Source organism: Cydia pomonella, chromosome 1 (genome assembly GCF_033807575.1).
Source record: "Cydia pomonella isolate Wapato2018A chromosome 1, ilCydPomo1, whole genome shotgun sequence".
NCBI lineage: Eukaryota > Metazoa > Arthropoda > Insecta > Lepidoptera > Tortricidae > Cydia > Cydia pomonella.
In genome coordinates this window covers 33755841-33981288 of record NC_084703.1, presented here as the reverse complement: position 1 = coordinate 33981288, position 225448 = coordinate 33755841, and the positions used below count along the sequence as shown (strand labels likewise).

Sequence of the window (225448 nt, the reverse complement as noted above, 5' to 3'; positions counted from 1 at the left end):
GTATCGTCGGCTTGGATAACGACGGGGGGGCAGCTTTCTCCCCAGAGGCAGACTTGCTCTGCTTGGGGGTGCCCTCGGCCTGTTGGCTAGGGACCTGTGCACCCGTTACCCTTAGGGTGGAGCCCTGCAGGGTGGGAGGCTGGTCCACGTATTTGCCTCCTGGACCCCTGAACTTCAGGTAGACGTTGCCCACCCCACAGTTCAGGGATCTTCCCCTTTCCATAAAGGCAGGGACGAGGTCTTCTGAGATTGTGAAGGCGACAAACCACCCCTGGTCTTGCCGCAGTATCTCAATGATGGACCAGGTACCGACCTTGGCCCATTCATTCTGGTACTTTAGTCCGTCAGCTGCCTGCCGGACGTCTTCCCAGGACGAGTTGTCGACGTTTGGTATAAGGAGCCCGCACCTAACTCTTCTTGCCATTTCCGACTGGCGAACAGCCGTTAGGGAGATGTTTGGCAAGGTTAGGGCCTGCGCGCACCGCTGAGACCAGGCGGCCGAGTATTCGTCTTCTGCGAAGACCCTCAGCTGCCCCTCAGCGAAGATAGGCTTGCCCTTGAATTTAGGTGGCGTGGCTCCCACGATGTGCTTCCTTGCCTCCTCCACGATTGGTGAAACCCACGGAGGATGGCATTTGATTGGTCAGCGGTGATCTTACCCGACTTCGCGTCAGTGATAACGATCGTCAGGTCTGACGCCGCTGCTTGTGCATACGACACGCCCGGTTGACCAGGGCTCACCAGCCTCTGCTTTTTGTGTTCTCCTTGCGGGGAGAAGGACTCGTCCCGCGTCCTTTTAGCAGCGGCTCGTGCGGCCTTGCCGGGCCGTTTAGGTGGACCTGCAGCCGAACTCACAGGGGTACTGGCCGACGTTCCGGCCATTAGGGGGTAGGATGGAACCTTTCCCCTTAGGCGGAGGTTTGCCAGCAGCCACCTGCTTGTTCGGCGCCGGTTTGGGTGTTGGCTTCTGGGAAGCCTGTGCCCCCTCCCCGATTGCAGGGTTTTGTGTGGTGACCAGCTGCTGCTCTCGTGCAAGACGGCCTGCTCGCCGCTGGTTCTTATTCTTTTTCTTCTTCTTCTTAGCCTCTCCTCCTTGACGTTTAACAGGGGGGGGAGGATTAGAAGTCGAAGACTTCACGGGTGCGGCGGGGCGAGGCATCCCACTGTTAGTGGGGCGCTTCTTGGACCTTCGGTCCACTTCCTGCCAGTCCCGGAAGGTGTCTAGGCCAGTCTGCTCGCCAGATGAACTGGGTTGCGGACAAGCCAAGTTGTTGGTTTGACGCACTGTCACTGGAACAGCTTGTCTCACCTGTGTAGCTTCACCATTAGCGATGGACGCCGCTGGATCAGCTTGGGGGTTTTCGTTCGACCTGTTATCCATAGTTCGTTCGTTTTTTCTTCATCCTCATCGGCTCCCACCCTACAAGGGCCCACACATCTGGGAACGCCTACTCACACATATAAAAGGTGCTTTCAGTCGTTAGGACACCGACTCAGGTATAGAAGTGGGAAGTTGGCTAGTTGCGCGACATCAGGAGCTTGTAAAGGTGTGACGTAGGGTCGTCCAGGTCAGACGCCCTCCACCAGAATCACCTAAACGCACTCCCTCAGCATGGCCTTTCCCCACCACATCAGCAGCCGAAACTGCCTCAGCGGCCCTCCCACTTCTCGCCGTGAGCCCACCTACGGTTCCTCACATGACCATTTCCCGGACTGTGGCTAGTAGTCCGGGCTACCGTTTTGCCCGAAATTAGGGCCGAAGCAGACGTGTTACCACGCGGGTTGGCTATGGCTCAATCCCCAGGATCCCGTCATCCTTGCTTACGGCGCTCAACTGTGCAGGTCCTAGCACAGGTGGGTTGTGTATAGGTCATCAGTAGTTACCCACATCTACTGACGACGCCCGTGTGGATGTTTGCCGTCACTAGAAAGAGGCACGAATGCCAGTCGCTAGTGACGTTGCCCAGGGTGGACCAGGGGAGACAGACGGATCTTTGGGCAGGCCGAAGCCCACCCAAACTTCCCCCTGTCGCCCGCTCGGGGAGGTCATCGCACCACTCCACCCCAGGCCAGGTACTACCAGGGTTCAGCATTAGCTCTATCTTGGATACTGCTCTCCCAAGTGCTCATCAAGACGATTTGGATAACCAAAACGGCGTAAGCCTATGTTACACTAAACCTCAGTTCCACTAGGTATTGTTAAGATTCAGCATCAGCTCTATCTTGGGTACTGCTCATCAAGACGAGTTGGATGACCAAAATAGCGTGTTCTTATGCTGCACCAAACCTAATTCTACAAGGTACTGCCAAGATTCAGCATCAGCTCTATCTTGGATACTGCTGTCCCAAGTGCTCATCAAGACGATTCAGATCATCAAAACAGCGTGTGCCTATGCTGCATCAAACCTGATTTCCATTAGGTACTGCCATGGTTCAGCATCAGCTCTATTTTGGGTACTGCTCTCCCAAGTGCTCATCAAGACGAGTTAGATGACCAAAACAGTGTGCGCCTATGCTGCACCAAACCTAGGTTCCATTAGGTACTGTCAGGGTTCAGTATCACCTCTATCTTGGGTACTGCTCGCCCAAGTGCACATCAAGACGAGTCGAATAACCAAAACAGCGTGTACCTATGTTGCACCAAACCTGAGTTCCACTAGGTGCTGCGAGGGTTCACAAGGAGGAGGAGTTATATAATTATACCATTACCATAATAATACCTTGTACCATTTTTTTTTGTAGTGTGCAATAAAGCATTTTATTATTATTATACCTATTCAAAACTTATTGATCCCTTGGACGCCTATTTATAATTACGATATTTATTCTTGTTAATTGATGATTATCAATCACATTTTTTTTTTCATTAACAATTTATTTAATTTTTTAATGGTTTATGAAGCAATTAACCATTAATTATCTTTAATTATTAATTGTTCTAAATAAATTTATGTTAATTCAAATTAATTTTGCTTCAATTTTTAATGGTTAATTTTAATTAACCCTTTCAATGTGTGTTTTTTAATGGTCGATTGCATTAACGTTCGGCCAACACTGTCTACAGGGCTCCCACGAGACCCAACGTAGACCTGGCCGCGTCGGTGAACTGGGTACGATTCGGGGACCTCTCGGAGAAACCGAGGGTATTGCCTGTGCTATTGCGGACAAAGTTAGGGTAACGTCCTGAAGGACGATACGGTCGACCTTTGTCGGGCATGCTGCCGTCCCGGAGAGTCACTCAGGCCAGGCAGCATATAACTTCCGGTTGTTCTCATCTTGCTCACGGCGAGTACTTGCACGGACATAATCTCGTAGCCAGGATTATTCACCAGCAAGTTGCTTTTCTATACGACCCTGTGGACCACGAAGTATCGTATACTAGAAATAAGTACTTACCTGATGCGCTAGCAGCGGTGGCGCGGTCGCATTCTCATCGCTTGTCACGTTCTAACAAGTGTGTAGGTGCAAAGGTAGCAAGCATAGTGACAGGCGATAAAAATGGAACCATGCTGCCACCACAGTTCACGAAAATGGTCATGCCACGCTCTATTAGGTTCGATCTATCATCACTGACAGGACTATTGTAGCCAATAAGTCTGACATCGTGGTAATAGATCGATCGCAATGTCGGGCCGTGCTCGTCGACATCACCATCCCCCATGATAGGAATCTCGTGAAAACCGAGAACGACAAGTCCAGTAAGCAGCGGCGTAGCTAGCATGGGTGGCACCCGGTGTGGAGATTCTGGGAGTCACCCCAAAATTCAATCAAAATTGTAAAATATAAAAGCAAAGTAATACTAATTAGTGTTCAATATTCCATAGCTCAGAATTTACTCCATCGCTTTCATTTTAGATTCCATGAACTCTCAATAGTCCTTACAGTCTGGCGGGTGTTGCCTCTGCGTGCGATCTATGTAGGGCTTGCAATTCGATTATTCGAATTTGTTGAATATTCGACCTGTTTTGATATTCGAATATTCGGCCGCTCAGTTATCGAATTTCCGAATAATTTTTTTTTAATTAAAAAAAATTCACCGCTAAAATGCAGTAACAATTTCTGTGTGCTTTGCCGGTTATTTACAGTGAACGAAGAACGGTAGAGGTAATGGACGAGAAGAAATTTATTCGAGTTAATTAAACTTAACATGAATGACATCGATTTTCTGACAAACGAATTATGAAGACAGACGAATGGTCTTTTTCCTAACTTTTCCCTTCAATTACATTGGCACTTCTTTTTAAACAGCTATAATTTACATACATATGTAAGTCGAGTGACAATGCAATATTATGGTACCATCGAGCTGATCTAATGATTTAGACAGGAGATGGCCATAAGAACTTTGTGATAAAACAACGCAACCTAATTTTATTTAGGGTTTTTAAGAGTTGTCTCGATGAGTATTAGTTGCCCGTGGAATGAAAAGTACAGTCAACGATAAAAGTTTGTACCAAAAATGTAATTTTAGCCAAAAACTTATTTCACAAACTGTCTCAGTATGAGCTGTCCAATTTAAATTATTGTCAATGGGACTCATTACTTTTCTTTGATAAAAATGCATTATTTTCGTTTTATTTAGGTTTATCAAAAAGAATCAAACTTTTTTTTGTAAAACCTAGTTTTTGCAAAGTGTTACTTGTCACTTTTTGACATCTATCAATAAGAATATTTGGGGTCTCATAGTGGCAACATCGCCATCAAAAAGGCGATTTGCACTTAGTAACAATTAACTGGCTTAAATTCAGAAAATAGGCGTAATCTAAAAAAAATGGGCAATTCAGGAATGCACTGTCAAAATCTTTCGGGTTCCTCGTGGGCAACGTTGTAGGTATATTATTTCCTTGATAGCGGTTGTGCAATCTGTCACAGTTTTACGAACTTTTATAGGTGGCGCTACTGATTTTCACGGCCGGGTGTCACCTACTTAGCGCCCCCGCGCCCCCATAGCTACGCCACTGCCAGTAAGTACCTAAACTTGCCTCTCGAGATAACCGCCATGTGGGATGTTGATTTGACGATCAGTCCGAATTTTCGTCTCTCTGCGGCCGTGACTAAGGGCAGTGTGTTTAATTTTTTTTTGTGTTTTTATATTTAACTTTATATCCATATTGTAAAAACTGTAATCTATGATCTTTGATGAATAAAGGAGATAATAATAATATGTACATTATTTACAGACTGTAAGCGGATTGTTGGCGACCTCAAAAGAACAGAATCATAAATATGCTAACGAACAGTCGAGAAGGGTAACTTTAGTTGTAAATCTGACTTGAGGTGAGGTCTATGCCTAAAATTTAAAGGGTCATATGTACTGTAAACGTTGTACGATACACGTGCGAATAGGTATACTTGGTCAAGCAAATCTTGTCAGAAGCAAAAGGCGGCAAATTTGAAAAATCGCGGGTTTGCAACACTGTTTTCGAATAATTCCAAAATCGCGTGTCATCTGTGTTTTATCTGTCGAATGTGGCTAGCGAATGACAGCCATCATGTTTGTTTACATTCTGAATCGTTGCTATTTCAAGATAAATTTCTGCTGTCAACATTAAATACCAATTACCAATCAGTGAACGGAAATAAAACATGGAAGCATTCTCACCGCTCAAATTTAGCCCAACGTAAACTATCCTGAGGTGACGTTGACTGCTTTACCATCAGGCAGGCCGTATGCTTGCTTGCCACCGTCGTGGTATAAAAAAAAATTAAACATCTCTTAATGTGTCGTGAATGCAGAAGTTGTTCTGGTCATTCCGAGGACAGTGCAATCACTTTTCACGAGTAACTAAACATATAACTTCAGTAAAATTTGGAATAAATATGAAGATATTTGTTCAGTACTACCGTGCGAAGCTAAAACGTAACTGCATACGACTTTCTGCATAGCATTTTTTAGATTACGAGAATAATAGCGATGATGTTATGCCAAATGAAGTAGACTATTTTATTAACTTATGTTTGATTTCTATATTGAAATGGGTTATTGCAGTGGTTTTGCTTGTTGCAAATTCTAAACCAATGGATAATATTGTGATTAATATTGTCAATAATAAACAGTTACGGATAGACGTGCGAGTAAGTTGGCGAACTTATGGATCGACGACTTTTTTCGCTTGTTAAGTACGCGTACTTAGGCTGACACACGAGCGAAATAGGTCGTCGAGCCGTAAGTTCGCGAACCTACTCGCACGTCTATCCGGGACTGCAAACTAGTAACTAATCAACTTTCATTTTTGAAAGTGGCCATGTACCTAGTCTATCCCTGGCTTTAAACTTTTATTTATTTCCTGTATTTAATACTCAACATGTCATTTTTAAATGCTTGCATATTAATACTGGATGTCACACCTAAATAATTAAGTTTTTTTCTACTCGTTGTCATGCTTGAATTAAGATTTCGTATGGCAAAGTATAATTACGTACTTTTCATGTATGGGCTCCCACCTCAACTATAAGATTCATTTCGATACGCTGTAGTCAACCGTAAAAAAAAATCCAATTACGTGCCGCCGCGTTCCCATAGAAAATACTAAAGGGGCGCTGGGCGCGGGGTGGAAGTCGCGTGTTTGTCTTTTGTGCTACATTTTTGTCATACTTACCAATTTTCTTTAATTATTTAGGTTTTATAATAAAAATATATTATTTTAGATGACTCGTAAAAAAGTATTGCGTACAATAGTGATATAATCAAGCTTATCAATCTCGTACCTAAGACAACTCAGCAAGCTTCGTTGCTTAAATACGGTACTCGACTGAAAAGCTCTCTATTATATCACGATTGTATAATAGTACATTGTGCAACGAGGGGGGTAAGTGAAATTTGGTATACGAGGGTGATTATTCCCGACAGCCGCAAGCTGGACGTAATTAAAGACCCGAGTTTGCAATATTCTTACCCCCGGAGATACACACAATGTATTTCATCACACTTGCGAAGAAAAAACTAAAATTTAAACGAAATAATTTTTAAATACGGTGACATATCAAACATTCGTCCGCCATTTTGTAATTTTTTGACAGGTTAGCATCGAGTGCACAGACCTATCCGGCATTCAGCCACGATTAATAATTATGTAAAAATATTTTAAACGGCTGTTAAATTAATCGAATTATTTAATTTTAAACATAAACAAAAATATTAAATTATAAACGTTAGAATTTTAATAGTAAACCTCATTTATGCTACTTGGTTTGTATAAAAAAGTGACATAATAAAAAAAAAAAGCTATAACTCCTAAGGGAGTCATAGCTTTTTTTTTCACAATCCCGCGGGAACAAAATAGGCTTTTGTCCTTCAGTACACCTGCATGAAATAAGAACTTTTTCGAGCCAGTGTGATAAAAAATACTATTACTTAAAAATAGGACCTCAAGATGCAAAATTTGGAGTTACTCGAGCGTAGTAGAACCCTATTGGATTCGTAAGATTAGATGATGGGAAGAATAAAAGGATATAAATGTTTTCTTTACCAGTGGTCAGAGAGGGGTCTACAGATTTTTAAAATATAAAAAAAATCATCAATCTGTAACTCCAAAAGTTTCCAGCAGCGGACGCGGCACGCGCACTACAAATGAGCTGAAGTGCACGTCATGGCGCGATCGCAGCTGGGATACTTTCAGCTCGTAACGGATCTTCTTGCGGACATATTCCACCACATATTCTGCCGTGGCGGAAACATGCAGGCGCGAAACATACGAGTATAGCGCCGTATTCGGTGTGGCAGCCCTCAGGCCAGACGCAATATCAATATCCAGCGCTCTGCAGTGCCACACTGGCTTTGTCTATGATACATTATATAAAGAATATCTACCCTCATCTGTTATTTACTTATTTGTGATAAGAAGTAAATGATAGATAGTATTCACATTGCAAATAGATTGCCTAGTTAAACTGCGCTCGCAAAGGTTTTTTTTTTATATATTTAATCGTATATTATATTAAATGAAAGAAATATATATATAATCTAACTCTAATAGGTTCCCTTATTCAAAAGTTGGTCGAGTCCATGGTTGCGTAGATCAACCGATTTTTATCTAAAATCGCTATTAACCTTAATACGATTAAATAACAAAAAAGTTAAAAAAACTGTCCGTACGGAATTTTATCTATTCTTATCATAAATTAATAACAAATGAGGGTAGATATTCCTTATAACATATCTCCTACTAGCTCTTCAGATTAGGTTACGCAGACGCTAACGTTAATGTCAAACGCCAACTCGTGGCTCTGCTAAGTGCGACCCTGTTCTAAGTAGGTACTCATACATACGTGGTGGAGGTACTCAACCGAATGCAAGGATAGATAAAGGATACCCCTTATGTTAATCTGCCGCGCTCGTGTAACTCCCAAAATTTCTTCTTTGGAACCCCTACCATAATCACATACTTGCCTCAAAACAGACTCGTCGCGAGACTAATAATAATAATGGTCTAAATATTATGGATGGATGGCGTTCAGAGTCGGTTATCGCCGAGCCTAGGCACGTGTTCCCAGCGATGGTGAGCTATGCGGTTCGGCTTGCGGGAGCGGCGGCGGCGTTCTCCGCCGGATCCATCCTTGCGACTTCTCAGGCCCGTGGCGATAATGGTAAATAAGCTCTCAAAGATACGAAAATGTACGAAAATACATAATACATAGTCATCACTAGTCATCTTTATTTGTAAATACAGAACAAAGGCAGGGCAATAAGATCGCGGAAGATATAGTGTCCGCGTCCTTTTTATCAGCGAGCCCAAGATTCACGCTGAACATGTCACGACGCCCCTCGCTTGTCACGACTCGCGCTTGGAATGCAAACCGAAGGGCAAATAGCGCGCCAAAAACTAACCCAGGTATACCTTTTTTCCTAATTGCTTCAGTAATCATCGGTGATTACTTCACACTTAATCTTATTTTCTCTCGGGACATCTTCGCAGCTTTGGTCGGGCGATCCTGCCTGACGAGACGATAGCTGTTCCTCCGCGTCTATTATTACTGCAAATATATTTTTCTTAACTTGGGTTTGCATCCAAGGTGGCATTTCTCTTGTACTTTTGAGAATACAGTTAAAGAAGGATTCTAAAGCATCGGAGTCCTTTCGAGTACTGGGTGCTGGGTCTGAGTCGATGGCGCGGTCGGGGCACCGCCGCTTAACAGGCGGCGCTGCCATGCTGGGCTCTGTACTAGGAGAGGGCGCGCTCACATCTCGCTGTCGCTTCGATCCACTGTCATTTATAGGTTCCATGTCAATATGCTCCGTAATACGATACTTCATGTGCGGTTCGAGAAATTGCATGTGTTTAGCGTACTTCCAAGTGGTTATCTGAGCCGGGAGTAATTTATTCTTTCCTAGCTTGGCACGCTTTAAAGCGTCTCGGTGGTTATCACGCAGTTTCTTCCATTCTGATTTTGCAATTTGTACTGAAACAAATCATAAGGAATAATTGATTCAGCCTTATTCATCTCGACCACAAGTCAAAATCCGGAATAAGCTATGCTGAGTTAAATTCAAAATGTTTTTTTTTTTTCTGAAATGTTGATTTTGGGCTAATGGGAATGCAAAACAAATAACCTGACTATAGAAATAAAATAAACTAAATATAATACATATATTTTTGAAATGCTACTACTTTGGTAAGAGAAGAAAATAACCGCTCCCTCCTTCTTTTCATGTGTGTCCCTACCACAATTCAGACGTATTCAACGATCCCTCATATGTCAAAACCGTCCAGCCGTTTGGGCTGTAGCACAAAGTAAATAGCGGCGGCGCGCGCCGGAGCAGTCTGCTCAGTACAAAGTGCCATTTTCGCCGCACGCACACAGACGTGACATTTACGCACACAGACGTTACATTTACAGGCATTCTCGGGCAGAGCTTAGTCGGGCTGTGCGCGCGTTGCTCACTTGACGTCCCCGTCGCTACGTAGGTACCTACTGTCATGTACGTCAAAATGCAGTCTCTAACGAATGTAAACATGATAAGATGTATGTATAAACGAATCGATGTATCTATGTCTGTAAACTTATATTACCTACTCCTTTTTAACATTCGAAATTAATACAGAAGCAACCCTAGTGAACCGGACAAGTTTAGGTATGTATTTTCAAGAACGGACCTTCTGTTTATTTTGTGACTGTAGAAGTGGACATACATACATACGCTCGAAAAACAGTACCCTCTCCTGACGCAGTCGGGGAAAAACCAGCAAAGTGTAACTGGCCATGAGCCCTATCAATAAATATAAAACATTTAAGTAATGAGAAGCCTTAATTCAAAATTGAAGCTGTCCTCTTTTCATTATCTGTACTGGTTTATGTCGGTTTTGCATTTCATAGTCATTTCAGTATAAATACAATAGGCCAGATGTTTTTTTTTTTATTAATGGTATCAATCGTTCAGGTTCGTGTTTAGAATCAAATGTCTATATGGGACCCATTGCATTAAAGCAATACAAAAGTCAGAAATGATAGTCAAAGTCCGACAGTCGTACTTCACTCGCGAAACGCTCCCAACAAAACGATAAGCAAACGTGACGTCACGGTCACCGAGAGCCCATCTTGTGCCATCTTGAAGTAGGTATGAAAAACATTAAAATTGCGATTTTGTCGGTGAAATATTGCATTTATGTATAATTATATTTGGTATTACAATACTTTTTTTGGATAAAATGTAAGGAATCGAATGGTACCCTTACTTTATTCGTTTTTGGAATTTAAAAAAAAACCTTTAATTTTGAAACTTGCAGGTCCTATATTTTTTTATCATTTCCATATATTATTTTAATAACCACATTATTGCGATAAATTGCTCATTTGCTATCTATTTTACTAGATTTTGTTATAAAATTCAACATGTGTTATCATCCCTATTAATTGTAATGAATATCAGACAGTTAACCCTGGCTTTCATAGTGGTAACTGGCGAGTGGTGAGTGAAGAAAAGAAACTGTTCGTTTTCTAAGTTTTTTGCTTTATTGAGGACAAGACCATATCTCCGACCGACCTCATGGATGTTTGGAAATTGTATCTTTGTTTGACGTTGCGGAAGCAATGTTTTGTTTCCGTAATGTTTAACTTTGATGCAATAGATGGAGTATTTTCACTTTTGCTGTAGGTACATTTTTGATAGGAGTTTTTGTAACGAAAGTTTGTTGTCTGGTGAATACATGGGCGTAGGCAGGTAACAGGCAGGGATGGGTCAGCTGCCCCCGCCTAGACCTTGCCATTTTACATACAATGTATGCCCCTCTGCGGAGTTTCACGTGACGTCACCTTTGAGAAAAATCATGCTCGTTTGACATCTACTGTATTTTTGGTACTTTAAATCTATATACCCTTGCTACATTCTATTATTATTATTGAGGTATTGCGAGCGTCTGGGTGCCACGTCGACCAAGCAGTGATCTACTGTGACGGTCCTTTAAAGTTCATTACTAATGCCCGTAGAATCCAGGAACTTCCATATTCTTTGGGTCATAATCATAATGTTCTGTACCTCATAGGGTTGCAATACACGCCGCCCTAAGTAGGTACTTCTTTTTGACATTAGTGGTCCACAGGAACAGAGAATGTGCATTGCAGTTTCCTCTGACTCTTGGCAGAACCTGCATGTCGCATCTGGTCTCTTTCCAATTTGAAACATGTGTTTGTTCAACTTACAGTGTCCAGTCACCGCTGGGATTGCCAACCTTAGTGCACAGATTTGCGGTACATTTGTGATCAAATTGCTGGATTTGGGTATAAAACGCGGGTATAAATATAAATCGAAAGGCATGAAATAGTTATCAGTTTTACAAGGGGGCAAAGTCGTTGTTTAACGGCTTGTGCTAATATTGATCCCTGAGAAAGCGAAAGATTACAAAATTGAACGACGAGCGTAGCGAGTGGTTTTAGATGTGGAATCTTGAGCGTTTTGAGGGTTTTAAGGCACGAGGGTTAAACAAACTTTGTCTCCGAGTTAGACACAAAATTTTTAACCACACAAACGCGAGGAAAATGCTATCAATGAAATATCAAAAAAGAAAAACACAAATCAAATCAAATCCAAATGAACGTCGAATTAAATTTGTCATTTTAAATCATTATTTAAAAGTCAATTACACCAGCTAACATAAGGAAATAACTTAAAATTTGCATCCGATTACCTTGCCCCTCATGTGGATAAAATGCAACTTTCTTATTCGTTTTTGGACAATCAAGAGGGCCTTTACCAGTTAGTGTGGTGAAAAATTATTTAAACGTAACATTCGAAACAGGAGGCAGCTCGCGTCGGGTCGCGGTATATTAAAATTAAAATCACGCGCTCTTAAATTACTCTAATTTACAACTGAACGGTCGTTTCAGTGCTTTTAATCTAGTCTAGCTTGAAAACGGGACAATCGGCGTCCCGCACGGGCCCAAAGCGGGACGCATACCCTAGTACTCAAGAAACGGGACGTCCCGCGTTCAGCGGGACGGTTCGCAACCCTAACATGCGATCATGACTTATGGTCGATAATCAGCAGGTATACAGAGTAGGGTTAATTTTTCTCTGTAATTCTAGAACGTCTTAGTGGGAGTAAATATACGAATTTAGGTTTACGAAACGCTATTACTTTATCTTATTTAAAATGTTCAACTAATTAGATTTTACGAGAAAGTTTGTACGAATTATTTGCAATACATGCAGTATAAAAAGTAATTATTTACCTCTACTTAACTCACTGATAATTGACAACATTTCATTTTTATAAAACCTGAAATTTTACATCCGGTTTGAAAGTATTTTGCTTCCTGAACACTGCAATATATTAATATAAATATTATATGGCTTATTACAAAAATATAAAATAATAAAAAACATGTGATTTTACCAATTCTACGGCACGATAGTACATTATGATACAAGTGTGCTAAGTTGGTCATTACACACGAGGCGATATTGCACACGCGTTTCATACGACGTTTTTCAACACACTTGCGAGGAAAAAACAAAACTTTTTTGTCAAAACAGTAAAAGTACAATTTTTAAAATGGTGGATTACAGTTTTAAGATCGAATAATTGCACCAAAGCGTGCTGGGCTTGTAGGCACTTATTCGCCAGTTCAGTGAAGTAAGCTACAAACACGTTTTCCAAGAAAGACGGCGTTTTTGCTGATTTTCCACTAAGTAAAAGTTTCATATGCCGCCAATTATTTTTCACCCGATTTTGATGGACAAAGGCTATCTTTCTCGGCTCTTGCCTCTATTAGTATTACTGGCAGCGTCAATTTTATGTGTTCTTCATTTTCAATGCTCGAAAATGGCATTTTCGTCAATATATAAACTAAAAACATGCAAAACTATTCCAATATTATGACAAATACGGAAAATGGCTGGCGCGATATTTTTTTACGCACGATTCCAATGCGCGCGCAACTCGCGCAAGGCAAAGGCGCGAACGAAATCGACAAACACCCAATTTAAAAAAGCTAATATTTTCGTATTTCTATTCGACGGATCAAATCGATGAAATGTCATGTTTAGTTATTAATGTAATTTACAAGATAATTTAATCTATGAATTATGTTTGGTGGTATAAAACCTCTTTGGACTAACATTTGAAACCTAATAGTTGGTTAAAAAAAATGTATTACTCGCCCAAATTAAGAAGTCTCTGTTTCCATGCATATTATTGTATCTCCTTGGATTTCACGGGCCTATAAATCCCGGTCTTTTAATAGGCTTGCGTGGGAATATAGATCCAACACGTAGAGGCCTCTTGGAGAGCTTTAATGTCATGTAGAACGCCTGCTGGAACCCGTTCACGGGCGCAACAATAGACACCCATGAACCGGTCGCAACAGGCATTGGGACTATTGTAGTAAAGTGAACAGTATAACGGTCTATGGATTGAAGTTTGGGAGGACAATTAGACTGGGTTATTGCAAAGATGTCCGGACACCTGCCATAACAATGTTTTCACTAGTTATCGAGGCAGGCGGTGCATATTATTATTATTAGCAATCAGTTACCTTCTTAACTCAGTCGGATAGTATAATGAAAAAGCCCGGGTGTTATAATATACTGCAAAAGCACACGTGTTTAATATCTGAGATTATAAGCCAAAAATTGGTGAAATAAAAACGTCGTTTTGAGCAAGTGTGTTGAAATAGGTGTTATGCCATTGTCATTCATTACGAAAAAAAATTCCTGTCATAATATTGGGTTTACATTGTCAATTATATACGACGTATTGATTGAATTTCAAAACAAAGAGAAATCTATTTACATAATTAAGTTACTATCTACTAATCGTTTTTAAAATGGACAAAGCCGTATAGATCGATGAGCTATATACTCCTCCAAAGTATACCAAATACTGTTTCGTTCCTTACGTACTGCAAAAATACCAAAAATGATTTGTCGAAGATATTGGTACAAACATTTAATTACATTATATTCGTTAAAGTTTATCCGTCGATCCGTCGTACCCGTGTGAAAGCCTGGTACCGTATTCATGTATCAATATCCGTTATAATATCCAAATCGTCGTAGAAATCTGATATTTTATCAAAATTGTTTTAAAACAACAACGAACCAGTTTAAACGTCAGATTAATTAAGTCATGTTTTTTTTCTATAGATATAAGACCTACCTTCTGGCGTAGAACTGGAGTTACGCCATTTTAGAATAAGTACACATTAAAAAAAATGTATAATAACATAAATACAACTCCTAGTGAAAAAATAAACTATTAGCGTATTCCTCGTTTGAATTAAAATGTAGAGAACCAATAAAATAATAGGGTCTGAAAATTTAAATTTTGTCAATTGCATGCGATTTTAGAATTTTTAACGCAACTGTCACTGTTGCACTGATATGGAAGAGTGATAGAGAGACACAAAGCGTTTCGTTGTCGAAGCGATAGCGATTGCCACCTTGGCCAGGCCGGCAGGACCGGCGCGACAGTATCTCGCTCGCGAGATAGACTTCCCGTCTTATTCTTATTTTATTATTAATTATTATAGGGAGGGACACGAGATCCTATCGCGCAACTCCTATACGTATGCTAGGCCTACAAATGCCGCAATGTAACGCAAATCGCATACAATTATCGGTGAGGTGAGTAGAGTCAAATCAAGTCAGTACAGTTAGTGCACGCGTTATTTTAAACATCAACTTCTATGAAATTATGACGTTTACTTGACACTTGCACCTTCTGGGGTATCAAAATGGCTGCCAACTTATCTTGGTTTAGCTCTAGTTAGAGGCCCTAAACATGCACACAAATCGACAACCAAGTGAGATGTAAGTATATGTAGATATGACCACAAGAGTTGAAGCACGCATACAACAAAATCATATACTTAATACACCGTGTTTTTATTGAATTCCGTTAACTCCGGGATATGGGTAAGTACGTTTAAGGAAACTAATTGGCATAGTTACTTAATTTGTTAAAAAAAAATTAATATTTTTTTTTATAAAAAGTAACTAAATGTTGCATATAGCGTTGTTGTAACACGGGCATTATATTTAATTTAACCAAACAATTGAAAACTGTGACATATCAATGTCATATTGATCGTCCGCGATAGTACTTGCGTTTAGTAGCAAATGTATACACTCGTACTAAACACTAATCAATATGCAAACAGGCCCTAAGGTAAGTGTATACGCTTGTAAGGGCCGTATAAGATAAAAATAAATTATTGATTATCTCCGAAATGGAGTTAATTGGAATACCGGTGTCTTTGAGAAAGTTGCTTAATTTAAGCTCAGCAATGCACCCTTGAAATTAACGGAAATAAAAAAAAAACACGGTGTATAATGTGTACATATAATATGATAACGAGATTTTCGATTTCTTTTCTTTTTTCGTACCGCCAACGGCGCCAACTGCAAGATAGGCCAAACAATTTCTTCGTTGATTTTTTTATAGCTTAAACAAAGAAAATTGATTGTAGTGAAGTCTAAGAACGTGCCCCTTAGTTTGACATCCAAAACAGATGGCGCTGTACTGCGCCATATATTTTGCGGTCACTGAATTGTGAAATGTAAATCAGAGTTACCGCAAATTGTATGGAGCTGTACAGCGCCATCTCGTCGTATACCTGTCAAATTCGAAGTACGACATTGTCTTAATCAATTGGCTTTAACATCGTTCAAACACTAAGTCACATTCATTCAATACTGTTATTGTGCGATTAGACTGAGACCAAGATAAGCTGGCAGCGATTTTGGTAGCCCAGACAGAGCAAGTGTTATTTTAAACGTCAAACTTCTATGAAATTATGACGTTTACTTAACACTTGCACAGGCTGGGCTATCAAAATCGCTGCCAACTTATCTTGGTCTGACTCTAGTAATCTGTGTAGCTGTGAGTATATTGAATAATGAATACCTCAACCCTCCTGGCAATACCTATACCTATCTAATGTTTTCCGGTAATTTAAAAAGAATTTTGCCTGCGGCATAATTCCCTTCCCGCTTCTCTATAAATGTACCTGAGAACTGTACGAAAAAAATGTACGAAAGAAAAGTGGCAATAAGATGCAACCGTGGACATTTATAGAGAATAATAATTTCACACTCGCAAGGACTCATTTGATTAACTCACTGTTAGGGATAGAAGGATCGTTGTTTTGGTCTACGACGCATTGCCAGGCTTCGTCCTTCATATGCATTTCTCTGTAGTCAGGGTGCAGTGGGTTCCAAAGACAGGGTTGAGCGCGTACGCTTTCTATGAAGGCTTCCATGTCTCTTCACCTATTGTCTGAAATGTGTACGTCGGTGACGAGACGCTAGCGGGCTCCGACTGGCTCGGCCGGACGCGCGCCGCCAGCGCGGCCTCGCGCCGCCTCGAGCGGGACCGTTCCCCGCCCCGCCGACCAGTTCTCACCACCTAAAGTTTTCTGAAGTGTACTTGTTTGAGCGTAAACCGGTTTCCACACAATAAACTACAAACAGGTTATGGCTCCTTAGTAGTCCGTGTTGGAATCTTATTTTAAAATGTCACTACAAATGTCACACGGTGTAACATGAGGAAACCGAAAGATTTTAACAGTGTATTCCTGATCACATTTTGAGACTAAAATGTCGTATAAACTTTTCTGGATTTCGGCTAATTTCAGAGTTAATCCCAATTAAAAAAAAAAAACATCAATTTAGTGCAAAACGCCTTTTTGATGGTGATTTGATATTTAAGTCTACGCCCCATTATGGGGCGTAGACTTAAATATCCTTATTGATAGATGTTAAAAAGTGACTTGTAACCTATGCAATACCTAGGATTTACAAAAAAATCTTCCTCTCTTCATTTAAAAAAAATTCGATCTTCTCTTCATTTTTTCACCGAAAGGTTCTACCTGTAAAATTAACCTTACTTTATCTCTACTAGATAGGTACAGTCGAGTTCATAAATATGTATACATTGCTTCACCTTAATCCATTGTAATAAGATGAAAAAATGTATAGGTACATATTTATGAACTCCACTGTACAACGTATTTGTCTCATTTATATGTATATATTTGCTTAAAACCACATATACCAAATAACTAAATTACTAACGTAATCTAGATAAATATTTTTTATTTTAAATACCATGTACAGTCAGCGTCAAATACTGTGTACCAACCAAAGTAGCCAAATAGTTCGGTACACCATATATTTAGTATGGTTTACCGAACTATTTGACCACTTTGACTACTACAAAGTATTTGACGCTGACTGTACAGTCAGCGTCAAATACTATGTAGCATCCAAAGTAGCCAAATAGTTCGGCACACCATATATTAAGTATGGTGTACCGACCTATTTGGCCACTTTGACTGCTACTAAGTATTTGACGCTGACTGTACCTACTCAGTTGGTTCAATTTTGGCAGAAAACAAGAAGATAAGCGTGCATCCTGCTGGACGAGTTAAGCGGCACGAGAAGAATGTAATCATTGAGGAAGAGAATGGCTTGGATAGGAACAAAGAAATGACGGAACTTTTTCATGATTCCCTGTTGTCAAAGGTACGCACGTTAACGCCGTCACAATAAGGGAGTGTTCAGATATTTGTGAGCACCTTGGCCGCTTCGATTTATCTGATGGCGGGATTTTTTCAATACTTATACCCCACTTACTCTAGTTAGTATATTAAATAATATTTTGTTTTTACCATTGACATATATCTAAGGACGGGCCTTTAAGGACGCAATTAGTTGCGACCAATTGCGCGCGTGATGCGGACTCATCAACCTATCGCGATGTGACGTTAGACTGCACGATTGGCACGAATTTGTGTGCGTGACACCGCTGTACTAACCCCATTCTTATTGCCCGTAAGGCCCGTTCTTAGATATATGTCAATGGATTTTACCCCCAATTTAACTTACTGGACTTTAAAGGCTCCGTCACATCGCCGCGGAAGCGTTCCGGAGCGGTGGTAATGTCAAATTACTCACATTGATCGCGGACGCGAGTTGTATATCACCTACGGCTACTAACCTCAATTTTTAAACCGTATATCTGTCACTAGACAGGCTTACGAGAACAAATTGTGTCAGCCATTTTCGGAATTTGACGTCTGTCACTAAGCTAAAGGATAAGCGTAACTGCGTAGCTAGCCAGAGGCGAAACTGTTATGACAACTGTTCATTTTTAGGGTTCCGTAGCCAAATGGCAAAAAACGGAACCCTTATAGATTCGTCATGTCCGTCTGTCTGTCCGATTCTGTCACAGCCACTTTTTTCCGAAACTATAAGAGCTGTACTGTTCAAACTTAGTAAGTGGATGTATTCTATGAACCGCATTAAGATTTTCACACAAAAATAGAAAAAAAACAATAAATTTTGGGGGTTCCCCATACTTAGAACTGAAACTCAAAAAATCTTTTTTCATCAAACCCATACGTGTGGGGTATCTATAGATAGGTCTTCAAAAATGATATTGAGGTTTCTAATATCATTTTTTTCTAAAATGAATAGTTTGCGCGAGAGACACTTCCAAAGTGGTAAAATGTGTGTCCCCCGCCCCGTAACTTCTAAAATAACAGAATGAAAAATCTAAAAAAAATATATGATATACATTGCCATGTAAACTTCCACCGAAAATTGGTTTGAACGAGATCTAGTAAGTAGTTTTTTTTTAATACGTCATGAAATTAAAAAAAAAATTTTTTTTTCAATATACCCATACATGTGGGGTATCTATGGATAGGTCTTCAAAAATGATATTAAGGTTTCTAATATCATTTTTTTCTAAACTGAATAGTTTGCGCGAGAGAACCTCCCAAAGTGAAAAAAAGTGTGTCCCCCCCCCCCCCCTGTAACTTCTAAAATAACAGAATGAAAAATCTAAAAAAAATATATGATATACATTACGATGCAAACTTCTAACGAAAATTGGTTTGAACGAGATCTAGTGAGTAGTTTTTTTTAATACGTCATAAAATTAAAAAAAAATTTTTTTTCGTCAAACCCATACGTGTGGGGTATCTATGGATAGGTCTTCAAAAATGATATTTAGGTTCCTAATATAATTTTTTTCTAAAGTGAATAGTTTGCGCGAGAGACACTACCAAAGTGGTAAAATGTGTGTCCAAAGTGGTAAAATGTTGAACGAGATCTAGTAGTTTAAGTAGTTTTTTTTTAATACGTTATAAAGGAACCCTTCATGAGCGAGTCCGACTCGCACTTGGCCGCTTTTTTTTTTACCTACATACGTACTGTAAAGAATTTAGATAAAATGTACCATTATCTGTCCATTTACCTATCGCACATTCAAAAAATAAATATCATTCGATAGCTTATAAATTAGGGCATTAATTTCAAGCATAATTGTTACAGAAAATTTTCCACAATTACTCGAGAATTGATAACAAATATTAAAATTGTCTTCAAAAATTTACTTTTTTTTACATCTTATCTTTTTTTTTTTTAATGAGATCGTTGACCTATAAGTACTTTTTTTATTGTTAAATGATAGTACAAGGCATCAGCTAAAAGTTGACATCAAAATTATAGCCCTATTTAAAACATTTCACAAGTTACACGAGTCCAAACACGACCTTCTGTAGTAATGTGCGTCCAACTAAGTTGCTTGTTCCAAATGATAATTCGGGCGGCGGGCAATGTTTCTTTGGAACTAAGTTGACGCTCATTACAGAAGGTCTTGTTTGGACTCGTGTAACTTGTGAAGTGTTTTGACTAGGGCTATCATAATAAAATAATTCTAATGAGCTTAAGAGTTTCTTCGCAGTGGATCGTTATATTTGGGGCGGGTGAAGTGGTGTTTTACGAGTATGTATGTGTCGTCTACATTCCTCCAAGTGCCCCAGACGAAACTTATTTGCGATAGTTTGAAAAAGTTGAGTCGGTGATTGACACTCTCGCAGGTGCAGTGCTTGTGTTTCAAGCAACAAGCTAGTAACCTTTTTGCCAACTATCTGTGCGATCGGCAGCAATTCGTCCGACGTGGCTGTTTTGTCTCGACTCCTTACCACACCCTGGGGCCCTTGTTTATCGGCATCATGATTAACGATCAGAAATCGGTTCTCCGGGCGGCTCAATGTTTCTTGTATGCTGATGATCTGAATCTCAATGTCTCTTGTATGGTATATAGGAGAGCAAATAACTGATTGCGAGACGTTACAGGAGGACATCAACTTGGTGTTTCGATGGAGTATGCACAATAAACTTCTTTTCAACCCAGTCAATCGTTGTATGTGTACATTTAGCCGCTCTCGTTCCGCTATATATGGGCATTATATACTGGGGTCGGAGCCGATAAATCGTGTCTTTTCATCAAGGATCTGTGCGTATTGTTCGATGCATGGCTAACTTTTGACGAACATATTTTTTCTTTTGCTATGAGCTCCTTTTCTTTTGTAATCCAAAACTTACGCAATTTTCATGACCCGGTGGCTATAAAAATGGTTTACAATGGTTTAGTAAGGAGTAAATTGGAGACTTCGTCGATCATATGGAACCCCTACGAATCGACTGCTTTGACTTTACTGCTTGAGAAGGTCCAGAAAGAGTTTTTACGGTTCCTTTATAAAAAAATATTTGGATTCTATCCGTACCTGTACCCGACAAAGTATCTTCTCGGCTCCCTCGGGTACAATTTCTTGGAGGTCAGGTGGAATTACGAACTCCTTGTCAAGGCATGCCGAGCCTTGCGTGGGGAGTCGGACTGTCCCGAAATTGTCTCTGGTCTCGTGCGTCTGTTTGTTCCGGACGTCCCGAGAATTGCGCTCAGACCACGACGACGCGACCTAATGGCCGTGCCGCTGCCCCACGCTCTTTCACTCCTCAATGCGGTCCTGGCATCGACACCTGAATGCGACCTATTTGCGTGGCGATGGGCGGCAGTGTATAGTTAATGATTGAGATTTTGTAAGGCGATGGATGCTAGGTGCTCAACTGTCCCAATTTAATTTGTCAATGTGCTATTATTTTTTTAATAATTTTTAATACTTATATTTATTATTGCTGTTAGTCAAAGTTTCGTGACGCATTAGTTCAATTGTAATGTCATATAAATATTAATATCAATAAAATTATATACCGTGTTTTTATAGCATTCCGTTAACTCCGAGGTATGGGTAAGTAAGTTTAAGGAAACTAACTGGGATTGTAAATTATATACAAGGTGCCCGTGAGCATTGCGAGAGATTTTAACGGTGCATTCCTGATGGCAACTGAAGCAAAAAATGTTATGACTTTTTGTGAAATTCGACAAAAAAAATATTTTGTTTTTTTTTTCCCCTTTTTTGAACACTCCTGTACATTAAACGTAATTTTTATTGATAAACACATAACCTAAAATTAACTAAAAAGTTTTTTTTTTATTTGGGGGTAGCCTCGCGAATACATTTTTTTAATTTTTCGATAGCTATCAATAGGTATGTCCAGACTAGACCTCAAAGTGGCAATACCGCAGTCAAAAATGTGTTTTGTACCGACTTATGGCGAAAGAATGATTTCGAAAAACATTTAATTATCTCTGAAACTAGGCCTAATCCAGAAAATTTTATATGACATTTTAGTTTCTAAATATTACCAGGAATGCTTAGTTAAAATGTCTCGCAATGCTTACGGGCACCTTGTATATATATATATATATATATATTTATAGATTGTAATTAAATGTTGCATATAGCGTTGTTTTAAAACGGGCATTACATTTAATTTAACCAAACAATTGAAAACTGTGGAATATCAATGTAATTTCGAACATCAATCGTCCGAGATACGTTTAGTAGAAAATGTATACACTCGTACTAAATATTAATCAATATGTAAACAGGCCCTAAGGCAAGTGTATATGCTCGTAAAGGCCTTAGAAGTTAATAAATTATTATTAATTATCTATGTAATTATGTATGTGGGACATAGTCAATTTGTGTAATAATGTCCTATAATATTATAGGACATTATTACCCAAATTGACTAAGTCCCACAGTAAGCTCAATAAGGCTTGTGTTGTAGGTACCTAGACAACGATATATAACGAAATGGAGTTAATTAGAATACCGGTGTCTTTGAAAAAGTTACTTACTTAATTTAAGCTCAGGAATGCACCCTTCATGTTAACGGAAATAAAAAAAACACGGTGTATGCTTTTATTATGTTTATTGATATTATTAGAATAACGCACAAAGATATTTTGAGCTGTTTTATTTTTCGTTACATGTGTGGCATCTCGCCAGTAGTCGGAGACGTATTAAACGTAATTAAGTGCCGGCACCTAATTGAAGCGCGGACACATTTTGTTACAGATGCCGACTCTAGTACTATTATACCTCAATGATTTCTGTAATATTTGTGTCTTAAATCATATATATAAATATTGTCTAACACACTCAATCAGTTTCTCTGTATCATCCGTTATTGCAAACAATATTGTTATTTACTTCGTTCCGCACAACCGCTCCGCCTCCGATGCGCGCTCAATGTGACGTTCTGTGCATTTCGAGTTGCGCAGCTTCGCACCGCACGCAATCCGCGTCGGTTCCACTACTGCGTCAGTGTGGCGGTGCCTTAAAAATCCGCCTAGGTACGATGGATTGAAACGAATGCAGTAGGAGACGATGAGTACTTAGGAAAGAGGAAAGGAGGGAAGGAGGGTAGGTAGGTAGCTATTATTGTATCGCTGCAATCAATGTTGGCCGAACGTTAATTAGATTTGAAAATATTTATTATTATTTTTTAGAATATGTCTCACGAAAGTTTAATTTCGATTATTTTAACTTTTATTTTTATATTTCATGATATTTGTGAGGCAACCGATGATATTGGAAAACGTGACAAAAACGAAATCATCAACATAAGAAAGGAAACGGACAGTGCTGTTTTAAATGACATTAGGACGAACTCGAACTGTAAACCTCAACCGCAATGCAGATATAAAGATAATGATTATGTTGGTAATTTAGAGAAAGAATTTGCTTTGTATAAAGTAGAAGAACCTACCTTATGGTTTTACGTTCATGTTCATCTGTTCGAGAAATTAAGTACCCTTAAAGGAAACACTCTCTGGAACGACATTTCAAAAGGCGTGCCACTCAGGTAATTATATTTCATCACTTCATTTTTCAGATATAAATTTATATTGACTATGTAGATTCCCTATTTTACGGGTACCTTTATATAACCTTTATAATATATAATACAATATCCAGTTAATTTCGCCGAAGTCTGAAAAAATAAGACAAAGTCCAGGGTTGGCTTTTATACTGGATATATACTACTCTCGCAAAATAAGCTTAAAATGTATACATAAAGGAATATACTATTAACATTAAAACCGTATTTTGTCATTAATATTAGGTTAGTAAACGAAAACTGTGTTAATGGCGAGGCATTAAGGTGGTTCGACTAGGTTACCCAAAGCTTAAACCTCACTAGATGGCGCCACAATTGCAAATTTTGAGTTTTAATTTTTTTGTGGAGTAGTCTTGGTATTTCTATACTGTAAATTATGTTTAGCGCACTCTTTAAATAAATATTGAACTATTACAACAAACATTGAACACTTAATTGTACAAAAACTACCCCTTAATGTTGACAGAATGTTTCTTGACTCTATTTCTAAGTATCACTCACACATTCAAACAGTCTTACTGGGATCCTTGTAGTAGACAATTTGGCACAGCGTGAGTATATAGGCTTCAATAGCGCTGCGGTATGTACGTGGAAATTCATGCAAGAGGATGTGGGTTCGAGACTCATTAAAAATTTTTTTGTTATCAGTATTATCAAGTACCTATTGAGGATATCTTTTTTTAATGCTAGGGTGGAGAAGATTCTAAGTAGAATGAACCTAAGAAAGTCCAAATTTGTAAGCCAGATTTTCCGGTATTTTAAAAAAAAAAAAAAACGCTGTTTTGTTCTAAAATTAAAGCAATCCCTTACTGCCCAGCCTTTAAAAAAGTAGGTACTATTTTACAGTAGAATTAAAACATTTTTTTACGATACATTTAATTAAATTACAGTGAGTTACAAAATTGGATGGCTTTCTATTTATAACCATTATAAAAAAAAAAGAGATATTTACCATGTTTGTTTATATTATTGATTTCCCGATATTTTGACACAACTAGAAGTTTCACACAATGCCTAGAGATAGAAAATTATTTATTTATTTTATTTATTGTCAATTTCATTCAACGGATCACATCATATCCAATTTATGTGTTTATGTATTGCATTGTTTTCTACCTAGTTGGTTATTAAATTCTGTTACTGCAATAATCTTTATCTACATAAAATATACCAACGAAAGTTTAAAAAAGTATATATTAAAATGAAGTTCACAAAATCAGGAATTACATATGACAATATCATTCAAAATCGCCTCCTCTGGCTTTGACACAGGCCCTCAAACGACGAGGCCAGTCATCAACCAGGCTTGAGTTGTTTTTACCTTATGTGCAGGAGCTGAGTCCTGTTCAAAGATCCATGGCTGGTTTTGAAATAGGGTGTGGCTTAAGGGATTCACTATTGGTTCGAGAACGGTTTCCAGTTTCCGGTTTTCACACCTTTTTCACAGAAATGAATCTGTGTTAGCCCTGAGTATGACACACCCAAAATCATGTTTGGCGGGTGCCCACATTTGTGCAACGCAATAGGGTTGTTTCCATCTACAAATCTTAGGGCATAATTGTATGCCAATAAATTCTTTTGGATTATAAGAACATGTTAAACTACTTTTAGGGGACCTGTAATGGCCATATTTTTGTAAATATTGAATTTAAAATATCTTTTGGCACACGTCACGTGACCAAACTCGAAACGTCATTGAAGATTCTGATGACGTCACAACTCTCGGATTGACACTGTTGACAGTTAGGCGATTAACAACAAATGACAAATATCAGTTGACAGTTCGTATCTTCTACGTGTGTATGTAGTTATGTGTCAAACCATAAACCGTGACGTCACACAATTTTCAAAGAGCGTTTTGGGCGTGAAAGCATCTGTCAAAATATATTTTGTTAATTTAACATATTTAAAGCCGTTTTTAGTATAAAAGCTGAATTTTAAGGCAACTTTTAGTTAATATAGAAAGTAATACAAGCGTTTCAAAAAATTGGAATTCGATTCTCTTTTAGGCCCCAATTCATTATAGATACGACGAGATAAGCGTTATGTGTGGTATATAATTATAGCTCACAAATCCACCACATTATGTCATTTTTTATTTTTTCGGTAGCATTTGTTTTAACGGAAATAAAGAGGTTGCAAATCGAGTAACAGAACTTCAGAACAGATATCATTTGATATTTACCAGTCGCTTTTCGGTAAAGGAAAACATCGTGAGGAAACTGGACTAATCCCAACAAGGCTTAGTTTTACCCTCTGGGTTGGAAGGTCAGATGGCAGTGGCTTTCGTAAAAACTAGTACCTACGCCAAATCTTGGGATTAGTTGTCAAAGCGGATCCCAAGCTCCATTGAGCCGTGGCAATATTCTGGGACAACGCTAGGAAGAAAGAAAGAAATCGAGTAACAGAACTTAGTAACCAACTAGGTATAATAGTTATGATGTAAATGTCCATATCATGTTGGAGTCATATATGTATTAGCCAACTAATTATTCAAGATCAATACACTTAGCTCCCTTAGGTATTCGCCTAAGTACAATCTCGGGCAAAATTGAGTTTTATAAAAGTGAACTAGTTTCTAGGTCATATTTTCTATGAATTGGTCATTTTTGTAGACTCCAATTACAGTTACACTTTTCTTGGTTTTTCATTAGAAAAATAATTTAATTTCTCATAATATCATGCATTACTTAGTAAGTGTAAATATTACTTATTTAAATGTTAGATAGCCATTATGTATTTGTCACACGTAAAGTCTAAATACGTCTTTTCTCAAACACCAGTTCATATTTAATTAGCCAAAGAAACTAAAGCCACTTTTGAAGCATTATGACTTAGATTAGTTGTGTTATTTGTATTTAGTCCGAAAAATAAGTGGAAGTAGATTTATTACCATACCCCGGGGTTTTCGGTGCGGGAATGTTTTCTTGTATTTATAACTTTGTCTATTGTAAAATAATTACCAAACTATGAATTAAAAAAAGAAATATTAAAATAGTATTGGTTTTTATAGTTTTAAACTGTTTTTTGGCTAGTGTAAAACATTCCCGCACCGAAAACCCCGGGGTATGTTTATTACTAAGTTTTAAGTTGCTTATTAGGTGTGCGGTGTGCCATTCATGCGATATGTTTTCGCCCTCGTAAAACCTTATTTCCTGGATTGCTTTTTAAGCACCTAGAACGACTAGGAACTTAGGAACTAATGTACGAAATATCATTTGATAGGTATTTACCAGTCGCTTTTCGGTGAAGGAAAACATGGTGAGGAAACCGGACTAATCCCAGTAAGGCCTAGTTTACCCTCTGGGTTGGAAGGCCAATGGCATTCGCTTTCGTAAAAACTAGTGCCTACGCCAATTTTGCGGATTAGTTGTCAAGCGGAAGCGAAGCTGGGGTCCGAACCCCAGGCTCCCATGAGCCGTGGCAAAAATGCCGGGACAACGCGAGGAAGAAGATTATAAAAACAAAATAAAATAAAATTCTTTTGTTGCAAGCTACAAGGCTCATAATCGGTTTTAAAATGTCTTATTTTAAATAATAAATATAAAAATTAAAACTGATATTGGTGTAAATAAAACAATAAAAAAAAATACAATTCAATAAATTTCTAAGTCCCTATCCTATCCTAGTCTTAATTACATTTCTGTCACAGCAGTGCATTATGTAAGGACAGACCAGTCTGCCAGCGATCACCGATAGGACTGTGTTGGGTTGGGGCTGGCTCGCACTGCTGGACCAAGGACGCAGCGCGCAGTCGCATAGTGGTATGGAAACACGCCGTGTGGGCCGCCGCGAACATGTACGAGGCGCTGCAGTAGCGAGGCAGCCTCATCACTGCTCGGAACGCGTTGTTGTATTGGACGCAAAGAGTATTATTGTATGATTTCTGCGTATAGTTGGCCCACAGGCTGCTCGTGTACAGCGACGTGCAGAAGGCTTTGAACAGCGTCAACTTCACGTCGCTAGAACACCGAGCAAATTTGCGAGTCAACATGTTCGCCCTTCCTTACATACAACTCCCGTTACTCCCGTTCAATATCAAAATAGCTCCTCCTAATTATTCTTATTTTTAACCGACTTCAATTTCATAGAAGGAGGAGGTTCTGTATTCGGTTGTGGCTATTTGTTTTTTTTTATGTATGTTCACCGATTACTCTGCCACCCGTGGTCCGATTTCAGTAATTCTTTTTTGTTTGAAAGAAGTTACTTCCAAGTTGGTCCTACTTTAATTTGGTTTTGATCTGATGATGGAATCCATGAGGAATTGAGGGAACTCCTCTTTTTTTTAAGGCACGTGTATGGTGATTTTGGTATTTTCTTAAGCAAATCGAGCATTTCCTCTCAGAAACCATCATTTTGATGAATTGGATCTGATGATGATGATTTTTTTATGCCAATGATGAAGATTTTTTTGTATAAGTATGCGTTCACCGATTACTCCGACATCCGTGGTCCGATTTGAGTAATTATTTTTTTGTTTGAAGTGAGCAGTGGCGGATCGTTCAAAGAACTCGATTCCCACCGGCTTGTCTAATTTCAGCCCGTTGAGTACTTTCAGGATCGGTTTATAGAGAAAAGGAAACCAAAATTAGCTCCGGGTTCCCTACGAATATTTGTGACGCGCCGCCACTGGAAGTGAGTAACCTCCAAGGTGGTCCCATAATATTTTTGGTTCTGATCTGATGATGGAATCCACGAGGAATTGAGGGAACTCCTCAATTTTTAAAGGCACAGGTATGGTGTTTCGACTGTATTCTTGAGCAACTCAAGCATTTCCCCTCCAAAACTACCAATTTGATGTAGTGCCACTGTAGCCTTACCACAAGTTTGACTCTATATATTAGCTGACGTGTTCGTAACTTACTTTCCAATACATCTCGCTCGCACTAATAGGATGCTAGTATGAACGAGATGCATATAAAGATTGACTACGGAACCCTAAAAAATGGTAAAAAACTCTTTACAAAAAAAGTAAACCGACTTCAAAAAGTATAAAATAAAATGTTATCCTTTTTTAAGTATATGCGTTACCAACTGATATGTTTGAAGTCAGTGCCAAGCCAAATAGTAAAAATACCGGTGAAAAATAATCAGCTTTATGTCTGTAAATCACATTACAACTGTCGTAAATGGAAATTGGAAACTGGAATTACGAGTAATTTCTTTGTCTATTTGTTACTTTTTCACGGCTAAACATCTCTGCACAATAGAGTAGGTATGTTGCATATTACATGATGGTCGAATTATTTTGTAGGTTTTTTCAAACAAAAATAATTTTAAGCTAAACTGACTTAAATATACTTATTATATCCTATGCTAAGAGTTTTTATATGATATTTCTAACTTTACTGAATTATTCATCATACTATGATTTATAGAATTATAATACCTTTTTATAAAATTATGTATAGAATAAAACACATCAGCGCGCTTCTCAAAAAAGGCGCTGGATTTCATTTTCACGGAATTTTTAACAGATTCTTAGTTTTTAACCGACTTCAAGATTTCAAATGGAGGAAGTTATCAATTCGGGTGTTTTTTTTTAATGTTTGTTAACTCCGTCATTTCTGGACCAATTTCGAAAATTATTTTTTTGATTGAATCTATGTACATACAGATTGATCCCGTTTTTGTCAAAACTCAGTTCTGATGATGGGATCCAATCCAATTGCAAACAGTGTTCGGAAATGTTTTTTATTATAATTAATTTAAAAAAAGTTACTCAGAGGTCTGATTATATTTTTACTGTAAAATGGTATTATTTTCACATTTTCCTCCACAAATCAATTTTTTTTCACTACGAAAAAAAATATGTTTTGGCATGTACAATTTAATCTCTTTCAAATAATACCCCACCCCACTTGATCTAGTTACTAGACTTTGAAATTTTGCCTCCTCTTCATATTGGGCATTTTTCATAGTTATTAAAAATTAAAATAAAATATAATACTTTCAATGTGTCTAAGTTAGCGTTGTTCATAACATAACTATTCCAAATTTCAAATAGATAGCTTAAGAGTGGTTCTCGAGATATTTAGCGTTGTGACAGACGGACGGACGGACGGACAGAGTCGCACCATAAGGGTTCCTATTGTACCTTTTTGGTATGGAACCCTAAAAATAAAGCGAATTTATTTTTTTCATACAAAACTTATTTTTGCTCTATTTCGTTTGATTTATAAGCTGGAGCTATAAAAAACAAATTTCAGGCATAGATATATCTTGTGTCATTTTATGTGCAAAGTTTGATTACAATCCAACCCGTAGTTTTAAAATGAGAACGAAACTATTGTATGGGAAGGTGAAATTCGGCCGAGCTTGCTGCGGACTCTTAAGGATGTCTGACTTGTTGACTGAATGACTAATATGGAAAAGGTTAACGTATTCATCATAAACTTGAGCTTACATATGTATTTATGTGTACATACTTAATACTTACACAATGATGATTTTTAATTAACTTCAGTGTTAGTTCGATGTCACCGGAGTGGAGCAGCGCAGACATGAACGTGCAGTACAAGCCAGTCGACCGTGTAGCGAGAGAAGATTATTTTTTATCGAAGAGTAGTTTAAGTTTATTAGTGCCTCTATTAGAAGAGAGTGTGAATGTGACATCAAACAACATGGATTCACTTGGTACGATTAAGAACTTTTTCACCACACCAGCTGATAAAGGTTATTACTTCAAAAACTGATGAGAAAGTTGCATTTTATCCACTTATACACATATGTGTGGCAAAGTAATAAAATGCAAATTTTGAGTTCTTTCCTTAGTTGGCTAGTAGAATTGACTTTTAAATGATAATTTTGAATAAAATAGTTTAATAATATTAATATTGAATTGATTTGGTTTCATTTTTTTTATATTTTACAGTTAGAATTTTCCTTGCGTTGGTGTGGTGAAAAAATTGTGTTTCACTCGGTGGCAAACAAACTTACGTTGGTAAGGAAAATACTAACTGTAAAATTTCAAACAAAATAAAAACTATTTACATTTAGTACGTTTCATTTCAGATGACGCCAATTATTTACTGGTGCCAACAGAAGATGTTTTAGATGTGGATGAGACTGATAAATCATCAGCGTCTCTTGAGAATGTTTCTTCTAATGGTAAAAAAGAGGTGTGATTCATTATAGTTCCTTACTATTGCCACCTCCAAAGAATATCCTAAAAGGGCACAGAACCTAGGGTTGAAAATCAACTGGAATGTAGAAGACGTAAACACCTACGCGTCAGATTATCCATAATCCAAAATATTAGCCAACGCAGAAACTCCGTACACATACCTAATGGTCATTCACCTACGTACAAGTATGCAAGCTTTTATGTCGTCCTACACATTGGTGTAACCATACAACGAAAACATTAGGCACCTCACAAACCCATACCCACATGCGCGCCTCATACATACTCGTATCTTTGAAAAATGCAAACTGTTAAAGTGTCGTAAGTTCAGATAGCGGAAAATCGTACCGCGTTTTTACCGAGTCCGCTCACGTTCAGGCAGTGTCTTACCTGAACGAATAACTCGCGAACGGACCGCCGCGGCCACGTAAGCCGCGCTGTTACACTCAGTGAGAGTAAATCACTAACCTACGCGCCTTAATGCCTGTCCGGATCAGTCAACCTTTTAACCGCTTAGAATTTTTCATAGAGCGTGCTCGTGTCGCCGCCAGTATAAGGAAGTTACACGAAGGTTTGTCTTATTTATCAGACTGCGGCGAAATTAGCTGAATATTGTGGCTGTTGTATATCAGACTACGGCGGTTAAAATACCTGGGCGACCGAGCTTTGCTCGGTTATAAGTGTTATATTTATTTATTGTAATATGGTGGTGTATAGGTGATAATCTTATCTACATTTTTTTACTAAATTAAACTTGTCTAAAATAATAAAAATTAAAAAAATATATATAACCTTGAACATATAAAAAAAAAGTTAGCTACCGGGCGAGATTCGAACCCGTAACACTCGTTTCCAGCCGTCCGCGTCTTAACCCGCTGGACCAGACGGACAGTGGTCGGCGACACGAAATTAGCGACCATATTCTGCGTCGAAAGAAAAACGCATGAAAACTCGAAAACACGCGCTTTCCCAAACATAAGACTATCTATCTAGATCGATTGTATACCTCCAAAAACCCCCATATACCAAATTTCAGCGAAATCGTTAGAGCCGTTTCCGAGATCACAGAAATATAATATATACAAGAATTGCTCGTTTAAAGGTATAAGATAAGGTCTCGATTGGCAAAATTCGTGCGCTCCACCCAACGTAGGTACTGGTAAACTGCGTAGATACAAGTTATTCATGTTTGGTCCAATATCGACTTGTCCTACAAGCTCTAGAATATCTCATATTTTTTTTAGATCCTACGAAAAGTAATTGTGCGTGTTGCAAGAGCATTAAACAATGACATGGCAGATAAATTAAGTGTTGTAAATCAAGCATCGGAGAAGTTCCTAACAATGCGGCATCGGGGCACACGCTATGCTCAAGTTGATTTAGAAGCACGAGCAGATGATAATCAGCTAGTTCACGAAAGGTACCGTCAGTCAGCATCAGCAACCGAAGTTGCTAAGGTAAGGTGGTCAAAACGATCAAAGCACAAGCTATTGTTGAAATAATGGTGTTACAGCATGTGCGCCTATATAATTTTGACCGCCTCACTCGCTAAGCTACTTCTGCTGCTGAGTACCTACATAAAAGTTTGGAAATTTGACGTAGGTGAAACGATCAGGCCGCGTAGCCAACGTGCAATTCGCTTACGCTCCGTAGCAATCGAAAAGCAACTGTCACTGTCAGACTAATATGGAAGACGGATACAGAGACACAAAGCGATTCGATGTCGAAGCGATAGCGATTGTCACCTTGGCTAGGCCGGCAGTTACTTTTCCCAGTTAAAGAAAGTACACCTTGTTTTACATAACAAAACAAATAGGCTATTAGGTAGTTCGACTTCCATTATATTTTCGTAATTAGGAGCCGTAGTACGAGTATATAATAAAATACGTAGTGGGTTAGTTATTTAATAAATAAAAAAAAATTATGTAGTAAATACAATTTTAAAATGTACGTTTACTAGAAAATGGGGATGGGGATGGGAATTGATGAGATCCTAATAATTAAATGCTCTCTTTGGATCCGGAATGGAAACATTATTTACAGTCACTACTATCCACTATTCGACTAATTTAGATGTTTGTAGTTAGCATAACCTACTCGTATTAAGTAACACACTGACGGTGTTACAGTGCTGGACTAAAAGAATCATACACTTACACGAAAGTATTCTTTCTGATAAGTAAATACAACTTCTTTTGTGAACTTCGCCTCCTATTGGTATTTATAGAAAACTTATACTCGTAGTACCTACATTTAAATGAGCTATACTTATAATTAAAACATATTACAGTGCTTAGGTATCATAATCTTAACTTCTAGAGCGTGATTACTTTTACTGTGTCGTTTTACTCTGGGCGAAATAAATAATACGAACGCTTTAACGAGAGATACTTAAATATACAATGTAATAACCTGGGTGGAAGTAATAAAAATGAGTCATTGTATTATTCTTGATAATTCTCGATAATATTGTATAAAAAACGTTCTAGATGCCAAAAAAAAAACAGACTTCCATTGATGTTCGCAATCTGGTACGGATGGACGTATAGGTATGTGAGGGCAAATGCAAATTTCATTTCGAAAAATATTCTATTCCGGTTGGAACTGCACTGTTGAAACATGAAAAACAGGGAACTGTGGCAAACTTGCCTGGAGCCGGCTGCATGCTCTCAATAACTCAATGGGGCGATGTAGTTGTTAGGGAAATGATGGATTTTAAGGTCAGTTTTCGAATTATACGTTATAGACTCAGAGAATATTATTTTCATAATAATTAACGAATATAACGAATAAGTTATTGTCTAACCAACCATCTGCAACCATCCGACAAAAAAGCATTTTGCATTTGCGAAGAAACATATTGGAATTGGGGTTTCTGATTTCTCGACCTTTTTTATTTCAGGATAAACAGGATTTCTCGAGTTTATCGAGTATCTCGAGAAATTTTGAAAGTTTCAAAAAACACCATGTTATTTTCATTTTTTTTTTTCGTTATTACATATCAGACTCATAGGGAACGTAGGTGAGATGAATAATCAAACAAATGGAACTTTTTTAGTTACCATAAATTGCACTTAATAATCAAAAAGCTAATAAAAAAACTATAGGTGCAGGCGTGCGCGCCGGCGATGTGATGTGCTATAGTGTATTTCTGTAGGTATTTAACAAAATGTGAACAAACCACCATATAGTATTTTATTGGGCAAAATTATTCCAGTCAATTTTTATTTTTACTCGAAGTGAGAAACTTACAGAGATTTTACCAACTACGTAAGTAATATACTTTCTCAACGTAACAATGAAGCTGCTAAAATTGTGTTATTATGCTAATGATACTGATGATTTGATTTATAAATATTAATTTATTTTTGTAATACAAGGTCCTATAATTCGTTTTTTTAACCATTAGAAAGAAGATAAGTGATCTTCACGTGTCTTTTTAATGAAAAACACTTGAAAAATAAGTCGAGGAAAATATGTAATGATTATAAATCATATACGATTATTTACATTATTTTGTTTTCATAAGTATTGGTTACTATTTTTTTTAAAGCGTTTTTCAATAAAAAGATATTGAAGATTGTTTAATAATGTATTATAATGAACCTAAAAACGAAACAAATTCTTTAGACATTAGTTTAAAAATTTCTAAATATGAAAATCAATTGAAGCCAGAACGATAAGGGACGGACCAAGGCAATTTTTTATTTGGTTGGTTAACTAATAAATATTTAAGTACTTGGAAATATAAAAAAAAAAAACATTGTTTACATTTATTTAAGGCGCGGTGTATAGTAAAATGCGCTATTTTTAAATCGATATTTACAGGCTTGTACAAGGATTTCATCGATTATTTTCTAGTATGTATAACTTCAGTCTTTGAACTAGCCGTATGCTTGTCAGAAACACGATGGCTCATCTTTTTCTCGATAGATTTTTGCTTTGAAAATATGCTTAAAACTGTATTTATTTCGATATTTTAGAAGTACTATGATGAATATCAATATGAAATTTACTTCATTCAATAGCTTTTAAGTAACTCTAACATTTTGCTTGTCAGTTTATCGATGCGTTAATTTTTTCATTCATAATTATGAATTCAACATTTTGTCTACTAAACGTTACCCTGCGCGGCAATACCGTCAGTACGCCAGTACGCCCGTGACCACTGTCAGCGTCGGACCTGTGCTAGTTTAGCGGACGTTACATAAAATGGATAATCACACTATAAATACACAAATATGTTATACACACAATGTTTTCATCACTCTTACGAAGAAAAAACATATTTTTAAGCTAATTGATTCTTAAATACGGTGACATTTCAGACATCCATCCGTCATATTATCTTTTTTGACAAGTTTTACACACGCACCTGTCCGGCATACAGCCACGATTAACCAAATGATGAAATGGTGCCTTGCACCCGAGTTAAACACTCTACTTTTGATTTTTAATACGAGGAAGGTAAAATACATGTACATTTTAAAAAACACTGCTAAGTATAAAATTCAGTAGTACTTATTTCGTGAGGGGTACCTACTTTAAATTATCAATTTAGGTAAAATAATATTTTAAATGGCTATTACAGTAATAATCAAATTGAATACCTATTTTTAAACGTAAACAAATAAAATTAATCCGCTTGTTTAATTTATATAAGTCATTATATTGGAACAGCTTCACTTTTAACACATACAGGATGCAGGAGATATACTGGATTTAAATAGTGCTTAGTGAAAGGTACCATTTCACGTTTTTGTGGAAGTGCTCAAATGGCTGTAATAGTTTATGTTATAAGTGTTGAATTTGTTTGGTATTTCTGGTTTATTAACTTTCATATGGTATACACTTAAGACTTTATTTACAACATTTATCAACTATTTTATTTTGTAAGGTGAGCAGGAGTGATATTTACCCTTCAAATTCTATTCAAAATTTTGCAAGTACTCGGTTCGGAAGTTCGTATATATTTGTCTATATTAAATACCTCTCGCCAATATTAAATAATAAGCACTAAATACGCTATTCGATTAGAACAATTAAATTATTGTCTTCTTCTTCTTGGTCCCTCAATGCTGAGGATCGTGACATCATGTCCTTCTGTTGAAGTTGTCCTTGTTGTTGTTAAATTATTGTAATGTTTATGCATTTCGCCACATGCACCTAACTAATCAAACCTAGCAACAGTGACAGTTTTCCAGTTTCCTTATTAAAAATGACTACCACCACAAAACAAAGTTATGATTGGAGGTAATTGTTAATTAATTTTCTACGTAGGGCTTAAAATTCAAAGGTTAAGTCATAAAAAGTGCCCGTGAGGAAACAGATTTTTTTTAACCATGTATTCCTGAGGTCATAAGAAGAATTTCATGTACAAGTTTAAGTCAATTCCGCAAAAAAAAATTGTTTTTTTTTTTACTTTTTGTATGTTTTTAAACATATTAAGATCATGTTCTTGGAAAATTTATGGATTAATATAAATTGGTACATTTTTTTTCGTAAAAATTAGTCTATTCAAATGGTACCTTGTGACTTTGATATCTGTCAAGAAGGTAGTCTAGACTAGGTCCCAAAGTGGCGACTGGCGACATAGCCATCAAAAAGGCGTTATGCACTAAAACACAACGAAAAATATTTTTTTAAATTGGTATTAACTCTGAAACTAGGCGAATTAAAAAAGTTTATATGACACTTTTGCCTCTAAATACGATCCGGAATATACTGTTAAAATCTTTCCGTTTCCTCGAGGGTACCGTGTATTTACAAAATAACCTCTTTAAAAATCAAGACAGAACTCGACCTAGGCGTTCGATCCCGGATGAACGGTCCTTAGCAACCAAGCGTTAACAAGCGTGTGTATGTATGTTTTCCTTGTCTAACTTGCTAGCTACTTTTGGGCGCTAGAAGAGCGTAAATATACTTCAAAGCCTTTAATTTTGCCACTAAATATGGCAACACCTCACTAACCACCCTCTGTTGGCCGACAGCTTTCTGGCTATCGCATCGACCCGTGAGTGGTGGGCCACCACTTGAAGGGATAAATAACATAGTTGACGATAAAATAATTTTGTTCATCGGAAAGTTTTGTATGTTAATTAACTTTACGGAACAGGTCTTAACTGTACTTCTTTCCAAAGGAAAATAATACTCATTGAGACAATTCTAACAACCTCAAACGCAATTTGGTTGCGATATTTTGACACAGAGTTCCTATGGCCACCTCCTCTCTAATGCATCAGATCAGCTCGATGGTACCATAATATTTCATTGTCACCCTACTTACATATGTATGCAGATTTTCAACTTCATCTGAAACCTCAGTGGGTCAAATATACTTGTAATATTTGATTACAGACAGAGTAGACAGACAACAGACTGATTCTTTATTAGACATTAATTAAAGTCAGTCAATTATACTCATTACTATATAACTTCGAAGTAGTAGTAGTAGTATAAGTGCATTTTTGCCATTATAAACTTTAAATAATAAATAATAATAGCAGTTTTCTCGACTTTTGCATTTAAAATCTATAATCGTCTTCATTGTCGTCAATTCAAAAAATAATATAGAAATAGTCGTTACAGTTAGAGTCATGGTTCTTTTTTGAGAAGATAGCATAATTTATCTACTTTTTGGAGCTATATATGCTTGTGCATACCTTATGCTTATGTTTTCAGTTATCTCAATACCAGCAAAAACATGCTACCTTTTTACGTTCACTTCCACAAATTACTTAGCTTTGCTAGTATTCTTCCTTTTTTCACTACTTGCCCGAAATTGACTTCTATTGCATTTTTAAGGTCAACTAAGTTTTGAATAGGTATCTATATATGATTTAAAGCAGACAGTTGTAACTTTTGTCTGAATTAGTAAGTAATATTATTTCGACAAAACGATTTGGTATCATTTTACTAGGTTCTCAATTTGCCGCGGTATACTCTAGTATTATATATAATTATCAAATTTTTAATTTCATTAAGTTTAAATCATAATCAAAATAATTTCCGGAAAAGATCCCAGAACTAACAAACCAGAATACGGATGGCGTCAGAATAAGGACGTAGGCTTGCTGCGAGCGCGGCGCGCGGGGCGCCCGCCTGCCTGCTTTACCACTTCGTCTGCTTCACCCCCTCAAAAACCTAAAATCTGTCTATAAGAGCGCCTTAACTACGAAAAGAACTACAATATAGACCCATCACATGTTATACGCGTGTTTTCTTCTTACTTATCCCAAAGGATTTATTTCTCGAGTTTTCGAGGCATTGAGTGTTTTTTTCCCGTCTCGACGAAAGACAAATTTCTCGAGATTTCTCGCCTCGAGAATTCTTGAGCAGAAACCCTAATTGGAATTAGACCTTTAAGTACTGTGGAATTCAGTATTAAGGACTGAAGAAAGTAAATTTTAGCAGATACACTAAAAAGTCGGTTTAGGGTATGGCGTAAGCCTTGCGGAGCATTGGCAGAACGTAATATAATACAAAAAAACTATTAAGCATGGGTGGGTTGGTGGGAGTGATGTTTTGGTGTGGGGGTGGGGCTCATTTGCTGGGTCTAGTAGAGTTGGCAGCTTAACTCATATTTATGGAATAATGACTGCTTAACGTTACCTATATAAACATTTCGACGACCGGTCTGGCCTAGTGGGTAGAGTGACCCTGCCTATGAAGCTGATGGTCCCGGGTTCAAATCCTGGTAAGAGCATATATTTGTGTGATGAACACGGATATTTGTTTCTGAGTCATGGGTGTATTCTATTTATTTAAGTATTTATAATTATATATTATATATATCATTGTCTAGGTACCTACAACACAAGACTTATTGAGCTTACTGTGGGACTTAGTCAATTTGTGTAATAATGTTCTATAATAATATTTATTTAGCAAGACAATTAGAGATTTATCTGCTTATATTTGGCTTGTAGGGCCGGTATCTATTTCAGCAAGACGGCACGGAGCACACAGCTAAAATATCTGTTGCATTCTTCAAAGGAAATAGGATCAAACAGCTTGAATGTCCCCCACAATCACCCGATATCAACCCTATTAAGATTATCATATTTGGATGGCAAAATTAACAAAACAAAAGTCACTAACAAGGACTCCTACTTCAGAGCTCTGGAGGAAGCTTGGGACAATATCGACCCGGAATTCCTAAAATAATCGGTCGAAAGGTGCCTCGCAGACCACTCAAAATATAATACTAAGCATAATTTGCGATTGTTTTTACCGTATGATTTAATTTGTCCAGAGCAAAATGAAATGCTATCGTTATTTCGAAATTTTTAAATTTTATCATGTATGTATTAATAATAAGCCATGAAATGTGCTAAAAGTTTCCACAGATAGAAACATTAATTTTCGTGATAGTTTATTATTTATTTTTTATTTTTTTACTCAATAAGAAATACACAGCAATATTCATTTTACATATTTTTCACCAAACTGCTTGACAGTTTGTTGGCGAACGGTAGCACTCAACATTCTTCCTTAATCTACTGTGATGTGTGTATGATTCTTTTTGTCCAGCGCTATACGAGAATTTTAGATAGCTTTGTTTCTAAACCATCTTAATGGCCGGCAGCGCATTTACAACCCGTCTGGTGGGGTTATTCCCACTAGTTACTACCAAGTTGTTACCAGTGGTAACTACTGGGAAAAACAATTCCCACTAGTTTCCACCAACTTGGTTTGGTGGTAACTACTGGGATTTTTTTTCCCAGTAGTTACCACTGGTAAAAGGTGGGAATTTTTATCCCAGTAGTTACCACCAAAATTTGGTTAGCATTCAATGAAAATGAAAATGAAAAATGAAAAATATTTATTTTCCTTATAAAGTAAAGGTTTACAATTTGACATAAGTGGTTGGTAGCTTCCTTTTAGGTGAATGAACCTGTATCAGGATGCCCCGCTCCTCCATAACATACAGTCGTTTTACTTAGTAGTAGGGAAATATTCCATAAGTACATGAAAGATTTATAGCTATATTTATTATATATATATGCTATTTGATTTGTGTTCTAGCCTAATTAACATATGAATATATGAGTGAATATACGAATGTATATATATATATATATATATATATATATATATATATATATACATTCGTATATTTTGTGTGTGTGTGTGTGTGTGTGTGTGTGTGTGTGTGTGTGTGTGTGTGTGTGGATTAATGTATGTGTTCAGCCTATATATTACGTATAGTTAATAATTCACGCGGTACAATAATGACTCCGTATCATCATAACTTAGTTGTTTCAGCCATTTTGTGAGTTCTATCTTACACTTATACAACAGTAATGGATGGATATGAATTTGCTTATTTATATTATTGTAGATGTATGCCGATTGCGCTTTATATTGCCTTTTGGCAAACATAGATTTATAGCTTGATAAAGGGGCAACACTGTTTTGACGTCGACGAGTTTCAATAGTACAGTTAAAATCTAGGGTTTTATGTAGCCTGAGCGTTGTATTCAAAACATACAGTTTCCTGATTGTTAATTGGTCACTAATTTCGTATAATTATTTTGTAGGAAACCTGTATGGTTTTGAGTACATCACCTTAAGCAGGCAGCGTTGCCCTCTCTCAACCTCCAAAAATTTTGTTTTGGCAGCGCCACCCCAGACAGTAATACAGTAGCTCATGACAGGTTGTGCTAATATTATATAAAGTTGATTCAGTAGTTCCTTAGTATATCTAAAAATCTTGAAAATCCAATTAAGTTTTCTTATTCTATTGTTTACATTTTCGAGTTGCATGTGCCATGAAAGGCGTTGATCAAGTAGTACACCTAGATATTTAGTGAATTTAACTTTTTCCAGTTCAATGCATACACAGGGGGAAGGATCATCTTGGTTACACATGTGTATTTTTAGTTTTAAGTTAACATTAGGTTGCGAACTGTCATATTTACTAAAACATATATAATTAGTTTTGCTGGCATTAAGCGTAAGAAGGTTATTTCTAAGCCATACTGCCACTCTGCGGAGGCCTGATTCTGCACTTCTAAACACTGACTCCCAGGATTCTCCATCGAACACTATAGCTGTGTCATCAGCATAAGAGCCGATGTGCCCACGTTGTAGTTTGAGATTCGTCAAATCATTGATATAAATAAGAAACAACGTGGGCCCCAGAACGCTTCCCTGGGGGACACCATAAGTTATATCCGTTTCGTTGCTAATGAAGTCTCCTATTTTCACCCTTTGCGTACGCCCCTGCAAGTAGTCATTCAGCAATTTAAGAGGTAAACCCCTTATGCCAATTCGTTCCATTTTTTGCTACTAATAAAAACAGTATAAATATCGAGTTCCTTTATCAATAATTAATTAAACGTCGAATTAATTATAAGTTAATTAGTTATTCGTTTCATTATAAGTCAACGATGCTCCTATACAAATACAACGCTGCGCTACGCAGTGTAGCGCAAGCGCCCTTGACAAAAGATCCAGGTTTCATAGATAACGTCACAATCAGCTCAATTTACAATTAATAAGATAAATGCTCTCATAAAAATATATATTTTTTTAATAAACAACATTGATATTGGCGCGTATCGATAAAAAGTTCGGTGTACAGTGAAATTATCATCACGCCAGCGCGTGCGGACCGAGCTGTCGCAAAGACCAGTGTAACGTGACCGAGACATTCATGGAGAGAGCGCGCCAGAGATACGCGTTTATACTGGTTGGTCTGAGCGGTCAACACGTCCGCCGAGCTTGCCCAGCAGTTGGCGATAACAGTCCTACAACATGTATGGTATGGTATTAACTATTAGATTATATGTTTTTTTCCTTTTTGCCATTATCCTCGAGAGTATGAGAGCATTTATCTTATACGGGCTACAGAAACTGCTTACCATCAGGCGGGCCGTATGCTTGTTTGCCACCGACGTAGTACAAAAAAAATGTAATTGTGATGTTATCCATGAAACCTGGATCTTTTGTCAAGGACGCTTACGCCACACTGCGTAGCGCGGCGTTGTATTTGTATAGGAGCATCGTTGATAATGGCGTCCTACGTTAATGGCGACAATAAAGTCCTTTTCAATAAATAACGTCACAATTACACGAAAGAACAAACAAATGAATCAAAATCCGATTTTTTAAATCACTTTTAAGGCTTTACCACAGGTTTACTGAAATAGTTAACGACTTACTCGTATAATGAAACGAATAACTAATTAACTTATAATTAATTCGACGTTTAATTAATTATTGATTAGGGAACTCTATATTAATACTGTTTTTATTAGTATTGAATGCTAACCAAATTTTGGTGGTAACTAGTGGGAATAACCCGTCTGGTGTTGGCCATCCGTCTGCTCGTTTTGTCTTCTATATCATAAAAAAACATTGTAGTGCACCCGGCCGAATTGCAATTATTGTTGCTGATAATACTAGAGGCAGTCGATCGACGTTGACGGTGCAAGTAACAAACACGGGTCTCTTCGTGGCGCGATTTAGGTAAGTAAGCACCAGGGGGCTTAGCTAAGGTGACAACCATAGGTACTTTAACCGATAAACGCCAAACGAACATTAAAAATGTATCGGAATAACAGAGACTACGAAAAGTCACGTGTGACGTGACCAATTCCATACATTATTTAAGTTTCGATTGGCGATTTCTATCAACGACAATCATCTTGGCTACAGTACAGTGCGTCTATAGAATATGCACGCTAAACAGGCCGAAATGGCGCTCTCAAGCATTAACCAAACTAAAGGCCTGGGTTTTTGCAAATAGAACCCTTAGCATGCCCACGGATGACACGCACACAGAATGTCATTTTACCAAACTGTACACAGTAGAAATTCCTCCTAGAGACAAATGGATTAACGACCAAATGTACGTCGAAGAGGGAAGCCATATTTGGTACACTGATGGTTCCAAGAAAGGCAGTGATGTAGGATGTGGGATCTATGGTGAGAGACCTAAGTTCAGTGCTAGCGTCAGCATGGGCACACAGGCCTCAATCTTCCAGGCAGAAGTCTACGCCATCAACAAATGTGCGGAGATTAATCTGGATAGAAACCTAAGACACCAACATATCTACATCAACTCAGACAGCCAAGCTGCTCTTCTGGCACTAGAATCCCTGGAGTCAAACTCGAAACTAGTCCAGAACTGTAAAACAAACCTAAATGCACTGGCTAACTCCAACAAAGTCATACTTAGATGGGTACCAGGGCACTCCGACATTAACGGAAACGAAGAAGCGGACGAACTTGCTAGAAAGGGCGCAGACACACCCCTGGTCGGCCCAGAACCGTTCTGTGGAATCACAAAACGGGATGCATATTCTCTGCTCAGCAACTTAGAAAAAACAAGAGCAATCGATTGGTGGAAATTCGTCAAAGGACAAGAACACTCGAAAGCTCTAATCAAAGGGTTCAACAACAAATTTGCTAAGGAGCTCTTAGAGCTCAAAAGACATAAAACCTGCGCGGTGACCATTATATTGACTGGACACTGTAAGTTGAACAAACACATGTTTCAAATTGGGAAGAAACAAGACGCGACATGCAGGTTCTGCCATGAGTCAGAGGAGACTGCAATGCACATTCTCTGCTCCTGTGGACCACTAATGTCAAAAAGAAGTACCCACTTAGGGCGGCACGTATTGCAACCCTATGAGGTACAGAACATAACGGCCCAAAGAATCTGGAATTTCCTGGATTCAACGGGCATCAGTAATGAACTTTAAAGGGCTGTCACAATAGATCACTACCTGGTCGACGTGGCACTCAAAGGCCCGAAACCCCAATAATAATAATAATCTTGGCTAGGCCCTTCTGGGGTAGGTATTTTATTCATTGCTGCATTCCTTGCAATTGACTTCTTCCTATGTACAATTCTAGAGCACAAATACGAGATTGTGATTCGGACCTGATAATACTCTCAGAAAAGCAGGAAGAGGGCATGACCTCTGAGGCAGTGACTTTGGCGCCGCGGCACACGCGGCGCCTGCAGTTGCGTCTGCAACCGTTCCCTCCCGGCGAGAATGCTGAACTCCAGCACTGCACTGGTAGGTTGATAATGAGAGTGAGAATAGACATTTTAGTAAGTACCTACATATAGTGAAGTCCAACAGAAAAACGTAGGGCAATATAAAATTTAAGGAAAAAATCTTTACTTGTACACAGTAGGCCAATCAAATTAATCAAATTACATACAAAAAGCAAATTTTGATGCATATGGTCAAGTTTAATACACTCAGGAAAGGTAAATAAAATGACTACATAAACACGGTTGCGTCAAAGTGTCCCTCAGTCGTGACATTTCGGTATTTTGGCGGCCACCTGTACTAATTTGATTTAAATAATAATTTTACCATAGCTTAAGTCACTTCCATGATGGTAAACCTAATGAAAGCTCGTACTTACGTTGAAATCCGTCAAACTTTAAGACGACAATGCGCGGTAGAGCTTGACAAAGAATTGATACACATCATTACACGCGATAAACATTTTTCAGCTTTGGCAGTCGGGCAATAATAGCGAATGATCTAAAATAATAAAAATCAATTTCTAAAGAGTGATTATTTATTTATTTATTTAAAATTTGATTCAGGCAATAAGGCCCATATTACAAATACCTTACAAACTAACATACATACATAACATACATTTTACAAAATTACAACTAAACACTATTTAGGCGATAAAACGGCGTCGCTTTTGCCTCTAAATTAATCAAATGAATTAAGAATGTCACGACCACGGTCACGAACGTAGATTCAAAAGTCCATGGCGGTGACAGATAATTTGGATCATGATCGGTATTATCTAAATATTACCTTTGACTTTGCGAATCGTACAAAATTAACCTTATCTACAAGCACGTCGGGTGATGACGCGTTAAGGTTGACCACAAAGAAATAATAACTCTTCAAGTGACGTAGTTTTAAGTTGTTCGAATTTTTATTTTATTTCAATTAATCATATTTCAAATTTAAATGACGTAATCGGTCGGGGGCCGAGGCCCGAAGGCCTAAGGATACTTCAAAGGATATTCCACAAATTTCTACTCGCGGCGGTGAAACGAAAACTCATCACAAAATGTATGTAGTTTAAAATTATATAAAGTCGTTAATAACGACTCGTTATATATCCATACAATTTTAAACAGTAAAATTTGTAGAACAGGGATTCATATTAGATATCATTATTGAAAAATACTTCATATTAAAAAAATATCACAAAAACCGAGGAAATCACACTAGACGTTCCGTGACATTTCGAAGTTGTTTAATTTTTTTAATATGTTTTAGTACTCTTATGACAATAAATCAAACCAAGATAAGATGGCAGCGATTTTGACTGCCCAGACAGTGCATGTGTTATTTCAAATATTTGCACAGGTTGAGCTATCAAAATCGTTGCCAACTTAGCTTGGTCTGAATATTTTTCGCGTGAGTACAATACGTAACGGATACTTACATATTTCGGTACAAATTTAAAGCACGTGTGCAATTTTTATCACATTTAAAATAGGCTTCCAATTAAACGCATTTTATAAACGGTAGTACCTATACAGCACATAACATAATAATAATGTGGAAGTTATCTAAAATTAACATAAAGCGGATTTGAAACGGCTCGTTTGGTTTAAAACACAACATTCATCCCAAGAAAACAAAAAGTTATTAAGTGTTCCATTTTCAAATTTTAATTAAATTGCACGCCCGCTGAACGAATGCGTTCTAAATGCGCTAATTTAAAATAAACGCAATTTGTAATGCATACTATGGATGCAGATAAGATATGCATAAGTGGTCTATTCAGATAAATGATTCATAATGATGACCGATTCATATTAATGACGATATTTTGCAAATTACTTAAATTGTGGATATTTCAGTCTAATCTTTACACAAGACTCCATAACATAATTTGGTCCTTATATTTTCAGGATCAATTATGCAAACAAATACTACTCGTATTTACGCGCGATTTCATAAAGATTGACCAGATTCGATTCCCGGTTATGTATGAGAAATTTAAAAAATGATTGAATGTAATTATAATTAAATTTAAAATCGAAGCCATGTTTCCTAAGAACAGATGTGGCTTTCTCTCATAGTTTCTGACTTCTCTATATTGACCGTTTTGTATTGATCACCCTGTATAGTTTACTAGTTTCTTTAAAAATATATGCTATTCGTACAGGCAACACAAAAGTCACCCATTTGCGCAATTGCAGGAGGTGTGCATAGTGCAATAAATTCATATTAACGTACTTTTCGGATCCGCAGATATCAATTTTCATCATGATTGGAACATAGATATCTGCGGATCCGAAAAGTACGTTAATATGAATTTGTAGTCAAATAAAAAAAATGGTTACTACCTATTTAGAATTTCTTCATGTTGTCTGTTTCACCAGTGTCTAAATACACAAAACCTTGTTAGTACCTATTGCCATTGTAATTGGCGAGTTCTTTCTACTGCGAGTGATTTGGCAATCCAAGGAAAAAAATATCTTCTACGGCTCTCGAAATGACTGTATGCACTCCTCACACCACCACCCACACAGGATTGCGAATGACCAAATGAAGGTATTGTTTAATAAAAACAATTTTCAGCTTGCTGGGAATTAAGCAAAGTTTTTGAAAAGTCGTAGCGCTTTTTTGATCAGTGATCACAATACGGCTGCCAAAAAAATAATTATCATTTTTGAGGACTTTCTTGAGGGACCATATCTCAAAGTCATAAATTCAGGATTCGAATAGATATTCGAATCCTGAATTTATGACTTTCGATCGATAGAAAAAAAGCGGCCAAGTGCGTTTCGGACTCGCGCATGAAGGGTTCCGTACCATTTAAGGCGTATTAAAAAAAATCTACTTGCTAGATCTTGTTCAACATTTTACCACTTTGGACACACATTTTACCACTTTGGAAGTGTGTCTCGCGCAAACTATTAGTTTAGAAATAAATGATATTAGGAACCTAAATATCATTTTTGAAGACCTATCCATAGATACCCCACACGTATGGGTTTGATGAAATTTTTTTATTTTATTTTATGACGTATTAAAAAATAACTACTCACTAGATCTCGTTCAAACCAATTTTCGGTGGAAGTTTGCATGGTAATGTATATATCATATATTTTTTTTAGATTTTTCATTCCGTTATTTTAGAAGTTACAGGGGGGGACACACATTTTTTCACTTTAGCAGTGTCTCTCGCGCAAACTATTCAGTTTAGAAAAAAATGATATTAGGAACCTAAATATCATTTTTGAAGACCTATCCATAGATATCCCACACGTATGGGTTCGATGAAAAAAAATTTTTTTTTTAATTTTATGACGTATTAAAAAAAAACTACTCACTAGATCTCGTTCAAACCAATTTTCGGTGGAAGTTTGCATGATAATGTATATCATATATTTTTTTTAGATTTTTCATTCTGTTATTTTAGAAGTTACGGGGGGGGGGGGGGGGGAACACACATTTTTTCACTTTGGAAGTGTCTCTCGCGCAAACTATTCAGTTTATAAAAAAATGACATTAAAAACCTAAATATCATTTTTGAAAACCTATCTATAGATACCCCACACGTATGGGTTTGATGAAAAATTAATTTTTAAATTTTATGACGTATTAAAAAAAAGCTACTTAGGTACTAGATCTCGTTCAAACCAATTTTCGGTGGAAGTTTGCATGACAATGTATATCATATATTTTTTTTTGTTTTTTCATTCTGTTATTTTAGAAGTTACGGGGGGGGGGGGGCACACATTTTACCACTTTGGAAGTGTCTCTCGCGCAAATTATTCATTTTAGAAACCTCAATATCATTTTTGAAGACCTATCCATAGATACCCCACACGTATGGGTTTGATGAAAAAAGATTTTTTGAGTTTCAGTTCTAAGTATGGGGAACCCCCAAAATTTATTGTTTTTTTTTTTCTATTTTTGTGTGAACATCTTAATGCGGTTCATAGAATACATCCACTTACTAAGTTTGAACAGTATAGCTCTTATAGTTTCGGAAAAAAGTGGCTGTGACATAATCGGACAGACAGACGGATATGACGAATCTATAAGGGTTCCGTCTTTTGCCATTTGGCTACGGAACCCCAAAAACACGTCTATATTGCACGAAAGCTAAAAATATGAAAATTGCTTCTAAAAATCGGCAATGTCATGTTTGAGGTAACTTATCTATTACTTTGCTATTTATCTAAACGTACAAAAAAAAAAATTCATAAACATGATTCCGTACTCCCGGGCACGCACAGTCGCGCAGGACACAGCCATCTCGCTCACGTACTTACTGGGACTTAATTTCTCAAAACACATTTGATTGACCTAACCTAAAGGGCTTGTTGACCTGTGTTTACACATTGATTAGTGTTAAGTGTGAGTTGATACATTTGATACTAATGTCATGTAACAAATGTATGAAGTCCCAACTAATCACCAACCAAAGCGTACACAGGGCCTGAGTTTCATTGGGTTTTTTGTTGCCATAGTTTACCTCCTAAATGAGGACGGCGAGTCGGTCGCAGTTCGGGACGCGGTTATTAAGAAAGGCGATCACTGCTACTGCGTGTGGCATTGCGACTGCATCTGTTACGGTATGTTATCAATTCGACCGTCTTTTTTTGATAAGTATTTTTGTATAGTTCAAAATTGATCCCATTTTTGTCAAATCCAGTGGGGACTTACTGGGAACTCTTCAAATCTTATAGGTATACATATAGCGATTTTTGTATTCTACATCAACTAAGTAATCAAGCATTTTCATTCAAAAAGAGCCATTTGGTGAAGTGGGGCTGATGAAGACCAGAACGGAATTCTTTAACGACGCGTACTATTCAACGTTAGTTGATTTGTCTTCTTCGTTAATTTGCTTAGCAAGCAATATGCGCTAGCAACTGGGGGCCAGCCAAGGTGACAATCATAGATCGACAAACACCAAACGAAAAGTATCAATCAACGATTGTCATCTTGGCTAGGCCCCCTAATATGTTTGAAGTCAGTGCCAAGACAAAATGGAACTCCATCTGACGGTGGACGTGGTCACCCGAGATGGTGATAGTAACTCGTGATAAAACAACGCAACCTCATTGTGTTTGTGTCCATTAGAATTGTCTTGATGAATTGTGTTGTTGAGTTGATGAGTTGACTGTTGTGAGATAAGTACAGTCAGTGATAAAAGCTTGTATCAAAAGTGAAAGTTTCTACTTATACAAAAACTTATTAAACAATAAGTAGAGTCAGGCAGCGGCAATGTATGGAAGAGCCATATTTGGATTTGGCGTAGCACTTGACGTGATAACTAGGCATGGTCGGACACCAGTTAAGTATTTGTTTGTTGTACAAGTGTGCCAAGTTTTTATTTAAATACCGCAAGAGGCAAAATTTTGTACGATGTACTAAATTCTACGAACATGTCATTGATTAGCTGGCGCAGAATAGTCTTGCCGAGCAGATGAGAAAAAAACATGTTTTTGGCAGGCGACAACCCCCGGCTGGCGTGTCGGGAGATGTCTGCGGCAAGGCAAGACGCCGCGGGCTTGCCGGCGCGGCGTGGCGCCCGCTTCGCTCGCGCCTGCCACTATGCTGATGTGACCACGATTAATATTGCGGTCGTTATTATTGGTGTTATTGGGATGTTACTCTTTCTTGGTATGTCTTAACGTAAATTAGGTATGCTTACAATTTCTCGAATATGGATTAATACTTATATGATTTTCACAACACGCCACTGAAAGGTGGGGTCCGTAAGCACTCCGTATTTATCTGCATGAGTGATATCTACTGCATATAATATATCTAGTACTTTTACTAGAATAATAATAAAATATAAGTGATACATTTATTCATTTTTCACTCACAGAGCCACAAGTTGTTAATAATGTTAGTATTTTCTTCAGTTGAGTTATCTAGGTATCGATTACTTATGTCGATATTTCATTTTGTCAATCCCTTTGCTAGATTTTTTTTTTAAATAAACCAATATTTGGGGACAATCTTACAGACTATGTACTACTATGTGTATTGAGTACTAGGCCACGATATACATTACCTATATAGATAAATACATACTTACATATGTACACAGAAAACACCATGATTTAGGAACAAATATCTGTGTTCATCACACAAATAAATTACCTTACCGGGATTCGAACCCGGGCCCATCGGCTTCATAGGCAGGGTCACTACCCACTTGGCCAGACCGGTCATCAAAGGTCGTCTGGGTACTCTGGGTATACCTAGACGTACTTACTAATTATTTTAATAAATCAGATTTGAAAACTGTTCTCTGTCAGGCGTGTTGAAAGGTCTGTTGGGGCTGGTATGGCCGCGAGCCGGCGTGTGGGGACTGGACTGGATCCTCGAGGAGCCGAAACCTATCGACCGCTATCGCGAGCACTGTTTACGCACCCGCCAGGTGGTATACGATACCAAGGGCTGGCCGGTGCATCCGGACACTCGCAAGAGGACAGTCAGAGTGGTCAGCTTGTACGTTTTATGCTAAAATTAAGTAGGTACATAGATTCCAGTTTAGGTTGTTTTCGGTACCTATAGTTGCAATAAAAAAATCCCTGAAAAGACGTAACGATACATCTTAATTATTTTGAACAAAAGTACTTACAATATAAAAGATACGTTGGATTCAGCTAATAATGACTAACTTTGAAAATATTTTTCAGACCGGTGGAGTTTATGTTGAATGTTGTATTTTTTATGGTAACTCCTGGGTTGGTAGCAGTAGACACATTGAAGCATTTAACGAAAGGCAAGTCATGCCACGCATCTGTAGCCGTTGGCAAAAACAATGCAAAACTGCCCAAACGTTCGAAGGAAACATTAAGCCGTCGTCACGAATCACAGGTATTTTGATTAGCCTCATTAAACCCTGAGGACCTACCGCCAACATCGAAAAATCGAAGATCGTTATCTGCCTCTCGAATATACAAGAGCGATAGAGAGGCAGATAACGATTCTAGATTTTTCGATGTTGTCGGTTTACTCGCACGTTAGCAAGGCAAGGCCACTTTGATGTGTGGTTTAGATTGTATTTAGAACAAAGCAAAATATATCAGCTTGATTTATTAATTAAATCTTCACAGAATTGTTTCCATTTATTAATAGATACAGGACTTTACTAAAAATAATTACCTACGTAGAATGTCTATGTAAATTATTCGTGCCTATTCAATATTTTGACCTAGCCGTTAGGAATTATCACACTACCTATACACCGTACATTTCAATCGCGTTGAAATTTCAACTACAATAAATACATAAACAGCAAGGAAATGCACTTACACGTTTTAATTGTCTATTTCATTTTAAATAGTCGTCAGTGAAGTGCACTTCCTTGTTCTTAGGGTCACAAGCGGCTCACGCGCTACCAGCGGCTGCCGCGACGCAGTTGGATGACTCCCGGGGCCGAGGACCTCGTGACGACTGTATGGAAAAATAATTCTTCAATTATTGCACGGAATAACGTCAAAAGTGTAAGCTATCGCTTTACACATTCAAGGCATAATAATTACAAGGGTTTCTTACCTAGAGCGAAGAAGCGCAACGCAATTAAGGGCGGGTTGCACCAAGCCTTACTTAATTTTCATTACAAAAACACTTTGAGGATTCAAACCGTTTACCTACTTTGTGGGTAACTTGGATAATCATGTTTAACCTTTTCGCCGCCATTGACTTGATATAAAGTCAGAACAGGCACGTTTATATCAAGTCGTGGTTTTGGTCAGGTTTGTTTACGTGCAATTATTGACGTGGCGTTGATGACACTTTAATACTTCATTGTCGTGGCGGCGAAAAGGTTAAAGGATGACTCTCGCTAGATCTGTTCGAGTCGAGGCCGAGGCGTCCGAAACTTTGTTTTCTATATAGAAAGCATGACGAGATCACCGAGGCTTGCTATAGAAAACGAAGTGTCGATCGTTGCGCCCGGACCCGGACCGATCCTTGATGCAGGTCTTGGATTAAGAGGTAGTACGCGGCCTAAGTGCCTGCTCCTGAAGCGCGCATAACAAAAATGTGTCGCACAAACAGCAAGGAAGTTACTTATTTCCTTTCCTTCCAGTTATTTCCTCTAGTGCAACACGAACACCAGCGGCCTAAGTTAGGCCCTGGCCTTGCATCGGAGAGTAATTCTGACCAAGAAGACACGGCCTTCGTTCTCATGCGCATGAAAGAGAGCTCGGAGTCACTTGCTGTAAGCTTACAAGGATTATTCGTATAAGTACATAAAAGTCCGAGCCACACCGCTTGCTTGTGCAGGACGTGTGCGTCGACGTAAGCGTGGTGCAACAGCAGTAGCAGCAGTACTCCTGTCACACCAGCCGGCCTAGCCAAGGTCACAATCGCTATCGCTTCGACAACGAAGCACTTCGTCTCTTCATCACTCTTCCATATTAGTGCAACAGTGACAGTTGCATTTCGATCGATTCGACCTTGTCATTCAGGCAATGTCACTTGGAGTAGCTGTTACCTTTATTAATGCTGATATAGTACAATTATAAGTCAATTGTCAATTTAGCCATGTAATTTGTGCTCAAATTAAAGTTATATCAGCATATTAGCAGGATATAGTGCTGATATACAGCAATTTGAAGCTGACATGATAATAGGACCACTGTAAAAATCTAGTTACACGGAACCTTGGTGCTACTTGGGGTTAAACTGTAGATCCTACTGCTAATTTTTATTTATTTATTCTATATTATCTTCCTACCTTCTGTCTTTTAAGTTGAACTGCTTACGCATACAATACATAAAGGGGATGTCCTATGGGTTGGTCAAATGTAGGTACGAGGTTAATAGGGTCCCCAGCAAGCTCGGTTCTCCATACAAACGTAGCTTTATTACGCTCTCATTTTAAAAGGACTAGCTAGATTGCTCTGAACCTTTATACTTAGGTACAATACGATAAGGTATATCTAGTACTGTAATTAGTTTATGTAGCTTCAGATACCATAGTTAAAAAATACAGCGAATTTAAGTTTTGTATGACCGAGTGTTAGTCAAGGTCTCCGTTACAGCTTGGGTTAAAATGCTTTCGTAATGTCCAGATATTTTTCTACAGGTCGCAATTCTCAACCGATTCTCGTGAAATCTTATGAGCAGTGTGCATTTTCTATGATATAGGGTAACGGCGGCTATTAACGCGGGTATCAAAATCGACGTCTAACACCGCGGTGTTTACAAATACGCATTTTGCAAGCAAATAGATTTATTCCCTAAGAAATAAAGAATACACAAAACAAGCTCATTCATTGGTCTATTGTGTCCATTAGTGTGCATTTGTGTGAGTGTAACAAAAAACTCGCGATTCGTCAGTTTGTGCGACGGCGGCGCAAGAACCGGTTGTTCCATACAGACGCGTGACACCACAGGTAAGTGCACTCCAATCTTACTTAGTGTTTTACGTAATAGTTATGGCAAATAAACTAGTGCAATGCCTTTTAAGAGGTTGTGTATTGTTTTCTACACGATTTTGAATTACTTTTAACTTAGTTTTTGACCGGGAAATACGTTTAAAATTGAAAATAAAATACAGCGGTGATAGGCGCCAATTACTTCTATGGTAAGTAATTCCGTGGTATGCCACGGTAATAGAAAAAGTGGTAGTTTTGTTATTTACTCTTTAGTTTTGGTACAAATTATCAATTTTATAATTTCTTTTATTTATTCCAATCTTGATCTATTCACGCTACTAAAGAGCTATTTCCGTGGTATGGAAAGTATTCAACTAACCCTTAATTTTTAACAAAAACTTCAGCACCAATTTCCTTGTTTCTATGGGAACCCTTAATCTGACAACTTTTTTTTATTTTGAGTTAAAACCTAAAATTTACTTGCCAGTTATGTGATTTTGTCTTTACAAGAAGCTTGTAATATACGTGTTTGATTTGATTTGAATAACCATCTGTGTTTTATTCTTTTTATGGGTCGGAATTAGGTTTGATTAAACTCCAAATTAAGCCTATTACCGATGGTATGATCAGATTACCCTCGGTAATAGAATGTATAGAAATCTATTACCGACCCAGAGAAATATCGAATGGGTCGGTAATAGGCTCTTAAAGAGTTATCTATTACCGAGTGACTATTTGGTATTGTATTGAAATATCGCATTTAGGGTACCGCAAGTACAGATTTCGTTGATAAAATTTAGACTTCAGTTATCATTATCAGATTTAAATTCTTCTGTTTTCTGATTCAGTTATTACTCTGACAAGGAAGGGTACCCAACTGCCGGACAATTCCGATTAGATTTTTTTTTTATATATAATTTTATTTATACAGTAGTCCAAAATCTCACACATGATTTTTTTAGCTATAAGAATCAGCAATAAGAAAAGTACTGTGATTTGTTAGTTATGAACGGGTAAATTATAACACATAATATGTGAGAGACTTTATTTAACTTAATTACGTTATCAAAAATATTAGAAATAAAAAAAATCATGTTTTTGTATATAGTCGAAATTTTATAAGGTGCACGTTTATCATTTCACTGTGGTAAACTGTCACTCAGGTGGTAAACGTCCAGCTTATAAAATTTCGACTATAATTTACGCTGTGCCTTATGAGAAAATGTTACTTACTTGTTTTTTTTTGTGCAGCTAATTATGTCAGTAAGACAAATTCTTATCAATCTTTATAGCATTTAAAAATTACTTTATTTAATAACAGGCAGGCCTATTTGTCATATACGTCCTTAGTAAAACTTTACTATAATAACAATAATTTTTGTTGTTTTACATGTAAAACATTCAACTTATAACTTGTTATACAGGTACTCGTGGGTACTTGGTAAGTTATTGGTAAGGTATTTGATTGTGCCAAAGTGTAATTATAATCTCTTCGAATATATCTCTTATTTTTAAACATACTCCTATAGTTTTATTTTTTATTTTTGTGTCATTATTAAACTTAATGACACAAAAATAATATACAGAACCCACGTCGTTATTATTGTTTTAACCCTCGGTATTAGGTTTCGAATTTTGAGTTTGGTTTCTATTAACGAGTGCAGAAAAATCATGCCAATTGTACCCTCGGTAATGAAAGCTCAATTCGCGATAATAGAATCACAGCCTGTCCCTTGCCACGGTAATAGAAGATTTGGTCATTTTGGCTTCAAAAAATATTTTAATACATATAATAACCCAAAATGAATCCAAAAACGTGTGAAACGGAAAGTTCATTAAATGCTCTGATGAAAAAAAAATATTCCTGGCTGTTAGACAGCATTGATACCCTTAATTTTTGGATCTCTTTTGAAAAGTTCCTTAACTACCACGGTAATAGGTGCCTTTACCCTAATATATTTTTTGTCGATTCTTTTTTTGGATTTTTTAAATAGCGGAGCCATTTATTCAGTTTTAAGTTATGTTTTCAGTGTTACGGGTAATTATTCCTGTTAAGCACTAAGCATCCTCCGCCCCACCGCTGACCCAAAACTGACTGACTCCCTTATACCGCGATCCCTCACCTCACAACCCGTCTACCCCTGATCATTGAACCCCTCGACCCTGAACCCTCAACTCCTCAACCGCAAATCCCCGAACCCTCAACCTCAGACCCCTTCTCCTAACCTTCGACTCCTCAATTTCTAACCTCCATCCCCTCAATTCCCAACCTCCAACCCCTCAACTCCCTCCCTCCCGACCCATTAACTCACACTCCCCTCAAACCTTGACTCGTCGAAACAGCCCCCCGAGCGCATGTCGGACTAAGTTCAGTGTAGTGTTCCGTAGTTACCCGTCCGTTACAATAAGCATTATTGAAAGGGGGCTATTGTTAGTGTTGGTAGGAACTTAAGTGTTTTGAGTCTAAATTGAAGAACTCGACTTGTTTTTATGAGCCTCAGAGCTTAAAAAACTTCTGAGTCTTTTAAGTTCCGAGTCGAGTCCTTTATTGAGTCTTTTTTAACCTCAACTTAAAAGGTTATAGGTTTTACCTAAACAACCGTAAAGGAAATAGGCGTTATTGTATGATTTATGCTATGCATATCCATGAATTTTACATAAAGACAACGCATTTCGAAGTTATTTGTAATAAAATTACAAGTTCTCCGAAAAGGACTCAAGTCTCTACAAAATACTCGGGTCTCTAATAAGTTTTGTCGAGTCTTAAAGCAGAGGCCTCAAAGGACTCGAGTCTTAACCAACACTAATAACTATTGTGTAGATACGTTGATATTATTTAGGTAAGTATAAAACAAGCAAAAGGAAGTATCTTCGCATCACTTTTAGCAGGTTTAAAAACGGCTTAGCAGATCATGTTCGCCACAGTTTTCGTGTAGTTTTCATTGAGTCTTTATTAGACTATACTTTCATGTACTGTGTCGTACTCCTACGGTAGAAAAACAAATCTGGTTAAAATTCGCTCCAAGCACAATTTGAAAATTTGCAGTCCCAGTAACATACTACAATGACAACTTGGTACATATTGTAGTGTATTTAATAAGTAAAGTGAATAATTATGTTGATCATTGGCAGACTTGTTTTAACTTCAATTGTTTTTTCTAAAAATTGTGAAAAACTGAAAGTTTGGGGGAAAATGGCAATAACCAGTTATTTCACCTTCTATTTTTCTACCTACTTCACCCAATAAATTGTCGTTGCTTTATTTTTAACTTTCTATGCCATCTTACGTTTACTTCGTCAAATCAAATTAAACTACCTATAGGAGTAGATAGGATTTCATTACATTATAGGTACAGTCAGCATCAAAAGTAGCGGATCAAATAACGTTTCATAAGTAAGTAACTACCATTCTGTAACAGCTTAACAAAATGTCGGAGTGTGTTGATGTCTTTAATATAGAACAAATAATACTGTAAAAGATATACTTTTGAACGCGAATTTTAGAAATTCTTCTATATCTGGAAAAGTTATCCGGAATATCAGATACTTTTGGCGCGTTGTTTCATCCGCTACTTTTGATGCTGACTGTACATATGTAGGTATAGTCTCTATACCAACTTATGTATACTTCAACTCAATCGAAAACTAGGAAAATGTAATGTATAGATAGTAAAAACAGGTGCAAGTATTGTAAAGTTTGTAAATAAAATTTGTAAACCAATGTTTGTTAAATGATCATTTAATTCCAGAGAAACCAAGTCAACCTCGACACTAATAACTCGCCTATTGACGCTACAAGCCACGTGACAACCACGCAGCCATCTCCAGCTGCCAAGAAAAATTTTAATCAGTCTTAGTTCTTTTTCAAATATGTACACTCATATATTAGCTCACTTACGTATACGTACTAGACTAGGGTAACTTACGTATTTTATTTTAAGTTCCTGACGACAGACACTCCTCGGCACGGAGTGAAACATGTCGAGCGTTTTTAGACTTACTTAAAAATAAGTGAGTGACCCGTTTTTATTAATATATTTTATATTATGTCTGTCTCACGAAACCTTCAGTATTGGTATTTTTTCTTTGTATGGACTTGAGGGCATTCAGTAATAGTTACGAGTAGGGATGTCATGTTTTTATTTTTAAATATATAGTTTTAAATAAAACTACTGTAACGGATTATAGTTTTTTTTAAGCCTGTCCAGGCGGGACAAGTGAGTAGCCAATTTGATCAGATATTGGCAATTTGTATGTCAATCTCATCTAGCGTCCATACCACACACATTAAATTGTCAATTTATTTATGATGAGATTGAACGAAAAAGCTGTTGAACCACGGGTCGGGAGAGCGTCTGAACACCTACCCACCCTAAAGAGAAATAAGCGCGAAGTTTGATCATTTAATCTTATTTAGATTTTCCTAATATACCGACTTTTTCTACTGACATAGCTTGCATAAAGAGCGATTTAATAAAAGCCGTACAGCCGTACTATTATATGCCATCAAATTGGTTTGAGGGTTAACCGCCTCTGCATCTGTCGCTCGAATATGCAAAGAGTAAAATAAGTCTAAGTAACTATTGTTGAAAGCGTTGTAAGTCGTAAGCCTCGTTTCCAGCCGTGTAGTAGGCGCTTAATGCTGCAAGTTTTAACAAAGAAGGAAGAAGTTTTACAGTACATATGGTGCTACTATACCGTCTATACCGCCCTAGTGCGGTAACTAGCACTATACGTACGTATGTCAAAGAAGTCGATTTTAATCATGTTATATACACAGACCTGTCAAACGCTTCGCTTAAAGACCAAAGAGTAAAGTAAGTATTTAGAAAAAGAGAGCCTTCTTGAAGCATTTTAAGGAAATTAATTTCGAACCGCTATCTCTGATTTGCATCCGAAACTAGCTATGTATGTGTGCGTGCACATCTACATATGCATCCTTGTGTAGGTACTTTCGTACTACTTTTTTTCAAAATTTATTTACTTTTATTAAATAAAATTATAAAATAATAATTAAAATACTTAAAATTATAATTAATCTAAACTAAACTAAATCTAAAAAAGCTGCAGCAAGGTCTGCACTAGGAGGTAACTGCCAGCTCTCCGGTCCCCAGTTGCGTCCCTGAGTTTCTTTGAAAGGTCTCTAAAGAGATTCAGAGCGCCCGACCTCACGGACCCAGGGTCTGGACGCCGAACGGAACAAAACTGTATTCGGCACCGAGACCGCGGTATTTCTCCACCTTTGCATTTTCAGCCGCCTCCGCAGCAGCTGCCGCCCTTAACGAGGTTCCGTGGAGATGTGACGGGGCTAGGGTGTCCACCCAGGTTGCATCCCACACCAGCACCCGCTCCATACTCCACGGAATCAAGGACATCCCGTCAGGTCTCTTGCCGTCACTTCTCGATATGCCGGTCTCGGACACTCGCACATGTTGCCATTGTTGAAAAGATACCATTGTGGTAGTAATAATATCAATATACGAATGAAATTAATAACCTTCTTATACTATTTTAGCGCTATATTCAAATTACGATTCTGATATCTTTAAGTAATTTGCAATTAATTATGATGCTAATATTATTAACTAATTAAAACAAGCATGTAAGCAACAAAAAAAACTTTAAATTTAATAACTTAATAAGGTAGAAAATGTAGTAACTTTGAATCTTTGAATATTAATTGGTATCCTCAAAATGTCGTTAATGCCCCAAATTAATGTCGTAAATTCCTAGCATTGATACGTATAATATTGCTAAAAAATGGTTGAAATGAAAAAATGAAATGGTTGACGGGTTGTAGGAGTGAAAGCTATACTGATTGGGGAATGTCTTTTCACAGGTAAGTGACAATTATTCAATTTTACGATAAAAATACAAGACTATTTTGTCAAACTTATTAGGGTGACAATGATGTCGGCACGATATTAAGTGATATTAATCACTTCCGAATTTGTCCACTCCAACATCGTCATTTTGCTAAGTTGTCACTTTATGGATTCCGAAGTTGACTACTCCCTAAACAGTCATTTCTCTATTCGTATTTAAATCTGTAGTAAAATATTTCCTTCACAACTTAACTAGATGGAGACCCGGGGCGGTTTGCCCTTCGGGCATCTGGAGCTACCTAACGAACCTAACTACGCTTTTTTAGTGTAATGTTTTCATGGACTTCACACTAAACCAATAGGTAGGTAGGTTAGGTGCGTTAGGTATGTAGCTTCAAATGCCCGAAGGGCAAACCGCCCATAAATTATCAAGCGGACAAGTTAGGAAATAGACTAGTTCGGAAGTGGTCAAGTTAGGAAATAGTCAAGTTTGGAAGTGGACATGATAAGAAAGAGACAGGTTAGGAAGTAGACAAGTTTGGAAAGATACAAATTAGGAAGTGGCCAAAGTCGACCGGAGGGAAACCGCCCACCTAAATATTAGATTCCGTTTTAGTCAGAAAAAACGGGATATAATTTATCCGGACGAAAGCGGAATTTGACCAAAAGTCCGTTTTCGTCCGACAAAAAATAGGCTATAATTTATTCTGACGAAAAAGGAATCTGATGAATATGTCTTATATCGTAATAATACTCATACCTATAACATTTTTCTAAAACAAATACATTTGAAAAAGTAGTCGATAAAGCAGTCAAACACCGATAGATAATTAATATTACGGAAAGTGGAGATAAGGAACGACATCTCCATGTACCAAAAAGTGTCATCAAAAAACTTTATATAGGTGGCGCTACAATACCTAGAGTACTTGAATAAAAAATTCAAATCATAGACAGCGCAATTCACTCCGTCAATAACGCCTAGGTTCTAAGCTACTCTAGCACTACTCTGGAGAGATTTGGAACTATTATTTATAGCTGACAGCTGGACACTTTTGCAACAGTTCTACCATAACAGATGCCACTCCTCTTATTAATATGTTGTAACAGACATCGCTATTTTTGATCCCACATAGACAATTTACACACACACTTGCATTTCATTTTTGGTTGCACTTTTGAAGTTTGACAGTCGTTCTTGTTCATCCTATTTCTATGATTATATATCGATAATCTCTACACTGCGGAACGGAATAGCGATTAAATGAAGCTTCGATATCTTCACTAAAATTAACATCATAGTAATGCTATATAATGGATTAACTTTATGAAATCATAAAATAACTCAATTATTGCGGAAAACATATTAAAGTTGGTTTTGGCCGGTGTGCCATGGATTTTTTGGCGTTGATTATTGTAATATTGAATTCACAAAATCATACTGGTTCCTTTAGTAAAATTAAAATTGTAAAAAATGCTGATAGTTTATCGATATAATTTTATCGACAGGGCCCACAGCATTTGGTTACTCATTGTTAATCGACTTAATCGTACATTAAATGGTTGGTGTGTGAGGCTACGATGACAGCTGGCTTAGACTCCATCTTTAGGATTATTACATCTATTCTTAAAAATAAAGGGTTGACTTTGGCAACACTGTGTCTACCAGCTGTCAGTGTCAATAGAATTATAAGCTTACCACGCGATCACGATCATTAAAATAGTTGTTGAACTTGGAGTAGGGTGTGGAGATCGGAGTGCGGGACGGGTTGTGACGTTTAGAATCTTCTCGGCTCAAATTTTATTTTATTCAATCTAGGGGGGAATTTTATGTAAATATTATTTTATTTATTTATTTGTTCAATTATTGTATATATGTTAATATTTCATTTTGTTGGGTTCAGTTCGTTTACATATGGCCGGCAGAGTGATGGGTTCTTCTAGCCCATCACCCAGGCCGGCCGATAATCTTACGATGGAGTCAAACTCCCCTTTAAGTCCTCCGGCGGTAGACCGCCAAGCATCAATCTCTCCTGATATGGAAGACGAGTACGTTTTGGCTAAATCGTCATCCCTTAAAAGACCCGCGATTAATTTAAAGGAGACCTCGACTGACATTCCAAAAAAAACAAAAATAAGTCAATCGATGAAAACTCAAGCGTCAGCATCGCCCCCCATTGGTAGGCAGTGCTATACTCAATCGGACGTTGGTCCATATGTGATTCACGTGCAGATGAAGTCAGATTCATCTCCTGATAATGCACATGACGTTACACTACACCCCGTGAAATTTGGGCAATATTTGTGCTCTAATAATGTTAAAGGTCTGCTCGAGGGGGGAGTCCGTAAGATAGGCAGGAATCGGTTAAGCCTTGAATTTGCTAACGGTCTTTCTGCTAACAGGTTCCTAGAAACAGTCAATAAAGAGAACTCTCGTTACCTTGCGTTTATCCCGACTTTCAACGTGGCAAGAATGTTTATTATTCGAAATGTTCCCAAGGATCTCTGTACCTTATCTAAAGAAAATCTTGCAAACCTAAACTCATATACTGACCCCAACCTGTTGACAGATATTTTGATAAGTAAATTAAGAAATTGCCTGCTAGAAAATACTATCACTACATTAATTCCTGCAAAAAAACGTATAATTAAGCCTTGGATTACTATGGGAGTTTTACGTTGTATCAGAAACAGAAATAATATGCAGCTGAAATTACGGTCTGATCCAGAGAATATCACACTTAAAATTACATATAGAAGATATCGCAATTATTGCAATAACCTCATTAAAAAACTTAAACGAGCATATGACCAAGAACAACTAAATAAAGCTGGTAAAAACCCTAAGTGTCTGTGGCGAGCCATAAATAACATAACAAACCGTAAACCGAAAAACACAGAGAGCATTGAACTACTCGATATCAGAAACTCTCCAACTGATGCTGTGAACACGGTAAATGAGTACTTCGCCTCAATCGGAAAATCTTTAGCTGAAAGTATTTTAACAAACAATTCTAATATTTCTTACAATTCTAATCCAGCGGTAAATCCCTTACTATCTTCTTTTGTATTATTAGACACAGATTCCAGGGAAGTTTACACGACTTTAATGAGTTTGAAATCGAATAGTGCCCCGGGTTGGGACAACATTTCTGCAACTTTTTTAAAAATGGCTAGTGCTGTAGTTGTTCCTATAATAACTCACCTTATCAATATCTGCTTTAAGACCGGCATTTTTCCAAAAGCACTTAAAAAGGCAATTATAACTCCAGTGTACAAAAGTGGCAACAGAGATGATACATCCAACTACAGACCAATTTCCGTTTTACCCGCTATCTCTAAAATATTAGAAAAAATACTTAACAACCGCATTCTAAACTACCTTACAAACTTCAAAATACTATCAGACAATCAATATGGCTTCAGAAAAGGACTATCTACAGAAGATACAGTAACAGCTCTCACGTCTCTGATCGTAGACAAAATAGATAAAAATAAAAAATGCTTAACAGTATTTTTAGATTTAAAAAAAGCGTTTGATACTGTTTCCATTCCCACCTTAGTTTCAGTTTTAGAAAACGTAGGTATTAGAGGCGCCCCACTACAACTTTTTAAAGACTATCTGCAAAACCGTACGCAAAAAGTAAAAATAGGAACCTACGTAAGCGAAGAATCAAATATATCTTTTGGTGTGCCACAGGGGAGCGTCCTTGGGCCTACCTTATTCTTAATATATATAAACCAGCTTTGTAATATGCACGTAAACAGAGGACACATTTTTACCTATGCCGATGATACTGCCATTGTCTTCACTGGAGACACTTGGGAAGACGTGAAACACTTTGCAGAGATAGGTTTATCAGAAGTTGCCTGCTGGCTCCGCTCTCGTCTCCTTACATTAAACACAACAAAAACAAACTACATTTGCTTCACAAACTACAATAGTTCACAACCTGGCCCTAATTATAATATAAAAATCCACACATGTAATAACAATATACAAAACTGTGCCTGCTCTATCATCAATAAAGTTGGAAGCGTTAAGTATTTAGGGATATTAGTCGACCAACGATTAACATGGCACTTGCAAATAGAGCTGCTCATGAGCCGTGTCAGGAAGCTTATATGGGTCTTTAAAAATTTAAGACATATCGCTACTTCACAACTTCTTAAACAAATATACTTAACCCTAGTTCAATCAATAATTAGTTACTGCATACCGGTCTGGGGAGGCGCCACTAAAACCAAATTTTTAGAGCTCGAAAGAACCCAGAGATCACTATTAAAAGTTATGCATTTTAAACCATTTAGATTTCCAACCATAGACCTATATAAGCTTTCTGATGTATTAACAGTAAGACAACTCTACATATTATTTGCAACTTTAAAAATACACAAATCTAAACCATATACACCTACCACACGAAATACTAGGAGAAACGGTAACATACTTCCAACCACTTCAATAAATACCACATACGCTAGTAGACAGTTTGTTTTTAAATCCAGTAAATTATACAATTTCTTAAATAAGCACTTAAATATACATCATTTACCATTTTATGAATGTAAAATAATTATAACAGACTGGCTTAAATGTAAGAGTTATTATGATACAGAAAACTTAATTCAAAATATTTTAGGACTTTAAACACACACACACACACACAGGCACACACGCACACACACACACACATATATGGACTTGCAAGTCCATCTTCTCATTAGGTTAAATTAATCTATAAGCAATTACTTTTGTTAGTCTCTGATATGTTAATTTTATCTTTTTATTTCTATTTAAATTTTAAAAAAATTGTTCTATTACTAATTAAGGAAGAGCGGTGCCTCTTAACACAGGTATTTGTTACTTAAAAAGAGGCGCCAACACTTACAACTGTATAAGTAATTCTTAAACAGAATAAACATTTTTTCATTTTCATTTTCATTTCATCTGTCCAATGAAGAAGTAGCAGCGGGTACGGTAACACCTGCAGGATTTGGTAAGATTATTATGGCGAGACGCCTCAATGCAAAAAAGAAGGTAGGTGAAGGTCATGAATGGATTCCCACGGAGACAGTGGCTTTAACTATCGATGGGCAAAAAATACCCCAGATAGTGTTCCTATTTCACAACTCTTTTCTCATTGATAAGTACAATTTGCCGGTAATTCAATGCCGGCAATGCTGCAGGTACGGCCATGTTATGGCACACTGCTGATCACAGCTTCGTTGCTCAAAATGCAGCCAGTCACACCTTAGCTCGCAGTGTACTTCATTTAATGATGTAGTGTGCCTTTTCTGCTCTGGTGCTCATCCAGCCGATGACAAGAAATGCCCGGAATACAATCGGCAACTTAAAATTAAAGCTGCTATGTCGGAGGAGGCTATATAATTTAGTGAAGCCTCCCATCTCTTCCCCTCATCAAAACGATCCTACGCCGAAGTTGCTGAATCGACTGCTACATCATCTTACAAAAAAACCATTGCTATCACCAGGAAACCTAGGGCCCCTCTCCAATCGGGATATGATAAGATAGCCCATCAAGCAATAATTAATAGTTACAGAATCCCTGATCCTCAAAATGGTTGTGCTCTTCGCGAAATGCCGAATGCAGACTTAGGGAATCACCCTGACAGTGTCAACTCTTTCTTGCCTTCGTCTTCCCATCAACCCCAGGATTCTTTCTGTGGAAAAGCTCAACTAAATGACAGGGTCCTTGATTCTCTTCTAACCTCCTTGTTGATGCTTCTTAGTTTAGACAATTTACCGTACCACGCTGCTTCCAAAATTGAATCCCTGTGCGTTATGCTTAATAAAAGACTTCAAGATGTATACGGCAGTACAATGGAATTCGCGTAGTATTTTAAACAAAAAATCGGAATTATCATACCTTTACAATATATATAACCCAATTCTTTTTGCTATAAGCGAAACTTGGCTTAAACCCCAGCAATTGTTCAAATTGCCGGGGTTTCTAGCATTAAGAGATGACAGGATGGATGGGTGGGATGGTTCGGCCCTTTTAATTAATAACAAAATCCCCTTCTACCAGTTACAACTTCCCGTTCACTCAGATAACATTTATATTGTTGCAGCCAGCATTAATAATATTTCTTACGTTTCAGTATACATTCCGCATCCTTCTATAGCAAATTTGAACGAATTCTTCTCAATTGTAAAGAATATTCCCAATCCGATTGTTATTATGGGCGATCTGAACTGTCACCATGCGTGCTGGGGTTCAGGCACTTCTGATAGCAATGGCAGGTATTTACTTGGTTTATTAGATAAATTGAACCTTTGTTGTTTAAATGACGGCAGACCAACGAGACGTACGGCCCCTAATCAGATTTCCTCAGCAGTAGACTTAACTCTTTGTTCCTCCAATTTAGCCCCTCAACTATCATGGAATATCTCTTCCCTATCTCATAATAGTGATCATTTCCCTATATTTATTTCCTTACCTGGAAACCTTAATTCCTCGGCCTCTCTTCCCCCGTTACTAAAGTATAGACTAGGTAAAGCAGACTGGGATAAATATTCTTCCACTTTAGATGACAAAATTCAGTCCCTCTTATCTGTCACTCACCCAAACTTAAATTCCGCTCACGAGTCATTCGTCTTTGCTATCCATAAATCAGCAGAGGAATCCATCCCTCTTAAAAAACCCTTCGTCCGTCGTAATAATAAGCCCTCACAACCATGGTGGGACTCAGAGTGTTCTGCCGCGGTAAAAGAACGAAATGAGGCTGAATTGGAATACACTAAAAATATAACTATTGAAAATTACATCAAGTTCAAAAAAATAAGAGCGAAATGTCGTAAAATTCTCTCAATGAAAAAATCTGACGGTTGGAACTCTTTTTGTGAATCTATTTCCCCCTCGACTCCCTCTACGCTAGTATGGAGGAATATACGGAGATTTCGTAGAGGCATTGCTCCTGTCACCTGTGTCAGCCTCTGGATCGTCTTTCAACTGGACTAATGATTTTTTAAATAAACTAGCCCCTCCTATTGCTCCTAATGAGTTTGATATTCCAGTTACTTACTCTTTTAACAGATCGGACAATTTATTGGATAAGGATTTTAGTTTAGATGAACTCAAAACGGCTCTTGCTGCAGTAACTGACTCATCCCCAGGGTCTGATGGTATTGTGTACTCCTTTTTGAAAAAAGCTGGCCCAACATGCCATGATTTCTTTTTAGATCTAATTAATAAAACTTTTGAGTCGGGTGATATCCCTGAATCGTGGAAGCACCAAATCATTCTTCCTATTCTGAAACCGGGAAAAGATCCCGAGCATTTCAACTCTTATCGCCCCATTGCTCTCTCTTCGGTACTATGCAAGATAGTTGAGCATATGCTTAAAAACAGATTGGAATGGTATGTTGAGAATTCGGGATTTCTCTCAGAGTCCCAATTTGGCTTCAGAAAAGGAAGAAGTGTTTCTGATAGCCATGCTCTATTATCGACAGATATCAGAATAGCCTTTTCTCAAAAACAATCTGTTGTTGCAGCTTTCCTAGACATATCAGCTGCCTATGACAATGTTCTCCTCCCGGTTCTGTGCAGGAAATTGCGCTCCATAAGAATTCCGGAGAAGGTTGTGCTTTTCATTAATAATCTGTTATCAGGCAGAAAAATTACATTAAGAGTGCTTAATATGCATGATAATCCAAAAATTGTTTGGAGAGGTCTACCACAGGGCTCGGTTTTAAGTCCATTACTGTACAGTATATATACTTCTGACTTAGATCAATCCATCAACCAGCATTGCAATGTCCTCCAGTATGCGGATGACATTGCAATATATTCGGCCCATAGGAACGTCGTTGTTGCGTCCCATCACATAAACAATTCTCTTGCTTCTCTGGGTCTTTGGCTAGATGCCCATGGTTTAGACTTGTCACCTTCTAAGAGCTCTGCTCTAGTCTTTTTCAGAGGCAGAAATTGCCCTCCTATTAATGTGTCATTTCGTTCTCAAGTCATCCCGGTCCATAGGAATGTAAAATTTCTAGGTGTGACCTTTGATTCCAAACTATTATGGATTGAACATATTAATAGTACAATTGGAAAGTGTGAAAAAAATTTGAATATCATTCGAGCCCTATCAGGCTCATGGTGGGGGCTCATTCTCAGAAATTATTATATAACGCTTTAGTTAGGTCTATTCTTGATTTTGGTTCCATTATAATTGAGTCATGCCGTAAAAAAGATCTTAAAAAACTAGATAGGATTCAATCTAAAGCCCTCAGAATAGTTACTGGCGCCATGAGATCTTCTCCCATTAGAGCGCTTCAAGTAGAATGCGCTGATCCCCCCTTAAAGATTCGTCGCCAGTATTTAGCTGATAGATATTTATTCCGTGTTGCTCAATTAGAAAATCACCCGATCTTCCCAAAGCTTCCACTATTACAATCTCATGTTGATGTGAATCGGTTATTGCTTAGAAGACCAAAACCAAATCTTGTTACTAGTCTAGTTAGATTAAATAATATTGAGGCTCCGTTAACCCAATTCCCTAAGATTCCCATTTATACAGTGCCTTTCGAAGCCCTTATGTTCCAGCAAAAATCAGTGAACATTGGAGTCAACCGTAGTTCGACTGACGTCAATGACAGATTCCTGTCTACAGTAAGAACTAAATGGCAGGGATGGGATTTACTCTTCTCTGATGCTTCAAAATTTAATAATAGTCTAGTTGGATGTGCTTTCATTCATGACAATTTGAAGTCAACCCACAAATTCCAACTTCCCTCGGTCTGCTCTATTTTCACCGGAGAATGCGTAGCCATTTTGAAAGCTGTATAATATATAATAGAACACAAATTGCCTAAATCGGTAATTTTCTCTGATAGTCTCAGCTCGATCCAGGCCATTACCTGTAGCTCTATTAAAAATTGCTCAAAATCCCCCATAATTTGCCTAATTAAAGAAGCTCTTTTCGCTTGCCATTTGCTAAATTTAGTAGTTCAATTATCATGGATTCCAAGCCACAAAGGCATTCATGGCAATGAAAAAGCGGATGAAGCTGCAAAAGAGGCGGCTACAAACGGTAATAGGTCCTTCTTTCGATGTTTCAGTAAGGACTTGGATGTAGTTTCCTCGGAAAAGCTACATTCTGATTGGTCAGATCTTTGGGTTACCAATAATAAATAACAGTTCTTTCAAATTCAACAAAAAATTTATTCTAAGCCTTGGTTTTTCAAATTTAAGTTTTAAAAAAAAGTAACGAGTAGTCTGATTCGCCTAAGGCTGGGTCATGTGTGTTCTCCGGAATTTCTATTCAGGATAAAGGTAAAAGGTAGCCCGGAATGCCAATGTGGTTATGGCGTAGGCACAATTGACCATATATTTTTCGAATGTCCGTTGAACCGTCTTTGCTTCTACGATCTCTTGCTCAAATTCAAAGTATCTCTCCCCTGTAATGTAAAGTCTCTTCTAGCTAGTTCTGAACCCAATGTATTAAAACTGTTGGCGTATTTCCTTGATAAAAATAATATAAGTCTTTAAATATTTATTATATTTTTAATGTTATATTGTTTAATCTTTCATGTTATGTATATAATTCTCTAAATTCAAAATTCTGGGCTAAATCATAGGTGCACTCCTAAGTTTGTCCCTAATAAACTTGACGTTGGCAAAGTGCCCTGGCAGCAAAAGCCATTCTAACAAAAAAAAAAAAAAATAGTTGTCATCTTTTTAGTATCTACGTAGTCTTTTTCCGGTGCTGGATGACTATATTATAAAGGCGACATTATCTTATCGTTGTTTAAAAGCATTTGATTGCATAACAATATTCGTGAATTAGGCGATGTGAGTTATGCGCATTCTACTCAGGCCATTTATTGCGTCCAGACAAGTAGCGGGGCAGCAACTAAACAATAAGGTGATACCATTAAAGCTTAGACATCCATTTACAACAGGTATGTATAGCTACCCAGGCTCTCTTCCGCCCGCGGTATGCCTTGACAGTAGTACGTAATAACCTCGTCGTGTTTAGTTTGGCAGCACGCCAGATCAGACGCAGTAGCTCTTCTACAGTTTGGTTCCGTATTTACAGCTTTAGTGTGGAGAGCAATGGAGGATAAAGAAGCCTTGAAAAAGCGTTTAACGCCACTGCAATACCATGTCACTCAAGAAGCTGGAACTGAACGACCATTTACAGGTACAATAAGACACTAAATATGTGTTATGTAGAGTTGGTAAGAACTCTAGTCTTTTGAGTCTAAATTTAGAGAAACCAGTCGTTTTTGAGTGACTGCACTTAAAAGACTTCAGAGTCTATGCCTCAAGTAAATCCCTTTATAGAGTATTTTTTTGTTGCAACTTTAAAAGACTCTAGTCATAGTATACTTTGTTAAAAAAATTATAGGTACCTACGAGTAGCACAAAAGAAAATTGACAATTATAAATAGTTTATGCATAACCCATGAATTTAATGTGGAGACAATGACATTTAGAAAACTTTTGTACATAATTTGAGAGATCTCTTTAAAAGGCTCAAGTCTTGACATAAGACTCCGGTCGTAATAATGACTCAAGTTTCGACTTAATGAGTAGTCTGAAGAATTGAGTTGAGTCTTATAGCAGAGGACTCAAAGGATGTGGGTCCTAGCCAACCCAAGTATTATGTATAAAACATATGATTCAATGTTTAATGACACTGTTTTATTTTAGGGTGCTATAATAAATTTTATGAAGAAGGACTGTATGTATGTGTAGTCTGCAGACAGGACTTGTTTAGTTCTAAAACTAAGTTTGACTCTGGTTGTGGCTGGCCTGCTTTCAATGATTGCCTAGCTAAAGATAAAGTCACTTTGCACCAGGATACAAGTGCAGGTATGTATTTTGATTACTAATAATGGCAAATAATAAAATTGCTTGGGAATTGAATGTACTAATACTCATTATCTGTATCACAAATTTCATTCTACCATACCCTAATACCTATTAGCTTTGTACTGTGTCTATTCAAGCAGAACATTATGTTCAATGTCACAGCCAATGCCAGGAGAACTCATTGTATTACAGGCTTCCAATCTGAATCATATCACCTTGATGCCTTTAACATTTGTTTATTAATAATGACTAACTGGAGGAAATAAACTATTTCTATTAATTTAAAACCCAGCTTTATATTTAACTGACAAAAGTTAACTGACCAATTGTACACCTTATTCTATTGACTTAGGGGCTGGAGTTGGCCATGTAACTGTGCTGTGCTGTCTGCTCGCTAAGTTAATAAACTTGTAGTTGTAAACAAAAATGTAAGCAAATATGTGTCCTTTATTACTGAATAAAGGTATTTTGCCCACTTTGAATCCCAGTGTAATGTTAGACCCATATCAATCTTATTGTTACATTATTGAGTGAGTTGTATTGTGTAGCATGACAATCTGTTGTTAAAATCAGTTATCTATATTTTAATTTACTGACTAAATCAATCAATTTTGCCCAAAGGGTAAAAACCCACTAGCAATATTACAATTAAGGCTAGTCGAAAATTTTCAATCTAAAATATAATGTGTAGAAACATTGAGAAATACAACACATGCATTATAAATAATTATAATTAAATCATACCTACTTTGTAGACTTAAGGCAAACACATAATAGGTGTTTCTGTTCTTCTTCCTCACATTGTCGGCATATTGCCATGGCTCATGGGAGCCTGGGGTTCGCTTGACAACTAATCCCAAGATTTGGCATAGGCACTAGTTTTTACGAAAGCGACTGCATCTGACCTTCCAACCCAGAAGGTTAAACTAGTCCTTGTGGGGATTAGTCTGGTTTCCTCACGATGTTTTCCTTCACTGAAAAGCGACTGGTAAATATCAAATGATATTTTGTACATAAGTTCCAAAAAACTCATTGGTACCAGCCGGGTTTGAACCCACCTCCGGATTTCAAGTTGCACATTCTTACCTCTTGGCCAACAGTGCTTGGTTCCGGATATTTTGTCACATTTTCAACCTTTCAGTGAGCTCACACTTATCAACTGTTGATATACATATTGATAAAATATATCAATCAAATAAAGAATAAAACATGAAGAAACCTTATATTAACAGACACTTATAAAAATAATGTAATTTTGCTCCTACATTGGTTGTTATATAACGGTATAAAACATTGTGTGACAGGGACAACATAATTAAACATTATTGCTAACTACAGCTCATTTGTCAATACCCACTATCATGTTGTCACTGTCACACATATTATATCTTATACCTTTAAACGAGCAATTCTTGTATATATATATATATATATAGCCTCATTTAAAAACAAATTATTATCTGTTGACAACCTCAGCTAGCTCGGCTAACTTAGTTACTTTTGTGTGGAAAATTTATTGTTCGTATTAAGTAGGTGTTTTGTTAATTAATATCATATTTATATTTATATTAAGGTCTTATTCTGAATCTTAACTTAAATAATGCATGCTGTGATTGCCTTTAAGTGGGGGATCAATTATAAATGTGCTCTTTTAGTATGTAAATTATAGTATGTGAATTGTATCTTCTGTTGGTGATCCTAATAAACAAACAAATAAATAAATAAATATATATATATATTTCTGTGATATCGGAAACGGCTCTAACGTTTTCGCTGAAATTTGGTATATGGGGGGTTTTTGGGGGTATACAATCGATCTAGATTAGTCTTATGTTTGGGAAAACGCGTGTTTTCGAGTTTTCATGCGTTTTTCTTTCGACGCAGAATATGGTCACTAATTTGGTGTTGCCGGCCCCTGTCCGTCTGGTCCAGCGGGTTAAGACGCGGACGGCTAGAAACGAGTGTTAAGGGTTCAAATCTCGCCCGGTGGCTAACTTTTGTTTTTTTTTTTATATGTTCAACTTATATACCGTAAAACCACCCAACTATAGTCCAAAGCTCCCAACTATGGGCCACAAATAAACTCGAATTTTTCTCGTTCAGGTGTGTATTTTACTATATTTTTGTAGTTCTAAGGCAAAGTATGTTTATAAATGGAAGGTAAAACTAGGAGTAAACCAAAATAAACATTGGTATAGATACTTAATTTCCGTTTGAACTTGTGGACCATAGTTGCAGTATTGGACTAGAGTTGGGTAGTTTTACGGTATAGTTTTTTAATTTTTATTGTTTTAGACAAGTTTAATTTAGTAAAAAAATGTAGTTAAGATTATCACCTATACACCACCATATTACAATAAATAGTTATAACCGAGCAAAGCTCGGTCGCCCAGGTACTAACATTTTATAACAGCCAATGTGGGAGCACCATTTCATTATTTTTATAAGCATTTGCTAATATAAGGTGCATTGGGGTAAGACAAAAACGAAAAGGGATGTTGATATGAATCGCGAATGTATAAAATGTTTTTTACCAATAGCAATATTTAAATGCTGAAAATCATATTTTGTAAGTGTAGATATAATAAATTAATTTATAATCAAAAGTTTTTAAAATTATGCCTCAGTATCACGTGACTGCAATCTCCAATCGAAGCGCGTTACGTCACAGTGTGAGAAGTACCCACATGCTGGCACTTCACATGACTGTATTTGAAAAATATTCGTATTGCAACTCTTTCCTTTGACATAAAAAACAAAAGAGATGCAACACTTATATTTACCAAGTCAACTACCAGCAATAGACAAGTTGTCAAACCTGGATAAATACACAACTATGCAAAGACACAAACCAAAGTTGACAAACTGTCATGTTCATTGACAATCTTTTTGGGGCTTATATGCGTATACTTGCAAGACTTGTTTGAATTATTACGATGGAGCCTGGACTTATCAAAGGAAATACCTAGTTCAAATTTACCAAAAGTAGATTCTATGATGGCGAGAAGTTTTTTTAGTAAGGTCAAGGATTCTGTGCAGCAAAGTTTAGGTAATTAAAACAACTTTGTAACTTTTTATATTATAATATTTAATCAAAAAGCGTAATATTTAACATGTAAACCTTTTAAAGTATATCATATTATTCCATACAGTTGATTCATTAAACTTGTTATTTATTATTTAATACTACAGCTTTCGATCTATGCTTATGACTGACAGTTTGACAGCAGTCTGTTTATTTAGCACATGTGACATCTTGGAGCGTTTGGGCGTGAAATTGATTTTTTATTAAAATTTATTGAATAACTTTTTTTTTAATAGCATCGTTCGCAGACGTTTCTGCTTGTTAAAAATTAATTTAATGAATAACATTTTTAAATATATATATATATATATATGTATAAATAATTAAGTATCTATCTATAAAATAAAAAGAGTTCTAACAAATTTTCAACATCAGCATCTTTTCGAGCGATGGCGCAATACCCTTTGTATTAGTAGTAGATGGCGCCACTTTTTGATATTTAACACATATCAGTGAGAGAATAAAAATCTTAGTCAAATGGCGTCCTAAAAGTTTCATGTGTCGAAAGATGGCAGTAAATTTGTCATATCTCTATTTCAAGTTCTCTTATTGGGAGCGTGCACGATGGCAGCGCCGCCTAGCGTTCGCAACTATTGGGGAGCTGTCAAATAATGAGCTCAGCAAAATAAAGATTATTCCTTAAAAATGTTACTATAATACAGTTACCAATGTGCGGAATCTTTTCGTTTTTAATGTTAAACACAGTTGACTTTTGCTTTACTGAAAATTATCTGTGTATTTTATATTATTCGGTTAATTTTCTCCGTCGTTGTTTCGTTACAAATTAAATGAAAAAATGTATATTTCATTATGTTTTGAAGGCTCACTTCGTGATCCTGTTCCTGGGGATACGTATGATGCTTTCAAGTATAAAAGTTCTACCCTTCTTCACAGGTTTTAATCAACTCATTTTTTGTTAAAACATATGTTCTTTCGCTTATCACAACGTTTGTTGTGACAGACAACTCCGCGTGCCAAAAGTATGTTTCTGACGAGCTTTAAGTAACTGTCATTATAACGAATATTACAATTACCTAATGGTGGTACACTGTATTAGCCATACTATTTTATTACCATCCAAGCAAAACTCTGCGTTGACATAGACAAGATAAAATGTTTAGCCGTTACGTTGGTAAGCCTGGAATAATACTATATGATATAAAAGCCTAATCTCTAGCTTGATGTTGGAAATATATAAAGTTTACTATTACTGTTTCATCCAGTATTATTGCAGTTTACCATTTATCAGCTATCGTGACCTATTTTTATCGTAAATATGATTTTAAATCAAAAATCGTGAACAAAATAACGGAATAGTATGAGATTTCACGGAAACACACGTAGCATTTTTGCCACATTTGGCCACATCAAGCGCTGTGATCGTTCCGTCTTCTCCCACCACCCGCTTTGCACGCTCCCAATAGGTTTCCTTCATCGTCACAGGAGTTTTGAAATTTTCATTATGCCCAACATAGTTTTTGCGAATACAATCATTTAAGAGCTTGTTTAAAAAAATATTCTAATGATGTGTAATGCAGACAACAATTCTGCATAAAATGAGTTGCGAGCAAAATCTGTTCATGCTTAATAAAAGATTTAGTTGTTCGTTTTAAATCCACTTTTTTATATCTTCTGGCATTGGCTATGCAAATAAGATTCTTTATATGTAAGTATACGAGTATGTAACTACAGGTACAATATTCACACGTATTTTAAGTTTGCTTTTTAATATCCACTTACATTACACACATTCAAATAATATATTTATTCTACATGTTATAACATCAATATGCGTGAAACACAGAGTGTTTATTAATCTTAATCAGTCTAGGTAACAGTGGCGAGTTTCCAATAGAACTTGATTCCCACCCTTGAGGCTCATTCATGGGCGTCAGCAGGTACAGGCAGGGGGGCAGCTCTGTCCCGTCCCCCCCCTCTCCCTCCCCCAGACCTCCGGCGATATCAACTTGCCCCCCTCCCTAGTTCACTCGCTGGCTACGCCCTTGAGCTCATTTTTCATTAAGATAGCTCCCGCCCCCGCGGTTTGACTATGAATATTCTTGACGCGACGCCACTGCTCGGTAATTAGGTATGTTTCAAGAAAATTTCATATTAGTGTAAAATCATATCAGCTACAAACAAGTTTGTAGCGCTTTCTGTTTTCGATAATATTTAATTTGTACTTCTCACAAAACCAGATGACAGAACTAAATACATCTTAATCAATGTAGTGCAGCTTTTCCCATACCAGGGAGAAATAAAAGTGTCTAAATAAAGGGATTAATGGGGATAACAAAACACTATGACAGAATAGACAGACAGACAAATGCCAGCATCGCCTATTGACCCTAATCTAAGTAACTAATATTTTGTACCAACCTGGTTTTATGTTCATAAGTTTTGAGACGAAGACAAAGTCATGAAAATAACTAAAATCAAATAAGTAATTATCGAACTGCTTCATATTTAATTATTACTATTGATCAATTATGCCCATATTTTCGTTCGGCCTCTGAAGAAGTGCCAAAAATTCAAAAATCAAAAAATTATTCTGCAAGTGGGCCTCAAGGGCTCTTTTACAAGTCAGTACAACATTATAGTGACATGAAAAATAAAATATATAACAACATTTATAAATACAACAGCCAATACCTGGGTAAACATTACATTATTATAATAATCTTAAAATAAATAATTACTACAATACAATAGAGATGTATAGTCTCTATGATTAAAAATACATTAAAAATGTTTGAAGCTTATAGTGTGAATTCTTTTTTTTTACGACTACCTGATCAAGGCGAAAAAAAAAAGTATTTTCAGGCTGGTTTAATGTTAGATTGATTTTAAAACTACGTACAAAAAGTGTGTCTGACAGTTTTACACTTCGAATTTGGCACTTTTTTGTTATGAAAAGTTCCTCCCCACCGCAATACAGGCATGATAATGATATTGGTTATTCAGCATAGAATTCGAAATATTACTCAATATTTTGGTGCATAATTTAATATTCTAATTATTAGTTTTCTTCTACTTCCGTTACTTTCCCGCCAGTAAACATAACATTTTTGGATTCGTGCTGACACCCCCGAAATGCCAACGTGTGTTACACGGCTGCTTATAATGAAAAACACAGCAGGCCATTTTAAATAAAGTCAATTTATTTAAAGTAATTATAGTGTGCTTGTTAAATAAAATATTAATATAATCGTATAATATTTCAGTAATTGCATTATTTGAGTTTACATTCGTCTCAAAACTTATGATCATACTCGTACTAAGTAATGCTAAATGTGTATACCTACCTACTGATATACAGAATTACGAAGAGCAAACGGATAGCAGTTTGATTTTTAAGAGTAAAAATATAAAATAAATATAATTATTTTAATCAATTATTTAAAAAAAAATGGATTGGAATGGAGCCACGTAAATAAAACACATGCCCGCAACTGTCTGTTTACTCTTTCTAATTAATGGTGGATTTAAGTGTATGCAAATTGATAGGACTACTTGTATTACTCGTTGTGAGCCTGCCTTTGTACAGTATGTAAGTAACTACAGCACGGGTTCAACATGTGGTGGGGCCAATTATTCGCGTGATAAGCAATTGTTTTAAAATAATGTAATAATCTTGTATTAGTGTAGGTGTTACAAATTAGTCGCGACATTTTCAGGGGCTATCTCAGCTCTTTTGGTCAACCGACCGGCAGTAGGCATTAGTGTTGACCGAACGTTAATTAGAAGTGACCATTAACCATTACAATTTGTAATGGCTAATGGGCAATTCTAATTAACGTTCGGCCAACACTGGTAGGCATCTAGCACCTACTACACCAGGAGTTCCCTAACTGCGCCGCGGCGCCCTGGTGCACCGTAGCCAGTAGAGAGGGGCGCCGTGAGGAAATTCGAGCAGGATGTGCAATACCTTGTATATTTTGAATAGCCCATGTAGGTACCTATCTATTTTGAATAGCCTGACTAGGTTAGGGCGTCGAGATCTAATCCGAAATAATCTAACTAATTGTACCTAATTAATAAGTGGTGAACGGTGTTGGTCACACATACTGTAAACAGTGTTTAAAATACTTTATATTTTTAAGCCGTTCTTGTAGTGACTGTTTGTTTACCTAAATCAATTAAAAAAAAAATCGCTAGACTGGCTATGCAAAAATTATTAATTTTTAGTCTTCCGTCCGTCCGTCTGTCTGTCAAGACATCACTACTACTAGCATATCTGGGGAACGCGTGGAGGTATCGAGTTAAATTAAAACCGTATACTCAGGTCTACAGTCCCTTGAAGCCGTGAAAAAATCAAACTTCTGAGTCAACGGAAAAAAAATACGGCCGTTTATGCCGCAAAAAATGTATATTTCAACACTCAAGTAGAGATGGGTAATAGCGAGTAAATACTCACGTGTAGATACCGAGTAAATACTCAGTATTTTTACTCAATATACCCGTATTTACTCATTTATACCCAAATCGGTGGGGATAAACTATTTAGAGTGCTGAAAGGGCCATATAAATAAAATTGTAGGTGAATTTTATAATCCGCTACTGGATTAAGTATTCAAAATTTATTGTATGTACTTAATGCAAACAGACTTTCATGCATTTAACTTAAATAGAAACTGCTAAATTGTCGTAACACAATGGAATCAATTAACTTAAGACTAATTCCAGCTTCTTAACTAATATGTACATTTTTTTACCTTATTATATACATATATAGGTACGAATAAGAAAACAACCAAATATTGACGTACGATTTAAATAATGATCACCTACTATTTTGCAATCATAAGGTTCGTCAATTATGAGCTAAGTGCCCAGCTGGACATAAGAAAACACATGAGAAACTGAAATAACGTGACACAAAAATATCGACAGTTACAAAACCTTCATATAATCTGTTACACAGGAACTCAAGTGTCGATAAAACTTCAACTCACGCTACTTTTATGCGGCGATAACTTTTTCACACAAAGATTTGGGAACACCTGCCTTAGTTAAAGTTTTACAACTAAGAATTACCTGTCCGCTGACATATGTATGTATGTATGTATATACTTTATTGTACATAGAAATAAAAACACGAAAAACACAGTTACAGAGTAAATTAAATACAACAAAGGCGAACTTATCCCTGTATGGGATATCGCTTGTCCTTATTAGTCATCAGCCCACCCTCTTGTGGACGGCTAAACTAGCTGCCTAACACAATTTCTGAACACGTGCTGTACTGTTACGTTAGCAATTTGTTGAACATCTGTGCCTAAGTCAGATAGGTGTAGGGCTAGTTATAGCCACGAATCGCTTCGTCTATTTGCCCCTATCGCTTGAATACGAAAGAGTGATAAAGAGGCAAACAGCCGATTTTCTTTTAGCCCCTCCTCTAGGACAATCCTTTATTCTTTTTTCGTACTAAACGATACTTATGTATATATTTATCATATACATATTTCAACAAGTATATTTTGGTGATGGGAATGTGGAGTTTTGGTGCTAATATATTTTTATCTTTTTTTCTGTCTGTCTTCCCGTACCCCCTGAACACCTTCCGACACAATCCTGAACCCAACGCAAACGTAAGTCGTCCCAAATTGGTAATTATAATTTGTCTTCTTATGCTTTTTCGTCGTTACGTATAATCTTTATTCCATTGTGCGTCGCCCTTACTAACCCGAGCGTTGCTCACTTGTCTTACTTTATATCTTCTCTTTCCTCGACTTCCTAATTTGTATTACTACTTTACACGATCATTTTCTATTTAAATTGCGAATTAAACAAACATTAATTTACTACATGATTATTATGTTTACGTTCACTCGCTATTAAACGCATCTCATCTCATGAATGTTGTAATATGCATGAAATCGGCACTGCATTATACCGGTCCCTCGCCCGCTCCCGCTACCCCGCCCGCCCCGCCCCGCCCGCTGCCCGGATGGCCGTCGGTTGGATGACTCCTGCGACGCTGCGACAACGCGCCTGAAAATTCACGACATCAACTCTGGAAATCATTTCGGATTATGTACTCATGGCATCACACAATGGTTTCAATCTGTATCTGTGTAAATAAATGGTGATGTGGGTGAACGGATTGTGCTTACGGAATTAAGTTGGAGCGAATATATTACTAGTTTTAACACGGCCAGGTTTGGTGCGAACTGAGGTGCGATGCTCCAAGTGCTCCGCTCACCTGGGCCACGTGTTCGATGATGGGCGGGCGCCCACCAAGAAACGTTTTTGTATTAATTCTGCCTCGATGGACTTCATACCAGCCGAAGAAAGGAAGGATTAGCTTGTCTCTAATGTTTTTGAAAGTAATAATGTAGAAATGTTACCGATACTTTAAAATATAAATGTGTAAACGGATAAGACATGTAAAATAAAAATACAAAATCCAGTCCCAAGCCCACGCAACGTGTAACTCAAACCTGATAGATTCCAAATTATTTTATTAAAACGAACAACAAACGAACGAACATGTATTGATATATTTTATAAAATAATTTGTCTTGTTGTATAGGTACCTAACTTGTCATATGTATACCTAACTTCTCGATTTGATGATTAATGATATTCCTAAGTCGCCATGTTGCATTTTTTACTTTTAAATTGTAATACTTAAAGTAATAAAAAGTTCAAGCTGTTTATTGAGTGTCGACTTTCGACTCAATTGCCTAAAGCTAGTCCTTTTGAATTGTTACACGTTGACACTAGACAAAAGATGATAAAGACAGTGACAGTCCACATGTCTGTTGTGACACTGATAAAGAGGGGGCTAATAGCAAAATTGTAGTTTTTATATTAATTATTAGAGCCTCCGCTAGCTGGCGCGGGTGCACGGAGCTGACGAGCGGGTTAACGAAAAATAGTATGGGAGACGCTAACTGAAGCGGACGTGTGCGGCGGATTTAACCTACAAATAGCACCCGCGTACGTGCGCACGCGGCGGGCGTCATCAGCTAGCGTAGGCCCTTACACGTTTTAATCAAGGGCTAATGCCGCGAAAATCTCTGAAGCTAGACTATATTTGGGAGCGCAGACTCTAAACAAAACCTTAAAATGTTAAAGTTGACGAGATTGAAAAAAATCACGAAAACATACCTAATTTTTATTTCAAATATCAAATATCAAACATTTATTCAGCAAATAGGCCACAGGGGCACTTTTACATGTCCATTTTTACAAACAATAAATTTAAAAAAAAACAATTACAAATATCGAATCTATGAAATAATAAATACTTTATTAGAGATGTATACTGTCTCTAAATGTCAAATTACACAAAAAAAACTATGATAAAAAAATAAAACCATAAAATACTAAAATTCTTTAGAGATGTATAAGTCTCTAAGTGTCAGAGATAAAATATAAAAAATATATTAAATTATCCTTGGAGATGTAGAGGGTCGCCAAGGCTTGAATTCTTATATAAATAATTATAAATAAATAAATAAATAAATAAATAAATATAATAGGACATTATTACACAAATTGACTAAGTCCCACAGTAAGCTCAATAAGGCTTGTGTTGAGGGTACTTAGACAACGATATATATAATATATAAATATTTATAAATACTTAAATACATAGAAAACACCCATGACTCAGGAACAAATATCCATGCTCATCACACGAATACATGCCCTTACCAGGATTTGAACCCGGGACCATCAGCTTCGTAGGCAGGGTTACTACCCACTAGGCCAAACCGGTCGTCAAATAATTAAAAGACAAAAAAATTAAAACAGACAAGAACCGAATGAAGTGTCTCACGTTAATGTCACTCAAAAGTAAAGTTACATACTTTAACATAACCTGTACCCCGTGTAAGCTTAAACAGACCGGTCTCCACAAACAATTTGTTTTCAATTGTATATCGTTATTCTGCATACCATAGCAGTGTAATTTTACATTATACATATAAACAAAAGTATACTTTTAGGGTAATTAAGGTAAATTTAATTTCTAATTTCCTGGCTTTACGCCCTCTCTTAATTGCAAACCTAACATTGTCAATTTTATATTTACATACAGTGTACCTTAGAGTAATAACGAGTCAATATTATTTAGTTATTATGCAAGAGTGCAAAGTTGTAGATGTTTACTGATAAGTGATAACCTAGTGAAAGAAACTGAAACCAACCCACATGATTCGCAAGTGGTGCTAAAATATAAACCTTTGCCGCTGCGAGGCCCTTGAGGCTCGATATAATAAACAACTTTGCTCTCGAGCGAAATACAACAATTTTCAACTCACCAGTTAAATAAATAAGTTTCTTTTTATCAACACCTCAATTCAGTCAGATAGTGTTGTAATAAGTGTAGTAGTCATCATAAAGTTACCACAATTGTTTTGTCATTGTTTTTTATTTACATGTGTTAGATTAATTTTAAGAGCGATTTTAACAAGAATACCTATTTATTAACTATATATTTACTTCGACCGAGATGAATATTTTTTGTCTAATTGATAATGTCAAAATAACTGAAATATAATATTTTTTATGTATCATTGTCTTTTTAATATACCTACTCAGAGAAAAGCCAGTCAGCTATGAACAATCATATTCGATTCTAGGACCTATAGCTCGAAATTATATTTGAATTACCTATTAACTTGGCAAAGTTCGAGAATCGTGACACTCCCATCGTCCGCGCGGGAGGATGAGGGTTATTCCTACTAGTTACCACCAAGTCGTTACCAGTGGTAACTACTGGGAAAAAATCCCACTAGTTACCACCAAACCGAGTTGGTGGTAACTAGTATGTATACACTAAAGAGGTTGGTGTCCTGTGCGCCGGTGTGCAATAACCAAAGAATATAATACTCACTAGGAGAAGAACGATAACTCCATACAAAAAAATGTCCCTTTCAAAAGTTCGTTTATACTAGTGGCGCTCTCTTTGTATCTCAGTACTAAAATTGACAACCGGTTTAGCCTGGCGGGTTTTGGTAAGTAGTGATCCAGTTCTAGCTAGTGGTTTTGGGTTCGAACACCGGCGACGGAATTTCTTTTTGTATTTTTTTTTTTTGTTGGGGTGAGGTTTTTAAATTAGTATTTGCCAAATAAAAAAATAGTATGTTACATATTAATCAAAATCACAGGCATCTTTTGTCCTAAGAGATAATGATATCTATATTTTGAAGTTTTTTCAATATAAAAGGTAACAATACAGTTTATTATAAATATTTTTATTCCTATATATTAGGATCAAAAGAGCTTAATTCGTTCGAAAAACATACAATAGGCAGGAAAAAGTCATTTTCTTTTTTACATACCTATATGAATTTTATTCAATGAGATCACAGGTCGGTAATTTCGGTTCATTATTGATGTGGGTACCAAATAGAACACTTTCACTGCCAAGAACTCCACTAGGGAGTTCTCGAAAACTTTGTTCACATGCCACGCGACTCCCGAGGGGAGTTCGTACTATACAATTATAGATGACTAAAGGCCATGCCATCCGACTCCTCTAGCGAGTTCTTACGAAACTTACGATTTTTCAGGGTTGTCACTATACCTCGGTTTTCGTTTCGTACGCAGCTTTATACTAATAGCTAGCCTAGTAAATGAAGTTTAGAGTAGGGAGGTATCCGACATACCTCCCTAATATACACCGTGGCCCAAAATTACGTTGACAAAATTAAAAAGTAAAATTTTTGAATTTGGAACGCCAAACGAATTCGGTTCATTTTCTGTTACATTCTTACACATATTGGCAACGTTTTATGAATAATAGCTTGTTTGAATTATATGAATATTTTTGGTTTTTATGATGTCTACGCAGCGTAAAGCAATAATTTCCTTGCACGAAACGGGAAAACGACAGTGTGAGATAGTTAGATCGCTCGGTGTCAGTCGTCAACTGGTGTCCAAAACTATTGGGCGGTATAATGAACTCGGGCATCTTGCTGACCGCCCAGGAAGAGGAAGAAAGAGGACTGTTAGGACTCCGAGGCTTCGAAATGTTATAAAAAAACGGCTTAGTCGTAATCCACGGACCAAAGTGCGAAAAATGGCTCGGGAACTGGGTGTAAGTCGATCAACGGTCCAACGTATTGTCGCTAATGATCTAAAATTAAAGGCATATAAGCTACGTAAAGCTCAGCTTCTAGAAGATAAAGATAAAAAAGTTCGTCTACAGAGATGTCGTTTGATTACGCGACGTGCCGCTACTGAAAAATGGAAAAATATCCTTTTTACTGATGAAAAACTTTTTTGTATAGAACAGGCCCACAATCACCAAAATGACAGAATTTACTCTTCTAGTCGCCCCGGAGAGGTCGCAGTCATTCCCCATCGTCAAAAGCCGGATTCAGTTATGGTTTGGGGTGGTATTTGCTCTACAGGCAAAACTCCTCTCATTTTTATTGAAAAGGGTGTAAAAATAAACCAAGAAATATACAGGAGAGATATTCTGGAAGCTGTAGTTCTTCCTTGGAGTCAACAACATTTCGGCAACCAGCCGTGGATATTCCAGCAGGACTCTGCTCCATCTCACAGGGCCCGAAGTGTGCAGCAGTGGTGTAAAGACAATTTTCCAGGGTTCATAAGCTCGAAAGAGTGGCCGCCCTACTCACCTGATTTAAATCCAATGGATTATAGTTTGTGGTCTATCTTAGAAACAAGGGCCTGTGCTACAAAACACAAGAGTGTAGACGCTTTAAAAGCGAAACTTACCCAGGAGTGGGCAAAAATAACCATGGAGGAGCTGCGGCATATCGTTGAAAATTTTACCAAACGTTTGCGTTTGTGCATTAAAGCCAAAGGGGGCTATTTTGAAGACAATTGATTTTTCTTAAATAAAAAAGGCTGTATTTTTAATTTTAAGTTGTATTGAATAAGTTATGTAAGTATTTAATATTAAAACTTAAAAAAATCTTTGTCAACGTTTTTTTGGGCCACCCTGTAATATGTATTTATGCTCACTATGCAACTAAAAATGCATGGCGTTGGCAATTTTGTCCTTTGTGACAGCCCTGGACTCCCTAGAGGAGTCGTCGGCATACGGCATAGAAATAAACGAACTCCCCAGCGGAGTTCTTGGCGTGCAGCGTTGTTTATTCGCCGAGTGCGCGTTTGGACTCCACGGGGGAGTCTTATATAGATGTTTGTATTTACGCCGGCATTCAGCGGTGGACTTGAGTTTTGGCCTGGCAATGACAGTGTTCCTATCCTGTGCGTGTGATTATTATCTTTTGATTTTGTTAAGGCGTTATTTATGTTTAGGTCGCCTATTTTTAACCATTGATGTACGTAATAGGGGTAGATGAGGTACCAGGCTCTCGATCGTGAGCCACAAAATATAGGTTCCGGGACCTATATTGAATTAGTCGTACGGGTGACGCTGAAGTGTCAACATTGTCATCAAATTCGATAAAATATTGCCAAAGAATGCCGTGTTGCGCCTTTTTCCAGTGCTTCAATAGCTCCAAGCACAAAAACAAAGCTCACGGTATCACTTTTCATTCGTAAGTACTGTTATAACATTTGAAAACATAATTTTTTTCTAAATAATATTTAAAATTTCCTTGTTATTGAGTGAGCGCGACAGCTAAATAATGCATTACCCATGTGAGAAACAAGTTTATCCGAGTGTCAAGTAGGCATGCCCGCTTCATGCATTGTAGAGTCAGCAATTTTTTTATAAATATGCAACATGTTAAATCATGTGCTCCTATTCCTTGAAACTATAGAATGTAACCGGTTTTTATTTTAATATACGAATAACCGGTTGTTAACCAAAAATCCAGTTTTTCTGATAGTATTTTTAAAACAATATCTTGCATTAACTTGAAACCCAAATATCGGGAATAGTCCATCAAAAGTTACTAAATAGTACTTGTACAACAATAGGAAAACTATGGACAACATTTTTAACCAGAGCTTGGATTTACAATTTTAATATGCGAGTTATAGTGTAGTTTTAAGATGTATTTATGTATGTTGAAAACTGTGTAAAAAATATTTAGAACAGATATTAAATCAACCAAATTTAACCTATTTATTTACTTCCTTTTATCATAAACAAAAGAAATAAATAATAATCATCTCTATTTGTCAAGTAAAATGTATGATGACTGGTCTAGCCTAGTGGGCAGTGACCCTGCCTATGAAGCCGATGGTCCCGTCCCGGGTTCAAAGTTCTGATGATGGAATCCATGAAGAATTGAGGGAACACCTAAAATCTTATAGGTACACATATAGTGATTTTTGTAGTTTTTGTCTACAAATTAAGCATTTTCATCCAAAAACTGGCAATTAGTGTAGTGGAACTGCTGATGATGAACAGAACGAAACTCCCTAACTACGTATTTACCGTTTGACTATTTGTTTTAATTTGTCCTCTTTGTAGAGCAACTAAGGTGATGAAAATGAAAACGATGAAAATCAGAACGAATACTTTAAATTGAACATTCTAATGTAAGGGCACGCTGCCGTCTCAAATCGAGAAAAGTGGGACATTGCTAATTTCGCCTTCGATAGGGAATGATTTAAAAAAATATAACTTTTTGCAATTTTTTTAACTAAAAATGAGTATGAACGTTAATAAAAAAGATGGTATGATATGGTGGACTGTTTGAATAAAAGGGAGGAAATATACCTTTGATATTGTTTTAATAAATATTTACAATAAATAGAAAATCACATCAACGACACAACCTAATCAGTATAAATAAGTAACCCGAAGTTATCAGAATGACAAATACTTTTTTAAGTCAATTTTGAATTTATAATAGACAAATAAGAAAAATAAGCCTGATGCTGCAAAGAGTGTGCAACAGTTAAAAAAATGAAAACTATTATTTTTAGAGAAAAAACTATAACTTATTTCTATTTTAAAACGAGCTGCAGCAGTGGAAATGCCTAGCGATTGAATTGTGAAAATTGAAAATGATGTTCGGTTTCGTTTTTGATACAATTTTTTTCTCTCCATAGATTATAATTTTCTTTTTTATACCGCCCTCTACGCATTTTTTTTAATTGTATAGATAAACTATCGGTTTTACATATAAAATACATACGGTTTAACATATTTTATTTAGTGTGTTAGCGAAAAAATAATTGTTTTCCATAAAATAAATAAAGTGCCTATTTATTTTAATTTCGTATATATTTTATAAATATTTGTTTCCTGACGCTACCTAATAAAGACCGATGTTGAAGGCGCTTATTCCCATGACTTACAACTTGTCCAATATAAGTGAATCCGTATACGTATCGTAACTATGAATAAACAAGGTTCACACTTTTATATTGGTTATCTAGAGTCGTGCGCTCGGCGAACGATTGGAATATATAAATACCAGGAGTAACTACGAATTACCAGTGATTACAATATTGGCTCTTTCAAGCGTACCTGTCTTTTCCGAAAAACCATCAGAAGTGAACCCCTGAAACCTCGAGATCCCTATCAACTGAGATCATATCGTTATACTGGTTTTCTCGAGGCGACACGTTAGTTGAACATGGTGAATAGTCGACCAGGGTTTCAGAAGTAAAAAACGAGGGTCAATTTCATGCTTTAAAAATATGATAGTCAATAATTTGATATTAATCTCAGTGTAACTCGCTCGCTCAGATATTTGCTTGAGAGAGACGGTCTAAGATTAGGTAATATCAAATCATTGATATTTTTTAAAAATCGAAATGACTTAATATCACTTTAAGACGGCAATGTAAGAAGTATGTACGTCTCGCCTACACATTTGTATAATGTTATTAGTTTTTCTCTGTTGCACCTCGAGGAATACGCAAAATATAGGGATCTCGCTTGCGCAGCACTATTAACTACATATATTTAGTTATCCTTGTTGCTCGTTGTGCACATGTACATTATAATGGTGAGTAGTATTTGCAAATGAATGGGTGCTGGACCAGATTTTAGTTTTGTCAACTATTAACGTCACATATCTACCCCTTTTACTTACATCAATGTTTTTAGCGCATGTTTTAATTCCCAGATTACCTTCATAACAATAAATAGAAGTCATTAAAATCTTCATGATAAAAACAATTTTATATATATACATATACTATTTATTGCATTTAATATAGCTTTTTATATATCTAAAATGTGATCTTTGGCACATCTGATTTTACTCCACAATTGCAATTAGTGTAAATTGTAATCAATCATATCACATATATCAGCCCAAAAAAACTAAAAATACATGAATATATGACAGACAAAAGTTGTTATTACATCTATCCGATTGTCGGACACTTTCTGCTCCACAGCTCAGTGCAGCGGTCTTGTTGATGGTCACCGGGATACTACAACTAGTCGGAATTATGTGGCGGATCCGTGCCTTTTGATTTTGAGCCTTTCCAAGGAAATGATATAACGGCCAAGGATTATTTTCTCACGTTCACCCTCTAAAACAAAACAGTCACATTTTAAACAATACTATAACCTATGTTCCTAATTACTAACCTTGCTAATAGCTACCAGAATTCTAAATTGCCCGCTAAAACAATGTTAAATTTTACATCTATGATGAATTTTGATTGTAATTTTGGATGTGATAGGGCGTCCGTGGGACTTAAGAGGGTGGTAAGATTAAATTTATGTATTTGAATTTGGCAATAGTACACTTATTTTATTTATAGATTAAAATATTTCTTACATTGAAATAATTGTTGTTTCTTAATTTAGTACAATGGATTAAACTTTAACCGTGTCTGAGCGGAGACACTGTGCGGTGGATTTTTAATTTTAAAAATTAATCAATAAATCTATTTCAAGAACATAAATCGTTATTTAATAATTTTATATGAAAACTGATAGTTTTCTTTTTTTGTTAGAATGGCTTTTGCTGCCAGGGCACTTTGCCAACGTCAAGTTTATTAGGGACAAACTTAGGAGTGCACCTATAATTTAGCCCAGAATTTTGAATTTAGAGAATTATATACATAACATGAAAGATTAAACAATATAACATTAAAAATTAACTGATAGTTTTGAAAATGAAAATAGTTTTGCGTCAATGACTTTGACAGCATTGACATTGCAGACTTTTGTCTATGTTCTAACCGGCCAGACCCAAGTGCAAAGCTTTATGGAGGGTATATGTGCCTCTGACCTCCATAGATTTTATGAACATAGACAAAGACAAACTGAAATAGGTAATAATTTATATAAAATAATAATAATTTACATATAGTAGTGTGACAAATCAAAATATTTGATAAAAATGATTTTATTTGTTCCCAAAGTTGAATAGACAAAGTCAGATAGGAGCAATGTTGCTGTATCAAAATATTTTTATACTAATAACTGGTATCTATTTCCAGGGCGTCAGACCACACATGTGCAATTATGAAGCGTTATGTCTTTCTAAGGAAGTCGACAGGCCTTGGCAATAACCGTCTAGAAACCGAGTTACCATAGATATTCCTGCGAGTTAAATTATTACTGGCGATAAACTTGAACATAAACTTATTCTTACCAAGTTTTTTTAAATAAATATCTGTCGTATAATGTCATGTAGGTACACTGTTTGTTAATTTGTTATATCTCAGTGGCATTTTGATGGGTATTTTATTTTTCTTATAAAATGTATTTTATGATAAGTTCAAACAAAACATTGCTATTGCAATGATGTCACGAGGTAACGAGTTTGTGTTTAAGACAGAGTATATTAAAAACATATTGTATTTTGCCACTTTGAGACAAGATAAACAAATCAGAAGTACGCCAGATATACATTATTTTAGTATCGATAACGAATTAGTGTATGAAAATTACTTCTCAGACTTTGGGCCCCTTAACCTCGGTTGTGTTTATAAATACTGTAAATTGTTGAGTGAAAAATTAAAACTATTTTTGAACAAGCAAGCTATTGTGCACTACACGTCGTCAGATCCGAGGAAAGCGGCCAATGCAGCCTTCCTCATGGGCTGTTACGGAATACTGCTCTTGGGATTATCGCCGAAAGATGCCTTGAAGCCTCTTACGATGAATGGATCAATTACTTACCGGTTTGTACCTGTACAGTTTAGCTATTGAATTGTATTGTTTGTACTTTTTACCGGTCGCTGTAGCCTAATTGGAAGTGAACCTGCTTGCCAAGCTGCATGATCACCACCTGGGCACAAAGTAAATGGCGGCGCGCGCCGGAGCAGAGAGTCCGCTCGGTATAAAGTGCCATTTTCGCCGCACGCACACATACGTACACTAGACTCTACTCATAGTGTTGTATTCGTGCCGGTGAGTAAGGTTGCCAGAGCTCAACGAGGGGTGGGAGGGGGTTAGGGTCGGCAACGCGCATGTAACTCCTCTGGAGTTGCAGGCATACATAGGCTACGGATACTGCTTACCATCAGACGGGCCGTATGCTTGTTTGCCACCGACGTAGTATAAAAAAAAAATACGTTACATTTACAGGCGTTCTCGGGTGAGAGTCAGAATGGCAGGTGTACCTAAATAAAATTAAATGAAAACCATACCATATTTTTGTACCTAATTTGTACTATTTAGTACCTCCTTTAAAAAAATTGTACCTCAAGGTACTTAAAGTTATCACCAAAAAACAGTACGCCCGTCATCCTGACAGTCAGAATGGCGGGTGTACTTGATTACGCTATGTTCCCGTGGTTATTGATAAATTCTATAAAAGCCAAATAACTCAGTAAATCATGTCTTAAAAAAGGCTAGGCGCCAATTCAAAGAAATCTTCCTAAGAAAAATCATTTTTAAGACATGATTTTCTGAGTTATTTGAACTTAATAGATTAAACATTAAAGATACTAAATCCTGGCGTAATAAAAATAACTGTACCTTAGCGTTAAAAAAGGCTAGGAAAAAGCAAAGAAATCTTCCTAAGAAAAATCATTTTTATGACATGATTTTCTGAGTTATTTGAACTTAACAGATTAAACATTAAAGGTACTAAATCCTGGCGTAATAAAAATAATTGTACCTTAGCGTTTTTTCTTTAAAATGAAATCGATAACTTGAAAAATTATAACGCCTGCAAAATTGTAATAGCAAGCAAAATATAAAATGAGTAAAACTTGGAAACCTCAAATAAAACGGTTCATATTATAATTGAATATGAAGGTACAAAAAATATACAAAAATTTGGCTTTTATAGAATTTATCAATAACCAAGGGAACACAGCGTAATAAAGTACACCCGCCATTCTGACTGTCAGGATGGCGGGTGTACTGTTTTTTGATGATAACTTTATGTACCGTGAGGTAATTTTTTTTTTAATGGAGGTACTAAATAGTACAAATTAGGTACAAAAATATGGTATTCTTTTCAATTATTTTTATTTAGGTACACCCGCCATTCTGACTCTCACGTTCTCGGGCACTCTCAGGCAGAGCTTAGTCGGGCTGTGCGCGCGTTGCTCACTTGACATCCCCGCCGCTACGTACTGTCATTTACGTCAAAATGCAGTCTCTAAGGAATGTAAACATGATAAGATGTATGTATAAACGAATCGATGTATGTATGTATGTAAACTTATATGACCTACTCCTTTTTAAAATGAATACAGAAGCAACTCTAGTGAGTCAGGCAAGTTTAGGTATGTATTTTCAAGAACGGCGGGAACGGACCTTCTGTTTATTTTTTATTTTGCGACCTGGGTTTGAACATTGGAAATGTAAGGAAAGTGTACTGTAATGGTTCAAATCTGTACCAGTTAAACAAAGATTTGCCAACTCCTGCTCATCTGGCGGCTTTCGCGCGATTGAGGAACAAACATACATTTCGCTTATCTTCCAAAACTCGTAACGTTTAACAAGAAAATAACTGACAGCCCGAAATATTATGAAATTATTTTATAGTTTTTATTAGCAGTTTCTCTTCACCAAATGTCATTTTCCAAGGGTAAATGCACGAATTATTATAAAAATAACCAAATGACTATGTGTGCTTGTGCCTTTAATAGGTATTTGAAGAATTCCCTCTATTTCTACAGAATCCCGTCATCAGCAACTGATGACAATGGGACCATCGGGACACGTCGTAATCGTTCCGATAATATCCGATAATTTGTTTTTTTTTTCTGTTCAAGACCTTTTCAAGATGCAACTGACGGGGATTCTATTTTTACAATAACTCTACTAGATTGCTTAAAAGCCATCAAGAAAGCTCGGGACTTGGGTTTCTTCAACTTGAAAGATTTCAATTACGACGATTATAATCGATTAGACAAGATAGCAGGGGGTGATCTGAATTGGATAGTTCCAGGTAAACGAAAAATTTAAACAAGAGAATGATATCAAAGTTATACCATTAACTTTTAATACCTGTTCATTGTAATTTTCAGGAAAATTTTTAGCTTTCATTGGACCCGTTGATGTCGACTACAGCGTAAACCTATACCATCCACCTGAAATTTATATGAGTTATTTTTTAGAGAATGATGTCAAAATGGTTATAAGATTGAACAAGAAACTTTATGATGGAGATGTGTGAGTTGGTATTTCTGAATAAAAGGCGATTCAGATGATTGCTCCTATGCAATTCTTTGAAAACACTACTTACAACAGTATTTAGCGATCGTATACGAGTAAATAGTGCAGGGGTAGGCATTTGATCGAAGTCTATTTCTTGTAATATCATAAGGCGTGTTAGCCTTGATTTGCGAGCGAGATAGAGATTCATTGTCAATAATTAATAAAGCTGCGATATTTATAGTCGCATTAATTTGACGATCGGTTTGGCCTAGTGGGTAGTGACCCTGCCTACGAAGCTGATGGTCCCGGGTTCAAATCCTGGTAAGGGCATTTATTCGTGTGATGAGCATGGATATTTGTTCCTGAGTCATGGGTGTTTTCTATGTATTTAAGTATTTATATATTATATATATCGTTGTCTAAGTACCCTCAACACAAGCCTTATTGAGCTGACTTAGTCAATTTGTGTAATAATGTCCTATAATATTTATTTATTTATTTATCGAAGCATATTTACGCCAAATGAATGCAAGCAGCACGTATAATGCCTTTAAGGGCTGTACAAATGGAAGTAATATAAAGTCCTTAAGTTGGCGCTTCCACAATTTTATTGTAGTTCATGGGTCGGACTTTCCGCTATGAAAAGTTTTGTACCGAGATGAATGACTTAGGTTTACGCTAAATAATTTAAAGCTAAGTTACCAATATCGTTTCGAGAAAAGGTTTTAACATACCAGGTTGCAATATGTTATTTTGTGGAAAGGTTGATTCCAAACCCTGCTATTTTACACTTGTATTTTGCTAACGAGGCTTTTTGTGGACCTTAAGCTAATGAACGTGAGATATGTTTATTGTACCTAGTCAACTAGTGTTAACGGCCCTGTTGCACCATTAACAGTTCCGAAACTTCTGTTATTTGTTCTATTTGCAACTGATTACAATTTTAACACACTGCGATGTGTAGGTTCAATCAAGTCGGGATCTCCCACCACGACCTGTTCTTTCCGGACGGTTCATGCCCGCCGCGACACATCCTCTTCAAGTTCCTCCAGATCAGCGAGAACACGGCTGGAGCTATCGCAGTGCATTGCAAGGTTACGAGTTTATTATCTAAAGTCATCGTAGGAATATTCGTTGTGTCACTGGTTTCATCAATGGCATCACAACCTGATTAAGACCAACCTCGAAATCTCTAGAACAGTCATGAAATTTGGTATGTATATAAATTAAAGGCCCCTTTTTCATTCCCACACCATTTGACATTTGGGGACCTCGAGAAATAGTGAAAGTCAGAATGGCGGGTGTACCTAAATAAAAATAATTGAAAAGCATACCATATTATTGTACCAAATTTGTACTATTTAGTACCTCCATTAAAAAAAATTTACCTCACGGTACGTAAAGTTATCATCAAAAAACAGTACACCCGCCATCCTGACAGTCAGAATGGCGGGTGTACTTTATTACGCTATGTTCCCCTGGTTATTGATAATTTCTATAAAAGCCAAACCTTTATATTCAATTATAATATGAGTCATTTTATTTGTGCTTTCCAAGTTTTACTCATTTTATATTTTGCTTGCTATTACAATTTTGCAGGCGTTATAATTTTTCAAGTTATCGATTTAATTTTTAAGACTAGAGTTTTGCTTGGTGCGCGGGGCCCGGGGGCCCCGCGGTGTGCATGGTGCTGTTGTTAGTATTGTTGTTTTTGTAGTTGGTGCTGTTATTGATGTTGTTATTGATGAGTTATTGTTGTAGGTGCCGTTGTTTGAGTGAAAAAGTTTGTTTTCCAAAGGGAAGAAGTGTTGCAGTTGTACTTTTGTTGCGCGTGCGAGCATGCACTCGGCCTTGCGTATGTTGTTATTAATATTGTTGTTTATGTGTTGTTGTTGTAGTGTTTGTTGTTGTTGCTGTTGTTTAGGTGTAAAAGTTTGTGTTTTCCAAAGGGAAAAGGTAAAGCAGTTGTACTTTTGCTTGCAAGGAATGGTCCGCGTGCGAGCACGCACTCCCGCAGCTCGGCCTTCGGCCTCGCGTGCTTGGGCGATCCAATGGGACGCTCCGGGCCTTCGGCCCTACGCGGAGCTCGGCCTTCGGCCTTCGCAATATAGTTACTTTGGGGGTTGAAGGGAAGTTGGAGCGTAAACACGACCCAATAGTAAAAGTGTCTTGACAAGCTCACGTCGGGCCTACGGCCTTCGGCCTCCGGCCCGCCGTTTCGCTTGTCTAAGACACTTTTACTATTGGGTCGTGTTTAAGCTCCAACTTCCCCGCTGGCGAGCTTCGAAGGGGACGCTTCGGGCCTTCGGCCCTACGCGGAGCTCGGCCTTCGGCCTTCGCTAGCCTCGACGCTTCGCCGTCGGGCCTTCGGCCCGCCGGCTCCGCTTATTAAGACAGTTGACTTGTTGCCGGTTCGCTTTGTTCGGTTCGGTTGCTTATTAATATAAAGAAGATTTGTTTTCCAAAGGGGAAAGTTAATGCGGTTGTACTTCCGCTTTGGGCCGCACTCTCGCAGCTCGGCCTTCGGCCTCGCGTGCTTGGGCGATCCAATGGGACGCTCCGTGCCTTCGGCCCTACGCGGAGCTCGGCCTTCGGCCTTCGCTGGGTTTCGAAGCTCAGCGTCGGGCCTTCGGCCCGCCGCTTCGCTTATTAAAACAGTTAACTTGTAACCGGTTCGCTCTATAAGTGCATTTTTCCCGTTATTTTTAGTATAAAGAATATTTGTTTTCCAAAGGTGAAATGTAATGCGGTTGTACTTCCGCTTTGGGCCGCACTCTCGCAGCTCGGCCTTCGGCCTCGCGTGCTTGGCCGAACCAGTGGGACGCTCCGGGCCTTCGGCCCTACGCGGAGCTCGGCCTTCGGCCTTCGCTGGGTTTCGAAGCTCAGCGTCGGGCCTTTGGCCCGCCGCTTCGCTTATTAAGACACTCGGGGAGGGTTGGTTTCGCTTCGGGATTAGTGCGGGAAGTTGGAGCTTAAACACGACCCAATAGTAAAAGTGTCTTGACAAGCTCACGTCGGGCCTACGGCCTTTGGCCTTCGGCCCGCCGTTTCGCTTGTCTAAGACACTTTTCCTATTGGGTCGTGTTTAAGCTCCAACTTCCCCCTCTCAGGTGACGCTTCGGGCCTTCGGCCCTACGCGGAGCTCGGCCTTCGGCCTTCGCTGGCCTCGACGCGTCGCCGTCGGGCCGTCGGCCCGCCGGCGCCGCTTATCAAGACAGTCGACTTGGTAGAACGCTTGGGAGCACCGTACGCACGCAGCTCGGCCTTCGGCCTCGCTTTTAGTTACTGGGGGTTGCACGCTTGGGGGTCGGGGTGAAGGCTCCGGGCCTTCGGCCCTCCGCCGGGGTCGGCCTTCGGCCTCCCAGCCTGAAGCTCGCCCTTCGGGCTCGCTTAACCTACTTGGAAATTTTACTTTGCCCCTGTCCACCGCCATTTTGGATTTTTCCAAAAAACTTTTTTTCATATGGTAATCTTGGCCCCCCAGGCTCGCCGCATGCAAAATCTCAGCGCGCTCGGACCAACATTAAAAAAAGAAAAAAAAAAAGTCGGCCATTTTGAATTTTTTTTTGATGCAGTTTTATTTGTCTCGGGGCCCTCTATGACATTTGGTCGAGCACCCCCCACCTATCACGCACCGTTTGAGAGTTGCCATACAAAAGTAAACTGGCCATTTTTCCGCCATCTTGGATTTTTTCCAAAATTTTTTTTTTCCGTACGAGTCATTGGGGCTCCGAGATACCGCGACCAAAATTTCAGAGCGCTCAGACCTTTTTGAAGTTTTAGAAAAAAAAAAAGTCGGCCATTTTGAATTTTTTTTTTCTTATTCAGATTCCACTCGGAGCCCTCTATGACATTTGGTCGAGCTCCCCCGACCTATCTCTCACCGTTTAGCATGTGGGGGATTCGAAAAAAAATCCCATACAAATTTTTTTTCGAGCTAAAAAAAAAAAAAAATTTTTTTTCGAACGCGGGGGCCCATATGTACCCACATACCGGTTCTCGGCGCTCTCGGACTGTTTTGAAATTTCGGCGCCATTTTGAGTCGGCCATTTTGATTTTTTTTTAATGCCATTCCATTTGTCTCGGGGCCCTCTATGACATTTGGTCGAGCACCCCCCACCTATCTGTCACCGTTTAAAAGTTGCCATACAAAATAAAAGTGGCCATGGTGTCCGCCATCTTGGATTTTTTCCAAAAATTTTTTTTCCATACCGATCTAGAGGGCCCCGAGATTCCGTGACCGAAATTTGAGCGCGCCGGGACCGACTTGAAAATCGGCCGCCATTTTGAATCCGCCATTTTGAAAAAAAAATGGCGGCCTCCGAAACCGCCCAGGGTCCTCTGTGACATTTGGTCGAGCACCCCCCCACTATCTCCCACCGTTTAGCCGGGCCGTCAAACATTTTTCTGTCCCGATCCGGTAGACCGAAAGTCGGATTTTTCCGGAGGTCACCGGACCGCCCCCTGTACGACCGTACCAAACTCGAATCCCCCCCGCGCCTCCTTCCGGGAGAACAATTCGTGTCGATTAATGTTCGGGCTGCAGCTTTATATAATATAGAAACAACGCTAAGGTACAATTATTTTTATTACGCCAGGATTTAGTACCTTTAATGTTTAATCTATTAAGTTCAATTAACTCAGAAAATCATGTCTTAAAAATGATTTTTCTTAGGAAGATTTCTTTGAATTGGCGCCTAGCCTTTTTTAAGACATGATTTACTGAGTTATTTGGCTTTTATAGAATTCATCGATAACCACGGGAACATAGCGTAATAAAGTACACCCGCCATTCTGACTGTCAGGATGACGGGTGTACTGTTTTTTGGTGATAACTTTAAGTACCGTGAGGTACAATTTTTTTTAAAGGAGATACTAAATAGTAAAAATTAGGTACAAAAATATGGTATGGTTTTCATTTAATTTTATTTAGGTACACCCGCTATTCTGACTCTCACGAGGAATAGCAGCCATCGACGAAAATGTGTACCATCCAGGAGAAATTCGCGTTTTACTCAAAATCTACGTTCTTCACGAAAATATCGTGTAAGGCAACATTCAAGCTTATTAAATTCTACACAAAATAGACCCAGACATCTCTGCGGAAAAATACATCTTGCTATAAAAATCACTTGTTGAACCCAGATTAAGCGCTTATACACTTCCAGGGGACATTCTCTTAATAGAAAACTCGGAGGAATAGGAATTCCACTTTTTAGTATACATTTGTACGTGATTTACCCCAATATTAATATTTTACTCGACTACGACTTAACCAGAAAGTAGGGTTATGGGTTTAAGTACTGATGATTCAGTACACCCTGTAGGATACTGAAATTATTTAGCCCTAAAAAGTTTTCCTCCGTCAATTTCAGTAACTTTGTATTGCGTAGCACTCGTGTACTAATTATGGATCTACTGATGTATATTTTATTGAAATCCGCTAAATAGTTTAGGCGCTAGAAGAAAAAATATGATTTAATATTCGGAGTCCTCTCAAGGCGGTTGGTTTAATTTTTCTGTAATAAAACAAGTGTAAATAAGTTGTGAAGGGTAAGAGGAATTTACCGATACGTAATTTCAAAAAATCCGTCCAGTATCCTAAGCTACAGGTTGTACTGAATCATCAGTACCCATAACCCTACTTTCTAGTTAAATCGTAGTCGAGTAATATGTTAATATTGGGGTAGATCACGTACAAATGTAAAGTTAAAAGTGGAATTAATATTCCTCCGAGTCTTCTATTAATAGAATGGGGACATTCTGGAAGTGTATAAACGCGTAATCTGGGTTCAACAAGTGATTTTTATAGCAAGATGTATTTTTTCCACAAAGATGTCTGGGACTATTTTGTGTAGAATTTAATAAGCTTGAATGTTGCCTTACACGATCGATATTTTCGTGAAGAACGTAGATTTTGTGTAAAACGCGAATTTCTCCTGGATGGTACACATTTTCTAAGATGGCTGCGATTCCTCGAGGTCCCCAAATGTCAAATGGTGTGGGCATGAAAAAGGGGCCTTTAATTTATATACATACCAAATTTCATGACTGTTCTAGAGATTTCGAGGTTGGTCTTAATCCGATTGTGCTATTATTGGCTGGCTATTTTTCGTCTTACACTTCTTACAGCTTTTGAAGTTCTCAATTTATGTAATCTATTTTAAAGCTAACATGGTAATTTACATCATAACTATGAGAGTGTATTTTTTTATGAGTTCCCAATATTGTGGCCCTGATGCAAATTGATCTTCACGGAGTAACTGCAGATACACTACAATTCCTCTTTATTGTACTGTCTTTATTGTAAGAATAAATGTACATGTAAACACGTATAATACATGAAGATAGAGGTAACTATCAGGCGGCCTTATCGCTATAGAGCGATCTCTTCCAGACAAACTTTGTGCTGTGATGTGCTGTGAGTTTTGTCTTACCCTTACCACAGCGCAGTGAGTTGTAGTACCTACTTATCATGCATAAAAGGGAGTTACAGGTTTCATATCCTAGTCGTTGTACCTTTCTTCTCAACCATTCTGATATCTGACTAAGGATTTGTTTAGGCAGGTCTAGGGCGCACGGGGTCACTAATCGGCAGTTATCTGATCAAACATTACCGGATGACCGCGCGCGAAGCGATCGGATGGATGAGAATATGCAGGCCGGGCTCGGTCATCGGCCATCAACAGGTGACTCATTATATATGTATAATGTAAAGTATGTACTGTTAGCAGTACTATTCGATTAGAACCTTAGTATTCAAACATCTATGCAGGGGAGGTACCTTTTCTCTGCAGCTGACAGTACACTAAATTATCTAGATTAAAACGCAGCATCGTTGCCGTAAATTCAGTTGCGGATATCGGCCGGGTTACACTTATCACCCTCCTACTTCTTTAGCTCTATTTTAATATTTAAAACAAAAAAAGAAACAGGAAAAAACAGTAGAAAGAGACAGGAATTTCAAATTTTCTATAGGAATCAACGGTTCGGGACTACATTTTTTACAGTCTCTGTAGCCGAAACCGACGCCTATAAATCGTAATGTGGTGTGTTACAGGGATGGTTAGAGCAAATAGAATCTTGGCTGACTAAACAAGGCAACATATACAGGTAAATATATAAATTGTTTACGTCTACCGTTGAGGACTGAACTATATAGTTAAAAATTGTCCCCTAGTTCCTAGTGTATCCCTTGCTTTAATTAGACTACTCACCTATGTTAATCTTGCATCAAATTGATTTTGCTTGCAGGATTCCCCTAAATAAACGGGTATGTAGCATAATTTCTAAAATTAAATATCCTAAGTAGGTACAGTCAAGGTATTAAATATCGGTACGGACAAAGGGACAAAAATATATACACACTACCTTAATATGTAGGCAAAATAATATCGTGTATATATATTTTTGGCACTTTGTTCGTATCGATATTTAATACCTTGACTATACGAAATTCCTAAAGACAGAACATCGAAAATCGAAATGTCTAATGTACGAAAATCCTAAAGATAGGTAAGTACATGTCCTAATACACTTTTAATCGAACTATCTCATTTTCTAAAATCAATATTCCTTTATACAATACTTTGAAAGTTAATATGTCTAGTGCTCAAAATAGCTACATATAAAAAGCCTAATGACAGTACTTTGAAACTCAATAGTTCTAGTGCTCATCTTTCTTTCCGAGAACATTAGGGCCAATTAGATCCACACGTTGCAATGGGCCCGAGTTAGAGTTACGTATTCCTTATATTTATAATATAAGAACATACATAAAAGGTTTCAAGAAAAGTCTATATTGTCTATTCATCATAACAGCACTTGTGCTTTAAAATCATGGCTACCAACCTAACAAAATCAAAACTTATACAGTTTCAAACTAAATGCATTTCTGTCAACTTACAAAATATTCATTTGGTTGCATACTAGAAACAATTGCTTCATAAGTCAGAAACACGCATAGGACACCCGTAATATAACAACACCCATAGACTACGAAGACAGCCTAGCGTTGCTTGTTGGTCTCCATAGGCTACTGTAGCCAAAATCGAGAAAAGACTCCAAAAATTTAATTTAGTATAGAGCAAGTACCAGGGCCCCAGTTACGAGAAGGTGTCGCTGACCGGCCGGGCCGGGCGTGTAACAAGGTATGCTCGCGTATCTTAGCTAAGTATACATATAATTATGTACTTTTCAACTTCAAAAATCGTTAGTATTTTCTTCGCATTGGTGTAGTGAATAATTTCGTGTTTCACTCCGAGGCAGTTTGTTTAACCCTCGTGCCTTGAAACCCTCGCAACGCTCAAGATTCCACTTCTCGAATTTTGGAATCTTTCGCTTGTTCGGTAATCTGCCGTGCCCCCGTCAAGTCGAGCAAAACAGCAGCACGACCGTACAATCCTTTTCTCGAAGCAGTTCAGGTAATTTTCGACCCCCCTATAAATTCGCTGTGGACAAAACTAAAAGCCTGAATTTTCAATAACCAAGCAGGCATTGTATATTTCAAATTTCATTCATTTTGAACTAGTAGTTTAAGAATTGTAACCAGATTGTAACTAGTCAATGTTTCTTAATTTTGTCACTCACTCACTGGCTGACTGATCAACCAAACTCTAAGGAACTTCTAGCAGACGTAGAAGCTTCAAATTTAGAATACAATTAGTGTTTAGTGTATAGATCAAAGAAAAATTAAAATATTTTGCAATTGCGGTCCAGTTTTCTAGATACACCAACTACATAAATAACCTTGTAGTCCCGTATAAATCACAGGGATTACAAAGATACATTTGCAGTGAATGAATTAGTGTACCTATGTATTATATAATGGAATTCAATAAGTAGAAGGTACTGGAAAAGAAAAAAAGTAAGACTATACACAAAAATAAATGACATGCCATCAAACTTAGTTGACTTAGCCCCGCTACACGGTACGAGTATTCCTGGGTGGTTTGCCCTTCGGGCAGCTGAAGCTACCCATCGAGTTAGTGTAGGGTTGCCAGATGGTCGGGATTTGGCGGGATTCTCCCGATTTTTAGCATGTGTTCCCGATTCCCGACGAAGTGAAGACTGTCCCGAAAAACAGCTTCACGTTATAATAAAACAATAATTTCAAGTTCCGAACTGTCGCCGAGCGAACGAGCGAGCGACCCGCGTCAAGGGCGTCTGACTGCGCGCGCGCGGGGCGCGCGTGGCGAGCTGGCGTGAGATTGTGCGGTGAGGGGTGCGGTGCGGGGCGGGAGCGCGTTTGCCTTACCTCTACACAAAAGAAAGAAATAGAATGGGAATGGATCTAATTAAAGCCGAATTAATGATTCGACTCAACTTTGACGAAAACTGCATGACTTTCAAGTCTAGCTTAAATAGCGAAAAAGGCCAAGACATGGTAAAATCGGTCAAAAGTAATATAAAATACATGTGGCAAGCTAAGAAATAAATTATTTCCATAAATTTGGTTGATTATTGATACCTAATAAGTATAAGTATGATAGTATAGGTAGATAATGAGAAGACATTTTTTTATTTGTTCAAGATCTCAAAGAATTTATACTATTTTTATATAAAAACGTCTATGGGCAGAGCAGCTGACGTAGTGCCAATAATGTAAAATATCGTTGTTATTAATACAATTACTATAATTTGAACGTTTTTTTTTTCCGACTTCAGTCCCAAAATCCCGAAAAATTGATATCTTTTCCCGATAATAGCGCCTTTCGATCTGGCAACCCTAAGTTAGTGTCACTGTCGTGATAGGGTTATTCCCACTAGTTATCACCAAGTTGTTACTAGTGGTAACTAATGGGAATTTTTTTCCCACCAAACCGAGTTGGTGGTAACTAGTGAGATTTTTTTCCCAGTAACCACCAAAATGTTGTTATTAGTTTAATACTAACTAGACGTGCCCGCGGTTCCGCTCGCGTAAGTGAGATGAAGAGTTTGTCTTATGTTTAAATACCAGCCTTGTTATTTAAAGGGATGTTTACAAACATTACTATATTGGGCATGATTTTCCAGGAGATCGATATAACTAAATTTCTCGTTAGATAATATTGATTAAAGCTTTAATTTCTTGAAGAAGCGTGAGTCCCTGTCTGCAATATTTTGTGTTTGTGAGAAAGTGGGAAAATTTAACAGAGGTTTTCTACATTTTATGAATTGTTTACAAAGGGTCTAGCAGGCTAAGCGAACTAGAGGTGTCATTCTTTCAGGTGGTGTACTGGCAAGTCCTAAGAACACTATGCTTAATATCAGTCCTCGATCTTCTTTTGTTTTCGAGTTATTCAGGATAATGTAAAATAATCAGCGTATCATTGAAAGTGGCATATTTTGTAAACTGTTCAAGTTAGATTAACGAAACAAAATTATATTTGACAATAATAAAATAGGCTACAAAATACACATTTTTAACGCACGTCATGTACTTATACTTCATTGTGTAAAAAAACATTATATTTTTCTTCAGATTTATTTTTCTACTTTTCGCGGGGTACACCTCCAGAAAAAATATGCATGGATAGCCACTAGTACCCGCTACATACACATATAAAAATATTTTCGTAAACCTTCGTGCGTCATGTCAAAAAAAAATAACATCGAATAAGTAGTTAGGAGCATATGTAAACAAAGTACTAGTGCAGGGTGTAGTTAAGTTAGTATGTAGGTGTGTAACCTTTTCTTATAAACCTATTTATAATGCATCAACGATGACATGTCAACGTTGATAACATTTGACACATATTCTAGCTGCATATGTTTTATTTGCATTTTGTGTTAGAAAGTGGATAACACTAAGTGTAACTCTTGTGAAAAAACATTGAAAAATATTGATGGGATTCTAATTTCGTATACTTGAGTATCTGGTGGACTTGGTGACTGTGCAATATTATGGTGCCATGAAGCTGGTCTGATGATGGAGCCAGAAGGTGGCTAAAGGAACTCCTAAAGTAAACAAAATAAAGACACCGTGTTTCGGCTCATTCGATTGGCAAACACTTTGATGTTTTATGGTTTTACTGAACACCTGCGGCTAGCGGCTCTTCAAAAGATCTTTGAGCATGTTAGTTTGCCGTTTAATAATATGAAGATTTAAATAACAGGTATTTAAAAAGACCATATAATAACTCAGTAATAAAAGTTCCGTATCAACAAGGACACTAAAAGCACCGAAGTTCACTTAGAAATATGAAAATATATCCAGTCATCATAACATTAATAACTTAAATGTATTTTGCAGTAGCGGCGGATCCGTCCATACAACCCGATTTCCATGGGCTTTACTAAAAATTTGCGTCCGTCCTTAGTCCATCCTAACTATACCTACCTCTTTCATACATGACATACTTACATACCAGCTTCATCGGTTTTATTAAGAATAATTCTCACGTTACAATCCCTATTAATGGAATATTATTTCAAATAAAAATCATGATTTTATGAATTTATATCCATTCAATTCCCTCACCGAAGAATTATTTCAGCCGGAATTATTTGAAATAATTTTGTCTGGAATAAAATCAACGTGATTGTATTCTTGCAAATTCTTATTTCAATCATGATTTTATTCCTGAATGCCCAACACTGTGCATTGGGTTATGTTCGGTGTTAACTTTTAATCGGTACGGCGTCGTATCCCACGCGCCGATAGCAATCAATGTTCATTATTAAAAAAAAATATTTTATTTTGACGTATAATAAATATTTTATTTTGTTTTATTTGGATTTATTACATTATTATCTTATATTAATTATTAGATTATACGTTTTTTTTTCCTTGTTGCCATAATTGTAAATTCAATTAATTGTGACATTATCAATGAAACTGGATCTTTTGTCTTGGGTGCTTACGCCACACTGCGTAGCGCAGCGTTGTATTTATATAGGAGCATCGTTGAAAAAAATAAAAGTATTTTTTTTTATTTAATAAAAGCTTTTATTTAAATGCTCTAAAAAGAAGAAAATAAAATTTTCCTTTAAAATTTTAATCATCAACTTATAACCTCATTATACACAATTTATATGTTCATAAAAGTTTGTCGCGCGATTTAATTGTATAACAAACTAGTACCTCTTTAATTAAGTAACTTGATCTGCTAAGTTTAAATTTTCAAACATTTTAATTTAGTTTAATACTTATAGGTACTTAAATCTCGCGACAAGCTTTTATGAACATATAAATTGTGTATAATGAGGTTATAAGTTGATGATTAAAATTTTTAATGAAAATTGTATTTTCTTATTTTTCTAGAGCATTTAAATAAAAGCTTTTATTAAAAAAGAATTTACTTTTATTTTACTTTTTAGTTATTTTGTGTTACTCTTAACAATCCCTTTCATTTCATACCCATATTGTAGAAATGCATTAAAAATAACTATTCCGCCATCTTGGATGTTCCGCCATATTGGATTTAGAATAACGTCACATATTTTTTCAAGTTACTGTCAACAATCCCTTTCATTTGATACCCATATTGTAGAAGTGCATTAAAAATAACTATTCCGCCATCTTGAATAGTCAGCCATGTTGGATTTAGAATGACGTCACATAATTTATCATGCATTGTCATCCAAACTAAACGTGTATACAAAATATCAGCTCAATCGGCTGAAGATATCTGCTTCAAAATTGAGTTGCAAGATTCCACCCGAACAAACATACATACATACATACATACATACATTGCAAGTTAAATAAAAGCTTTTAAATAGTCCCTTTCAATAAATAACGTCACAATTATACGAACGAACAAACAAATCAGTCAATGACCGATTATTATTTTTTTCATTTTAAGGCAATTTACTGAAACAGTAATCGACTTAAAATTAAAGAAATAACTAACTTACTTATAATTAATTCGACTTTTAATTTATTATTGATTAAAGTACTCTATATTTATACTTTTTTTGTTAGTATTGAACGCTAACCAAATTTTGGTGGTAAATAGTGGGATTTTTTCCCAGTAGTTACCCCCAAACCAAGTTGATGGTAACTAGTGGGTTTTTTTTCCGGTAGTTACCAGTGGTAAAAGGTGTGGGAAAAATCCCAATAGTTACTACTGGTGACAACGCGGTGGTAACTAGTGGGAATAACCCCGCTGAAACTGGGGGAAGAAACCGACTGGGACATACTCGTACACCTGTAATAAAATTAAGAGGATACGGGAGCTGAGATTTAAATATTTTAGGTGAATATATCCATCTCGCTAACGGAAGCAGCTCCTAAAAGTAGTGACATAAGGGCAATACTAGGTTAGGCGAAAAATCCTACGTAAAAATCTCAAACTCGACTCGACTGTTTCCTCTTCCAAAACTTAACCAAATGTAATGAAATTTTGAGATTTAAATGGTAATGAAATTATCTGTGTCGGACTGTTTTGCTTTTTAGGCTAAATAATTGATGTCAGTTTTGAATACCATGCTTCTCTTTGCGGCCTAGTAAATTAGGCCGTTTTTGCGAATATTTGAAGTGCACTAGCGCCTTAAGAAACAAAAATATCAAAAAAGCAAAACAGTCGGACACATATTAATAATAATAATCTGTGTTGAAATATCATTTCTCTAGCTTCAATAAATTATTAGTTATAAAACCCTAGAAAAACACGCTTTTTTATGGTGTAGGTTGCATGGTGGTTTCAAAGTCCATTACGTGACGTGACCTTTCTCAGAAGTGCAAACACGACTATGATACGATATTCCATCATGGAATGCCAGTGCCTATCTTCCGGCTCCATCATCAGACCTTGAAACCTAATCGTGGTCAAAGTTCATTACAAGACTTGTATCAAATCCAAACACAGCTATATATGATACGATGTTCCAACATGAAGTTCCAGTTCATATCTTCCGGCTCCATTATCAGATCAGTTCGACAGTACCATATTATTGTATTGTCATCAGAACTACATACAGCTGCCAATTTTCATGATGTTACGATCCTTGGAAGATGGTTAAATCAGTTACCTTAGATTCTATTACATATTTAGTTACATACATGTCGACCTAATAAAAGCGTGTTAAAAACCACGGAGGAAACACAGAGAAATGACCACTCCTGTTGCCTCTTAACTACCATACAATAAACGACTGGTTAAAAAACAGAATGGGGAAAAACGAGAATGGAACAAAAAATATGGGCGAGCACTAAATCTAAACACTCATTTTTTTAAACTAAAGCCAGCCAAACGTAGGACAAATGTTGTTAGAAATTTCGCAATTTATACATTTTAAACTTAGGTCCTCTGGACGTAGGAAAAATATTAGTAGTGTCTCGTGCACTAGCAGTATCGTACAGTTAGCGTCCAATACTTCGTAGCAGTCAAAGTAGCCAAATAGTTCGGTACACCATTGTACCGAACTATTTGGCCACTTTGACTACTACGAAGTATTTGACGCTGACTGTACTTAGGACATTTTAATACTCGTAATATAAGTTTTTGGAAAAAAAACCTTTTTGGTACAAGCTTTTATGGCTGACTGTACTTTTTTTCCACAGGCAACTAATACTCATCACAATTCTAAAAACCCCAAAAACAATTAGTTTGCGTTATTTTATCACAGAGTACCTATGGCTACCTCCTGTCTCCATCATCAGATCAGCTTGATGGTACCATAATATTGCATTGTCACCCGACTTACATAATGTACGCAAATTTTCAGCTTCATCGGAAATCGGGAAGTGGGTAAAATTTGACTTGCAAAATTTGTCCCATACATACTAACAGTAAAAAAAAGTAAGTTAAATAAAAGCTTGTAAAATAGGTTGATTAACCGGAGGACATGCATCTTTAGGAATTATGAATATTAGGCATTGTGATTTTCGATGTTCTGTCTTTAGGAATAACGTACTTATGATTTTAGAAATTATGCTACGGACCCCAAATAAACTCTGTTTGTGCCTCCAGTGTAAAAGGGTCAAGTAAAACAAAAAAATTACATTTAAGTCACTGATGAAATAATAACTTGGCATTTAAATTGACTTTTGTGAACGTAAGAGAAATATTGGCTTTCAAAAAAATTACTTATATCGTTTTTCACTTAAATAATGAATGTGTGAATATGTTAAACTGCACTTTCTCTAGTATTTCTAAAATCTTTTTTAACTTTTAAACCGTGCGTGTAAAGAAACCATTTTGGGAACTAAAGAAAAAAACAAATGCATAAAGAATAATATCAATGTAAGTAATTTAACAGTGACTAAAGTGATTAAATATATTTAATTTCTCTGCTGAAATTGCAAATGGTTCAGTACAATAGGGCAGTTGTATTATTGTACTTGTTGCTTTTCTTTCCCCAATCGTTTCTTAATCAGTCTCTTCCAGTTGTATATTCTTCTACAGGACTTTACACATCGATGAACAAGAACTTTTCTTTTTTTTTTCGTTTAATTTTTTCGCAGTAAATCCAGTTTTCCATACTACAGTGAAGTTCAGTTATCTGTCAGTTTGTTTTTGCAAAATTTTCTTTTATGAATGTAAACTTAGTTACTTTACTTATTTACTTCTTTTCTATGGGGTAATTTTCCTACTATATTGTTTGGACAGACTGCTTGTCCTGCTTAGCATTCTCTCCGCCGAACGGTGGCAAATGAAGCGGGGTGTTTAGGAGACCTTTGCTCCAAGTTTGAGAGGACTTGGCGTCTCTTTTATACCAATATAAGTGGCGAACATATCTCCCTGGTCTAGGTCCTGCTGTTACATGGAAGTGAGGGCATCCCGTGCGTGCCATCTGGAGCTATGCTCACTGAAGTCTGCAGTAATTGCATTCATCTACCCATCCTTAAAGACTTCAATGCAAATAAATTGATATTTAACGATCATATTTCTGGTTTTCTGGTGTAAAGACGAAGTACTGAGTATTGCAATCAGTTTCTAAGGTATTTACAAAATCAATTCTTAAATATCAAGCTGGGTTTAGGAACACAGAATACTCTGGGATAGATGAATGGATTGTCTTAAAGACCCTTCGGCAGGCAAGCGCAGTCCGTTGGTATCTTTGAGTGGAATAATGCTCATCTTGATATTTCATTTGCATAAAGCATAATAGTTAGCAAATAAACTTGTACTTCGTTTGTACATTTAGAAAGCCTAAAAATACAGTCTAGACTTTCAGTTATGGGGAATGGGATAAAAGGCTATTAAGTCTTAGTTTTTGGATATATAAAAAAAAAGTAAATAGTGACTGATGATTTGAATACTTGGCGCTTCTTTTCATCAAATCACTTAGGATTGCCTAGGTAGCGAAGCGTTGGTCATAGCCCTTCTGCCAAGAGAGCTAGGATAGCTGGCCAGATCGATATTGCTGATCGGAATAAGAGCTTTCAAACCTGCATCTAGCATTAGAACTGGTAGTAATAATATTTAATCTTAAAATGTTATCCCGAAAGCTTAATAGGATTTTACTAAGATATTCTATATGTATGTTATCATATATGCGGCAATACCGAAATACCATTCTAAAGTTTTAGCAATAATAGATTTTATATTACATCTAAAATCTCATTGTCGTTTCTGTAACTTAATATTATTCTTTTACAAAATAAAATATATATTTAGTACCTAGATCCGGTAATTAATATAGATCTAAATGAATTTTGGTTTCTTTACACCGAATGTTATTCAAATGTAGTTCATTCACTAAGATTAAAATTTTACCATCGTGCTACGAACACGATTCTTAAGTACCAATATTTTAAACGGGATAAATTAAAAATAAATCCTTTTGAACATAATACATCGTTATGATTCTTGGCAATTAGGGCTGTAAGTGTAAATATATAGTTTCATGAAATAAACATTATACTGGCAAAATTTGTAATTTGGACAAACTCGACTAAACGCTTTTACACCGGAGGAACATAGTTCGCAGTATCGCAGTGTTACATAGGTCAAGAAATAACCAATATCCCAAGATTACAATGGACGTTAGTTTTGTTACAAAATCTTAACCTTAATGAAGTTTGTGATAGGAAGAAATACTTCAATGATGAGGATCGTATTCCGGTGCATAAGTATGGAGTGTATTCGATTGCCGAAAAGGCCTCGAAAAAGACAACCGGCTCGAAGATTTTAGCGAAAGGCAATCAAAGTCCGCCGCCGCCCATCCAGTGGAACACCCGGTCCGAAATACTGCCGCCACCAAGACCTCGGGCCTCCAAAGTTCGAGAAGGTAAAATTCTTTAGGAAATCAGGATCGGGTTTTTGGTTAGTTTCTGAGAGGTTTTCCGACAAGTTGTCCATTTTATTTAGCGCCACGTAAGCAATTTTCAAAGGTAAAATTGAGTCAACATTATTTTCGATGTCTTGTTGACAACAAAAAGATTGTTAACCCAATTCCGTTATGTTCGTTCTAACGATAAGTAGAACACATACGTTAGGATCTATCCTAATAGACGTTCGGTAGACTTCGGTACCTATGTAATTAATATACATAATACATTTTCATCATATAACCCCAAAGACCAATGTATCCCTCCCTTGTCTAGCCTGTAGTTCGTTTTTTTAGCATTCGAAAGATCTTACCGTGTCTTTTTATTAAAAGAAAAATAAGTCGCAGCAAATGTGTAACAATTATACATCATATACGATTATTTAAACTCTTTTGCTTTCATAAGTAATATAAAGTATTATTAAAAAGCGTTTTTAATCATTGTTTACCTCATTGGGATGTATGCTAAAAAAACGCACCACTTATAGGGTATTATTTTATGAGAATTGTTTTTGTAACAGCCGTAAATAAGCCGCAGATGCAGAGGGATAGTAGCACGGAATCATCTAAGCACAGCTTTCAGAAGCCTTTCAACAAAGGGTAAGATTTCTCAGAAAAACACTAAGTATTATGCGGCTCCTAGCCTTGACTAATCTTGAAACTATTGTTCCATCGGGCAGAAAGCATGAAACCTGGCATGAATGTAGAATATTCAGGGTTCTTCACACTAGTTACCACCAAGTTATTACCAGTGGTAACTACTGGTTTTTTCCTACTTTTTACCACTGTTACATTTTGTTAGAGTTTAATACTAATGAAAATAGTGTTAATATATAGTATAAAGAGTCTAGCAGGCTAAGGTAGGAGAAGTGGCCCCTGTGACGAATATCGGATTTTTATAATGTCATTTGTTGGCTATCTTGTAATATAGAAACACCTTAACTTTCATCCCCCTATCTTGAACCGTCACCAAGATAATGTCAATAACGTCATTTTATGGACATATTTTTCAAAGTTTTTTTCTCCTGAACTATATAAGGTAAAGCAATCAAACCAAATCATAGCTACAAAGAAACGAGTAGGAGTATACCTCAGATTTTTTAAATATTTAATTCCCTAAAAAAATTATAATTAAAATCTCAGAGATTTTCTATGACAGCTCTTTTCAACAAATATTTGTAAAGGTGGAAAAATCACATAAACTGCGAATAGTGTTAGCTACTACCATGCGAAAAATCAATTCAATATAATTGGTGCAACATACTTAAAAAAAAAGTCAACGAATGCGTTTAACTATCAAATGAGTCTTTGCAACCTTTTTTGACAGCCATGCGTCAAGTTTTATCACTCTCTGTTGCTAGGCAACGAAATTAAACTTCATTTAAACAAAATCTTCATAATGAAAGACACCTTTGATTTCTAAACAGGGGGCGACACTTAGAAATAACTTAGAAATGTAGTTAACTTTAGTAAAGATGGCGGCGGTTTCTATTAATGGGATCCGATAACTTACTTTTGCGTGAAGTTGACTACCGATTGTGCAAACTACATCACCAGATGTCACTATAAAATTGGTACAATTTAAAGGCATGAATACAACATTAAGAAGGTTGCATTTACCTCGTATGTCAAGACCTAGCTTTATTCATGTTGTTGCTAGCAACTGTTGTTTACTGTCAAATAAATGTAAACAAAGATATGATTGATATGAACTTTTAATTTCTCTATTAATTTTAAACTGCAGAGCAAAGCAAAGTAAAATCGGAGCAAGCATTAAACACGAGTCAAATTCAAAGAGGGAAATTAGAATCCCAATAGTTCCAATGTTACAAAACCTGGAGGCTTAAAATTTTAAGTGTTCAAGGCAATGCCGGGAAGTTCATATTTTCGAAGGTAAGAAGAAAATACCTTCCTTAGCGCTCAAGCAGCGATGAAAGAAACCGATTATTTTAATTTTGTTTACGACAAAAAAATCCGCGGACACTGCCTAGATTTGTGCAATTTGATTCCGCTATGTTAGACGAGATAGATTGCATGTATGGAGGTACGTGCGTAGACATTATACAAGACATACGTCCTATGCCTGAAGTTCATTAGTACAAGAAGGACCCGAACCATGACATTATTACTCATGTGTCTATTTTAAAGAATATCTGGAGCGCATTGTTTACGGAGCTAGAGAGCGAGACCTTACTTTATCTTGAATTCAAGTCCAGTTGGATGTAAAGGTGAAAGAAGAAACGCTCAGTTGAGAACTAGGCAAGTCAGTTATGCGCCCATGAAAGAGTTCTAAGTCAGACTGAGAAACAAGGACCAGAAGACGAAGCTAATTATTCAGCTTTGTACACAAAGATGAATAATTCAAGTACTTACAACACCTAGTCTATTACTATCTTGTATACCAAATTGAAAACAATAAACATATACTTGCTTTACTATAAAGTATGTCTTTATTTTGGTTTCCATTCTTTTTAAACTTTTCTACATAATATTAGGTCTACTTGGATGGCTCACAAGTTAATATTTTGTTTGATATCTTGTAAATAAAAAAAACTACTTGTATACCGCCCAAGTAGACCTAATATTATGTAGTACGAAAGTACCTACACATACGGATGCATATGTAGATGTGCACGCACACATACATAGCTAGTTTCGGATGCAAATTAGAGATAGCGCTTCGAAATTAGTTTCCTTAAAATGCTTCAATATACTTACTACTCTTTGTTGCTAAACGCTTTTGTTGACATTGAAATTTTTTCGTAATTTCGTAATCGTAAAACTTATTTAATATTTTTGACCACTTTTATGGCAGTTTACCTACTGAAACATCAATCGACTATTAAGAAGTATTTTTTTATTATTATTTATATTTAAAATGTATGAAAAAAAATCAAATGTTGCCTTTGGAAACATAAAACATTCTAGCAGTAAGAAAAAACGCCTCTGCATTGACAGGCATTTCGGCAGCTACTCCGTTCCAATCAGACAACTTAATAAGAACAGTTTTTCAATATTAAAAAATAAACGTGTTATGATGATCACTTCATCATCATAACACGTAAGTAATTAATATGAAATATGCATATATTTATTATTCTTACATTAACAGTAGGCTTTTATGTTAATTACGACTTTTATAGGAAACTAACATTAAGACTCATCAATAAGTAGTCATGAATTGGAACAGGTGGAAAAGTAAAAAGCACTAGTTCGCGAAATCCAACTTTCCGCACGCTAAACAGCTAATACGTAAAGTAGCACTTTTTGAGCAACTGTATTAAAAATTAATATTTCTGACGTCAGGATGGCGTCCTTTTTTGTTAAATATCTCGTTTCATGGAGAGGTACACTCATTTCTATTCATAGTTTCCAGAGGTACACTGAAGGTACAATATAAATACATCTATTTTGCCTGAAACAATGCACGATTTCATAGGTCCACCCGCCAACCTGTCGTCAGGTTGGCGGGTGGACCTATAAAATCGTCCTTTGTACCACACTAAAAGTATGCAGTAATATTGTACCTTCAGTGTACCTCTGTAAACCTTTTATAGAAATCAGTATATCTATACCTAAAACGAGCTAGGCTCAAAACAAGGTCAGAATGGCGGGTTGGCCCTTTTTTAGGGTTCCGTAGTCAACTAGGAACCCTTATAGTTTCGCCATGTCCGTCTGTCTGTCTGTCTGTCTGTCCGAGGCTTTGCTCCGTGGTCGTTAGTGCTAGAAAGGTGAAATTTGGCATGAATATATAAATCAATAAAGCCGACAAAGTCGTACAATAAAATATAAAAATTTAATTTTTTTTAGGGTACCTCCCCTACACGTAAAGTGGGGGTGAATTTTTTTTTTCGCTTCAACCCTAGAGTTTGGGGTATCGTTGGAAAGGTCTTTCAAAACTAATAAGGGTTTTCAAGGAACATTTTTTGATAAAGTGAATATATTCGGAGATAATCGCTTCGAAAGAAAAAATAAATGTGTCCCCCCCCCTCTAACTTTTGAACCATAGGTCCAAAAAATATGAAAAAAAATCGTGGAAGTAGAGCTTAAGAAAGACATTAAATGAAAACTATAGCGGGCATGATCAGTTTAGCTGTTTTTGAGTTATCGCAAAAAGTTTTCCCTTCATAGTAAAAATACTTACTACTGATTATGCAAATTTGCCTATTTGTTTAACTCGGGTTAAAGGTACCGTTTCATCCCTTGGTTAACAATTTAATATAGTTTAAGCTCCAGTTTAGCTTATTGTGACGGAAGAGTAACTACGGAACCCTACACTGAGCGTGGCCCGACATGCTCTTGGCCGGTTTTTTGTTAAATAAATAACTCGTTTTAGGGAGAGGTAGACCGAAGGTACAATATACTTATAAATATTTCGTTGAAATTCGCTGAGGTCCACCCGCCATCCTGACACTCACCTTGAATAATATGACGGATGATCGCTAGTCAAATGGCGTGTTTAAAGGTTGCCTAGTAATTTGATTATCCTCCGATAAATATAATGTTTTGTAGGAAAAATTTTGGGGTTAAATGCTGACTATGGTAAACAAAATATATGGGAAATATTTCCCTCGGCGTGGTTATGAGTTAACAAATTAACACGTTAACAGTCCCCATACAAAATGTTTTAATTTCCTCGTAAGTCAGAGCAAATTACTTCAATCAAACGTCCATGCTCAACATATGGGCCACCAGGTACGCACTCGGGTTAATAAGTACAATATCTTATTGAATGCTGCTGTCTAACTGTTAAAATACTAGAATTCAAATTAAGGCAGATTAAAAAATATCTCCCTATTAGGTTTGTCAAAGGCGTGTTTGCTGTATCTTAGTGACCCATAGGTATGTGGGGTACGGACTTGCGGAGTAGTTCGTCGTGACCCATATATTGGTCACTGGACTGTGAAAGTTTTAATAAGTTAAGAACCCGAACTATGATAGTTATCTCCTTTTTCAAATGAGTCGGTAGTACATTTTATAGGCAAATTTATTCATAATTATGGCAAGGCATATGAATTACACAATACTATGTTAAATTTATAATACATACTAAATTTTTCGATAAAGTTAATTCATAAATAGTCGATTTACTTTAATCAGAGACCAGAACGAACGGAGCCGGAGCACCACGCGGCGCGGCGGAGACTCCGGCGAGCGTGCCACGAATCCGTCTTCCTACGCTAACACCAGATCTGTGGCCACGACGAAAACCAACACTAGTTTTAAAGGCAGACCTAGTTTCACCAATGTTAGTTTACTCCATTGATCACACCTTATCGTTATACCTGACGATATTACTACGTGACCCGTATAAAATTCATCTTCAGCCGAATGAAGTAGATACATATAATACCATAAAATGCGCTTACTTTGCTCCCCACTGGATGATTGTGCTCCAACAATTTTGATATATAACTACATTAAAATTATATTTAAGTGTTACAATACGATAGTGGTCTAGTTTAAATTGGCGTATATGTCAACATACCTACTAGCACTTTATAATATTAAAACTTACATTAAATTTTGAATTATGGAGCAAAATAGGTACATTTTATGGCAACTAAATAAAAAATAAATATAATAATGATGATTTCTACAAATATTCAATCGGTGCTTGACTTGTTTCTTCCAGTATACGAGTATTTGCGTAAGAAATGTGAAAGCTTCTCGTCCTATTAACCCGTCTCCATCGCCAACCAGATTGAAAGCAGCTGATAAAAAGGTAAATTATTCAATGACAATGTCTCTTCGTTTAAGTATAAGTATTAAAACGTAATGCTTATGTAAATATCATTACCTCCTAGTTGTATTAACTTCAAATAAATTATACTATTGTCGTACTTGTTCTAAAAATAATGTTTGGGTAAAAAGCAATATCTGTCTTTCTAAAGTTATTCGTCATAATTTTCGTTTTGTCTACTTACTTATGTTTTCAGAATACCTCTGTAAAAGGCAAAGAAGCATGTAACACCGCCAGTAGATACGAAAGATTGAATAAATTATGCCATGCCCTCACTGTGACTCCGCATAATGCCAACAGAGTGACTTCCACCGCCAACGAAAAGACCACTGCGATGTATAGCACAGGTAAGTATTAATGAGCAGATTTTTTTTATTTTGTTGTCGTTTTATAATTTTTGACAGATTATGATAAAAATGTTGTGGATATAAGTATGAGTTCCCTATTTTGTACGAGATGTTTTTTTTATGTCAATTGTATAATTCGCTAAATAATACCGATACCTCTCCAATTAGCTGACCAAGGGCGGGTTTAAATCCAGCAAGCTGTACCCGCACCTTTTTCATTAAGTACTTACACAATCAAATTGTTGGACATTGTTGAGATAAATACTTACCTACGCTTTGTACCTAAGATGGGCTACTTAGTACTTACCTACCTAACATTTATACCTATGAACTGCTGTCTGTAAAAAGTAATGAAATAAACGTATTAGTATGTTTATGCGCAAATTCACGTGAAAACGGTACCGTATGTCCTACAAAATCTTCCACTAAGCCACGGGTTTTTACATACATGTTTTTTGTCCCAAATTCAGAGTTCGTGTTTATTCCGATCAGAATGAGAACCTACCAAATATTATCAAAATGTGACAAAGGAATAAAATTTTCAAAAAATAAAAATCGGCCCTAATAAAATAACATAATTAGTTACCCGATATTAATGAATATTTTAAAAATCACACTAGTAAAACCGGCCAAGTGCGAGTCGGACTCGCGCACGAAGGGTTCCGTACCATTATCTCAAGCAGAATTGTGAACAGCGCCTTCTATTGGTATCCATCTATGTGGTATTGGTGTGTATGTTGGTTTTTTGGGATAATTCGTTATTATGTGAACCGATTTCAACAATTTTATCGAAAGAAAGTGTTTCTAATGTAATTTCACAGAAATTTCAAGTATAATAAACACCCGCAAAGGAGGTTAAATAGTAAATAAAATTAGAATATGTTTTTTGATAATTAAAAAAAAAGTTATTAAAATGGAGGTGTGATTATATTTTCCTGTAATATATAGGATAATGTTAATGTTATATAAAAAAATATATAATTTTCCATTGGTAAACTTCGAAGATAAGGGGGTGGGAATGGTACTTTTTTTCACATTTTCCTACAAAAATCTTTATTCCACTATGAAAAAAAAATTGTTTTGGAATATTCAATTTGAGCTCTTTTCTTTCAGATGATATCCCACTTGACCAAATAACTAGACTTTTAAATTTTGCCGCCTCTTTATATCGGTCATGGGTTAGCGTTGTTCTTGACTATTCGAAATTTCAAATCGATAGCTCTAGTAGTTCTCGAAGTATTTGGTAATGTGACAGACAGACCGACGAACAGAATTGCACCATAAGGGTTCCTTTTTGGTACGGAACCCTAAAACACGTACCTTCTTCTGTTCATAAAAGAAAAATGTGATAGCTATGTATAGGATGCATACAGAGTTCTAAGTTTCAACTTGAGTCCCCATTTTCCTCTCTGGTTAACATTACAGAATAGTACATTTCGATGCTAGTGCGGAAAGTATGTTATCACTTCACGAGTACCGAGTCATAAAACTCAAAACTTATAAAATTTTAGTCTTGCAGACCTTTGACGCCTTTTTTTAAATAACGATATTCATTCTTATTAATTGTTAATTATCAATCACATTTTCAATTTACATTACCTATTAATTATTAAATTTGATTCAAGTTTTTAATGGTTTGAAACTATAATCAATTATTCTTTTCATTTGTTAATTGTTCGAAATAATAGTACATTTCGATACTAGTGCGGAAAGAGTGTCATTACCCCACGAGTATCGAGATATGAGAGATGGCAAGACTCGGAACGAGTGAAGAATGACATTTCCTCGCACGTGTATCTAACGACGTTTTTTAATACAGTTGCGAAAAAATAAGAAAAACAGCTAGTACCTTTTTTATGCATGTTCTATAAGACAGAAACAATTGTAAATATATAATATTGTACTATTATTACCTAAGTATCGTTATTTACGATTATTTGTGTATCGTATATTTAAATTGTATGAAAACAATATCGAATGTTGGCTTTGAAAACATAAAACGCCTCTGCTTTGACAGGCGTTTCGGCAGCTATTCCGTTCCATTCAAACAACTTATTAAGAACGGTTTTTCAATATTCAATATTAAAAATTAAACGTATTATAATGATGAAGAGGTAAGTAATAAACTATGAAATATGCTTATATTTATTATTTTTACATTTACAGTAGGTTTTTAGGTTGATTACGACTTTTAAAGGAAACTAACATCATCACTCATCAATTGTAGTCATGAATTGGAACAAGTGGAAAAGTAAAAATCACTAGTTCGCGTAATCCAACTTTCCGCACGCTAACAGCTACGTAAAGTAGCACTTTTCGAGCAACTGTATTAAAAATACTTTTTCATATCTTTTTCTTTCCTGCTAGGAGGGATTAAAGTGATAATGTTCTGTTCTAGAACACGTTTTTATTTCTATTTTGAATATGTTTTACCTAAGTAATATTTTGGAATATAATAATTTCCTCATAGGTGATGTGATAAGCAGCAGTATGTGTCACATGGTAACAAAGTAATTTCCACATTAGGCGTTAACCCTTGAATCTCTCACGACGCTCAGGATTCTATTTTAGATACTTACAATTATAGAAACCTTCGCTTTGCTTAGGATTCAATGTTCGCCCTCACCGTAAAAATATCATTTTGCTCCCTTGTGACACAATCTACTAATGTATTAAGCAATTTGATGTATATTAACCAGATATATGTCCCTTCGTTTGATTTTTATATTTATTGTACAAGTTAGGAGCTTTTAAAATTTGGAATTATTACAATTTGTTTTTCGCTCATAACTCTAATAATAATCAAACAGTCGAACGAGGGGGCCATAATGATTATACCAAAGTCCAATAATAATAGTCCATTAGTAATATCCAGGGAGGAAAATGGTGACTACGTTTTTATGGAGAACTGAACGTCCACTATACGTACGTACATCTTAATATTGGTATTTATCGCAAATTAAACTTATTTGGATGCCATGGACCAAAAACGTGTCAGGAAAATTCTGAGATACAGCCAACAGACTTTAGGTCATCTAACCTAAGTAAACTCAATTTGACAATGCAGCTGCATCCCGCGGCTCGGTCCAGTCGAACCCACGGCGCAGGCTCGGCCGCAGCCCGAGCCCCAGCCCGGCACGTGTGCTGGAGCACTCGCGCGCCACCAACACGCCGAGCACCAGCAACAATGGCAGCAGAGGATTTCTCTCCAGAGATACCTCCAAGACTTCGTTGAAGAAAGCTCTGTCTAAGCTCAAATGTTAGTTTGACAAGCCTATCGAATAGATTACGAACAACTGGACTTCATTGTTGTTATTTGAGTTCGATGTCTGATTATTCCTTACTTAATCAAGGCTAGCTCACGTCTTGTGGGTATTGGCCGGGTGCACGATGCAGTGCCACAACATTTTTTTAGCACAATGACTACAATGAGCGCAACAAAACAAAGATTATTCTTTAAAATATTTTTTCTACTCGTCGACTGTAACTTATAATATTCTTTTCGATACGCTGTGTAATCATTTAATTGATGTTAAAGGCCAATGATGAGTCAACTATAAACAATTTAAGCAATCACGTGCCACCGCGCTCCCATAGAAAAGACATAATAGGGCAACTATTTCATGTGCTTATTCATTCAAGGCACGTTTGTCTTTTGTACTACATTTTTGTGTACTGAGATACTTGTGGGTAAACTTATGTATGATATGTGGGTAGGGGAGATTAACAATAAACAGTCTTAGCAATGCACTCGTTGTTTTAATACATCATCCTGCCCAAATAAGTAATTTACATGGTGCTGTCGATGGGATCATTGCTAAGACTTTGGGTTTTATAGGTAAAGAAGTAATATTTTTCGCCATTAGCCTCGAGAGTATGAGAGCATTTATCTTATACGGGCTACGGAGACTGCTTACCATCAGGCGGGCCGTACGCTTGATTGCCATCGACGTAGTATAAAAAAAATCTTATTAATTGTAAATTGAGCTAATTGTGACGTTATCTATGAAACCTGGATCTTTTGTCAAGGGCGCTTACGCAACACTGCGTAGCGCAGCGTTGTATTTGTATAGGAGCATCGTTGATAATGGCGTAAGCGCCATCGACAATAAAGTCCCCTTCAATAAATAACGTCCCAATTATACAAACGAACAAACAAATCAGTTGAAGACCGATTTTTTTATCACTTTTAAGGCAATTTACTGAAACAGCAATCGACTTATAATGAAACGAATACTTAACTAATTAACTTATAATTAATTCGACGTTTAATTAATTATTGATAAAGGAACTCCATATTTATAGTGTTTTTATTAGTATTGAATGCTAACCAAATTTTGGTGGTAACTACTGGGAAAAAAAATCCCACCTTTTACCAGTGGTAACTACTGGGAAAAAAAAATCCAGTAGTTACTACTGGTAACAACTTGGTGGTAACTAGTGGGAATAACCCGACGACACGTATGAAAACGTAAAGCGTAAAGCTTTTAAGAATAAAAACTTCTCAGATTTTAATGAATAACTTTTATGTTATCACGTTTATCTTACCGTAACAGTAATGGACCTAATAGATAGTCCCTATCAGCGGCTTTCAATAACTGTAAATTATAAAGGGTCTAGCCGCAATCCTATAGTGAAACTGCCCCTGGCTGAAATGTATACCTTTCTTAGAAGCGTTAATTGGTCTTATTATAAGATATCATTTTACAATATTTCAAGCCTGGAATCCCCTTGGTTTGGATAAAAAAAAAAATATATAAAATCTTTTTTAATTTTTCTAAGCTAAACTAATGGTTAGATTTCTTTGAAATTCGGATTATACATGGCACTAATAGCAATACATTAAAAAAAAATCAAGGTTCTAACTTATTTACAAAGGCCTAAAAAAATATTTTTTTTTGTATAAAATTTTATTTTATTATTTACAAGAGGGCGACAACCTCAATTTTTAGGTATTTAATGCACAATACAATATTGTATGAAATATATTTTTTTCATAAAAATCCATCTGTGGCAACAAGATAAAAATGTCTTACTAATGCAGGCCATTCGTCTTACGACCATTAACCGTAAAATACATATACATTCTCGGCATATGTCTAACAAGGAAGGGTCCCCAACTGTCCGACTCCGATTTGATTCATTTTGATATATGTTATAGAGTAGTCTAAAATAACGGACACGTATTTTTTTTTAGCTGCTCAAATGGATTTTTATACATAACATAAAATGAAATTGTAACATTAGTTAAACATTTACATACACACACACAGACACATACGCGCGCGCAAACACACACACACACACACACAGAGAGAGACATGCACACAAATACACAATCACTATCACGCACACACAAACGCACCCAACTACAGGTTCCTATTTAGCCGTAAGGCTATTATTACTACAACTGCTCTGTCGTCGTAATGCGTAATAAGTACTTCTAGTTTTTAAGTTAGAGATAATGAATTAGATAGTTACAATTGTTACAAACAACCACTGTTTATTATGGAGGAGCGGGACTTCCTGACACAGGTATTTCTTACCTACTATAAGACCCAACCTTGTTTGTCATATGTGTACCCAACATTTATGAAATAAATCATTTTCATTTTCATTGTATTGTGCATTAAATACCTAAAAATTGAGGTTGTCGCCCTCTTGTAAATAATTAAAAAAAAAATTAACCAAAAAAAAAAGATTTTTTCAGGCCTTGTAAATAAGTTAGAACCTTGATTTTTTAGGGTTCCGTAGCCAAATGGCCAAAAACGGAACCCTTATAGATTCGTCATGTCCGTCTGTCTGTCCGATTCTGTCACAGCCACTTTTTTCCGAAACTATAAAAGCTATACTGTTCAAACTTGGTAAGTAGATGTATTCTATGAACCGCATTATGATGTTTACACAAAAATAGAAAAAAACAATACGTTTTGGGGGTTCCCCATACTTAGAACTGAAACTCAAAAAATCTTTTTTCATCAAACCCATACGTGTGGGGTATCTATGGATAGGTCTTTAAAAATGATATTGAGGTTTCTAATATCATTTTTTTCAAAACTGAATAGTTTGCGCGAGAGACACTTCCAAAGTGGTAAAAAGTGTGTCCCCCCCCCCCCCCGTAACTTCTAAAATAACAGAATGAAAAATCTAAAAAAAATATATGATATACATTGCCATGCAAACTTCCACCGAAAATTGGTTCGAAAGAGATCTAGTAAGTAGTTTTTTTTTAATACGTCATAAAAATTAAAAAATTTTTTTTTTTTTTTCATCAAACCCATACGTGTGGGGTATCTAGGGATAGGTCTTCAAAAATGATATTTAGGTTTCTAATATCATTTTTTTCTAAACTGAATAGTTTGCGCGAGAGCCACTTCCAAAGTGAAAAAATGTGTCCCCCCCCCCCCCCCCTGTAACTTCTAAAATAACAGATTGAAAAATCTAAAAAAAATATATGATATACATTACCATGCAAACTTCCAACGAAAATTGGTTTGAACCAGATCTAGTAAGTAGTTTTTTTTAATACGTCATAAATGGTACGGAACCCTTCATGGGCGAGTCCGAATCGCACTTGGCCGCTTTTTTTTTAAATGTATTGCTATTAGTCCATGTATAATCCGAATTTCAAAGAAATCTAACCATTAGTTTAGCTTGGAAAAATTAAAAAAGATTTTATATATATATTTTTTTTTATCCAAATCAAGGGGATTCCAGGCTTGAAATATTGTAAAATGATATCTTATAATAAGACCAATTAACGCTTCTAAGAAAGGTATACATTTCAGCCAGGGGCAGTTTCACTATAGGATTGCGGCTAGACCCTTTATAACTAATATTACAATCACTTATGCTTTATTAACAAGCAAGAATTAACTCCGTGTTGACATAAGTAATTATGCAAGATCAAGCGCTGCGATCGTTTTCGTTTGCCCGCCAAGCCCTCTGCACCCGGCCAATAAAAACCAAGAGTTGGCAATACTCCAGCGTTTATGAAATATATTTGTTTTTATGTTCAAGACTTCATGGTTCCCAGCAGTGTTGGCCGAAACGTTATGGAATTAACCATTATTGGCCATTAACCATTATAGATTTACCCGCCCGTAACGGTTTACGGCTCAATTAATAATGGTTAATTGCAATAAACGTTCGGCCAACACTGGTTCTCAGTTTGGCACTCCCTCTTATAAAGCAGTCACATTCATATTTCTTGATTGAAAGGTACTATGTTGGAATAATTGCGGACTATTTTTCGACAAGTTGGTAAGCCTGCACGGTTTATTTCTTTTAATAATTCTTGTAAGGTTTTTTTGGAATTTTATGCTCCTATTAGTAAGCAGAGCTCGGAATTTCCGCTGCTGACTGTCGGAATCTAGAAACATTTTTATCAACACCGATAGATGTGTAATAGGAGAAAAACCAGTCCACCAAATAAAATATATATGAATATGATAAACAAAATTGCGTGAGGTTATATATAAAATTAGATAGAAAAGTAATCGAAATTCACGTCAAGTCAATACACACAGCAACACATGACATTTTACCTCACGTTTCTGATAATTTCTCAACATTCTCTGGGAGTGAACAGTTTTGTTTATCAAACTATATGCTTAATATAATAAAGTACCTATATGATATTGAGATTTAGACATATGTTTTATGAAACAATTCCTTAACTTTACCACTTTTTTGCATAATTTAATTTTTTTAAACTAACTATTTATAAAATAATGTAAAAATCGGCATATTTTTCAATTTATAATAATACTCGTTATCGATGTATAATAATAAGTATTAACCCTTCTCCAGGCATAGTACGATTTATCGACCACATACGCGACGGTACAATTTCAACTTTAGCATTCCGATTTAGGGTTCAAATTAGGGTGCACTTTCGGGCAATGTGACTTGTCTTCAAATGAATCATCAAAGGTGGACAAGATCACAATATTTGGAGTTTTTGGAAAAACCTTGTAGATTGGTGGGGCCTGGAAAAGGGTTAAGTGTACTTTGCATCAGACTTTTGTTGTACAATATACCGTTATTACTTTATAAGCACTCAAAGTCAGTGTTAAAAATTTTTTTGGTAGGAAAAGTGCAGACGTTCTCGGGTTATGTACGGATTAAAGACTGTATCCTGCCCGCGTAGCCAATATGCCAATCGCTAACGCTCGGTAGCGAACGAAACGCAACTTTCACTGTCGCATAAATATGGAAGAGTGGAGGAATGGAAATATGGAGACGCTACGCTACGGAGCGTTAACGATTGGCGTGTTGGCTACGCGGGTGCGAACGCCGCGCGTGTGGTGTCACGTATGTGTAAGCGTCTTTGACATTTCGTACAAAGTTCTATGGCTCGAAATGGCACTTTAACGCCCGCCAAAATGCATTTAAACCGGTTAACTCGTTGCTTAAAATGTATGTGACTTAGCGCCACTTGCACTACCTAATAAACCCGCGGTTAACCGGTTAAAGCTGGAGTTACCATGGTTACCAGTACAATTGACACTGGGTTAGCCGTTCAACCGGTTAACCCCGAGTTAGTGGGATGGTGCAAGTGGCGCCTCGTGTGATATTGAAGCCAAAAAAATAGTCATTTTTTGTTTTAATGTTAAGTTGACGATCTTTTAGTGAAAGCCTTTGTTTTATCCTTTTATGTAAAATACTGTCTTTTTCTTTAAGAAATAAATAAATCTAATCTAATCTAATCTAGTGTTGAAATGTCTGTGGCTTTCAATCGAAAATAACACTTAATTTTAGGTATCTGCATCTGCTTATCCCCACTTATTCCAGATCCGCACTTGTCAAATTATACCTAACTGTTAAGAACTCTTTGAAGTTATTATTATTTTGTTTTAGTTAGTAGGTAGGTACTTATATTAGTTGATATTTGTTTCAAAATAATGGGGGGACTTTGTTGGTTATACTCAAGTGTTGACAGTATTTTCAGGTGTAGACAGTCCGCGGGACGGGTCGCTCGGCGGGCACTCCGTGGGCGCAGGCTCGCTGGGCGCGCGCCGCGACGCGCCCGCGCCCGTGTTGCAGCGCTCGCCGCGCGTGCGTTCTGACGAGCGAACCATCGCCACGCAGGGAGACATGCTCAATAGCATAAAAGTAATACATTTACTATACTTAGTTTAGCGAGGGTCTCCAAAATAAGTTAAAAAAAAAACATTCGTTTCATATTTTGGCACATATAGTAAAAATACAAAATTAAATAATACCTGCCATACCCATACAATCCTAGATCCATTTCCAGTCAAGTACAACTGCCCAATCGCTGTACCAGTCTCAATTTAAGTCCAGTCAGTAGGTAATGAGACGAATCCGTGTAACCGTTGTAATCATCATTGGTTAAATCCAAATGTTACAAATAGGTATTAATTAGATTCCACGACATTGAAATGCCACTTTAATTTTAAGGTAAATTTGTCTCACGCTACAAAATCTAATATCGCTTACTGTTTTTAAGCATCAAAGCATGTTCGTGGTGCTGAGGTCAAAATTAAACAATCATGCTTACCTACTGTTGATCAGCGGTATAATTTTCGCTCACAATACTGCGTACAATGCATGTAACTTAATCTAGTCAATGAATTGGTTTACCAGTAACTGTTACACTGACGCATACATACAATTATTAAACCACTAAGAGCTTAGTGTACAATAACATTAAGGTAAACACTGCATGCAAACTAAAATGTTGTATTGCCAAACGAAATTTAATTGAATTACCAACTAATTACTTAACTACTATTTTGTGAAGCTGACGTTTAAGCTTCTTTAAAGGAGTGCAAAACATATCAATGTTGTTGTTGTTATGCAACTTACATACTCGTAGTCTTGGGATTGGGGAATTAGAGCCTAGCACAGTTGTGATACGAGTAATTATATTAAATCTAAAAGATTTCTTCTATTTTCTTATGTTTTCATTTTAAAATGTTTAAGACGAGCAGTATAACTTTCCTCCCGCTGTTACCTGTAGAGTATGCTAACTGGTTCAGAAGTCGTTTTTGAATTATTTATATCCGTAGACTGTGCACTGCGTAATGAGGGCGCCACAACTCCATGGTTCATAAGTTAGAACCTTTTAACCCTTGGGTCTAAAATATGAACCATGGGTCCGAAAAATAAAAAGAGAAATTAAAGCTTAGTAAACAGTTTCAGGAAAAACTATAGCAAACATATTCGGTTAAGCCATTTTTGAGTTGTTTCAAAAAGTCTTCCCTTTTTAATAAAAGTGCTACAATGGTACTCCCTTTTACTTGTTGTTAACTGTTATGTACAGGATACCCACTGATACCCCGTTAATGGCAGCGTATTTTGACGAACTGAAAGCATTTATGCTCTTGGCCGATTTTTAATAAATCTATTTTCATCTTTCAGTTCCAGAGAAGGTTACGAAACAACAGCAACTGCGATGAGAAATTGGACAAGTGGTAAATTTTATCATTAACTGTTATTTTTAACTATCATAGTTTGTTACCTACTATAATATAATACAATTCTAAATAACGAGAGCGAGAATACCTATCCTTTGTTATTGTGCATAATTTGTTTTGTGCGGTTTGCTATTAAAATGCTTTCGAGTTTTAGAAAGAAATACCTATATTCGGGGATATTGCACAATACTGCTTATCTAACAAATGCAGCAAGATCCAACTTCCTTGTACGTTGTTTGAATTTCGAAGTATTTCGACTGTTAGTTACGCGGTATTGCACTATCCCCGATGATATTTGAATATGTTAAACGAAGGACTTTCCTATTCCTTCCTGCCTTCCTTTCAACACCAATAACCCCTAAAGGCGTCATTACTAGTCGTACCCACAGCGCCAAGGACACCTATAGGTGTTATGACGGACGCTGTCAAAGTAACCTTCACACTTTCGAGTAAGGTTTACATTAGCTCCCTTGCGCCTGGGATCTTGGCGTTTGAGTGATGTTTGTGTTTATGACATAAAACGTTCAAAGTGTTAAGTACCTATCTACTCCCAAAGTCGTAGCTACTACTACTAGTTACTTCATATCTATTTTGATAGCTACGACAATCATAACTCTTGTATCAGACCAGCCAGAAAAACATTGTAATGTTTTACGTATACTCGGTATACTCGCTCACTATAGTATAGTTTAATCCTAACTACTTTGTATTTGGCCCTGATATAGTGTCGGTACAAACAGCTTACATATGGCAATAATGTGCGTACGTCATGTTATGTATAGTCGGTACAGTGTGTATTCATTCATGTTGATATTTGTAGAATTTATAAACCTTGTTGTCAGAAAATTAAAGCATATAATTACCTATTCATCAAAATCTGATTCCAAATATTCAATATTAATATATTCTTCAGATTCTGACTCCGATGAAGTTTGATTTTCGTCATCAGAGTCTCTTTCAGAACCATCAACCTCAATTATAAAACGTTCAGTCTGGGATTCTATTATAGGACGTTTATTTTTACATAGGGCTCTTCCTTATGGGAAACGATCGAAGAAACAGCTCAGGATGCGTAGGCAAGATGCCAATCGTTAACGCTCCGCAGCGAACGAAACGCAACTGTCTCTGTCGCACTAATATGGAAGAGTGATAGAGAGAGAGAGAGATAATTACTACGCTACGCAGCGTAAACGATTGGCATATTGTCTACACACTCAGGTACGGAAACCGCTACATATTATTAGTATGTTGTTGGGCATAATATTTGCTAATAACTGTAAGTTGCCAAGATTAAACGATTTTTTTATAAAATCTAGGCAGCCGTGGACGGGACCAACTTTTTATAAGGCGACCTGTTACCGTTAGATTATATATAAAATAAGCTTTGATTTGATATATCATACAATTAAATAACAAACAAAAACAAGTAAAAAGAAAAGTCTGTCCGTACCATAGAAATAGGATAGTATAGAACGACTGTCAAACTTCGAAAGTGTGACCAAAAATGAAATGCAAGTGTGTGTGTGTAAATTGTCTATGTGCAAACAAAAATAGTGATGTCATGTTACAACATATTAATAATCTATCGATGTTTAACTGCTTTATCGACTACTTTTTCAAATGTGTTTGAAAAAGTTGAAAATGATAAAGTTGAAGTTGTTTGAAAATGTGTTCGGAAAGAGTTGACTTACCAAAGAAAATTTGTATTTCGCGCCTTTTCTTGCTGACAACTTGGGTTGGGTGTGGTTAAAATGTAAGTACTGTGTTGGAAAGTGAAGTTTAAATTTATCGCTAAACATGTGCACCTTTAAAAAAGGTATTATAACAATCGTTATTATTTTAAGTCGGTTATCAAGGTAATATCTTAATGATATCTTGTGAACAACTAATTCCATACCTACTAATATACCGACAAGTTATCGATACAGTCATATGAACATTTTGTCAAGCCCTAGCGTAAAGTAACAGTTTAGGTTTTTACACAAAATATTCTAAATTATTGACTAATATGATGAAATATTAACACACAATTGAAGAAAAACTTATAATGAACTGTATAAATTGGTTTTTTACACTTTTTATGCTGTTAGTTTCATAAAATATCGTTACGAAAATTTCGCTAGGAATATCATAATTACCTGTGAAATGAGTATTTTCCTGGGTTTTCTGGCCCTGACATACTACAACCCGGCACACAACATGACACCATCGTCACTAAATTACTTAATATATATTTTTCTTTTTGATTCTCTTATATTTTTCACGTTAAAAAATACGGCAATATGATCTTGGCCGCATCGGCCGCCTTCGAACTCAAAATTGGTTACGTTTTCTCATATGTAGTCTGCCTCTTTCGCACTTATGGCTTGTTCATATACGTCATGGCTTCCCTTTCACACACTTCATCTGTCTGTCAAGCGAAGCGACTGACATGTCTTTGGTCCGTACGCAATTTGACTAGATTCTTATCACAAATAAATAACAAATGAGGGTACATTAAAAAATATTAAATACCTACAAATTCGTGTGACGTAATTAATGGGTGACCTTTAAGTACTATCTTGGACGTTCGATGTTCGAAATGGCATTCATAATTCAGATGTCACAGTTTTCAATTGTTTGATTGAGTTAAATGTAATGCCAGTGTAACAATTACGATATTTGCAAAATTTAATTACGTTTTATAAATATATAAAGATTTTTTTATATTAATCATTCCATTTAGTTTTCTTAAGCGTTACCGATACCCAATAGTTAACGAAATTCAATAAAAACACGGTGTAACACAGTGGCGGCATACATTTTTCTGTGGCTCTCGAATAATCACGGCAATGTTTATATGTTTCAGCTCTATATCAAAAAACGCTTTCTGCAGACCGATAATGTCGGCAGGCTCGAGCACAATGAGGCCTCTTTCCAAGGCGTATTATATGCGCTCCAGTGGCGGTCACCAACGAGATCCAACTCCAGGACAGTGCCAAAATGCTCGTAACCGTTAGGACTATCCCATCGCTTCATGCCATGGGTAAATAGGTATGTAGTCGGGTGCTTACATATTTCGAAACGTGTTTACCTACATCGCTGATGAATTCAGTCAGTCTTATAATTATAGTAGTGTAACCACAACTTTACCACACTTTTACCACACTTAGTCCATTCCAATATAAAATAAAAGTTAATGCACTTTTCACCAAGGTCACTTAACCGAGTTCTTAATCTGGCTTCCGCGGTGCGCCGCCAGTGCCTCGCAAGGCCGCACCGGCAGGGTCGCCATGTGAGGTTGCGCGACTTGGGCGTTGAATCAAACAATTCGGTTTAATTATAAACATATAACGGCTTAAATACCATGTACATGCACTTATCCTTTTTAGGCTTAAGATAATTATTAGGCAATACAGGGTAAGAAGACGCAGTAAGGCCCAACTTATTACGAACGTCTACCCGCCGAATTAAGAACTGAAATATCTGACGAAGCATTTGAACGTCAATTGAGGAATTTTTTATTGGAAAACCCATTATATTCAGTGGATGAATACATGGAATTAAAATTATAATAACTGTTTAACATTATAGTTTATGTAAAATTGATTTAAGATGACATTTGTTCTAGAATATTATTATTACTGCTCTTAGTTTTAATGACGATCATTATGTGATATCTACTAAATATTTAGTTTGACATGTATTCCATTATTTCTTTTTAGTTTTCCTGTTTCTTTTGTTTCGTAGTTTTTAATTTGACGGTAATTTCGAATTTGTTTTTTTTTTTTTTGATAATTATTATTGACGTTTTATAATTATATGTTTGCATGCCAAATCATTGACGATCATAATGTAAATTCATATAGATTAACATAAGAATAATTTATACTGTAATTTATCATTATGAAAATAAATAAATCTAAATCTAAGGGGCAGTGTCGTAGTTTAAATCATATACAACACTCACTTAAATCTACATCATTTGCAGCAGATCTTATAGTATTTAGTAAATTTAATCTTCTAAATTATATACCTGTACTAGGTATAATTACTTTTAAAATAAAATAAATTTGCAGTTGTTCGGCAAATGGTCAAGTTTATTCAGTGTATAATGTCGAGGCATGATAAACACTCAAAGAGAAAGATAAAATTATGAATATCTTAAATATTGTTAAATAAATAGCATATTCTTCATACAATACATCCACAAGACGTATGCGCATGAGCACTCTTACCTGCCTGTGCACACTTTCCCCAGAACTCCAAAATTTAACCACCAACTTATTTCGTATTGACTATAACTTCCAATTTTAGAATACTTATATTAACAGAAATATTATGTATTTATTCTATAACAAATATACTCACAGTTTTGAAATAACATATTGTCATGTATAACCACAGAACTATGTGAACAACGACGACTTCAAAAGTGCGACCAAAAATGAAATGCAAGTGTGTACGTAAATTGTCTATGTGAGATCAAAAATAGTGATATCATGTTAATGTGTTGTCAATTATATGTTTGCATGCCAGATCATTGACGATCATAATGTAAATTCATATAAATTAACATAAGAATAATTTATACTGGAATTTATAGTTATGCAAATAAATAAATTAAATCAAAATCATGTTACAATATATTAATAATCTATCGGTGTTTTACTGCTTTAAATTAAAAATTAAATTAAAATTCGTTTATTTAGAGTAACATAATGAATTAATGACTCATACATGTTAATTTGGAACACTAGACTTAAACACTATACTATAATACTATAAATACACATGTACCTTCTCCATAGACTGCAGGTGTAGAATGTTGTGCAAAAAATAAAGTTCTGTATAAAGTCACCTTACTTTCTTTTGAGCATCCAGCAAATCTGCGTGCAATCATGTTAGCTCTCAACCGATAAGGCCCTACGTTCTTGTTCTATATCAGCATCGTCACTGAGGTCGGTAGTAACCATATGACCTAGATACTTGAACTGGTATACCCTTTGCAGGGCAAACGTGTTAAGTTTGATAGGTGGTATTACTGGTATTACAGATGGTATTTTAGACTCGACCCCAAAAACCATATACTGACTTTTATTAACATTATACTTGAGTCCGTGCGTGTGTGCGTAATCCTCACATACTTTAAGCAACCTTCTGATGCCGCAGACTGACGCACTCAACAGCACCATGTCGTCGGCATAGCTCATATTGTTCATATTAACCCCGTCTATGTCACAGCCCGCATGCATGCTGCTGAGCGCGACAATAAGCTCATTCATATATAGGTTGAAAAGCGGTGGTGAGCTCAACCCCCCCTGCCTCACCCCACATTGCAACCTATATGTCTCAGACAATGTACCTGCCCATCTCACGTTGTTGATCTGGTTTCCATACCAATATCTAAATATACCTATCAGATCGGGCGCTAAGTTAATTCCCTCAAGTTTCTTCCAAAGTATATCGTAGGAAACCAGATCAAACGCTTTTGATAAATCTAGGTAACAAGCATAGACTGACGTATTTCTGTCAACATAATACGCTGCGGTATGCTTAAGGCACAGGATAGCACTTTCAGTTGACAGCCCGGGCCTAAACCCGAACTGGTTGTCATGCAATGAAAGGTTTTTATTCAACTGCGCATTAAGCACGAAAGAAAAACGCATGAAAACTCGAAAACACGCGTTTTCCCAAACATAAGACTAATCTAGATCGATTGTATACCCGCAAAAACCCCCATATACCAATTTTTACAACAATTTCAGCGAAATCGTTAGAGCCGTTTCCGAGATCACAGAAATATATATATTTATCTTATAAGATATCTTAATGATGTCTTGTGAAGAAATAATTCCATACCTACTAATATACCGACGAGTTATCGATATAGTCATATGAACATTTTGTCAAGCCTTAGCGTAAAGTAACAGTTTAGGTTTTTACACAAAATATTGTAAATTATTGACTAATATAATGAAATATAAAATAAAAAACTAATTAAATAAAAACTTAGAATGAACGGTATAAGCCTGCTTTTTATGCTGTTAATTTGACGAAATACCGTTAAGAAAACTTCGCTCGGAATACACGCTACGCTCTGCTGCTCTAATACGCTGCATCTTCACTACAGTACTTTATTAATAGTTTTCTTCCTGATTTATTCATATTTTTTTATTTAAAAATACGGCAATATGCTCTTGGCCGACTGCGGCCAACTTCTAACTGTCTGACTCTTTCGCACTCATGGGATGTTCATATACGTGATGGCTTCCCTTTCGCACACTTTGTCTTTAAGCGTAAGCGTGTAATAGGTCTGTGTGTATAACACAAAGTTTTTCAAAACGCTAATAGTTTCAAGTGAACCAGCAAATTTCAATTACATAACTCATTCACCCCTCCCGTGCCTCCAATCAGTCGTTTCGGATATACAAGAGGTGCAGCGCTCAGTTTCCCCGAATGAATAAGGGTAATTACATTCAAATTAAGTTATATGTTTCAGTTCGGTGAGGCAAAGATCTTCAGCAAAACGGATAAGAACGTCCAGGCTCAAAGAAGAAACTGAGCTTGTAATTTTTGAAATATATTTAGTTCTGTTGAGATGTTTTATCGTTCAGAAAATTGCGCGTGTACATTTTACTATGTTAAATACCTCATTAGTGAAAAATACTGACTAATTATATTGCGTTTTTATTGTAAGAGTCGTTTGTTTCATTATTTTCCTCTATCCAATGTAAGATTTAATTACACTTTCAGACCGACGCCGAGGAACTCAATAGTACATTACAAGTGCGAAAAATATGAAATTACCGCGTTACCGCGGAAAATGGCGAATTACCCATTCGCACATGTATCGTACAACGTTTTACAGTACATATATACAAGTCTATGTCTATGTCTATATATGACCCTTTAAATTTTCTACATAGTTACCTAATGTGCTAATGATATTATCGCACTAGTATATAGTCTGTTTTATAAACCTTCGTGTGCCAAACTCCCGCAGCGACAGAGAGATAAAATGACAATGTCTGCCGGCCTTCATTGTATTGTATATTTTGCCGCGTCTGGCGGGGGCTGGGTCAACACCATCATCTGATTAAACACTGAATTATGAAGTTTCTATAAGCCTAAGAGTTAGTTGACGATACTGACCAACTGTAGCCTATTCTTGTCTAATAATCTAGCATTGGTATATGTCAGAGCAGTACAGAACTAATTTTTGGCACTCAACTTTCCGTCAAGGGAGAGTACCTGTACCTAAAATTGTCCCGCAGCGGGACACCGGCAAAGAAGCCACTTCTTCCTGGCAGCAGCGGGAGAACGGTATAAGTCATTACGTACTTACAGATAAATCAAAGCAGAGGGCCTACCGCGAACCACGTTCACGACGTGTTTGTCGACCTCTCTGTCGCACTTGTAAATTCGTACGTAAGAGTGACAGGGAGGCAACACGTTGAACGTGGTTCGCGGTAAGCCCTCAGATGTACCGGACAATTTGGTGATATTTTGTAGATTGAGTGTTGTGAGGTTATCTTATCTCATACTTTGCTAAACATTCATGCATTTTTGTAATACTCGTATGACCAGAATTAGGATGTGGGATGAGGATGACACTATCCCATTGCCGTGTTAGTTTTGGCTATTTGGGAACTATGTTGCCCATAACCCGGTTAGATGACTTATCGTATCATGTAATAATTCTTAGTGTTCAGCCTATAACTAGGGAATTTGCGTAGTCTTCAAAGCTTAGGGGATTTAGAGTTAAAAACTGAGTACTATCGCGTCAAGCGTCGGTTGAGCGTTTTTTAACGAGATCGTTTGCAGCCAAATCTTTGAGGCGTCACGCCTCTTTATATGACAATCAATTGGGCTCGTGGAATAAGTATATACCGTCGGTATTGTTGTAGGGTTCTGACCTGAACCTCACAAACACGTGTTGATCATCGTTGTGGGTTATTTCCAGCAGTCACCACCAAGTTGTTACCAGTGGTAACTACTGGGATTATTTTCCCACCTTTTACCACTGATAACTACTGGGAATAAAATCCCACTAGTTACCACCAGCTTGGTTTGGTGGTAACTACTGGGAATTTATTTACGCAGTAGTTACCACTGGTAAAAGGTGGGATTTTTTCCCCATTAGCTACCACCAAAAATTGATTCGCGTTCAATACTAATAAAAACAGTATAAATATAAAGTGATTTAAACAATAATTAATTGTAAATTAATTAGTTATTCGTTTAGGTATAAGTCGATACTGTTTCAGTAAACTGCCTTAAAAGTGATAAAAAAACGGTTTTAACTGATTTGTTTGTTCGTTCGTATAATTTTGACGTTATTTATGGGTTATTCCCACTAGTTGTTACCAGTGGTAACTACTGGGAATTTTTTCCCACCTTTTACCTCTGGTAACTACTGGGAAAAGAAAACACTAGTTACCACCAAACCAAGTTGGTGGTAACTAGTGGAATTTAAGGCAGTTTACTGAAACAGTAATCGACTTATAATTAAACAAATAACGAATTAACTTATAATTAATTCAACTTTTAATTAATTATTGATTAAAGGACTCTATATTTATACTATTTTTATTAGTATTTAACGCTAACCAAATTTTGGCGGTAACTACTGGGAAAAAAAAATCCCACCATTTCCCAGTAGTTACCAGTGGTAAAGGTAGGATGAAAATTCCCAGTACTTACCACTGGTAACAACTTGATGATAACTAGTGGGAATAACCGTTATTTATTGAAAGGGACTTTATTGTCCATGGCACTTACGCCATTATCAACGATGCTCCTTTATAAATACACCGCTGCGCTATGCAGTATGGCGTCAGCGTCCTTGACAAAAGATCCAGGTTTTATAGGTAACGTCACAATTAATTCAATTTAAAATTAATATGATAAATGCTCTCATACTCTCGTGGTTGATGGCAAAAAGGAAAATAAACATATAATGTAATATGTAATTCCAAATAAAACAAAATTAAAATGTTTATTATACGGAACCCTTATGGATTTGTCATGTCCGTCCATGTCACAGCTACTTTTTTCCGAAACTATTGGGACCGTGCGAAGTGCGTGGTGGGGGTAAGGAAAATGATCCCAGCGCATAAGGTGGTAAAAATTAGAACTTACTGCGGATAGCGTCTTTAACATTTCGTACAAGTTATATGGCTCGACATGAAACTTTAATTTACAATAACTCCTGAAATATTCATTTAAATTGTATGATGTTTGAGTTTCAGTTCTAAGTATGGAGAACCCCCGTTTTTTTTTTGTGTGAAAATCTTAATGCATTTCACAGAATATATGTATACTGTATAGTTCTTATAGTTTCGGAAAAAAGTGGCTGTGATATAAACGGACAGACAGACATGACGAATCTATAAGGGTTCCGTTTTTTGCCATTTGGCTACGGAACCCTAAAAAACAATAAATTTTGGGGATTCCCCATACTTTGAACTGAAACTATTTTTTTTTTTTTCATCAAACCCGAGTACAGACTCGACGGAAAGAGAAGAGAATATGTATTAGGCTTCATACATTCCACGACTCTCTTTCCGCACAGACTCTACGTGTGGGGTATCTATAGATAGGTCTTCAAATATCATTTTTTTTCTAAACTGAATAGTTTTGCACTTCTAAAGTGGTAAAATGTCCCCCCCCCCCCCCCTGTAACTTCCAAAATAACAGAATGATAAAGCTAAAAACAATATATAATGTACATTACCATGCAAACTTCCGCCAAAAATTAGTTTGAACGAGATCCAGTTAGTAGTTTTTTTTATACGTCATCAAAATGGTACGGAACCCTTCATGGGCGAGTCCGACTCGCACTTGGCCGCTTTTATTAAATACACACTGAACCCCTCGTATGCTTACACGGATCCGTGCGTGGGAATTTAAATGTATTTTTTTTAAAGTCAAGCTCACTTTTTCAGTGATCAAATTTGACAAGCAGCCACATTACAGGCAGACAGACAGAGGCGTGGGCGACGTGGGCCACCCGCCTAGCTACGGTCTCGCGGTCCTAGGGGCCTCGCGCCTCAAATGAGTACCTATATCTCGGATACAACGTAAAAATGTTCGTTATTTCTTGCGCCACCTGAGGGCCTCGCTAAATGTACCTAGCCCACATAAAATTTGTTCGTGCCCCGCCACTGGACAGAGATTGACAGCTCCGCTCCGCTTCAAACGTCTACTCAGGCACTAAGGTGTTTAAATGTTTAAAATTATGCATACTTATGACAATGACGATGGTAAGGTGTCGGTAAATAATATAACAATTACATGGTGAGTCTTTTATTATAGTACCTCTATGTTCGTAATTCATACGCACAAGTTGCTCATACATGGCACTGATGTTTTACAACTGTCAAAAATCATGAACACGTTTAAATCGCTTTAAATGTCTTGTACATAACCTATTACATTTATTAATACAATCGTAACTTAGATTAAATACATAATTACAATTATATATCAAACTTAAAATTTTACGCTTTAATTATGTTCATAATCACGAACTTGTTAATACATTTCTTTCACAGAACATTAAAAGTGTTTAGCGATACAGAATAACTTTGTGTGAATTCCTTCAATGTTATACATAATTTACATTATTGCACAAAATACTCTTGCCGTGGTTGGTGCGGTTCATAGTACTTAACTAACGTAGGCCATCTCATGAGTGGCCCAATACCTGAAATTACAACTAAGAACTAGGCCGGATTGCTTATAACCTAAAATATCCAAGTCCTAGTGGATTTCATGCATGCTGAAGAGTCGGGGCCATCAAAACACGTTGAACTGTGGTCATTCGCATGTTTATTATGTTTGGTAGCCACTATTGATTTCATCCGTATCATGTCGGTGTGTCACACACACTAACACACTAACATCATTGGCAAAATAAGTTACTTTACAGTGCATATCATTATTGGTGCTATAGGTAAGACCACTCGCGACACCTGCGGTTTTAGCGTCAAAGGGTTAATACTTATTAGACAGAAACTAACAGTAATTTGCTAGATTAATAAATATTATACACAATAAAATCCGGCCACGCATTATATATCTTTTTACCAAATGCACATATTCAAGCAGTTTTTTTAATTGAACAATATGTAAATATAGTACTATATACAGGATGATTCAGGAGACGTGAGCAGGATCAAGCCTGCATATTCAGTAAATTATCAGCAACTGTTTGTCACTTATTATGGATAAAACAAAGAGGGTGACCATAAATATCGTAAATAAAATGAAGCTCTTTTTTTTGAACAGTAAAAATTAAATTAACGTTAATCTCACAAATACTGGTACGAAACAGTTGCTGATAATATACCGAATATGCAGGCTTGATCCTGCTCACGTCTCCTGAATCATCCTGTATATATATACATATAAATACAAGCATATTACAATGTATGAGCAGGATCAAGCCTGCATATTCAGTAAATTATCAGCAATTTGTCACTTATTATGGATAAAACAAAGAGGGTGACCATAAATATCGTAAATAAAATGAAGCTCTTTTTTTTGAACAGTAAAAATTAAATTAACGTTAATCTCACAAATACTGGTACGAAACAGTTGCTGATAATTTACCGAATATGCAGGCTTGATCCTGCTCACGTCTCCTGAATCATTCTGTATATATATACATATAAATACAATCATATTACAATGTATGAGAATATATTCTTCAAACTTTTTATTCCTTTGTTATTTGTCCAGCGTTTTCTGTTAATCTTCACTGGCTTCCCGCTACTACGCCAAAAGTGTACGTAAGTAATTATATTTTCACAAGCTGTTTTATGCTCATAAGAAATCTTACCAAAAAATATTTTTCGAAATTATTTTGTGCTTGAGGTAGTCAGGAAGACTTTTTACTGCTAGCACTGAGTTGTTTTGGAATATATAATGATCAAAGTCACAGACAACCTAACATTATATTATGTTTGTAATTTTATTCGGTACTTTGATCATTTGTGGATATGAAACTTTGATATCTACAAGTAATTATAAAAAGCGCTGTTTGAAAATGCACATTAATTTAAAAGATTTAACCATATCATTCATTGCCGGATTTTAGTTCGCATAGGTTGTAGTTTTGATGGCTCCCACAATGAGAATAAAAATAACTGATACCATTACAAGTGCATGTTGTAGATTGCACCAACCTGAAACCGTTGCAGTACCTACGTAGCGTTAATTGGTCACTTCATATTGTCAAAGAGTACTCGATTCTAACGTGTTTGTTATATACTATGTACAGTAGGGAGGGCGACCAAACGCCCTGTTGTTTCTGTAATACCTTCTCTATACATTCTCACTTCCACTCCTGCATTCATATCAACACTTACCTACAAGTAATAGAATTATAGCGAATATGCAAGGATCTAGACTAAATTAAATCGGAAACAATAGCGTCATTCGGCACAACCTAAAATAAAAGCATAGAGCCATTGATTACAAAGGCGTTAAGTATATTGAAAGCAGACTCAATGTATAAAATATTAAATTTAAAAAAAAACATACTTGAGTCTTTGAATCATTGGTTAATTATTTTGAATATTGTGCCATAAAACTAGGAAACTTTAGCTTCGTATTACCGCCCAAATGTATACAAAGTTAATGCTCCGATAGACTTTAAAAACTTAATACTAAGTAAATGCGTCACTTGTATACTAATATTTAATGACTTGAGGTATTCTTCCATAATGCGTTGCGGTTTAGGACTAATGACGAGTTCGCTGGCTCGAATTTGAAGCCATTATGGCTACGGCATCCAGAGGTACGGTTCCGAACAGTTACGAGCGCGAGAGGTTCATCTGATTCATCTCTCAAGATTTCAGGCTGAAAAATGCATTTGAGTGAAGCCTGCCTAGATTATATTTGGCCCCGGGATAAAGACGCTACAAGCAGCTTATGTATGGCAATAATGTGCGTACGTCATGTGTGGTCAAATAAAATGTCAGTATCGGTGTGTACGGCTACCACCAGTAGCTGGTGATAGCCGTACAGTTTAACACTGACATATTCGCTAGCATGTGCGTAACTTACTTTATATGCATTTTTCTCGTACACGTATATTAGTACGAGAGAGATGTATAAAACTAAGTTACGCAGACGTTAGCGAATATGTCTGTTTGACACTGCCAAGACAGTCGTGGTAAGGCTACTGGTCAACAACTAACTTCAAAACATTTTGTAACATTTCTTCGTCCTTTTATTTATGTAAATGTTTTATTCTATTCGGCATTTTTATGGTAATATCGGTTTTTACGAAATCTTTTCTTCTTGCATACATCGATGACCTTCGGTGATTTCCAACGACTGTTGTCAAGAGTCTCCTTTCCAGTAAAATAAATTAGTAACAGTGAAAATCCGCAACATGGCGAAGGCCACATATAATCTTGACAGGGTATACGCAAATGGTATGTCAGGCCCGTTGTTGTCAAGTCGTACGTCACTAAAAACGAACGCATTCTATCTAGTTTTTAAGTCGTCTACTTGGTTAATTTAAACATAGGCCCGCAGAGCCCATTACAATTTGTGGATAAAATTAAAAACCTTAATATTACAGGCAACCAGGCTATCAAACTTCAAAAATATAAAGACAAGTCTTAAATATACAAGTATGCGGTCATAATACTCATATTAGGTACACAGGAAATACCTTATAAACAGACAGCGAGCAGGCACAGCATTACGGAAACATACCTACCCCGACATCATTTCTCATTCATAATAAATATAAAATAATAAACATTAATTGTAAATTATATTTTTAAAAATACGCGTGGGTAAGAACAAAGCACTAAAATTACAATAAAATTAACGTAGTATGGTATACTACGACAAATAATGATAAAATGATTCATTTTAATACATAATATAAGTAGCTTCCGGTGAGCCTAGGCTTATTATTTTATTATACACTTACATGTGTTCATGTTAAATACCAGCTCCAATAAACTTTCTTTATATTAAAGTATAATTCATAATTTAAACAAAGATAATAAACAGTAAAAAACCGGAATTTAATTATCATGAAATATGTAGTATATACATTTGATAATGATAAAAACTAAATTTTATAACGATAAATATCAATAACCAAAATAACATGTTTACGACACTGCTATAAAATTGGACACATTGGACACGTTTCCTGTCGCCATAAAATGTTCAAAATTTAATCCTGAAATCGACATTTACAACATACCTTTGCAATATACCTTTAAAACATGCATCTTTTTTTGTTTTTATAGAATTGACTCCAGGACAATTTCTCTTTGGTATCCATTCGGATACCGCGCACAAGGAAAGTATTACGCTACAATGTGAAACCCACATTTACATCATGTCACTCGGCTATGGACAGAATTGCTTTCAAGAAATAACTTGGTATTGCAATACATACATAAAATTTCGTGTCAATTTTAAAAATAAAATAATACGTAAACGCTACATTAGTAATCTCACACTGCAGCAGTACAAAAAGTTATTATATTTCGCATACAAGTTGACTTGTCCCTAATAGTTAGAACCGGACCTATCTCTAGTTCTATACCATAGCATGGATATGAAGGGGCATCCCACAAAAAAGTCTACATTGCCGGGACGTGACAGGTGTAGCAGCTACCCTAGATAACCTGCACAAATCTGTATTATATACATTTGAATTTAAAACTAAATTATCAAACGTTATCATGCCAAATATCGGCTTCTTAGCTTTATCAGAAGTGTAAAAAAAATAGTTTCGTACTGGACACTTTTCTGGAATGCCCTGAAGTGTTCATCTACCATATAGGGCCTGCTGGCAAGCAACTCGAAAATGTAATTTTATTCATCACATGTACAATATAATTCGTACGAACTAAAATGTGCTATAAAATCTATTGAATCATGCGATCCAAATTTTTGTACACTTGAATCAAATAATAGGTTAGTTACTATAGACTGCTATGTATAGTTTATTTCTGTTAAATTTGGTCAACCACGTTTTTTGGTGCGAATACAAAAACATGCGCTTATTTATAGAATCAACAGGAGGAACAACTTTTGTTTTGAAATATACATACACGACCCGTAAATAACAATTCACCGAAATTCTCGGTGACGTTGCCCTACAGTACGATTGGTGACCGCTGCCTTCTGTACCTTCTATCGTGAATTCTCTATCTATATTATTAAAAAAAATATTAGAATATAACTTGTCGCCCCAAATTTTATTATCTAGGTTTACCTAGATGTAGAACCCTTTATAATCGCAAAAAGTCGAATTTTGTGACCTTGACCTTGAATTATATGCAACGCGTACATGAGATTTTCCGATGTAGACATAATGAAGACGTATATAAGTTTCTACCTTTTATCTCTCATTCCGTGGTGAAACCCCATTATTTGACTGGGTTATTAAGGTGGTTTATTGACCAAATACAACAATAGTAATAAAAACTATATTTCGCAAATACGCCTTAAAAGCTTCATAACTTTTTTATGGAAAAAGACTCGCAATCATCGTTGTACAAACACCTCACATATATTGATTAAGTCAAGGCAATATTCACTTTACATAACTTCAAATTAAATCCATCCCTTCGACTTGGATACCGATTTCGTTACACAAACCGGGCATAATGTAATGTCTAATTTCATGGGCGTATTCGAATGCTCAAAAGGGTCGCTGGAGTATATTACCGAATTATGTCAATTGACCCTCGTAGCAGATGGTACAAATATAACTTCAGAGTCTTTTATGGAACTGCAACTACTTAAATGTACAAAAAGCGCACTATCACATACGGAGAGATGCCGCAAGTTGATAATGTTGTAAGAGGGGAGCATTTCTATTCCACCTTGAAAACTGTTCAAAAATCACCAAGAGTGTAATTTTTCGTTTAAATTATAATTGATCCACATACATTCCTCTTCCGTAAGGGGTCCTAAATAACATTGGAAGATTATAAAAAAGGTTGTTTATTTATTAAATAATTCTGTTGTAGGTTGGCAAATGCCAAAAAGTTAATTTCTTATAATGATATAGATGTGTTTTACTGTACTCGACAGCTAGCTACCTCCAAATTTGAGGTAATAACTGTAACAGACCTAATGTATTCTACAATTTACATTTTACAAGATCTTCGAACTTTTCACTGCCAGTCTTCATTTGCAGCTATATTATTTATTTGTAATGTCAAAATATCTAAGAGATCTATCTATTTCTATCGGTCCTAGAGTCAATCTCTTTATGACGTCACAGTTGAAAGAAACGCGTCAATAAGAGATATCGTCGCTAATAAATAATAAATAACACCACTACGTTACATAGGATTCCTTAAATACTTTAATTACTGGACTGCACTCTTAATTAATCTCTTCATGTAAAAATACGATCACTTTATTTTCAGCAGCCACTATACAGATAAAATATTGCTCTCTAACTATCGTCATCTTTAACATAATGCCTGGATGTTTTGCGAAAGAGTATAATAGGTCGGCCACTTACTGAACTGCCGAACTTCACCGTTTCACAAAACTTGTCCTAACTGATTGACGACAGGTTAGCTAAACTCCAACGAAAACAGGACTCAAACGGAACAAATAGGCATTCTCTAACGGTCTGGAACCAATGGCTAAGGTAGGTCCAACCAGCAGTTCATCAGTCAGTCATGGAACACGATGTGTAATGTAAGATCCGCTCGGGCTCCTCGTTTATATCCGGACTAAGGCCGCGCTCCCACTTTGGCGTAAAGACAGATAGTCGTTAGTAAATATACAAGCCACGACAGTACGATTACCGTTCTACATGTGAACATCTCTATCTAAATGTACAGGCCACGACGCACGATTATCTGTCGTTACGGTATAGTGGCAACGCAGCCTAAGGTAGACGTCTCAGTGCTCGTCACTGTCCCACTACTTGGCATTGTCAATAGAGGTGACAGTTGTTGTTGTGAGGTGCATTAGCATGTCGATCACTAGGACGTTTACCTTGATTTTGCAAAAGATAAAAATTAAAAATATTAGATGGATAGTGATGGTCAGACCCACCTTTTCTAAAACAGTGGCAAAGGGTGTTAAGTTATCAAGTCCTTAGGTAAATGTCTGTATACACTCGTAAGTATACTAAAAGTTTAGTACAATTTAATGTTGCTGCGCTTTAAATAATACATAACTATACCACCTAATAATATAACAAAATACGTTGCCAATTTATGCCCCTCGTATGTCATGCCACGTTACTAAAGATTAATTGATTTAGTAAAATGTGTCAACTCTAAGACGACTTCGTGCTTCGAATAAGACAGTCGATGTAGATGGCGCTGTACGGCTCCGTACATTATGCGGTAACTCGGGTTGTCAAATATTAAGTTTAATCAATAACTTTTTGCACGACACTTAAGACATCAAAATACTATCCATCATATGGAAGTGAAGTCTCATGTTCCAGAAATTATACATATAAAGAACCATATTTAAAAATGCCTAGCCCAAGAAATAAGGGAAATGATAATGTCGATAAATTCGATACTAATAATAACAATGCACTGTATTAAATAATCTATGCATCAACTGTCATGTGTATCCCTATTCGAGTTAAGAGAAACGGTCTTTCGTTTATTTGCTTATTTCAAAAACATTAAAAAAGAGGGTCAACATTTTAACTTTCATCAGGAACAGTCCCGGTTATTGGTGAAGAGTAATTTCTTATTTACCAAGCTGAGGAGGTGCAACTACGACGTTACGTTTGAGGAGTGTTTTTTCAAAAGGGCTTATTCCTTTCCAAAATTTTTTTTCGGGAAATAGAGAATTACGACACAAGTGCGAAAAATAGGAAATTCACGAGTGGCGATATATTAAAACACGACCGAAGGAAGGTTTTTAAATCGACACGAGTGGCGAATTACCTAATCGCACATGTATTACTTCAATACCTTCCTTTTTCCTTTGAACCTTTCTTTTAGAGAACGAGAAGAGACTTTTAGAAATTTGATCTTCATTAAAATGCTCAATTTAATGTTAGAAGAACTGTATTCATACTTAATGATGAAAAAAAAAATGGAATAAGTCCTATTGGACAGACACTCCTCATTTTACTGTCAGGTCAGACGTATGAAGACCATTTTAAGTATCTCGGAGGTGGACTTACATAATCCTACTATTTCATACACAGGTCTTAGCTAGGTGATTGAAAACGTTTATCGTGTGGAAAACGCATTTTTTTAGCTATCAGTCTAAGTGATTGTCTGGAAGTACTGAAAGTTTATCACAAATACGAACAATTCATGTAAATGAACCAAAAAAGGTTAACGTATTTATTAGTAATATTCGTACTGTGGCTGAGGTGTGGTGTAGTTAGTTCGTGTGAAGCGTTCGTTTACGATGCAGCAGGCACTGAGGGCGCTAGGGGCGCGCGGGCGCGGCAGCGGCGGCCGCCGGCAGCCTGCGCTAATGCCCCTTGGCGGCTTCCTTCGCCGCCATGATCACAGGCGTTAGCGACGCCAGAGGCCGGGCCAACTTCAAAAACGGATGCTGAAATAAACATTCACGTTTATACCTCACAGTCTTAATGGCCACATATTTACGAGAATTTTAAAACGGTATTAATGCTCTATTAATGCTCCAATATTGGACTTCTCCACTGTCAAAATTTACAGTTAAAGTACCTACATGATTCAGTACGGTTTCATACATGAAGTGCGAATCCATCATGAGCCAGAATACATGATTTTTAATTCGAACACAATGTTTTATCGACAAAGTATTTTTGATTATTACATTGACAAAGCTAAGTTGGCAGCGATTTTGATAGCCTGTGCAAGTGTTAAGTAAACGTCATAATTTCATAGAAAATTGACGTTTAAAATAACACCTGCGCTATCTAGACTGTTAAAATCGCTGACAACTTATCTTGGTATGACTCTATAACGTATTATTGTATTGGAGCGCTAATGTGTGATGACCACGAGTGGCCATATACAGGATCAATTTTTTAAATGAGGCACTGAGAGCAGTTAATACCAGTGATGAGCAGCTTGTAAGTATCCTAAATAAAACATTCACTTTATTGTAAGTAATTTTCTGTAACTTATAAATGGAAAAATTCACTTTTTATTTGTTATATTTTTTTCTTGGTTTTGCGAGTTTTTAGCGAACAGACAGATAGACACGGCGGGCGACTTTTTTTTCATATATGTTTAAACAATGTTCTATGCTCAAACTGTTCACAATTTATGTTAAATCGGAATTAACAACATGCCAAATAGAATGAAACTTCAAGCAGAGTATGTATAATGCTCAATAAAAACATTACGAATATTATGGTGTAAATATTAAAAGAAAGGAAAAAGGGCGCAACGTAACGTGGTCTTTAACTTCCGTCCATTGTATAACAACCGGGTACGATTACCCCTTAGCCAAGCGACTATTGTCACATATTCTCGAATTTTCTGATCACCATCCGTTTTGCTGACATCAGGGGTAGCGGAAAGGTTACATGAAATTTAAGTGAAATGTATACGGTAACAATGCTATCAAAATCATTTCCTGTCAACTATGTAATTTTCAACAGTTGAAATATGTCACCGTTAAGGGAATATGTGAAATGTTTAAGAAGATGCCCATAGCTATGTAGTACCTACCAGTACAGTACAGTAATAGTAGTGTCTGGTATCTACCAGATCCCTTGCTGCTACTCCAACATGGTCTGAGGAGACCTTCTCTAAATTTTTTATAGACGATTATTGACATTTACAGATTTTGGGGAAAATCTAGTTAGCCCCTATTGTCAGGGCAATATTCATATAAATTTAAGTCTCCACCAAAGTAGATTTATTTAACTGCACGCTGACTAAATTCCCAGAGGTCACAGGCCGCCAATTATGTTTCTTGCACAAATACTTAAATTAAGAGCCTTTCTTCGTTTACCTACTCGATCGTGGTGTAATATTTGATGTACTGATAACGCTAATCCTTAGTTTTTAGAACTCTGCACAAAACTGTTCGCGGAGCTTTAATGAGATCACTTCATATCAAAATTTTAATCGTATCTATCTATAATTTAATATGAGAAAAAACAGTTTTAGATGCCAATCGATTCCATTTCTATCCAGGATTAAAAACTTCTTAGAGGCCAACCCTTAAGTTAGGGCGCTAGAAAAGTCAAAAACGTAATAAAATGTTTTTTACTTCTTTTTGTTTTGCATTAGACAGAAAGTAAGCGATCTTGACGTGTATTTTTATTGAAATTAGTCACGGCAGATATGTAACAATTATAAATTATATACGTATACATCATTACAATTTTGATTTCATAAGTAATAACTACTAATTAAAAAAAGCTATTTTCAATAAAAAACACACGTCAAGACTGTTTACCTTTTTACAAGCTTTTATTTAACTTGCCCTGTTAGTATCATAGTATGTATGTATTTTTGTGTGGGTCAAATCTTCAGACAAGAGGCGGCCATGGGATCTCTGTGATAAAGCAACGCAAACTATTTGTGTTTCGGGTTTTTATTTAGAATTGACTCACTACTTATCGTATTAGTTGTGGAAGTAAAAATACAGTTAGCGATAAAAGCTTGTCCCAAAAATGAAAATTTTTGCCAAAAACTTATTTCTAATGCTAAAAACGAAGTATAGTATGAAAAAAGATAGATAGATAGATAGATAGATAAATCATTTATTTGGCAGCTGCAAAAACACACAATATAAAGTTTAAATCATCATAAAGAACACAAATTATTACAGGAACAAAATAAAAATAGCACAAAAGAAAATTGAGACAACAAAATAGGCATAATTAATAAACAATAAAATAAAATAAAAGTACCTACCTACATACTGTGTGCGTTGCAGCAGGACAAAAGGGTCACGGCTCAGTGATACTCTTCACTCTTTCGAGTAAAGCACTGGTTTTCTGCCGGAACCCAGGTCACAGCAGATGTATAAAATGAGGGTATGTGTGTGTTACATGTTTATAATATATAAGTCGTATGTGATAATAAATAAGTCGGCAGGGGTGTGAACAGTGTGTCTGCCTGCCATCTCCACCATGTTAGATTCTGAAATCTGCGACCAAAAAGCCGTATGGAATACCAGCGGTCGGTAAAAAATCATTCACATGGTCTTTTTTATGCCAGTAGGCGGGTCCACACAGAGCGAGCATACGCGCGAGGCAGTTTCCTCACGCACAAACCGGTCAGTGTAGACGTGCCTCGGTCGAGGCGACGCGCGCGTTTTCCTCGCCTGAGCGCTGAGCCTATTCAAGTAGTTGGTACTCACCTTTAACAAATCAAGCGCGGTGGCGCGCCGGTCGACGTCCACCTCGAGGCACTTGTCGAGGAAGTCCTGGAACACGGGACTCAACTTGTCCTTGTCCTTGATGTCTGGCTTCCCGTTGGTCGCGATCAGGTACAGAGCTCGAAGAGGATTTTCATTAAGATAAGGCGGTTCTCCTTCGATCATCTCTATAGCCATAATACCTAACGACCATACGTCCACCTGCAATATATGCTACTTTTAGTACTTTTTTTGATTTTGATACTATGTATTATTGAATTTAAGTGATAAATTACACTGACTTATAAATTGATATTTTTGAAACACAGACAACACAAACTCAGCATTATGAAGCGTTGACAAAGAGCTCGAGGTCACCATACATAGGTGCAATTTTACTTGTGAAATGCTACGATTCGAGCAGCAGAACTGAGCTGCAAAAATCTACACTATTTTATACTATAAAAAACCTTGGTACACCACCCTCAAAGTTTAACATGTGTAAATATTTTTAATTTACACAAGTATTGGGTCCTATCCCACGAAACTTACAAGTGTACAAATCGACAATATTGTTAAATTATAAACAAAAATACGTACCACCACATTCTTACATGTGCCACATATACAATATACAAATATTTTGCATTTGAGGACCCGTAACACAAAACATGGAGGGTCAAGATAACTTCAAGTGGAGTCCAATAAAAATTGCAAATGATGTAAATAAACCAATTTACCTTCAATACTTCGTAATCACGCACTGTTTGACAACAATCATGATCTTATCAACAATTTACATACTTAAATATATTATTTGTATCATTTTATGTTATGTTAAACATACGTTAACAAAAACTGTCATATTTATTTACATTATTAGCTTTTTCTATTGGATACATCATTGTGACATAATATGATAAGATTAATTTATATCATAATATACAAATTCACTTTAAACTATTACGCGTGGTAAATTCTTAAGAATTTATATTGAGTTCGTTAAATTCACTTAATATAAATATAGAAAATATCAGTGACCAAATATTTCATTTAAAATTACAAAAAAAACCTAGAATTGTATTTATTACAATTTGGTTGTTTAACAAATATGTATCCTTCACTTAATTTATGTTTAGGATATTTCAACCAAATTTATATCGTTAAAAAACCGTACGCATATTTTTTAGAACGCTCTTATTGAACGTGTTCCAAAATGTTTTTGAACACGTTCAATACCAAATTCAATTTTGAAACATAAAGAGGTATTGTTCGGGAAGTTCAATGGAAAGATATATAAGTACGATTTAAAATGTTGAGATATATTAGACAAGGACTGGAAGTATTCGAGAGACACTATGTGGCAAAATCAGAAACGCCGTGTGTGTCACATGTTACATGGTATCATGAGAACCTGAGCCCAACCATCGTATAACTGTAAGCAACTATTGCTTTGGATCGAGGAAACAACTTCTTCTTGTGGAATGTTGGAGATTCTGACCAATAGACTGAAGTAAATATTCCACTGTAGATTTACTCATCTAAACCTTTAATTGAATGTGTAATACGTAATATTTGAAGTTCCTATTACGCCTGACAAATTATTCTTCTACGCTATTACTATCACGAGTGCTTAACTTTTTAACAGAACAAAAAGTACTGCGGTAGAATGGATGTACAGTAATAGGCATGATGACAAATTTTAAAATCCCTTTTAAAACTGTCAGTACACTTGTAAGGGTTCCGAGAACCACAATTTCAACTAAACTCTTATGTTTTCAACATAAATAATTGCAATTTTCTACTCATCGACTGTAATGGTTGTTCGTTTAGCGACGATAAATTTGTATTATTTTGATACCTTTAATTTTGTTTCAGGCATTGTGCAACATTAGCCGGTTTAAGTATGTCCGCTAGTTTGTGAAGTGCTGCCCAACCCAACTGGATTCTTCTGGAGATCTGCTTTTCCTGTTGTTTTTCTATATGTTTTCATTACAATTTTTTCACAAGTAAATTTGGTGATAAGCCCAGTTGTATTTTATATATAGTTGTAAATTGTAAGTTTCATGGGATAGGGCCCTGGTAAGGAGTGTACCGAAATAAAACTGTAAATTTCAAATGAAAAAAAAATTGATGCGATTGAGAACAAGTTAAGGTTTTTAGAATAACTACAATAAAAAGCTACTTTTAATTTGGATATTAGACAGGTTTTCTATTATATTTTTTTCTGTAGGAGTGATAGGGAGCGTGCATGAACTGTAGGAGGCAGCACAGGAGCCGTCAGATTTTTGGCGCGAGGCGTAAATGTGATGTTTTTTGTTCCGATGTAGCCCACAAGATGGCAGAACCTACTATGCACAAGAAAACACGTGACGTGTACATGTGCATGTTTATGGTTCCGATTCAGGCCACAAGATGGCAGACCCTCCAACGCGCACGGTCCCTATAGGCAGCTTCTTCCTAGCACATTCAGTGGCAGCTATTTACGGACCCGTTTTTCATATTTGCTTGCATTCGCCCATCACCTGCTGGAATTGTTAATGTTTTTTGGTTATTTCGTTCTTCTCCTTTAATACACTTTTGATTTGATACCAATTATAGTTGAGAGAACGGCACTCCAGGACGTTTGGTGATCTTGCTCTGCTTATCGATAATTAACAAATGCGATTTTTGTACTAAGGAAATTGTATGATTTTCGACATGGCCTAGAATTAAATAACGCAAATTTTCGATTACTTTAGCTATCCTAACCTTTGTACGAAGAACTGTACTGACTTTCTTCGTAGTTCGTTCCACTTTAACCGCATATGTACCCTAGTTTTTACGATAAATATGACAGGCATGCTTTGTTTTCGCAAATTCTCTGTTCAAGGCCTCTTCAAAAGACAACATACTAAATTAATTATATATTATGTAATAAACGGAACTTCGAGGTAATTTTAAGTGTTACGTAATCAAGCATATAGGATGTTACAAATTTTCTTGCTATTTGGAAAATACCAATTTTCAGTGATCTCTTCTATTTACCGATGTAACGTTGCTTAGCGTAAAACCAAAATTATTTATATTGGAATATATAACATAATAATTAAACTTATTATCGCGGTAAGAAAGTCGTAGTCATAAAGGTTAGAAATAAAATTACAGCCGTTTGAAATTTACAGTTTTTTTTTCGGTACAAGCTTTAGTAATTGCGGTCGCGTTCGCATACTACATTTGTACGGGAGCGCTTATGTGTGGCGACTTCAATTGTATTGTGTACTCCATCTAGTAGTTGAGGCGGTAATAAACTCTTCTACATTAAGTCTAAGCTCTCTGATATAAGTTACAATCCGTGCTACCGGTAGCTATAAGGTCCAAAACAAGTTCATTCTTTAGAAAAAGTACCATGACATTGTCCCACAAGGTTGACATGAAGTTTTATTCCAAATTCTATTTCCATTGTAGGTATTTTCAAAAGGTTACCTTGGGTCCATATTGCTTTCTCGTGACAACTTCAGGAGCCATCCAGTATGGAGTTCCCACCATCGTCGTTCGTTTGTTTTGTTCAGGGGATATTTGCGCACAAAAACCGAAGTCAGCTGCAATGGAGCAGAATTTTTTAGTTACACAAGCTGAAGCAATTGTCTCTCAAACATATCATAGATTTGGATTTATTTTTTACATAAATTATTTTAAACTAATCTGATATGATAAATACCTAATATTGATTATATATAAATGTGACTAAACAAATGATCTGATATGAGTGATTTTTGAAGTTTGAATACTTACTCAATTTAACTTGTCCATCAAGGCCGAGTAGAATGTTATCAGACTTGATGTCTCGATGTATGACGTGGTTGGTGTGGAGGAAGTGCAGCGCCTGCAGCACCTCGCGGCAGACGGCCGCGATCTGTCCCTCGTCCATGCAAGTCTCCGTCACCACGTCCGTCAACGACCCGCCGGCCAGGTACTCCATCACTACCCACAGTTCCTAAACCAAATCATAATGTTTATTGACCCTCAATTAATCCCCACCTCATCTTTACATTCATGTCAAATATTATGAAAAGCTAATAACTGCTTTAACGCCACCAAGGTAACTAAGTATTGGCATGTATTACTGTAAACTAAGAAGACTGAAAAATGTTTCCATAAAATTACGTTTTTGAAATTATCTTGGTGACGGTTCAAGATAGGGGGCTGAAAGTTAAGGTGTTTCTATATTACAAGATAGCCAACAAATGACATTATAAAAATCCGATATTCGTCACAGGGGCCACTTCTCCTACCTTAGCCTGCTAGATCCTTTTCTTCCCAATTTTTTAAATTTACTTATTTCCGGTATTATAGTGTGTACGATGGAAAGAGTCGTGGAATATTTGGGGACCAGACTCTATGACTCTTCTCTTTCCGCACAGACTCTAATAGCTATTCTGTTAATCGGAGCCGAGACTCATCCAACAAGTCAGAAAACATTAAAATAGGCTCAACTGTTATTGAACGGTGTAACTAACAACTCGGGTTAATATATATATATATAGATATACCTCGTTAACCAAATAACTGTCTAGATAGTTAACAACGTTGTTGTGTTTGTTCTCCCGCATAACCAGGATCTCATTGATGATGAGCTCTTTCTTAGGTTGCTGGCTGAGGTTCATCTGTTTGATGGCCACTTCCATGCCCGTTGATGTTTCGATAGCCGTGTATACCGTGCCAGATGCCCTGCAAAATATACATATTTATACAATAATCACCGTCTGCTATTATAACATATGTGTATCTGTTGTGATGTATAGTAAGCTCACATCGTCTGCAGGCGCATATTTTTACCACAATTGATAGAAAATAAGTATTATTATTGTTCTTATATTTCAATTCAATGGATCCCTAACATTTTTGCTTATTTGTGTCACTCAAATAAACATAGAAATGGTAGTAACATTTCAATATGTTGGATAACACTTTCTCTCCTTCTAGAAACTACAATTAGCCACACTGTACATACCCTTGTCCAATTTTTTCCATTTTTGTGTATTTTCGATTGGGATCACCAACGCTAACAATCGTTCTTAACTTCTCTAGAATTTCCTCATCAGTCATTTTCTTTTTCCTCTGCTGCTGTCCGGTCGCTCTTCTGGAAATATATAGTGATGTTAATATTGAAAATTATTGCCAGAGCCAAACTGTAGTCTTTTATTGAATTGTTATACGTTTATACCAAAGCAAATGCCATGAAAGAAATCACACGGAAACTAGACTATATTTGCAACAAAAACCTTAAAAGGTTGAAGTTGGCTTCATAAAAATAATCACGTAACATGCATACCACAGCAATATAATTTTCAGATCCGAGGGATTAAACTAGCAAATTTAAATGAAGCAACCAATATAAATGAAGTGTGTCGGTGTTAACAGTTCGTATGAAGGAATTGTGTATATTACCCGGTTTCGGTGTTGGTCTGTGCGCCGTTAGAGGGCGGCGGGTGCGGCGCGTGCGCGGGCGGCGTCTGCGGCGCCGGCGCGGCCGTCGGGTTCTTGTTGCGGTCCAGCGGCGTCGGCGCCGGGCTCACCTCCACTCTGCTCGGTATCTGCTGCGATGACAACATAATCACTTCATTCTGTGAACATCTTAATGCGTCTTGGTTTCTCCTAAGCTTTTGAAAATATCGAAGTAAATAAAACAGTGCATACCGGATGTGCAGTTACGGTAGCATGCGGGACGTGCGGTGGCGACGCCGGCGACGGCGCGGGCCGCGGAGGCGGGGCCTCTTCCTCTTCGATTGGTTTCGTATACTGGAATAAATATCATGTTTAATTAGAACATTTGCTCAATTATTTTTAATATCACATCATTATTTGATATTTAAGCTCTCAAGTGGATTTATTCTCTGGAGTTCGATTTATGATTTCTCTAGTTTCTGTACAATGCCATACGATTAAATAAAAATAAAAATTTGATATTTAAAATGGCTCTAGTAAACTTACTATACTCTTTGTGCGATCGGGTCGAGACGGTGGCGGAGGCGGAGGCTCGGGGTGCTCCGTGTCCGTGGGGGTCGACGACGATGGACTACTGGAAGACACTCGTGATACCGATGACCCTGTGTCATTCGATAACCTTCAGTTAGCATTCAAATTAAAATGGAGAAGGAACACGTAATCCTCATAACTCCTCCCTTTTAATGGCCTCCGAAATGTGGCGGATTTTCAGTGATAATAATTTATTTTACTGGCAAGGAGTACTTTTGTCAACGTTTAAAGCAATTTCGCAATGAAATATAAACGTTTTTACCCCAAAAATGCTAATAAAGATTTTATTATCTTATTACAACAAAAAGGACGGACGACTGCGTAGCATTCCGACAATGTTTTGAAATTGGTTATTGACAAGACCGGTACTAGCATTTTATTTGACTATGTTTAGTATGAAGTCTCTGATATGATTTTTACGCCTCAGCTCAGAAACTTAATCTGTTAAACAACAGCCTTTGTTTGTAAGCAACAATGTCGTTTAATAATCAACTGTATCGTGATAGTATTAAACCATATAGGGAGCGTGCATGAACTCTAGGAGGCAGCACAGGAGTCGTCAGATTTTTGGCGCGAGGCGTAAATGTGATGTTTATGGTTCCGATTCAGGCCACAAGATGGCAGACCCTCCAACGCGCACGGTCCCTATAAATAGGATAGCAAAATTGTTTTTTAAACGGCTTGTTCCTGTTTACCTATGTTATGATGGCGTTTTTAGTAGTAGCAGAAGTAGTATGCAGCGAGCATCAAGGAAACAATAGCTTTTGTTTAACAGATTAGGGTCTGAGCCCAAAAAATCATTTCTTAAATTTCATACTGTACGCACATTATTGTCATATTCATGTTTTAAGTTTAGCGACACTATCATATGTCCAAATAAAATCTTATCAGGCTTAGCCTCTGTTGTTTGGGATCCAGTTATTTAAGTAGACCAAAATTATTAAATTGACAAATTCAAAACACAAGTACATATTTAAAAGCTCAAGATTCCGTAATAGTGAGTGGAGCTGTACAAATTGAGATGCATTTGAGTTGTTATAAAGTGTATTTATTGAAGCGCTGGTGGCCTAGCGGTAAGAGTGTGCGACTTGCAATCGCTGGTTCAAACCTTGGCTCGTACCAATGAGTTTCGGAACTTATGTACGAAATATCATTTGATATTTACCAGTCGCTTTTCGGTGAAGGAAAACATCGTGAGGACACCGGACTAATCCCAATAAGGCTTAGTGTACTCTCTGGGTAGGAAGGTCAGATGGTAGTCACTTTCGTAAAAACTAGTACCTACGCCAATTCCTGGGATTAGTTGCCAAGCGGACTCAGGGTCCCATGAGACGCGGCAAAATGCCGGGTCCACGCGAGGAAGACGATAAAGTGTATTTAATGCAAAGGCATAAGGTCCACCGATGATAATTGAGCCGTGTTGCTATCCGTACCTGAGTGCGTGGTGTGCATCTGAGCAGATGTCATGTACTTGGAGGGCGGCGGCTGCGTGGCGGACGCGTCGTACCACTTGAGCACGTCGAGCACGGCCTGCGGGTTGCTTTTCTGCTCCTGCTTGCTGATGTTCGACGCCATAAGCAGCCGCGCCCATGCTTCCGGCATTCCCTGCACCGACACATATTACTGTTTAGATACACTGGACATATAATAGAGTAGATGGTCAGGATCCCCTGCGGCATTCGGTAACAAAGCCGCGTCAGTTGTTTTTAGGTTTTGCCTTTTGTACATTAAGATTTTCTTTTCTGCAATGAAGTTTAAATAAAATAAAGATTAGACAAACCTAACGAGCCAGTGATAATAGTTTGTTTCTAACTGTCACTTTACTACTACAGTTTTTTTGTTAGAATGAGACAACATTCAACAGAAGTTTGGTGAGTTTTATGAATAAGGGAAGTAAGAATAAGTATTATAATTATTAAGTTACAGTAAGTTTATAATTATTTTGGACAATAATATTTAAAAAAAACCGTTCGTTGTATAAGTAGGTATCCTTGTACAGTAGTCATTTTAGAATAATAATAATAATTAAAATTACATACTTAGGTACAAAATAACCATACAAAAAATGTAATGGAAACACTTGGTAGGATCATAGCATTCTGTACAACCACAAACAGGTTAAAAATGAGACGAGATTCAGTCATACCATAACAAGAAGCCAGAAAACTGAAAACATACGCTTAACTTTGAATACCGTGAAATGTATGTACTTTGGTCCCCAACTCCCCATCCCCACTGGGTAACTGTGCTCCAACAGTTTATACATACATCACAACTATATCACAACCTCATTCAATTGTTTAAGTTGTTTAAGTTTAAATTTGGAGCTAGTTCTATAACAATGTCGGCACATTTTACGGTATACAAAAAAGTATAAAATACCTACATTACGTATTTAATAATGATCACATAATCTTAAATATACAATAATGAAGAGTATAGGGCCCCGCCAATATGACAATCATTGATATAAGTCACGTGACACGATAGATCACGTGACTTTTCGTAGCATCTGTCATCCCGATACATATTACCTTTTCGTTTGGCGTTTGTCGATGTTCGATTGTCTTGTCTGTGTCTTGACTAAAACTCGTCAACGTTCTTGACCAAGATTATAAAATTAAAATCAGTAATTAAATAGATGAATGAGTATGAGTATGAATATGAGTTGAATTTTATTGATAATGTCGACTCCATAGCTCGCTATTAGTCTTACCATGCGATAAAAACTCCGATGCCTAATCATCACATCCCAATTATGATGACGTTTAAAGTTTTTAGAATAATTTCTTTGTAGTGTGTGTTCGGTGTATACGTGTATATTAATGTTCTTTACATTTTTTTATCACGTTATAAGAATAGTTTACATATTATAATTGTACAAAACAAAACCGCTCCTTAATTATATAGATCGTGTCATTCACGACGACGCGTGCCTTGACTCATATTGTCATATTATTAAAGGTTAGATTTGACAAATCTGCGCGACATCGTGGATGGCACGAACCATACCTCTAACTATGGGCAGAAGATCACTCGGTTTTATTTCTTTATTATTACTTCTGCAAAAGTGACAATATAAGAGATGCCATCTTGGCACAAGAAAGTTATATTTGTAATAAAATTGTAAAAGTAAGGATTCGAAAGCTTGCTTAAATGCGGCAAGTGTAAAATCTATGTAATGCATACATAGAGTCATATATTATAATTTTATAAATCATTAAACAAACGTATGCAGACAGCAAAAGCATAGGTACCTCGATTTAATTAGTAAGATGTAAAAAAGCATATCACAAAAATAAGCTGAGCCATAGCATCTTTGAGGTTAATCGTACGGTCAATCAGCAGTGATTTAGTTATGAAGATGAATGCAGGCATAACCATAACTGTCGCATGCAAAACTCAAATCATGTGCAATCTGGTTGAAGGACCGTGCAACGAACTAGGATGTATCTGGCTTTCTCAACCTGTAGGGCTAAGATGGTCGGCTTTTTATCATTTGTCACCATGCCTGTCACGTTCTAACATGGTAAGTGCGAAAGTGACGCATGACATGACAGATGATAAAAATTCGGCCATGATACCGCTGCTGATCTCCACCTACGCTCTATATACAGTTTGTAAAAAAATTGTGGGGATCCGTTCAAGGGCATATTCGGTATTGTGTCCTGAGTAGAAAACAAGTGCGAGTTCATTTTACTCACGCACCGAGGGTTCCGTACAAACTTGGAATTATCTTGTGTAACAATTGGGACCGTGCGAAGTGCATGGCTGGGGTAAGTAAAGCGATCCCAGCGCATAAGGTGGTAAAAATTAGAACTAACTGCGGATAGCATCTTAACATTTCGCAAAAGTTATATGGCTCGAAATGAAACTTTAATTTACGATTACTCCTGAAATATTCATTTAAATTTTATGGTGTAAGGGACCATTGTAATCTGTATGAAATGCTTAATATAACTAACGTATTTAATTCGATAATGATTAATACTGTATCCGTATAAGTAGCTTTGCAGATGCCACATACTATGTGATATTTTTCTAGAAGTTAAGAATGGGTATAGTAAGTTATCCTTAAAAGATAGACATTCAACATCACAGACTTTTATGTAGACCCATGAAAGAGAGACAACCCCACCATACATTGTGTTGGTATAGCTCAAACGGATTAGGCAGCGTTTTCGATTAAAGCTCCTAGCCAGCATGATTTTTTCCGACAACATTGTTATATTTCAAACACTTTACACAAAACCTTAATAAGTTATATACCTAAGCCTTCCTAAAAAATCACTCTATTGATAGATGAAAGTTGTATAAAAATCTGTTCAGTAGTTTTTAGTTTTTGAGTAGTGTTATAAGATGTAGTGCATTGACATTTTCCTCTAGACTTGCGGACGCTAGGTTGCGTGACAGTCGGGCACATAGCGAATAAAGGCGAAAGAATTTTCATCAGAAGTACCTATACTAAGTATAATTGTGTACAGCGCCATCTATCGGCAAATTGTCTAACTAATTTGCGCGATGTAATGCACGTATGTTGGTTTTCGAGGATAATTCTCTATTATGTGAACCAATTTCAAAAATTATTCTTTTTTTTGATAAATGGTGTCTTTAATGTAATCTCATAGCAATTTCCAGTTTAATAAACACACTTACAGTTGATTAAATTGCAAACTGAATTCGGAAACGTTTATTGTTAATTAAAAAAAGTTACCAATATAGAGGTCTAATTATATTTTTCCTGTAAATATAAATATTATAGGACATTCTTACACAAATTGACTAAGTCCCACAGTAAGCTCAATAAGGCTTGTGTTGTGGGTACTTAGACAACGATATATATAATAAATATTTATAAATACTTAAATACATAGAAAACACCCATGACTCAGGAACAAATATCCGTGCTCATCACACAAATAAATGCCCTTACCAGGATTTGAACCCGGGACCATCGGCTTCATAGGCAGGGTCACTACCCACTAGGCCAGACAGGTCGTCAAGTAATAATGTTAATATTATGTAAAAATGTCATAATTTTTCTTCGGTAAAGTTCGGAGATAAGGAGGGGGGGGGGGGGGTATTTATTTCACATTTTCCTCCATAAATCGTTTTCCACTACTAAAAAATAATAAAAATTGTTTTGGGATGGGCAATTTGAGCTCTTTCAAATGATACCTCACTTGACCTAGTCACTAGAGTTTGAAATTTTGCTTCCCCTTCATATTGGGCATTTCCCATAATATTAAAAATAAAATAAGAAAATAATACTTTCAATGTGTTTGGGTTAGCATTGTTCATAAATATTCCAAATTTCAAATCTATAGCTTAAGTGGATCTCGAGATATTTAGCGGTGTGACAGACGGACGGACGGACACAGTCGCACCATAAGGGTTCCTTTGTATCTTTTTGGTACGGAACCCTAAAAAGTAGAAGAAACAATTTTTTGACGCAAAAAAAAATGTTTTTACGGGTCCCCACTATTTTGTTACACTTGTAGATAAACAATAGATATATATGTAAGGAATTCTAAAAAGCTTAAGACCGAACAACATCAGATGTTAATCCCAGCTCGGTTTAATACAGACATACCTATACTATAGTATTTTTCATACAGCATGGGTACAGTGACACTCTTGTCTTTAAACGGTTATAGGGCAGTGACAGTTCAAATTAGGTATTCATGAAAAAATACTATAATATATGCAAAAGGAGACCTTTTTACGACTTAATTACTCAAGCGAATTCAGAGCCAATGATTCCATACATTACAACCGGCCTGTGCGCACCGATAGTCCGAACCGTGCATTAGCATCTATACTATAGTGTATTTCTAACACCGTGAGTACGGTGACATTTGTTTTTTTTTTTCATTCCATGCCATTGAAGTTTTAGGCCAATCCTTTATAAAAAAAATATCTTTAATCTTAAAATAACTAAAAATACTTACCTACGTAGCTTAAAATATTTCACAATAATATACACAATACACATAAAAATATATTTTAAAAATAAAGAAATAAATGTTGATCTCGATTTTCATTATGGAACTCATTTGGACCTGTGGAGTTTGACTCTACTACTACTTATCGACCGAATCGATTCCGTCATGGTGTCAAATCGTTTCAGTCGCGTCTTATCGTGATATTATGCATACCTTCATAATTAAAAATATAAATCATCACCATTAGAATCGACTATATGCTCTTTGCAAATTCCACTGTCACAGGTGTCACAACTCTTTAATAGCTTAATGACATGTGTCATCGTACCCATGCTGTTGAAAAATAGCATATAGAATTTGAAATAGAGGTGTATTGTCAAAGAAAACTTTATAGTGACGTAAATTTACTGCCATCTTTCGACGCATAGTTAAAACTTTTATATCGCCAATTAACTTTGATCCTTATTCTTTCATTGATATGTGTTCAATTTGTTAAATATCAAAAAGTGGCACCATGTTACCGGGCACTACCTAAAGGTTATGGCGTCATCGCTCGAAACGATGCTGCTATAACTTTGGCCTTTGATCTATTAGATTGCGCCACTTTTTGATATTTAACAAATTGAACACAAATCAGCAATGAGCGGAATTCTTCATAGCAAAAATCAAACTGTCAGAGGGATTGACCTAACTGTTTTATCGACTTATCGATGTTACGGAATAATATCGCATTAGGTATCCATAATAAACTTAAAAGATTATTCTGTAACATTTGACCTCTTTGATAATCAACTTGCATCTCCGTATTAAAGTAAATCATGTCAGCGTCACATATGTCATTTATGTCACTTGAGTTTTCATGAGTGATTTCCGTGCCGTGTTACTAAAATGGTTAATCCTAAAAGAAAACAATAAAAAAATGGATACAGAAAGATTCTTATTTCAGTTTCAAAGAAGATTCTTCCACAATATATTGCTCTAAATGTTACGTTAATTTACATCATAAAAGTATTTTCTGTTTTATTCTTTACTATTATACCAAAATACAGTGGCGGTCAGCTAATTAGGGACACCTGTGTTTCGTTAAGTGACAAATATTTATCGATAAGTCGATAAAACAGTTAGGTCAATCCCTCTGACAGTTTGATTTTTGCTATGAAGAATTCCGCTCATTGCAAATCAGTGAAAGAATGAGGATCAAAATCAAATGGCGTTCTAGAAGTTTTATTTATGTGTCGAAAAATGGCAGTAAATTTACGTCGCTACAAAGATTTCTTTGGGAATACACCTCTATTTCAAATTCTCTTTGAAAATACTATATGACCTTAAGCTTTTTAGATCACAATACGGTTGCCATAAATTTAATAAACAATCTTGAGGCCTTTCTCTAGTTTCTTCCAGTTCTAGATAGTAGTAACTACATCGATTAGAAACGATCGACGACATCGACGTATCGATCACGCGTACGCTCAGTGAGAGTGAGAGAAGAACCCGAACCCAGGGGCCTTATGAATGACATACGGTGAAATTATTTAAATTTATAATAAATATTGCCGAATCTTCATCATGAGTAGGTACTCATAATAATGAATATTTTAGGGAAGTATAGAATTGTAAGAGGAGAACCACCCGTGCCAACAGAATGTTTTTTTTTACTTATTATTTCTCAATAATCTACCTACGTATGTATTATTTTATATCAACAAGTGTAAGGCATTCTTAAAAATTACCTTTACTTATTTCTAATTATTGTTATTATTTACCAATATTATCAATAATTTTACAACAACAAAGTATAACTATTTTGACAACTTAAGGTTCTGTTAATCGTATATTTTCATTATTGTAATATCTCAATGAATAGCTGCAGAAAACGTAAAAAGGTCAAATACGGCATGGTCTGAAAAAAAAAATCCTTTGGCAGAAGCCTGCCCCATTTTGCGGTACGAGGCGGGATCGCATGCTCAAGTACCTAGTGTCCCAGAAGGAGGCAGTTACCGAAATTAGATTACACTTAAGATATTTTTTAATGATATGGACTGAAATGTCTGCAACAAAGTGATTTTATTTTATTTTATTTATTTATGAATCTTTGGGTTCCTGAGATGTTTTTAAGAAATACAGTCACCCAAATTTTAGCCACGGCGACGTCTGAGATTAATAATTGTTTAAGTTCTAAGTCAAGTTAGGTATCATTTTCAAATAAATCAAGGATGTAGACGTAGATTTCACCTACATGGGTTCAGCGGTTTTTGATTCCCCATACAAACTTCGACCTCCCTTTTCACTTTTAAGGGATAATTTTTGGGATAAAAACTATCCTGTGTTCTTCCCCGGGACTCAAACTATCTCTGTACCAAATTTCATACCGATAACGATACCAAACTTAGCCAAGTAGCTTATATGATAATTATATCAGAATAAAGTTGAGAGCCTCCCCACAATGTACATGAAAAATCTTCTTAAATCTATCCTTGTGTCCTATGGACCAATCCTGCCAAAGGAAATCTTTTGTACACGACACGCCGTATTTCATGAGCTGTATCCAAGCTGTATTGGAAAAGCTTAGCATGACCGATTTGCAACAGATTTGTTGACTAAGTGTTGCGTATATGAATACACTGTTACGTTAAAAATTGTTAAGATGTAGAACATACATTCAAATTTATGGGAATACTTAAACCTTCTACATATAATTACACATAAGTAAATATCAATAAACATGCCAACTGCCAAAAATTTAATAGAATCAGCAAATGCATCGATGCCAGCGTTAGTTAACAATTATAAATGCAGAGTGTGATACTACTCACGTGAACTTTAATCATTATAAAAATGTATACATGTTTTGCCATAAAATACAAAACTCATATCATTTTGGCTCAGTCAGGTAGCAAATTCCGAGCAGTATAACCACGAGATCTCCATACCTTATTGCGATATTCCTAATTTTATACTACATCTATCTACCTTTAAACGAGCAATTCTTGTATACATAATATATATATATTTATACTACGTCGGTGGCAAACAAGCATACGGCCCGCCTGATGGTAAGCAGTATCCGTAGCCTATGTACGCCTGCAACTCCAGAGGAGTTACATGCGCGTTGCCGACCCTAAACCCGCCCCCCCTCATTGAGCTCTGGCAACCTTACTCACCGGCAGGAACACAACACTATGAGTAGGGTCTAGTGTTATTTGGCTGCTGTTTTCTGTAAGGTGGAGGTTCTTCTCCAGTTGGGCTCTGCTCTAGATCTGGAATAACATGCACTGGCTGTGCCCTACCACACAAAGCGAGATGACATTCACAATGCCCATACCTCTCTTTTGGACGTAGTTTAAGGACGTACCCGGGTCCAAAATAATTATTTATATATTTCGGTGATCTCCGAAACGGCTCTAACGATTTCGATGAAATTTGCAGTATGGAGGTTTTCGGGAGCGAAAAGACGATCTAGCTAGGTCTTATATCTGGGAAAACGAGCATTTTTGAGACTTCAGTCAACCTCACTACTTTTTGTACCGAGACTGGCTGAAACAGCAAGACTCGTTCGTACGTTTCCGTGAAAATACGGTACAAGCTAATTTAATTATGCACTATATCAGTTGTTACGCATAATTATTTTCCCATCCCTTTTTTCAGAAACTCGCTGCACTTATTTCCCTCACTATTAGAAATCGTCATGCTTATTAGTTATTTTGTTGTAAATGATGTTAGGTGTCTTAAAAAGATAACTACCAGTGAAATAACTGGTAGTCAAACTAAGAAAAATCTTTAATCAGAATTAACATAGTAGCTTACAAAGTTAAGTGAACTCTGTAGTAAGGTAGTATCACACTGCGCAATACGTCACACGTCTCCGCCCATCCAGGCATCCAATTCAGTAACCATGTCGGCATTAGCCGTGGACGATTTTTGTATGTCCGGTTGTTTGCTGATATGTACATTTAAATAGAAAAGTGAAAACAACGAAATATAATGCATAAGCTATATACTACTATATGCTAACACAATATGCTATTACTTACTGTTATAGGCAGCTTGAAACAAAAGCGATAATCATGGCACTCCATCCATAGTTTATTTTTATTTGATAAATAAATATCTAAATACATATGTGTACGTTTCTAAACTGTGTACCTAATCTATAAGAATACGTAGGTTTCTATCTAAACAAATCATAAAACTCCTGATAGATTCAATTAACATTATGAAATTAATTTACGTAGTAGTTAAGAAAAAACAACAAAGAAAAGGAGTCATTTCCATATCCATGGACATTTCCATATCACTCGGATTCATTATATACGTTGCAGATTTAAAACACACAGTATCTTTTCTTCTTTAACGTTCCAACGAAAATAATGAAATGAACAAGTGTTCCGAGTCGGGTCCGTTTTTGTTCTATTATTTTCTTTTGCATTGAAAAACTAATTAATTACTATTTCTTTTATATACGTCTCTACTTACAAGCATATGTAAATAAACCAATAATTTACTTTGGCACGTTCAATATGTTTTATAATACATATTATACATCTTCAATGTATTTTTATTTAATGCTTTCATAAAATATTGAAAAATAGCATATTAAGAACATTCTAGAAAGTCTCTAATAAAAAAAAGAGTCATTTCCATACATACGTAACTGGTGACCGAAGAGCTGGCGGCTTCCTCGCACAACGTATCAGTATTGCGGTACTACGAGGAAATGCCACCAGCATCCTTGGTCTTATTTTAGATTTATGCTAATTATAGTAATCCTCTGTATATATCTCTAATAAAAATATATTGTCAACGTTTAATGACTTAATTTGTCTACGAGTCTTAAGGACGGAAGAGACTTAAGGATGGAAAGGAAGGACCTTAGCAGTTCTGATGTACCTACTGCATGCAGAATCACATCAATGACACTACATTATAATTTATTTCTCCTACATTGAGTTGAGGATAAGGAATTACTGTTAGTACTGTATGGTTTATGATTATGAGTCAAGAATACATATGGTATATCCAATATGCTACCAACTTACACTACTTAATATCCCCCCGGATTATCCCAATGCAATGTGTTGTGGTTCCATACAATTATGCTGCAATTGACCCCGAAAAAGGAACCGTGCTTACTTGTGTGAAGTCGTTATTAAAATTGGTTAATAAATCATTAGGTCGGGCATAATAAGATTATGCCTGCCAAAAAATATTAGCGCGACCTTATTTCGGTGGTAAATTATAAATATGATAAGCAATTTTTAACAGATATCAGCAAGTGTGTAATGTGTCTACTATTAATTTATACCATTAATCAGGAAAATAAACGAGATGGAATTTTATTTGAAAGTTGGCATGTAAATAAAATCTCAGGGAAAAAGCCGAACCTATTCAAAAGTAAACTAAAATTTTCTTGTTTTTTTGGCCAATGTTTAACATATTGACAATTTAAATTCCCTAAAAAATCGATTAAATATAACGCCTATGACAACAGAACGTCGTATGTTTAGCTATACAATAATGAACACATGTTTTACAGAATGATTTATAAACGTTTGCGGACTATAATTTCCTGATCAACAAAATATTTTGGCTTTGATTACCAAAATGAGAATAATTCTATGAATCCAATAATATTTTAATTAATGTTTCCAACTGTGAAATATATGTGTTTGTGTGCATAAGGCAAAGCGACCAACCTTATGTTCTGATATAGGAACGCATTTATACTTTCCACGATTTAATAACAATGAATATATTTCAGCAACCAAAATATGGTAAAGATTATACTCGTTGCCCTAGATATTTCAATATGTTATCGATTTTAAACAGATCTAACTAGTAAAACAAAGAAACGTGAAATATATTAAGCTTGTTGAATAATTTAAAGCCATAAAACAGAATAACAGCACTTCTAAAAAAATTAACTAGAATCCAAACAAATACGTATTTCTTTATGAGAAAAAAGCCGACCCGCGTTCCAATATTATATTGATCAGGGTCAAATTAACCTCTGTAAAGCAGCCTTACGAGTATGTTTGTATCGCCTTTATACAGAATGTTGATTCAGACTGGATCAAATGAAAGACATGATGGAGGACTTTAACAGGGGGCTAACGCGAAAACGTAGTTTTTATAATGAATTTTTACACGTTTTAATCAAGGGCAAATGCCGTGAAAAAATCGCCCTGGAACTAGACTATATTTGCGAATTCTGAGAAATCATCGAATCTCTCTTATGATCCTGAGTCACTGGCCTTCGTGTGATCCATATTGAAAGCAACACCGTATATATTTATGATAAACGGTTCTTGACGAAACGATTGTAAATATGGGCCACTTTGAAACTTGTCACAATTTGTGAATTCCTCGTTGTTTTTAATTGTTGTTATTACGAAATGCAAAATGGCCAGTATTTCAATGGGGTTGGGAACTGTCACAGGTTTGCATAGATGACGCCAGCATAAGTTTTCCCAGTCTCTAGTTTTGTTCTATGAGTTTTGGCTTTGGCTAGCATACAAGCCATAAAAAAAAAACTTGTCTGCCATAATTAAGGCCCCCAGAATAGACAGGAACACTTATGCTGGCACCATCTGTAAAATACCAACGCCATTACCTTAACCTAATATAACAGACAGAAACGGGCTTCAAAACAACTCAACCGACGTGATATTTAAGGTTACGACTAATTTAAATGTATATTTTTCAAAAGTAACCCTGGAGTTGCAAGCGTCTATAGACTACGGTGACTGCTTTCCATCAGGCGGGCCGTATGCTTGTTTGCCACCGACGTGGTATTTAAAAAAAAAGAGTCCCCAGCAAGCTCGGCCGAATTACACCTTACCCTACAAACGGAGTTTCGGTCTCATTTTAAAACTACGTGTTGGATTATAATTAAACTTTGCACATACAATGATATGGGGTATATTGAGGGCTGAAATTAGTATATATTGCTCCACCTTATAAAACAACCAAATTAGAGGCAAAACAAGTTTTGTATGAAAATCATTAATTCAGATCCGATGAGGGAGACAGGAGGTAGGAAATGTCCGATGAAGTGAAATATCTAGGTGTAACACTAGATAAAGAACTGAACTGGAGGAAGCATGTCGAACTTACCACAACCAAGGCGCTGAGAGTGTTTGGAATGTGTAGAACGGCATATGGGAAAACATGGGGTTTAAACCCAAAGGTACTAAGATGGATCTATACCATGATGGTAAGACCTATCATTTTGTACGGATGCCTGGCATGGTGGACAAGGACACTAAAGAGCACATGCAGGGAGAACCTTATGAAAATACAGAGAACAGCATGCATGGCTATTACCGGGGCGTTTAGAACAACGCCAACAGCGGCGATGGAGGTACTGCTAGACCTCCCGCCGCTACATCTGGTGATACAATCTGAGGCGCGGAAATCGCTACACAGGCTGGCTCTAACAGGCCTATGGAGCGATAGCAAGCCAAAGACTAAACACACAAACATGGAATGTGACAATTTCATGGAAAGGATAACGAATATGGGCTGCGATAAGATGCAACCCAAGTTTGTGTTCCGTAAGAATTTTGAAGTTAAAGTTCCAACAAGGGCTGAATGGACCGAAGGTCTTCAAGCACCAAATTCGGATGAAAACGACATCATATGGTACACAGACGGGTCCAAGACATTTATGCAAATGACTTTAGTTGTAGCATAAGCATGGGTAATTACGCTACTGTCTTCCAAGCCGAGACGTACGCTATAATTGCCTGTGTGCATGAGAATATAGTTAGGCAAACCCAAGGGAAGAATATCTATATACTCAGTGACAGTCAGGCTGCACTCAAGGCGCTCAGGGCGCCCAGAGTGGACTCTAGACTGGTGTACAATGGTGTCCAAGCTCTGAACGAGCTTGGAAGACAAAATAGAGTGCAACTGGTATGGATTCCAGGGCACGAGGGATTCATAGGCAATGAAAATGCAGATGAACTTGCCAGAGCCGGATCCGCAAGTAACCACATAGGTCCGGAACCATTCGTGGGGCTCTCACAGGGAACCATTATAACGGCTATTAAAGACCACACTAGGACGAGACACCAAAAAGAATGGGACAGTCTGACGGGTCTAAAGCACTCAAAGCTCTTCATACAAGAAGTAGACTCTGGTTGGAGCAAAAAGCTATGGAAACGGCATGGGCAAAAAGGATGGGACACTCTGACAACACCGATTGTCGAATGTGTGGTGAAGAGGAAGAGACAGTAACACACCTAATGTGTGAATGTCACGCCCTCGCCAGACAAAGAATGAAAGACTTTGGAGCAGGCTATCTGGAACCAAAGGAATTCAAAAGGCTACCCATAAGCTCCATCATCCGACACATGGAAATGGTCAAAAAGGCTCTTGAGTAGCTAATGGGTCTTTCCTTAGGGGGCAACTACACAAAAGATCCCTATGGGTCGAAGTGTATCCGCAAGGGCCCCCGGTAATTAGAAGATAAGATAAGATAAGCCTTAGGAACTCTGTGATAAAACAAGGCAACCTAATTGTGTTTGGGGTTTTTAAAACTGTCTCGATGGGAATTATTTAACTGTGGAATGAAAAGTACAGTCAGCGATAAAAGCTTGTACCAAAAATGAAACTTTTGGCAAAAACTTATTTAACTATGGTATCTGAGGCTACGTAAACTACTTACAGCCTCTAGAGCTGCCTAGCCTATATTAAGGACAAAGTTTCAGAGCAAAAAGCTAGTCGTTTTAAAATGAGAGCGTAACTACTTTGTATGGAGAACCAAGCCTGCTGGGGACCCTTAAGATAAGTTATTCTTTCACACGAAAACATACTACAAAAATATCATTGTTTAGTTATAGGTACCGTTGCTTGTATAAAATTTTGTATCATGTTAAAGTAAGGACGCCTAGCACAAAGAATTTCGTAGATTGACCCGCCTGTTCCTATCTCTATTGTCCCGCCCATGACACTAGAGTCAGACCAAGATAAGTGTCAAGTAAACGTCATAATTTCATAGAAATTTGACTTTTAAAACAACCCGTGCACCGCCTGGGCTATCAAAAGCGGTGCCAACTTATCTTGGTCTGACTCTAGCGGTCAATGCCACTGTGCGAGAGGAACAGCAACATAATGACGTGCATGCCTTAGGGATAGAAGCATGCAAGTCAATGAACGAAATTCTTTGTGCTTATATCCTTACTTTATTCATTTTTCTGTATACCTTAATATTCGATTATTTCAATAACTTAAAAACATTTTTAAAAAGGTCTTGGATTAAAACCGCAGACCGTTTATCGCCATCTCTTTCGCTTTTGCAAAATTCTAGTGAAAGGGGTAAGACGAATTTAGAAAAAAGGAGTTCGCAGCATGTAGACCCTTCAAACAGTTTTCTTTAGCAAGTTTCTGGCACAACATATTTATAAAATCATTTATACTTGTTCTTCTTTATTGTGATATATGTCGTATATGGTCAATTCCAAATAACCATTATAAAAAGACAAATTTCATATAATTGAATAAATCAATCCATAAGTCCTTACCGTAAATTCTCCAGTAACCGCATCAAATCCAACATGGACCGTGTGCTCGAAATTGGTTGGATAGCTAATGTTAGGCTTGTTATCATTGTGTGCGGTGCTTTTCGATCCCTTTATTTTAGCCTTCAATGTTTTCTTTTTCCTGTCACCGCCGTCATCCGGTTCTATAACAATGGGAGATACGTCATTAGTCGTCACATAAGTACGAACACCAGCCACAATACGAAAGGCTGATGTAAGTCAGTATGTTCATTTTAGGCAGGTTCCTATTGTTTCCGATACTCATTACAATAGAGTCAGACCAAGATAAGTTGGCAGCCATATGTTTTGCGGTAACTGAATTGTCAAACGTCAACTTTTGACAATCAGAGTTACCGCAATGTACGCAGCTGTACAGCGCCATCTCGTTTACTTGTCAAATTCGAAGCATGAAATTGTCTTAGATTTTTCATATCTTACTCAATGCTCTGGCTTGGCTTGTAATGTATCTTTGGCTTTATCAACTACTGTCGTTTAGTTAATGGTGGCCACATTTTTCCGTTTTTGTGATAAAGTAAAAATTAAGTAATTAATATAACACACAACACACACACATAGATCAAAAATTGGGAAATAAGTAGGACAACAATGATATGACATGATCCTTCTGGCCGATTTCGATCATGGCGACCACTTCGACTCTATAGTTAGCTCGGCGCTCATGCGCCCAAAGATGGCTGACGTAGCCGATCATCGAGGTGAACCCCCGCGCACATTGAGGGCACGTGAGGACACTAGCTACGTAGTGGTAGTGAATGGACGCAGGCTGGCGTTTTTACAGCTCGTCGCGTCTAGCGTCGAGGTCAACTTTACGTTGCTCCTCGAAATCTCGCACCTTGCCTGCACCAGCCTGCGCCACTCAGGACAATGTGCTGCTAAACCTTCTCACTGAGAGGGTTCGATGTTGCATCTTTTCATGTGTCGTTTCTGAACATCTTTGTATCGGAGGAGTTGTCCACCAAGTTTCTGCTTACCCTCCTCTAGTTCAGAATAAAAGTTAATAAGTTTATTAGAACACACAATTACCTTAATGAGGGCGCCACTGGACGGTCGACTCAGTCTTAACGACACCCATGCCATGAGAGCAAATTCTAATATCTTCGTAACACACATCCTAATTGATTTTCCGGAGACACAAATCATTTGGATTTCACGAGTGCCTTTTTAAAAATGCCTACTCGAACTCTAAAATAAGCTATGAGTGATCGGGGGAAAGCTGGAAGAATGGCTGTCAAATATGAGTAGATGCAGACCTTTGGGTAGTGGCCTCATGTCGACGGAGGGGGCAGAGTCCACGCGGTCAACGGCGCGGTTGCTGGTGAGGCGCACGGGCGGCGCCGGCGGCTTGTCTTCGTCACTCGACATGCTACTCCACTTTGCCGTTCTACGGATATAATATCATATAAAAAACTACATGTAAGTAACATTAATCGCTTCATTTTGTCGTATATGAATAAACATATAATTACCTAGATGTATAGTTAAATGAACATGAAACTAAGTCCAGATCAAAGAAAAAAATAATTAAGTCACACGACTCCGCAGCCAAAAACCCGCTCCTGTACAATCGAGTCTATGCTCTCGTTTCAAAACGACATGAACAGTTTTGAATGATTCACGGTTAGTTTCACTAGACTTAAATCGACCGGGATATAAACCGTGATGACCTTTTATATCGTTTTTGAGCTCCCGATATTTCGACGCGTTTCCATGCATCTTGTTCACGGGTAAGCTCAAAAACAATATAAAAGGTAATCACGGTTTATATCCCGGTTCGATTTAAGTCTAGCAAAACGCCATGCTTTAATTAAATGGAACTTGGCATGAATATTTACGTCACCTATATGGGCCTACGCTAGCTGACGCGGACGCCCGCCGCGTGCGCACGCACGCGGGTGCTATTTGTAGGTGAAATTCGCCGCACGCGTCCGCTTCAGTTAGCGTTGCTCATACTATTTTTCTTTGACCCGCTCGTCCGCTCCGTGCACCCGCGTCAGCTAGCGTAGGCCCTATATGTCTGGTAAGAAAATAGAGCGAGTAGAAGTTTTGTAAGTAAGTCCACTCTAATTTGTTTGTATTACAAAATTTCTAGTAGCGAAAACTCGTAAAACTCGTACCAGACATAGAAATATGTTACTTGTTGTTAATATTGTTTTAAAATGATAATGTTGTGAGAGAAGTTCTATTGCATAGCGGTGGCTAGGTTCGCGGGGCTCTTAATTTATCTCAGACACGTTTGGTGTAGTTACGCCCCTACAACCAACTTCAACAAATTTCAACCTTGGGATATAAGTACTAACAACTGTGATAGGATTAAATAATAGGTAAATATTGATTTGGAAATATAATAATGTTTGATATATGAAAGTTATCTTTAAAAGAAAAAAAATCAAAATCGAAAAAAAATCCTTTTTTGTGGAAGTTGGTTCAAAAGCATGGCATGTATGTATCAAAATTGGAAATCATAATAATATATAAATAAAGTTGCTGTGCACATTTTTTATTTATTAGAGTAGGTATATTAGGAGTTGCATTGCAAGAGTGTAGAGCTCCATATAAGAAAATTATTTGATTAATATGATTATTCAAACACTTTTTTAATGGGACCATTATGGCAAATGTCCACTGGAAATGATACATGTTAACTAGGGAATGCTCCCATCACAGAGTTTGTATGGCCAGTACCAGGAATTCCCAGTCCCAGTACTGTATTTGTATAGAAACCAATACCGGGAGCACTCCCTACTGTGAACTGTGTATGAGAGTCACTACAGAATGGTCAAACTTTATTTAATGCATATCGTCAGATGACAACCAAAGCTCACCAATTGAAAATAAATACTTAAACAAAATTCAACCTTATTTTATTATCAGTTTGGTTCACTCTGGCTCTGAACTTATAGTAGCAATTAGTGAGTTTTCGTTGTCACCAGATGATATGTGACTGGCAATTGTCTGCATGGTCTTTGTATAAAAACTTCGCATTGCATTTTGCAGGACATTATTGCAAAAAAAATTGCTGTTTCATGCTTGCGGAAAAGAATTTGGTAATTTGGTACACAGATCACATTTCTTAGTAGATGGACAGATTGTATTCATTCTCATACCATTTAAGCATTTAAAAATGGAATGTGAAGAAAACAAAAATATTTATTTGCCCATGTAAGCTTTTGAAGTTACATCTTTGACATATGGGAAATGAAGAATGGATTTCATTTCATTTCTTCCTGGGTATACTGCAGGTGTCAACAATTAGTTTCTTCAGGGGTCTTGTTTTTAAAATAAACTAAACATAGCGGTCTGTTTCTACTGAATTTCTTAAATAAGTAAAAAAATAATATATCCAAACTGTGGTCTGACATTTGGTGACCCCTGGTATATTGTATTTCAAGCTGACTCATGGTTACCACATATTGAAATCTCTTTCAAATTTAGTAAGATATCAAAAGTACATTTGATAATAATGATGATGATTAAGAACAATGATCTATCATAAGCCTATACAAAATAAAAATAACACAATGTTAACACATTCACTGCCAAAAATTTATATGAGTGTTTATTTTGTACTGGAAACAGGGCACCCGGTACCGAAAGTGTTAAGGACTACTGGTCTACATTGATTTTCTCTGAAAATATGTTTCTATTCTAATGGCCTATGAAGCAGGAGTTCCCGGATTCTAATCCTGAGTTATGGATGTTATCTACATATTTAAGTATGTATTTATCTAATATATATATACACATTAAAAAAACTGTTCTCCTAGTACCCATAGTACAAGCTTTGCTTAGTTTAGGGCTAGGTTGATCTATGTAAGATTGTTGCCAAATATTTATTTTTATTGTTTGATTACTTAAGTAACTGTCAGCGATTTCAAAGAAGTAGATTATAATCTTATTAATTCTTCAAGTTACAAAACCATTATTTTTAATACAAAATCTTGAATGTGCAAACAATTTTACATTAAATCAAGATACCTAGAATAATAACTTGGTTTCACAAGAAGTCAATAGTCAGCGTATGCCAGAAAAAAATGCTTTCTATCAAAACTCTGTAAATAAAGGTAACTTCCCAGCACAATAATAAATGAAATCCTTTACAATTATAGGTGTAAAACACATATTATAGAAAGCAAAATTAGACAATTTGGCTTCTTCTAATCTCTATAAAAAATAGTGACAACTTTAAAATGTGGTTAATATGGATAATATTAAGATTTTGTAAGCAAGTATCATAAATGAGAACAACTGATACTTTTAGGCAGAATTAAGTCTATGTAGGCGCTATAAGTACTCATATTCATGTTTGGATTGATAATAAATTTAAAGCAGACTGTACCACTGGATTACAGGAAGTACATTAGTTATTTGTTATTGTTTCCAATATTTGTCATACGATCAACTAATACTAATCACATTGATTATTTACTTATATAGGCGCCCATTACCGACAAAAATCATCTTATAATGCCTGGAAGACATTTCATTTCACCTACCTGGAAATGAATGTATCTGGAAAAATAAATTCTCGGAGACAGACCGAAGTCACATTTCAAGTAATCACCACACTAAAGAAGAACAAAACCAAGATAATCTACAATTCAGTGAAACCATCTATATTATGATGAATGTAGGCTTATTTCAATAGTTAGAACTAAAGCAGCAATGACTGGAGAAGCCGCCATTACTTTCAATTCCAAGACCATCATACATTTTCTTTCTTTTACGCTAGTGATGTACCATGACTTTGTAAAATAAATAATCTTCCTTCAATTTTTGTCTCCGTTATTGCCGAAACATGCCAAGCGTCAGGGATGGAGTTATACGTTAGAGGGAGCAAGAGATAATGCTATCTCATTCCACCGCATGTTCGTTAAATTCATACAGGATAACAGGATCATCAATCTCAAAACCATTCCAAAAAATGCATGTTTATGTGCTAACACGCATTGAGTCATAGGGTTTTTCATACTTTATCGTGGGTGACCACGGTATATTATTATAGTCATTACACTTTAATGTTGTCGTCCACGGTATCAACATGATTTATAGTTACAACACACAAGGAACCAAAATGAATGAGATTATATGCAGTCGCTACTATTATACTGTTGTGGACGATAGTATTGGCCGGCTGGCTTTCAATAACTGTCATTATAATTATTATTACAATCACCTTATGTTAATATACTACATTAGCCATACTATTTTATTAACAAGCAAGCATTAAATCTGTGTTGATATATGCTAGATCAAATGTTTTGCCGTCACCGTTGATTGTTTTTGTTCCCGCCAAGTCCAAGCACCCAGCCAATAGAGGCGATTGAATTAAATACAATGTCATATATATATTGGTACCCTGTTGTGTTGTGGCGATAAAACCATTATAAAGTTTAAAAGTACCCATTTGGAGTCGACTTTGGCAAGTCTTTGAGACGCAGCTGAAAAAAAGATGTTGTTTTTAGCTTGACACTAAGATGTTTTTCCTACAAGTTCCTGCTTCTTGTCACGATTTATGGGGTTCGTTGTCTGGGGTCCGCTTGGAAAATAATCCCAAGAATTGGCGTAAGCACTACCTAAGACACCGCGAGGCGCTGAAAGACGGCCCGCTACTTGGTTGACGACGGTCCAGAAGGATCTGAAAGATATAGGAATATGTGATACCGTATCCCAAAACCAAAAACAATGGAAGAGGCAGACAAGGAGGGTATATATTTGTCTTGTACGAACTCCTCTACACTATAATTACCTTTATACATGAGAAACGACTTTAATTGTTTCATAAATATAATTTCATTTTTGGCCGCTATAATGTGGAGTGGTAGATGATTTTATTCGGGTTATTCTAGATGACCGGTCTGGCCGAGTGGGAAGCGGATGGTCCCGGATTTAAATACTTTAAATCCTGGTAAGACAACACAAGCCTTATTGAGCTTACTACAGCACTTTAGTCAATTTGTGTAATAATGTCGTATAATATTCTTTATTTACTTCAAACAAACGAAATCTTATCTCGAATTCCTTGTTTATTTATTTTAGATACGACTTATAATTTAATTTTAATTATGACTCATCCCAGAAGAGTGGGCAGCACTAGTGGTCATAGACAATCTATATTTTTTTTAATCTAAACACTATATACGTACTTATGGGCTCTACTGACCGGTGGGATTTATTAACAATGAAAAATTGTGAAATGAGTTCTCAAAGCGCCAATTACACCCACACTTCCCGGTAACGGACCCGAAATCTGTCCCAATTTCGGGCCTGATAATAATTTTCCATTTCACGGAATATCAGCACATATTGGGTTTGATATCAGGAGGCCTACCGCGAAAATCGAAGTTCGTCAGTCACTCTAATTACGTCTAAGTTAGAGTAAAAGAGAAAGATCCTCGCAATTTGCGAATTTCGATTTTCCCGGTAGGCCCCCAGGTCTGATAAAGTGTGGATGTATTTGGCACGTAACATCTAACCGAGGGCGTGGACCGGTGCGGTAATCTGTAGACAATTTATATAGTATTATTTTCATACTGAAATCGCTCTTTGGTGAAATCGACTAGCCAATAAAATGTTCTATAATTTCATATTTGTCATAGTTTTGTGCCCACACACACAATTTAATTGTCAACTTAATCAGATTGCGCGAATTGATTGTTGATGAAAGACGTCTGACGTACCGTGAGTTCCGTCATCCGTCGTTTCATGTTGATTTCATGATATTGTCATAATTTCGTGTACTTTTCGCTAATTCGTATTCTATTTATATTTATTATTTAACCAAGTATGCCTCGATTATGAATCGAAATCAATAAACATGGACACAGAAACTAAGGTAATTAAAATGTTCCATATCTGTATTTACCAACCAGCTTTTGCCACGGATAATTATATATTTTGCTAATTATTTAGTAACAGTACAGTAATTAACCTTGTATTGTAAAGTATGCTGTGTTGAGACTGTGTGCGAACCTATTTTTTTGTTTTAATGTGGTCCACTTGATTTGCAAGTTATAAGGAGTCATCAAATCATCTGCAAACAATTCATGACTCTGACTATATTATTCTGCTTGTTACACTCTAAAACTTCACATAGTACGGTCAGCTGCAGAGAAAAAGTATCCCCACTGCATACAAATTTTGTTTCAAACCTCTATACGGGGTGGGGGTACGTTTTCTCTGCACCTGACTGTACCTATCATGAAGTAAAGGTGGAAAGCCATGCTTTAAAGAAATAGAGTGAGCTCATATAATTGATATAATAAAAATACGTGGTGATATCGAGATTCCAAAAAAAAAGATGTATGTTCCTTAGTGTAAATTATTTCTACTAAATCAATTTTTAGGGTTCCATACCCAAAGGGTAAAACGGGACCCTATTACTTAGACTCTGCTGTCTGTCTGTCTGTCATCAGGCTGTATCTCTTGAACTGTGAGAGCTAGACAGTTGAAATTTCTACAGATGATGTATTTCTGTTGCTGCTACAACAACAAATACTAAAAAGTACAGAACCCTCGGTGGGCAAGTCCGACTTGCACTTGTCCGGTTTTATTTGTCTTCAAAAGCTATATTTTAAATGTATTGCAATAACATGAAAATAATTACAATTTCAATAGTTTTTTAGGTTGCTTGTGCTTACATTGAATTTTGCTAAAACATGAGTATTATAGTAATATAGTAGAAGTATTTCATGTTTATTATCTGTAATGAAACCTAAGACATGATTAAGAATGCCACTAGCAGACGTGACTACCCACACATTCAATTCGAATTTAAGCTCAGTGTCAACTGAACTGAAATCTGCAAGCATGTTAATGGGTATTATAAATATTTTCTCTGCAGTAATATGGTAATCTTTGACAGTTTTTTGTGTGAAATGTTTATTTTTAATATTGTGACAAAAACATGCAGGCTACATTTGTCTACTACTTGTTAAGTGCACATTGTCAGGTGACAACCAATATTTAGTACCTCAAGTTCAGAGCTAAAATAAATTGTATACTCAATACAGTTTTATAATGGTTCAAATTATTTTTAAAACTTAAATTATACTTGAGACAAGTGAGTGGGAAAGAAGCAGGGGGATGCTTTTAACCATATACTAGTAATAAAACATGGTTAATTTATAACCAACTTAAAAAAAGGACTAAGGTTATCAATTCAACCATTTTTTTTTCTATGATTGTTACCTCAGAACTCTGCCATTTCTGAACCAATTTAGGTTTTTTTTTTAAGTATATAATCCCTAGTTGCTCCTGATTTTACCAAAACCTAGTTCTGACAATTGGATCCATGAGGAATCCAGGAAACTCCTTGAATACATACATGTAACGATTTTAGTATTTTCATCAACAAACCAAGGATTTTCATCCAATCCATTTGATGAAGTGGTACTGTTGATGATGACCAGAACCGGACCTTTACGCATATTTCACTTTGGTGATTTGTCCTCTTCATTATGTTTGTTAAGCAAGTAAGTTTTGATGGAACATTTGTGTTAAGGTCTAGTACTCATAATAGGTCCCATGAGGTCCAACTCCTCAAATCTTGATGGCTTCTGATCCAGACTTTGAAACTTGAAACATACCCAAAGCACAAAAATGTTTTGTGACATAACAGTTTGGCCAGACAGGAACTAGTCATGCAGAATGATGCATCTCCCGTAAGAAAAACTAAAAATGAAAATAAAAATTAATCTTAAAAACAAAATAATAAGAACTTCAAAAAATATATAATTAAATATCATCCTGTTTTATATGCGGTAGCAACTGATACATGTGAAGTCTATGCCAAACCAAATAGTTACAATACTGGTTCTTTCCTTCTTATCGAAATACACTTGGCATACGGATTGACGTCGTGTTCAAGCTTTGGCTTGGCACCAACTTCTTTCTTTTCTTGCACTTGGAAAATCATACGCAAGGACAGGGAGGTAACACGTCGAACCTGGTTCGCGATAGGCGCTCAGTTGCCACGGTATATCAAAGAGAATTTGAAATAGAGGTGGATTGTCAAAGAAAACTTAGTAGCCACAGTAAATTTACTGCCATCTTTCGACACATGATTAAAACTTTGACTTTGATCCTTATTCTTTCACTGATGTGTGTTAAATTTATTGTATATCACAAAAAATGGTGCCATCTAATAGATCAAAGGCTAAAGGTATGGCAGAATCGTTTCGAGCGATGGCGCTACAATCTTTAGCCGATGCCCGGGAAGACGGCGCCACTTTTTAATAATTTGATTTTTTGTGTAATATTTTTTTGGAATTTGTGGTGTCATTTGACGACATAACAAGTGAACGACTGGGTCACAGTGGTTTTTCTTTTGGTTTAGAAGAAAACTAATTAAACATTAAACTCTTATTACACAATCAAGTGAATACGTGGCACACTAAAAGTATGACTGATAATCATACTTGCTATATAGAACATTAAATTATAATGACTTACAAATCTCTGTCAATTATTGAACTTTTTAAAAGGGATTCTAATCATAGATATTGAACCTATTTTGTTGAACGGCAGAAGGTACCCCTTCCTTCCATTTTAGCTAGTTCAAGTTCTAGGCAAGGGTTTAGTATTAGGGTACTTATGAATGAAATATCATTTAATATTTTATTGTATCCTTAATTGTATAATTTTTCAGACGCATCAAGATGTTTCTAAGAAAAATTCATTTGATGAGCTATCTAAGGAGGAACTGATTACAAAATGTAAAAGCTTGCTTCTAATTGCTCAAAAAGCAAGGCATTCCAAGCAAGGTGAGTATCATAAGGGGTGTACCGAAATAAAACTGTAAACTTCAAATGAAAAGAACTGATGCCATTGAGAACAAACTAAGGTTTTTAGAATAACTATCATGAAAAGCTACTTTTAATTTTGATAATAGACAGTTTTTTTTATTATTTTTTTTTTCCGTAGGAGTGATAGGCAGCTTCTTCCTAGCATATTCAGTGGCAGCTATTTACGGTTTTTCATATTTGCTTTCATCAGCCCATCACCTGCTGGAATTGTTAATGTTTTTTGGATGTCTCAATCTTCTCTTTTAATACACTTTTGATTTGAGCCCAATTATAGTTGGGAGAACGGCACTCCAGGACGTTTGGTGATCTTGCTGTGCTCTTCGATAATTACCAAATACGTTTTTTGTACGAATGAAATTGTATGATATTTGACTTGGCCTAGAATCAAATAATAATAATAAATATTATAGGACATTACTATACAAATTGACAAGTCCCGCGGTAAGCTCAATAAGGCTTGTGTTGTGGGTACTTAGGCAACGATATATATGTCACCGTAAAATTGTAAACACTCAGCAGTTTATAATCTCGCTAGTTACATCAGCTTCGTAGGTAGGGTCACTACCCACTAGGCCAAACCGGTCGTCAAAATAATCTATCCTAAACTTACTTTAGCTATCCTAAACTTTGTACGAAGAACTGACCTGGCTTTCATCGTAGTTCGTTCCACTTTAATCGCATATGCCCCCAGTTATTACGATAAATATGCTTCGGTTTCGCAAATTGTATTAGTAATTTTTCTGACGACGGTCACTTGTTCCTAGAGGTCTGCCGCTTCAAGGCATCTGTTCAAAAGACAACATACTAAATTAGTTATTTACTATGAAAAATTAGAGGTCATTTTAAGTGTTTCGAAATCAAGCATATAGAATTAGGGAATGCAAAAACCGGAGGTTTTTCAAAACCGGTTTTTTCTTCGGTTTTACCACAAAAAAAAACCGAAACCGGTTAAAACCGGTTTCGGTTTTTAGAATCAACAATTCTTACATTCATCGCCATGGAATAAAGAAAAGATTGCTTCACGTGTAAAAACGAATACTAGTATAGTACGAGGGTTGCTACTTATATATCCGGAAACAAAAAAACAAACGTACACGGCAGAAAAATTGTAACATTACTTCTATAATAGAATGTTACAAATTTTCTTGCTATTTGGAAAAGACAAATTTTCAGTGATCTCTTCTATTTACCGGTGTAACGTTGCTTAGCGTAAAACCAGAATTATTTATATTGGAATATAATTATAATACACAAATTAAATTTATTATTGGGGTAAGAAAGTCGTAGTCCTCTTGATTTGAAACAAAATTACAGCCAAGTGTGAGTGGGTCTCGCACACTAAGGGTTTACAAAGTATTTTTTTGTAAGATCAACTCATGGGTGACGTTTTTATAGATTTTCATTTAACTGACTATTTTATGTAATTGTTTAATTTTTTTTCTTTATAGCTTAATTTGGAGATAGGATAGGGTAATGGTAAATTTCTGCCCAAATTCTTAAATAACTTATAAACTTTTTATCTTAAACAATTTTGAGTCAATTTGTCCAGTAATTTTGGAACAAAAGAAAGATTGATGACAGACGGACCGACAAGACACAGAACCCTGAAAATTGTTATTGCTTTATTCCATACTAGTAATTTAATTTATTTCATAGATACAAAAGGTTACTATTACTTTAATTACCTTATCTTAATACCATTGCTTGAACTACTAAAGTGAAACTTTCAGTGTCTGATAAAACATAGCATTAAAAAAAATCGTTTACCTACAGTCATGGACATATTATGTATATTATTCTAGTAATATAATTTCATATATTTCCTTACATTACAGATCTTCAAAGTGAAATAGACCAATATAAAGTCAAACAACAGGAATATGAAAATTCAAAGAAACAATATGACGAAAAAATTCATACTCTTGAAGAACTTGCTAATTCTCTTACTGAGCAGAAACTTAATTACATAACTGACCTTGAGTCTGCCCAAAATAAATTGAAAAATTTAAATCAACAGTGTACAAAGTATGAGGAAGAAATCAAAAATCACAAAGCAGAATTATTGATAAAAGAAAAGAAATATGCAGATTCACTTGTCAAATTATCCGACCTGGATAGTGAAAATATATCATTCAAAAGACAAAATACCAGACTTGTGGAGGAAAACGAGCAACTTCTTAACCAGCTGTCTGAGTTGGAAACAAGGATAGAAGAGTTCAATAATATTGGACTACAGCAAACAGAACAATTAAAGGTGTTGGAAGAAAAACTCCAGTCAGGTAAGATGTTGTCCAACTTAGAGCAATGAAAAATGAATAGCTAGTAATTAAACAAATGATATTTTAGTTATTGCTTTAATCATGCAATCTTCTTATCTGATCTATATATCTTTTTTTCGTTATCTTTAGTCCGGCTCATTTCCGTTACTAATTCAGAAGTATAGTTCCATCCAGAAGAAAGCATGAAACTTCGCATGCATATTGCTTATTGGTTAAAAAAAATATAGAAAGGGAAGCAACTTTACAAGTAGATGCTTCCCAATTTTTTACCATTGTCCTATTTTCCAGTTAGTCATTGTTTTTAGAAGAATGGTTAATGTTATAAAACTTACAAAACTCAAAATTTGGGGCCACACAATTCGAAAACTACAAGTACTAGCAAAATACTTTAAAGGCAACTATTGTAGAAAATTTAATAAAGAATATATTGTACATTGGCAATTTTATTGTAACTTCAACCGTTAAAAAATGGGACACAAAAATGGGGGAAAAACCCACTAGACAAGTTATTTCACTTCTGTTTTTTTTCTTACCTACGCAAGATACATGCATGCCAATTTGTATGTTTTGATGTATGGCAATAATATTTTATACTGTTCATTACAGAATCTGCATTTGAAGCAACATTTAAAGAACTTAATGACAAAATTGCTGATCTAGAAAGTAAACTTAAATCATCAGAAAATACTGATGAAGTTAAGAATAAAACAGTTGAATATGAAAATAAGATAAAGGAGTTAACAGAACTATATGAGAATGAAAAAGTCTACCATGAAAGATCTAGCATTAAGTTAAAAAGTTACAAAGATAAAATATCGAAATGTGCTGCTTGTATAAATCAACTTAAAAATTCTAGATTCATATTATCGAAAACAGTTAAAGAATATTCAGAAAACATTCCTAAATGGCAAAATGACATTATCGCGGCTTCCGTTGTTTTAGACGGCCAGTTAAAAAAGCTAAATGAAGAAAATAATGCATTAAAAGATAAGATAGCCCTATTAGAGGAGCAATTAAAACAACAGACGAGTTTAACAGACTGTGATTCTACAGTACCTACGTTAAAAGAAGAAGTTCACGCTCTAAGAAACCAAATTATCCAATTACAAAATCAAAAAGGTGATTTGGAACAAAATAACAATGAACTAACACAGCATTTACAAACTCTTAAAGATAATATTCAAGATAGTGATAACATAAAACATGAACTGGAAAAACTAGGAGAAAAATATGACGCTTTATTAATTAGGAACACAGAATTGGAAAAGATAGAGACTAAGAATGTGGAACTCATTGACCAGCTACAGAAAAGCAATACCAATAATGAAGTTATGGTACATTTGGAATTACAAATAAGAGCTTTGGAAAGCGAAAAATCTACACTAGTCAAAGAAAAACTAAATGCTAGGGACATGTCACTGGAATTAGAAGGGAAAAATAATATCTTGACCAGTCAAATTCAAAAAATGCAAAATGATATACATAATTTGAACTTAAAAATTAATGAATTAACAAAAGAGAACGAAATTTTATACGATCGTGCAAAATCTGAAAAAGATGGACAAGTCAGTGTGTTAAAATGTCAAGTGGCAGCTCTCCAAGAGCAGCATGATTTACTGAAAAACGAGTATGAAAGTGTGGTCGATATTAATGGATTATTAAAGGAAGAAGTTGAAACTCTGAAATTATCTTTAGAACAGCCCAAAGATGAGTCCGACAATATGTCTGAATTAAATGTATCATTACAAGCAGATATTGTAAAGTTGGAAACAAAATTGTCGGCGTACAAACAGGAAAATGCTTCACTTATAGCCGAAGTTAAAGAATCGCGTTCGAAACTAAAAGAGTTTGATAGTTTAGTAGCTGAAAATGAAGATGCAAAATTAAAACTTTCCAGTTATAAAACAGAAAACGCAGAGTTACTAAACGAAATGAAAGAAATAAATCAAGTACTTAAAGAACGCGGAGAGAGTATATCTAAATTACAAAAAGCTATTGGGGAAATGGAGAGGTTAATAGATACACTAGAAAAAGACAGGGATATCACCAATCAGGAGAAAGAAGAACTTCGTAAAACAATAGGAGTGTTAGAACGTGAATTAAATAATGCAAATCAGAAAACTACCGAAGAAAGTGGCATAAGCCAGAAGTTATTATCTGACAAAGAAACTGCACAAAGGAGTGTGGCTGAAAAAGAAGCTGTAATTTTGGCTTTAAGAGAAGAAATAGAGAAACTTAAACAACAGTCTTGTTCTGGTGAATATGTGCATGTTACTATTTCGTTTTATGTTTTTTTTAGTATATGAATATCGTAATCACTTTCAATTTTATGTTTTAGCTCCGGACATAAGTAATGAAGATATGTCTACTTCAACCATATCTAAAGCGGAAGAATATTCACGTATGCGAGATTTAGATGAAACTTTTGAGGAAAAGTAAGAAATAGAATTGATTCATTTTTTTACTACATTTATTCGAATTGAGTATTATTAAAGAATTAATAAAGCAATGTTTAATAATTTTATATGACGATAAAAAAATTACAGGTACACGAAGCTACGAATTTTTGCTTTGAAATTGAAAAAGAAGTTGAATGAAACCATGATGCAGTTGCAAAGTGCAGAAAAAGAAAAAGAAAAACTTACTAAGTTACTTGAAGAGACTCCCAAAACAATGGTAGCCTCGATTAACGAGGTCGATCATGGGCACACGGACCAGACTCAGCAGGAACAAAAAAATCAGGCACTTATATCGGAACTCGAGACAAAAGTGCAAAGTCTGACTCTCTCTGTCCAGTCTATGGAAAGTTCTACGAGTGAATTACAACTACTTAAAGGTAATATTATTATCAGCGCATTGAAAGAATCGGCATCGTTAGAGCTTATGCTTACGATGCGTTTACTGCGGTACGTACAAGTCTTCGGGATTGTCGCTATTTTATTTTTCAATTTCGGGGGCTCGTTTAACGAACGGTATTACACTAATTATTGCTTTATCATTGAAACTCAGATACATATATGTATATACGAGTTGGTAGATTAATATAATAATATTAGTCTAAGTCTAATACTAAACGAGAAATGGGTCCTTGTCATAAGAACAAAGCATTAATATTGGTTTTAGGTGAACTTGCAAGTGTAAACCAAAGGTTAGAAGCTGAAATAGAGGCACACAAGGCTACAAAGGAAAGCCTGGATAAGGCTCGTCGCGATGTTAAGAAAAAAGATGTTCTGAGCCTAGAAATGGAAGATTATGAGAAATCTATGAAAGACTTAACTTCGAAGATGCAGGAAAACAAGAAAAAAATTGTACAGGTGAAGTATCAACTTGAACCAATCAAGTTTATGGTCTATGTTTATACTTCAACTACATGCAGGGTTTGTTTTTATTAACACTTATGAATATTTAACTTTTTAATGATTAAATCTTTGGTGTACTCCCATTTGTACCCGCCTCATGTATGTATGGCGGCGGTCACGTGGGGCGGGGACAAATTAGAATACACAAAATCTTTTGATATTATTATATTAGTAAATACTCATTGTGGCGAACATCCCTTATTTTCAGATGGAGTCTACAATCGATACGCAAGAAGGAACCATCGCCTCAATGAAAGTACAAATTAATTTGTTAGAAGAACAAATAAAAGCTGAAGAAACACAGAATCGGTTGATCCGAGAAGAATTACAGAATGCTATCGACGAATCAAAAGAAAAGGATGAAGTCATTCAAGCAAAAAATAACGTGATTTCAAAATTAGAGCAAGAAGTCGAGGACGAGAGGCGGAAAAATGAAGAATCCAATTTTGAGACTACTTCTTTACTAAGTGACAAAGAAAAGATAATCGTCAGTCTTGGCCAAGACAAGGCGGAATTGAATAACAAAATGAAACGAATCGAGTTCAAGTGCGCTGAACTGAATGACCAATTGAATATCACAAAAATTGAGTTGGAGGACTTAAAGACTGAACATGCTAGTTATAAGGTGAGGTATTTGTTCTAGAAAAATTATAAATAATAATGATCAAAAAATAACTTACTAAGAAATGCTAGTGATTGTTCCCGATCATTTTAATACCGTCGATACTGCGGACACATGTGTCCTCGGGATAGATATACTATTTTACATTACAGTACATATGGTGTTACTTTACTGCATTGGTGCGATAATTAGCACATTACGTAACTATGTCGAAAATTTAAAGGGCCACATGTATTTAAAAACGTTGTACGAGACATGTGCGAATAGGCAATTCGCATCTCGTGTCGATTTAAAACACTCCCTTAAAATGCTTTAATTTATCTCCACTCATTGCGAAATTCCTATTTTTCGCCTTTGTATATTAATGTACAATTTTTTTACTTATGTACAAATATAAATAATTGATGCAGGTTAGAGCTCAAGCCGTGCTGCGGCAAAATCAGACGGTAGATCACAGCCAGGAGGAGCGACTGAAGGAAGAAGCCGCTGCGTTTAAGGCTCACATCGAAACCCTTACGTCTAAACTGGCGACCGTCCAGTAAGTAATAGTACATTGTGATATTTACAAGTGTGCAGACACATTACACACGAGGCGATATTGTGCTATAAGAAAGCCGATGTGTGTAATGATAAATGCACACGCGTTTCATACGTCGTTTTTCAACATACTTGCGAGGAAAAAAATATATTTTCATATTAATAAAATTGTAATAATTAAAATGTTAGTATTAATTGTTGCATCTGTCATACTGCCTGCCGGCCCCTCGACCCTGCCGCTGGCGGGTCGACCGGCCCCCGCCAGCGCCCTCCAGTCCTTGTTGTAAAATCTACTCGACTAATTTAGAAGGCTCCGTCTCCATACATATTATTAGCAATTATTTACAATCTTTACTCGGATTATCATTCATTACGCAAGTACGAGCAGGAGTGCGATAATATAATTAAAAAAACACGTCTGTGTAATATCTAGAGTTATGAGCCTAAATGCAGTTCAGTTTCTACGTTCGTACGCTACGAGCAAGTGTGTTGAAAAACATAATTATTTAAATTTCCGTGGCAATTCAGGTCCTGTGCCCAAACCTATCCGAGAAGTTCAGCTTGCGCCACCCATGGACCATGGCCCGATCCGATAAATACTATTAGCGTTGGTCCAACTGGCCTTTGAACTGATTCAAAACCAGTGTACATTGATTTCAGGTCGCAGTGGTCCGCGGCTGAGGAGGAGGCGGCGGCGGGGCGGCGGCGCGCGGCGGAGACTGCGGGCGAGCTGGCGCGCGCGCAGCAGCGGGCGGCGCGGCTGCACGCCGACCTCGCGCGCCTCACGCAGCAACTCGAAACCGAGCGGACGCACCACAAGCTACAAGTACACATCCTTTATTCTTACAAAAATATCACTCACGCTTCTGGCCTCGTAACGGAATGTGTCGTCTAGATTAATGTGTCAGTCAGGCTGTAATCAAACCCTATTAAACCGACTATAAACAAATCCATATTTCAAGCCTCTTTGCTACTTTGTTTGTAGTCTAAACATTTAGTATAAAAATACAAAAATATGATGTTATTCGCTATGTGCACGACTGTCACGCAACCTAGCGTCCGCAAGTCTAGGGGAAAACGTCAGTTCACTACATCTTAAAAAACTGCTCCAAAACTAAAAACTACTGAACGGATTTTCATACGACTTTCATCTATCAATAGAGTGATTCTTAAGGAAGGCTTAGGTATATAACTTGGTAAGGTTTTGTGTAAATTGGTTGAAATATGACAATGTTGTCGGAAAAAATCACGCTGGCTAGGAGCTTTATTCGAAAACGCTGCCTAATCCGTTTGAGCTATAACAACACAATGTATGGTGGGGTTGTTTCTCATTCATAGGCCTACAAAAAAGTCTGCGATTTCAAATGTCTATCTTTTAAAGATAACTTACTATACCCATTCTTAACTTCTAGAAACAGATCACGTAATATGTGGCATTTGCAAAGCTATTTATATGGATACATTATTAACAATGATAAAATTAAATACGTTAGTTATATTAAGCATTTCATACAGATTACAATGATCCCTTATACCATACACTTTAAATGAATATTTCAGAAGAAATCGAAAATTAAAGTTTCATTTCGAGCCATATAACTTGTACGAAATGTTAAAGAGGCTATCCGCAGTTAGTTCTTATTTTTACCACCTTATGCGCTGGGATAGCTTTACTTACCCCCACCACGCACTTCGCACGGTCCCAATATGTTGACCATTATTGTGCCTTCTGAAAAGTTGATACGATTCTTTAAATACCACTACTAATTTCGGTTATTTACCTTCAAAGGCGAGCTGACTACCGCCCACCGTGCGTTAGAAAAAATAAATCATCAAAACGTCTTCAGTGGGTGCAGTATATTAGTAATGCTTTTACGAATTTCGTATCGCAAACCACCTCCTTTCAACAGTTTATTTTCACCTCTGTATCTCTAGGTATCAACACTTACACAATGTTACAAGACACAAATGGCGGACATGGAGGCGCGACACCACAAAGAGTGTGACGAGCTGAGGAACCAGCTGACGATCGCGCAGGAGACTGCGCCGCTGCCGCTGCCGCTGCCCGACCTCGACAACCGCAACTACGTGCCCGTCATACCCAAGGAGGACAGCGACTCGGAGCTGGACATCAATGTGTCCATGATACCGAGAGAAGAAGGAGAGGTTGGTTCCTGTGAAGCCGGCCCCACTGTGATAGTCTGTTAGTGACTCGGCGAACCGCCAATTCGTGAGCCGCATGAAGCTATTTGGCGGCTCTCCCAAGTCACCAAACAATGAAAATTTAATAAGATTAATAATGAAATTCGATAAGATTTAGACTAGTTCCTTAAGCCATATTAAAATTATTTTAAAACGGGATACTCATGTAATTTTTTGACAAATAATCGCAAGACATGTTGCGATCTGTTTTGATGACCCCTGAACGGGACTAGTTTTGCTGAACTAGAGACATATCGGAAAATGTAGATGTCTATAATGAGCGACGCCACCCGCGTTACGTATATTATATCGCGTTTTAAGGCTGTCTTTATCTCTTTATCACAGGATTCCTTGGGAAATATGCCTTTTAGTTGCTTGTAGTAATGATAAGTGTTTGTTTAGGGTTCAGAATCGGCGCCATCGCCACCGCCGTCGAAGTACAAAGCCGAAGGTTCGAAGGGCGGCGCGCGGTCGCCGGTGCCGCTGGAGCAGCTCCTGGAGGAGGGCGTGCCCGAGGACGAAGCCTCCGACGCCGCGGCCCTCGGCCTCACGCCCGACCAGGAGATCCTGGACCTGCGCCGCAAGCTGCTTTCGCAGCAACACAGGTCAGTGGTGACTGGTGACGGCAGACAAATAGCTCTAGAGCGAAGGTGCTCCTAGAGAGCGTGCCCCAGGACGAAGTCGCGGAATTATCAGTACTGCTACTTGAAAATGGATGTTACGACGAACGAAAAATCAACGCTCAACAATTTGCTAGCTAATATTATAATCGGATTAACCGGAACTCTATTTTCAACTCCTTCTGTTTGTAATATTAGTTGTAAATTTTTGAGCAATACATCTAGGGTCAAGTGTAAACAGTCATATAACAATTCAACCATAAAAAGTTCAATTTTTTTTATTAAGTAGCAGTACTGATAATTTCGCAACTCAATGCTAGAAGGCGACTACGAAAATAACAGAGATGTCAAAAATAGTTTATAAGAAGTATTTAAATACAAAATACAAATACTTTTTTGTTATACTATTTCAAATGCAAAATACAAAATAGTTTTCAAATTTGTACTTACTTAAAATACTAACAAAAAAATAGGATTTCGAATTACGTTTTTAAAATACGAGTACAAATACTTTACGATAAAAAGTACTCTTCAATAATGAATACCTAGTCTGAATGAACAAGTATTACTCGGAATTTCCACGTCGGAAAGGCTTTCTTTATTCTTTAAAAACAGTGTGTCAATCAGTCCTCTAGAGTGCAAATTTCGTGTTGTGTCCTCATGTTAAACAGTTGAATGGATTTTTAAGTGATGTTTTTAATATAAAATTTTAAAAGCATTAATTTAGATTTGTAATGTTTTACAGCTCAGCTAGTGTATGCCTCTCGTTGGTTGGTGAAAACGTCTGGTTTGTGTTTTACCAGGGCAGAAAAGTTTGTTAACCTCACGTGCCTTGAAACCCTCCCAACGCTTGTGGTCATGTGCGGTTTTACTAAACATATTCACCAGTTCCATGTTAAAATAATAAAAGAATTGTAAGGATTGTAACGTCAGGCGGGATTGTAACTCCCACCTATTTTGTAATTTGAAAATAGAAAATGGTCTCAAAATATATTTCATAAAATACAAAATAGTTTTCTTTAAAAGTTATTTAAATACAAAATAGGTATTTTGCATTTAGTATTTTCATTTTAAATACAATTATTTCAAATAAGTCACATCTCTGGAAAATAATAAGCGTTTTGGAACCTAATCTAATTTATAGACCACTCGTATGTTACTTATTTCTCTATGCAATGAAGTTTTAAATCAAGCACTTTATGCCGTGAAAATTACAGTAAATATCGACCGCAATCAGAATACGATTCGAAAGTACCGTTAGCACAACAGCTTATAATTAATAATTATAATCATAAATGATACCTTCATACTACAAGCGCAGACCCTCATTGACTGAGCGAGCGAATCGTCTACGTTTCAGCTTGGGAAATTACTCTTTCGTATGTACGCCATTTGTCCGGCTGCTCGGAGGGTTGCATTTTTGAACAGCTATGATAATTATATACTTGAATTTTTTTAACGAATTATTTGTTGCACTTATTTTCAAAATGGCGTGACCATAGGGGCTGCACGGCAGCTCGCAGAGGCTCTAGTAGATAATATTAAACATTCACTACACACATATTGCAGCATTATTCTTTATAAAGTACCCCTTTATACCTATTTAGATAATACTAGCGACCAGCCCAAGCTTCGCACGGGTAACACAAACAAATTATACACCCAAACCTTCCTCTATTGATTGGTGAAAACCGCATGAAAATCCGTTCAGTAGTTTTTTGCGTTTATCGTGAATATACATACATACAGACAGACGCGGCGGGGACTTTGTTTTATAAGGTGTAGTGATTTTATTTATCCTTTTTAGGGTTCCGTAGTCAACTAGGAACCCTTATAGTTTCGCCATGTCCGTCTGTCTGTCTGTCTGTCCGAGGCTTTGCTCCGTGGTCGTTAGTGCTAGAAAGCTGAAATTTGGCATGGATATATAAATCAATAAAACCGACAAAGTCGTACAATAAAATCTAAAAAAATATTTTTTTTTTAGGGTACCTCCCCTACACGTAAAGTGGGGGTGAAATTTTTTTTTTTCGCTTCAACCCTAGAGTGTGGGGTATCGTTGGAAAGGTCTTTCAAAACTAATAGGGGTTTTCAAGAAACATTTTTTGATAAAGTGAATTTATTTGGAGATAATCGCTCCGAAAGAAAAAAAAATTGTGTGCCCCCCCCTCTAACTTTTGAACCATAGGTCCAAAAAATATGAAAAAAAGCGTGGAAGTAGAACTTAAGAATGACATTAAATGAAAACTATAGCGGACATGATCAGTTTAGCTATTTTTGAGTTATCACAAAAAGTTTTCCCTTCATAGTAAAAAGACTCACTTTAATTAGGTACTGATTATGCAAATTTGCCTATTTGTTTAACTCGGGTGAAAGGTACCGTTTCATCCCTTGGTTAACAATTTACTATACTTTAAGCTCCAGTTTAGCTTATTGTGACGGAAGAGTAACTACGGAACCCTACACTGAGCGTGGCCCGACATGCTCTTGGCCGGTTTTTGAAGGTGGTTTTAAATTTTTTTTAAGGTTTAACTACGTATATTACAATATACATTTGAACACACGATTTTTTATATATTTTTTTTATTTGCCGGAAAAAAAGCTATCTAATACCGTGAAATTTGTATTGGTAGAGTGAAACACGTAACCGTGCTGCTTGCGGAGTCGGAGCGCGAGTGCGCGCGCATGGCGCAACTCAGCGAGCTGCTGAAGGGCGAGCTGCGGCGCGTGCGCGGCGCCGCCGGCAACTCCGCGCACAACGCCGAGTACATGAAGAACGTTACGCTCAAGGTATGGAAAATTTCTTAGGTAAAATATTGCCGTTAGCTTTAGTCTAAAACCTTTCATTTTAAGATATTTTTTTCGGGAAACGGTGAATTTCGTTTTCGCGGTGCAATTTGGGAAGAATTTGAGTCATATTAGTCTTTTCTTGCAACATTGCTGCAAATATCATTTTGACAGGTGCCTTCAGACAGTTGACGTCCAAAGTGCGTGGCGGGACAAGTATGTACAAGTAACCACAACGTACTGCGTCAGAAAATGTGTTTTTGGGACTGCTGGCTGACTCCCTCCCATACGATGCGGGATCTCAATAAAAACAGACCGAATGCAGCGAATACAACCATCATACTTTACTTTTTAACCAACTTCATCATTTTGGTATCGTCTTGGCTTGTCTCAACAACAACATAGACTAACATCGAACATGCCCAAAGAAGATGTTGACGAATACCGAAGTGAGCCGGAATAAGAATTAGACAAACAACAAAGACAACTAAAGATGATATGGACGACCCACGAAAGTGACGAATGAAGAATGGGTGACGAAAGCAGAACGGAACAAATTTAAGAACTTGACAAAAAACGATTGAGACGAGCCAAGACTATGCCATTCATTATTTTGCAGAAGGCCCTCAATTCATCGAGATCTTTGTTTTTTTAAGCTTGTTCCCAGATTTCTCGAAGAAAGCTGGCGCGATTTGGGATTTTTTTTATTTTTGTACTCTAGTACTTTTATATGTCAATTAAATGACTGCCAGTGAGATCGAAATAAACTTTATAAGAAACGCGGCGCGCGGGGGACGAGGGCCCTTGTCTATGGGATCATAACAGCAGTATTGTTAGAAATATATATTAATAAAATGTATGCGGACTTCTGGGAAAACCAACATTTACTTTTATTTTACTTATATTTACTGTTGTCTTAGAAAAGATATTGTGTACAACGGTACATACCTACCTTAAACCGTTATTATGTACCTGTTGCACAAAACACTATTGAAAGGGTCCTGTTATTATCATGTCAGGCTGTAATAATCGGATCCTGGAGAAATTTCGGTCACTGAGTTCTAATTAGTCGCCCGTATATATAAGCGATAGCGTAGTTCCAACGTCCGAAGCAATCCGGAATTGTTACGATTTGTAACGCGTTTATACGTTAATCACTAGAAAAATTATGAAATCAAGTTGGTTAACCTCGTTAATGGACATAAATGATGTTGTATCATCCTTTAATGAGTAAATAATTATTTAGAAGATATAATAGAAAAATTACTAGTTCTGTGTAACAGTTGACTGCCCGTTTGATGGAGATTACGCTTACAAAACTTTGTTCACGGAAAACTAATGGGATCACTTCGGTCTTGCAAATCAGTTAAATGCGTTCTTTTTTTCATAGGAGCCATAGAAGATAGTGTCACAAGAGCAGAATGATATATTTACGGATAGGACATACATTGAAACCTATCTATATCCACAGCGAAGAATTCTAAAACAAAAGCTTTGGGTGTAATGAGGGATTCTATTGATAACGCCTTTGATGACAATAATTTTGCTACCATGTGACACATACTCACACCACTTATGAGTAAAATAAAGTAACCTTTATGATATTCGATAGGCAGCGACGGAATAGATATAGACGAAGAACTTAGTACATTTTTGATTTCGAGAAACACTCCAAATTACTATGATCTGATACATATCACTGAAGGTTATCCCTTCTCCATGAATATACACCGCCCGCAGATTAAAAAAAAAGTCCAATAAAGTTTAGATTGACAAAAATAAAAGTATATATGTCACACCTCTTGCGTGGCATATAAATAGTTAGTACAGTCAAGGTATTAAATATAGACCCGGACAAAGTGCCAAAAATATATACACACTACCTTAATGCATAGGTAATAAGGTCGTGTATACATATTTTTGGCACTTTTTTCGTGACGATATTTAATACCTTGACTGTACCTGGGCGACCGAGCTTTGCTCGGTTATAATTATAACTATTTATTGTAATATGGTTGTGTATAGGTGATAATCTTAACTACATTTTTTTACTAAATTAAACTTGTCTAAAACAATAAAAATTAAAAAATTATATATAAACTTGAACATATAAAAAAAAAAAATTTAGTCACCGGGTGAGATTCGAACCCGTAACACTCGTTTAGCAGTCCGCGTCTTAACCCGCTGGACCAGACGGACAGTGGCCGGCAACACGAAATTAGCGACCATATTCTGCGTGGAAAGAAAAACGCATGAAAACTCGAAAACACGCGTTTTCCCAAACATAAGAATAATCTAGATAGATTGTATACCCCCAAAAACCCCCATATACCAAATTTCAGCGAAATCGTTAGAGCCGTTTCCGAGATCACAGAAATATATATATAAATATATATACAAGAATTGCTCGTTTAAAGGTATAAGATTTGTTTTACAAAGGGGAAAAGTTGTGTTTCACTCGGAGGCAAAGTTTGTTTAACCCTCGTGCCTTGAAACCCTCGCAACGCTCAAGATTCCATTTCTCGAACCACTCGCTATGCTCGTGGTTCAATTTTGGAATCTTTCGCTTGCTCGGGTATCAATATTAGCACGAACGGTTCAACAAACTTTGCCTCCGAGTGAAACACAAAAATTTTCACCACACCAACGCTAAGAAACTATTAACTATAAAATACCAAAACATTCAAATTAAATCAAATCCAAATGAATGTAATAATAAAATTATCATTCAAAATCATCATTTAAAAGTCAATTCTACTAGCTAACATAAGGAAACAACTCAAAATTTGTATCAGATTACTTTGCCCACATGTGGATAAAATGCAACTTTCTCATTAGTTTTTGAACAATCAAAAGGGCCTTTACCAGTTGGTGGGGTGAAAGATATTATATTGGATGTGGTTAACATTTTAATGTGGTTCAGTCACTCGCGGCGCAATGCCCGTGGGGTCATTATTGGCTCTAGTCAGACTTTTATACTTATTCTAGTTTTTGCCATAACGGTTTGCGGGTCACTATGGCTTTAGGCTTTAAGAGTCGAAATTACAAAATCAGTTTATACGTACTAACGAAGTAACTATTGGACATTTTGGTTTCTTTCGTCACTCACCAAAAGCTCGATTTTGTTGATTGAGGTGTGTAATAAAGAGTGTTGTATTGTATTACCAAAACTCATAATACAATCTACTGTCGTTATTCAAATATTGTCGTGTATTTAGTTCCTGACGCTGCCTCCGGGTGACGAGCGCAGTCGGCTTGTGCCCGTGCTGCAGAAGATCCTGTCCCTGACCAATGACGAGACGAGCAAAATTCAGGCAGTTGCCAAAGGTAACATTACTTGCACATGGCGCTGTACGGCGTGGTACTGTATCTCGCTAAAACTATTTCTTTCCACTATCTAAAAAAGCATTTAACATAATCCTCTTAATGTATTACCCAATAACAGTACAAACCTTTTTGTTTGAACTATTGTAGTGTCTCCATTTACGTATTCTAATTTGAAGTAATTTTCTCTATTAATAATACGTTCTTAACGTCATCATCATCAGTTTATATGTATTGTTTATGTATGTCTTGTTGTTTCAGGAATGGATCCAAATCCAAAAGGGTGGGGAAGCTACCTGCCTTGGCCTGGGGGAAAATAGCGTTGTATTTTGTGTAGCCATATGCTTTGATGAAATTAGGAAAAAAAAGAAATAGGTTAAACAAACAATACATAAAAATGTTAAATTGTAAGTATCGGTGAAATTAATTTCAAAAGTATGTAATGTTGGCTGTTAAAAATAGTTTGATCGAGAAATAATTTACTCTTAATTTATGTATTGTATTATGCTTGCCGCCTCGACGGAGACTCAATTATCCACGCAAGTCTCTTGCAGTTCATTATTCCTGAATATGGTACAAATTATAACGTGAATAATGACTGTTATTTGGAACAAGACGGAGGAATGGGCTTACGAGGATGAACTCTAAAATAGATCGCATACTAAATAAACTCACATACACACAAACTTATTCATTCCGAATGTTATTTTTATTTAAGAAATGTATCAATTTAAATTTGTGCTTTATACAATCTTTACGAGTAATTGTAACATATATTTATATGAATTTTTAACGTCTTTAAGTATTAGTTGTTTTGTATTATATTCGTTTTTAGTTCAGGAAATCACAATTGTGTGAAAGGATAAATAACGCGACAGTTTATATAATTATTGTATTTGGCTTTACCATTTGTCATATATTACGTTTGCGAAACGTACCTCATTCAATTATACTATTTGATGAATTTATTAATGTGTAGTGCAGTAATGGACCCCTTGAATATCAACAGGTATTCAAACTAGTTTCATTATTAAAATGACGGTCATTAAGCCGTGACATCATTTTATATGGCAAAAATGATAATAAACATTAATTTGAATAATAAATGCCAGCAAGTTTGGAACCGGATGTCTGCCTTATCTAATATAACAAGCATAGTGTCGGCCCGGTGAATCTATTTTCAGTTGCATGTTACAACATTAAAATGTTATGTTCTCCTCGAACTTACTGTTCCAGGCGCTGTTCTACTGGAAGTTATAGTGCAAGTTGATCGTGCATTTCATAGTCAACATTCCATACCATGTGCAAATAACTATTACCACTAAAATAAACATTGGTTATAATATAGGTTTATATCATTATGCATACAATAGTCAGTATTTTCCTACTGAAGTTATATTTTATTGCTTACTATAATAAGTATATGTGTTTTCAGTACATAATGAACACATGTAGCTCGTAATGGTCGTAACATTGTAGAAATCCCAAGAAAGGAATTAAATCGGAGGGCAAACTATTATCTAAAAATGTTTCTGGTTCTTATTTGATTGCTTCTTTTATCATAATCTGTCAATTAGCATAACGTCCAATTTGATGACACGTATTGTTTTTACAAGCTTTTATTAAACTCGCCCTGTTAGTATGTATGAATATTAGTGTGGTTCAAATCTTGGAAACTAAATTTGACCTAGTTCCCGGTTTGGAGCTGAAATTTTGCTTACATATGTAAGTCGGGTGACAATGCAATATTATGGTACCATCAAGCTGATCTGATGATGGAGACAGGAGGTGGCGATGGAAACTCTGTGATGAAACAACGCAACCCAATTGTGTTTGGGGTTTTTAGAACCATCTTGATCAGTATTAGTTGCATGTGGAAAGAAAAGTATAGTCAGCGTTAGAAGCTTGTACAGTCAGCGTCAAATACTTCGTAGCAGTCAAAGTACCCAAATAGTTCGGTACACCATATATTTAGTATGGTGTACCGAACTATTTGGCCACTTTGACTGCTACGAATTATTTGACGCTGACTGTACTAAAAATGTTTTTATTTTTTGCCAAAAACTTATTTACGAAATGTTACTTATATAAACAGCAGATATCCACTCGTCGGAAATGGTATCTTAATTGTTTGCAAAACGTTGATGACTTTGCCTTTTGCAATTTTGAAGTAGTTTCTTCACTTTAGTTAGTGCGATTGACTGAAGAAGAAGAAAATATGTATATAAATTATGTCATTAAATCATAAATATTATAATTTGTATTCGATTTATATCGATTTACGCGGTGCTTAAATAAACAAATTTCCGTTACATTCAGCAGCAAAGTTATTTCTTGAAACCATCGTAACGCTCAAGTTTCAACTCTTTTAACTTCGCATTTTAACTATCCATCATGGTTCTATTTAGAAATCCTATAATAAATAGATATAAGCAAGAGAGGTAAATAACAACTTTAGCAAAATTGTATAATAAATACGGCAGTGCATCTCTTGTTTTTCGGTACAACACATGATACTTAGTCAAATGTAGTTGTAACATCTCACCAACTATAGGTGTCTGGAAATCACATGGTTACATGGTTATATATTGAGAAAATATACCTACTACTAAACAGTTTCTTTAAATAAATATAAGAAATGTAGATGAAATAGATTTATATTTATTTATATGTAGATAAATAATAAATCACTTATGTAATTCAGAAATCTGTTTTATTTCACCTTATGTTTAGGTACTTACTCAAAAAATAATCTCACGAGGAATTTAAGCGTTTTTGGGAATTGATAGTTATAATATAAATTGGTCTCATATATCTGTTTGATATTGACAGTAACACATACTCGATAAAAACTTCGGAAAAAAACTTGTTCCAAAGACACGATAAATTACACCACAAGAGAAAATTACTGCTGAGAACATTTTCAGGTTTTTTGTCAGGTCACCGAATACGGTGGGTTTGGTTTACAAAGACCATGACTAATCATAACACTTTCAGGTTGGTGTTCTAGTGGCGAGGCGTTCCTAGAATCACTAGCTTAATGCATTTTCTTTAGATGTTATTCCTTTTATGGTTATATGAAAATATTAGTACTATGGTACCAGCTTTCCTAACTTTACTCTAGCTCATGAGGCGCTACCATGATTGCACGGAACGGCCTATTATAGCGATTTTAGTATTTTCATCAACAAATTAAGTATTTTCATCCAAAACAGGGCCATTTGATGAAGTGTAACTGCTGATGATTAGAACGGGACTCTTTAACAACGCATACTTATTTCACTTTTGGCGATTTGTTTACTTCGGTATTTTTGTTAAGGAAGTATAAGTTATGAAGGCCTGCTGCAGATTTTACCGTTGTATTGTTTTGTGACGAAGCCTGTAGCTGATTGTGAGTTTGTGTTCACCTGACGAAGCCTGCGTTGCGGGTATAAAATTATGATCCCTGAATAAAATTCATACATAGCTTTGAAGGAACATTTGTGTAGGTCTAGTTCTGATTTTGGGTTCTTTGAGGTCCAACTCCTCAAATCTTGATAGCTTCAGATCCAGACCTTGAAACTTACCCGAAGTGCAAAAATATTTAGTTACATGACATTTTTGGGATTTTGCCAGAAAGGAACTCATAAAAAACTTTAAACAAAAAATGCAAAATAAAATTAATCTTATAAAAAGTAAAACCGACTTCAAAAAGGATCAAATAAAATATTATCCCGTGTTATATGCACCAGCAACTAATACGTTTGAAGTCGGTGCCAAGCCAAATAGTTACAATAGATACAAGCCGCGTAGCCAACGAGCAAATTGCTTACGCTATGGAAGGTATATGTAGAGGTAAGGAAAAAAACCTTGCATTGGTGGCGCTACAATACCTAGAATACTTAAAAAAAAACAAATACATAGCGCATTTCACACCGTCAATAACGCCGTGAAATATCATGTTTAAGTTGGGCCATACATCTGCTCCTTCTGATCTTGCTAGATTTCAATTTATAAATGACCCTAAATGTGACTGTGGTGCTGAGGAGGCTGATATTAACCATATATTATTTTCTTGTCCCTTATACGATCGCACTGACCTCCCTTCCTTGCTTATTAACCTTGATTTATATCACATCTTAGCTTGGTTCATCTTCCATAATAACTAAAGTATATTTTATAATATTAAGTAGGATATTTATCACATTGTATTTTTTTTATTGAATATACCTGACCTGACCACTTTTTCCAAAGTCCGAATATCCTACAATATCCTTTATGCCTTTCCGCGTTTAATTTCCCACTCTTTTTCGTGACGTTGGGTACGGGCAACACAGCTCTTCAGTACATACATAGAAAAAAAAATCGGCCAAGTGCGAGTTGGACTCGCACAGGAAGGGTTCCGTACCATTATCTATAAAAACGGTCACCCATCCAAGTACTGACCCCGCCCGACGTTGCTTAACTTCGGGGATTGGATGAGAACCTCGAGATTGGAAAGAAATATTTATTTTATACTGTTTTTAGTATTTGTTGTTATAGCGGCAACAGAAATACATAATCTGTAAAAAATTCAACTGGCTAACTATCACAGTTCATGAGATACAGCCTGGAGAAAGACGGACGGACAGCGGAGTCTCAGTAATAGGGTCCCGTTTGACCCTTTGGGTACGGAACCCTAAAAACGCCTACGTTCTTAGCTACTCTAGCGCTACTCTGGAAAGATTTGGAACTATGATTATAGCTAACAGCTGGACCCTTTGCAACAGTTCCAGTATTCCTTACCTCTACCTTCCATGCTTACGCTCCGTAGCGATCGATACGCAACTGTCACTGTCGCACTAAAATGGAAGAGTGATAGAGAGACAAATCGTTTCGTTGTCGAAGCGATATCGGTTGTCACCTTGGCTAGGCCAGCTGGTTTACTGTTTATATACTGGTTTTTTCTTTTTTATCGAACTAAGCATTCGGTTTGACGGCGTGACGCTTATAAGATTTGGCTTGGCACCGACTTCAAAAGTATCAGTTGCTAGCGCATACAATATGGGATAATATTTTATTTTATCCTTTTTGAAGTCGGTTTTACTTTTTTTAAGATTAATTTTTGTTACAGACAAGTTGGGTGTGCTTCAGTACCTATAGCTGCGGCATTTCTGAAATTTGCTGTAACCTCCTGCTTGTGTAAATTCTTCGGATTAGGTTGCCGAACGGAGTCAAGGCTCCTCAAGTAAGCTGTGCCAGTGTCGGGAAGATGAATAGTACAGGCAGCGGCAGAAGGCGCCTTGCGGGTAAGGTGTTCCAAACTAACTGAACACATCTTTATCGCAAAGAAAATAAGACTGTGCGAAGGACATTTTGAACACCCCAGCCGCTTAGCTAGTTTTGCTGCTGACTGTACTCGTATCCATACAGTTAATGATAATTCCTAATGTTTATTGCGAATGGAATGGTCAATTAAGATAAGATAGGTACAGTTTTAACATTTAACCAGCAATAAAACACTTATCTTTTTCGCCAAATAATATTTGACCTACTTAGCTAATTATTTTCCTATACTGAGCTATAAAGTCTCTAAGACCTAATCCCATACAACTTCTTGAACTACTTTTCTTTGCTTGACTTCTCATGCTCGTAACGTAACGTTCGCCTTAATCCCCTGAGTGCCACAGACTCGATATCACATCAGCATCAGAAGAGATTCAATTATTTCACTTATTCCCCAGCAACAAGTGCTATCATCACGAACAGGACCATTATATATTGTAGGTAGTTGCCTTACATGAAAGATCAATCGCAGAGCCGGCCTATTCTCGGCGACGTCACTATCCCCTATGATGAGAATCTCGTGATTGCCGTTTAGGACAACTCCAGCAAGAAGGTACTTAGACATGACACACGAGATGGAGCTTGAAAGAGTCTCGGCAGGTGGCTACTGGCTACATCAAGGGTCGGATGCAGTTGGCGGCCCTAACCACCGGTAGCCTTAGATCGCGCTCCGCTACCGGCGGCATCGGAGGGTTTATTGCTTTCACATGTTTGACTTTCACAACTTCGTTAGTCTAAGACGAAGAATAAAGAGAATACCTTTGTAGCTAATTTAAAGAGAATTTAATGGGAAATTAGAATTACATTTAATGTCTAGTCTGTTTTTATGTTTTTAGTATCGCGATTAGATAAACGATGTATCCTACCCTTGGACTATATCTTAACTCTATGATCCTACCTATCGATTTTTAACCGACTTAAAAATACCAAAAGGAAAAGATATTCTTGTGACTGAAAGTAGGTATGCCTACTTCACGTTTGGCGATACCTATGTTACATTAATATTATTCTTCATTAAGCTTATTCAGCAAGTTAAGTAGGTTTTTTAAGCAATATGTTTGTCAAGATCGAGTTCCGATGAATTGATTCCACGATGAATTGAGGGAACTCCTCAAAACTTAAGAGCTTTCCAACTAGTACTAAAATTGCGTTTCTTATTATTATTTTAATCTAGAAACCAAGCATTTCCCTTTAAACAGTGTTATTTGGTGAAATCCTGAATAGATTTCCTTCGCGATAAGTATTTTATTATTATACGTCGCGATAATCATGAGATGCGATATGATCGTAAATAAGTTTAATGACATTTCAATCTGTTTCGGGAAGATAATTTTTTCCATAAGATAATTTGTTCCGCTTGGCAAAATATCCTAGCAAAATCCCTGTATGTCGTGCAGTTGTGTAATTTTTTGACCAGAATCTGGAGCGGCTTTAGGTATAAAATACGTCTCTAGTTTTGTCTCTCTCGTCCACTTACTAAAAAGAGACAGGTGCTATTTATGAATGAATACGTAGGTGAGAAGGAATGAGTTGGTACTCATATAAAAAATATAATAATAGTGCATTTATCATTATCACGTTATTTTTAATTATTCAATATTCAATAGCCAATCAACAGAATAGGTTGAATTTTATATCCATATTTTTGCAAAACTACTGGCAGGCTTGGTGAAACAGTTGAACAGAATGAAAATTGTACCCGGTGAAAAGAAAATTGTTATATCCGGCATCATAATAACCGCAATTAAAATACGATAACTGTGTTATTCAAGTAAGCTGAGACATAAAAATAAAACTAGATATTTATTATATGAAAACTACAAGGGAATTAAATTAATTATTTTAACTTAACTAGATAAAAAGTACTAATTTGATTCTATTGATTCGAGTTCCCGGGCGACGTAGCAACGGCGCATGCTCGAAAAGCGCTCGGAAAATTCGCGACTACGGCTGCTGAAGGTGAGTATTCTATATTTTCTTATTATAATCTTATTAGATTTTATTAATTACCTACCTATCTTTGTAGAAACGCATTTTTCGGTTTCTACTGATAATATTTTTCAATATAAGCACATTTTGACTTTGCATAAAACTATATTACGTGCAAATTGATTTTGCCGGTAGGTCTTCGATTTAATTGCGCAATTCAATAATGTTAGAAAACTTATGTGGAAATATTTGTCATTTAAAACTTCGTAGTGCATACTGCATAGATACACAGCTTAAAGTATTAAATATTGCACAGTCTTATGCTGCACCTTCAGTTACTCTCATTATAAATGTCGTCCTTCAAATTCGTTATTTTAATTTTGCAACAAATATGGATGTGAAATACATAATTCTAGCTTGTTGCTATTAAATAGTATTTTGACATATCTTTTGTAATCTGCTATTTGAAAAGAGACACGTCACCACGTGAAAGTCTTTAAAACTTAACTCTTCCTCCATAGGAATCTAATTGGGGCATATTTTTATCAATTGGTTTACGATGTCACTTAATCGTTCTTGCAGGGAATTGATCGTCTTTAGATATATAGACGGACAAAATGGAGGCAGGCATGCGTTGCGCCGGCAAGTCCATGTGTCACGCTCGCCAATATATGCGGCTTTAGATTATTCTATTTTCAAACGTGCAAATGTATGCACTTACGCTTATTATAGCACAGATCAAGTCTACTAAATTTAGACAATGCATTGACTTATAGTGGCAGTACACGACTTTTTCTTTTATTGTGGGCTGAAAACCGACTTGCCTGAGCGTTTGCACCTTGGTTTTACAGTGTGAAAGCCATCTTAGAATCGACCGTTGAGCATTAAATTACATTGAACAAGCCTGGCAGAATATTACTTGCCTGTCTTACATAATTACCACGAAGAAGCGTTAGAAATGTTATATTTGTTTGAGTTATTTATCCCCATTCGTGATATTTGTCTGTAGGTCCGGTTGGTTTCAAATAATTAATTTGATAACCGCTTAAGATGGGTAAGGAGAAGACGCATATTAATATCGTGGTGATCGGCCACGTGGACTCCGGCAAGTCCACCACCACCGGGCACCTCATCTACAAATGTGGTGGCATCGACAAACGCACCATCGAGAAGTTTGAAAAGGAAGCTCAGGAGATGGGCAAGGGATCCTTCAAGTATGCTTGGGTGAGTCTTTATTAGGATCCAGTAGGTACCTATCCTGATACGATACAGTAGCAAAAGAATTGGCACTATTGTTTCGTTAGATCATATCATTCCACTTTACACTTAGTACTAATTTTTTTGTAAATATATAAAAGCCTAAATATAAGAAATATTCTGAGAGTACTTTCTTAAATAATCACACTGAAACTTAAAAAAAGGTTCCCCGCTGACCACTAACTTATAAAAACCTACTTCCAAAAAAGATCCAAAATGTAATAAAGATTTTCAATGAAAATGTGTCTATCGATTAAGCCGTTTAATGAGTTTTCGCAAATAAAATCACACCAGAGACGAAGAACTTCCATTTGTTTATTTTTTTGAGTCCAATAATGGGTACCGTACCTACTTTTGAGTATGTTTTTTATCCGCAGCAGCGGAACCCTACACTTATCGTGGCCAGGCAATACCGATATCCTTTATACCAAGTTTCATGCTTTCTACCGGATGGAATTAGGTATTGCTACTCTTGAAATTTGTAAGGGAAAATAGGTACCTACAATACTTTACACTTACAATAAAAGAATATTTTACTTTGATAGCTTTGAAATATTAACTTGAATTTGATGATAACATTGCAATCTGATGCGGATATCATTTTTGAATTAATTGTTTCCTCTTTATATACATTTACATATCGGGTGACTTTTTATAGCCAGGTGCCAGGGAAATTGCAGATAATATGTTGTTACTTAATATTTTGCCCCAACATTTTTGAATTCTGTACTATTTTAGGTATTAGACAAGTTAAAAGCAGAGCGTGAGCGCGGTATCACGATCGATATTGCACTGTGGAAGTTCGAGACTGCTAAGTACTATGTGACAATCATCGACGCACCCGGACACAGGGACTTCATCAAGAACATGATCACTGGCACCTCCCAGGTAACTAAAGCTGTAAAGTTGCTGTTTTGCGAGAAAATGTCTGCAAACAAGTAAATGGATTGGTAATAGGAATGATGCAATTTGCAGGCGGATTGCGCTGTTTTAATAGTGGCTGCCGGTACGGGAGAGTTCGAAGCCGGCATCAGCAAGAACGGGCAGACTCGCGAGCACGCGCTCCTTGCGTTTACGCTTGGAGTCAAGCAGCTGGTCGTGGGTGTCAACAAGATGGACTCCACCGAGCCGCCCTACCACGAGGCCCGCTACGAGGAGATCAAGAAGGAAGTGTCCTCTTATATCAAGAAAATTGGTTTGTAGTTCATTCACATATATATATAGTGACAAACCCACAATGTTTCACTTCATGAAAAGTCTATGCAGAGTTAGTTAGCTTAGACTGATTCTAGTCTACGTATATTTACTATAGTCTTCTAAATTATAAATTCGCGAGAATTTCGTAACTTGGTAAAGTCTAACTATTTAATATTACTTGACGGCTTTTAAAGAAAGGTATTTTTAAGTTTCGAGGAGAGCGGAAAGGTAAGTATACCTATAATAACTAATTGTAGCGGAAGCGATTCGAGCGAACAAATATAGCACAGTCAATGCCGACTTGCACCTTTTACTTGCATTCCATTCGACCTTCAGTCCAATCGTTTGGTTACTTCCCATTTGTTTTATAGAACTAAGAAGTATTTCACGAATTTAAAAAGGCGAAAACTAAAACTGTACATGACAGGATAGCATACACTAAATTGCAAAAAAGACTATTTCCTTAATGGTCCACATGAAATTAAAAAACCGGACAAGTGCGAGTAGGGCACTTTTGTGTATATCTAAAACAGCTAAAACAATACTACAGAGAGGACCACTGCGACATTAATGTACAGTGTGTTTATTTAGTCACCTGAGGGCCTACCGAGAACCACGTTCGACGTGTTGCCTCCCTATCACACTTACGCACGAATTTACAAGTGCGACAGAGAGGCAACACGTCGAACGTGGTTCGCGGTAGGCTCTCTGGAATCATGTACGTAAGGTCCTACCGAGAACGCTTTTTCTGTCTCAGCCGAGAACGAGACCGTGACCGAGATTCAATGGCATTCTCGGCCGAGACCGAGACCGAGACCGAGAATTTATAAAATAGAAGAAAAAAACGCGATTTTTGCAATCAAAATGTTTTAATAGTCGAAATTCGATGATTTATCAGAAAAAGTTTTCATGGCCAATTCGTAGCGCTATTAAATAAATAGTATTTTTAGGGTTCCGTAGCCAAAATGGCAAAAACCCTTAAAGTTTCGCCATTGCCGTCTGTCTGTCTGTCCGTATGTCACAACCATTTTACTCGAAAACTATACGATATATTTTATAACAATATATGGAACGAAGGTGTATTATGTAAGTCGCATCTAAGTAAGGTAAATAATTAAGCTGTAATAAATACTTTTCAGGAAAATTATTTTAAATATATGCTTATTAAAATGAAGGAAGTGCCACAAACATTCGCTCTTTTGCTTGTCTGGCTTTTTGTATTGTATGAAGGTACGGAACCCTCCATTATGCGTTGCCCGACACGCACTTGGCCGGTTTTTCTAGTGCGGATGTGCACAAATAGAGGTACAGTAACAATAATCAAAATTAAAAAAGTTATATATTGTTACCCAAAAAAAGTAATTTTTCAGCGTTATGGTCCGTTAACATGTGACTATGCTCGTCGTTTAACCGGTCAGTTAGTGACTTGCTACTAAGCTAAGCCACATTAAATGAAAATCCACCTATGTCTCAAAAACCACACCGCGAGTTTCGTCAAAATTGCATAGAAGCATCCGCAAAGTTAGCATAAAATTATGTCCAATATTCCACAACAGTAATCCGCCTTAGGTATTGTTTTGTAATTACCTACTGCTTTACCTTTTCCCGTAAACAAAAATATATTACGTATCAAAATATCCAGTGTCATCTTACACCCACATCAAGTTAATTTAAGTTGCATCTCAATAACAATATACACTCATTTATTAACTCTTCCGCAATAACAACGACCACAAAACGAAAAGAAAGAACCAAAGAACAAGTCATTACTGGCAACCGAGCCTATCCGATCCCAACACCGTAATTGATAAGTAATTGGCTTAAAATGTGGGTACGAAACCAATCAAAATCACAAAAACGTCACACCAACCGGGCGATGCAACCAACGGCTGGCTTAGAAACGGGCGCTCGTGCGCGGTAAATTCAAAATCCACCAATGATAACTTATTGCCTAGTCTCGGTCTCGGCAAGAATCTCGGCCCATTTTGGCCGAGAGCCGAGACCGAGATCTCGGCCCGATTTTTGGCCGAGAATGCCGAGACCGTTATTATTGACTGATTGGCATTTAACATTTTCCATGGGAGAGTAAATTTTGCTGGAGGGTGATTTCACAATACGTCCCTGTGGTCTATTACAGGATTAAGTGTGTAAAATGCTTAAGACTGCGTAGACCGTCCAATGGCGCCCTTGCCCTCGAAAAATGTGGCCACCATTTGCCGTTTAGTTGATAAAGAGAAAAATAAGCAAATTAGAATTATGTGACTAAGACCGAAAGCTGGGGAATCTGTAGAACAACATATTGATAGGTATATTGATTTATACATAGATTAATTGGTTTATTAGAAATCACAATTTCCGTAATGAAAGCCCACGGGACGGTCGACGCAGTCTTATTACTAAAATTTGCGTTAAATGGAAATTTGTAAAAAAGCAGAAATTGTCTGCATATTGTCCGAATATGCACCTGACTCCTGTTGTACTGCAATATTCATTGCACGTTGTCCATTTAAATATTCTTGGCCGACATATGTTTTTCTACTTTTCGACTGTAATGGTTGAATTAAGATTTCGTATACCAAACTATAATTGCGAACGTTTCATGTATGTGGGAGTGTATTGCGGAAGAATTTATTTTTGACATTCACAATATAGATTCATATAAATTGACATGAATGTAATTTGTAATGCAATCGTATGTTGTGTAATAAATAAATCTAAATCTAATCTAAATCTATGGGCTCCCAACTCAACTATAAATTTTCTTTCGATACGCTGTAGTCAACTATAAAATAATTGACCAATCGCGTGCTGCCGTGCTCCCATAGAACGGGCGACGGGCGGGCGGGAGCTCGCGCCTTTGTCTTTTTGGGTACTTAGATACTTACCAATTTTCATTTCTTATTGAGGTTTTAAAGTAAAAAATAAATATTTTTGATGACTCGTAGAAAAAGTATTGTATACAATAGTAATATTGATATAATCAAGCTTTTCAATCTCGTACCTCACTTAGGCAACTCAGCGACTGAAAAGCTCTCTATTATATTACAATTCTATAAAATAGTATTAGTTTCGCGAAATAATTTGACCCAATGTTTTAAAATTAATTGCCAAGTCTCGAAAATGTTATGTGAATTGTGTACAGGCTACAACCCGGCAACCGTGGCGTTCGTGCCCATCTCGGGCTGGCACGGCGACAACATGCTGGAGCCTTCCGACAAAATGCCCTGGTTCAAGGGGTGGACCGTCGAACGCAAGGAGGGCAAAGTCGAGGGGAAATGTCTCATTGAGGTAACGCTCACTATTTTTTCACTTTAGATTTTTTTGTACTTAGTGCCATTTTGAGTAACTAAAGCTCTAAATTCTACCACGTCTTAAAAAAAGGAATAATTGGAGGAATGGATAAATAATAAAAATATTAGGTAGTTGTAGGTTCACTTATTCTTTTTTGGGCCACTCTTCACGCGGCGCGACAATTAAACAACAGATATTTTTAATACAGCCGATAAAAACAAACGGTTTTTAAGTTGTCACATCTTAAAGGTGTAAATTAGCTAAGTTGGAATGGTATTTTATCGAAATACCTACATACATAGAAAGTATAGAAACCAGTCGACCATTAGTCAAGTATATTATTGCTATGCTCTTGCAGGGCTCATCTTCGAGACATCTCTTTTGTTATTGAATACCTATAGTAGGTACATGATTGCAAACTAGAAACTTAAAAACCTACCTACCTATTTTTTAAATTACGGCACTCACTTCTCCTTGCTTAACTAATCAAAGGTCATCTAGAGGTGTTTCGGTACTGATTAGGTAAGTAAGACTAAGACATTATACGCCTACGAAATTTTGTAGTTTTCACCTAACCGAGCATACCTTATATTTCGAAGCATACCTACCATGATTCCGAGATAAGATTGCAGCCAGTTGTTCTTTCTGCATATTCATTGTTACTTAACTACGTCCACTATGTAGGTATTTTTGAATACCGAAGGTCGATCGCTCGCTCGCCTACCATAACCTTCTGATATATTTCTCAATGTTTATTTATGAGAAGCGATGAATAAAACTAATATTTCCGTATTTTGCTGCACCAAGAAGTTAAATGTCATCTAAATAAAAATCTAAGACCTATTAACCTATTATATCACATGTAGTAGGTATGTATTTAGTTGTTATTTAACCTTTTGAATGCCAAGAACACCTGGGTTCGTAATAGTCGTGCCCACGCCACACCGCCATTAGCACAGGCGCACGCGCTATCAAATCAAAGTAACCTTCACACTTTCAAGTAAGATCTACATTAGCTCGCTTGCGCCCGTGATTTTGGCGTATGAGTGGCGTTTTATTTTTGACGTAGTGTTCAAAGGGTTTTTTTTTAAGAGCCTATAAAGTGTCCCACTGCTGGGCAAAGGCCTTCCTCCTAGACTTCCAATCTTCCCGATGAACTGCAGCATCCGTCCAGTCGTTGATAAATGCTTCCAGGTCGTCCCGCCATCTCCTCTTAGGCCGACCATGCCAGCGTTTACGTTGTGGCACCCACTCCGTGGCTAGTTTAGCCCACCTCTGTGGGTGCATACGACGTACATGGCCTGCCCAGTCCCACTTTAGCCTGGCAGTTTTGACCCCAACGTCGACGATGCCTGTTTTGGTGCGCAACGTAGTGTTTCGGATCCGGTCAAAGGGTTAACTTTTAAATACATAAGTAACATTATTTGTTTCTTTTTTGTCGAGAATGTATTTATGGTTGTTGGGTAACAATGTAGGTACATTTGATATGCGATTAGCAATCGAATTAGGAACCTCCTTTTTTAGGGTTCCGTAGTCAACTAGTTTCGCCATGTCCGTCTGTCCGTCCGTCCGCAGCTTTGCTCCACGATCGCTAGTGCTAGAAAGCTACAATTTGGCATGGCGACAACGATAACAAAAACTAGAAAATATATTTTTCTTACAGTACCGCCTAAAAACTAACCCCCTTATTCATAAACGTCTACTAAAGTTGACAAGCCGCTAATAATCGTTCGTCCCTTTCCATCATACCAATACGTCGGAAAGGGACAAACGATTATTAGCGGCTTGTCAACTTTAGTAGACGTTTATGAATAAGGGGGTAAAACTACTTATAGCGAACATGATCGGTCCAGTCGTTTTTGAGTTATTGCAAAAAGGTTTCTCTTCTTAGTAAAAAGACGTACAAAGCGCTGTGAAGGTCCTCCCTTATGCTTGTAATGTATTTATTAGCCCTCGTGTATGTACGATTCCCACCGACCGGCTGGTTCGGGCCGCTCCGGAGCGCATTTTAAATGTGCTACGTGACAAAATCGGGTCTAAAAAGTCTCAAATACAGCATTTGGTGCGCACAAGGTTGTCCTTCCAACTCGTTCCATGGACCGCTCTCCTTTGACCTTTAAGATTCAAGTACCTGGTCGACCGAGCTATGCTCGGTTATAACTGTTTATTGTAATATGGTGGTGTATAGGTGATAATCTTAACTAAATTTTTTTACTAAATTAAACTTGTCTAAAACAATAAAAATTATAATATTATATATAAGTTTGAACATATAAAAAAAAAGTTAGTCACCGGGCGGGATTCGAACCCATAACACTGGTTGTTTCTTGCCGCCCGCGTCTTAACCCACTGGACCAGACGAACAGTGGCCTGCAACACGAAATTAGTGACCATATTCGGCGTCGAAAGAAAAACGCATAAAAACTCGAAAACACGCATTTTCCCAAACATAAGACTAATCTAGATCGATTGTTTACCCCCAAAAACCCCCATATACCAAATTTCAGCGAAATCGTTAGAGCCGTTTCCGAGATCCCTGAAATATAATTATATATATACAAGAATTGCTCGTTTAAAGGTATAAGATTTTAGCTTGTCGCGGACGCCTTACGGCATTTAGCATTTAAATAAGTAAGTACCTAATGTAAATCTGTACCCATCATTCCGTCTGATTCGGATATATTTAATGTTATTATATGGTGTCAATGTACATTTATGTCGCGGCGGCATACTATTAGATTACAACACAAAAAAAACGTCATACAAGCGGGAGGGCGTACTTTCGCGGCATTTTTATTATAATAAATAGACTAATGGTTCAATCAAACACTTTATCAAGGCCTGGGCTATAACCGCGAAAATCGAAGTTCGTCAATTGTGGGCATTTTTCTCTGTCACTCTAATTATGTCTTAGTAAGAATAAAAGAGAAAGATCTCCGAAGTTTGCGACTTTCAGTTTTCGCTGTAGGCCCGTGATAACAGGCCCGACGTCGAGCCCGGGCAAGAGTATTTTTGCATTTGACATTTTTGACAATTAGAGACAAGTATATTTTAACATTTAAAATATTGTTGACAATGTGCTGATATTCCGTGAAACGGAAAACGATATCGGGCAGTGTGGATGTAATTGGCGCTTCAACCGATCATGTTCAAAACAATCGTCGTGGAAAGTATTTATTAAGCTCATTTCTTTTTTTTTATTATTTTAACTTCTTAACTAAGTAACGACTGACAAAATACACCTAAGTATGTACCAATTTTTTTTTTGTAAAATGGCCTTTTTGACCTGCGTTCAGACAGGCGACGCGACGGTCGAACATGCACTACATGACGAAACTATAAGGGTTCCGTTTTTGTCATTTGGGCTATAGAACCCTAATAAGTAGAGCATTTTCTTATTTAGTTTCCAAAGCTTGGACAGTAATTACAATGAAATGGCTTATTTAGGCATTCAAACAGTGGTCCTTCGGCAAAAAGCCAAGAGTAAGAATTTCGAGTGGTCGGTCATTCACAAAGAAAGAAATGGGCGAACGTGGTGGTTAAGGGAAATGGCATACAGCTTAAGTGACAAAATAATCACTATCCTAACGTTGGCCCCGTAATTTTTGCTCGGGGGTAAGGGCTCACTTGAGAGCCTTGGACCTGCTCGGGATAGGTTACGTTTTATAAAACTACTACTAACTACATTTTTTTTTATGAATTTTTTATAATTCAAACCGCATAGGTATGAGAGATTGTCTAAAACGAGTTATTTCTTTAAAAAATAATAATAAGCAATATGGAGTAAATCTTGTTCCCACGGTTTTTTGTCCCTATCTTGTAATTATTACAAACGACAATTCGCTATGTGCACGACTGTCACGCAACCTAGCGCCCGCAAGTCTATATAGGGGAAAACGTCAATGCCCTACATCTTATAAATCTACTCCAAAACTAAAAACTACTGAACAGATTTACATACGACTTTCATCCATCAATAGAGTGATTCTCGGGGAAGGTTTAGGTATATAACTTGTTAAGGTTTTGTGTAAATTGGTTGAAATATAACGATGTTGCCGGAAAAAATCACGCTGGCAAGGAGCTTTAATCGAAAACGCTGCCTAATCCGTTTGAGCTATAACAACACAAAGTATGGTGGAGTTGTCTCTCTTTCATGGGTCTACAAAAAAGTCCGCGATGTTGAATGTCTATCTTTTAAGGATAACTTACTATACCCATTCTTAACTTCTAGAAAAAGATCACATAGTATGTGGCATCTGTAAAGCTATTTACACAGATACAGTATTAATAATTATCAAATTAAATACGTTAGTTATATTAAGTATTTCATACAGATTACAATGATCCCTTACACCATCCAATTTAAATGAATATTTCAGGAGTAACCGTAAATTAAAGTTTCATTTCGAGACATATAACTTGTACGAAATGGTAAAGACACCTTATGCGCTGGGATCGCTTTACTTACCCCCACCATGCACTTCGCACGGTTCCAATATCGACATACCTAGGTTTTTGAAATCCGCAAAATTTAAATTAATAGTGATTTAACAAATACGATTCCGTGGTCAAAACAAAACTAACATGTATAAAGGATTCCAGTTTCTTAGCTATACGTAATGTGTGCCAGGCGCTGGACGCGATCCTGCCGCCGTCGCGGCCCACGGAGAAGCCGCTGCGCCTGCCGCTGCAGGACGTGTACAAGATCGGCGGCATAGGCACCGTGCCTGTCGGCCGCGTCGAGACCGGCATCCTCAAGCCCGGTAAGTGCTCCCAACATTCCATTGATACTGGATATCAGGATTAACCGATATTTATTTTGTATGACCTTAATAATTTGTGATGTTAGGCATGGTGGTTGTATTTGCGCCGGCGGCCATCACCACCGAGGTCAAGTCTGTGGAGATGCACCACGAGGCGCTGCAAGAGGCGATGCCCGGCGACAATGTCGGATTCAACGTCAAGGTAAAGTAACTTAGTATGGTACCATCATCTGTAGGTGGAGTAGTGTTAAGTCGACCATCCGCGAATAGTTAACGAAATAGTGATCCAATGAATGACGAAAAGAAATAAAATTAAACAAAGAACGAATAAGACGAACCCAGTAGGGTAGGACATTGTTAGAAGCATAATCGGAGTATCCAGCGAAGATAAATAAATAAGTATTTAACCCTAATTAAAATTTGAATAAGTCCTTCACCTAATTCTACCCAATATAGGGACACCCAAGGGAGCTAGGTGCAGGATTTTAATACACTGATTACTCCGTGGTAGTTTATGGCCACGTCAAAAGACACCCTTGCAGTAAGTACGCTGCCTGCAACATGTAATGAGAAAGTTTTTGTTTTGCTTATTGTCAATGACAAACAAATCTCAAAACAGACCAAGTGGAAGTTGGAGTTGCGCCCTAATGGATCAGGCTTCACGCTTGACAGGTTATTTTTATGCAGACGTTTTTTCGTTATTAATATGCCAATTTTGAGGTAAGTTCGTTATACAAGAAAAATAATTAAATTCTTGTAATTGTCGGGTCAAAATTTTCGTGTAATACTCAAAATTTACCGTTTATTAGGCCGCAAAAAATCAGCGTGGACTTGTGTTGTAACAAACGACCCTGCAAACATTCTGAATATACGTATACTCTTGATTCATTTTGATACCTCGATCAATGAACAAAACAGATTCTATTTATTTATAACTCGATTTCTGTTTCATATTCCCTCTCGTTGTGTGCAATCCTGCACTACACTAACTACAAGTTTCTGTTAAACCCAATGGTTGACTAATAGAAAATGCCTTAAGGCATTAAGTCCGCCATTTGTACAATTTTATATCATTTAAATAAATGAACAGCAGTGGCAGCTGGCCTCTAGGTGATATGATGATATCACACATCACACCCAATACCATGGACAGCCGGCGCACGAAATCGCTGAACGGCTAATTTGTTTACTGTATGTCCCTCAACGAAACCATAAACACGATAATTTTGTGGATTGTGACTGTCTTGCAATTGGAACATTTAAATATTATTATTTTGTGATAAATATTTACGTATGACTAGAACAGTTAACATGCTCAACACTTAATGTTTTGTGAGTAATTTAGAGGTAAAATCTGATTACAGTTCCTCTGCCTGATGAAGGGTTAAATGTAGGTACAGATGGAGAAAATTTCCAAAAAGTTGGGAATGTTCTCAGAAATTCCTAAAAAAAATTAACTAAAGTTCTATTTTGAACTGGACAGTTTAATAAGAATTGTCAGAAATTTTCCTTTGTTTCAATTTGAGAAATTTTCTAGCGCCACATTAGTTAAGTGCGTTCTCTTGCGTACTTCATTTAATGCCTGCGTAATAGTTATTTGTTTTACAAGGGGGCAAAGTAGTCGTTTAACGATTCGAAGCTCGTGTTAATATAATGCGAAAGATTTCGGCATTGAACCACGAGCGTAGCGAGTAGTTCGTATAGTGGAATCTTGAGCGAGATGGTTTCAAAGCAACGAGGGTTAAATAAATTTTGACACCGAGTGTAACATGTAACACTGGGTGCATAGCCAACGTGACAATCGTTAACGCTCCGTAGCGAACGAAACGATACTGTCACTGTCGCACTAATATGAAAGAGTGATAGAGAGAGATGACTATGCTACGCCACGCAGCTTTAACGATTGGCACGTTGGCTACACAGCCAGGTGTGGTGAAATTATTCCATGTTTGGTATAATATAGTTTGTTATGACGGAACCCATGGCGCTCGAACTCAGCACTTGCAATGACCGGTTTTGTTGTAATCTCAACTCGTGAACCGTGGGTGTGTCGAGTTGTTCTTTTGGAATCGTGACAGGGTTCATTGAAATACAATACCTACATGAAATCGAGTGTTATTTGAAAGTAGCTCTTAGAACACTGCTGTTGATTTCACAATAATATAGATCAAGGTTGTTGGAGTCGAAATAGTTAATTAAGGTGATGCAATAGAAAGTGAAGGCAAATTTGTGCATTTCAGAACGTGTCGGTGAAGGAGCTGCGCCGCGGCTACGTGGCCGGCGACTCCAAGAACTCGCCCCCCAAGGGCGCCGCCGACTTCACCGCGCAGGTTGTTCACCCGTCACATTGATATACATTATACATCGTCGCCGCGCCTGCTAATTGCGCATTGTGCACTTTTAAAATAATACATCACTATGCACACAATAAATAATAGTACTACGTAACTATGGACATAAAGTCAAAATCTATTTGTGCTATAGTAAATTGTGCAACGAGGGGGGTAAGTGAAGTTTTGTATACGAGGGTGGTAATTCAAGACCCGAGTTTGCAATATTCTTACCCCCGGAGTTACACAATGTTTTTCATCACACTTGCGTTGCGAAGAAAAAACTAAATTTTAAACGAAATAATTTTTAAATACGGTGACATATCAAACATTCGTCCGCCATTTGTAATTTCTTGACAGGGTAGTGTCGAGGGCACCGACCTATACGGCATTCAGCCACGATTGAAAATTATGTAAAAATATTTTAAACGGCTGTTAAATTAATCAAATTATTTAATTTTAAACATAAACAGTTATAGCTTTTTTTTTCACAATCCATAACTCCCGCGGGAACAAAATAGGCTTCTGCCGTTAAGTACACCTGCATGAAATAAGAACTTTTTTGAGTAAGTGTGATGAAAAAGGTATTTGCAGTTGCAATGCAATACGATTGTTTTATACATATGCCGAAGTATGCTTAGATATCTTTTCTAAGCTAGCCCCCAACATCACTGAATGCTAGTGGCCTCGGGTTTTTATGTATGTAGGTAGGTAGTTACGTCTAGTTTACTTCATAATTTTTAATTAAGTATCTATTAAATTACCTAAGCGCTATCGGCCTATCGTAATCGTCTAGTCCTAGTCCAGGCAAGTAAAAGGTCTATACCTATGCTAAGCATTACCACTTAATTAGGAAAATGTGTACTATGTATTGTATTGTAAGGCTAACAATGCAATGGTTGCCGCTGAGAAGCAAGCATTATTACATTACAATTTGAATGCAGCTTGCACAACATTGAATGCTCATTACTGGTTGCGTTGCGTTTAGGTATATTTGACGAAATATAATTTGCACCGGCCTCTCGAACGAACTTGTATGGCGAATCGGTGCAAATTATATTTTGTCAACTGTGTAGGTAGGTATACATAAATAATTAGTTGTATAAGCTCGTTTTAAACTAAATAATAATGTCTAACATTAATTGTTTAACACAATGGACTTGCAAAATTATTAATTACTATAATTAACTAGAATTTTGATTTCAAGAAACATTACAAGATTTAATTAACTAACCTGTTACAAGCAGGTATAATAATATCAAGTGCTTATCGTCAGTAAATCATAAATTATTGTAGATTTCTTAGGCCCGTGTCATTGAGAAAACCTTGTTTAATTATTTTTAGGGTCCTGTACCTCAAAAGGAAATACGGAACCCTTATAGGAACAATTTGTTGTCCGTCCGTCTATCAGGGCCTCAGGACCCTTTATCTCGAGAATACGTGGGGTATAGAGTTGAAAGTAAAAATATAGAAGCTAAGAAAAAATCGTTAACGTAAAAAAGATAGGATTTATGCCGCAATAAACATATATTTCGACACTCTCGAGGCAATCAAAACTTATAGGGTACTTCCACCTAACACGTTGAATTTTAGCACGTAATATATTGTCTTACACTACAAGAGGGAAAAATCAGGAAACTATAAAAAAATATATGTATAAATAAATAAAAAAGTTAAATTTGTACGGAACCCTGGATGGGCGAGTCCGACTAGCTCTTACACGGCAGGTAGATGGACAGACGGACGAATGATCACTGAGGCTTGGCAAGGAGATTTCCGCTAATTTTTATTTATCTATTTATTTTAATCATTATACATACCACTGCACTGCAGAATAGTCCAACGCGTAAAAAAAAACGAAACATTGGCGGTACATTGTAATCCTTTGGGTATTACGGAACCGTAAATATAGCTTTAAACTAATAATGGATATTTTACAATTAGTATTATGCGGTCTAAAGTAAAGTGTCTGTACTCTTGCGCAGGTGATCGTGCTGAACCACCCGGGACAGATCAGCAACGGGTACACGCCGGTGCTGGATTGCCACACGGCGCACATCGCCTGCAAGTTCGCCGAGATCAAGGAGAAGTGCGACCGCCGAACCGGTACGTGACACACGTACAGGTGACTCCGACTATTTACCTAGGAAGCATTTGCGGAGCCAAAGCCATCACGTTGAGCTTCTTTCCATAATTTAATAAATCGAAATTGGTACACCGCGTGAACGCTGCGCCATGCCTGTATCATGGGCCAATTAATTAAGTAATTAAATCATTTACCCATTTAGGATGCTAAATCTAGGCAGGTGTAAAACGGTCTTTAATGTTATTGACTTATTATTGCTTATTACGTTTAGGCAAAACCACGGAGGTGGACCCGAAGTCGATAAAGTCTGGCGACGCGGCAATCGTGACGCTGGTGCCGACCAAGGCGCTGTGCGTGGAGTCGTTCTCAGAGTTCCCGCCGCTCGGCCGCTTCGCCGTGCGTGACATGCGCCAGACCGTCGCTGTCGGCGTCATCAAGGTGCCCACCACTCTGTCTACAAGTATATAGCGGCCTCTGTACAGCCCAGCATCCGATAGATAGTGACGTCCAAAGTGGCCATGGCCAAATATATTCGCTACATATCGTTATTTCTATGGTAAAGCGAACAGAGGGAAAGAGATGTACAAAATTTCATGGACACATTATAAATGGAATCCATTCATAAAGTGGCCATACACTCAGCCACGAGTGTTGTACGAGTAACTTGATAACTTTGCAAACAGCTAAGCAAGTGTTTTTCTTACAGAGTGTCAACTTTAAAGAAGTTACCACTGGAAAAATCACGAAGGCCGCCGAGAAGGCCCAGAAGAAGAAATAACTATGGAGCAGTTTAAATATAATAGTGCAGCCGGTAAACATCGTCCGCTGCGCAACGCCTCGTTCTGTCGTGCTCCTCTGTTCGGTTCCGGTCCCCCCGCCCCCCGCCTGCAGCCCGCCGGCCGCCTGCGCCCCCCTCGTAGCCTCCCTTACTCATCGGAGCTTCTTCACTGGTGACATCACGCTCATCCCTCAAGTATGCATTTATCATAGCACGATATTGTTAAAGTTAGTTCGTTTTAGTTACGCTTACGTGTTAAGTTTATGTATTTGTGATTATTTTAGTCGTAAGTTACTCTCAAAGTTTGAGTTTCCATATCTACAAGCTCGTTACGTTTTATTTTTTCATCGCAAGGAGTTCAGAAGGAAAACCAATGGTATTGCGGGTGAATTTTTAAATCACGTCACAACAGTAAATTCGCTAACTTGTACGAATAAGAGCGAACTTTCATCAAATATGTATACTTTTTCATTTATACTGAGCTCAGTCTCATCAAAAACCCTTCTAAAACTTTGTATAACTATTATAGCATTGAACCCTCTTTTCTGTCCAATTGCTAGATGTAAAAAGTTATAATATTGCGTTATTATGTACTCAAATATTTATTGGATATAATATTGCTGTCTACCTCCAGGATGTTTTTTTTACTAGTTTTATAAATTTGTTGTGCATTTAGCGATACTTAAGTATTCGAAATATTTAAGTAATTTTTAAACATGTTACTTGATTTATTCTACTTCCGTTAAATTGGCGGAGGAGTAAATGTATGTGACAACATCACGAATAGAAAGCAAAGGGTCCGTTGATTGTAAATCTGTTCCCTGTAGTTGCGTACTTACTGAGTTACATCAGTCGCATCGCACGAGACGTTAAACGTCTCTAGCAATTGGGAAAGTGTGAGCAGTAGATAATTTAATGGTATGCTTTGTTGTTAGTTATATAAAAGATAATCATATTTATCATTTCATAAACATAACTTTGGATTACTGTCATTATTGTGTAGGGTTTAATAATTCAAAGCAATAAATCCATTACGTTGTTCTTTTAAAATTTTATGATACATTTTATGACATAGTAAATGTACAACTTCTTACATAAAACACAACTCATTTTAAGCTAATGTAACTTTGTAATGTGTTTTCAATAATTTTGTAAAGACCTTTGATCCCGATAAACCAATAAAGAAGCTACTGGTATAAAAATGACTTTTTTTATTTTATGTACTTATTTGGATAAACAAATTGCGTATTAACCGTGGCCCCAACTGCTTTGTACCACAGTGGGTGCACGGGTATTTATTTTTACCTGTTGTCCCTTGTCCTACCATTCTAAACGGGTGTACGAGTAGTAATGTACTAGCGGCAGCGGCTTCGGCGGATGTGCGGCAGCGGTATTAACCATGGCCCTACCGCACTGTTTCTTTAAAAAAACATTTCTTTCACCAGTGGCGGATTAGTCACGTGGCAAAAGTGGCAAATGCTACGGGCCCCTCGCATTTGAGGGCCCCGCGGACCAACGCATTGTGACCGTAAATAGTATATTACTACAGAGGCTGAGAAATGAGAGGTTCCCCGATATTTATGAATTCTATAACCTGGGCTATAACCGCAAAAATCGATGTTCGCAAATTGCGTACATTTTTCTGTCATTCTAATTACGCCTTCTTTGGAGTAAAAGATAAAGATCCCCGCAAATTGCGAATTTCAGTTTTCGCGGTAGGCCCTCAGCAACCCCCTTTGACGCCGAGGTATGTAGTTATAGTGCTTTTCCTGGAAATTGGCATTTCTTGACTCTGACCCTTTGTCAGGCCAAGGCTCGGAGAATGCCTTGCTTTCCATCCCTCGACAATAATCTACTATGTTCCCAAACATGCAAGTAAATATAATCGTTACCTATGTTCCTTATGCCTTGGCTTCGAAGTGGCGCTGTGGCTCGAGAGAACTGTAATGGAATTTTCCTATACTTGTAATAAAATGTTGACATGACTTACTTCACATTAGCTCCGGAAACAACAACAACAGGGGCAACACGTCGAGCGTGGTTCGCGGGAGGTACTCGGGATATAGCTCACGCCATGCTCACACACTACAGATCGTGTAAATCACGAAGATGCGTGCCTTGAATGGTAATAACATGTTATAAAGGTTACATTTGACAAATCTGAGGGCCTACCGCATTGACATATATATCTATGGACGGGCCACGCGGCGGTGTCACGCACACGAATTCGAGCTAATCGTGCAGTCTAACACCGCAACGTGATTGGTTGATGAGTTCGAACCACGCGCGCGATTGGTTGCAACTAGTTCCGTTACACTGCATGATTGGCTCGAATTCGAGCTATATATCCAGCTACCGTCGCCAGCTCAAGTGGCTTCCCATACGTCAGCGCCGTTCCTTTTCGAATACTCTCCTCACTTTTCTCTATCCTATTCGAGCCCTCCACTCCAGAATATCTCAAATGTAACTTCAACTTTATGACCCCCCGCCCAGGCTGCGAGCTGCGCTCTGCCCGTTCTCTTAAACTCTCTGTTCAAGCAATTCGTCTTTGGAATGCCCTTCCTCTAACGATTAGACAAGCCCCAAACAAGCTGAATTTCAAACGAATTCTCTACCCCCCCCCCCCCCCCCCCCCCCCCCCCTCCCCCCCCCTACCCGCACACATACAGAAGTATATTTATGTATATTGTATAGTATATTATGTAATTAATTTATATATGTATTTATAATGATAAGTTGTGTAGTTTATAAAAGTATTATATATATTACCTATTAGTTTGTATACTGGCTTAGTAGTATTGGACTTAGTATTTAATTTTGGAATATTTTTTTTCACACTGCACCCACCTTAGCAAATTTCTGTTTGGCCGTGGTTGACTGGTAGAGAATGCCTCAAAGCATTAAGTCCGCCTATTGTACGTTATACTTGTACTTGTGCAATAAAGTTTAAATAATAATAATATATATTATGTCAATGGCCTACCGTGAACCACGATCGACTTATTGCCTTCCTGTCACACGTATGAATTTACAAGTGCGACAGAGAGGCAACACGTCGAACGTTGTTTCTCGGCAGGGCTATAACCGCAAAAATCGAAGTTCGTCAATTGCGGATATTTTTCTCTGTCACTCTAATTACGACTCAGTAAGAGTAAAAGAGAAAGATCCCCGCGAATTTCGGTTTTCGCGGTAGGCACACGTTTACAATATTCGAAATGTAAAAAAATGGGTCAAATGCAAAAATATCAAACATGGAACATTTTTGGCAATTAGAGACAAAGTAATTTTTACATTTCAAATATTGCTTACAATGTGCTGATATTCCGTGAAACGGAAAACAATTATCAGGCCCGAAATCGGGACTGATATCGGGCTCGTTATCGGAAAGTGTGGATGTAATTGGCTCTTTAGCCTCCATCACCAGAGGGCGTACCACGAAATTTCACAATCTGCCTCTCTATCGCTCTTGCGAAAGACTAGAATACCTAGTGATAGAGAGGCAGATCATTTATTATTAATACACAGTACAGACTTACAGAGCTTCGTTTTGCGTTAAGTGCTTTGTCTAAAAAATAGCTTTTTTGTGATGTTTGATAACATGAAGAGCGATTTCCTTTATATATTTCAATAAAATGTGCTAAAGAATAACATCCGTTTGTGTTTTATTAGGAAAAATAGGCTTTTGGTATGTCATTCTGACAGACAAACGTCAGTTTTGACGTTTTGAGAACCACGTATCTACATCGGCAGAAAAGTTTGCCGCGATAATTTACCAGCAACTTGTATCTGTGATAACGAAACACGATGACGTGTGCTTTGCCGCAAGTGAAAGTAACTCATTAGTGGTAGGAGCAATACACGTAGGCCTTCAATATCAGTATATGTTTTGTTGATCGCAGTCTCTCGCGAGTCGTCGTTACGTTTAGTCGGCATTTTTACGTTTCACTCCGATAACGATGTGCGGAATATTTGCATACATTAATCACTTGACTCCTAAGACCAAACGGGAAATATTAGAACTGCTGGTTACTGGTTTAAAACGCTTAGAATATCGTGGCTATGATAGTGCGGGTGTCGCGATCGATGCCGCAGACCATAAAGATATAGCTGTGATTAAAAACAGCGGGAAGGTAGCGGCTCTAGAAGAAGTATTGCAAGAGCGCAGCTTGGACCTGTGCGTAGAAGACAGCGTGGAGTCGCACTGCGGCATCGCACACACCCGCTGGGCCACCCACGGTGAACCCAGCTCCATCAACTCGCATCCGCAACGCTCAGGTGATGATAACGCTTTCGTTGTCATCCACAATGGCATCATCACCAACTACAAAGCGGTCAAGACCTTCCTTGAGAACAAGGGGTATGTCTTTGAATCACAAACTGACACTGAAGCCATTGCCAAGTTGATCCATCATCTTTACAACCAGCATAAGGACTACAATTTCCAGGAACTGGTTGAGCAGGTAATTCAGCAGTTAGAGGGGGCATTTGCATTGTGCTTCAAATCACGTTATTTTCCTAATGAGTGTGTCGCAACCCGAAGAGGAAGCCCTCTACTTGTGGGCCTTAAAATGCACCATCACAACACCAGCGATCATGTCCCTATTATGTACACCAATAATAAAGCTACCCGTGGAGTTGTTCCCACAGTTCCACGAGTTGATAGTCATGCCCAATTTCAACCTGAAGAAGAGCGTACTGTTGAATATTTCTTTGCATCAGATGCATCTGCAGTAATTGAACACACAAACCGTGTACTATACTTTGAGGATGATGATGTCGCTCATATCAAAGATGGGGTTCTTAGTATTCACCGGTTGTCGGGCAGCAGCAATGATCCACATCAAAGAGAAATTTTGACTTTGAAATTGGAATTACAGCAAATAATGAAAGGAAACTATGACTATTTCATGCAAAAAGAAATTTTTGAGCAACCGGAATCCATTGTAAATACTATGAGGGGTAGACTTAACTTTGCTAATGGTACTGTCACTTTAGGAGGCATTAAGGATTATATCCCAGAGATTAAACGGTGCCGCAGATTAATGTTGATTGCTTGTGGAACCAGTTACCATAGTGCCGTGGCAACTCGTCAGTTGTTGGAGGAACTAACAGAGCTTCCAGTTATGGTAGAACTAGCCTCCGATTTCTTGGACAGAAACACTCCAGTATTTCGTGATGATGTTTGTTTCTTCATTTCACAATCTGGAGAGACAGCTGATACCCTAATGGCCCTGCGCTACTGCAAACGTCATGGTGCTTTAATTGTTGGAATCACTAACACAGTGGGCAGCTCCATCTGCCGTGAGTCCCACTGCGGTGTGCATGTTAATGCTGGTCCTGAGATTGGTGTAGCCTCAACGAAAGCTTACACTTCACAGTTTGTCTCTCTTGTTATGTTTGCCTTGGTTATTAGTGAGGATCGTATTTCCCTACAAAAACGCCGTGCTGATATTATAGCAGGGCTTCATGAACTGGACAGCAAAATTAGGCAAGTCCTAGCCTTGGATTCTGAAGTGAAAGCTCTTGCAGAAGATCTCTACCGCCAACGTTCACTGTTGATAATGGGCCGCGGCTACAATTTTGCTACGTGCCTGGAAGGTGCTCTTAAGGTAAAGGAGTTGACATACATGCATAGCGAAGGCATAATGGCTGGGGAATTAAAACATGGGCCTCTAGCATTAATAGATGACTCTATGCCTGTCGTGATGATCGTCATGCGGGATCCCGTGCACACCAAGTGCATGAACGCGCTGCAGCAGGTGACGGCGCGGCAGGGGCGGCCCATCGTCGTGTGCGAGGAGGGCGACGAGGAGACCATGTCCCTCGCGTCCCGATGTCTGCAGGTGCCAAAGACTGTGGACTGCCTGCAAGGGATCCTCACTGTGATTCCCATGCAGCTGCTAGCTTATCATATCGCTGTATTACGTAACTGCAATGTTGATTGCCCGCGAAATCTCGCTAAATCCGTAACAGTCGAGTAATTGTAAAATCGTTATTAATGCGCAGCAAATCTTATCATCATTTAATACGATTGTTCTCGTTATAGTGAGGTAAACAATGTTAGGCATAGTTTTGGATTACATTGCAATTTAAAATAAGTGGTAACAAGTTGTACATCAACAAAACCTTTGATAGTTAAAGAAGTATCCTGCTGCATGAGTTATTTCCCTGTGGACAAGATAAACAACCATCCTAACAAAGCAAACCATGCACGCATTTGCGGGGCCAATCAGTTTTTGAACTTGCTATAATATATTATAGCTAATTAATAATCAAGCCATCATGTATAAGGCTCCTCAAGGAAAATATTACCTATTTTTTCATTTAATACAATTGGTATTGATTAATCTGATTAGATATTTCTGTATCCATGTTAAGTATTGTAGATCGGGTATTTTTCGATCATACCAACTGTTAGCTTACTGATAGTATTTTGAAAGTTATCGTGTACTATGTCTGTCTATTGATTTCGCTTTTTTTTTTTTTTTTGCATCTGAAGAGTATAACAGTTATTATTATTATTATTATTTGGAGCCTGTCGTGTCCCACTGCTGGGCAAAGGCCTCCCCCCAATCTCTCCACTGATCTCTGTCGAGTGCTATGTCTGGCCACTCCTTCAAGAAGGAGTCCAGTTCATCCCGCCATCGCCGGTGAGGTCTGACAAATACAACTACTTATTTGATAACAATAAATATTGAATACAATAAAACAGTCCGGGTAATCTACCCAAACTTTGTTTGACAGACATGCCCTAACAATGCAACCTACCCCATTATAACGTGTTCAATACAATCGTTACAGGTCATCCGCGATAAATTAAATAAGAAAGTATTAGGTACGTTTCTTGAATTCACATGTTAACATTCCAATCACAATCAGTGAGTGCAAATGTGACTCGCTTTTACCAAAGATTCATTGATTGTGTAAGGCGTGTAAAGTCTGGAAATATCGTGCTCAGAGTTTTACTCAGAAAGATGGCGCTATCGCTCCATATTGTGGTCACTGAATTGCCTAACGTCATCTTTTGACAACCAGACCGCATAATATACGGAGGCGTACAGCGCCCTAGATTAGCTGTCAAATTAGAAGCACGAATTCGTCTTAGGCTTTACACATCCTATACTTGGTGAATCTTAACTTTACTTACAATGTATCGTTTTGATTACTATCCGATATTTAGGTGCCTATATTTTAATTGTTATGTTTTATATATATATACTTATACTAAGTTTTCTTCTCGAGTTTAATAAGGGGCTTGTGGGACTATATGTATTTATGTAGCCGAGAATACTTTACTAGCTAATGAAAGATCTCTGAAATAACTTTGGTCAAAACTTTGCGATGGTTAAATGAGAGTACACCTACTATTGAACTAATTATACCATCAACTTCGAAAAACAATGTTTGATCAAAATAACTCAAGAGATAAAAGTGACTTGGTTACGCGATATTACTTAGTATACCTATAAAGTAACGTGAATATAATTTACAATTATCCTAGTCAAAAAAGAGAAATAAATTAAAAACGCAACTTGTGTTAACATAACTATTTGGTTTTAATTGTGGCTGCGGACTTGGGGAGTATAATTTTCGAACTTGTTAAAAAAAGTTTACAGTACATATGGTGCTACTTTACCGCACTAGTGTGAAAATTAGCATATTACGTTACTATGTCGAACATTAAAAGGGCCATATGTACTGTAAAACGTTGTACGATAAATGTGCGAATAGGTAATTCGCACTTGTATCGTAATGTACTATTATAGTTTAAGTTTCGTCCAGAAGAAGTGTAAAATATTTCTACAATGCTTCTAATAAATAGTGATATTGAGTCACCATAAACCTCATAGGTATTTTCGTAGAAATGTGACATTTATGGAGACTCTAGCTAGGTCCCACTCTATTTGCTTTCATTCAACGTCTTTTAGGATCATCTACTTATAATTAATAGCCCCATTTTACGCATTTATTGTTAACATACTTTGAACTGAAATCTATGGCGTGTTTCTGCTCATCAAACGATAAACTTAAAAAATAAATGTATTTCTTGACGGAAATTAATACTGTCAATTCCGATATTTGGTTAACTTGGAACTTTACTTTAGGCGAGAGAAGTTGGGCTGGCCTCAGTTGAAGATAACTTTACACTAATCTTTAAACTGTAGTAATGAAATACAGCCTGCGTCAAATGGCTGATTAATGTCTGACAGAAGAGTCCGCTAGACAGGATTAAAAGTGCGCACTTTCCTAAAGCGACGGAGAATCCAATTCTTCTGATGTTGTTAAATAAGTTAGGTCTCAACCAAGTCTGAGGAAGAGGAAGATTATTGGTAATTAATCTTACTGCTACAGAAAGCTTACTTGCAGGCATGAGGCAACAACACTAGACTTATCCTATCCGAATAGTCACCATATTATAAATAGTGCAATATGAATGACCACGAGAATTTGCTTTATATTAAGTATCTACTTAATCACATTCCGTCAGATTTTCCTTTTGTACAGTCAGCACCAAAAGTAGCGGATCTAATAACGCTTCTTAAGTGGTTACTATTCTGTAACAGCTTAACAAAAAGTGATGGCTTTAATATATAACAACTGAAGACTGCAAAAAATATACTTCGAAACATGAATTTTAGAATTTTTTCTAAGTTTTGATAAGTTATCTGGGATGTTAGATACTTTTGGCGCGTTGTTTCATCCGCTTATATTGATGCTGGTTGTACGGCAAGATATTTCACCTATAATCACATTTCTAGATTATTTATTGTTAGAGACATTGGTTGATATATATGGTATTATATTACATTACTGCGACTTCCTATAGTATTTGTACTTAGTACTGTTTAGTGTATTTCAATTGTCAGTTTATAAGTTTATTCCAAAATATAGGTAGTTTACATTAGAGATTATTAGTAGGTAATGATGTAAGCGACAGCGAAATAGTTTGGTGCACAGTACAGCTACGTCTTGGATTGCATCTAAAATTATCATTTGCATTTTTCAATTTTATTTAATGTTATATACCAAAACATGCATGCCAGCGATACAAACTAAATCGTTATTGTGCTTTGGTTTAAGATTGATCACATAACTCTTAAACGTTCTCAAAATCGCTTCATTCGAAGTAAGGCTAAGCATAAAATAAATTGAATGTACTACCGATCTATCTTATTAACAAAGGCTAATTAATGTACATAAA

The 225448-nt window shown here is 36.8% G+C and overlaps 8 protein-coding genes across 19 annotated transcripts in view; 6 read left to right on the top strand and 2 right to left on the bottom strand.

Annotated features, from left to right (window-relative positions):
* Positions 1–8632: 8632 nt before the first annotated feature.
* Positions 8633–17223, bottom strand: LOC133520721 (uncharacterized). The gene is made up of 2 exons (XM_061855341.1): positions 16560–17223; positions 8633–9399 (listed from the first exon to the last, which is right to left on the bottom strand). The coding sequence occupies exons 1-2, from the start codon at positions 16696–16698 to the stop codon at positions 8855–8857; spliced, it is 684 nt and encodes a 227-aa protein (XP_061711325.1). The 5' UTR covers positions 16699–17223; the 3' UTR covers positions 8633–8854.
* Positions 11879–57574, top strand: LOC133520700 (uncharacterized). 3 transcript variants are annotated; one of them, XM_061855324.1, is made up of 14 exons: positions 11879–14374; positions 17829–17962; positions 23217–23503; positions 30006–30175; positions 30554–30660; positions 31910–32085; positions 42036–42140; positions 43536–43702; positions 48163–48267; positions 49151–49321; positions 49969–50161; positions 50353–50533; positions 51750–51881; positions 56793–57574. In XM_061855324.1, exons 2-14 carry the CDS (start codon positions 17927–17929, stop codon positions 56898–56900), a joined length of 1938 nt encoding a protein of 645 aa, XP_061711308.1. In that variant the 5' UTR covers positions 11879–14374; positions 17829–17926; the 3' UTR covers positions 56901–57574. The 3 variants fall into 3 exon arrangements, with proteins under 3 accessions (XP_061711308.1, XP_061711316.1, XP_061711301.1); XM_061855332.1 differs by lacking the exon at positions 23217–23503; XM_061855317.1 differs by lacking the exons at positions 11879–14374; positions 17829–17962 and having other exon boundaries at positions 22150–23503.
* An 11002-nt stretch (positions 57575–68576) lies between these two features.
* On the top strand, positions 68577–88159 carry LOC133520613 (methionine-R-sulfoxide reductase B1). 4 transcript variants are annotated; one of them, XM_061855161.1, is made up of 4 exons: positions 68577–68796; positions 68934–69038; positions 69551–69712; positions 88116–88159. In XM_061855161.1, exons 1-4 carry the CDS (start codon positions 68694–68696, stop codon positions 88142–88144), a joined length of 399 nt encoding a protein of 132 aa, XP_061711145.1. In that variant the 5' UTR covers positions 68577–68693; the 3' UTR covers positions 88145–88159. The 4 variants fall into 4 exon arrangements, with proteins under 4 accessions (XP_061711145.1, XP_061711136.1, XP_061711128.1 ...); XM_061855152.1 differs by lacking the exon at positions 88116–88159 and adding an exon at positions 87060–88045; XM_061855144.1 differs by lacking the exon at positions 88116–88159 and adding an exon at positions 78959–81322.
* A 136-nt stretch (positions 88160–88295) lies between these two features.
* On the top strand, positions 88296–131650 carry LOC133520545 (dual specificity protein phosphatase CDC14B-like). Of its 5 annotated transcripts, none has more exons than XM_061855037.1 (16): positions 88296–88802; positions 90852–91027; positions 91107–91251; positions 92201–92330; positions 97800–97925; positions 98297–98349; positions 108197–108396; positions 108957–109035; positions 113536–113683; positions 114071–114160; positions 114375–114525; positions 117593–117784; positions 123479–123642; positions 124915–124967; positions 127819–128003; positions 131452–131650. In XM_061855037.1, the coding sequence occupies exons 1-15, from the start codon at positions 88420–88422 to the stop codon at positions 127967–127969; spliced, it is 2241 nt and encodes a 746-aa protein (XP_061711021.1). In that variant the 5' UTR covers positions 88296–88419; the 3' UTR covers positions 127970–128003; positions 131452–131650. The 5 variants fall into 5 exon arrangements, with proteins under 5 accessions (XP_061711021.1, XP_061711013.1, XP_061711040.1 ...); XM_061855029.1 differs by having other exon boundaries at positions 123470–123642; XM_061855056.1 differs by lacking the exon at positions 117593–117784.
* Positions 131651–135244: 3594 nt separating this feature from the next.
* Positions 135245–172937, bottom strand: LOC133520448 (serine/threonine-protein kinase Pak). Of its 2 annotated transcripts, none has more exons than XM_061854876.1 (13): positions 172275–172937; positions 169032–169162; positions 167743–167903; positions 153707–153878; positions 152229–152344; positions 151935–152036; positions 151686–151831; positions 151249–151377; positions 150788–150965; positions 150030–150231; positions 149721–149836; positions 146259–146477; positions 135245–143504 (listed from the first exon to the last, which is right to left on the bottom strand). In XM_061854876.1, the coding sequence occupies exons 2-13, from the start codon at positions 169141–169143 to the stop codon at positions 143421–143423; spliced, it is 1737 nt and encodes a 578-aa protein (XP_061710860.1). In that variant the 5' UTR covers positions 169144–169162; positions 172275–172937; the 3' UTR covers positions 135245–143420. The 2 variants fall into 2 exon arrangements, with proteins under 2 accessions (XP_061710860.1, XP_061710851.1); XM_061854867.1 differs by having other exon boundaries at positions 151686–151834; positions 172275–172935.
* A 1501-nt stretch (positions 172938–174438) lies between these two features.
* LOC133520430 (GRIP and coiled-coil domain-containing protein 2) lies at positions 174439–196018 on the top strand. Its single transcript, XM_061854835.1, has 15 exons — positions 174439–174613; positions 177428–177542; positions 179420–179863; positions 180470–182119; positions 182202–182298; positions 182410–182699; positions 182987–183177; positions 183431–183847; positions 184255–184382; positions 185042–185207; positions 186317–186547; positions 186986–187188; positions 189834–189990; positions 193206–193314; positions 193573–196018. Exons 1-15 carry the CDS (start codon positions 174596–174598, stop codon positions 193629–193631), a joined length of 4275 nt encoding a protein of 1424 aa, XP_061710819.1. The 5' UTR covers positions 174439–174595; the 3' UTR covers positions 193632–196018.
* Positions 196019–200421: 4403 nt separating this feature from the next.
* Positions 200422–217448, top strand: LOC133520437 (elongation factor 1-alpha 2). Of its 2 annotated transcripts, none has more exons than XM_061854848.1 (11): positions 200422–200574; positions 201554–201768; positions 202540–202689; positions 202777–202996; positions 206141–206286; positions 210920–211052; positions 211139–211254; positions 213293–213382; positions 215368–215488; positions 215740–215906; positions 216175–217448. In XM_061854848.1, the coding sequence occupies exons 2-11, from the start codon at positions 201595–201597 to the stop codon at positions 216244–216246; spliced, it is 1389 nt and encodes a 462-aa protein (XP_061710832.1). In that variant the 5' UTR covers positions 200422–200574; positions 201554–201594; the 3' UTR covers positions 216247–217448. The 2 variants fall into 2 exon arrangements, with proteins under 2 accessions (XP_061710832.1, XP_061710841.1); XM_061854857.1 differs by lacking the exon at positions 200422–200574 and adding an exon at positions 200639–200735.
* Positions 217449–219985: 2537 nt separating this feature from the next.
* Positions 219986–225448, top strand: part of LOC133520568 (glutamine--fructose-6-phosphate aminotransferase [isomerizing] 1-like) — a 7166-nt gene continuing 1703 nt past the window's right edge. The window contains exon 1 of the mRNA XM_061855075.1: positions 219986–225448. This exon is cut by the window's right edge and continues 1703 nt beyond it. Within this exon, the coding sequence (XP_061711059.1) occupies positions 220203–222227 (2025 nt within the window). The 5' untranslated portion in view covers positions 219986–220202 and the 3' untranslated portion in view covers positions 222228–225448.

Bases quoted from the DNA above. Each gene is read 5' to 3' on its own strand.
- LOC133520700 (XM_061855317.1), top strand. From the start codon at position 23,151: ATGTCTCACGAAAGTTTAATTTCGATTATTTTAACTTTTATTTTTATA. The intron at 30,176-30,553 runs GTACGATTAAGA...GTTTCATTTCAG, and splicing joins AAACAACATGGATTCACTTG to ATGACGCCAATTATTTACTG. The intron at 51,882-56,792 runs GTAAGCTTACAA...ATTTAATTCCAG, and splicing joins AGAGCTCGGAGTCACTTGCT to AGAAACCAAGTCAACCTCGA.
- LOC133520545 (XM_061855029.1), top strand. From the start codon at position 88,420: ATGATGTCACGAGGTAACGAGTTTGTGTTTAAGACAGAGTATATTAAA. The intron at 97,926-98,296 runs GTGACTCATTAT...GGTGTGTTACAG, and splicing joins CGGTCATCGGCCATCAACAG to GGATGGTTAGAGCAAATAGA. The intron at 123,643-124,914 runs GTAATACATTTA...TTCATCTTTCAG, and splicing joins ACATGCTCAATAGCATAAAA to TTCCAGAGAAGGTTACGAAA.
- LOC133520437 (XM_061854848.1), top strand. From the start codon at position 201,595: ATGGGTAAGGAGAAGACGCATATTAATATCGTGGTGATCGGCCACGTG. The intron at 201,769-202,539 runs GTGAGTCTTTAT...GTACTATTTTAG, and splicing joins GATCCTTCAAGTATGCTTGG to GTATTAGACAAGTTAAAAGC. The intron at 215,489-215,739 runs GTACGTGACACA...TATTACGTTTAG, and splicing joins GAAGTGCGACCGCCGAACCG to GCAAAACCACGGAGGTGGAC.
- LOC133520448 (XM_061854867.1), bottom strand. From the start codon at position 169,143: ATGTCGAGTGACGAAGACAAGCCGCCGGCGCCGCCCGTGCGCCTCACC. The intron at 153,879-167,742 runs GTAAGGACTTAT...GTGTCGGTGCAG, and splicing joins CGGTTACTGGAGAATTTACG to GGAATGCCGGAAGCATGGGC. The intron at 152,037-152,228 runs GTAAGTTTACTA...TATTTATTCCAG, and splicing joins CCGATCGCACAAAGAGTATA to TATACGAAACCAATCGAAGA.
- LOC133520430 (XM_061854835.1), top strand. The intron at 182,120-182,201 runs GTGAATATGTGC...TTTATGTTTTAG, and splicing joins TAAACAACAGTCTTGTTCTG to CTCCGGACATAAGTAATGAA. The intron at 183,848-184,254 runs GTGAGGTATTTG...TAATTGATGCAG, and splicing joins CTGAACATGCTAGTTATAAG to GTTAGAGCTCAAGCCGTGCT.
- LOC133520613 (XM_061855135.1), top strand. From the start codon at position 68,694: ATGCGCATTCTACTCAGGCCATTTATTGCGTCCAGACAAGTAGCGGGG. The intron at 68,797-68,933 runs GTATGTATAGCT...CCGTATTTACAG, and splicing joins TAGACATCCATTTACAACAG to CTTTAGTGTGGAGAGCAATG. The intron at 69,713-78,922 runs GTATGTATTTTG...TACGGAATTAAG, and splicing joins GCACCAGGATACAAGTGCAG to TTGGAGCGAATATATTACTA.
- LOC133520721 (XM_061855341.1), bottom strand. From the start codon at position 16,698: ATGGAAGCCTTCATAGAAAGCGTACGCGCTCAACCCTGTCTTTGGAAC. The intron at 9,400-16,559 runs GTGAGTTAATCA...GATTTGTTTCAG, and splicing joins CGATCCTTCTATCCCTAACA to TACAAATTGCAAAATCAGAA.